The following is a 288,358-nucleotide window of genomic DNA, read 5'->3' as shown; positions in this document are numbered from 1 at the left end:
TTCCATTGATCATTAGATGCTGCCCCCCCCCCCGTCCTTCCTTCCCTCCCTCCCTCACTCTACTGGTGGTGTCATGTTTTCCTGCCTCCCCTCACAGGTTAGACTCTCAGTTAACAGAGGGTCACAGCCACTAACACAAGACCCAGCCTCCTCCTGAAGAGGCACGAGTCGTCCGCCTGCCTGTGTTCGTCTCAGCAGCAGTGAAGACAGACAGGAGACTTACACCGTGGTGGTCAGCCTTTGTGTGTGTGTTTCAGTGAGTCAGTGCCTTTAGTGTTCCCCCAAGCCCTCGACTGTGTGTTTGTGTGTGTATGTGTGTGTGTGTGTGTGTGCAATGATGTGTGGCTCTGTCAAGGTGGAGAATTAAGAGGAAGACCTGTCAGTGAAACCGAGCCAGCTGTTGCGTATGTGTGTGTCAGGGCTGAGCAGTCCAGCACGCGAGATTAAGAGTGTGTGTGTGTGTGTGTGTGTGTGTGTGTGTGTGTGTGCGTGCGTGAGGGGCTACTGTTGACCAGGCTATGAGTGCGTCTCAGAGGGAGAGGCGGTTCGATGCTGAGTTGAGCTAAAGGAGCAGAACAGGAGAATCTGTAAGAGGAACAGCCATGGGGCTCGGACAGTCCAGCAAGGCTCCCGTCACTGATGACACAGACGATGGTAAGTACTGAAACATCCTTATTTGACTTTCTTCTCTTTTTGTTTCTCTACTTTCGTGGCTCAAATCGAGTAAAGATAAACGGGGATGGTGGGTGAAACAACACGTGAAATGGCATGAAAGTTGTGAGCAGGATTCACCACCTTTGATTGCCTTATGCTAGGGAGTCCCGTCTTTTCTGCAGCCTTGTCAGTGTGTTCCCATATTCCTTTGTGATCTGAGTAGATAATACAATGTGAATTTATTGATCTGAGTCAGTTCCTTTAAATTAATTTCACTCTGGCTGCACCCTGGGGGCTTCAAATAAGTCAGCGTTACATGATTCAGGGGTGTAGAGAGAAGTGAAGTGTCTTTCCCAGGTTTTTCCTACTGAAATTATTTTTTTCTGTCTATCTGGGATCCTAGATGGTCTGAAACATTTGTTTAATTTCATAAAGTTGCAAACTGCAATTTCTGTTTTCAGTTTAACCCATTCAGCCTGTTAATATCCCCTTAATTACCACTAGAATTTTCTTTTATTTGTTTGTCTGGTGAAATAGGTATTTCATTATTGTGTGACAAACCAACATTATTTTTCGCTCTGTGTCAAATGACTGCATCGCACTCTAATGAGATCGATATCTGTGGCTTTTCACTGGAGGCAACCTCTGTCAAAAGGGAAATCATTATTCATGGTTAACCTTGCTGCTTAGTCATCTAGTGTGTTGTACTGGAAATGTCATAACTGAGCGTCTCTGAACTCTGAGTTAATGAAACAGGGAACCTTTTTGACTTCTCTCTCTCAAAATCAGCGTGGGCGATTGCACCGAGGGCAGCAGAATAATAAACACAGAGACACACCGTTTTGATTTGAAAAAGCCCCGCTCACTGGAAACGAAGTAATCCCCTTGCTGATGAAACTCGCGTCAGGCACCGGCATGATTCCCCGTTTGAGGTTGGAGCAAGCAGATGGGTCACTGCATGTTGAGTATACATCATGCAAATTGAGTTTTCACTTTACACATCAGGAGTGTTAAAGGTCGTTTAAAGGTAATATTAGGCACAGCGGTGAAATTCATGTTTGTTTGTTAATTCAACAGTGAATATTTATAAATGCAGACATTTCAAAAATATACTGTATGGAAATGCTCCAAGGTTGGCTAATGGTCATTTTCATCTGTAGTTCCTGAACAGCTAAAAAGTTACCTGACAAGTTTTAAATGTAGTTGGTGTCAAAGTTATAAATAACATTTTACTACTTTACAAATTTGGTCATGACCACATATAACAACCATCAGGCCAGGTTTGCAAAAATGTATCTCTTTCATATTTTACACACCCAATATTTAAACTGCCAGTTCAGCAAGGCCTTTTCCTGACGATTTATCTGAATAGAAGAGCTTCACAAAAATACAAATGAGTGTGAGATTGTGATGCGCCTAATCATTTAGGTTCTTCTTTAGATATTTTTATATACATTACTGTTGATCTTTGCGGTCTCTATTATAAATGAGTGTTTTAATAATATAATAATAATCTTGTAATTGTGGTGAATGCTAAAACTAAATTTCTCCTTGAAAATGAATTTATCCACAGAATAAATGTACAGGCTGTTTTCGTTGCTGGAGTCAGTGCAGTGACAGATGCATATTTTGTTGTTAATACTCAACCCATATTAGTTGAATTGACCTATGTCTGCATGAAGGTGAACTCTGTCAAGACATGTTTATCTCCTCTGAGGATGATATGAGTACCACGTGTTGCCAGTACGTTTTCCACTTTGTGTAACCAGGAGCCCCTTGTTAATGGACAGGACCTGTTTACTGCTGATCATAGATTCACATTGCAGTGGCACATGGACCCATGGGTTCTGTTTCAGTTGTCAGAGCAACTGTGTGAGCACTGATGTTTCCACGCTGGTGGGTCCTTAAGTGATTTACAGGCCTCTGTATCAGAGGGGAGAATTAGGGGAAGAGAGAGGAGGAAACAGAGTTAATGCATGATGAGATGGCTAATTTTTGTCATTTACTTTTTCCATAAAGAAAAACAAAAAGGTAAATGGCTAAACCTATTCTTCTTTGTCCTATACAACAAAAAGCTGCATCACAGCAAAAAGCCGGGTCACACTGACCAACAAAACATAGCAAAATGTTTATTTAAATGGAAAAGAGGGTGCATTGAACAACCCTGTTGTGTTACGAAAGGGCAATGCACTGCCTTTTTAATATGGTGGGGTTTATATAGGCTACATGTTGCTGATGATTGGGTAACATCTCTGACACATAAACCAAATGAGAGAAAACGTACCTCAAATGCCGCTGCACTCCTTGTCACATCGTTTCAAGGAAAGGTGTTGTTTAACTCAGAACCCAAACGGTGCAAATCGTTTTCAGATTGAAAGTGCCCCTGGTCAGGAGGGAGACAGACACATCTTGGTTTGTCTAATGAGTCTCAGCCGGTTAACCTCTGTTTAGTTCTCTCCTGCTGTCTGTAGCGCTTCAATTTATGACGCTGTAAGAACCCCCTAGCATCATATCATGTATGAAGTATGAAAAGTCCACGGTAAGACACAGGACTTTCATCCGGGAGCCCGGCACTTCATTCCCTATGTGAAACAAATGGTAAATGTTTACTTCTTTTTAACTTAACTTACATAATGTTTTTTAAACACAAACCACAATCTTTTCCTAAACCTAACCAACTAGTTTTGGTACCTAAACCTAACCAAACTGTGACAGTTTCCCAATGTTAACCACATGTTCATTATTGCTATCATGACAATGAAGATCACCTGACTGTGATGAAATGTTTCTCAGCACGTATTATTTTGAAAGTCTAACCAGATGTTGAATATTTATTATTGGTACTTTGCACACGAACCCTGCATGTGCAAAACTGATGCTAGAGGAGTACCTGCAGCGTCATAGTTTGAGGGCCACTGATCAAGCTGCCGTATTTGACGAGTTGGGAGTAAGAAGGTGGTTATTTGGATATAGACAAACTCATGAGTCATTGACTCTCATCAATATATTTTTCAGTTTCTGTTGTCAGACAACTCAATGACACACTGTGCCCTGTTTCTAAAGATGAATCTCTTCAATTGAAATGATTGTGCTTGGGGCTGAGTGCAACAGACTGGGGAGGGAAGTATTGTGGGACTGACTAACACATTGTTGGTTTTGCTCTTTTCATGGGATTTGTTGACAATAAGAAAAACATAGAATAACAGCGACCCCATACTTCAAAATTAATAATCACAGAGAGGGTCAGAGTTGACATAAAGTTTAAGAAGTTTTCTTAACTTCACTGCCACACAGACCCTGACTAGCTGTTTTTAGTGTCCACGTGAAAATTTGTAGCTGGCCGTCTACAACAGTAGAGTCTGAGTAGCCGTGAGGATCTGCTTAGTGTTAATTCTGTCACTTACACATGTCCACAAGAGCCGGCGTGGACGTTTCTGCATGAGATTCACATGCAGCCCGAGAGTATGAGTACAAGTGTATAAAAGCATTTAGTGTGGCTGGAGGGCCAAAACAGAGAGCATTTTCAGTTGTTGCTGGCTTAGTGTAGACAGATATGCAGACGACTTCTGACAGACCAGACAGAGAAAGAAAGGCACAGACACACATTACAGTACAGTCATACAGAGAGTGTGAGAAACTGTGTGAGACTCAAACTGAACAAGCATGATTACTTTAATCCAAACCAATTAGCATGTGTCAGTCAAATTCCAATTGACTAGCAGATGAGCTCCTCGGTCACATGGTTTCCCCCGTTAGTTTAAGCCATGGACAGCCTGTCAATGTGTCAATTCCACTTGTGCAGATTTCAATCATTACATGCTGTGTTACTCGTGTCCATCCTTTAATACAGCACATTAAACCATTTAAAGTTCTACTGGTAAAATATGACAGTCTCCATCTCACTCCCTCTCTCACTGAGTCTGCCTTCTCTCTCTCTCTCTCTCTCTCCCCCTTTGGATGGCTCTCTCGCTCTCTCTGCGATCACAGAGCTCTGCCCTCTCATCCACGACCACAGCTGTCTCCCATCAGAATAGAATCTCCAAGTAGCTCAGCAGGAAAATGTTTATCTGGAGTGTGTTTCTGCGTGTATGTTAAGTTTATACACTATCATCTGTAAGTCTATGTATGCGTGTGTGTGTGTGTGTGTGTGCTTTATAAATGCAGGCCTCATATGGTCCTGATCAGAGTAGGCTGTGTAAACACTCCAACACAGATAGTGTGAGAGGAGGAAGTGCCAGTGATACGTGACTAACAGAGCATAACATTAACTGTCACATCCAATAGATCCAGCGACTGGCAGAATGAGTGTGTGTGTGTGTGTGTACGTGTGCACGTTGTTCTGTTGCAAGAGAATCAGGTAATGTTTAAAGTCAGCACTTTATGTCCAATATATTTTTGAGAAAGATTGTGAATGAATTGTGAGTATAAGTGTGCATCTGTGTGTGTATTTGTGCATGGTCAGATGAATGTAAAGAGTGGGCAGCAGCTGTTCAATCGTCCTGGTTGTCATGGCAGCATGAAACCAACAGCCCCATCCGGTTCCAATTGGCGATAAATGTTGCTGATAGATGGAGGAGAGTGAGATATGGCATTAAGCTCTGGTTTAGTTTATATGTGTGTGTGTGTGTGTGTGTGTGTGAGACACAGACAGAGTGAGACCATGTTTCATAAGTGTGCAGGGGAGAGAATGATACGAAGTAACTACAGCTAAAAATGTCTTTTGTTCGGTGGAAAAACGTGACGATAATAAAAGCATCTTTGTACTGAAGCTTCTTTCAATTCTCTGCTATATGATGTCAGTGACCTGTCGCTGCCCTGGAGACCCCCATCTGCTTCAGCTTAACTGTGTGCATTGTTCAAATGAGCTCAAAGCAAACCTTACAGTAAACCAACTTTAACTGCACTGACAGTTGAAACTTACTGAATGACCTTGTTTTCCCTTGAAAATGGCTGAAGTTTCATTTGATTTTCATAGTGTGTGTATTTCCTTCTTTATTAGCTAGAATGTAGAGTACAGTTTTAAAGCTGATTTTTGACATTTAAAGCTGAAAGCCATAGCTTCAAATGTTTAAACTACAGCAAAAATGAGTATATAGTGTTGACCTTGTAAATTTGTTTCACTGTGTTTTAATATTTGGGTAGACACAATACTGTAATTTTCAGGTTTACATTACTTTACTTAATCTATAAATTAACTGAGATTTCCCTCTTGTCTCTCACAGTAAATTTTGACCACTTCCAGATCCTGAGGGCAATAGGAAAAGGAAGCTTCGGCAAAGTAAGTCCATGTTTGCCAAAGTGTTTTCTTTTCAGACTCAAAACAAAGATGCCCCGATGTTACTCAGGAATGAGTTAAGTTGGAAAAAGTGTTCTAGTATGTTTCAGCTTCATGATACATACATAGTATCCTATGCAAAACAACAACGACATATGAAAGACATACTAACACTTCAACACCAGCACTGACACACAAACTAACACAAATTCAAAGAGGACAGTAGTGTCAGGAGACCAGTTAAAATAGGCAATACAAAACCTTAATAACATAACAAAAATACATGCTGTTTTACAGAATACATACAAATATCACTCAGCTGTCCTAGACCTGACACTACTGATTAATTTAATCAGTGATTCATTTGCTTTCCTTTTCTAAATTATTTACTTGATCTGTAGCCAGAGGTGATATTAAAATGCTTGTTTTGTTACACAAACACTCTAAGAACCTAGTTGGTTCTACACAACAAATAGCACCAACTCCTCACAATGTAGAATCTGGAAGCAGGGAGAGTTAAGCATTTCTGCTCAGAAAATTAAAAAATAGCTGATTATTCTTCTGTCAATCGACTTATCTTTGCAGCTCTACATGATCCGCTTTGATTTCCTAAAAGAGGCATGTGCGCATTAGGCGCTACATGTTGTTACACATAATATACCATGTCCTATCTCTGTCAGTACAATATTCCAGTGTAATTTACTCATGATGGACCAGCAGCTCCACAGAAACAAATCTGAGGTGATAGCAGCCATGTTTCTTCTTGCTGTTAAGCCATATAGAACAGAGCACTCCATATCAGCACTTACAGTACATGTTAAGCACATATAGCGACGCACATGCACACTCCCAACACAAACTCCACAAAGCATCGACCCTCGTCCAACAACAGATAAGCAGTCTAATCACAGTAGATGGCAAGCTGTTCAATGGGAGGAGTGATGTGATCAGGGTTTGGCTGATTAACTGTGCCAGCTGGTCCACAGATCACTCTCTTAGATAGAAGTAATCACTGGTTTATTGACGCTTATAGCCCAGACAAGATCGACTACAAATAAATATGGGGCATTACAACGCTGCATATTCAAAATAGAGTCTATTCTCAGGCACATTGTCAGAAGGGGGTAATCAAGTACAGTTTGACTTATACACACAATGACAGCTACTCAGATTGTGGCAGGTATTCTGAATTTTGCTGTATCACATCAGAGTCATGCTATTTATCTCCACTGTTGCAAGTACACTGACTGCTGTTTCATGCAATTTTGGGAGAAATGTCTTCGTTCCCTACTGACATGCACCAGCTATGCTAATGAATTGCTTACATGATCTTTCACAACTCTAAAATGTAAAACATGCTGGTGTACAAAAGTTGAATGTCTTAAGAGAGGATTAAATTCATGATCACAGAGATTAAAGAGAAATCCTGACACACTTCATGTATCCATGTGTCCCAAGAAACAAAGCTTTCAAAATCGGATGTATGGAAAACATGTTGCAACATTTCACAAAAGTACTCCAGGTTTAAAAGGTGTCAGACAGAATGTCTATTATTTTATGAAATCTGGTGATCTATAGATCTCACAAATTTGGTGAGGCACTTTTAAAAGTAAAAAGGGGGCACTGCACTGTGTTTCTATTTTTCATGCTACATGACTAACAAATGATCAAAATGGACAAAACATGGAGGAATGATGCATCTCATTACTCTGTTGAGGCGATGTTGAGAACTATATTATCATTTTGTATTGATGTTAGCTGTTTAGAAAGCAATATACGAGTCACTTTTAATAGCCTTAAAAGTACTGAAGCATTAGGCGGAGATACACAAGCAGAAACAGAACTATTCAGAGCTTTTTGACCACAGCAGTGAAGAAATTTACCCTTATGTGATCTTCTCAGGTCTGCATTGTACAAAAAAAGGACACCAAGAAGATGTACGCCATGAAGTATATGAACAAGCTCAAGTGTGTGGAGAGGAACGAAGTGAGGAATGTCTTAAAAGAGCTGCAGATCATGCAGAACCTCGAACACCCTTTCCTGGTCAACTTCTGGTAAGCCACCATGCGAATACATATTTGAATGTGTGGTTGTATATGCCTATGTATCAGTTAAGTCTGTAAGGTTTCCTTTAAATGACACAGCAGATAACCCTGGATCACTTCTTACAGAGCGTTTAGGAGATGACTTTTGCATCTTTTTGAATTCCAACTTGGACTGCCTTAAGTTTAAAGTGTATATGCAAAGAGCTGCTTGGGTAAAAGCACACTGTAAGGGATTTCCACTTCAGCAGGTCATCTCCACAAAAGCTGTTTAACACTGGTCATTACCATCAGCCATAACAGCCATTTGAATGATTCTGTAGCACACTCTTTGTCACCCATTTGATTTTAACTGTGATCGTATCCTGCCCATTAAATCAGTGAATGCACAAATACACAGAGAGACCTATCACCTATTAAAGGCTCTGGATTGAGTCTGCAATTGCATGCAAGAGGTGTTTTCCATTGAAGAACACAATTAAGCTTCCATCCACGTCATGTGAAACTGCTAAAAGGAAATTGTAGTTTGCTCACTGATCTAAGCTCAACTTTTATAGTCACGACGCCCCCCCCCACCCCCCCCGTAGCTTTTTCTTTGCCTCACCACATTTGGGGGTTGAGGAAGTCCTTCCCTCAACAAGCCCATTCAAAGTCTAGTGTGCTAATTTAAGATGACTCATCAGGTAATTTTCAGAAACCCATTCATCATAATTTGAAAGCCCAAGCTTTTTGAGCACCAGGAATCGTACTTTTGAGATGCCTGATAAGTATGGCTTGTTAACTTTCCGTCTGAAAGGCGTCATTAATTCTTGATAAGCACTCTCGCACTGCAACGTGTGAGAGGAAGCCACCCTGGTTTTGTGTCAGGCAGACAGGCAGAGAGGAGGATACAAAGATGATGAATAACTCCCACGGTCATGAAGTCCAGTTTTGCTCTTTGAGATCAATCAGGCAGTTCCTTAAAAAAAAGTGTCTTTCCCCATCTGCCCTTCGTCCTCTGTCCCACTATTCTATCCTCTCTTCACCTACTTTCCCATTTTAATTCCATATCTTTTTGAAAGCTACTCCAGCAGAGTCAATAGCTGTCTCTTAATTACTAATTTGAGGGAAATAAAACTAAATCCTCCCACAGTGGGAATGAATTGGAAGAGACCAAAGCACAGTAAAAAGAAGAGAGGATAGGAAAGGCGCAGGAAAAGGGAGAATATCCACAGAACAGAGAGAGGAGGCAGAGAAGGAGAACAACCGAGGAGGTAGACTGAGGAACAGACAGAAGTGCAGTGTACAGACTCATCAGACGAACAATGCCAGCGCTTGCTTTCTTTCTTGATTGCATGCTGTGTTGGGCAAAAAAAAAAAAAAAAATTGGTTGGAAGTTAATGCATTTGGCAGCGTGAACCCCCCTGGGTGGGGGTGATTTCCTCTAGAGATGTGCTTGGGTCAGCGCTGCGCCCACTCTCTCTCGCCCTCTCTGTCTCTCTCACTGTGTTGAGTTGGCGTAAGTTATGATTGTCCTGAGGTAAGCGCTCAAGGTCAGAGATGGGGAGGGATTACCTGCAGGCATATGAACCGCACTGAGCCAGCTGCATGCAGAAAACCAGGCTTCATTTTTCTTCTGTCCGCTGTCCTGTTCTCTCACCTTCCTCCTCTGTCGTCATTTCATCCAACTTGTCTTCCCTCATGTTATACTCTTTTTCTCTTCCTCATCTTCTCTTACTTTCCTCCTTCACCACCTGCTTCACTTCATTTTTTCTCTCCTCTTGCTGTCACTGTGCTGCTACTAGGCATGACCTCAGGTGTCTGTCTGTGCACTGTGGGCAGCCAAGTAACAATGCACTTGGAAGACTGGACCAAGTTATTTTCCATGTAAACTATTAAGTATAATATGTAATAGTGAATTTGGAGAATCTTAACCTCTGACATTAAAAGTGTTACTGTACTGTTGAGCATTGATGTGCCAGCACTGGAAGGGCAGTCCATTGTGCCTGTGCAGCATGTGTAAGGGGAGCCCACACTGGCACTGCACTGCTTCGACTCAAATGCCAGAAATATACTGGGAGGGACAGGGAAAAGACGAGATGGCGACCAGCACCAGATGCTTCTCTCTATTCAGCTTTCAGTATTGCTGCCTCTTGACGTTGATTTGTCACAAATGTCACAGGGGAAGTGCTTCTCGCAACTACCTGCTTGTTGTTTAATGTTTTTGCTGTGATGGATGTGTTGATCACAGACTGTGTAATGTGTTCTCTGTGAGCAGTGCCTTTGTTTAAAGGTGTCAAGCAGAAGGAGAACAGTAGTGCAGTAATATTTATTAGCGCTGCAAAAATGCAAATGTTGTTGATTTATTTTAATATTCTAGGAATGCCAGTTGGTAAACTGTTTGGATCTTAGAGGGAGCAGTTACAATTGTATGCATTTTGATACTTTTAACAAATAAATTGTGGAATAATCATCTTTGGACTGTTGTGAATCTCTCAGAGCTTTTTTCTTCTTGTTACAGACAAAAGAATTCTATGCTAATCAGAACTTGGCCACAGAATAATAATGTTCACTGACAACTTCTTTTCAATTTATGGTTAAAATTTCACAACTAAGCCTGCTTTGAACAAAGTCTGTAGGACACTTCATTCCATAACATCTCCTGTGTGTAACCTCTGTGACAAATACTGCAATGATGTAACATGCTATTACAAAAAAGCAATTGCATAACATCAAAAGAAAAGAAGATGCACATTAACAAAAGTCTGAAAAATTGGAGAGTAAAAGGTTCACTTGCTTCAGGGAGTCCCTCTTTTGCTTAGTTATTATGTAATCTTACTAATGCATTTCATTTCTATGCAGAGCAAGACATCAGTCATTGTTATTCCCCATTAATGTGCATTTTTGCCTTAAAAAAACAAGCAGAAATTGCATTATGTCTCACAACGGCGAAGACTTTCTCAAAAACACTAAGAGAAGAATTCCTCCAAGCATCCTGATATAAAAGGTCTAGTACACCAGATGTGTTTTATCGTACAGGCATTACATTCTGCTTAGCTATAGGGTAGATTATGAATGGATGCCGTGATCTAAAATAAGCTTAATTCCAGAATTCAATATTACAAATAAGCAGTAGCAACCAGCTGCCGGTAGCTCCTTCAAACTTCGCTGTACTTTTGTTTTTTATATGCTTTTTCCCGCTTTATTGCATGTGTTACCTTTGTCATAAATACAGTAATACAGTCATTGGAAGATGAAGACGGGGTTTTGGATTAAAGAGCAGCAGACCAAGATCCACCCGGCCCAAACAACCGCCACGGCGGGTGGCGCCTGGTGATTCCGGTCTGGACAAAATGGGACTCATGTTGACCAAGTAACGGAATTCAGAGACTGTTGTGCCCACATCGTTACAGAGACCTGCCCCATCAACCTCCTGGATCAAGCACTCAGCAGGTGGTCCATGTTCCGAGCTGTCAGCGCAAGACTCCAGCGAGATGAGAGGAAGTGGACCATTTTACACCGATGATGCTTGGTGTACAAATACAGTCAAGATGGACTCTGTTTCCCAAATATCAGACTGTTTGCTGTGAAGATGAAACTTTCATATTATCATCTGGGTGCTGCTGTTTACATTCACCCCAGATGCAAATTCATAAAATGCACTGTGGAATGTGTACGTGTCTCTATATATGTATATAGTTGCTTCCTGCTTTCTTACAGTGCAGACGCTTTGCTGCTTGCACTTGCCTCTGCTTGCATTCTTTTTTCTGCTAGAAATCAGAAGCTCTTGGATACTTTTAAATCACTGGGACTGTCAGATAAAGTTGGCTCTTGCCATACTTTAAAAACTTTTATGATCTTAGTGCTACTCGAGAGCGGCCTATCAATAGCACTAGCCTTTACTGCAGTGACTGGAGCTATAGCTAATGCTAATTAGCAACAAGATGCCCCCCTTCTCCACGGACGACTTCTACAAACTTTTACAGAAAATTGCAGTGCTGGAAACCAAGATCCACAGGTTAGACGTGAATGTGGAAGTGAATGGACTATGTGCGAATGACACCACTTTACCGTGGACCCAAAACAGTGGACAAGAGCATGCTAACACACGGCTAATTAGCACCAACAAGACTACCAAGAAGCAGGAGGCCTGTGTACTGGGTAATAAATCTGAAAGTGGGAGTCCTCCCTGGAACGCTCTTGGTGCAAAGCCAAAGAGTAAATAATTTCCTGGGGAAATTGGAGGACGAGAAACAGGCAGAACCCAGCGCCCTGAGATTTGTGATGTGACTGGCTGGCCTGCATTATCATCCAGGCAGAGCACCTCTTCAACCCCTGTTCTTGGTAGGACATAGCCGTGGACAGCTGTGAAAGGGAGAGTTAGCAACAAACCTCCCCAACAACCGAGCAAAACTGTGCAACAGCAGAACAGATTTTCACCACTATTGCAAGACCCTGGATCTCCGTCTGATGACCTGGATAACCTCCCGTCCTCACACAGAAGGGTAAGGACTGAGAGTAAATCAGAAAGTAAAAGGCTGCAGGGAAAGCTAATGACTGGGCCTCAAACTCTGATTGTGGGTGACGCTGCTGTAAACGATGTAAGAAGCACGTGCAGTAAGAACACCAAAATACTCTGCTTTCCGAAGGATTCTGACTTGTCAGAAAGAATCCTGCCTATCGTGGCTGAACATCCTACTGTGAAAAACATCATACTGCACATCGGGACCAATGATGTTGTGAAGCAACAGTCTGAAGTGTTGAGGATTTTAATAATCTGTTGAACACAGTCAGCTCTTTGAATGCTGAGGTGTTTATCAGTGGCCCTATACCGCCAATCCGAAGAGGAGCTGAAAGATTCAGCAGATTGATGGCATTGAACACGTGGCTCTCAACGGCATGTACTGTCCATTCAGTGCATTTCATCGAAAACTTTTACTTTCTGTGGGACCGCAGACATCTTTTAACCATAACAACCTGGAGGACATAATACAACATCTGAAATCCTCTTCATGTTGCCTTGATATTCTGCCAACAGGTTTTTTCAAAGATGTTTCTAAATGCATGGCCTCAGATCTACTAAAAATTGTCAACATGTCTCTCCTCTCAGGTTTTTTCCCACAGGCCCTGAAAACTCATTAAGCCACTCTTAAAAAGAGCAATCTAGACAGGTCACTAATGAGCAGTTACAGGCCCATATCAAATCTCCCATTTTTAAGTAAAATCATTGAAAAGGCTGTTTTTAAACAGCTTAGTGCTTTCTTGGCACTAAATAACTGTTTTGATGTCTTCCAGTCAGATTTTCGACCACACCACAGCACTGAGACGGTTCTTGTTAAGGTCTTCAATGACATCCATTTTAACACTGACAGTGGCAGAATTTCAGTCTTAGTATTATTGGATCTCAGTGCTGCATTCGACACGGTCAACCACAACATATTACTAGACAGACTTGAAAACTGGGTTGGACTTTCTGGCACAGTACTAAAATGGTTTGAATCCTACTTAAAGGACAGGGACTACTTTGTGTATATAGGTAATCACACATCTGAGCTGACAAAAATGACATGTGGTGTTCCCCAAGGCTCCATTCTGGGACCTCTTTTGTTTAACATTTACATGCTTCCACTGGCTCAGATTATGAAAAACAACAAAATATGGTACCATAATTATGCAGATGACACACAGATATACATAATCATTTCACCAGGGGACTATGATCCCATATGGGTGCTGAGTAACTGTATTGAGCAGGTCAACGGCTGGATGTGCCAGAATTTTCTTCAATTGAACAAAGATAAAACTGAAGTTATTGTTTTTGGAGCCAGGGAGGAACGATTGAAAGTCAGCGCTCGACTTCAATCTGTAATGTTAAGAACCACAAATCAAGCCAGAAATCTTGGTGTAGTCATGGACTCAGACCTGAATTTGAGGAACCACATTAAGACAATTACCAAGTCAGCCTACTATCACCTGAAGAATATATCACGGATTAAAGGACTTATATCTCAGCAAGACCTGGAAAAACTTATCCATGCATTTATCTTCAGTCGACTTGACTACTGTAACGGTGTCAGGGCTCCCTATGAAATCCATCAGACAGCTGCAGCTGATTCAGAATGCTGCTGCTCGAGTCCTCACTAAGACCAAAAAGGTGGATCACATCACTCCAGTTCTGAGGTCTTTACATTGGCTTCCTGTATGTCAAAGAATTGATTTCAAAATCCTGCTGTTAGTTAATAAAGCACTAAATGGTTTAGGGCCAAAATACATTTCTGATCTTCTGCTTCGTTACAAACCATCCAGACCTATCAGGTCGTCTGGGGCAGGTTTGCTTTCTGTCCCCAGAGTCAAATCTAAACAAAGAGCAGCGTTCAGTTATTATGCTCCGTATATATCTGGAACAAACTCCCAGATAACTGCAGGTCTTCTGAAACTGTCAGTTCTTTTAAATTAAGACTGAAGACTTTTCTTTTTACCATTGCTTTTAATTAAATATTTAAGATTTTTCTTTTTACCACTGCCTTTAACTAGTAGATTGATAACTTACACTGCACTATAACTTTTACTGTTCTGTTTTCTTTTTCTTTGTTTTTAGCTTTTTACCATTGGTTTTAATTAAATATTAACACGGTGAGAAATGAGTAGGTAATTGAGTGAAAAGATAATGGGAGTGAGATTGAATAGAGTGAAGGAAGTGGTCTTAAATCTCGCGCCTGAGTGATTTGCAAGAACCTCTGTAACCACCTGTAAATGCGCAGGTGGGTCCAGAGTATAGCTGGATCAAAGTGGCCTGCGGACAGACATGTCCTGGTTTCTCTGTAGTGTCCGAGGGTTTTTGGAGTTTCAGTGGACCTAAAGATTGCTATGGACCCAAGTACAGACTAGCTAGAGAGAGTAGATTAAGTGTACTTCTCTGTTTATTCTCTTTTCAAAATAATTGTAACTCAATTAAATTTATTTCAATTTCTCTATGTTGCTTTTAAACTTTTTTATATTTCCCTGTTGCTTTTATGTTTTATGTATGCACTTTGAATGACCTTGAAAGTTGAAATGTGCTATACAAATAAACTTGCCTTGCCTTGCCTTGCCTATATAAATAACTGTATTGTTTTATTTTATTTTATATGTTACCATATTTTAATATAGGATTGCACTTAATTATATGTTGAGTGTGTAGCACGAAGGAACTACAAAGTTAATTTCATTATGCAGCCTTGTGCTGTATAATGACTAATAAACAACCTTGTACCTTGTGTCTAAGGTACAAACTGTATCCTTGTGTATCTGCAAAATGGGCACTTCACATCCTCATTTTCCTTTAACACCGCAGGCGTTGCCGAACACTGGAAAGCAGCATGTCAGCATGTCAAGTATTTGGCCTGATGTCAAGGTGACCCGGTGAAATAGAAGATGATAGAATCAAGGGTGGTAAGCATAAAAAAACAACCAATCAAGTACTGTTACTGAGCCTAAATGTTACTTTGATGGAAGTAAACACATAGGTCGAAAAAGGGCTATTTAAGTAAAAGCAAAAAATACCATTTTTAAAATGTGCTCACTTGCTAAACTTAAATAAGACTTAGACATCACCTCACCTGTTAACTATAAGTGGAGCTTTAGAGTGTATTTTACATTTGAGATCACTCCTTTCCAGTATGCTTTTTGTGAGGGATGTCTGTATTAATTTTTAGCACGAGAGTGTGCATCTATGCGTGTGTCCTCAGGGAACATTAGACACAGACTGATGGGAGCTGTCAGTCAAAGGAGGTGTTGGGAGATGGGGTGGGAGGAAGGTCGGAGGGCTGTCGGCATCGATACAACGTGTCACAGTCTGAGCGATTTGCCGGCTGTGACTGTTTCAGCAAGAGGGGTGTTGGTCAGGTAGTGTGTTGAAATGTGTGTGCATGTATGGGTAGTATGTACATCTAATCACCGTAATTGCAACCTTGTGTTGAACAACAAAGTCTTGATTAGCCATTTTATTACTGAGAGTCACTCATGGATTTTCCGCTGTGGGCATTCAATAGATAGATGTTAATTAACAAAAAACACTCTACAGTTTATGTTGAGGGGGTTTGGTTCATTTACTTCATAAAAGATGTTCAGGATATTGAAGATGAGTTACTGTGAGGGAAAAACAAGTCCTTTCCAAGGAGTCCAATATCATTACATTTAATTAATGGGTACAAGTGATATTCTCCTTTTTGAGAGGCTATACATTTAGGAATATTGCCAATACTTCCATTACTTTTAAAGAAAGGAAACCCTTCTTTATTTATGCACTTACCGTAATGTAATGAATTTTTTTATTTTTTTGCTGAGTATTGCAGTATGAAGACCTGTCTTGCTTGATTTAAAGGTCACAATCTACTTAAAACAGATACATTTATGTGTCTAAAACATTTAGCTTCTGTAATGTAAGCAGAAATTTTGAAATTGTGGCAGTTTTAGTGTTATTTGAATAAACCGTGTGGTCTAAATGTCACAACTATTACCTTTGGGAGAGGAAGACTTTTTGTAAGGACACGTTACCATTAGCATCTGAGCTCCGGTGGTTTCTGGAAACTTCCATTACTGAAGTGGCCTGGGGTGCCTGTGCCTCTAAAAGCTCTATGCAGGATACGATCCCATCAGACCGGCTGCCTGGAGGCCACCAAGAGGTCACATTGAATTGCGTGTGTGGCGGAGCAGATACAAACATTGAAAGAACAGACAGAATTGACAGAGAGAGAGAGAGAGAGAGAGATAAAGAGCAACATCTAAAGGACAAGAGACAGAGAAAATAGATAAGAGAGAACCAGCAAGCTATAAAGAGAAACCAAACGCCAGCAAGGTCAATAACAAGTCTGCACTACTTCAACATAATATACAGGTGCTAATCTGGAGTCAGCTGTTCTTTACTCTGTACCAAAAAAGCTGGTGGAAGCTTAAAACAACAGCTGCTAATAGGCAGAAACGATGCTGAAATGTTGCTAGTCATGAATTTAATGTATATTGCTACTTATAAAGTAAAACCATGACATCCTCACAAAATCTGGCCTGAAAAAAATATAAACACTGACAAATTGTGTTTCTGTTCAGTCTAATCTCATGCATGTCCATGTTTATTATTTATTTTTGATGACGTGTTCATATTGCAGTTGTGCAAACTAGTATGCTACCACATGTTGTTGACTTGAGTGTTAATTGTTCATCGGGTAATACTTATCACTCCCAGTTGCTCACCTGCGATGGCACTATTTTTCTACCTCACTTCTTTTTTTTAAATGTATTACTTGGGAGGCAAATAATTTCAAAATAATATTTTAAGTTACATTGAATAAAAAAATATGAAAAAGTGTCTTTTAAATCATATCAGTCACACATGCACACAATATGTTGACATATTAATAGTTACTTGGGAAGCCTTTGTGACCCAGTGCCTACCTAAAACAAACAACTTAATGAGCACCATTTCTAATACATTTTGACAGCAGTGTCAGCAGGCCAATGGAAATGTCATTCATATTCACCTTCTAAATGTGGTGTCACTTTTTCAGAGAGAGAGAGAGAGAGAGAGAGAGAGAGAGAGAGAGAGAGAGAGAGAGAGAGAGAGAGAGAGAGAGGGAAATAGGGCTTGTATTGTCATAGGAGACCAATATATACTGTTTTTTGTATGTCTCTGCAGGATACAAATTTCAACAATGTACTGTTTGCATGTATGAATATGTACATTATATCTGGTACTTTTTAAGACTAAGTTTCAGCAGCTGTCATCAGATCTGAAGAAAAAAAGGTGGCTGGCTCATACAACAGGCTGCTGGATGGCAGTAACTATATATGGGTGCACAGGTGTGTGTGTGTGTGTACATTACAGTAATCAGAGTGTACTGTATGTGCCTGTGCACTGTGTGTATAATCATGCCAGGCTGACGACCCTCTTTATGTCTTTTTTCCTGAGCAACCATGTGAGAGATTGCTGTGAGTCAGTCCATCTTGTTTGACAACTCCCCCACCGACAATGACGGCAAAGCCCTTTCAGTTTTTAGCACTGTGGCTTTCTGATGGTAAAAACATGGAAACCTCAGCCAAGCATGAGAGCTGGTTTTCTACACGATTAAACTGGTTTAATGGAGGACTCATGTGTACTATCGATTGACCTGATGGACTTACTGTTCCTCCTTAAACGCCACCCAACCATGTATTCAGTAGTTATATACTGTATGCTGAAGTAATAATATGTTGCAATTTAATATTAATATGTATTTTGTCTTTTTCTGTCAACAGTTGACAAAAAACTTACATTTGCATATTTTCAGAGTGAAAATTCTGTAGTGCACAGAAAGTGATAAATTGAGCACCAACAGCATTTGCCTGAGAAGTGCTTTTTGGTCAGTGCAGAATAGGGAGGGATGTAGCTATCGATTATTTTAGTAATTGAGGATTCTACAGATTATTTAATCCATTTTATCAAGTAATCAGATAAGAAATATTTTTGCCTGGAGCCCCTGGTACTAAAATCAGTTTTGTTACTCATATCACTGATGGACTACAATAACAACACACACACTGTTGTACATTTACAGCTAAGAAAAGTGCCTTATCTTTACTAGCCTTGATCTAACTAGCAATCATAATTTATGTTAAATGCTAAGGTTAATGTTACCTTTTTTCGGGTCCAGTCCATGGATGGGTGTACACTGGAAGTATTGCCATCGTGCTGGAAGCTAATTCTGTTTTTCAGTATATAGTTATATGAAGTAAACAATCAAAATTCTTTGTATTGATGCTTTTTAGTAATCGAGTTATTCGATTCTCGATGAATCGCTTCAGCCCTAGTGCAGAACACCAATGAGCATTTTTCACAAGATATTACCAAAATTATGACAAACAAATTTGATGATTATCACCTCAAAAGAAAGTTTGGTAGACAGAAAGATTAGAGTTTCAACACATTAAACAGGAAGAAACTGAAGGTAAAGATTAGGAATTAGGAAAGTTTTCTTTTGTTAAAAAGCAAATCCTAACAATGAACTTAAAAATACTGGACAAATCAAGATAGGTAATTAATCATGAATTAATGTCTTGTTGTACACATTAAACAATAGTAATTAAATTACTGCTGTATTCAGCTATATTTTCCTGGAAGAAAACAGTGTTTGTCCGCCAAGAAAAAGAGCAATTAAAGTCCAGCTTGTGTCTCCTAAATGTCTGTGACAGCAGCCTCCTGGATTCTTTACCACCACCTTTACTACCTCTGCTGTGTTAGAGGTATTTACACTGACGCTTATATGTATGTATGTGTGTGTGACAGAGAGAGGGGGTAGAGAGATACTGAGGTAGACTGAAAGAGAGAGAAAGAGTGAGAGAAACAGGCCACAAAAGAGAGGGAGAAAGAGAAAGAGAGACAAAGAGACTTAATCAAATGATTAATAGACTGAGGGAAATGGAGTCCATCCAGCAAACACAGACTGACTGAGCTCACACTTTAAACCAGTGAAAAGCTTGTTTTTCTTGTCTTGGTTTACAGTCATAAATATTTCACACATGTTTAAATGTACACATTTATGCACGCTGGATCTCACACTATTGCCCCGAATGAATGTTCATTTCCTGTTTCCACGCTTTTCCCCATGACAACGTTTTCATAATATTCTCTGCATTTTAAAGTCAAAAGTTATTTCTATCCTAAAGTGAAAACATGTCTCTCTGACTACATAGAGAAACACCAGCGTGTCAGAATTTGTGGGTGATTAGTCCGTCACATGTCCAAGCATGTACACAGAATCAGAGCAGGAGCACTGTGGATAATTGTGAACTCAGAAGTCGTGTTGGTCCTAAAAAATACAAATCCTGTATCAAAGTGGAGCACTGATTTGATATTTAAGAAAATGTGATGTTAATATGACGCCTGTTTGATCTGCGCTTCCTCTCTTCGTGCCAGACGCAAGTGTCATATCATTTTCCAACACACTCTCTCTCTCATACATACATAGATTCACTCTATTGCCTCAGTTATCTCTCACTTTCATCCACTGGCAGCAGCTGGAACTTAGATTTTTCTTTCATTTTCAAGCTTTTGTAGACTCCTTCCTTCTCAAAATTTGTAGCTTTAAGTAATTTTGTCTGCTTATTCATAAGGGTCCAGCTGCCATTTTACTTTAAAAACATGCAGGATTGATAGGATATAAACATTTAGCATTTAGAATCGGGGTCTGTCATTTTGGCCACGTAAAGAAAATGTTGCTGTATATGAGTTTTGCTATATATGTTTGCTATATCAATAACTTTTTCTTAGCCCATCTCATAATGACTGTTCGATTTATCTTTATTTCAGTCCTTTAAGTAAAAATAATTAAGGTGCAGTGTGCAGCCATAACTTATTAAACCTAATTGAAAAGTTGGAAAATTGAACACGCTTCTCAGTCCAGACAGTAAGTAACGTTAGTTATGCACATGCATACTGTACATAGACATGTCTATAATATAAATGCGTACAATCACATACACAATGGCTTGCATGTGTGCAAATCTTGTGTTACGTGATTTGTGCAATGCTTTAATCAATCAGCTCATTTCTTTTCTAGTGTTTGTAATTTCATAACCAAAGCCTTTGTAAATTCTTTCTGTTCTGATTTGGTGATACTTTTATTGCTTTGTGTGGAACACTAACTGAGCATTACACATTACATTTCTGTAAATATGTTCTGAACAAAAAAAGAAGTATCATCATCCCATTTCGCTATCCCATCCTTATTGCACACACACACTCATATAAACTTTACCAAAAACTTTGGAGAACCTCGGTGTACGCTAGCGTGGCTAAGTCATTGCTGCTTGTCTGAGTGATTGATAGCATTGCAGCTGGTCCCATCCAGCTGCACTGTATTATACAGTTTAAGAGGGAAGGGCTGGCCTCTTCTCACGCCCCCCCCCAAAACTGAGATTCATTAGTTGGAACTCTGTGTGTGTGTGTGTGTGTGTGTGTGTGTTTGAGATTGTGCATCTGTGTGTTTAGGATAGAGTGACTCATTGAAATTTGAGATGCCGTGTTTATTTTTTTACACTTTAAGTTGTTTTATAATAATGCGTGTTAATATTTATTGATGCATGCGTGTTTGAACTGAAACATGAGGAGGAAGAAGGACAGTGGAGTGCGCGTGTGCATATCTTCGTGTGTGCACCGCTTTGTGACTTTGGCAAATGTGTGTGCATTTTCAGGACAGGAATCTAACAGATAGTCTTTCCACACTCTAAGGCCATTGGCAATCAGATGTTAAGTGGTCTCAGCATTATCTGAGCCTTAGGAGACGGTTTTGAGTCAGCTCAATCAATCCCCATCCATCCAGTGCAGAAAAGCACCACCTCCAGCTTATTGGAGAAGGGCCCTGAGGAAGGGAGTTCACCAACGTGGCAAAAAACTACCCTCGGTCATTGAGCATGTTTGAGTTTGAGCCAATATTATGGCCCATACAGAAAAGTATCTGTCAGTAGAAACCCCATTTGGACTAGTCTACACTGAAACATGTGTAAAATTGTAGCATATTTATTTCATCTCAGGAACATGCTGAAAGACTTGAGAATGGCAGTGTAGTTCTCCAATTTTAGAACTACTAACTTGCAGATGTAGAACATTGTGTTGCACACAGAGCAACGCTTTAGGCGAGCCAGGAAGTGTTGGCTGCTGCAATTTTTTATAAATATTATTTTTGCATGAATGAGTTTCTTGTGGGAGAGAAACTAATTAGCTCATCGTTTAGAGGGAGGAAAAAAAAGAGTGGCCCCGGTGGGACGCTCGGCGCGTAAAATCAATGGTGATTTGTGCAACAGCTTCTCAAATAGCGATGCAGCGGGCCGAGTGCTGATATAGGCATGCTGTGCATGACACTGCTTGATGGATGGATGAATAGATGGATGACCACAAGTAGCACTACCACCCAGAACATCCCTCACACACTAATAGAAGCAATGACAACGGCAGATGCAAGCAAATACTACGTACAGTATTCACTAAGACAACGTTGAAAACACCATGAAAAATAACTAAAACGGACATTATTTCATTCATGAATAAAGGAAGTGATATTTTGTGACACTTTCCCTGTCGGAGACCTCTGAGCAGTTTTCCCTGCCAAATCTTTAGATCACAGACTGAGATAAAGAATATTTAATGGGTGTGATGGCAACGCACTCACCAGTCTGAGCAGACTTGCAGAATTTTGCTCAATAATTGAGCTATAATTAAAGGTTTTCATACCGTCAATGTTGTTGATGGGATAGAAGGTATACAAGTGCACATCATGTCCTGTGATGTGAAAATGATGATGATGATTGTGTCCAGAATGTATTTTTTACTATCCAGATGATGTGCTGTCATTTATTTTGCTGTATAAGACTCTTTGGTAAGCAACATGGAATATTTTTGCGCCACTCAGTTTTGGTTCTTCTGTCCTTCATAATTTCCATTGATGAAAATAATAATTATTAATAGGAATGTCAGGCATATTACTGGCTAATAAATGTGATCCCAAAAAACTTACTTTGAAGTTCTTAAATGAAAAAGTCCCTGCTGGCTTAAACACTAAATATAAAAATATTTGGTGGTGGATTTAAAAAGAAAAGAAGACAAAGAAGCACAAAAAGATTGTATTACAAAGTAAACCTGTCAAATTGCATGTCAAGCTGTCAAAAACATGTTAAAACAGGAACACTGTGTTACCTTTCTCACCTGTCTACTAACTATCATAGCCACTTGTATACAAAACAATAAAGGATTTTCTTGGCTTGTTAGCCTTGAAGACAGGATAATGAGCATTGCCTCAGGCATGACTCAGCTAATATGTAGGTGCTCTCCCTGCAATGTAAAAGAGTGCTATGAGTGGTTTTTATTCTTCTTGTTATAAGTCATACAGAGTAGAGCAGCCTCTACCCTCGAGAGACCCCGGGAGGCTCCTGAGGTTGTGTTTTCAGAGATCATGAGGTTGAAACAATGATGGGTAATTTTGTTCAACTGTTTGTTCTTGTCAGACCTTTTGTACTGGGGTCTTTCACACTGTCTTAAAGAGGTTGATTTGCCTGAGAAGCACAAGGCTGACATGAGTTCAATTTGCACTTGTCGTTCTCTTTTATTGCTGACGGGTAAAAATGTTGCCTCTTCAATATTGCTGTCTTGTCACTTTTTGCTTCGTCCCCTCCTCCTCTCACCATCAAGTTCCCCTTATTTCTCTACTCTACTCCTGCAACGCCAACATCTCCATGTTTGCTTTCCCTTTAAACCTCCCTCTCTGCTGACTATGTCTTTCCTCCTTTCTCATTCTTCCCGTCACCACTGTTATTTTCACCCCCATTTCTTCTCCACCTCCAATTTGAATGCATGTCTCTCTCTTACTTCTACCTCCCTTATATGCATCTACCCATTTCCATTTCATCCTTTCTTTTCCAGATCTCCTTCACCTCCCCCTCATGCCCTTGCCTCCACTTGGCATCCCTCTGGCCTTGTTGCTCCTCACTCCTGACCTCTTTTCCCGGCAGGTATTCCTTCCAGGATGAGGAGGACATGTTTATGGTGGTGGACTTGCTCTTGGGGGGAGACCTGCGCTATCACCTGCAGCAGAACGTCCACTTCTCAGAGAGCACTGTCAAACTCTACATCTGTGAATTGTCCCTGGCCCTGGGATATTTGCGCACCAAGCGCATAATACACAGGTGAGATGTTTTCCATTCTATGAACCTTTTTTATGTAGTTTATTATATTGTAGTTTGTTTAATTAACTTTGAAAATGCAGAGATGGGGTTTCTGCTCTCTCCATGTAGACAAATAACATGAGAGAAATAGTCTTTGACTTTGCCCCATTTTGTCTCTTCCTGACACAATTAGCTCCTCTTCTGTCTCTCTTGTTTTTTCACCAGCAAGTACCCCGGTATTCTTTTCTCCTTGGCTGTCCACTTCCATATTATTTTTTAATATGAGTGCTCCACCACTGTGCAGAAAGGTCAAGCTGTCTTGACATGAAGGTCACAGCTGACACAACAGTTTACCCTGAAATGCAGACTATGATCATCATGAAATGGGCCGGTTCTGTCTACGCTGCTGTGTCGATGCCTCATTTAATTTGTAAAATGCGGGTTAAGTGCTTTTTATGCAGAAATAGCTGCTGCTATGGAAGAAAGACGCTTGGCCAAGAAAGACATGGCTACAGTCCAATATTATTATTTTAAGTTGTTGAAGTGACTAAAGATAGTGGGATATCCTGTTACAGCCAATGATGCTGCCAAAAAACATTGAATACATTAAGTGAGTGCTTCTTTTGCTGAGGTGCAAACCCCTTGAGACTTCCTTAATGGAATCACACCACAAATCTACCTCATCCATCTAGGGACAATGCAGATAAAATACACAACTTGAGCAACCCTGTCTCACACTAAATATTTTCTAATTTGTGTTGCCAAATACATTTTGGAGGAAACATATTCACTGCATTTTTTTTCATATCCTGCTGTGTTACTGTTTAATTGCACACAAGTCAGAGAATTTCCCGGTAATGCAAACTCAATACTTCCATGTTCCTCGCTGCACATTTATTTCAGTTAAACAGTTATTTCATACTTACTCTGTTGATCTGAGTTTCTCTTCTTTAACACAAATACTGTTTTCATTCACTGATTTTTCCAGTCTTCTTGCTTTCGAAGTTTTTCCTCAATCTGTGTTAAGCTCCGTCCACTGACAGTCCACCATTTCAGCGGATTTTTCACATTAAAAGACGTCTAGCTTTCCTTTTATTGGTAAGCTTGCCATTTGAGTTACTGAAGTAGTTTACAGGTGGCTTTTATTAGCCATCGGCTTTTATTTCACCTTTAAGTTGCCCAAATACAACCATAAAAACATTAATCATGCTTTAGTTACCAGGAGAGTATTGTATATAAAAAACATGAAATACACTGATGAGCCATCCATTGTCAACTGCTTATCCTGCGTACAGGGTCCCGGCAAAAGGCAGGGTACACCCTGGACAGGTTGCCAGTCCATCGCAGGGCCACACATAGACAAACAACCACTCACGCTCACACTCACAGATAAGGACAATTTAGGGTCACCAATTAACCTAGACCGCATATCTTTGGACAGTGGGAGGAAGCTGGAGAGAACCCACGCAGACACAGGGAAAACATGCAAGCTCCACACAACTGGGGTTTGAACCCACAACCTTCTTGCTGTGAGACGACAGTGCTAACTACTGCATCACCGTGCCGCCCATACACTAATGAGCATTTGTTTTAAATATATGCCCAAAATAAACATTTGCTCATGTTGATGAAAAAACAGAATCTGGGTGGAATTTGAATTAATTAGAATAAGTTTCTTACTTAATGTGTTTGCTGATTCAAAGTACTTGTAATCATTTGTAGGAGGACTTCAGATCCAGAAACACATACTGCAGGGTACCAAAGCACAACAAAATGTACACTTTTTGCAGTACTTTAAGTGCATACATTTTTAGCATAAAGTGCATGAGCGGTGCTTTGCTCCAATCTCTGAGGCACTGACCATTTTCCATCCCCTGCTTAGACTTACTCCTCCACTCTGGAAAAGCGGCAAACAGAGAAAGAGAGGCCTTGATGACTAATAGGAAACATCACTGCAACAGAGCACACTAATTTATCAACACCCCCAGATAACAAATTATGCCATTTAACGCATACTACTTGCACTTGTCCACGCTCTTAAACCTTCACAGGAAGGAGAGAGAGGGAAATAAATGGGACGGGTTATTAATGTGCTTATTCATTCAGTCCATTGCGGGATGTGAATATTTAAATTATGTTTTCTATTTTAGTGCAGGAGAGGACAGACTCCCCACTTGATGTGCAGGTGTTGGGGGCGTTTGTTTAGACGGAATCAACATCTTTTCAATCTGCATTTATTAGCTTCAAATAGGATGAGGAACTCAAAGTAACTCTGAGCTCATCTCTATGGAAATTGAATATATAATGTCTCAGATGTGGACGGGCTGACTTTGGTACACAGAGAAAATGCACTTAAAACCTTCAGAATGTGTGTATGTGTGTGTGTGTGTGTGTGTGTGTGTGTCCACACACCTGTGTATGTGTGTGTAAATGAAGGATGCACACATTCTCCTTCCGTTAGTTTTTGATGATTTTGATGATAATGAGGGGAGTAATGACGATAATGACATTAATCGCATGCAACATGACGATAATTATGTTATTTATGAGTTTGATCATGACTGCGACAGAAGATGCTTGGCAGTAGTTGGGTTCAATATGATGGCTTGATGTCCACATTAGTAAAGCTAAGCTTTATTTATTCATGAAGTCTCATTGAGATGAACAAATTACATACTGTATAAGTTCACAACAAGATAAATCCGTCACACAAAGCACTCATCTCTCACACACACACACACACACTAAACAAAACAATAACAAATATTATTAAAAATAAGGAAAGTAAAGGGAACTTTAAAGTTTGTCTCTAACCTTAATTTATGTCAGAGTTCATTCCAGCAGTTCCAGAACAAGTCATCCCCAGTTCACTAGGAACCTTCCAGCTAACCTATTCTGTGATCTGGTGTCATGGTCATTCACTTTGACTGCATGTTTTCTTAATCCCACTCCTGCCATTACCATTACCAACCGCTCCCGCAATATGTGTGTTCCAGACGGCTGCTCTTGCCCACAACTACATTTAAACCGCCCACTCCCACAAAAGCCGCATAATTCCAATCCCAATGTTGTCCTCTAATGCATAACTGTCAGTAATGACTTAGCAAAATGACATTCTCTTCCTCTGTATTAAACATAACATTTTGATTAGATTTTTGTAGATCATTTAGCTTAATGATTGTCTTGTTTGGTCATTATGAGCCACCGTACCATGTATGTGGATCCATGGCAATGCCAGTGAATGTGTTCAGATTCAGTCTAGTTCACAGTCATCTAAGAGGACTTACTTAACGTCTGATCGCTCCTGTAAAATCTGCGTGGGGTCCCGGGGGTTTCCCAATCCCAATGCAGTCCTTTACTTAGTACGACAATTATCATTGTTACCAAATTCTAAGTATTTATAATCCAATGTTCAATTGATTGGATTTCTGAACAGATCAAAGGTCATGGATTAGGAGTCGTTAGGAGTGTTTGTGCATATGTTGTTGTTTATAGACTTAACTAAATGCTTACCATTAATGAAAGAGGTCTGGTTGTCATCAAAAGCAGAATGAAATCTCAAGAAAGGTTTGTGGTAGAGGCAACTGCATAGAACATGGTACCTTCAGAACAAGGGTGTCACTTTGTGTTAAAAAGTGGTGGGGACATTTTAGGGCTCATATTAGGGGTGTGATGAAACACTTAGTCCATGAGATGTGATAATGCACAATATTGGAGTCACGAGAGCAAGATAAGAAGATTCTCCAATGCTATTTAGAAGAAATATTGAAAGGCTGAAAAAGGCTACTCTATTGGGGGGTTTTGAGCATTGAACTCTCAATTTCCCGCATTCTAGAGACATTTTCTGCACCAATTTATGGTGGAAATGTCTTTATTTATATGAACGGAAACAAAATTCATGTGGCCGGTGACAATTCAGAATATTATATTATAATATTATCAAATATAATGCAGTAATCAGCAGCTTGTTTTTTAGCCTAAGTTACTTTTTTTGGACAAGGCAGATCTGTTTCTTCTATATTTACATAGAATTTTATTCATTCATTCATATTGTGCAAGTAAACCTTTCTCCTAGTCTCCTAATTTTCATAAAACTTTTAGTAAATGCTTTCAAAAAGTGGTGAGGACAATATCAGCCGTTTCAAAAAAGTGGTGGGGACATGTCCCCAGTGTCCCCAGTGCAAATGAAACCTATTCAGTAGTGCTCAGTTGGAAAATAAATATTATTTAAGTGCAGAGTAAATAGTAGGGGTCCTAATGTAGATCCTTTGGGGATATCTTTATTAACTATTTGGGAACTTGATTTAAAACCACTGGTAATAGACTAGAGTCTATTTGGATCCCACTTGTGCTCTAAGAATTGTTATTTGGTTGACATTTTAAATCAGGAATATGAATGAAGGTTATTTCATTGGCTTAGAAATTGCTAAATGTAGATATAAAGCGTGTCAGGGTCAGAGTAAAGCTCCTGAGAGGAATTCTGTCTCTGTCTGTAACTATATAGCACATAATATACACAACAGCAGTGACAACAACAGATATCTCTGTGTTTAGTATTTGCTAATTTAAATAATGAGCTCTTACTGTATGCAACTGTATGGCAATACCATGCCAAGGCAGTGCAGTAATGAGGTTAACGACAGCAGTTCAGCTCATCTTGAAAGAGCCTTAATGGAAAATCGACGAGAGGGCAGCGGGACATACATGAGCCTCTGAGAATTAGGTATTATGCAAGGTGGAGGTTTATTATATTGCCCTGTTTGACATAGTGGAAATAGATTTCATTTGAAATCTAAAAAGCAGGGGAAATGTTGGTTTATATGTGTTTAGAATACTTATCTTTAAATATACTATATCTAAACTAAAAATCAGTTTACTAATTTTTGTTGTTGTTGGAGTTATACACAAAGTTAAAAGATAATTTAGGTTTATTACAACTTGGGTCTTATTTTATTTTATTTTATGCCCAGTATTGGTTGCATTAACAATGTACTCACCAAAATAATTTCTTAGAAATACTGTAGCTTCGCAACAGTGAAGTAAGAACGGGCAAGACCGGTGGTTAGATGAAAACTGAAGTCAGATTATCTAAACTACTTTATTTGGAGAGAGTGCACCAGAAATGTGGGTGGTAATAACTACAAAAAAAGGTCTGGCTAACCTGGGGGGCAGTTCAAAACTTATATAAATGTCTGCTGCTTATGTGTCATACTCCCACTGATATATATATTTTTTAGAAATTAACTAGGTGACTGCAGTGGTATTATTAACGATTGAAATGACGGCCAAAACAACAACAACAACAAAAATACATACCCATGTTTTCATAGACACTTATACTTTAAATTCCTTACATTACATTCTACCACACGTTATGTACAGTCATTTTGTCTAAATAATCCTTCTGTGGTGGGAAAACATATATTTGTGGACATATTTTGATCTGTATTTGCATTTTGAGACATCATGCTCAGAATATGATTAACCTCAAGGATGACATATATCTGGTTGGCTAGTCAGTGTTTTTAACCCTAAGCTCTCTGAGGAGTTTCAATTATTAACAACAGAATAAGTCTCAATTAGATGACATCTTCAGAGACTTGATGAGTCTCTCCAAACAAGTGGAAACATAAATGGCAAGTGTGTGACAAGGGAAGGCACATGTGCGTGTGTGTGCGTGTGTGTGTGTGTTAGTGAGTTTATGTAAGTTTACCTCACCACATCCTTTTGACATCAACAACAATAATATATGGCTGAACCCTCAGGTGCATTTTCTCCTCCTAATGGAAAGACTTTCATGTTGTCAGCCAGCAGACGCTCCCTAACGAGTCAATATGCCTCACAGTTTAATTTAGGAAACACGCTGCCCATTAAAGTGGGAGGGACTAATTGTTTGTTTCTTATCAAACTGACAGAGATGGATAGAAATCCTGCAGACAGATGTCAGCTTACAGTTAAGATGAAAGTTCATTATGATAATCATGATTGTGTAATCTCATAGTGAAACATGTACAATACACAGATTGATGTAGAAATACACTGGTTTGAAGCATCAATGTGTTGCATAAATTTTAGACTTCAAGAAGATGGTATTGCACTTGGTTGCTGAGCTATTTTATGAATTAATACAGAAGCTTTGTCTGTGCCATGCGTTTTGTATGTGTTGTTTGTATCTGTTCAATGGGGAATAGCAGACATTTTAAATAATGAACATTTATTATTTTTTCACAATGTGCTCATATGTGGCCAGGTGACTTTGACTCTTTCAAATATTTGTTGAATTTTATTTTGAATTAGAATTTTTAAAAATAAGACTGCCGATATTACATTTTTTTCTTATTGTGAACAGATACCATGAAAAGACTAAAACCATAACAACAAGTATTGTCTGTGTACTAAAATCCTGATATATAGGTAGTAGTTTAATTGTAGTTTATTCCTCTGTGCCACAGACCCTAATTGTTAAAACGATTAAAAACACATCAATGAGTCCTGGGTATCATGTTCTTTTATGACCATGAACATGGGCATTCTAGTTTGACTCAATGCCACATACACTGTCCAGCTGCTGTAAAGACTTACTTGAGTGCCAAATGTGTATTAATCTGTTGCTGAAAATAATTCAAAACAAATTCACTATTTACTCTTGTTTGAATAAAGTCTGCCATTGTCCCCAGCTACTTAGCAATTTAAGGCGATGTACTTGTGATGCAATTTTAAAGATTTCCATCTTCAATTGGAACAAATGGGCTTGCAGCTGAGTGCCACAATCATCAAAAGAATTGAGAAAATTGTCCAGTCTATTTATTCAGATTCCTTTTTCTTAGACACAGCTGTTGCAGCGGCAAGCCTATTTCAGCCAAGGAGGACTTTCTTTTGCAAGCTATGATCTCTTTTTCCCATCTCCTCTCTCTCTCTTTCTCTGTCTCTCTCTCTCACACACACACACACACACACACACACACACACACAAACCCCCCCCTCCCACACACACACACAAGCACACACAAACACACAGTATGCAGTGCCTTCCCTTATAATCTTTCTCATTATCGCTCTTCCCCTTTTCCCCCCTTTTGTGCCATTTTCTATACAGTACTTTTATTTCTTTCCCATGCTCCTCTCTTCCTCATCCTCGTTTCTTGGTCTCGGTTGTGCAGATTCTGTCTTCTTCTCTGAGGGAGTGGCACAGCACTGCTTCAAATAATTTATTTGCTCCTTCATCCCCTTCTCCTCTAGAGACCTTTTGCCAAGCTGCCAAAAGGGAAAATGTCTTAATTCAGCTATCTGGTTAATTGAAGGTGAAAGGGGGTAAAAACCCCCCAAAAAACTCAGTGGGTCTTCTCATGGATGGTTCTTAAAATTAAGAGATAATACACAGTACTGCAGATTGCATGGACGCAGACTAAGCCCTTCCTCTTACTCTCCATCAGCTGCTTGAAATGGCGGGCATTTGTCATGTCGTCAAGTGAAGTATTCTTTATTCATGGAGTGTTTTAATGTTTTATTTCTCAGCAGCAGAAGAAAAAAAGAACCAGGAGGGAGGGCAGGGAGGGAGGGACACTCATATTTCATAAATGCAGATTAAGGTGCCAGTTGGTGCCAGCTCTCTGATTTCCACCATGAAAGGGTGAACTGAGCGTTATCTTGGTGGAAAAATCTCCCTCAGCTCAACCCAGCTCTCAACAGCAGATTAGCCGATGGGAGGAGGTTTGTGCTCCGAACATGAGAGAATGTTTACTAGATAGTCTGCTCCTAAAACATCACTAATTGCCTGCTTGTGTATCTAACTCACGTGTCTGTCTGTAGAATAAAGAAGGAGAGAGATTTTGGCAGGAAGCAACAAATTCAAACAGTCAGAAAGGCAGGCAGGGAGACAGGAAGAAGGAGATCCAGGCAGAGATGCAGAATCAAAGAGCCAGTCAGAGAGGGCGGAGAAAGCTAACATTTTGTGTAACACTCCCTGAATGTTTCTGACTCAGTGAATTATTCATCACTCATAATTGTGATGTGAGTTTTGGCCTTGGGTTTTTAGTGCCGACTGGCTGCTTTCAGTGTCTGCTGTGTACTCTCTCCCTCTCCCAAAAATCAGGTCCAAAGTAGACCGGGGACTTGTCGAGCCCGACTTTCGTCAACCAGACACACTTAGTATGTGTTAATGAATAAGGAATGAACATCTCTCAGCTCAAAAGTTGCTACTGTCACACACACACACACACACACGCAATGTTTACCAAGGTGTGTAAACACAAGGACACACACTCACACGTACCTGTGCCATTCTCACACTTGTCAGAGCTGCTTCTCTTTAACAGAAAGAAGAAAGGGTGAGAGAGAGACGCAGCACTTCGCTGGGTTGGAGCTGTTAGCCTCTGTGGGTCTAGTTTGGCTTTCAATTCACGTTCAAAGGCAGCGGCTGTCTGACTTGCTCTTCGGCGGCTGGTGGGCGTGGGTACTTAGAACTGAAGGATTCTGACACTGTGTGCATCTGTGAGTGTATTCCTATGCGTTAACTGGGCTCATGCGTGTGTATGTGTGTATTGCTTGTTTTGTGTGTGATGTAGCTGAGCCGTGGGCTTTCTGGGGCTCCTCCACTCTCCTTTGTGACAGAGAGGCAGAGGCACAATCTCAAACAGCTCTCCGCTTTTATTCTGAAGTGGAGAAGAGAGCTACAAAAGCAGCATCGCCATGAGAGAGCCTCTGATTAAACTGCCTGCACTATATGCCCAGAAAACCTGCAACACCAATTTCACTGTATGGATTTAAAAAAAAAAAAAAATTAATTAAAGAGAAATCCACTAAATTAAAGATTTTTATATGGCTGTTGGCAATCCACCTACATTTCTTTATTTTATCCCAAAGCCAGAAAACAGAAAAATGTCAAAAATGATTAAGTAGAGCTTAAACGATTAGTCAATTAATCAAACAGCCAGTCGACTATTTTGATAGTCGACTGACCCAAAAATAAAAGACCCAAAATGTGGGTGTCAAATCTGCTCTAGTTCTGAAACATTTCAGACATTACCCTACTCTAAACTCAACTAGGATAACAAAGGATTTGCGTGTGCTCCACTACTGGGCTGGTTTGTAGACAGACAAAATGTGTTTTCGTCATCAAATGTGACAGATTTTTGTCATTATTATCACACTATATCTCCTTTTATTCCCTGAAAATCCTGTGGGAGCTCTTACTGCCTCACAGTTCACATCTAATGGAAGGGAAGAGTGGATATATGTTCTTTCATAAGGATCTGAGTGAGGTTGGTTGCATGACCTGTGTGTGTGTGTGTGTGTGTGTGTGTGTGTGTGTGTGTGTGGTGTGTGTGTGGTGTGTGTGTGTACAAGCCTCCATTCTCAGGTGTGCTTGCACGCTCCAGTATCAGTGCAGTATCATATGACCAGGTACAGGGTTCAGTTACCCCTCTGCCTCTGATAGCAGGCTGTAATGAGGCCATTAGATCCTGGTAATAGCTTGTAGGGCCAGTCAACCGAGAGAAAAGCCGAGGGGATCAGCTTGCACTGAGCTCTCCTGGTCTTTCGTCTCACTCCTCACTCAGAAGAGCCCCAAATTTTTTCCTCCATCCTTCCCTTCTCCAATGGCTCACTTCAATCATTTTACCCTACTTGCTCAATTTCTTCTTTGTACTCTCTGCTCCTCTGTCTTGATTTAACCCGTAGCTCACTAGATCTCATCCCCTCTTTCTCTGGCCAGTCCAAGTTGTCTCATTGGCTCTCCAGTTTCTCAATTTATTCTTACAAAACAGTACTATGTAATGTAAAGCTATCTGAATTAGTGCTCAGTTCACCACCTCCTTGCTCCCACTCTGGCCTGTACATCCCAAACTATTTCTCTCAATTCATCCTTTTTACCTTTTCAGCCTCTTTCGGTTTTTCATATATTTTATACGACTACTTTAGATCTCCTTCCCTACCTTCTTCTGTTTCCCCAACCTAATTTTCATGGCCAAGTGATTCATACACAGCTGCCAATTCATATGTAAAACACATTTGATTATCATAATGTTTTCTTCACTTTTTAATCTCAGATGAAAAAAAAATCGGAAAATCTGACAGGATAGTGTTCACCTAAAAGAGCTACAATTTTGTGTACTACAGCACTGACAAAGAATGCTTGATGATTACAAATTGCTACCTCGTAGTTTAGTGAATGTTGTAGGATCTGAGCTTAGGAGCTAGAAGTAATTCAAATCATATCCAGGCGTACACACAGTCACAAACTATTCTAAGTATTTCCCAACACCCCCCCCCCCCCCCCCCCCCCCCCCATCACATTTCATCTGATAGAATAGTGTAACTCTTTCATCTCATACGCCTTTTTGTTGTGCCATCTCTGAAAGCATCCAGTTCAAAGTGGTAAACGCTTGCAGATGGTTGAGGTGTCAGTTAGGCAAGCAGTCAAACAGTCACACAGCGCTGGTGTGACCGGAGCTGCAAAAGACCCATCTGTTCCTCAGCGCTAATAAACGGAGCATAGTGGTTTTCCAGGCTAATAAACACAGGAGAAACTAAAATATGCAGGTGACAAGTGAGAGTACATTCTCCTCTTTTACTATAAAAAAATGGATGGTATGTCATACAGATGAGTTCATTTAAAAACTTCACACGTCACTAAATGCAATACACAGTGCATGGAGAAACATTTAATTATATCAATGGAATTCCTCACTATGGTTAGGTTTCTAGTGTTTTTTAATAACTAAAACTCAAAATCATAGCCTTCCTGTAGCTGTGATGGTGATTCAAAAAAGCAGCAATGGATCAACAACATGACTGAAACATTACAAGACTCTAGCTGAGTCAAGGAAAAAAAAAACATTCTGTGAATATTAGCGCTGCTCTTTCCCTAGACATCGTCATAACAGAGCTGTCTGACCTACATTTCATTATGACTTTTTTTTTGATAGAAAAACTTAATTATTTTTAGGTCAGCTTCTATGAAAGGAAAATAGAATTTAATTCATGCGTCATTAAACTGAACCCAACTGAGAAGCTGGGATCAGCATCACATATCACACATAAGTTGCCTCGGTTGTGGATATTTGTATGCAGTGAGCCATAATGGCTGTTTCAGACAGCTCGTTTACTGTGTTTACTTTTGGTCAGACTCAAAATGATTTATGTAAAAACCATGTTTATTTTGAAAGCTGTACAAAGATCGCACCTCTTACTTGTGGAGCATTTGGAGTAATACAGGTGCATCTCAAAAAATTTCAATATCATGGAAAAGTGCATTGTTAGCACCAGAACCAGAGATTAAAGGCTCAGAAAAACTAGGTGTTTTGCAAATTCTTCATTCTAAAATTCAAATAGTTTTGAGATACTGGAGTTTTGATTTCCATGAGCTGTAAGCCGTAATCATCAAGATTAAAACCAAAAAAGTCTTGGCGTATTTCACTTTCTGTGTAATGAATCTAGAATATATGAAAGTTTGAATAAAGATTACAGAAGAAAATGACATGCTTTGTCATAGACACATCTGAGAAAGAAGGAAGGGAGCGTTTTCAAACATAAACAGGTGTTAAGTTGCTCCATTTGCTAGGAACAGGTGAGCCATGGCCATGATCATCCTCTAAACAGCTTGGCTTTTACCATGCGCCACCTTCTAATGAGCCTTGCTTCTTTGCTTTATCTCTTGAGCCAGTTGTCTCATCTCGTCCTTGTCCTGTGGCTTCACAATGGCAGCATGGCCTTTAGCTATTGAAAAGGCATCCTTGTTCTCACTCAGAGCCTGCTTTTTAAGCAGCGGCAGACGCCCCTCCTCTCTCCCCTAGTTCCAGCCTTTGAGGCAAATGTCAGCTAATTAAGGCTTACATGGTCGACCTTTCTCACCCCCACCTGAGCCCACGCCATTCGATCTGCCAAAGCACCCAAGAGCTGAGCTCCATGCAACAGGTTGTCTCCGTGAGTGTGCCACAGAAATGCCCATATGCGCACACACAGGCGCACACAAAATACAGGTCAGCATGGTCTTTGATATGATAAATACTGCTGGGTTCCTACAGGGCAGTTGACTCAATTAGAGGAGACACTCGCTGACTAACACTGAGGATGCACAGTGCATTGGCTGCCAGCAGAGACTGCCACAAAGATGGTGTGTGTGTGTATTACAGTGTGCTACAGTCTCCATACTATTATGGTTCGAATGTCCTCTTGAATGTCCCATTGTCCTTTTGCTGCTTCTACTGTCACAGGAGTCATTCATGTGAACTCACTGAATGAAATCCCCTGCTAACTTGACTGCAAATCAAATCATTAAAAACAAACACTTGTGAATGTTTAGGAATAGCATGTTGACTTCACCATCCGTGAAAATGCATACACAATAGGTACTTCTCAAATGTCTTCATTCTATAATGTTGGTCAATTCCAGGGATGTGGTAATTGTTGCATTTCAAGAACAAATGCAACATTTGAGAAGGGCGCTGAGTATTGAATATCATCTTTCCAGTTTAAGCATTTTGAGAGCTATGGGGATACGTTCCAGAGACGAGAGAGTAGAGAGAAGCAGAGGACTCACTGTGCCCTTCCACTCTTTAAATCTGCAGCTACACAGGGGAAATGGGCATGAAAAAACATGTCTTAGGAGAGGAAGGTAATTATCACAATCTGACGCTGTCCAACACTTTAAGTGTGCGTTGTTGTGCATGACATGTGTTTGTGTCACGGGGCAGTGGTGGGAACCAAAAAGGTTAAACGCAAAAAATAAAATATTCGGGAATAGTCTGATGGGCACATACAACGTCAGGATAGGACAGAAAAAGACAGTTGACAGTGTCAAGGACAGATAAAGATCAGTGAAAATGAGAAGAATAGTGTTGCTTTTAAATAGAATAAATGGCCAGGAGGGACGTCATTCAGGACTGAGCTCTTTGATGTGGCTGGCTGTCAGTCAGGAACCTTGGTATTGTAACTGGTGCCTTTATGCCACTGTGAATCAATTTGGGAATCCACAGTCTGTGTTGCTCTGAAATCTGTTGGTAAAATGTATTCTTCTCTCTACTACTTCACTTTATATGGCTCCAGTACATTGAAGAATATTCAATGGTGGTGCATTCATTTAACAAGAATAAAGGGTGATTTGGAAAGGAGAGCATTTATCAACAAATGTACAGAATGAAATCAGAACAACAAAAAAACACAAGTAGGTAAAATGATAAATGTCACTCTTGTCAGCAAAAATATAGTGCATTAAAAACATAGTGTGTTGGCTAAAACTGACGTTGATCAGCTAAGTGTCAGTAAAGGAACTCTTTTCTATGGAAAAAGGAAAGCAAATCAATGACATTTCTTTCAAAGCATAAAATTGCAAGAACGGGAGCATACACAGCCAGTATTCACTGTACCCAACAATACGTAAGTATAACTTTTCCTGTGTAGTGTTTTATGTAATTTATTTTCCTCATAATCTCTGTATAGTAGCTTAACACCAGATCCAATACATCTTTTAGTGTAACAGGTAGCTTTCTGTTTCCAAGAACAGATTTGGTTACCAGAACAATTTGGAGTAACTGTGTTGCTTCTGGATGTGATTTGGATTTATGTGGTGTCAAAGAAAAGTGTAAACAATAAGTGCAGAAAAACAAACATCTGCTTGTTGAAAAATGGGAGGAAAAACTGAAAAAAAAAAAGAACTAAAGGATCATGAGAAATGAGCAGAAGCAGTGACTTTAATAAGAGCCTCATTCTACACCTGTTCCTCTTCTCAGGTGTCTCAGCTACTCCCACAGCTTAACCTGCTGTGCCTTCTTCCCCTTCAAAAGTATTAGATAGCCATTTTTTTCACACTCCTGGTTCACAGTGGTGCAACAGAGTGCCATTTTAAAGTTTCAATATGCATTACTATATGTCCATTTTTATCATTCACTGACGCAAAATGATTCAACACAATAGTGAGTCAGCCTACTGTATATTCCCCTAGCTTTTACATTTGGTGACCTGTGCACGCAGTTGTAGGGTATTTCTCTGGCACACAGGAAGTGTTTTGTTTTAAGACGTCAGCAGCAGAAGAAGTGGTTTGTTCAGAAGAACTGGGTAATTAATATGAGCAATGCAACCTCCCTGGCAGGACAGACAAAGAGGAGAGGGCCACCTACGAAACTCAAACGTCATCATCAGTAAACAAGACAGCAGAGTACCACCCACACTGTTTTATTTACAGGTAAACTGTGGGAAGTGCAGTGCTGAAAAGCGAAAGCCGTGTGTACTTATTACTAAAGATGTTGCAACAAACCAAAATCAAGGACCTTGAAGATAACTATTTTAAAGCACATTTTTAACAGTGTATCTCATGGAACCAAATGTGTGATGATGTGACGAGGCTGGTGGTGACTAAAGTTAAGTGATGTCCACTGATCTGATTTCGAAACATTTTGGTACTGTGTTAAATAATTCCTCTGACTAGTCCAATGGGTTCACTATTATTGAAAGTCAAAAGTTATATCCTTGTCTAATTTGAATATAATAGCTTGACACAGGATGCATGACATTCCAACAAGGTCTCATACCAAACTAACCAGGTTGTTTGTCACTTCATTCAAAGTGTTAATAAACAGCTTCTGTGTGTTTTATGATCTGTCTCCCCTTTGATGAAGTCATGCTTAAGTGAAGGCAATTAAAACATTGCATCTCCTACCTCTAACTAATGGAGCTGCAAAGCCTGGTCTCCAGTGTCAAAGTCACACTGTTGGTTGGTTGTTCAACAAATAACCAATCTTATGGTTTCACGCCCACAGACACAGCATTGTGATGTAGCCTCATACTAAACAGTATAATCTGTTTTGAGTCATAAGTAAATGTTGACTTTTGCGTACCTTTTAAGCAGAAAGATTTTTAAAAGCAGTGATTTAGAGTTATAGTGAACAAAAGAGAGCAGTGTGGAAGCCAGTGTTGACCAGCTGTCCATTATCGTTGTGGTACTTGGTACAAACTCACACAGTTATATCCACACACACACCCCAAACAACACTGGGCTGCTTAGCAAGGCTTAAGCTTGATACATATCAAGAATACTCAGGTGTTTAAGGTAATAACAAATTATACTAAACTGGCATTTTTGTTTTCATACTTTGCATATTTGATTTAAGTATTACTAAAGACTCTGTCTCTCTACATTGGGCCAGATCTGCAAATCCCACGATTGCTTGTTCTCAAACAACGCTGCAAATTTGAAATTTAAATATTTGCACAGAAATTACATGCAAATACAATCTGATCCTGATTATACTCACTGCACATAAAGACATTAAACTCATACTAATCCCCCTGAACTGTGTTTGTGTTTTCCCTTCCAGAGACATCAAACCTGACAACATACTACTGGATGAACATGGTAAGATCCCTTCTCTAATTCTATTTTATTAATTCATATGGATGTGAGGGGATGGAGTACAGAAACTGTACAATAAGATTTAATTAGGTTTTGTAGTTCTTTACATATGGTTATAACTTGACTCACACGGCTAGTTAACTGCTTCTGACTAAGGATTTTACCAAACCTCCAACTTCTGGGATGACTGCTGCACAGATCAAAGTTGAAAGGCTGGTTTCACAGCCGTTGCCTACATAGGCCTTGCATCATACAGGAGGAAAATACAACTTACTTTAACAAATGCAACATAGAGAAGGATTGCACAAGTGCATTTTTATTTTCAGGTGAAGCACTGTGACATTTACATGGTGCTTTTCCTTTCTGAATGATGGGATGAAATAAGATGGAGTGATGTGATAAAAGTGTGGAGGACAGGCAGTTATTCATCTTGCGTCCTCTCTGCTGTGAGGGGAAATCCTGTTCTGAATGATTGATTAAGTCTCATCATAGGCTTTATTGTCAGTTTCAGTTTCACACAGATAGACATACACACGTGCACGCGCATACAATGACAAAAGAGACAGAGAGAGCAGTGTGTCTGTCAGGGGGAGGGGAACTACTGTAAATGAAGGCTACGTAAAGAGAGACTGTAAATTTCTTCAATATGTTAATCAAGAGGAATAATAACATGCTTCTTGTTATTATCCATCCTAGAGGAACACAGACATCCTAAGATGGGATGTTACAGCATGCACGTGTACACTGCATGGCCAAAGTATTACAACATTATGAACATTACACCTTTAGGAAAAAAGCATGTGGTAATATGCTGCAGGGACTTGCTCCCATTCAACAACAAGCGTGAGTGAAGTCGGCCAGGTGATGAGGCCTGGCTCGCAGTCGGCGTTCCGGATCATCCCAAAGGCGTTGGATGAGGTTGAGGTCAGGGCTCTGTGCAAGCCACTGAACTGGGAAAGCAATTTCTTTATGGACCTGGCTTTATGCATGGGAGTAATGTCATGTTGAACAAGATATTGTTTCAGTCACGTGTGGCATATGGCTTTGCTAACTATATTAGCCCGAGACTAAAAGTGTATATTTTTGGTATACAGACAAAAACACACACACACAAGTCCTGAGATCTCAGAGGGCACTGGGCAGCTGCTTAGGGGACCTGAGGAGATATGTGGGATGGCAGCCCTGCTGTCGCTACAAACTAGAAGCAGACAAAGAAAGACAGAGAGAGAGAGAGACAGGGGAGGGCGAGAGAGAGAGAGAGAGAGAGAGAAACTAAAAAAAATTGTGAGACAAACGGGAAAAGCCACAAGGACAAGACAAGAAGGACGAAAGTGATGAGCAAACATTTCTGGAAAGAAAGATTTGTCAGAAGAAGAAAAACAGGGTAGGCAGAGAGAGACGGAGATATGGGAAGAAAAGAGATAAAGAGGGAGGAGAAAGGAGACAGCTTTGTCAACCTCAGCCTGATTTCCAAAGCATAACAAACACTCTCACTGTACTGAATGTGTATGTGTCCTTTTAAACTTACTTCTCTCCTCCTCATGCATCCTACCCACACTCTGTTGTTCTCTGGTGACCTGTAGTTTACATCACCACTAAAGTCTAAAACAACATGACGTATCAGAAGGGGGGGGACAGGGTGTTTGCTTCTGCACACCAGGTCATTTTTGAAAGCTGCAATTGACCCCTTCCTCCTTTGTTCCTCTGGGAGCTGCCTAGAGAAAAACTATTTAGTCATGCACATGCGATGCCACTTTGTTGTAACTGCGTAGCCCCGTGATGCTGAGAGAAGCTCCAAGAGGACCGTTGTCTAGGTTATCCACTGTGAGAACACACACATGCTACTAAAGCAGGCATGTTGTGAGGGAAACCACAGCTTCCCGCACCTCTCCCAAAGAAGCTCCGGGGCATATGTTTGCTCGAGGATGGCAGGTCGGGGGAGTTGAAGGAAAGAACATGGCCTGAGAGAATAGAGCAGGGGCTCGGACAGGGACAGAAAGAGAGGGTAATGCATAGGACTGAGGAGGAGGCTGCGGGAAGGGACTGAGAGGCAAACTGTGACAGTTGCTCTATTAAATTACATTTGGTGGTAGCTATCAGTACAGTATGCAGATCTCGTGTCTACCTTCTGCCTAAGTAGGCAGTTAGACCAAAAGCAGTCCTGCATTACAAAATTGCAAGGGGCTGTGTTGCTGAGGGCATGATGCATCAGGTCCCAGTGAGACAATTCAAAATGATCTGGCAGCTTGAGTGAAAGATCTTTAAGTCTCAAGTCCTATCAGACACCAAAACACTGCGCAGTGGTTTATTATATTACAAGGATTTTTCCTTGTACTTCTGGACAATTCCCTGCTGCAATAATTGTATCTTTGCTACAAAAATGGAAAGGTAAATATATGGGGTTCATACTACAATGCATTTGATTGGACAACACAGACCTTACTGTGTGATGTTTAATTTGCTGATGCAAGCAAACATTAAGCCAGGTTGAACTATACTGTATTATTTGCTGGGGCCCCCTGCACTGGCACCCCTGGTGCGTTAACGCAGAAAAGTAGACACATGCCAGTGGGTTAAAACATTTAGAACTAACTGCATAGACTGATAAATGCATTGATATGGATTTGAGGGTATGTAGGGACTCTGACTTGGTAAAAGGCTTTGGAGTTATAGTATATTATATACAGTATATAGTATAGAGAGTTTCAAGTGCTGATCTTTGACTGTGCCAGTGTTGTGTGAGTTGTGTTGCATAAAGCAAATATGAATAAATAAGTTCATGTAGAAGTGTACTTAAAATAGGCCACAAAATAGATCCAGGATGGCACCTTTACTAAACTCATTTGTGTATGTACAGTATGTGTCACGTAGTTGTCATTAGTGGCGGGGGTGTTTTGTAGTAACGGTAAGCAAAGAGACATTAAAAATAGAAGAGCTATGCAGCAGCATGATATAACCCAAGGGTCAAACCCCGACAGTTGTGGAGGTAATCCCAGTTGAACATGTTAGATAACTAAGCCACCAGGAAACCTGCTAAACCATTGTTCAGCGACCACACATTGCAACCCTCGCAGGCAGGGAACAGTTTGACTGGACACAAAAACGGGTTTATCTCACATACTGATTTTAGTTTTAAAAGCAAGAGATTTTACTTAATTTAAGGGAACCACTCTGAACTACATATTTTATTTTAACAAATTCAAATTTGATGTGTATTCTCTTCATTTAGTGCACACGCATGATCAGAGTGAGTCAAGTGGCCATCTCATAAATAGTGCAATAGCATCAAATGCAACAAGGAAATTTAATTAAGGAATAAAAAATAATATGAAAAGTATTGCAAGAGTAAAAAAAAAATATTTCTCTTAAAAATATATATTTTTTTACACCACAACGTGCCAAAATGCTAAACAATAATAGGAACAGGGCATGAAAAAAATGACTGAACGACCTGAAAATTAAAACCCCGGCCTTTCTGTGTGGAGTTTGCATGTTCTCCCCGCGTCTGCGTGGGTTCTCTCCGGGTGCTCCGGCTTCCTCCCACTGCCCAAAGACATGTGGCCTAGGATGATTGGTGACCCTAATCACAAATCAGCCACAAAGGCTGATAAGCTTCCTCACTGTCTCTGCAACAAGCAGACTCCTGCTACTCTACAGTCGGCAATGTTACAGTATATTAGTATGTTACTAAAATAAAAGCACTATGCCCCGAATAAGCTACTTTTTTTCTCTCTCTCTCAGGGATCCACTTTGGATTAACTTTCACAGACGCCACTCTGGTGACAGAGTTCTGTTACCCAAATGCAACCCACTGTACATTTTCCATAATACAGATTTGGAAACTGTGCCATGGTTCATCTCTTAATCTCTCTTTGACTGACTGTTCACCACCATATCTGCCCTACCACTGAAAAAACTAAAGCCTCTACTATTGCACACCACAGACTTTGGTGCTCTATAGAGCGTTAAAGGTAGAGAGATGATGTCAGAAAAGAAAAAAAGGGGGAGATGAGCATGTGACAGAGACAGGAGGTATCATTAAATATGAAAACACAAAAGAAGCACTACTCTTACTCAAGCTCCAGTTAATGTTTAAACGGACATTTCAGTCCAGCTGTGCCTTTTGTCACAGACATCAGACTGCATTAACAACCCTTTAATATCGGTAAAGCATCACCTGATATCCTCCCTGTGCATCCCAACACATCTACACTCATACCATCACAGCTTTGAAAACAGTGTGTGAGTATAAAAGTAGCAGGAAAAAAAACATAGAAGAGGAAGATATGGGAGGCAAAATGGAGAAGAGGGTGGAATAGAAAGGTACAAAAAAACAAAAGGTGTGATAATGCAGAGTGACAAAAAAATGATGGAGGTAGAAAACAGGGTGTGAAAAAGAGGACGATATTTTTTGTGTACTTCTGTTATCACTAAGGCTCAGTGTCCTTGTGTAAAGAAACACTTTAACTGGCCAGCTCCTCCTGTCTGCTTTATATTCACACACAGTTATCTGTTTGTGTGTGTAATAAAGAATTCTGCCTTTAAAAATCAAAACCAAAACAGAATGTGTATGGCAATGCAGCTTTTGTCTCTGGTCTTACTGTACGTGTGTTTGTGGGGTTACTGAGGACAGCCGTTCATGCGAACAATCACTCTGCGGCAAAAACTCTCCTGCTCCGCCTTGCTCTCTCTCTCAATATGAGAAACACACACACACACACACACACACACACACACATACATATTCAACTCATTAGTGGGTGCTCACAGTGCATGGCAAAGTCACAGGTCAATGGTTTGACTTTGAAATAACTGAGGCTGCCAGCAAAATACTCTGGACAGTCTCAGCTCATTCACAATATCATGACACACATTTTACTCCATCAACAAAGCCGCAGTTAATTTGCATATAATGCCTTTTTCATAATATTAGTGTAAGAGCATTACGATCGTAAGTATGCATAAAGGAAAAGGCATCATTTCAATGTATTATGTTGTACATTAAAATTCCTTTGATTCTCGTTTCTGCACATCTAACACTCACATAAGCAGCATACAAAGTAGGATACCTGCTATGTGTAAGCTGTGGTTAAATTTAATTCCAAAAGAAAAAGCTTAAACTTTAAAGGGGAAACACAGTTACTGTAGACAATGACTCTCTGCGATTGTACAGCTCTGTGCCACCTTAGGATTTATAGGATTCACACAAGTGATATACTGTAAATGTGTATTAGAAACATTGTGTGTGTCACTTTGAGGTAATATAATCTCTCTTTTCTACAGGGCACGTCCATCTAACAGACTTCAACATTGCAGCCATTGTAAAAGAAGACCTAAAAGCAACGTCCATTGCTGGAACGAAGCCGTACATGGGTAAGAAACTACATCACTGACCAAGGATTCACAAGGAAACTTTAACACTGGGGACATCAAACTAAAGCTAGAGGAATCAGTTAGAAACCATGATCTTTACTTTACATAAATCATAGAACATAACTTATATAAATTCCACAAAGCATGCTTATGTTTGCTAATCCATTTTCCCAAGGATACCAAAGGGATGTTAGAGACTAACGTTGGTGAGCCCAGCTTTCACTGGAGGAAGCATCCGCCCTTTTCTGTTTAGAAGGCAGTTTGTCTCTCTACATTCTTGTTGATTCATCACTTGATGTGAGAAGACAAGTGCCAACACCCAGCACATAGAACGAATAGAGAAAACCTCCTCACTCTGAGATTCAGGCTGTAATTCTTACATGTCCTACATGTCTAGAGTAGGTTTCAAAAACTCAATGAATCATATTATTATATTATTGATGAGGGAATGAATTATATGGATTGAGGAACACATGCTCTTGTGCAGTGCAACAATTGAGCATAAAATATGTCGCCCCCTTAAGCCCGTAAAGCCAAGTTCACTGAGTTTGGCTTTGGTCAACATTAGCTGTGACATGAACAAGATGCAGCTAAAACTAAGTGGCGGCTATTTATAAATAAACTTAAGCCCTTTGTTTAATTATACAGAATTAAGGTGGAAATATTATGGAGCTTAATGCATAAATTCTGTTTAGGAAGCATTTGAAGTTACAAATACTACATCTGATAAACATAATATGGAGGCGCATTCCCTCATTGTGTGTCTTCTTTGTGTCCAAATAAAAAAGTATATGTAGTATATTCTTTAGGCTTATTTGCTTGATTTTGATGCATTTGAAACCTGAGTAGTGTTTAACATTTTAAAGAACGTAATACTGCCTTTAGAAACGTACATTTATCCTTTTCACCACCACTGCAGTCGTCCTCCTCATGACTCTTAAGTACAGTAGTGATCAGGTCAATGTGTATTCAGCTTCTGAGAGATCAGATAGTAACAACAGTAGTAACAGGATTTCAAGGGGAGCACAACGTTTGTGTGTGGAAATGAGTGTGTGTATGTGTGTGTTTTTATCCTTGCGTGCTCACGAAGGAGAATGATCTTGTAACCATGTGTGACTAGAGTTCAGGTGAATACTCTGTGGTGTAATAGATTATTCAGGGGTACTCTGGAAAGAAGAACCCCCCTCCCCTCTTTCAGAGACTTCACTAGATGAGCTACACTTTTTCCCCCTCCGCAAGAGAGCAGAGCAAACTGGAGAGGAGGGTGTCTGTGTGTGTGAGTACAGCTGAACGATTATTCACTTTCACAGAAGGGGGAAACAAGCAAATAACCAAATTAATGGTTTTGATAGCTTGTCCCACCCAGAAAACATGTTATTGTATAATTATTGCAAAGACATTATAACGCTAAATTGGCTCTAAAATCCCAATAATAAAAATTTGCCTTTGGCAAAAAGAATGGAATTTATGTTTTTTTCATTCCAGACCAACAACAAAAACTCAATAGTTACATGTAAAAACTGGGCGGTAATGGCTCAAGCTCTTCTTTAACGCCTGCTGTCAGTTTCTTGCAGTTCAGAAGTACTTACATGTATAAACAACTTTTACAGGAGGGCTGCACAATTAATCAAAATATATCAAAATGTCCCTAAAAACAAGAAAGAGGGATCAAAATACACAAGCTATAGCCCGACATATATGGGATTTTAAAGACAGATACCAAATTTGATATTTGAGGATATTAAAATCCGATATACTCCAATATATTGCCAATAAATTTTTTTTTCTTCAGAAACACATAACATAAATAAATTATCTCTAACATTTGTAATGTGTAGTCATGAGACACCAAGATAACATCACATAATTCAGTTTAAAAAAAAACTTTTTTAATTGTTATATATAGTACTTTGAACAAAAGTACAGCTGATTATTTCAGCTGATTGCTGTGTCTTGTGGTGGGTTTTTGGCTTCCAATCATGTGTGTTGCCAACAGGGGTGCCCTCTGATGGACAAACTATGCAACGATAACACTAACATAACTTGATTGAAGGTTATGTCTTCCATCTATTCTTTTCTTTTTTAATTGTCATTCGTCGAATGTTTGAAACCTTGATAGCAATTTATTTGCAGTTACCTTGTATCGGCCTCTGGGCTCTAACACAAACACCAAAAAAGTTCAACTACTAGGAAAGGTATGTGTCTTCACACACCACACTTATTTAATTTTGTTGTACAATATCTTTCTTTTTATCAGCTCCTGAGCTTTTTCAGACCTTCGAGGGGTCCCACCCTGGCTACTCCTTCTCTGTCGACTGGTGGTCACTGGGCATCACAGCATATGAGCTACTGAGAGGACAGGTAACTCAGACACACATGGAGTACCATCACCACATGCTCACATCTCAACTCACGTCAGCATGGCCTGCACACTTTACTGCAGTGAATAATACATATGACATCTATAAGCGTGTGCTGGAAAAGTCCTGTCAGAAGAAAAGCAGACATAAAGCAAGTCCTCAGGCTTCGCAAAACAAATGGGGGAGTGAAGCTATAATTGAATTTTACATTCAAACTGCCCGTACCGGGGAATATGTTTAAATGTTTAGTCACGGTGTGAGACGAATCGCTGCAGGAGAATGAGAAAATAGAATCTGAGTTATTTCAAGAGCCATGTAATTGGAATTGATTTTTTTAAATATTATTTATTTAATTTTGTCCTGGTCCCATCTGGAGAAGTTTAATTCTGATGTCATGGAAATAAACACAAGATATAATGTTTTCACTCCATCTCCTTGCCGTATCTGGCCGAGTCCAGGATCCAACAGCAGTCTGTTCATTTTGGACTCAGCTCAGACTGCAGCTGCAGAATTTCCTCTCATATTTCAGGACGATGATAACACAAACTACAGTAACCTCTGTATACACTGACCCAGAACACCTGAAACTGATCCGGAGCTGTCATGAAGTGTTTCTTGAAATCAATTTCTCTTTTTAGACATGTCATTGCTCTCCCTCTCACCTTTCTCACTAACACTATGGAAAGGTACACTACATAAGAACTTGCATTCTGTCCACTTTCTGACCTCAGAGTTGCATCTTACTCCCACTAAAACATCTCCCTCAAGCTTCAACCTCAAAACCTTGCTTTAACCCTTCTAAAGTATGTTTTGTCCTCTCTCTTTCCTCAAAGCTGTGTCCTGTGATTTTAAAGTACTTTTAACCTCCACTCATTCAGAAAACGATTGCAGAGCACACACTTACACGCCTTCACACCCAGAAATTACTCAGAATGACAAAGTTTTGGGATGTTGTTTAATCTGCGACATACAAGTAAAACCATCTCCTAAACTTTCTTTCACTCCTCTCTCTATACACCACCCTCACCACCTCTCAGACAACTTCATAACTCTGTCTTCTAAGGACTTTCTTCTACTTCTTTCTCTGACTGGCACCTATATCTATACAGCATAAACCTGTATCAGGATTTTAAAAACTGGCCTGTTGGATGTGCAGACTAATTTGGCTGTTGAAAATGGAAAGCTTAGTATTATCCAGACCCGGTCTTCCCTGTTGGGCCTGATCACTTGTTGCAGGTAGAGATCCAGGCAGCTCAGCATCTCAGAACCACAAATCAAATCCCTGTCACTTAATTTCTCCACCTCCGGCCTTTGTTTTGTTTCTAAATTAAACAACTCTTCTCAAACCCTAGAATGGGAACCTGGAGACCTCATGGTTAATCTCCAAAAGAATGCAGATATATTGTAATACATGAGCCAATTCCTGCTTTCTGAACATCTGACTCCAAAAGAATATATTAATGGTTATCTGACACCTTATGTGTGCCTTGTATGGTGCAGAATTGGAATATAATGGATATCAGCATCTAAAAGAGCCTGTTATAAAAAGGAGGCATCTGACCGGGTAGCACGTCACTCCCATTTCTCTTTCATCTTTCCTGTTTCTCTTCACCCATTTATATATTTGCTCTTCTGTAAAGAACCAATCTAGGAGAAAAGGGAACAGGTGAGATTGTCCATCTCCAACCAGCCTGTTCTAGCTGTGTCTTGTTATGGTCCCATTCTTCGGCTTAAGTGAAAGAAGTCTCTCTGTCCCAGACGAAGTCCAGAGGGTGGAGGACTGGCGAGAAGAACTCTCAGCAGGCTTTCCCTTGTTTTCTGACCCACAGAGAGCCCTCTCACACTGAAGGGCCAAGAGTTTAGGTTGTGTTTTGAGAATAGTCCCTTATCCTTTCTTCCCTCTGTCATTTGTCCCTGTGAGTGCAGGAAATGGGTTCACAGAAGGTGAGCACAAGGAGAAGAGGAAGAGAGAGAATAGAGGGCCAACTGTGGAATGAACTTTAAGGCACATACTTTATCAGAGAAACTCCTCCAGGCAGTGCATGACTATGAATAACAAGTTGTCTGTGACATATTGTCTCCTCTCCTCTTTTCAGAGACCATATGTGATGAGATCCAGTACACCAGCTAATGAGATCCTTCAGACCTTCCACAAGGTCCATCCTAGCTACCCAGCAGCCTGGTCTTTGGAGATGAAGTCTCTTCTCAGAAAGGTAAAGGAGTGGCACCTGCATAATGCACAGAGGTACAAAGGGTATGTATTAATCTCAGCTTTTCACGTGATACTACCCTCCTCACCACAGCTCTGTTACAAGACATACCAACTGGTGGCTACAAAAATATAGGTAACTGAACTACTTCAATTAATAGCCCGGGCATTTATTTGCTTTAATCACTAAACTCATCCCAGCCTATATTTGGGACAGATGTCTATAGGGAACAGGCCTTTAATTCCTCTCCCACAAAACTCTTGCTCAGCAAAGATTGGAAACAGGCAATGAAATTGTTTATTTAAACCAAAAAAAAAAAAAAATCGATGAAAGTCAAAGAGAGACAACACATCTAGGCCAACCCCATGCACAGAAAGAGAGAGAGCGAGCCCCGTATCAAAATAACTCTAGCCTTGGATGAAAGCCAAAGGTTACTATCGTTGACCTTGGATTTATTTTTATGAAAAACAAGGAATGGACCTATATTCAGACTTTATAACCGCCTCAAAGGTAAGGGAGTCACCACTATTTATTGCCTCTCTTGTTTACGATATCTTGCCAGTAAATCTGAATGAATTATACTTTGGTGCTCATGGTTTCCGTAAAATGGACTGAACGATTGAATTGTGGAGAACCTAACTGATCTAACATTGTGTAGCATGTCCATAGTGACATTCGTTTTATGCATATAACATTTTTATTTGTGTGTGTGATCTAAGTAGCTTATAACCCGAACCCGGTAGGCTTTAAGAAGAACGTCCGCAGAACGTCTATAAAACAGACTGAAGTGTGGCCACATCAGTGAACTCACAATGGCAGATGCTGACTGTTTCTTATATGCTACTCCTGTTTAACAAGCATCTTCAGTGTACAGTGACATTACATGCACTCCATTGAATAGCGGCATTTACCAGTGCTCAGGACCTGAAGTAACGGTTCCCTGTGTAGTGTAAGTGTGCTAAACCTCTCTTGAATGTTGGTGGGTGAGTGTGGCACATTGTACAAAAGGTGTTTCTTTGAATTAGGTCTACAACACCTCCAGAATGTACTGTGGTCCTATATTTAAACCTGCACAAAGCTGAACTCCAGTACCACAGTACTTCCATGTAAAATGCATACCTTGACCAGTTTGAAAGTTGTAATGTTGGAGGAGGAGGCAATGATTTAATGTTGGTGAGACTAGCTTTTTTACGGGCAGCCCAATTGCTACTTTGAAGGAGATAGTTTTGCTCTTAGGTCTGAATTCTTTATTTCCTCTGGGAAGACAATTATCCATACCTGACACCAGCAATTAATTTAGGAAAACAAGGTGCACCTATAGAATCTTAATTACGGGATCACTTCCCTTGTTGTAGCACAATACTTTGTAGACTACTGTAGTGGTTTATTTATTCATGCAAATCTTGCACCATGCAGTGCGGCTTTATAATTATAATCATCATACGATCAGTATTCAAGAAGAGGACATTGTGTGTGTTGTTGCCAAAGAACAGTGACTCAGTGTTAAAAGTCACACAGTACACAGGTAAATAAATCTAAGGTACGAAGTCAACAAAACTCACTGCAAACACACAAAGTAGCACATGCCTCCTTACCAGCAATCATTTAAATGTACATTTAATGTAACAGACATATTTTTACATTTTAACAGTCTATCCATAATTAACTGTCAAAAGTATGTTCTTCGCGTCACAGTTAAGCCACTACAAAGCTAATAGACACTGCTGCTGTAGCATTTAGGTTTTGTCTTGGCAGCAACCCACTGCAGTCAAACTGTTGCATTGCTTCGTGCTCAGACTCCTCGTACCTCATTGGCATTCAGGTTGCATGTGTAAATGTGTGTGTATGTGGGAGCGAAAGGGAGAGTGAGCGTGTGTGTGTGTGTGTGTGTGTGTGTGCGAAACAGCAAGAGATATAAAGAAAGTGAGAATTTAAGGAGAGATTTGATCAATGCTCAACATATTTGCCCTTCATCCTTCAAATCCCCTTGAAATTATGTGTCTTATTTTCTTTTCCTCTCCCGTCCTTTTTTCACTATCTTCCACCCTTCTGTCCCCATGTCCTCATTCTCAGACATATCCTTTAGGGCAAACATGTGCTCGCGTCTCAGTGGGACTCTTGCCCCTAACTTTTGGGCCATGCCTCCCCATGGACAACTTTTCTTACTCTAATCTTTTTGTCTCCTTCAGTTGCTGTGCATAGATGTCCAGACGCGCATTTCCTGTCTAGCAGAGCTACAGGATCTGGACTACATGTCAGATGTCAACTGGGACGCTGTGCTCAGCAAACAGCTTCCTCCAGGCTTTATTCCCAATGTGAGTATCAGAACTATGCTGCTTATATCTGAATGGAACTGAATGTATTTTCCTGACATTGCCCTGCTATATTGTGTTGCAAATCAGATCCAACAAAAACAAAACATATGATGAATATGCTATCTGTGGATGCCAAAGTATATTACTATGACAGTATGATAGCATGACTTTTCTCTTCTTTAACATTTCAGAATAAAAATTCCATCCATCCCTGAAATCCTTCCTCCCTTCTACTGTTCTCCCATACCTATTCCCACAGCAGAAATTCCCTAGAGGCGACAAAGATGCAGGGGAAAAAAACATCCAGCCAGAACTACCCACTCTTCATCTAATCTTTTCTAATCAAGCTGTAGACACCACCCCCTGCTGGGCTGAGCTGGATCTCCCACTGAGTGTGTAGACTGAATAAGACAAAGCAGCACACCTGTGTGCATGCCTCTTAGATACAGACAAAGGCAGACAAAGCCTCTCCATGTATACCTACAGCTCTACAACAAGTTAGGTGAAGTGCCACTGGAAAAAATTATAATAAGCAATAGTTCAAAATGCATGTATTATCACATAACACAAAGAAAAGCAGCAAATAGAGGCTGAAACAAGGGGACATTTTTTGTATTTTTGCTTTAAAAAAGACTTCTTTGTTGATTAACACCAACTTTCTATCCAGGATTGTTTAAGTGAAGCAGCACAGTTACAAGTTCTGTCACTGCTTAGTGCCAGAGATTAATACATGAAGAATAATTACTGCTGCAAGTGAAGAGCTGACTAAATGACTTTATGAAAGTCCATAGCGACTGCAGAGCAGCGGGTATTCCCTGTGGCCAGGCTGGCACAGCAGAGGAAAAACAGAGATGATCGATGGGGAATTGACAGTGTCTCTATCTAATTATAGGCCTATCATCTGTCTTTAGTCCCTTATAGACTCAGGGTGAACTCAGCCCTTATATTCTGTTTCCTAATTTCCCAGCATTGAGTCTGCATTGTCCTGAGCCTCGATCTTTCCTGTAGAGTAAAGGCGTGCATTGCATCATTCTGTACTGTATTGCATCATATGACATTATATTGGTAAGTGATACACAGTTCATAACAGCATGTTAATTTGCTGTTATGAAGTTATGGCAAATGTAGCTTTGAAATAAATATAAGAACGACAAACACAAAAGTCATACCTAGAGATCCTCAAGCTACAACAGAATACACAAGAAAAATGAAATACACACTAGCTTATTGTCCATACTGACTCATTTACAAGTCATCTCAAGTAGAGCGCAAAAACACCGTGACAACGACAGACTGTTACTGATAGTGCTGCCAAAATCAAAACCACGAGAAACTCACAGATTATTACTTTTGTAGTGTAAACTTGGCATTTAGGTTATGTCTCAGAGTTTTACATATTAATACAATTCAATTTTTTAACCTGTGGATCTGTTGGGTTTTAAATTTTTTATGTGCACCTGCATGTGTCTGCTTCTCTATAGAGACGGAGACTAAACTGTGACCCTACATTTGAGCTGGAGGAAATGATCCTGGAGTCCAAACCGCTTCACAAGAAGAAGAAAAGGCTTGCCAGGAAAACCAGGGACCAGGGATCTGATGGCTCCCCACAGGTAATGCTTTGAACTAGAAACTAAACTTGAATAATTACACATCACACAAGAACTGTCTTCAGTGGATCACACATGCCTCTTAAAACGTGTCTCTCCCTGGCTCATTATTCATTAAAGAAAAGTGACCACTTGTTCTGTTTGGCCCAGATACAGGTGATAACTTGCTCCTTAGTTTTTTTCCTTTTAAATGTGTCTAGAGTGCTATTAAGAATGTTGAGGACATATTTCAGAGCTCTGTCCTTCCTCACCTTCATCAGAATAAATGGGCCAGATGCCTGCTGTGAGTGTGGGGAAGCCAAAGAATGCAATCAACTAGTCTTCCACTCGGTCCACATAAATCAGCTGTTGTCCTCAGGGCGTTTATGATAATATGATGAGGAAAGCACTGAAAGGTTAATTTGATCACCCAGTCAAGTGAGACGTGGGAGGAACCCACACATATACACACATTACACACTCCCAGTGATAGTGAAGGCATTTAGGCAGCAATGATTTTATTTTTTGGTCTAGTGCAGCAGACCTTGTTTCAAGACTAACTGTAGCTTAGAAGAACTCCAGTCATTTGTGTTTACTTGCATCTTAACTCCAAATAGGACCGACGGTGTTGAAAGCTCGAATAAAACCATAAAAACATTCTGTGTGACAAGAAAGGCAGAATTGACATCTTCTGCAAGGGCTTCTTCTGGGGGTATAGTGACTTCCCCCAATCTGGCAGTGCAAGGGTGTTTCGAAAAGAAATATTTTAGGGAAGATTTTCTTAAAACTCTCAATTTGATGTGCAAGTTTTTCCATCTGCACATGGAAAACTTTTTTTTTGTGATAGGGATTTTGATAATAAAATGTGCCTTCATTTTCAGATGGAAAATCTATCATTCATCACTGACTACTGACAGATATACTATTCTACTGCTTTTGACAATTCCCACACCACTCTACCACCTAAATCACTTCTCTGCACAAACATTTTCTGAAAAGTTTTCTAATGGGACATGCTGGGAGATGCTTTTGTCACACAGTACTTAATACATTTTCGGTAATATGTAACCCCAGAGATCAAAAAATTTGTACAGCAAGGCGTGTCACTACCTGTCCTGTGTTGATAGTCATTCTCCCCTGATATATAAATGTGTAAGAGATATAAATGGTAAAGTACTTTTCTTTTCTACATATTTCATCACAAAAACATTTTACAACAAGAGAGATTTTAGTAATATGCCTTTAAAACAGGTAGTCAGGTCTGTTTATCAGAAGAAATGCATTTAGAGCACAGGGTTTGCCACACTTCTAGGCTTCTGTCCAATTTTGTCCAGTCTTTCCACTGATACAGTAAAAGCTCAGAGATCAGCAAATTAACACTAACACTAACCATCAGTTAGGTTGTGATTTAATTTGTGTGCTTTTACCAGCAATGGTGCAGGACTGTGTGTTGGGTCTGGTCACTATCCAACAACACTGCACCACACCACTGAAACTTGCTTGTACATACAATATGCACACACACAAAGTCAATACATTTGGAACCTCTCCCATTCTGTCGCACATTAGAACGGTTTATGGGACTCTTTTCTAATAGAAGTAAAGCAATTTGTGTGGTCCAGACCCTAGAGCACATACCTCACCAGCTTGCAATAAGAAGTAGGAGCTGGCCCGAAGTGCGCCATGTTTTATGAAAGCTGACAGCTGCTTGTGGAAACCTGCTTATGTGTATATATCAAGAGATATCTCACTTTGCAGCCAGACAACATTCGTTATCCCTTGGCCCATTCAGACAAAAGCCCCCTATTCTAATGAAATAATGATAGTAGCCTTTCAAGGAAAACATTTATTATGTTTATGGAGTAAGATGAATTAACAGTTTATGATCAGACTAAGGGAAACTAACATTAAGTCAATGAAATGGTTTTGTGCTTTTGTGGCTTGCATTTCCTAATTAAATCACCTTATTCATTACGGTTTCACTTGGGCAATATTTGATCAATGTAGCTCGACCATCATGTTCATGTGAAAATGATTTAAACAAACGACTACAAGTATCTTATATTAAAAGAAAGACTGAGCTTTTATGAGACAAGTGAGGTTTATAAGTGGTAAATATTAATAGCAGTTAAAGATTTACTGATTTACTGAGGTCAAGAATAGAAAATTACATAAAGAAAGTCCTGTTTCACCCCCTCTCTAGAGCACTGCCATTTTGGCACAAAACCTCTAATGTCAGTCCTCCTCTTTAAAGCCTAAAACCTGTCACTTTTTAAGGTGCTTTTGATAAATAAGTTTGTTCGGTTTGTTTTCATGGCAAACCTAGAGAGTGATTCACATTTGCCTTTACATCAACCCATCTTATGTTAACATGCTCTATTCCGTAATTAGCCTTGCATGTAATCTACCGTTGTCTGTATCTTGTTCAGAATGCTGTGGCCATTCTGGCATCTCAATGTTAGCCTTCCGTCCTTCCCATGTTTCCTCTGATCTTGTTGTCTTTTTTGTACCTGCCCACCTCCTGCCCCATTTTTTTTTTAAATGATGTCACATGGGCTATTTTGTTTGTGTGTTTAAATTTACTGTGAACAGTGAATGGCACCAGGTTAATCAGCTAAATACCACACCTTCACCCCTCAGAAGCCTTTTAGTCCAAAAATCCTTTTAATTAATATTACCTCAAATATATACTGTTAAATTCAATCCTGAAACATTTCACCTTTCTTTCTAAATGATTTGTTTAATGTGCATATTATTCTTTTCAGTAGTCATATTTAGCTACATGAGCTGGTCTGTCTGTTGGGAAGATACTCGCTTTACTGACTATAAACATCAGTCTGTGTTTGTGCAATGCTTTGCTATATCCATTTACAAAGGGCCTGTGGGGCCACTTGTGATAGATGCACATAAGAGATACTAAGGTAGAAAGTGAGTGCTGTGTGTGTGTGTGTTTCAGAAAAAGAGAGGGAGACAGTCTGTGCAGCATTTCTTAAGCATAGCAGATCAATATTGAATGAAGTAAGCTAGTTGCCCTAATGCTTGTCCCAGCTAGCTTCTTACTCTTTACCTTGGGTCTGCTCTGTAGTCATTTTGCATATTCCTCCTCTTCTCCCCTCATTTTCCTCTTCTCCTCTCCAACCTTATTTCTCCTCCCTTGTCCTCAGACACCTTCCACAATGCTGCTGCATCTACACGTCGCTCTCACTTCCCCCTCCATACAGTATTGGTCCGCTTGCTCATCTATTTTTCTAGCTCCTCTTTTATCTCTCTGTGTCTTCCCCACTGTTGCTGCTACGCTCATAATGCAGCATAAAATTAGCTCAATTAAATCACAGATAATATACAGCAGAAAATTGGACTTGTGCTGTGAGAACAATATAAATTGAAGACTCCAATCATATGTACACACACACACACACACACTTCTCTCTCCTATTCAGAGATGTCATTCCAGTTGATTGTATACTGAATGTATTATAGAATTCATTTAGATAATGTACTCCAGGGTACATTCAAAAAACAGTACAGATGGACAAAGTGCTGAAGGGGTATTGTGCATATGTTGTATGTTTGTGTGTGTCAGGATAGAATAGAGTGAAATACAGCTTTCTTATTGAAAGCTAAACTCAAAAGAGTGTTGACAATGTAGAGGATTTTGTGACACAGTATTGGTGCTTTTTTAATCTAAAATTTAGTTAGTTAGTAAATTTTATCACTATCACAAATATGTTTAAATAGTAGCCTGTATAGAACTGAATTTCAGACCAGTTTAGAACAGTTATGAGTATGACTACAGTAGAAGTATTACAGGATAGGGGTTGGGTGATGTGGCCAAAATCTTATATTACAGTATATGTCATTTTATATCATGGTAACACAATACAGTAATAAATCATGAAATAATCCAGTCTGATTTGCATAGCCTGTCATCAAAATATAGCCTGCTTTTGTGGTGAAGGACATTGTTAAGGTTCATAGACAAAACAATTGTGGCATTGTACACTGTAGCCTAGTAGCTAGCAACATATTTTATATGTAATCTGATTACTTCAATATCAAATACGCAACTACAAACAAGAAAAGTTATGATGCATTATTTGCTCAGTGTATTTTTAGAGAAACTAAATAATAATAAAATCTTCCCATTGAAGTAATCCCTATGAGTAATCCCTGTTTTTACAAATGTTTTTTCTGTACTGTAACGGAATACAGTTGGTATATTTGTATCCTTATTATGTAACGCTGTTACATGCAATCCGTCACTTCCCAAGCCTGTATATATAATATTATATTTATTACTTGTTCTTACTCACCATTGGTTTAAATCACTTAATCTTTTGAGAGAACTCCATGGTTTAATTTAAGTGTTGCGTAACAAGTTGTCATCAACTCCAGTAACTTAACATTCATTACAACCCTGTCAAAATCCACTAACCAAATTGTCCCTACCTCGTTGCAGACACGTTCACAAGGTCAAGAAGAAGCAGATCAAATCTAAGTGAAAGCAGGGGTTGTTTGAGTGTGAGGGCAGGGTTTTGAGGAAAAGTTACAATATCTGAATGTGAAATCATCAAGTCATGCTCTTACATTGGAATGTGCTGAGAACTTTTCTTCGGTTTTGTTACAGGAGTATTTGTAGTTAAAGTAGATTTTTACACTGAGCAACAGCTGGCTTAGCTGAAACTATTGACATCAGAAATTTCTGGACTATTCAAATTATGGTTTGAGTATTCCTGCTAACCATTTTTTATTATTCCCCATGGGGAGAACAAATTCACACTTTTCACATATGATGAACAGTTCTTCTGAAATCCACAGCACAGGTTTGATGTCTTTGGTTCTGGTAAAATTTAAGAACAATACAGAGTGAGAAAACATAGCATTTTTTTTATACTTTCTAAACTAGTCGATGATCCAAAATTTAACAAATTTATTCTATATTTGTATTGTAATTTAATGCACACTCATAAAAGGTCCATTATTTTGCATATTGTGCTTTTTGTCCACTGTGCTCAAGGTAAGGTCCTTTAAATTTTGGGGGTAATGTTTAATGTATTACAGATTGTTTAAATGTGACATAATCCCTACTTCAACCGCAGAACATATTAGTAGTCCCATTACAAACAAAAGCTTTCCCCAGCTCCAGGCAGACACAGTAAGCACAGATAAGGATGCTCAGAAATGTCCCTGTTAGGCTCTTATCCAGCAGAGCACTCCCTGTTGGTTTGTCTCATTAAATGGAGTTTAATCCAGCAGTTGGAACAATTAGCTCCTGAACTGTCTTTTTAAAAGCATCAAATAAAGATAGAGAGGAAGAGACAGAGAGAGAGAAACAAGTGGTGAAGTGTCTACAGTTAAAGAATTTACTTATTTTACCATTGTGCATGAATGCCATTTCCAGCAAGCATCTTTCTTTCCTTTTATCCTTCTATCTTACCTTCATTTTCCCTCCCTTTATTCTTTCTATCTTTCCTTATTTAATTCCTTACTTTTTATCCTTATTTCTGTGCTTCTTTTCTTCCTGCATTTCCTTCTTTCCTGATTTCATTACTTATCCCCCTTATTTAGTTTCATATGTACTTCCTTCCTTCATTAATTCTATATTTCATATGTCCATCTTTCTTTATTTGCTTCCTTCTGTATTTCCTCATATCCGATCCCAAATAAGCATAGCACGGAGATGCAAATCATATAGATTTTTCATATGCAGTGAAGGAGAGAGCAAGTGTGCAAAGAAAAATATCTTTCTTTTAGAAACCTAGATGCCTTTCTGTGACATATTTGCCTATTCCTACCTTAAAACTCTCCTGTTTTGTTATTTTCCTAAGGTTCATATTCTTATATTTTGGATATATACAGCAGTTCAGGGAGCTTTGTGTAAAGTTTCAAGAGTATACAATTTTATTGTTAAGTGAGGTGACAAAACCTTGGCAAAATGCAGTGCCAAGAATATGACATTACTCTTGACTTATGCTCAAATTTGACCTAAAGATATGGCATGGCAAAAGCTAAGACAGTAAAGATGTAAAAAACAAAGTGGTATTCAACAGATTTAAGACCGTATTTACTCATAGCCACTTCATGCGTCTTAGATACCAATCCAGTATCAAAAAAGCCAAGCGTAAATACAGTACAACCAAGAAAGATTAGACGGATTGTAATCCGATTACTTAAACCGACATGGTGAGGTGGCAGTTTTTTTGGCCGTGTAAATGAAAGCACCTGGATTTTTTCCAGATTTGGGACAGTTGAATTGACAAGTTTAAATTGGGTCATAGATGCTTTGGAAAGAAAACTGTATGACAAGATACCAGTTAAAAACAGATAGGGAACAGAGGAGAAGACATAAGATAAAGGTCAAGAGCAAGAGTCAGGCATTTTTCAAAATATGCCTCTAAATCAATAGCATAAATACCTCTATCTAAGTTTAGCTGACTGCACTGGAAAAAAACTCTATTGAAAGCATTCAGCAGTGCAGCTTGTCTTCCTTGACTTTGTCCTGCAACTGATCACCAATGCCAATGCTATATGGTAAATAACAAAAAACAAATTCCTGGATTAAGATTAAAAGAGCAACAGAAGAAACCAGAGTTTTTTATTTTGGTATGGGAAAAGGTTATACAAAAGGTTTTTATTTGTCAGGTTCTGCTGTGCCTTTAGATCTAAGAAAAAGTCAATATGACAGCATCAGTGATACACTACATCACACCTTGTGTCTCATCTGTCATATCTCTTATGGATCACATCTATCACTGATGTTTGACACATTTGGCACAGTATTTCTCCTCTGTCTCTGTCTGCCTGTTTCTTTCTTTGTCCTTCAGGTAGTCTGCATCACCCACATGGTGGTTATGTACACTGCTCAAAAAAATAAAGGGAACACTTAAACAACACAATGTAACTCCAAGTCAATCACACTCCTGTGAAATGAAACTGTCCACTTAGGAAGCAACACTGATTGACAATCAATTTCACATTGTTGTGCAAATGGAATAGACAACAGTTGGAAATTATAGGCAATTAGCAAGACACCCCCAATAAAGGAGTGGTTCTGCAGGTGGTGACCACAGACCACTTCTCAGTTCCTGTGCTTCCTGGCTGATGTTTTGGTCACTTTTGAATGCTGGCGGTGCTTTCACTCTAGTGGTAGCATGAGTCTACAACCCACACAAGTGGCTCAGGTAGTGCAGCTCATCCAGGATGGCACATCAATGCGAGCTGTGGCAAGAAGGTTTGCTGTGTCTGTCAGCGTAGTGTCCAGAGCATGGAGGGGCTAACAGGCCAGTACATCAGGAGACATGGAGGAGGCCGTAGGAGGGCATCAACCCAGCAGCAGGACCGCTACCTCCGCCTTTGTGCAAGGAGGAGCAGGACGAGCACTGCCAGAGCCCTGCAAAATGACCTCCAGCAGGCCACAAATGTGCATGTGTCTGCTCAAACGGTCAGAAACAGACTCCAGGAGGGTGGTATGAGGCCCCACGTCCACAGGTGGGGGTTGTTCTTACAGCCCAACACCGTGCAGGACGTTTGCCATTTGCCAGAGAACACCAAGACTGGCAAATTCGCCACCGGCGGCTTGTGCTCTTCACAGATGAAAGCAGGTTCACACTGAGCACATGTGACAGACGTGACAGAGTCTGGAGACGCCGTGGAGAATGTTCTGCTACCTGCAACATCCTCCAGCATGACTGGTTTGGCGGTGGGTCAGTAATGGTTTGGGGGGCTGCACAGCCCTCCATGTGCTCGTCAGAGGTAGCCTGACTGCCATTAGGTACCGAGATGAGATCCTCAGACCCCTTGTGAGACCATATGCTGGTGCGGTTGGCCCTGGGTTCCTCCTAATGCAAGACAATGCCATACCTCATGTGGCTGGAGTGTGTCAGCAGTTCCTGCAAGAGGAAGGCATTGATGCTATGGACGGAATCCAATTGAGCACATCTGGGACATCATGTCTCGCTCCATCCACCAACGCCACGTTGCACCACAGACTGTCCAGGAGTTGGCGGATGCTTTAGTCCAGGTCTGGGAGGAGATCCCTCAGGAGACCATCCGCCACCTCATCAGGAGCATGCCCAGGCGTTGTAGGGAGGTCATACAGGCACGTGGGGGCCACACACACTACTGAGCCTCATTTTGACTTGTTTTAAGGACATTACATCAAAGTTGGATCGGCCTGTAGTATGGTTTTCCACTTTGATTTTGAGTGTGACTCCAAATCCAGACCTCCATGGGTTGATAAATTTGATTTCCATTGCTAATTTTTGTGTGATTTTGTTGTGATTTTTGTCAGCACATTCAACTATGTAAAGAAAGGAGTATTTAATGAGATTATTTCATTCATTCAGATCTAGGATGTGTTATTTTAGTGTTCCCTTTATTTTTTTGAGCTCTGTGATACTACTGTGACAGAGCCCCGTTATCAGAAACCCACAAGAAAAGAAACTGTCTTTTTTTTTCATTTGCAATTACTGAATATGCCCATAGACCTGCTTCTTGTTTCTTCTCTCTCTCTCGTGCACTCATGCGCAATGAGTATATAATGCACACTCTACACCTCCTGTTCTTTTCCGTCACTTTTGAAATGTTCCTACAAAACCTCCCTCTCCTCTTCCCCTGCCATGTAGTTCAAGGCTTTTGGTCTTCCATTGGCTGCTCCCCGGCTGTCACCGGGAATCACTGGAGTGGTGTGCGGAGAAGCAGCATGTAATCATACTTGCGAGTGTTCAGGAAATCCTCCAAAGTGAAGATATTTTGGAGTGGACAGTTTCAAGTTAGTAGTTACTTTTGGAATTTTGTATTTTATTTACATTATGGTAAGGTGTATACACGTAGATGTGATATTGGTAGGTCTTGAAAAACTCTCATCCACACAAGCAAATGGAACACACCCTTCTGCATTTGTTCATTTTCTTGCTAATGCCTCTCCTAGTGTGTCTCTCTGACACACACACAGTGTCATAATGATGATGTCTATGATCTCTCTCCTCGCCACCTCCTTGGGAGAGTGGGAAAGCACCTGTCTACGTGTCTTGGCACTACAGCAGTGCGAGGACAGCCTGTCATGACAGAGTCGGATGTTTTTTACTTGATTAAGTGGGCAAAATATGTATGAGTACATGGAGCAGGTGGGGTGTCCATAAGTGTCCTCTAAAGTTAGGTCAGTTTCCTTGTCTGGCATCTTGTGAAGTGTGAAGAACCTGATATGAGGAAAGTAGTACTTACAGTCTACTGTCTGTTGAATAGTTTGCAGCTATACATTGCATGTGTTTCAGCCAGCAGGTACTATGAGACTGTCAGTGGTTTTTGTCTCTGATCAGTGACACCAAATCAGATTTATCTGCATTGAATGTAAACGATTCTGATTCTGTAGCTGGGAACAGTGTTCAGTTCAGTTCTCATCTCAGTTCTCATTCAAACATGTAAAACATGAACAAAATTCGTTTACCAGGTCCACCAGCCTACAGAATAAATAACAAATTAAAATATCCATCCATTCATCCATCCATCCATCCATCGTCAACCGCTTATCCTGCGTACAGGGTCGCGGGGGGGGGGGGGTGGAGCCAATCCCAGCTGACATCGGGCGAAAGGCGGGGAACACCCTGGACAGGTCACCATTCCATCGCAGGGCCACACATAGACAAACAACCACTCACACTCACATTCACACCTAAGGACAATTTTAGGGTCACCAATTAACCTAGTCCGCATGTCTTTGGACATTGAAATAATATTAACTATAATAAACACATATTTAAAACCATAGTTAAAAACCATATGGCATCATTAAAGTGCCTTGTGCAGTAGCAGCAATGTGAGAGCAAAGGGCAGGGTGAACTCTAAGCCAGGGAGTTCATAAGCTTCACAGCCTCTGGAAAGAAGCTGCACGTTGGCCTTCTTGTTCTTGCTTTTAGGCTGTGCAACCTTTTGCCAGAGGGGAGGGTGGTAAACAGTTTGTGCGCCAGGTGGATGGGGTCCTTCATGATACCTGATGCTCTGCTCCAGCACCTGCTGACATAGATGTCATCTAGGGAAGGGATGCTGCTACTTGTTATTTTTTTAGCAGATTTAACTACTCGTTGCAGCGCCTCCTGTCAACCACAAAGCAGTTTCCATACCAGACAGTGATGGAGGATGTCAGTGTGCTCTCCATGACACACCGGTAAAAACAGGTCAGGATAGCAGGATTGAGGTCAGCCCACTTCAGCCTCCTCAAAAAGTACAGGCATTGGTGGGCCTTCTTAATAATGGTGGCTGTGTTGGTGGCCCATGTAAGGTCATTGGAGATGTGCAGGCCCAGATATTTAAAGGTGGACACCATCTCCACAGTTACTCCATAAATGAAGAGGGGAGAAGGTGAGGTATGAACTCTCCCTCTAAAGTCCACGACCAGTGATGACTAATGATCGGCTCAAATCTTGTTGGCTTTTTCAGAATTGCCAGCAGTGACCACTGAGTTGTTGATGTTGTTGTGTGTTTCTCCTCCAGAATGGTCAGTTGCAGCAGCGACTGGATAATGTCCAAAGAGACTTCATTGTCTTCAACAGAGAAAAGTAAGGAACCTCCATTACCTGTCCTACACACAATATATTGGTATAATTTTTAATATAATTAAAACTACTATGTTGATAATGGCAATATTCCAAATAAATGTCTTAATATCTTCAAATACTGGCAGTCTCCACAGTGGAGTTCAAAATGGGATGCAACTTCAATAGTGTAGAAGTGGTTTGGTTACAATTGATCAGCTTTACAACAAACCACAGGTATATGTAAATGTATAGACAATCTTATTTCACCACTTCAAGCAGAAGCACCTGGTTGAGTAAGAGGAGAGCCAAGAGCTCAACAGCTATTGTGAGTCCAAAACCAAAAATATTTTGTCATTTTGTCAATAATTTCATATTCCAAAAATACCTTGAATATCAGGGTTGGCTGAGTGCAGAGGCAGGTTAGGACCCAAACGCAAGACACAAAAGCAAGATGCAATGCAGGTGGTTTATTTAAACCAACAATAAATTAAACAGGCTCTCACTGGTACAAGTCCAAACTGAGGTAAGCAAAGGTAGGGTAATCCAGAAACACAGGGACAGGACAGAACGCTCAACAAAAGACAACAACAAGGACCAAACAGGGACTAAACAAAACTGAGGGCTTATATACACAGGCAAACGAGCGGGGAGGGAAGCACAGCTGAAACACATCAGGTAATCAAAGAGGAAGCAAATCTAGACAAGGACACATGAGTACTGAATACTACAAAGTAAAACAGGAAGTAAAGCACACGGGAACACACTAGAGCAGATCTACCAAAGTAAAACACAAAACATGGAAAGGCAAAATCAGGGCATGGACTGAGACCGGACCAAACAGGAGACGGGACTACACTAAAACATTGAAACCTAGGACTAGGGACTCGAGCAAGTAAAAAACATGCAGATAAACATAACTAACATTGCTACCAAAACCCTAAACATGACAAGATCAAGTAAGTCTTATAGAAACAGAACCCACAACCATGAAACCAGATAAAGAGTACACTCGGACATGTGAATGAACAAACAAGGCTACACAGAGAAACACAGAACCAGAAACAGATTTAAACAGGATCACATGAACACAAAACCACATCCCTAACATTGGAATATTGTGATATTATTTTATGGCCATTTCACCCACCCCTACTACACATTCTTTACAACCAACACTACACATCATAATATTGCCATTGTAGTGTTAACACTGAGGAAACATGACAACTGTCAGTGTTGTGAAACTAAAAACATTTGATAAACAGTGCTTGATTTTCAAAATAAAGATGTAATTTTAAATATTTAATGTTCTTTTAAGTAAAAAGGCACACAATATTTAACAAATACCATTTGGCTGGCTGTATGTGTGTTAAAAATATTCTGTAGATTGTAGCCCTAATTTGAAGAGAAAAAAAGTTTTCCTTGTTGGCTGGTGAAAGCATGCAGGATGGTGTGAAAGGACAGTAATGTGGCTATTTGTGGCAGAAGAACTGGCCCATATATGTGGGTGTGTGACTGAGGCAGAAACACAGCGACTGGCAGAGAGAGAGTCCCCATGTTAACTAGATACTGTGTATGAAAAATAGATGTTTCTGGAAGTATATCCAAAACTGACAGACTAACTTGCATACAGAAAATTATGATCAATTTCAGCTTCTTGTAACCTGTCTAAATCATTTAACAATCGTATCCTTCCCTAGAGCATAAACAAAAGGCATATCAAATAGATATTAAGCTCATAGAAGATTAGGATTTTGAGGAAAATAACTAGTAAAAGGCTTGCATGATTGTCCAGTCTTGCACTGGCTTTTGCTGAAAGATTGTACTTGACAATAGAAAAAGGATAAATATGTTAAGGATCAGATTTTCTAGGGCTTTAGAAATTTCAAAAAACTAAGCATAGCTACCTTCAGAAGAAACAATGAAAATTTAAGTTAGAAATTTTAATATAAAATGTGAATTATAGTGTATTTGTGAGTGAAAAAATGTATGGTCTTAAACACACAAAGAGTAGGTCAAACTGTTTGTGAAACAATACAGAGGAAATAAAGAAAGACAGCCAAACTAACACACTAGTGAGACAAAAAGCCCAAATTAAAAAACTAAACACTGCAAAGCAATATTTGTTTAACAAGGAATACATGACATACACAAAAATCAGGCTATACCTTATTATTTTTGCACTATAAAGTATGGCTGAACAATACACAGTATAGAGAAGCCAAATGTTAAGGTAAACTGGTAAAAGGACCTTCACAAGGCCATTAAGGTAACATAGTAACATAGTAAAATATCTTACATCAGCCTCTATCTTTGGCCAAAGCTTTTGGTAAAATTATAAAAAGCCAATAACATTGGTTGCTAACATATTAGCAGCTCATCTTCACCATCACAGGGCAAAACATGAGTTAGATAATACAGTATCAGTACCATTAGTTACATTTTGCCCTGTTAAAGCTTTGGTTAAGAAAACCAACCCATTCTCATATCTCAAGTCATCACATATGGATGCATGGTCAAGACCAGTTACCCGTTAGTAACATTAGCTACTAACTTTGTCCATCACAGGATCAACATCATGCTAAAATGATGAAATGTCAGTGACATTACTTACTAACTTTGGTCATCACATAGCTACGGCAAAGGTAAAATGACAAAAGACTTCACATCACATGGCTAGAAAGTACACAAGCACAATGACAATGGATACAACAAAAACTTGCACTGTCACTGTTAATTCAATATTAACAAGAGATGTTCTTTACTCAACAGGTCAAGGAAAGCAGTGGTGGATATAGAGTCCTCTGAGCTGTCCATGAGTGAGAAGAACAAGGCAATAGAAGATGGACAGAACAACAATGTTGAACCGGCTGCCTACTTATCAGGATAGGGCTCATGACTCGAAATCCCTACTTACTCCCTTATCACCTGCACCTGCCCACAGCTTGTAGATCAGCAATTTACACTCAGACACCTATTGTTCAGCACAGGCACTCAGATTCGGTCTTCAATGTTCCTGCACCACTACATTGATAAGAACACAAATGCAGAATGCATCACTGATCACACACAGAAACCACATTATCAAGTGCTCCAGAACTGTAGTGAAATGGAACCCTGGAGCAGCAGCCATGCCACAGCCAGGCTTTTTCGCTTTACCGTCACAGAGAAGACTGACTCTCAGCCGAGTGACACTCATATCATGCTTCCTTACATCACTCTGGTGCTCTAAGGTCTGCTCAACCTCTACTCTGGGCAGTGTGCTGAAATGAAGAGGGAGTCACTCCCCTGCCAAAAAGGAGACAATGCCGCACCTACTTAGCTGTCGCAGGAAATAAAGTTGGATGTGGTCACCTTTAGCTGAAAGTTGTATATGCTGCTGCTGTCTTGACGGGACACTCAGATTTTTTATCTCAGTGAGGCATTTTTCTGGTTAATTACAGTTATTTAAATATAACAATGGTTCTCCAGTGCCACATGGAAATGGACTTAACAAGAATTGGCGTAAGGAGTTGGGTTGGCAACATATATTCAAAAACAACGTCATAGGAAGATGGTCTTGTCCCATGTGATCTACATGACTTGAGATTCGAGCTTGACACTTAAGAGTACAAAACATTAAAATGGAGAGGTTTAAAAGGTAAAACGAGGCCTTTTGCTTTAAAGACAGCAACCACAGATTCCTCTAAGATATAAAACAAAGAGCTGAACTGTAGGCTTCAGCGTGAATGGCTCGCTTTATCATAGCAGCAGATACATGGTTGCAGTGGTCATTATGCTTAGCTTTAGCTAGTCAAGCTAACAAAGATGGTAGGATTGCACCAATTTGTACAATGTCCCAACTCGATCACCTGCAGATATAGTCAAAACAAGCTGCAAGTTTTCTTCACTTGTGTATGCTTTAAGTTACGGAGTGAATACAGAAATATGTATACGGAGTTGCTCAGTTAAGGCTACCAGATGTGGTTGAAAGCTTTGGATACACCAAGTTAAGTGGACCTTCTGATGAAAGTTTTTTTTCTGTCAAACTGGTGTTAAACTCCTTTAAAACATTTTAGACTAACCTTTGCCTCAATCTGCAAATGACCAGATGGGTCTTGAAATAAAGGTTTATAGCTATGAAAACGTAGAAAAGGTAGATGGTAGATGTTCTGCACTGAACCTTGCTTTGCACATGCTTCTTCATCAACTGTAGCATTTATGCACAGAGAGACAAAGAAAAACTAAAGCTGTGAGTGAAAACTTATTCCCCTTTTATAGACAAGGTTTAAGCTGAGTCCTACATAAGATTAATTTTTTCAGTTACTGTCTGCATTGAAATTTGTTTTTGTCAATTTTTTTTTTCTTCCTCTTTTGTGTTGGATAAAACCAATTACAAATGTGCCACCAGATAAGATAAATTTGTATTTGCAATGAATTGCTCCCATAGAAGAATACATTCTGCAACATGCTTGTGCAGATGGTATTCAACAGTAACTCAGCACCAACCGGATAACACAGTGGAAAAACCTATTGACTTTCACATTTTTTCAGGTTCAGAGTAAAAAAACTGCAAAAAAGGAAACAAATAAACACCAGAATAGGCACTACCCCGATTCATACTGTAAGCTTTACTGTAGAAGTGGTTAAAACCATGTCTAAGAAACCACACCTGCCTCTGACGTTTGCAGAGGGATGCCTTATACCACAGATATGGCACACAGCTGGTTCCCTTAAACAATATGTGCAGGTAGTAAAAACCTTTTTCAGAATCAGTCAGTACATGTGATTTCTACTGATGCTTAGTCACTCTATTGACCTTGAGCTTATCTATCTGCAATATGACTCAATCCTTTCAAGTCTATGATACTTGTAATTATATTTAAAACATACTTCACTCTATTCAATTCATCACTGTTGGCACTTTTCTATTGAAAACTGATACAAAGTTTTAGACTTACCTTTGTGTTATTGTTGTTGTTGTTGTTGTCGTCATTGATGTAATTTTACATATCCAAAGGTGGTTTCCTGTATAAGTTGTATAATATAGCGGGATAGTTAAACAGATGGACTAATCCTGGGTAAATCCAGAATAAATAAAATTTGTGACTGATTATCGGAATTTGTTCATATATAATTGGAGTACCAGATGGTACAGATGTGGCAGATAAACCCCTCCAAAAAGTAAATGTGTAAAATAATCAGTTGACCCAGGCAAAACCATTTTTCAACAAAACGTCTATCTAAAAACAAGTTTAGTCTGGGAACAGAACTGTTCCACACCTGTGAATTTCATTCCTATTAAGGTTTTGTTGTCCTTCAGTTGTCATTGTGTGTTTATTGTATTCATATGTGATGGAGTTGCAAACTATTAAGGTGTGCCTTAAATAATGACTTTCTTTTTCTGAACCAATCTGACTTTGCCTTGTGCTTTATTTCATTGTATGTCTGCCTGAATTACCATATTTTATTGAATAAGGATTATGAAGTAAAATGAGACAAACAATGACGCCAGTAACCAAAGCAAAATCAAGAATAGTTGGGGAAATGGAGAAAAGGTTATTCATGCCAAAAGGTGTGCTGCATGTGTGTAGGTGTTGATTGCTCTCCACTATCCTAAATGTAATACTGCCCCCCAATGTCAACTTACTAGTAGTACATTTAGTAATCTACAGAGAGGCACAACAACTATGGTTAACATGCACAATATTGAAAAACCGCACTATTGACAAGGCAGCCGCAGGGAATGGCAAGCAAGCGCAACAAATGTTATGTTATGTTCATACCTTCTTGTTTTACCCTTCACTGTGTGTTAAATGAATAAATCAATACTTCAAAAAAATTGACAAATTATACGAGGGCCGTAATGGTTCAAGCACTGCATGGATCACTATGGGGCATGGGCTGTCCGTCAGCTGTCTTGAAACTTGGAAGCTGTTAAGTTTTGCTATGTTTTATGTTTATTTTGTAGGTTAGCTAACTTGGCGTTAGCATATTGCACGGTTAATGTGGCTAGCAGGCAGGGCAATGTTGAACTAATTAAGGTAATATTGAGGGTCAGTCAAGAGAAACTGTGTGAACGTTAAGCTGATGAGTTTAGTAAGCTGGATGCCTATAACTCTTTGTTTTTCTTTTTGTGGAACTTTAGCTATACTACAGTGCAGTTGATAACGTTTTTTTTATTTAACCAGATGTTCTCATTGAGATTTAAAACCTCTTTTACAAGAGAGACCTGGCCAAAATAGCAGCATATTGACAAAGCAGTTACAAATATGAAACACGAGCACACGCACAACAACAGAGAACAATTAACAAGACCCTTATGATACATAAACAAACAACATTAGACCACTTAAAAGTACAATTTATACATACCGTAAGTTTATAGGATTTAGTTATTTTAAAAGCAGTGACAACAATTTATAGCGTCTACTTCCAAGTCTTTCATGCTGTGTTTAAATTCACCAAAAGGGATCAGATTTTGCAACTGCAAATCAGTCTGCAATGTGTTCCAGGTGGATGGGGCAACATAACTAAAGGCCTTCTTACCGAGCTCTGTACGGACCGTAGGTACAGATAACAAATACAAGTTACCGGAGCGCAAATTATAGGAACTGATATTGCATGATATATAAGTGCAAAGATAAGAGGGTCTATGCAAGTCTATGCAACATAGACTTAATGCAACATGAGCCAATGTATGTGCCTCCTCACTGATAATGAGGGCCAGTTTGTCATTTTGTACAAGGTACAATGATGTGTTAATGCTTTACATTCAGTCACAAACCTCAAAGCACTATGGTAGACAGTATCAAACAAAGACAAACATCGGCCAGGCGCATTTCTATAGAGCAGGTCACCGTAATCGAGTGCAGTGAGAAAGGTTGCAGCAATCAATCTCTTCCTGGTTTTCCAAGAAAAACAGGCTTTGTTTCTAAAATAAAGTCCTACTTTCAGTTTGAGCTTTTGTACCAGTTTATCAATGTGCGACTTAAAAGAGAGCTAATCATCAATTAATATACCAAAATATTTGTACAATTGGACTTGTTTGATCTGCACACCATGTATAGTAAAAATACCTGGAAGACTGTCCAGAGACTTCTTGGATTTTTAAAAAAGCATAATCATAGTTTTCTCAATATTCAAAACTAGCTTTAGCTGATATAGTTGAACCTGAACAAGGTTTAAAGCAGATTTTAAACAAGAAAAAGCTTGATGTAAAGTAGCAGCCTTACAATAAATAATGGTATCATCAGCATAAAAATGGAAATGAGCCTGTGGGATGTCTTGACCCAAGTTATTAATATAAATGGTAAATAAAACTGGACCCAAGACAGATCCTTGCGGTACACCACTTGATACATTCAGTGTTGCAGATTTGAGATCGTCAAAATAAACACACTGTGTTCTGTCTGCCAAATAGTTGGTAAACCAGTCAACAGTATGGTCAGAAAAACCAATATTGCGTAGGTTTTCCAGTAAAACGCAAAGGTCCACTGTATCAAATGCTTTCAATAAATCTATAAAAAGATACACAGGTGTTCTTGCAGTCCATTGCTTCAAAAATTTCATTAATGACCTTCATTGCAGCAGTAGTAGTACTGTGCTGCCTTCGAAACCCAGACTATGAGTCAGACAAAATATGGTTGGAAACCAAATAGTCCTTTAGCTGATCACCAACCAATGATTCTAAAACTTTAGCTAAAACTGGCAACTTGGAAATCGGTCTATAATTATCCAAAAGCGAGGGATCACCTCCCTTTAAAAGACGGAGTACATAGGCCAATTTCCAAATTATTGGAATCTCATTGTTGACCAGGGTGAGGTTATAAATGATTGAAATTGGTTTAGCAATAAAATCAGCAGCTATTCTCAAAAAATAAGGCTCTAGATCAGAGGTCACTAATAGGCTGACCTACAGCGGATTTATTATTGTGACTTACTACCTCGTGACGGAGCATTTCTATTTGAACCCGCGCAGCTTTTCTAGCATTTACTGTACTGGTTTAGCGGCCCAGGAAACTCACAGACCAATCGCATGTGCTCTAATCATCTCATGTGATACTGCTCAGCCAATCAAATCTGTACAGTCGAGTCCACGTCCGTGAGTGAGATACACTGGAGACGTTTTGGAAACGCACACGGACAGAGGAGGCGGAAGAGAAAATAGATTTCACATGGCTTTTAATCAAGAATGTACAGATTCCCACGGGCAGTTTAAAAACAGAATATCTCATAGATCTCCAATCGTAGCTGGCAGGACAAGAGAAAGTAGGGAAGTGGCTATGTAAAAGGGAATGAAAGAGAGAAGGAAGCATTACAGCTGTTCATTTGCTAAGATGTGTCAAGTTTTAATTATAAAATTGGTTAAGACTGCACTTCATCACTTCAGCTACACTTTTTATTTACTTTTTTCTAAAAATCTGGCACTTTACATAGTTTAGAATTAATTATTTCATATTTATTATCCCTCCAGTTTTATTTGAAAACTGAATATTGTTGAAATATTGTCAGTTGTTGACTAAAAACATATATGTTGATACAACTATACGCTATGGCCCTGAATGATAACCTCTTTGAATTCTAATTGAATACCCCTGCTCTAGATTATCAGGACCAGGAGATTTACTTGGGTCCAAGGCAATGAGAGCTGTTTGCACATCTGCGACAGAGAAAGGCGTTAGGCAAAAGGCCTCTTTACTCACCACAGATTTCGGGAGCGGTCCTGAAGAATGTAAGCAGTCACGGTTGCATTGCTTGGAAGGAGCTGACGCTCAAACAAGGAACCAGCTTCCACAAAGTGCTTATTAAAACAAACTTTTCTGATATGACGACTTTGTCATTGATAATACATGGAGGTAATTCATTATGAGAATTTAAAGTGACAACCGATTTCAGTGCTTTCCAGAAGTTTTCTGTGGTAGCTGCTAGATAAAAAACTGATTTTTAATAAAAAAACGTGCAGCGATTGCGCAGCCAGATTGCCTGGCTTTAGCCCAGACTTGGTTTCTCTGCTGAAGAAGATTAGCTAACTCTGGGGGTTACCATGCGTTATCACGTCCCTTTACCCTTAACCTTTGGAAGGGAGCATGCTTGTCAACAATTCCAATAAAACCATCATAAAAATATTTCCAAGCTAGCTCCACGTTGTCAATAAGTGCAATTCTGTCCCAGTCAAAGTAAGACAAATCATGCAAAAATGCTTGCTCACAGAAGTGCTTCAAATTTCGTTTAAAGATAATTCTAGGTTTAATCTTAGGGAGTTTTGTATTTCTTACTGCTGCAATGACACCGTGATCACTTAAATCATTAGCAAACACACCTACATCTGAATATTTATGAGGTTTGTTTGTTAAAAACAGGTCAATAAGAGTAGATTTGTTAGGATTTTTGGTATTATGTCTAGTGGGACTATTTATTATCTGAGTAAGACCATTACAGTGATTTTTAAAATCATCTGACACAGAGGATAACCAGTCCCAATTTAAATCTCAGCAGAAGGGGGTCTGTAACAGCCAGTGATATTAATATGCTGACCTTTGGCTATTTCAAGGTTAATGCTAAGATCTCAAATTGTTTAACAGTAGATTGAGAAAATAAGATCCTGGTGTTAAATTTAGTCTTAACATAAATTGCAACACCACCCCCCTTCTTTAGACGATCACAACGGAAAACTCTATCACAATGTTCTTATCTAAGGTAGATTTTTTAAGCCAGGTTTCAGAAATTACTAGGACATCTGCATCTGTTTGAATAGCCCATGTTCTCACCAAGTCTATTTTTGGTAATAAACTACAAACATTTAAGTGAATAAAACTTTTTAAAAAAATCTTCAGGAGTACTAATGGTGCTTTCAGACCAAAAGCAAAGCGAGCGTTCGGCGCGGTGAGTTTACATACAAAGTCAATGCAAAGACGCGTAGAGCCACGATTTCCTGTCGGGCTGCGCATAGCGATGCAAAGGGGGCGGGGCATGGATTCATGTGTTTAACAAATCTGCATCATGTTGTAGTTATTTTGGCATCAGTTTATCCGTGTATTGCTATTTAATCACAGCAAAATGTTTACTTTGGGTTCATACAATTGTAGTAAAGGCGAGTTGTGTTTATTCACGTTATCGCATTAAAATCGCCTTCTCGCGTTGTGTGTGAACACTTGCAGCGAATGTACTCACGCGAGGAAAGCGTCGTGAGGCGAAAATTCGCGGTTGGTCTGAATGCTGCATAAGACTGTTAATGTTAGGGCCAGGATAAGGATGTAAATTTCCTGAGATTAAAGGCAGGGTAGGCAACTTTTTGTCATATTTGTTGAAACTGTCTATATACACCAATACATATTAAAAAGTTAGGTGCACTGAAAAAGAGAGTATAAAAATCGGCTGTCTGTAGTCCTCTCAGCGCTGCAGTAAACACAGCCACTCGTTCCACTCTGTAGCAGATCTAGGCTACGTAAAATTTGAATACAGTTATGAAAATTAATATTTCCGGGAATATTAATTTATGCCTCGAAATTAGGAGCACCACCTAAAGATTTGCTTGTCCGCCCAAGGCTTTCGGTCCTTGAGTATAGCCTGAGAATTACACGAATTTCTGGTAATTCTTTAGTTGTTACTGGTTCAGTTATTCTGAAATCGTAAACTCTAGTCAGTCAATCTCAAATCTGAGGGGGAGTTCTATGTATAGGGACTCTAGATTCTTAATAACACACACACACAACATCACTGTGCTCAAGGTGAATTTATTAACTAACAAAAGAGAGTACAATAGTGGGTAAATGTGGTAATATTACAGGGACAACAGTCAATATGACAACCAGGAGGTAATGAACAGGGTAGCCTATGTAAGGTTCGATTGAATTTCAGTTTATATTGTAGAGGGAGAGAATTCTACGAGTATGAGGGAACGACTGACGAAATTAGGTTGCAGATTTAGTTTGACTAATCTAGGGGTTTATTAACTGTAGATGGAGCCAACTAGAGAACAAACAACGAGTCACAGAGTGTGGTTTGTTTTGTCCTACCGTTGCCGCAGGTCCCGTAGCAAGGCTCGACTGCCGGTTGGCTCGTGGAGTTGGTTCTGGCCCGACCCCAGTGGCGTTTCCGAGTTGAGTTCGAAACCGGTGGATTTGTTCCGGAGTCCTTTGTGGGAAGCGATTGGAGCAACGGGCCGTCAGCCCAGGCTTTTACTCTGATCTCAGTTCGTTTGGCGTCGCTATAGCGGAGCCCACTCAGGGTTCTGTCGTCAGAGCCGTGGTTTCATTCATTCAAGGCCATAAATGAAGGCTTCTGAGTTTCTGGTCCAAAGTTGCTCAAAACGATCGGATGAGGTTGCAACAACAAAATCAAATAAACTCACACATTCGCCGTAGGTTCGTGAGGCCTCGGGAATATCGGCTATTTAATGTTGCTGAGATTAAACAGGTCTGGGAAAGGTTTCACCCAGGCAGCTCCAAACAAAAATCAAATCTCCCGCTAAGAAAATTGGAATTCAGGGTCGTAGCTTTCTCAGCTCGTCTGAAGGAAATATAAGTACGAAACAAAAAGAATCAGAATTTCAAAAGTAAAGGGAGTTAAGAGAGCGTATACGTTTAGTTTCAAGAGAGTTTTTAGAAGAGAAGAACAAGCTTTTTTTTTTGAAGAGAAGAGAAGACAAAAGACAGCAAGGCCTTTTATTGACTTCACTAGGTAGTGGTGACGTCAATTTTGGAGTGGATTTCAGGGAAGTCCCTAAGGTGTTAACTTTTTGGGATAAAGAAATATACGTTGCGCGTATTTCCCTTTAATCTCTCTCTCCACAATATCGACATTTGGAAAAATACTCAGTTCTAAACATTCGGATGAAGACAATTAAAACGAGGCTAAACACTATGGAAAAAGGTTATAATGGTTATATAAAACGTAACAAAGCTTAATTCCCTGTACTCAGTATACTTGCTGGTTACTGTTTTTTTACATGTGACCTTCTTTGAAGTGCGTCTGGTTGAGTTCACAACAATTCGGACCGAATGCAGTGATTGGCTGGCTGACTCACTCTCCCTCGCTGCCATGGCTGCTAGCCCTGCTGCTACAGGAGCTGCCCCCATGCACGCACCCGGTCAGCTTGCTCAGACCTGACGAGCGAGGCAGTCAGACTGGTGGGTGATATCTGCGTGGCTTTTCAACAATAGTGACAACTGAGGAACACCAGGAATCTGGCTTTTATCATTTTGATGGTAATTTGTTACTTTCATCGCTAGCAAACGTAGCTACCTAGGCATACAGCTAACGGTAGCTACCTACTAAGCATTCAGCTAACTGTTGCTACGAGTGCAGACTGGTGTAGGAGCCAGAGTAGAAATGATGAATTATATCTAGCTGTAGGTGAGCTGGAAAACAGCAGCGCGAGCTGTGTTTTCTGACACTAACATTAGTTAAGACAATGTAAGTGTAGACTGCGCCGGTTTAGTTATTCACCATATAGGTTTATTGTTATGCTATGTTTACACCTAACTTTACGTTATCTTTAACTTGTATCTATTCTGTTTGTGTGATTAACTTGTGTCTGCAGTTGATGTTTGACTGTATGTTACTTATACAAATGTAGCTGTGTGTTTGTAGTTATGAGAAAGACATTTCAATGTTAGTATACATAAACAATGATAGCTAAAGGTCCCCAAGTATCTGTGTTTCTGGTGTATGAGCTACCTATAATATAGTTTGACATTGTTCATAGCTAAACCTACTGGGTGAAAACCTTTTACTGTAATTGGTGCTGTTATGCCATTAATTATTTTACCAGAAGTAAAAATCCTGAATGTTTTATTTCTACTGTGCCCTCACGTCACCTGGCAAGTTCGAGTCTTTTGACAGACTCGTTCATTCTAATCTCGTTCATTAAAATGAACTAATCTGTTCTTGAGTAATTTCATTAATTTCGTTCATTTGAACTAGGCTGGTTATTGCGGCGCTGCAGCCCTCTAGTGGGCGATTAAAAAACAGCGCCTGTCACAGTTGGTCCTGTGACAGTTGGAGGTTGCTTCCTTTGTTTTCTTTTCCTGTGGTGGTCTGTGGGCGTGTGTGGGTGTGTCTTTGCCTTGGCAGGGAGCTGGTCGCCCGGCAAGGCTTCACACCTGTTGCCAATCCTCATCTACACCTGGTCTTAAGATGTGGGGCTCCCTGAGACTCGTCGCCAGATTATTCCTAGCCATAACTTGGTTGAGTACTTCAGGCCAGCTTGTTTCCTGAGCATTTAGTCTTTTTCCAGTGTGTCTCTGCCTGAACCCAGATTAATGTTTTTTGTTTATCTCCTTTTTCTAGTTGCCGAGTCCGGTGTCATTTGCCCTGCTTGGAGGATCTCTAGGAGAGCGGATTGCCCCTGCCCAGGACTGCCTGCCCCTGCTCACATCTCACCCACTACCATTTTGCACTAGTCCTTTGTGAATAAACTCTTTACTTTGACGGGCTTTGAGTGTTCTGTATCTGCACCCCGGTCCTCAGTCTTACTAAAACCTAACAGCGCCGTTCTCAAACACGGAGGGCACAAATTCACCTCTTGATTACTGTATATCATCATTATATAAACCCCCCTGGGCCCACAACCAAATTCAAACCATGTAAAAACCACAGAAATATGTTGTCAATATTTTAATCACCACTACTCCAGCTAAATCCTTCCATTTTCACAATCTTTCCCGAGTATACAACCAGACCAGCCATGTAAAGGCTTATGTATATAAATTACTATCATTATCTCTGAAGTGCTCATTCATACAGTAGCCTAACGTCCCTATCCATGAGTAAAATATTAATATCAGATTTGCAGTAAATATATGGAAGTAATAAGCTTATACACTATATGAATAAACACACTTTTATTAAAATTCAACCAATTTAATAATAATCTGGATCAAGCCACCAAGTTCTTAAAGAACTCCAGCACAGACAGAGGAACAAAGAAATATTAACACATTATATAAATGCAGCAGTTTGGCAGTTCTGGACACAGAATGGGCCACATCAGGTCCGGATTCTGCAGACAGAGAAACACACATGAGCACATCGCTCTCAAACACTGCAGGTTGTTCACCAGTCAGGAGCTGTGAAACAACAGCACGGCTCTGTTGATAAATAAAAAGGAAAAGTTACTTTGCGTTCTCTGGCAGACCTGGATCAGCTGTTAGCTGTTTACAGGGCTAACGCTAACATTGTTATGTGGCTGTGTTTTATTGTTTTAATGACCGGGTCTGTTTGTTTTGGAGAGGAGACTACCTTGGAGGTAATTCGGCTCCAAGTAGAACCCTGACAGGGCTCTGAAGTGGAGCGGACCCAGAACAACTCTCATCAGCTGTTAGCTGTAATGTTAAACACTAGCAGGACTAAAGTTACGGTGCGGCTGTGTAAAAACTATAACTTAGCACAACATCACTGCGCTGTAATAATGTTATGCTTTATAAAATGTCACATAATTAACGAAATAGCTATATAATGTCAGTCCAGTGACTGTTACCTGACAGCCGACCTTCCTCTCATTCTCCGGCGCTGGCAGTCACTCAGCCTGCTGATTGAACGAAAGACTGAGAAGGACCCATGTGAGCGGTGAATGAGTCGTTCATTCCTGCTCCACAGTAGCTGTCACGTGACAAATGAACGAGTCAGACCTAGAGACCCACAGTTGAGAGTCGTGAACTAATCAATTCTGTTTCCTGTGCTGCTTGCTTACCACAGGCCTGTAGACGAGCTGTCACGTGACAAATGAACGACTCAAACAGACCCACAGTTGAGAGCCGTGAACTAATCAATTCTGCTTCCTGTGCTGACGGAGCCCATGCAGCTGCCGTGTGACGAGTGAACATAAGACTCCAAGATCCTTCACGCATGCGTGAAAATGAACGAATCACTCACTGAGACAGAAGCCCATTCTGCTCCGGACAGTGTGTGTGTGCGTGTTGCCGTTGCTGGTGTATGTCAGTTTCCTTGATAGACATGCCCTAAAGGTAACGATATAGCTATGTGTGAAAAAAGACATGGTTAAACTGCAGAAATGAATTTGCTCAGCAACGTTGTGTAACTTTGACTAGCACCCAGCAGCTAGCTTACTCGGATCATAAAGCTGGCTCGCTGGGCAGTGAGGTGAGATCCACAGATACACTATTTCATTTATACATTACATTATTGCACCTAATGACTTTATTTATCATAAATGAAGTACTTTGCAAAAACAAAACAAAAATGGCGCTAATACAGCAGTTGAGCCACAATACATCACCGCAGGGAATATTACTTTACCAAGACAGCCCTACCCATCCCCAACTTCAGTGGCCATTGTTTTTCACATGAATCTGGTCTAATTTAGCAAAGCGTTACAATACTCTGTCTCGTTTTTAATGCGTCTCAGGGCATTCCTTGATAATGAATCCTCAGCATCGGACATGCACCATATGCATTTCCTATTCTCTCTCTCGCCCACACACATTAACAGTTTAAATATTTGTGTCCACTACTTGTCTAGGTCATCTAGAAGGCACAGTCCTTTCTCTCCTCCACAGTGGGCTGAGCTGAGGCAGCACTTTTCTACACTAATGGCTGATATGAGGGGGATTTTCATTTGATAAATGCTTTCCCAATGTGGGCGAAATGACCACAGATTAAAGCAGCAAACCTTGGTATATCATATAAATGTTAAAAATATTCACTATTATCTACTTGCTGTACACACACACACATTTAACATCTTTTAATTTAACAAAGGAAATTAGTGGCTAGTGAAAGCTAATGTAAAGCATCCTCTCCAGAAATATTTTGTCATTACACTCAGATGCACCAACACCAATATGAAACCACCACCCACACAAGTCCGGTTTATATTGAGGTTGCTGACTAATCTCTCTGTCCAGACCTAGTGTGCATTTTTCGTTTGTCATCTCTGTCATCTTAAATTATTGCTATGATGTCATAAACCATTTACTCACCATTAAACAATGCACGTGGGATCATGCTACATTTTTACTGGTAGACCTCACAGTGAAGGTGAGTATGTGTGACCCCCCTACTGGAGAACACAATGGGACTGAGTGGACACTTTACTCAGCCTAGTAGTTAGACTCCACAGTGAGAGTGTCATGAATATGTGGTTTTGTTAAATGAAACAGTGTGCAAAATGTACACGGTTTAGATACACCATAGCCTCCCATGATAATGATCAGAGTCTGTGATGCTGGAACAGCCTGCAGATGACGCTCATCCAAACTGCAAGTACGTGGCACATTAACAGCTTTGTCTTGTAAGTTCACTGTAACATCTGTTGTTCTTCTACCATGCAATACTGATAAATTGTCCATATGTTAAGGAAAACCTACTTTTATGCCCCAAGGATTTAGCAGGCGATAATGTTGCTACAGAGTACAGTAAGCTGTAGGATATATGTAGATGCTTCACAATAAAAGCCTTAAAAAGCCACTGGGAAGCTTTGGGAAGAATTGTTAAACAGCAACAGGAAATGTTTGCATTAACACACATTTAAATGCTGAGCCACTTTATATGTAAAGTTGAAAGTACAGTAGCAACAGTAAATGATGCTGATTATTTCCAATCACTGTTAAGCTAGAGCTACTAGCTTAACACATTTTCCTGACACAATCATGGATTCGTCATTTGGCGCTTATTAAGTTGCTCATTGAACAAATGTTTAAAATAGGAACCAATCGTCTAACAGGTGAAATTGTCAGCATCAGTTGAGAAGAATTTTCACAGGTAGACTATAATTAAGCAATAGTAATTTATTTATATCTATTTGCACGTTGCCGTTTGTTGTGCAGCCACAAAAAACTGTCCAGCATCAGGAGATTAACTTTGGTAACTTGACATGACAATATGCTTGATATTGTGTGCTGGTGGCCAGCAGTGCGTAAAAAATAATGTCTGTGAAGATTCTCAGTCATCCAGGTCATAGTTATCCAAAGAAGGTTAAAGTCAAAGGCAACTGGACTTGGTTGAAGATGCTAGAAGACTTTTAGTCCCTCATCCAAAGGACTTCTTCAGTTCTGACTGACTGGTAGTGAAACTCAGTAACCTCAGTGCCAGGATCATCGATAACGCTGGTTCCTTAGTGTTCCTGGCTGTTATAACGACAGTCGTTATGGTCGTTAGGACTATCCGAGGCCAAGACTGATCGCATATCGTTGGCATCCTCACCTGAGGCCAATAGTGTTGATGTTTGTTGAGTTTCCTGGGAAGTGATGAAAGGACCGCATTGTAAATGGGGGATAAGTGGTGGCGTAGACCCGCTCCTCTGTACAGCAACGGCTTCTCAACCCTAGTGTAGATGCTTCCTTGACACCTCTTTAAAACCATCCATCTTCTCTGTCTAAAATGTGCACCTGGTGGTCCTCAAACGAGTGTCCTCTGTCCTTCAGATGTAAGTAGACTGCAGAGTCTTGACCTGAGGAGTTGGCCCTTCTGTGTTGAGCCATGCGTTTGTGTAGTGGTTGTTTAGTCTCCCCAATATAGAGGTCTGTGCATTCCTCACTGCATTGGACCGCATACACTAGATTGCTTTTCTTGTGCTTGGGGGTGCGGTCTTTGGGGTGTACCAGCATCTTTCTTAGTGCGTGCTTGGGTTTAAAAACCACAGGGATGTTGTGTTTGTTGAAAATCCTCCTATGTTTCTCTGATACTCCAGACACGTATGGAATCACAATGTTGTTGCGTTTTACCTTTTCCTCATCCCCTGTAGTTTTGTTCTTCCTGGATCTTGTGGCTGTTTTCACAAAGGTCCATCGGGACCCACAGGCTGGAAGTGCCCCCTTCAGGTGTTTCTGTTCCTTCTATCTGGCTTGGGTGCTTGTTGGTATGTTGCTCTGTGGTGCAGTGTTCTCGTGACCCCTAGCTTGTGCTCCAGTGGGTGGTGGGAATCGAAAAGTAGGTATTGTCTGTGTGTGGGTTTTCTGTAAACACCAATTTGCAGGCTCCTGTCCTCTTCAATGTGTAGGCTACAGCGCAGTCCAAGAAGGCCAAACTGTTGTTGTGGACATATAGTGTGAATTTGATATTGCTGTCCACAGAGTTGATGTGTTCTGTGAAGGCTTGGCCTCAGGTGAGGATGCCAACAATGGTTGTTCAGTCTTGGCCTTGTGTAGTCCTAACGACCATAACGACTGTCGTTACAACAGCCAGGAACACTAAGGTACCAGCGGTATTGACGATCCTGGCAATGCGTAAAATAATAATATCTTTAATATTATACCTAACATAAAAGGCGGAATTGCAAATTGCTATTGAAACTTAAACTTGTTGCAATTTCTCAGACATCTGGGGCAAGTAGTGGACTGCTGTGTATGTGAGAGAGAGAAATGTTGAATCGCGTATTAAGCAATTTCTCTCTCTCTCTCATTATTTATTTATTTATTTAACTCCGCTGGTAAAATGCGATCTGTAGCCTATCAGATCTGTATCAGATCGCATTTTAATACCAGGTGTAAATGGGGCGTGAGACCCCCACAAGCTCATAATATAACTTGAACCCTGTTTGTCGCAGAGTGATTCAGATCTGTGCAATGGAATTTTTGTCACGGGCAAACAGCTGGTTTGTGACAAGACTATGAACCAATCAGATTGCTTGATTTGAGCTACACGTTTTATAAATGAGCAGTATCACATAGTTTTCACGTGATGTCACATTCCAGAGGAAAAAAATACCTTTTTTTCCCGCTGCCTGCCAAGCAGGAAGCAAGTGATACACTGTTACTTTGAGTTTGTTAGCCTACTTTTTGCGTTGCCAAAATGCTGGATGGTTGTTGTGCTTTCAGATTTGCTAATCGAGAAGGAGACAAGCCTGGGTTGTGTTGGGTGAGGGATTCCCCAGAAAGTAAAAGTAAACATTAGCCTACCGCAGTCGAGCGGCGGCAGGGACCTGGCGGTTTTTAACGGTAGAAATGCGGTAGCGGATGCTGTAACTTTATATGGATCGGATATGCCCAACACTTGCAGTTTGTGTTCATATCTTTATTTTCTTTTAAGTTGCTTTTGCTGCGTCTCTACGGGGGGAGTCGCGGTGTTGTTCTGTTGTTTTGCCCTCTAGGTCACCGTGCATGTCACGTGACTGAAAACTATGAGCAGCGTATAGCTGTTCAGTGCTGCCGTGGCTGGTCGCAAGATGGATTGCATCAAAATAGGTGCATTAAGGAGGTTAATTTGCTCAAATTTGATCTTTTTTCTTTTTTTTTTACTAGCTTTTTATAATTGTTAGCCTACATATCTGACATCTGATATGTCTGGCGGAGTCACTCCATTTGGGAAACTTGCCCCTCTGAAAAGAGGTCAAGTGTCTCAGAGATCCTGGGACTGATGCGGGTTTCAGTCAAACCTCATCCAGTGCTGGGTTATGCATATCAACTCTGTCTGAAGTGTTCAACAGTCAGTGACAGTGTTGGTGCTGTCATCTTTAGGGTAGGAATACCGGCTTACTTAACAGAGGAATAAGTAGGCTACACACACTCATCATTGGTGCTTCAACCAGAACGGGGAGCTCTCTCACTTTTTATTTCTGCACATGCGCAGTTGTACATCCCTCACAGGGCATGACTGTATCAGTGTAAGAACACACTTAAACAACATATTAGTCGATATGTTAACACCCCCACTCGCTCTTATACTATACAAGTCGTAGTAAATCTAACTTTATCAACTGTACACACTTAGTTCACAGTTATACATTTCACAAATGTCTGGCAGTCTATAGTCCAAACATATAATCCAGGAATTTCACATTTCTGAACTTCATTACAGGCTTCGTCGTTGGACAATATTCAATGATACCATCACTGAGTGCAGACTGAATGAAATAATACCGTATGTCGACATGTTTACGTCTCTGACGACATACTGGGTTTTTTGATAGAGCAATTGCACCCTGGTTATCTTCAAAGATTTTTACTGGTGCATATTGGCACTCACTGTCCATCTCGCTCCATAACTGTACAAACTTTCTTGTGTAGTAGCAGCCAGCGCCATGTACTCTGTTTCACATGTAGATAAAGCTACCATTGGTTGCTTCTTAGATCTCCATGAAATGACAGGTCCACATCTAGTTAAACAATACCCTGTTATGCTCCGTCTGTCGCTTTGATCTGTTGCCCAATCAGCATCGCTATATGCTACAAGATTAAGTTTTTCCTCCCTCTTTCTGTAGCACAACTCTTGATACATTGTGCCCTTAAAGTACCTCAACACATGTTTAGCTGTTATCCAGTGTTGCTCTTTTGGTTCTGATAGGTATTGTGATAGCTTGCTGACAATCCAACTTATATCAGGTCTTGCACATGTCATCACATATATCAAGCTGCCAATCACTTCACGATATCTCTTTGAATCAATAGGTTCACCAGCGCCATCAAAGGTTTGTTTTTGTTCACATGTTGTTGACCTTGTTTTACAGTCTGACATACCAAACCTCTCCAGTATCTTGGTTATGTACTTTGTTTGGTTCATCTTTATTTCTCCTTCACTTTGTTTAAAATCAATGCCTAGGAAATGCTTGAGCCTCCCAAGATCCTTCATCTTGAATTTTTCACTTAACATTTCTTATACGCTTGTAAGTGAGTCTCTGTTGCTAGCAGCGATAATTAGATCATCGACCCAAATTATCAGAATGATCCTTTCTGCCTCAGTGTGTTTGTTATAAACACAGGAGTCAGCCATGACTCACTGTTTAAATAAATGAGCTGTTCATACACTGTATAAACAGAGGGATCTAGTGCCCAATAATGTGAAAACTATCCCAGAAAAGATGTTGATACAGAGATATGGTGCTGGGGTTTCAATTTAGATTTACTGAGAAATGAGTAATGGTGTTTTGTACAAATTATAGAAGAGACTTCATATGTAGGCTAAAGTTAATATGCCTGAATTGAAAAGGTAAATCCAGCCATTCTTATCATTATTTATATGTATATATATATATATAGACACACCTTCATTTTCTTTGGTGCATATAAAAAGAGATCTCAGTCGTCAGTTGCAACTCGTGTTTATTCAGGAAACAAATCATACCTCCACAACACACCTTTTTTTGACCTGCCAACTCTGGGTTTTGATACAGTAAAAAAAGAAACAACATAAAAACAATCATAAAGGTTGTCAAACTAACATAAATACAAATAACCACCACTTGTGCCTGCTTCAGATTCTGCCACATCACTGCCAAATAAAAAACGCCATCTCCTCCCCCCCTCCCCAAGTGGGACAGAGACAAAATAAAAGCTTCCCTTACTGCACCGCAATCCTCTGCCTTGTCAGAAAACAGCGGACACACAACAAAGATCTCTAAGCCCCCCCACCCCCCCAACACAATCAGATCCAGAGTGTTTCAGGTAAACTTGATTGGACCCACAGGGAATGATGGTCTTCCTCTTTTCCTACAAAATGAGGGCCGCGTTTGTCAGCAATGAAAAAGTAAAGCCAGAGGTGAGGTGCTGTTATCTGAAAGCAGGTTTTTGTTACTTATTAATTTCATTGCATCTGCTTTTGTCCTTTTTTTCCATTTGCCCTCAATTGCAAAGCTCTTCATTACAAGTTACGGTTGAACTACAAGGGACAAGTGAGTTATTCGTACTACTGGTGAACAGGTTTTTATATCTTTTTTCCTCCATCTTCCTTCTCAAGATGATTTCAGGGTGACAGGAACAGGCAATAAGGTAGGAGCAAATGCAAAGGACGGATTCTTACAATGTTCTTTATAATAGAGCCATAACGGAGAACAGGAAATAAAAACTGGCATAGTAAAACCATTTCCAATGTTTATTTTTTTCTATTCTTTTGTCTTCACACATTCTTTTCTTAAGCAGATGTGTCTTCATCATCCTTTTTTAAACATCAATAATTATGCAATCAATACATCATGGGGATGGTATTCATCAAGCACCTCAGAGAAGGGGCGCAGAAGGATCATGGATCACGTCACCCCTGTCAATGTGGCCCATGCAGCTCCATGTCAAACAGCACTCCTGCTCTAAGATTTGATAAATACCTGTTACTTGGTCCAGTAAACCCAAACAGGATGCAACAACATCATTCACAAAGCTACATTACATCTATCATATATACAATGCCACCTAGAGCTAATCAACGGTACTGCATGGTAATACATGGCTAATGTGAGATCTACTGTTACGTTTAGCTGACTATGGAGAAAGCAGGCTACTGAAAATGGGGTGACATTGAAAGCCAAACAGGATGAAAGAACCATAGCATCATTCTGAGAAAGACTGGTATCCATTTTCCTTTGAGAACACAGTTTGTTTTCTTTCTTTAATGTGATGGTGTGCAGTTTTACTGGTGTATTTTCCTATTACCAAAGCACCAAGTGCACATGTTCTCACCGTATTTGTGGTGTATTCTATACTGAAAAGAAGTGAGGCTAGGGCGGGTCTTATTCTTTAGTAGCAATTCCAAAGCACTTCAGTACAACAGTCTAGTCCAAAATCCCCAGGAAAAGGGATACTGTTCTCATCTGAGCAAGGTAGCATTGTGACAGGTAAGGCATGAGGATTCGGTGTTTTGCTCTTTTAACTTTAACTAATCATGGTCCTCTGCATCTCCTCCTTCCCCCCCCACCCCTCCCCTTTACCCTCCCCTTTACCCTCCCCTTTACCCTCCCTCCGGGGATCCTGCACTCTGTCTGCTGTCGTTTTCTGAATGCGTCCCCTTGTTGTCCTGCTGTTTAACTGAGTGATGTGATGTTGGAACGACCACCAGGGGGCACTACAATACGCCGGCCAGCAGGCCTGATTGGGATGTCATCTGGGGTGGGGGGAGCTGAACAGAGAGAAAAGGAGAGAAAGATAAAAGTTTAATGGTGGTGGGGTGGTGATGGTGCAGTGGATAAGATGCATGCCTTTGGTGTGAGAGACCCACCAATGTGTCCCTAAGAAAGACACTTAACCACTAGTTGCTCCAGAGGCGTGCAACCTTTGACATATATAGCAATTGTAAGTCGCTTTGGATAAAAGTGTCAGCTAAATATAATGTAATGTAAACAGGAAAAGTGTACATGAGGCAGTTGGGAGAAAGAAGGCCTTACTGAAAACCAGGACAAATACAGAATTTAAAAGACTACGGTTCGACCCATTCTAGGAAAAAAGAACACAAAGAAAATCAGTAATGACAACTGTAACAGGATGATTTAATACACCCGCATTATTAGTCTCCAGGCACTAAAGGTACATTATTATTGTCTTTGATATATGGTATGAGTCACTGAGATGACAGAGGAGAGCACATTTCAACAGACCATGTGCTGTATGAGTGCTGCTGAAACATTAACAAAAGAAGCTAGTTTGACATAAAGCGCAGAGTTTCAAAGATGAGCCAGGGCGTCTGCTGCAAATTATCAGCAAGTATATACATGGAAAATAGAGTGATGTCAGATTATGATACACTGCATCTAAGCAAACAATCTTTCCCATCTCCTGCCAGACAAGAAAATTAACTCTGCAGGTGGTGGCCCTGGAAAAACTAAAATAGATAGGAGACTGATTCATTCTGAGAGTACGCACACATACAAGACAAACACACACATTCTGAAGCACACATAACCATCACAAAGCCTCGGAAACCAGGAGCAGCCTCACTCCCCTCGAAAATTCATGTACTCAAATGTGGAAATTCTTTCCAGCAGAGGTCACCTTCTTTTTTCATGCATGAGGTATCACACAACAGCTACGCTTGTAAAGACAGGTTGCTCGTCACAGCCAAAGGTTAAACACCATTCTGTGGACTTCTCTAATCAAAATGAGTTATAAAAATACTACATGCATTCACGAAGACAGCCAGTACCATGTGAGTACAGCTGTGTTCCGTCCAGGTTAAGAGGGGTTGCTCTCATTCATTTACATGGACACATTTAGTCTGTCAGGGAGGACAGAATGACTGGCTAGAATAAGAGCAATGGTTGCTCTGTTTGATTATTAAACACATCACCATAGTGGAAACACTGACTATGTGATATTACCATTTGTACAAAGTTTCACAGTTTGGTAGCCTGACAAAAACAATTTCTCACATTTGTTTTCTAAATCTAAGCTAATCCGATACTTGACCTTACATATGGACACAATCAGACTGTCACTCAGCAGCTCTCCATAATGGAACAGATGTTGAATGTGAATACATAGTGTTGTGATCTCTCACATTAGATAGGCCTTCTTAGTAGACCATGTCCAGATGCCAAGAGGGAAATCTTGTACACTACGTACGTTTTAGGCCTTGAGCCAAAATTCCTAGCCAGCGTGGCTTACAAGAAGTGCAACGCTAGAAAAAAATAATTTCTGACATGTAACATCACTACATTGGTAAGAGGCTGCAGTTAGAGGTCACAGTGTCCTAAGGAGTAATCAAACTTATTTAATTCAAAGGTGTGAGATACTGAAAGCAGGTCATCAGGAGAAAGGGATTTAAGGTGCATTTTTTTCAGATGAGTCAATAAAGAGAATGACTGATCTAACTGAGTTAGGGAGATTAAAGTAATAAGATAAGTTTAATACTCAAAATACATGTTTCATATACATTCATATTTGTGTGCATGCTTGAAATAAAACAAATACTATAAAATACATGCAGGAATGCAGGATAATAGAAGATATAATGTTGCTTAGCACAATGAGCATAAAACAGAAATACACACAAGGGCTCCTAGCTTGAATACTAATTCATCTAATATATATTTTGTCCACATCATAGATGAGTATGGGTTATGGTTATAATTTGGGGTAAAGCTGACTTCATGTCAAACCACACTAAAGCAAAAACAGAAAACCGGACAATTTTAACAGATTTTGTACATAAATCTAAGTTAATGCTGTCTGCAGTGTGGCTCATTAAAACTCAAAGGAGCTTAGGGAGCCAACTTAATGACATGCGTAAACAGACTGTCATATAAACAGCATATAAACCTTTTTCCAAAGAAGCGTGATATACTGCAGACGAATGCATGCCATACTGTGCACCTTATGTGAGTATGAAAACATAATGAGAGATTATTAGGTTACTCTACAGACATGAGGCGTTTCGTCATGGACTGTGAATGCGTCACTCATTAAGAGCATCAACATGCCAAAAATCACATGATGGATGTTCTGCACAGTATGAAGTACTGTAGTAGCTGAGTTGAGATAATAGGGGGGCTTGATGGTGGATTGAGTGACGCACATGCATGCTGCTTTCATGTTTCTACACACAGTTTAAATCAATACAGACCCAAAACAGATGAAAGGAAGGACTGGGTGGTAGATGGGTGGGGGTTGTATAAAGAAGCTGGGCTCACCGCATGGTGCAGGGTTACCTGCTAGACTAAATCCGGACTGGTGCAGGTTTCTGACAGGCTGTTTGGTGGGAGATGTACGTGCAGAGGCCGAGGGGGTACCACCACGGGACATGGAGAATTCAGACACCGGGCCGTCGTACATTCCCCTGGGAACAGCCCTCAAGACCGCCAGCTACAGGACAAACAATAAGACCATAAGAAGAGGTAGAGGAAGAAAGGATGGGTAAGTACAAAACAAGACATTATGGTTTAGTATCAAAAAAGATTTAACGTAACCAAGTCCACACCTGTTTTAGCATTATATAGTTGTTTGTGCAACTGTTTTCAGAGAGCCCCTTTTCTGCCGGGAACCAGTTTCAGATTTACACATCCACACACAAAGACATACAAAAGTAAGCAAACCCTTTTACAGGCCGGAGTAGAACACAACACACAGTATTTATTCGTTTTCAAAGCAAGTTGAAACTTTAGGCTAGCAGTGAACAAGCCATTGTCTGTCTGTCTGTCTGTCTGTCTGTCAGTGGCGTGACTCAGTGGAATCTTGGAAGCTCTGTCAAGAGTTAAAAAGAGACATCTGTGAATGAAGAAAGCATAACAGTGACTGCTACCAAGATAAACAGCGCACGGTTACTACAGTTCCATTTTCTCATCACCAGCCAGCTGCAAATTAGGAAATGGTTGAACAATGAGATGTCTGGCCCATACGTAAGAGAGCAGACAGCAGGGTCTGCTTTGAGTTTAAAGTGTTATCAAATTGTTAAATTGGGTTAACGCTATGCTGTGGAGGAGATAGGAATGTCCTTTTTTATTCTTTTTTTCTGATGAGGTACAGCTACTGAACAGTGAACCTACAGTAGCTCTCTGTGTTGGTGGGCGCTACCAGTATATTCTCTAAAAGAGGCATTTATGCTGTAGAGGAATATGAGTGCAATAAAAATGTGCACACATATTCCTGATTATGTGAATGCAGTGTAATATATTTTATATCTTATTGTTAATTAATTTCTAAGGTGTGATTCTCTATTTCAATTCCTGTAACATCACACTTCACGTAACAATTTTATTTATGTTATTATTTATCCAGTTTTCCATTAGTTTCTTTTTTAAAATTACATTGCTTTTGTGTGTGACTACAAACAACTAAATCTATTTAACAGGTTTTGCTAATGTAGATTTGTGTACCACATAACGCACAACACTATTATTATATTTGACAGTTAATATAATTCTTTTGATGAATGTGTGACACAAGACTTTTCTTTATTTCTAACTGATCTGTAATGTGAAGCTATAGATTTTATACTGTGATTACAGTTTGAATATTTATTCTGCTAGCATTTGCTGGGACTGAGTGTGTAAGGTTTGTGTTACAGACTCTTTCCAAACCTTTTGGCTCATTTGTGGCCTTTCCTGTGACAGAAGCAGCATTCCTACATAGACGTTTGTAACCCCTTTACTGTATGTGGTAGGTCTCACTGGAAAGTTATCCCTAATCCAAATTCACCATTCCCTTTTTGAAACCATGATGACAAAGCCTCGACCACCCTCACTGCATGAACCTTTTACACTAAAGTGTAAAAGCGCAGCCAGAGCCCTGTGGCTGAACCTTGGAGTTTGATGTCAGACTTACTGTATATACCCACATCCTACTTCACTGCATCCATCCTCCCCATCCTCTTTTCTCCCTGCCATTGCAATTTATTTTTAGTCCAAACTCCCTAAGTAACATCCACGCTTACAATCCGAAAGACCTTGACTCCTACCTTCCTCCTAATCTTCTCTCACTGCATTGTGTGTGTCACTTTGTACGTGTGATTATCTAAAACAACAAATATTCTCCCTCCCTTTATTTAGGCATCTTTGGTGCTACGCAGGGATTGTGTTTTTGGCACTGCGTTCACCAGAGATCACTTACATACTATGACGGCTTTTTGCATAAACCTTCTCCTCTGTGTGGATTCTTTTTGTTTTTATTTATTCAGCAATTCAAAATTTAAAATTCTAAGTGTAGCTTCATACTCTACAATCTTGCAAAAAGGACATGCCGTTACATATGAAAAATAGCAGCGTAAATAGCAGGCTGGACAGAAGTAAAACCTGTATTTACCTGCTTCCTGGCTTTAACACGCTTGTAGGCAAAGTCAGGGAAGGGAGTGCAGGGAATGAAGCGACCCACACCGGAAGTGACATGCAGGTTCCCGTCTTCCAGAATAATCTTCCCCTGGCAAATCACCACTAGTGGGGCTCCACGCAGCTCCATGCCCTCAAAGATATTGTACTCTGCAACCTAAAGCACAAATATACAATTATCAGTTTGAAGAAAGTTGACTGTTGTGCAGCAGCAGCAAAAGTAATGGAATTTAGCAAGGGGAAATGCAACACAACAGTAGAAATTAACAAAAGCATGGTAAAAATGTGGAGTCAAATAATATAATAATAACATAGCAGTACCCACTATTACTAATTATAAATTATGCAAAATATGTACAGAATGTAAAAATGTACAGTTATAGAAAAATGTAAAATCATCATGTGAAAACTACAAAAGCAGATACATTTACAGTAATAACATCTGTTGTTTAAATATACACCATATTCACATTAATATAGAATATATGGTCTCACAAAAACATACACATACAAACACACAATAAAAAAGAAAAACATCATAACACGTTATGCCCTCAATAGAGCTTCCTCTCCAGTCAAACAAGCCTGACATTTGAACTCCAATTCATCTAATAACTCATACGTTTTTAAGATTGGTACACTGTTCAAAGTTAACAGGAAAAGGAACCAAAGGGAACAAATTCAGACTACAAATTATGAGCAGTTACAGAACTCTAAGAAAAGATAGATATGTATATTAAAGCAACACTGAAGCAAACGTTTGTACAAATACCTCCACTGATAATAAGAATTAACAGAGGGGAGTTTTCACTTGATTCATCACGGGACTTTATTGCTATTTTGACTTTAAAAGTTAAATCAAATTAAATTCGATCAATCAAATTTAATTTTGAGAAAAAACAAAACAAATAAAACATCTTGAGCCTTCCCTTGAAGGACTGATTAAGGGATGGAGGAGACAAGGACGACAACAACAGGGGCAGCTGTGGGAGGATGGATGAGCAGACGAGAAGTGGAGACATAAACTCTTCTTCTCCTCTCTTCTCTCTTACTCCCATACTCTCTTTCCTCCATTCTTTATGATTCATCACCTTGTTTCTTACACTTGTCTGTTTGGCATGTACAAACAGCTGCCATCATCCAGCTGGATTCACTCTCTTTCCCTTCCTCTTACTCTCTTCACATGACTCTTTCCAGTTGTCTGACTCCTTCATTTCTTTATCCCTCTTTCTATGCCTTTCCCTCCCTCACCCATTCTTGCTTGATTTATGTCATCGCTTGCATTTTGTCAATCTTGTGCACTTTTCATCCTCCTCCAATTTCCCTTGTGCCAACTTTCTTTTCTTGACATACTTGTGATCTGTGATGGCCCCTTCCCCTTCACTCCATTGTTGCTCATTTCCTCTGCACACGGCCCTGTTTTCTACTGCCGTCCAAATTCAGGCCAGAACAGGACATAACTAAGACCTGCTGCATGCCAAACATGATGTCATGACTAAGCTGAGTGTGTGTGTTGCTGCCTGTTCTTGTCTATGTGTCAGAAAATCCCTACATATATCTATGTATTTTTTGGCTGAAAACAACAAGCAATTCAGACCAGATGTGGGCTTACTGATAACAAACTACGACACAGCAAAGTGTAAGTCATATTTGCTCTACAGGGGAAGACATTTCCTAACAAAGCGTGCTGGTAAACAGGGCCGCTCCTGTTTGGCCTGGCATCAAACCATCCATTAAGGTAGATTTATTGGAACTCAGAGCTGCCGTGCTCTGGTCTTCTGCTCTCTTCTGTTATTTTATCTGGAAGGATGACTAGCAGGAAATGAAAGGGTGACATCATTATGTAAGAACCCATGGATCCTCAGCGGATCTACTCCACATTTGGAGAAGGCATATAATTAGTCCAGTTCCCTCTGTCTCTTTCCACTCCTACCTCTGGAGACAGAGCAATATTCTTTCTCTCCTGCTAAACAACCACCATTAGGCCTATATTAGGCTTACTAACTTCACTTCAGCATTCCTAAGCCCAACCAACATACACTATTAGTAAAGGCATTCTTCCCTCACTCGTTTATTTTTTGTATAAGCAGGATTTGTGCTAGGCTAGTAAAGCCTTCATTTCCTGTGCGGACACTTCCTCTGCTGCCGAGTGGCCTGTGCTGGATCCTCTAATGTCTCTCTAATGTAATGCCAGGTGTACTGTACATGCAGTGTTTATGTAAAATGTGTGTGTGTGTGTGTGTGTGTGTGTGTCAGTCTAAGGCCCTTGTCTTGGACCCTCAGAGTGAGGATAAAAAACATCTGCAATGGGATAACACAGTTTCACATGTTTCTAATTTAGTTTCACTTGTTTAATTCTGTACACATGACAATTGTAAATAGCTGAGAATGTCATTAAGTGTAATTCAAGAATTTTATTGAATACATTTTCCAGACTAATGGTCTAGATTTTCAAAGCACTAGTAGGCACTATCTTGCGTTATGGTTTTGTATGTGTTCTCTGATTGTATTTTGATTAATCCACCCTCATGTGTCTATGTTTTTCTTCTCTGTCTCTGTATTCTTGTCCTTTTGTCCATAAATATGTTTTATTTTGTTAGTTGTTGATTAACTCCCTGCATCTGTGTTCTTGTTTAGATTTTGTCATGCATTGTATTCTGTTACTTTTGTCCTGGTCTGTTGTCGCACGCTTTACTTCCTGTTTTATTGTGAAATCGTCTATGTTTGGTGTCAGTGTCTAATTCTGCTACCCATTGTCCTGATTACCTGATGTGTCTCACTGGTTTGTTGTGTGTACCTGCAATCCTGCCAGTTTGTTTGTTTCCCTACATTTGGATTACTCCTGCCTGTTCTTTGGATTACCCTGGTTTGTTTGGACTTTGCCACTCATTGTAGTGTGCTTACCTTTAAACTCACCCTACTGCTTTAGAGTCTGCTTCTGGGTCCTACAACCTGTTATCTGCCTGAGCACACAGCTGATCCTGACAATTTTGTCTGTTGTTAAATTGCAACTAGGTTATTCTTTTTTTTCTAAATATCAATATATGAAAATTGCAAAGTCTTCCAGCTACGATTCATGGTCAGCACCTTGAACCCCTATGCCACCAGGTCATCACAGTTTTAAGCACAATCTGAGTTAGTTAGTAAACTAACAGTTTTGATTCAGATTGCATGTTGAGTGAGATGTTTCCCATAAAATCAAATGTCTTTTAAACCAAAGCTGTTTGAGATGAGTCGTTTTCTTACAAGCAATGTCTGCAGATGTCCCAAATCTCTGGGGTTTCAGAAAGTATTTGAAATAGTATTTACTGTTACATAATCTTGTGCAATGAATTACATTCTTTAAACCCACTATGGTTGTCCAATCATGAAAATATTTTGGATGATAGAAGTGAATGTGATATAGAGGAAGGAAATACCTCTTGATTATACAGCACATAGATTACTTGTTGATTAGAGCTGTACAGGGCTTTTTGGAAAATGTTTGCATCACTTACAGAATTTTTGTTGCATTTGGATAAACCCATGTATTTAATAATCCATATTTATCCAAATCATTACTTTGGTCATTGCTGAGGGTTTTTGCATTTAGTGGGGCTCACAGTGTGAGTCATATTAGTAGTGAACATCCACTGAGACTTCATTTCCGTTCAGAGGAACTGAGAGCTCCCTGGAAGCTGCTCAAAAATGTGCTCTCTCTTCCTAACCCGCTCGCTCTCTTTTTCCCTCTATCTCACAAACACACACACAGATGTAGAAAAGCGGCTCATATCTCCTATTCTGCTTTATTCTTTCCTAGAAATCAGACCCCTTTTGACACCATTTTTAAATATCTCCCGTTTTTTCTCTTATAATGTTTTTTTCACCTCAGCTCTTATATTTATCACATTTCTGCACAAGGAACATTATGGATTTATGCCACTAGCAAAACAAATTAAAAGTCCCCACAATGCTGGTGTGTTTCCCTCTGCATTAATCCACTCTAGCCATGTAAGATCGACTAAGAAGTTTAAATGCTGAGCTTTTTGTAAAGGTGATTTCCAGATCTAGGGTGAGAAGACAATTCCATAATTGTGAGCTGACTAGTGCACACTGTACATACCGAATTGTGTGTCTTGGCAGTGATGGTGCGGATGGAGTCTGTGTCCCAGATGACAGGTCAGCATCAGAGCCCACGGCGATCCGACCCTTACGAGGGTACAGGTTCAGGATCTTAGCTGCGTTGGTGCTGGTGACTGCCACAAACATGTTCTCATCCATTTTACCTGTAGTCTGGGAGGGAAACGGGGAACAGTAAGCATTTGATTTATGTAGCTCCAGCTGGATTATATTTACAAGACATTCAACACTTAAATTTAAGAACAGCTTCAGATGATGCATCTTACTTAGCTGTAAAGATTTATGTTGCTGTCTTGTGATGTGTTTTTCTTAATCCCACTGATAAAATGGTCAATTACAAATATCCTGACATCACATACTATGAGCAAAATATTAAAGGAATGTCTTTATCTTTTCTCTCTTGCCAAGAGTTAAAGTAATGCACAGACATGAAAGGGGTATGGATCTTCTAATCAATCCAAACCCTTTTCATGTCTGTGCCTTATGTGTGGTGCTTTCATCAGGAGGCGATTAGGTTAGCTTAGCATAAAGACTGGAAACTGGGGGGAAATTGCTACCTTGGCTCTGTACAAAATAAAAAAAAAATACGCCTACCAGCATCTCAAAAGGCTGCATTCAGTCCAAGTTTGGCTTGAGCGTTAAGTAACTTCCCTAAGGAAATACATTCAGTTTAACTTTTGAAAAGCCTTTTTTGCAGGCAGCACAGCACTCCACAGCTGTCTAAAGCTACATGCCCTGTGTCTGTTAGCAGTACACTGATGCAGTGATAAGAAGCGAGAACGAAGGGGAAAAATGAGGGCAGTGTGCTGTATCCAAGGGTGAAGGAAAGGACAGATGTGGAGATAGAAAAGGAAAAGATGAAGCAAGGCAGAGACAGTGACAACAGGGCAGTGAGATAAAGCTGGAACGAGGACGGAGAGAGGAGGGAGGGAGAGACAATAATAGCTTAGTCTGAGCAATGTCGGGAAAAATTTGGAAAGCCAGATAAAAGCAGAGAGACAACAACGAATCTTATTAGAGGATCCTTATTATTATTATTATTTTTTGTAGAAACTGCAAAGATGAGATGTGGATTTGACAGCTCAAACTGAGCATCACAGAACAGAGACAAAGCTGAGGCTTAGATATTATGATTTTTCCTAGAAAGTCTAAAATAAACCTTGACCCCTCATTATCTGTTTGCTTTTTGTTCTTTTCCTTCTTCTGAAGTTTAAAAATGGAGCAAGAAAATTAAAACACTAGTAATCCTCACCACAGCTTTATCCCAAATGAGGGTCATCCTCTCCTCCACACCGTTGACACCCTCTGGGATCTGAGTGAAGTCATCCTTGCCAATGGCCTTCTGGGACACACTGAAGGTGCAGTGAGCACTGCCAGTAACACTCAGGTCTCCACTGGGACAACACACACAAAGAAACAAAAATAAGATAAGATATTATTAGACCGGCACAGCACACTTAAGTAAAGTACTTCAGTCACAGGGAAAGATGTTTATTTACTTTAGAAGGAGATGCACAACAGAACAAGGACTGTTAGTGATTTAAATATGTGCCGCCGCCAGAGTTTGTTCCTCCACTACAAACTTTTACTGATGTTTTACTGCTTCCATATGACACTCTAACTCACTTACTAGATGAAGAATGCAATTTCTGTTTCATGCATTAATTTAGCTAACTAAATGCAGCTTTCTCATTATTTTCAGTCAAATGTAATCTTTGCACACCTATGTATAGAGAACAGGTCATAAAAGGACACATAAACAGTGCCAAAGTCAAATATTAGCTCCTGCACTCTGTCAAGATGATACATTTTTTAACAAAAGTTCTATTCTGTGATGTTTATTAGGCTAAGTGCCTGTGTGTGGAAGCGCATATTTGCCTTTCTTGGCCAGACCAAGGGAGAATGCCTTCTGATGACGGAAGGGTTGCAGAGTAAAGGCAAAAGTTTCAGCAAAGCATTGTAGTTAAATCAGTCATGCTTTATTATAACACAACACACAGTAACCATGGAGCTTATTAGTAATTGATCCTTGGTATTCATCTGTGTCTATAGAACTTTCAAAAACTTTTCAGTTTGTGCCCATGCAAACTGAACCAGCGTGTGGTGGTGTGTGGTTTGAATAGGGATTTAAGAATACTGTAGGAGTGACTACACCATTAAAATGTACACTATAGTAGTATCACCTGACATAATATTGTGTGAAATACTTAATAAAAATTATTTGGATCACATCTTAGCCAGGCACAAGATGACAAACAAGTCAACAACCTAACCAGAGGGAGGTGCTGTGATACGTACCTGGACAACAGTGTGTTCAGATAGTCTGGAGTGGTGGGATCAGGGCTGAGAGGAGGTGATGTTACAAAAGAAGCAGCCTTGGCCCAATTCTTGCTCCAGTAATGCGTCCCATCAGTCCCCAGGCTGGCCGTGATTGGCTCCCCAAACACAACATTCCCTGGGAAACAAATGGCGGTATGACTGTTCAAATGCACAGTGTTTAAAATTGATTTGTTTTAGCGATTTGTGCCGATTTCAAAATCACAATTTGCATCGATCAGGCCTGATTAATTTGTCAGCAATTAATTTCACTAAAAGCATTGGTAATTGGAGTGTGTTTGTTCATGGTAAAATTTATTCTCTACCACAGGTGGCTAACTGAAGTATTTACAAAACAACAACAAAATCACGAAGACATTAAGACATAAGTCAAAATAGTGTTTAGCAAGCATATTGTGGATCATTCTGTCATTTTCTTATATTAGGGTTTGGAAGATCGGAGTGAGTTAGGTGGTGCAGACACAAATCAGCTCAGGAAAGGAGACCAGGTATTATGGAATGGAATAAGACTGTCCTTTGAGGTTGTTGTGAGCTTTTCTAGGTTTGCTTCATGGCCCTTTGCTCTCAGACCTACTGTTTAATGTCTGTCCTGGTTTAAATGTAAAAGTTTGGGAATAGATCCAAACAAAGGTGACAGTTAAGGCACCTAAAATGTGCACGACTGCCTTCTGAGGTCAGCCTGTTCAAACCTCATGTGGCCTTCCACCACAGACATCAAAACACACATCTTCTTTTCAGCCCTCTCTTGTTTTTCCCATTCCATTCTCAAAAACGGTATATGTGACAATCAGTAATGTCTCAGAAATCACACAGAAGTAAAAAACCAAAGAAATATTTAGAAAATTTCTTGTTTGTCTGTACTGATGTTAGTACCAAGATTTAAGCTAAACAAGAAATATATGTAAATGTTGTAAACAATATTAGACAATGGAATGACCATAATCATTACTGAGTAATATATTGTATAGTAATTTATATATATATATTAAAGACTATTTGTCATACTATGATGATGCAAAGATAGCCTTTACTCTACTACTACTCTACTCTAATACACAATGTGCTTAAGCATCACAATCTCCACAACATTAGGCGGTCAATGCCCAGAGATGAAACTGAATAATTAGATAAATCTCTAGCAATATACACAATCTGAACTAAGCTTTTCTGGCAAAGATAAGTGCTCCTTTAAATCCATTTTCCAGTTTCTTATTGTGCAATCTAATGTTTGGGATACTGTTATTCACATGGTGGGAGAGAAATTTCTTTCCTATAAAATAAAACCTATAAATAAAATAACTCCACCATCTCTACGTTCCCTCAGTTCTCATTCACTGGGTACACAGCTACCTCAGCAACAGACCATAAACAGTCAGAGTGGATTCTGTGACGTCCTCCAACATCATCACCAACACCGCAGTCCTACAAGGTTGTGTCCTTTTCTGTTCACCCTATACACCAATAACTGCACCAACCCCTAATTTGTTACCACATATATCAAGTATTCTGACAACACTGTCATTCTTTATCTCCTCAATATTTGTCTACCCACCCCCAACCTCTCTGACCTCAATAGGAAAGCCATTTTTTTCGGAAAGCACACATAATAGTCCACGACATCAGTCATCCTCCCAACACATTCTTCGCTCTGCTACCATAAGAACGTAGATACAGATCCCTAGCCTGGAAACGGGCTCGCTGTAGCAGGAGTTTTATCCCCTGTGCCATAGCACTCCTCAACTAAGTACTTGCTAAGTAAAAAGTATTTTTGGTTTGGTGTCAATTTGTGTATAAAATGTGCTGATATATGTTGTTAGTTATGTTCATGTTGTTTATATGTGAGGCTATATATGTGTAAATGGTCTAAACAAATTTCCTGAAAAGGACAATATAGAATCTAAGATAATCTAATTTCAGACAATCACTTAATGTTTTTAATGAGCCTTGGACATAAACATGTAGTTTTAAATATCCTGCATTGTGCAGTGAAGGCAACATGCTGCTCTTTACCTTTTTTCCGGGCCTGTGAGATGATGTCAGCAGCACTCTTGCTCATGACTCGGGTCACATAGAGAGGACAGTTGGTTTGGCTGGCGATGGTGATGGCACGAAACACTGCCTCCGCCTCCAGCTACAGAAGGGACAGGACATTATGGTTGACTTGGAAATGTTTTTCCCATTAGGATGTTCTCAAATAAACTTCAAGTATCTTAACCACAGCAAATTATGTATTTTTTAAGCTTTTTTAGAGAAAATGACAAGTGGAAGCTTGTAATTTCAACATCATAATTTGGTGAGGTTTATACAGATACATTGAGTTAGGGTAGTTAAAAGAAAATACAATGATGTCAGAAAAGAGCATCTCACGCTCATTTACCCATTTTCATAATTGGAAGACTTATAATATTAACAAATATGGAAGAAATATGCACAGTATAATCCATAATATGCATTAAAAGCAAACATCTCTGGACATATATTGGAGGCCACCTGATTCAGGTTGGACAGCACCTGGCATCCTAAAATTTCCATTTCTATACTTGTAAAAGTCAGCAAGAACAACAAATGGCATTCAATATGAAATGGTAAAAAAAGTTGGCAATAGAAAGCCAAGCACAAATCCAGATGTGACGACCGTGTGGTTCGTAGTTTGCAAGGTGACGCAAACACTTTAGCAGATTATTGTGTTCTAGTCCTAGTAAGCTCAACCTGGGTCCAATAACCAATAAATTAAAACCAAACAAGACACCAGACATTGATAAAACACTAATCCAACTTGGCCTCTGCTCAATCAAATTATCTTAACAAGCTTGTAATTCTTCAAGACTCCACTTAACTGCACATCACTATGAGATTGATGGGACAACTTCACTCCACTGCACGGCAGAGTGGAAAGTCCCAGTTAAGCTAAAGGCAGAAAAGTTGCTGAGTTGCATGGCTTTCGTTTTGCTGTTTGTCTGAAGAAACATTAGCAACAATAATTGGGGGAATCTGAGAATTTTCACCTCGCCTCTAATGTGTCTGAAACCACATGTGTGTAACAAGAACAATGTGTGACGACCAGTCCAAGAACGTCATCGTGGCCCAATCCCAATGTCCCCCCTAAACCCTGATCCCTCACAGACTTTTCTGACATCTCCTGGTAAGTGATTGAGTGTAAGAGGCTGTAAGGGCTCAAAATACTGTGAACAGGAATGGGACAGCACTTTGCGACATTATCATCTTACCTTGACAATGCTGACACATGTTGCACTTTTTATTGACAATACAGAGTCGATGAGAGGTAGCCTCATTGTCAATCTACATTTGTCAATAATCAATGCACTATTGGTGGTCAAAACAGAAGTATTAAGCAAAAACTATAATAAATAGTTGAATAAACTAAGTGTGTAATAAGGTGATTGCATTCCTCTGACTTCATGTGTTCTACGTACCATCTAAAATCTATGAAAAAATTTGTCTTACAATTTTAACATCCATGCTTGTTTGTTTATCATTCTTTTTCTTCTCTTATAAGGCGAATTTGCTGTGATTTTTCTCTCGCTCCCGGGTTTACCAAGACAGTGTCCTGATTAAATAAAGTAATAACTAAAATCTTGGACATACTAACACAGCAAAACATTCACTGAAGGAGGAAAATACATAAAAAGGCATGAAAACACACTGTATCTAAATTATAACTAAGACTATGTATTTAAAAAAACTGTACTTGGCTAATTCAGCTATTTAAAATGTTCATACATGCTTAAAATCATGTAATAAGTGTACCTCTTCTGGCCTGCTCAACACGTGTCCCTCTGGCCCAGTGATACCCATCTGCAGCATGCGGGCCTGCTCCTGTTGAACAAAAAAAAGTATACTGTTGGCTGCTAAGTTCAAATGCAGGATTACTTTTTGGTCTTCAGCGGTGTGAGTGCTTAGGATGATGTAAGGTTTTGGTCACGCTCCAAAATGATATTCTGTTTCTGTTTCTTTCTGCCTGTAAAGGATTTGAGACGGTTTTGTCATCTAGGTCAGGCCACACACAGAGGACTGTGGGAATCCACGAGCTGTTGAGGGTCTTTATATACATGAAGAACTGACTCCCAAAAATTCTGCCTGCGCTTTTATGTTGTACATACCACCAAAAATCAGTTCCAACTGGTTTTGGTAAGGTTATGGAAAAAAAAAACGACATACAAAAAAAAGAAAAAGACAAAACAAACGACAGTACAATACAATATAGGTTGTAGGTTAAAGATAATTCCCTGAAACAATGGAAAACACCTTCTGTAACCTACTCAAAAGTGGCACAGTCAGAGTTCCCTCTACTATAAATCACTTCCTGTTTGGCTATCTGGACCCATGACCAACAGGTAACATGGATTTTGTTAACAGGTTAGCATGCTATGGCCACATGTGCTTACACACTCAGCCACAGAGACTGGGGCTACACAATTTAGCAACAAAACCAGGACTACAGATCTACTGGGTTGGCAGGATGAAATAAATAATAGAACTGCAGAAACCTTAATGTGTTTAACCAGTGTGCAACCTACTCTTATAGGGAACGAGATAGCCCCATGGCAGTCTTCTAAGGAAATTTAAGAAAACTAAGTGCAATGGCTGGTTATCCAGTGGACTATTATGAGGACGAACGTGAGTCATATCATGCTGATGGCCAACCATATCAATCAGATATACACAGACGAGACCAAAAGGACTCGTAACTCAAGAAACTGGAGCTGTTCCTGTGGTTACTGCTCCCCATAGCTGTCTGAGGAAGAAAACATCACTGCTAGGAGTGGGACCTGTTGATGACAGACTAGATGTGTCTACAGATTAGAGTGATCCCAGCTGTGTTACTAGAAAAAGCTAATTTGCGATTCTGGACAACATTGCTGTGTTGGAGAATATTTCACCTCCCCAAAATCAACTCGAAGAGGCTCGCTGGACCAAACAGAGACCTCTCCTTATGGTAAGCAACAGCGGTTTCAAATAGCGTTGGGAAAGTTACTTTGGAAATGTAATAGGTTACCGATTACAACTGTTAACCATTTTCAAAAGAGCTTGAATTGGCATTTTAATGGGCAGAAGGGTAGCGTGCAGATTCAAAAGTGAGAACCAATCAAAAGCATCACAATAGAATCCAACTTTACTAAACGTCTGTGGCTGGAAATGGCCAAGGAAGCAATTGTGCACATGAAAAACATGCAAAGTAACATCTAGCCTAGCTTTTTACAGAAGATATTCAGATGTGACCCCAAATGTAATCGTGAACATTTTCATAAGTAACTAATTTAATTACACATTTTTTCCAAGTGACTGTGAGGGATTACAGTTACATTTATTTTGTAATTAAATTTACATAACTTACGTAACTTTCAGGACACTTTAGTTAAAGTCATCGTTATCCTCAAGCGAGCATCTAGTGGTCATAAGAGGAACTGCAGCTTTAGACACACGGTTTGGTATGTATCCTTGGTGGTTGTCACTTGGTTACAACATGTCCTCTGAAACTGCACTAAGAGGATTCATCACACACTGGTCTAAACAAGGTCCATATATCTCTGGAGCAGTAAAGTCAGGACAATAATAATCTAGGGGTTCAGACATTTTTGGTCTTAAAGCTGATGGAAATCTGACTCATTGAAAGTCCTAGTTAAAGACTTGATAGGAGAGCTGGGATTTGAGATAAATCAGATCCAACACACACACTTACGCACACACATACACACACAGTGACAGAATCCAGGCATGGTCTGGAGCTCTGACTAATACCAACCCTCTCAATACACCAACTATTAGGGTCCATTCACTTTCATTTGCCCACAATACAGCAGAGACAGTGTGTTTAGTCTGTAGGAAGTGGAGATGCACTGCGATAAGGCTCGACTAGAAAGCTGAACTAAACTGAAATAAATCCCACTAAACTAAAGCAGATCACAGAGTTGGACATGAGACAAGTGATTAAAGAGAGGCAGTAAAGAACATGAGGCAGGGGAAATGGGAAAAAGAAAAACTGTTCAAGAGCTGTGTCTGTCAGTTTATTTATCTTTGTTTTTACCTCAGCGATGATCTCGCCATTTTCAGCATGGACCTGAGCGATGCCTCCCCTCTCTGCCAAGAAGGTAAAGACATCATAGAGCTGGAGGAGAAAGACACAGAAACAGTGAAATTACAGTGGCACTGCACTTATATTTAAAATCCTGCCTGGCTGTTTACACAAGAATCAGACACTCCTTTTTATCCTAGGGGTCACCCTGAAGCCACAATTTAAAAGAGGCCCACAATTTACATGATGTCTACCACGACACACTGCAATTATTGTGTGTGGTCTCCAGAAATGGTTAAACTCATGTGGGATGAGCTTCAGTTGTTGTTATGTTGCTGTGCCACAGTTCCTTAGTGAGCTGCATGACATCAGTGTTTCTAGCTGGACTATTTCAGTTGCCTCATGCGCTCCTCTGACCGATCAAATTATCTATGGCTGCATGAGAAAGGTGAACAATTGTGCCTCACACTGTCTGGACTTGCAGTTTAAACTCACACTGTACTTTACAGGCTGCATGTTACATACGGATAGGGTATGTCAATGATGAATGTTGAGTATTATGGTATAATATTATATTCCAACCAAAATGTCATATTTTACTCACTTTTTTAGACACTGTCACTGCATAGAGCCAAGCCACTGCCATGTTTTCATGCTCTTTGACTATTCAGTTTCTCAGCAAGTCAGCAGTGATGGATTATATTGACAGCAATTGTTCATATTGGATTGCTTAAATAAGATAATGATATTTAAATTACACACTAGGTGAAACCAAGATAATACCACCCCATGTTCATACAAGCCGCGAAAAGATCCCTTCCTAACGCAATTCCAGTGTAAGTGATGGGGAACGAAAGCCACAGTCCTCATTTCCTGCAAAGTTAATATTGGGGCTTCAGTAATCTGAAATAGCTAAATCAAGTGTTACACTGACACAGCTGTCTTGCTGAGCTACAGTGGAAGGGAATTTTGTACTAAAAGGACTTTTGGAAGTCACCAACTTGATTTGTCTATGTCAGTCTGCAGAAGTCTCATATTAGCGTATGCATTTCTTCACAAAGGGAGAAGTGTGGATTTTGTCCCCCATTTCTTCACTGCCAGTATAGTGAGAAAAAAGAATTACAGTATGCAAAAACTATTGCGATGTACATATGTCTGTCTGGATTGTTTTAACTTAGAGTTGAAAAAATGTGGACTTGATCTTTACAGTGAGCACTAAGTTAAAGTTATTGTACCTCACTGTTGCTCATTTGGTAGTAATCCTTGTAAGCCATGTAGACCTGGAATGAGTTCACACCTGTAACAAAGGAAAACCACTTAAAGAAGAAAGCATGTGAACAATGGTACTTGAACCCCCCTAAAAAGGTCAAAGGTGGATATAAAAATGAACTAATAAGCATAATGTGGCCAGTCATTTTAAAGGTTGGACAGGAGTCCAATCTTGTAATGTTATCTGATTTTTTAATGGCGTTGCTTATTTGCCTGCCAAAATACTGTAAAATGTCTTTTATTCATCAGTTACACAGTTTGTATTTGTCTCTCTCTAAAACATATCATTTAGTTACATTTTGCAATAGTTAAACTATATTCAAATTAGTAGTGATTTTTTTTACTGCTAGAGGTTATCATCATCTGTAATTCTGAAAAAATACTTATTTTTAACTGCTGAAACTACAGTAGCAACTTCTGAACAACAATAAAAAAAAGGGAAGCATTTTGTTGTATTTAGCTTCCCAGATTTATTTTCATGCATTCTCCAATTAGAAGTGGCAACTTTGAAAACTACCCACAATCACTTCCGTAGGTAGATGTTATGTTGAGCCATTACAGCCTACCTTTCTCCTTGATGAGGTTATCCACCTCCTGCTTTATGCTGTCGTTCCAGTGGGTGATATCTACGTGGAAGGAGTAGTCGCAGCAGGCCTTTTCATCGGCCCACTGCCTCCACTGGTCATAGGCCTCCATCAGGCTACTACCGGGCTCTGGGATCACATGGTCCACTGGTGGAGATGGATGGTAGAGGGGAGGAGAGGACAGACGAATGAAGGAATGAGAGGACGAGGAAAGGAGGAGAGGGGAGGGGAAAGATTGGTAAGTTAAATCAAATGGATAGATGGACAAAGGAGTGAGTGGGGTGGGACAGTCATACATAGAGAGATGATGACAGGGTGATGTCAGGATTTGTCTGTTGGTGTTTCTGCTTTCTCCCTGTATAGTCTATCTTGCATAATCAGCTGTCTGTCTGAGTTCCTACAGTGCTCAGCCAGTGGGGATCAACCTTGTCAGATGTCACATTACATTTTGAACATCTTTGTCTGGATGTGGGTGTCCTTGATTCATTTAGGGGCCACTTCAAATGCGGATATTTTTTATGTAACCACCATGATCAATCTTTTAGGTTAGAGGCACACACAGGCAGTGGATTTTTACTGATGGGATCATCCCATTCTAAAAGTAGTTCAGTATGCAGTAAGGTGCTTTTGGTGACTGCAATGGCACATAACATATGGGAGTTCTTGTGTTACAACATTAAGTGTCTTGTATACACTTAATAAAGTGTATAAACATAATATTGCCAGTAAGATTTGGCAACAATTTCAGTTCAAATAGTCCCATAAAGGCACACCTCCCTGCTGAAACATTTATTTCAATATATAATTAATATATAGCAATATATGTGATATAGAACTTAGATGCGCAATAAACTCTGGTCTCCATTAGCTGACACAAAGCAATTCTTCACGTAAACTTAAAAAAATATTCACTAAGAAAATAAGTATTCTCAAGCACATTAAAATACAAACATGACAAAATACATAGATAGATAGTACATGTTTGCCTTTGTGCCTGCAAGGTGAATATTCCTTTTGTGAATATCTTTTGTGTCTGTTTTCACTTAAATAATTCATGGACAGTAAATCCTCATTGTACACAGCAGTATCACTGTGCACAAAATATCCCGCTCCATCTCATTCAGCTGTAATACAATAAGATCCCCTGCTGGCTCACCACCTGACAGGCTTCTTTATCTCATTAAAGATGACCCAATCTGCTTATCTGGTCTTTGCATGTTAATAGGATAGAGCTGGAAACGGCATTCACAAAAAAAATAAATCACTGTTTATATGTTGGCCATCTGAACTACTCTTTTGTTCATCATCGCGCAGGCACAACATCATCTGCTAGTTGAGACAGACATATACAGTATGCCATACACACAGGCAGATACTAACTACAGTACATGTTTTCACTTTCTCTCTCACCCACTAGAATATAATCCCTCTATGAATGGAGCCCATGAATAGAGATTACTACAGTAGCACGTCTGTTAGTGAATGTATCCGTTTAAACATCGAGCCACCGTGGCAGACAAGCAGCCACCTCAAAAGAAGTTAATGGTATTAATGAGACTGTGGTATCTACCAGCTGTTGGCTGCGATAGCATCTGGTCTGTCAGCAGAAGCAGACAAATAAACCCATAACATGCAAAGACGAGACACTCGTGTTGTATTTCCATGGGAAGAGTGTTTCGCTCCATGCCCCCTTTCTCAACCCAACCCCCTCACACTCTATGTATGGTCTTTTGTATGGTGCTTTTTTTTGGAGAGCTGCCCAAAAACAGCCCATCCCTTCTCTTTTCCTATGGTGGGGTGTCGGCCCTCCTTTTCCCCCTCTTTTTAGCTTTGGTCTCTGTCTGAAACGAAACTTTACAGTGTGGACGACCTTTCCTACAGTCCTTACCGATCATGGTCGTGCCCCCAGCAAGAGCAGCCTTTGATCCCTGTGCGAAGTCGTCTACGGTTGTGGTTCCACGGTACGGCATCTGGAAGTGGGTGTGGATGTCAATGCCACCAGGGATCACCATCTTTCCGTTGGCCTCGATGGTCTTCACCCCACCAGGCACGATCAGTTATCGCCGATCTGCCTGTCGAGGGCAGTTGATGCAGTTATTATTGTGTGATCAGATGTTGCCACAACAACTGATGTTAGTACAGACTTGTGCTACGCGATGACAATGAATTGAATCTGATTCAGGGATCAATGTCACTGCATTCAAATTACACTGATATTGTTTCAAGAAAATTAATATAACAAGTGATTCCAATGAGAAGTTCCTGAACACTGATGTGCCGGAGGTGGCTGATTTCTCCGTCGACCCTAAATATGTAAAGGTGTCACAACTTGATATTGGTAGGATGAAAAAATCATATAAAAACACTGACTGATTAAATTGACCCCCCACAAAAAAGAAAGCCATGCTTGAAGCAACACATTGTCACCATGTCAACACATCAACATTTCACCCCTGTTGTTCAGACTTCATAGAGGAGACCAGACAGACAGACTGGCGGGCAGAAACCAGTGTCTCTGTGAGTTTGCCAGCAGCCCAATGGTCCAGCAGGCATCTGTGTGTTTATTATGCAACACCAGGCTTTCTATGGGTGCCTCTCTCTGAGCTGCCTCACTAAGGGCCAGGGGGGACAAAGGGCCTATAACTGGAAAATCAAGTGGAAACAGAACAGGGGGAAAGAGAGTGACAGAGAGGACAGACTGATTCAGGGAGACACTACTAAGGGGAATTCAACCTAACTTTCCTCGCCTTGTCTGGTAGGGCAGAGACATGCTCATGCTAGCTCACGAAATAAGGACTAAGGACTAAAACTGTCTGTTTTCACCCTACTTTGTCTTTGACCCAACCACCACCAACATAAACCCTAGAAACAGGGACTATCACACATTCTGGAGGCAGAGTCCACTAGACTGCTATGTTTAGTTTGGGGTCATTTAGACAGTAATAGTAATTTTTGCACATGCCTTAAAGTTTCCCTGTTTCTCTGAGGGTGATGCAACCAATTGTACCTACTAGTGTCACTTGTCTCAAGGTCAAAACATCTCCATCACCTCCTCTTCTTATACAAATTAAATTCTAATCCTTATCAAACACATTAATAATGAATCTACTCATAAAGGAACATTGCGACTATTAGTTATGACAGCATTTTACTAACCAGTGCCACCTCTATTATAACATGAAACATGTAGTATATACACTACAGATTTCCAGGGGACTACTTTTTGCATTTGCTTTTGGTCAGGCAGAAGAAGATTATCCTTGTTACAGTGAAGTTTTTGGAAACCTGTGGGCTTGTGCTTCTTGCCCCGATTGATGTCATTCATGCAGATGACCCACGTCTCTACAACAATGGTTGGGAGTTTAATGTGACGATAGTGTTATGATGATGATAATAAAGAAGCGGAATTTCCCTTTAACATTTACACTAATTCACCTGGCCAACCCATCTGATGGAATGATCAAGATACTTAACCTTTTGCACATAGAAGAATAAGAATTGTATTTCTCTCAAAAATATTTTAATGGGAACTGATGAGATAACAAACAACTCCACTTAAATACAGCAAAAGTATGATGAGCCTGAGTAGGAGTAGAGGGATGAAAGCAAATGGGAGTGAATAAAAGCAGAGCAGAAAGTAGGACAGCGGAGGACTTACTTAATAACGCCATCCTCCATGTAGATATCGGCATGGAAGGACTGGTCATCATTCACAATCCTCCCGCCTTTGATCAGAAGCCGGTCACTCTGTAGAGAAAGGGATGGTAAGAGAGTAAAATAGCAATGTTATAATTCAAAACAAATTTCTTCTGACAAAGATGTAGCTTGGCTTTAAACACTGTGAAGTAAAGCTTAATTGGAGGATCACTTCTGCTGGACAATGTTTTTCTATTTCCCCGTTGTTAAATGATGTCCTTTTTCCACCCAGAGGAGATGAACAATGTTTCATTCATTCGTGCCAAGGAAGAGACGGGTCATGTTTGTCAGTCTTGTCCCATGCAAACACACCACATGCAGTTTGGCTATGGACTACCCTGTGGGTCTGCCCGCCCAGCACTCACTGTACCCCCCAATCCTCCCGCGCAAGCAACTGATGATATTTTCAATTTTTTATTTATCCTTGTTAATCAAGGAATCAAGGTAATTTATTTGACATTTTACAAGACAGGGTTTTACAATAAAACGTAAGTTGTAGCCTTTTCATGCTACACATACACATAGAAAATATATACAAATATTTAAATTTTGAATACAATACAAATAAGGGCGGCACGGTGGTGCAGTGGTTGGGACGACCGGGTTCGAACCCCGGTAATACAGGGGCCAAAATAAGATTACTGGTGCACAAAGCAATGATTGTCACCACCATCATGGTATCCGGTACAAATCTGACTGGATAAATATGGGAGTGCCAGTTTGGTCAGACACGAGCTTCACAAAATCAGCAACTAGAAAGTTGTTCATAAAGATAGAGAGAGCAGCTTTCACTGTAACTTGTATTTCCCTGCAGTAAGATGACCTGCCATGGTGATAACATTTTGGAGGATGACAGTTTGCTGTTGGAAGCAGAACTGAAGCTGCTTTTAAGGACTGATCATGGATTAACATCTTAGCCATGTTTATCCAGATTTTGTTATGCAACAATACTGACAGTGTGGATGTTATTTTCTCAGTATGATCCATTTATCCAACAGACCAAATGCAATCGCCAATATCAATCCTTATCACTGAATGTGATGCACACACAAATAAACCTACAAAGCCTTGTCGCATCTGAGGAACCGCTCAACCTCACATCTTGTAATATGGTCTGATCTGGGCGTTGCCGTGACGCCACATAGTCAGACATAAAATCTGCTGCTGCTGCTGCACCACACACTGACTCTAGCAGACCGTTGTCATGGTGACGGGTTGACTGCAGGGAGACAGACGAAAGAGGAGGGGAGACTGGGCGGCTGCTTTTGCTGACTTGTGAGATAGCTAGTTCGGTGAACAACTGGGTGTTGAACAGGATAGAGAGGAGTTGTTAGTCGGTAGATGGGTTGATGGTTGGGTGATCTGTAGGCAAACTGTTCATGTAAGCTGGTGGTTAATTGACAAGCAACACGAAGATAGGCTGACAGTATTATTTGAATAATGGATGCATTGTTCAAATAATTTTTCAAGCAAAAACTCTCAAAATTAGCTGGTTTCGTCTTCTCAAGTGAGAAGACTTACTGCTTTTTTTGTCTTATAAAATACTAAACTGACTTGTGCATTTTCGGTTGAGTTTTCTGCCAAAATAAGTGGCTGCTGCAGCTACTTCCGCCACCTCAAACTCCTCCTTACAAGCTAAGCTTTGGGGATCATTCTCCCAGCAAATCCCTGTGTGCTCAGATTCTTCAGGGCAGAGCCTTTTTTCTCACTAATTGTAACCATAAATTGTCACTTCCCAAGTGTATCTGACCGAAAATACATTTTATTCATCAATTATGGTAATGAATTCATCATTAAGTAAATTATTAAGCACAAATGCTAACCTTTTGATGAAACCAGCCAGAGATGGGGACTTGAGTTTGAGACTTTGACTCCAGTTGTATTTAAATGACTTGAGACTTAGCTTGAGACTCATCCTCAGAAGACTTGAGACTGTACTCGGACTCGAGATTTGGCACTATCCAAAAAGATTTGGTGCATTAATATTAACGAAATGTTAGCATACATGTTTTGCTTTATTATTGCATTCATAATGTTAGCAATATTTTCCTGTTACCCTGAGTAACGTTAGTCTATAGGCCTATCCATTTTTTAAACGATACTTGGTCGATACTGTAGTATGTATATGTTCCGAGGCAAAATACAGTTATTAACTTTAAAGGAAAGCTTTCATTCTCTATTATCTTTATATTGCATGTAGCCTCTTTAATGTGATCATAAACCAACCTGCTGATGCTGTATGTTAATAGATAATACTGTACATGCTTTGTATTCCTTAGATATACATAGCTATGCCGTGTTCTAAAAAGGCCGGGTGGTATATAGAAGATGATGTTAGACAGATTGACTTGGACTTGTGACCAAAGACTTGAGACTTATCTTGGACTTGTAAGCATCTCTGATACCAGCTTCTCAATGGAAAGATTTGCTGCAATTCTCTGTTTGGCATTTTAGGTTGAATGTTTTGGCTGTTCTGGGGACAAGAATGCAATGTTATACATTAAATGACAGATCAGTTAATCGATGATAAAAATAACTATTAGTTACACTTCATCATGAACATTATCTATCTTCTGTATAGGTAAAGAAGACACTTACTTCAAATACTTAGTAATATCACACTCTATAAAATAGCAGGACTCAAGTCCTTACCCGGCTAAAACAGACTGACTTTCATATTTTCCCATCAGTACATGTGTGCAGGCATTTACACCCCTGGCTGTGAACCCAGTGTTTCATCACTGTAATGAACTGCAGCCACTCCTTAACAAGTCAGAAAAAAGGAAAAAACACAACATAAGTATGTGGCTCAAATGATACAAGCTTAATATCTGCTGAGCTCATAAACACACACAATGTTTGTATTACTGTGTATTTGTGTGTATGTGATGTAGATGGTGATGGAGTAGTGTGAAACAGAGCCCAGAGCCTTCCCAAGCAACCACACCCTGAAGCAACACATTACAACACACAGTAATCACTGGCTGGAACATAGCGCCAGCATAGATCATACTGTAGAGCATGCTGCCATAGAACTGTCAATCATTAGCTCTGAGACTAATCTAATTTTGAACTTGAATATAGAGTGCATACTCATAACTTCATTTCACCTTTCATGGAAGTACAGCAATGTGATTCTAAGTCTGATTCAGATAAAAAAAAAAAAATACACTTCAGACCAACATATAATCAAAATCAGCACCTTAAAATCAGAAACCTAGCTTCATCACAACATCACGAATCAATTAACCACTAGCTTTGACAATACTTAGAATAAATGACTACACAATTACAGTAGCTAATAAGTCCATTGGTCAATCAACAAGCAAAAAAATAAAAAAATTGACAACAATTTTGGTATTTGATGCATTGTTGAATTCATTGATCAAGCAAAAATGGCCATCATTCATTGTTTCCATCTTCTTGGATTTAAGGAATTGTCATTTTGTTCTGTTTTGTATCATATCAGTTGGTCAGAGAACTTTTTAAAATAGGTTGTCATTTTATAGACTGGATGGGGAAAAAATAACCAGTCGTGAAAAAAACATTAGCTGCAGCCCTCATACAGTAATACTAGAGTTCAATACAGACCTACTCTTATCAACTGCATCAGACGAGTAAAGATTTTTTTATCTGATTTATAATACTGCAGTGAGGGGTGTGCCCTTGTGCATGGGTGCCTTACGGAAGAGTTTTAGCAGTCTCTCTCTCTGTCTCTAACACACACGCACACACACTCATATTCCCCTTTGTCAGTTTCTGCCCACTCTCCCTTCTGGCCTATAACAGCATGCAAGATACCACAATCATTTGACAATCAATAGCTTTCCATTTCCATTACAACACAGCAACTGTCAGTCTGCTGAGTTCAGTATTCCCCAGTAAGTGCATCTGCCAATGAAATACTTAATGAACTAGACTTGACATATGTCCAGTAAGTGGAAAACTAGATGTTAAAATGCTTAAAGTCAACAACTTAAATCATCATTCAAAAATGTAACTGTACAGATATTCTGAATGGCAACAAGCATGACCAAACTGTCAAATAATTTCATGAACACATTACTTAAATCTAAGTGGTAGTACTGTTTGGCAAGGCAGTATGGGTAACCAAACTGTCAAGCTTTGTCAAAGACACATAATCTGAGACAGGAGTTTTTTAATCAACACTTCTTAGTCTCACTTCATAAATCTAAATGCCGACCTAGCATTCATTGCGGTTTTTTCTTGGAATCTATGACAAATAGGCTGCCACATTTGCCAGTGCTCATGTCATTCAACCACAAACAGCAATATGTTTCACTCCTGACGTTTCATAGAAAATATAGCAAGTGACGGCATGCTGTTTCCTAGTGTTGCCACAGTTGTGAAGTCAGTGTGTTTCAGAATTTATTTCATTTTTTCCAAAAATAATTTCTCAGCATTTCTGCCTTAGTCTATAAGAAGAGGGATCTGACACGGGGCAAAATGTCCTTTACTATAAGTGGGCATATCGTGGGTATACACCCCAGCCAATCATGCCACCAGGAAGTCCTCCTTTAACTTTCACTAAGTTTTTACAATTTCAAAATATAACAATTTTCTTCCTTGCGTAACAGAAACTCTTGAGACAGTATAACCATTTGTGCTATTACGTGGTTATGGGAATAAACCTAACCATTTGTTACAACATTAACGAGACAGCACCATCCACATAATGAACAGATACCGCAGTCATAATGCTGTTTGAGTATTTGTTGCAGCCCTTACTGTGGCAAGGACAATTTAATGGCATTCAGTGGTTGTTGTGGTATTCACATGACAGCATCTTGAATCTGAGATGGGACTGGATGCCCACTAGTGTTTCAAGATGGTGGACTTTGATCGAACAAGTCTTGATGAGCAACAAGAGTGAAAACTATATAATAAAGGAAAGCCTTGTTACCTAAGACATGCTACTGCCTTCTCCAGCGCAGCTGTTTGCACCATAATGGATATTGATTTCAGTTGATTGTTGCCACACTTCCCTGTGAATCCTTGATGGATACTGATTTCAACTCATATTCCCTACCTTGTTTTAAAACATTTTCTTGGTTACTGTTCCCCACATTCAATGCTCTGAACAAAACTGAGACTGCGAGGTCACCCCACCAATTGTACACTGGACGTACAAACAACAACAACAAACAAAAGGATTTCTCTTTTTGTTGGGTTTAATACATAGGACGCAATGAGATTCTGCTTCACAGGGACACCTCTTATCTGAAGGCAAATGCTAAAGTTAGGAAGCCAGCTAGTCTGCATGCTCAAGACAGTATTTCAGATGCCACTGATCAGAATTACATAAAGATCCAACTTATACCGCTGGTTGGATTTTCATGGAACTTGTGATAACAATGCATCTTGTATTTTGAAGTAATCTATCATGTGAAAAATACTTGTTTTTTGTACCGGTCTGCCCTACACTACCTGTACACTAGGAGTTGTGAAAAATACCATGCTCCATTCAGAGATCATTCGGTTTTGGACTGGAAGAGGCAACTCTCAAACTGGGACAAACCCATTGACCAGACATTGACCAAATAAAGTGATTTTCTGGGTTTCCCAGAATAAGCAGCTACAGCTGTGAAGAAGAGCCACAGAGCATGTAGAGGTACAATAAGACTGTGGAACCTACATGTCTGTCGCTTTCTAAAGAGATTCATTTAGATAGCTTGTATGCTGTGTTGCATTCTTCAATTCCATGCATCCTACCTACGCGTACAAGAAAATACAACAAAAGGAAGTCTTTGCAACAATTAGTTTCATTCAAAGCATATTTTCTGTTAATGTCATGTTAACAACATGATTGAATTTTGTCATCTCATGTCCAACCGGGTTTTTTCAGAGAGTAGTTTGAGACATGTTGGTTTTAGAAAAAATAGTAACATAATTAAAGTATATTAGACCACAAAGATGAAAACTATCTTAAAATAGAAAGAGAAAAAAATGGATTAGTCCACTTGGGTTAGAATATTTACAAGACATCGATGATGATGTTGATCCTAATTTGCTCTGACCTTCTAGGGTCACTGACCATGTCCTCGTTAGGCAATCGTGTCACTGTTAGAGCATAATCTCACTTGATGAGCTGTACATAGCAGCCACAGGAAATAATGAACAATATAGTTGTGTTCAGAACAGAAAGTGGAGCACAAATTTTACCGCTGAACTGTGCAGTCAGTGTCTAGTCGCCAAGCTGTTACTAGCCAATAAAAAACAAAACAAAACTGTGCAGTACAAATTTAAGGGCCAAAACAACACAACCTGTAAAGTTGTAGAGTCAAATACATCTATATAAAATATCTGACTAAGAAAAGATGACATGATGAGGATCTAAACCCTAAATGATGGAAACATAAATAGAAATGTAGCAGTGAGACAGCTTAAAGGTCAATGATGTGCTTTTTCTATCGTTTTAAGGATAATAAATACTAATTTTTGTGTGTTTGGGAGAAACAATGTAAACAAACGACTGTTGGGATTTATACTGCTCCAACCATCACAAATGTTTCTTATTCATCTCCACTTCCGTATGGGTAATTGTTTATATGTGTGCGTGCGTGACTGTGACCTACTCTCAACACTTTGTCGCTGGCTAAACAGTAGAGGATTTGGTGTTTTACTACTGTAAGTAGTGCAGGATTCCTTCAGCTGTTTGAGAGTCAACAATTTAGGGCAGTTGGAGGGGGATTAGCCAGGGTTGTAGCTTGTAACACGTCACAAGTAACACAAAGGACAAAAAAGTAGGTTTATTTTTTATTTGTCTTATTTATGTTGTAAAGATTATGTTCATAGATGCTTTATGAATAAATCATATTGTATATTTTGTACCTAAGTTATTGGAAAAGGCAAATCATATGCAGCGCCCAAGTGGTTTAGTTGGCTACACGTCCATTTCAAGATAACAGCAGATTCAGGCAACAATATTAGGCAAGGCAGCTCAAAAGTATGATAAAATAAAGTTTTCAATACCTTAATGTAGATTAAACAAGTTAAATAATTGTATTAAACAGAAATAGTTAAATTAGATATAATCAACATGCAATGCAAAGTGCATTCCTTAGAAATAACAAGTTGCATGGTCAGTGACAATTTCCAACTTGATGCATAGCAGGTGGTAAGACTTATTATTCAAAAAGAGACTTGAGACTTGGCTTGGACTTGCAGCATAAAATGACTTGTGAGGATCTCTGGCCTGCACAAACTAAACAATATTAAAACACAAATTAACTTGTACTTATTTTATGGGAGTAACTGTATTTTCAGTACTCTACCCACAACTGGGATTAGCTTTAACACAAGCATCATGCAGAAATCACAACTGAGGTCAATCACATATGCTTATAAAACGCCTGTTCCAAGTTGCTTAAATCAAACAAATATATACAAATGCCTGTTAATAATATAAAATACTAGAAATCTGCATGGCTTAGAAAACTGTGTGCTTACATCTGCTTTACTCTTCTGAAGCATTTTAATGTTTTAGGTCACTGAAAAAAAGGAATTAATCCCTTTTGTTTCTTCCTCAACAGCATCTTCCCTCTAGTGCTGACAAACTCATCTATTACATTTCTGGCAACAAAGTAGAGTAAAGTTCTGCTGGAAAAAAATATTGTCATTCAACTCTAAAAAAACAAAGCACCAGAAATAAAGCACCTCTCGCTGCACAGGAAACTGTCATTTTCTTTTACACAAGCCAGTAGTAATCAAAAATAGACGGCAGGATGTTGTTCTTGTACTACTACGCTGATATGGACTGACAACATTTTTCCACTTCCACCAGACTGGAGGGAGAAGTATTCATAAACTGGGATGCAAATTAATAATAGCCTCTCCTTTTGTGCTTAATAAGTGGGAATCGTCCTGGAAAACTCCATGGCTAAAAAAAAAAACAAGCCAAAGGGGCAGAGGACATTAGAGGAGACTTTTGTGTGGGTGGAAAGAGCAGAGGGGAGGCAGGCAGGGACCAGTGGAAGAGGGAAGCCATCCTGAATGTGCACTAGTGCCTGTGCTTCAGCCCCGTTGCCTAGCAAGCAAAAATATTTACTCTTTACCCAAAAACTGCAGGGATTTTTTTTCACATTCTGGAAAAGTGAAAACAATGAGACTTATCAATCTATATTAATTGCAGCTGCTCCTGCCAGCCACGGTCATAGAGAAATCCTGCTTGTCTGCAATGTTGATTTTGTCATAGGCTGCACTGGTGTAACCATGGCAACAAAAAAACTCATATGTATCTGATCTAGCCAGACAGGTTAAAAAAGTATAAACTCTCTCAGTTAAGAAGTCTGTTTGTGTGTGACTGACTCTAAGTGTGTGTCAAATCACATCCCCACCCGAGAAACCAAACAGTGGTTGTATTTTCCTGCCATCACAACTGTATGTTGGTCGCCATGGTGAGTCGCATGGCAACGTCTGGGTGGCCACGGGGTATTTTGTTTGAATTCAAGCCCACTTTGCTGCAGACTGCGGGGTGATGGCGCACTCTGGTGTGGCGGAGCCCTGTTTTGTGGTGCATCAACAAGGGGGAACGGGTTTCATGTCCCGGGCAGAGTTGCCGTCTGCCGGCCGTGTTTCATGCCCACAGATGCTTGTTCCAGCTGGAGGGGATTACTGATGACATGTACCAGCCTGGAACAACACTGAGGGTGCTGTGAGCGGGTATGAGGGAAGGGAAGAACCACACCTAGAAATCTGACAGAGCCACTCTGGCGGAAAGAAGACGTAAGGACAGCTTACAGCTGGAATAGAATGAATAGGCATAGAAATACAGAAGAAAGTCTGGGACGGGAGGAGGGTTATAAGCAGGTATAAGGTTGTTGTGTGGAAGTATGTCCATAAAATTATTTTATGGCATCAGCACTTACTGGTGAGTTGTTTATCGACTCTGGTATGGCTGGTTTATTTGGTAAATAAAGTGAGTGTGGAACTTTACAAAGTTAAAGGAAAATGACCGCTGCTGTCCTCTGTGGAGCAAGCTACTACTTTTGAACCACCTTTTAAAAAACACTACCAACATTATTGGGGACTTATTATTTCTTCTGATTTCACATTTAAGTTTCTGATCAGTTTTAATACTTAATGCTAGTGGTAGGGGAAAAAATAATTTCTTAGACGATTTTCTAAATAAATAAACTAACTAGATTACTTTTCCCAGATCTAATGGTTATAGCTCCTACACAGTGGACTTTAGTGCAAGTTAGTCTTGAAGCTTTTTTTTTTTTTTTACTGGAAAACAACGTTTTCTTGGGGGAGGACAATCAAACCCGTACGGATTGTTACAGTTGCTTTGTTTTAAAAGGACCAAGTGGTCAGACGGTGAGGAAAAAATAAAATCTTGTATAGAAAAAAACATCTAATCAAATCGAATCATGAGATGCCTAGAGATTCCCACCCCCTACTTAATACCCCACTTTTTATACTATTATGGCCTGCCTTTTTTCACCAACAGCCATCCATCCACCGTGACCTCCTCCCTATGTGGACGTTGGCGCTCCATAATAATGTCACGTGACCCATCATAATTACTATAGACGCTACAGGGCGCTGTCACTTGGACGTAAACAGATGTCGTTTTGGAGCACTTGCTAAAAAAAATGTGGCTGCTGTTCTTACCCCAGTGTTTGATCCAGGTATTATTTCTAACGGAATAACACATCCTGTTTTATTGCCATTACCAATGGTAACCACAGGTGTCGCCAAATCAACAAGGAATTACACTTTAAGGATTATAACGTCAATCTGCTGGGGGGAAAAAAGTGCTACAACATGGTATGTTGATAGCAAAGACTGATGAAAATAGTAAAGCAGTATTAAAACTGTGCTTCATCACATCATGTTTGAAAGCCAATTAATTAGTCCCCTGTGAACTGAAGTGATGTGAAACCACCTTATCTCTGCTCTTGGTCAAGGACATCAATGAGATACTTTGTACTGTGGTAGCAGCTGAATGTCAAATGAATGTCTAGTTAACACATTGGTTAGAACTGGGTGGAGCTTACCTTTGCCAATTACAACAATCTCCCAACTGAACATTTTAACTTCACTACCAAGATAGCATGTTGAGGCCATCAGACAGCACACAACTCATTCATTTTACAAATTCTTCCAGTGCGTGATTTCTTGCCTCAGTATCAAACTACAAAGAGAGGAGACAGATCTTATCTTGGTGAGTCTAAAACTCTGTGTTGCAGCATCACTTACAGATTTTGTCTGTGTATGTGGGTGTTTTGACATAAATATCATGCCTTCTGCAGGTTTAACAACCCAAAATTCTACAATACAAGAAAGCTAAAGAAAAAAAACTGAACCTCCCTGTAGGGGGTTGATAAAATTAAAATGTCCATCCTTATAATGGCTGTGTGAAACATGCCATGGAAGATTCTGGCCCACTTTAGCATTTTACAGAGACATACCATACTTAAAGAGTAAATACATCAAGAGGCTGTGCTCAGAGTACAGATTCTGAATACAAAAACCCTACAGGCTAGAGCTACCCCCGTCTCCCCCAAAATCACCCCTTCGGTGTAATATCAGCTGAGGAGACGAGACAAAGGCTGTGTCTCCACTGCCGAGCAACACACCCCTGACTGCAGCCTGAGCTGCAACAATGAAAACTGGAAGGCAGGCATTTCAGACTCACATACACACACACACACACGCACACACACACAGAGGAGAGGGAGTGGGAGAGGTTTCTCTGCAGTTGTAACACCCACCAGCACCCAGCTGGCTGGCTGTGTAACACCAACCTGCCCTGAATTCAACCTCCATCCTAGATGCCCTGACTGACTGAGTCTGAATCTTTCTCCTTCTCCTGATGCAAGCGCCCCATTACAAGGCTGGCTTATCGCGGCTGATCACAAATGGGCGTGTATTTCCCCCACCGCTCCTTTTCCTCCTCTCCCTCTCACTCCCCTCGGCACCAACCTGCAACATGAACCCATGTCCGTAATCAGCAGGGCATACATTTCATTCGTAACATTAAAATACATAAGGCCCCTTGTGTAAATAATGAGCTGATGTCCAAGAATTGCAATTCATTTTTACACCACTCGCTTTTGTTCAATTGTTTGCCAACTAATGGCCACAGGACAATATAATTAGGATTGTAGGATCATTAGGATACTTTGAAGTATGTCACTAAAACATTACATGCATGAAAATGGCAAGAGAAACTCATTGAAACAGAGACTATCATCACTTGGCCTATTCAATAGCCTCCCATATCATGGATCAGTCAGGCCCGAAATGATCCCCATAAGAGAGAAAGGGCATTCTTATCAGAATGGCTAAAATGTGATTTTAATTGCTCATATAAAAACACAGTAATTCTTTTGCTAAATGTAAGTGCATAGCATAAAGCACATTAAGCAATATTATAATAATATGATACCAAACTACATTTAAAAATCACCATAAACTCACAGCTATGCACTGCAGACAGCAGAAGTCCCTGCAGAAACATTACAGTGATTTTTCTTTTCTAATGGGCGAGCCGGCTCGCCACACGCATGGATCCCCTTAACAAAGAAGATGCAGGACACCTTTAAGAAAACGCCTCATCCTCCTGCCTAACCGTCACTATGGCAGCCGGTCATGCAATTTCATGGTGCGTATTTTTTCCAGCGGCTCCCTGCAGTCAAGTCTGACAACGGAAAGAAATTATTGGCCGCAAATGTTCCTGATCGCCGCGGCGATGCGAAACGGCAACGCAAGACACTGGTGATTTGCAACAGCACGCATCAAAGTTCCCACAGCCGATGGAGCAGAAAATAACTGTGCTACTCACTGTGATCTTCGGGATGTTCTTTTTTCCTTGGTAAGACATGTTTCGCTCGATTCCACCTTCAAAAGCAAGCTTTCAAAAACGATATTCCCTCTTTACGGATGCTGCAGCCTGGATGGGAGCTTCAGGGAATGGTCGCTCCTCTGTCAGTGCGATGTAAAGTGCCTCGCTGAGTGCTATAGGAGCGTCTGTGGTTCAGTCACCCGGCCCCTCCCTCAATAGGCTCAATTGGAAAGAAGCGGTGTCACAATCTTTCCACCGGAGGGCGCATCAGAGCAGCTGGTGAACGGCCTCAAGTCAGCATCCAGTTGTCTGCATTACTGGGCTGTCGCACATTTTTCTTGCACATAGGCTATTGGCTACAGCATTAATCCAACATTAGTCATTATTGACCTATCAGAGAGTTTTCCTGCTTCAAAAATAGCTAATAAATCTGATCCAGCTGGTCTGTGGTCTATTCTGTATCTGTGTGTATCACTGCCAAAGTCACTAAGGGTTTTAGTTGATCAGAGTAGATTGCCAGCAAAGATTGTTTGATTGTGTGAAGAGATTGTGTGTCACTATAAGGCCAAAAGGAAGAAGCAAAAACATTACTCACTAATCCCTGCTATGTAGAAATCCCCATCATTATCCTCATTATTGCCATCCTAATTAACAACATTAGCTACCTACTGAAATGATTGATTCATTTATTTTATTCACCATACAGGCGTACACTGAATTACTTTTAAAATTGTCAATTACAAGGAAGGATAGTATATGACCAAACAAAAAAACACATTCATATTTGAAATTTAATATGTTCAGGTGTCTTACTTCAAAAACACAAGCAAATCTGTTCAGATAACACTAAATAAAAAAATAAAATCTTTAGCAATTATTATCTAAAGATTTTGATGTTTTGTTTTTCTGAATAGAGGAGGGGCAAAATGGTGTAGCAGCTGTCACTGAGCCTGCCCATGACATTACACACCCCACATGTCTACTCACCAGGACACACACACACAATCTCCCTCTCTTTGCATGTCCCCACCCAGCCATGTGTCTCTTTTGTTTGGACCTAAAGTGAATCCCCCTTCACTCCACCAGTCATTTCCTCCACCACTCCCCTCCTCAGCACTAATGCACTCATAATGAGGAGGCACATGACTGAGGCTGTGTGTGTGTGTGTGTGTGTGTGTGTGTGTATGTTTGTGTGTGTGTGTGTGTGTGTATACTATATACTACTACCATCAACTGGAGAACTCTCCCATCCCATTCAGTACACATATTTAATAGTTTTCAAGAAAGATTTAGGTTTACAACATAGAAGATTTAGAGTGTAATTTTAAAAGGTTTTATGAGAACAATGACGGCATCTCATCTCTCTTTTTTGTTTATTTGTAGTAAGTGTAAGCAATATTCATAAATCATTAACATTGTGACTAACATACTGAATATCACATCTCTGTAGGCATTTACAAGGTGTTTATGGTGAGATTTTCAGTTCATATACAGTTTATTTATAAGTTAACATAATGAAATCATTTAAACTTTGGTTATATCTATAGTATTTATGTTAATGCATTATGTGTGGTTGCATACATGTGCATACAATGTTTAGATAACCATGTTAAAATATTCAAGTGGACATGATTTCTCATGAAGTAATAAAAGTTATACATCACATTTACTATATATTTCCAAATATCTTTTAAATGTTTCTCTACACAAATTCTACATATAGGGAGGAGAAACACTCTAAAAATTGATATATTTTTTCACATAAATCAATAGCCACTGATTGTTTTCTCTCTGCCTTTGGCTACAAACAGGAGGACACAGCGTCTGCATGCTAACGTGTTCTTTCATGGCATTGAGTCAGTAAGGCATTACCTCAGCATTTCCAGGCTTTGGAGAAGGCATCAACAACACACTGCTACCTCTGCAGACCACATTAACCAGCTGACAATGACAGACAGACAGGACTCGGACAGATCAAGGATGCAGAAAAAGACTCAGGTCAACAAAGCTCCACCAGCAGATTTAGCACCTTTGTGGCCCCAAATGGAAAGAGAACTGACAAACGTCCACTTTTAATAGCCAGAAATCATGTTAAATTACATCACTAAAATATACAGATTAGCATGGTCATGTTTACTGGCTAATGAGTGATCTCTTCATACCAAAGGATACCAGAGAATTTAGGAAGGTAAAAGATCTAATGGTGAGAGCAGCTTTTTCTCACTGCCGTTTTTTAAGAGAAAATGTTAAACGTCATGCTTAGGAAATGTATTTATGGCTTCCTCTGGTGGAAAAGGGCAACATAAACACCAGCACACAAATTCCATTTGGGTAATGGGATAAATTTGTGAGAAATTTCTGCGGTACTCCAGCAATTTAGTAATGCGTTTCCAAAATGTTTGGGGACTAGAAAGATGAAAACAAGATGGTCCGTATCAAACCAGCAGAGGATGAGATATCCTCAGTCCCTAGTGTGAGTCAACTTTTAAAAATACTGGATCCTATATTTTCCAGAATGCAACTCATTATACACAAACTTCACACTCCATAATGTAACACAGTCTTATAGCACACATAGTGTATAGTTATAAACTTAAAGTCTCCAAGCCCAAACTGAGATAACCCTGCAGAGCCACAGAAGACACAACGCAACTGGCTGTGTACTCCTGATGACTAGTAAACGGAACACTATATGTAAATTTGATGGAGTACCCCTTTAATTACTGTGCAGTGATGCTCTTGGTGTCTTTCTGTGAATCAAGATTATAAGAAAATATTTTACCCACTGCAGCATTCAAAATAATGTGTGGCTCACATGCATAGGTGGGTTGCATAGGTACAATGGATAAGTGCATGTGGACAGGCTTAAACGTGTCAATGTGTATGAATGTTTGTTTACTGAGTGTGTGTGTGTGTGTGTGTGTGTGTGTGTGTGTAAGTGTATAAAGTGCTCCTCCCAGTCTGACTACCACCCTGCAGGATAACAAAGAGAGGGGGGTCCTCCCTGAACTAGCTCCCCTGGACATCTGGCAAACCACTCCCCATTGTTGCTGTTACAGCAGCTGATTAGATCACCAGACAGGAGGAAAGCAATAAAACCTATAATTATGATCATTGCTGTTTACTATGACCAAAACATCAGCACAAGCTTTTTGACTATCTAAATTATTTTACCGTAATCATAAAACAACCATGCATGAACCATAACAATAAAACAGTTTCAGCATTATAATGTCAATTACATTCTGAATGAATTGAAATCTGTTTACTGTAACACCTGTTTCACTTGAAAATGAAGTGGAAAATGTGACGCTCAATTGTCAGACATCAAAACAGGAAGCGTTTTCACTTGTCATTATTTTGCATGATACGCTGGTTAAGAATGACTGGCATGCAGAATGTACTAATGTCAGAAGAATAAGCATGTCCCGAGTCTGTTGTCAGTCTGATGTCTTCAAACAGTTTCCAAAGTAAGCAAAAAGCCCACACAGCCTAAACTCTCTTATGATTTCTGCTGAATCATCTGGTCCCTCAGGAGGGGCAATACTGCAATTCCACATCATGCCACATGGGGGGAAATTGGCTGCCTGCCACACTAAAGATGTCCACTGTTACATGTTTAAAGGAGAAACACAATTTTATACCATGATGGACTGTGGCATAAAGGATGTTAAAGGTCAGAAACAGATTACATTTAGATTTCAGGACAGTGGAAGTAAATATATTATTAGGATGACGTGAGGATTCAAATAGGTTAGTCAGGGTGCGTGCACCAGCCAAGTCCCAAACTGTCTGCTGTCAGGCTGTGAATCAATAGCAGCACAGGAATCAGTGGGGTGTAAATGATAAGGACAAACCATTAAGGACAAGCCAAAAATAGATATTTTAATACACTATAGACAAAATATAGATATAAACAGAGCTTTGTGGGTACAATCAGTCCCCATAACAACAGGGATGTAACTACTGCGTGCTGCTGAGTCTCCAATGAATCAGTGTTGGGACACAGTCTTGTTTTATGTGATTAGACATAGATCAAGCAAAATTCTAAATAAAAATTCTAAATGCCAAAATCATAAAAACTCATATCATCAGTACTGATTAGGTGTTTCTCCAAAAACATTACAGACTATCTCTTAATTAAAGTGCATAGTGAAAACAATCAAGAAAATGTTCTATTATATAAGACACTTCTTCATAAGGAGTTAATTATAAAGCAATATACACCATGTTGCCTAGTGTCATTCTAAACATGATTACAGTAAACACAATCGCTGCTGCTGATTTCCAACCAAAATTGAAGTCATGCTGATGATATGTTGATGCACTTAAGCAAACAATTACATTTTATTAGATTCTATGCCTCTATGACTTACTACTATTGTGTTACATCAGATCACTCCATAATGCCTAACTCTTTCCTGCTCCCTATAAAAATCTATTTGCTCCATTCATTCTTTATATGAGTATGTCTGTGCCAATATGTGGCCAGCCCTGCAATGACTTTGTGTGTGTGTGTGTGTGTGTGTGTGTGTGTGTGTGTGTGTGTGTGTGTGGTGTGTGTGTGTGTGTGCGTGTGTGTGTGTGTGTGTTTCTGCAAGAGCCAGAGAGAGAGAGAGAGAGACAGACAAAGGAGACATGAATCATCATTTTTGGTGCCCAGAGAGTGATCTCAGTCTGACATTCGAAGACTCCTTTCTTGCTCAAAGCAAGTGTAAAGTAATACAGAATGTTGTAAATATGCAGTGTGCCTGCTTGGAATCACATACAAATATTCTCAGCACATTTTCTTCCATACACCTGTTTTTGCCCACACTCTTGGAATCAGACATGATGAGAAGTGATATTGTATGAATTTTGGCGGCTCCATCATACTTTCAACTTCAAAGCTTTTACACATTTTTTAACTTTACTGAATTTTTTTATATATTTTTCATATATTTTTGGAGAAAAAAACAAGAAGGTATTAAAAAAAACATTTTGCAAGACTACTGTAAAAGACAGACTTGAGGATAATTGATTTTTGTTTTTTACGTATGTCATTGATGCTCTAATTACTGAATTTGGTTTTTGGAGGGGGACAGAGAGTTAACATTTGCTTCTCTTTGCTCTGTTTCATTCCATAGTGATGAAACAATAAAGCAGGAGTGTGGGACTTTTAAATATAAATTAACTACCTTTACTTTCAGCCTTCGCAAAACATTTTCACACAATGGTGATTAAGCCTATCACCTCCACTGAAATCTCTCTGTGTTCGCGATATATGGAGTTTTTAAATCTGCTGTCTGTGGTGACAATCCCACGCTGGCGCACCGGTAATGATGTGTTGTACATCAACCAGTAATGACTAGCTTACCAGAACTGAAAATGGGAGCAACAAAGAGTCATGCAAACAGCTCCACAATCCGCCATTGCTACAAAAAAAAAAAGTTCCATTGTAGAGAACATAATTAATTTAGAATTTAGAGTTTATTATTTATTTTGTTTTTTATGATTGTATAGTTTGCAGTCATGCAACTATTGGAGTGTGGCAGAGTCTGCGGCTAAAAAACTCAAATGCGTCCAAGAAAGGTTTCTGATGGTCCAGGTAAAAAAGAAACTCAGAGTTCAGAGGAAGAATTACAGTCAAAAAAAAGAAAGCGATCCACAAACATGGATAACCATTGGTGTAGCTTTTCCTCATTGGAGAGCGCTGAGAGTATGGAAGGGACTGACAACAGACACAATGTCGCATTACTGCTTTTGGATAGGTTAGTATTTGTGAAATATTAGGACTAAGCTATGTAGCAATTACATTTAATCTACCTAAATAATGGATTATTGTCTTAGGACTGTGGAAGTTTCTCAGTATTTTTGTAACACAAGGCTTGGGGCGAGCTCACCTGAAGGCATACATCATAAGCACGCGTCATAAGTGATTGTGTTTTACTCTTACTGCAAGAAGGGGAGACAAAAGTTCCTCACTGCAGGCTTAAAACCCAGCCTCTCCTTTAATCTCTCTTCAAAGTGCGACATACCCATATGACATCAATAAAACATGTTGCTAACTGAGAACTCCTATGCTGTTTAGCAACAATAGGCCTTTTTCACTCAAAAATACATTAATGATGGTTGAATTCCATTTATCTCCTTTGGTTTCAGGGTGCTGGTATTGCGCATGCTGCCTCACTGTCACACTGCCATGACTTACAGGGACACTTTAACAGAGACAATTTCAAAGTTATTAGCAACACCTCTGCTTTTCCTATTCAATTGAAAATATCTGCTTTGAAAAAGGCCTATCTGGCATATAGTTTTCCAGAAATTTGCTTTGTCATAAAATGTTAACCTACCACATTTGGTATTGGTTTAGGTAATGGGCCTCTAATAACTACTAATGATGTGTGACTCCTAAAAGCCCCACAAACCATGCAGTTCCTTCTAAACTGCCACAGCCACCATAATATTCAACTCCTGGATGATAGCAACCAAGCAAAATCACTTAGCAGCTTTTCCAAACACCCACTAAGAACACCACTGCAACTATTCCAACCACCCACAACCCCACAGCTTCCACCTGAAAACACCTCAGTAACCACCATGTTAGCAACACTCCAAATCCAGGAAAACAAAACATTTTACATACTTTCTGGTTTTATGCAATCAACCACACAAGAACCTCAAACTACAGCCTCCAAAGTGACTCCAGAGTTGAATTAACACATCTCTGACACAGTCTCAACAAAAACAGAATAATAATAGAACCTTCATAAAGATGGAATTTATAGCAGGTCTGCTCTATTACAGTATGTTTACTGTAATTAGGTGTATCTACTAAAGTGGAAGCTTTGTGTGGCGTTAAAAGAATTTGATTTTGGTTTCAGATTGGATTCATTTTTTAATCATTTGATGTAAAGCATGACTCTAAGACCACCTGAGGGCTGTACCATTGCTGCTTCACTGAAATCACTATTGTTTCTTATGTTCAGGCCTCTGTCAGAACAACATTCCTGCAACTTATTTGTTTTAACCTAGCCAGATGCACTAGGTGATTCAAAGCTGTTCTGCTTTTATTACAAATATATGCCACTAAAATGCACATGATTAATATATTCATTTTCTTGTTCTTGTTTTTTACTGTACATGTTCAGTAGGTTTTGAAGAAAGGGAAATGTTATATATTGCATTTTATGGTTATTACATGCCCAACCTATGTGAAATAACATCACATACAAACAAAAATGTAAACCAGGATGTAGTTGACACACTGCTATGATATCTCTGTCAGCACCTTTTTTTTTTAGCTATGTCAGTGGCTTGCATTTTAGTTTGTAGCTTTAATGGACCTACAGTTGTCACACAAAAATAGCAGGTCAATATATTGCTAAATGTGTGGGCAACACTTGTTGCATTTTGTTTCAGTATAATATTTAGCATCATGGTAGCCAGCTCTGTGGTTTCACTAAGGCAGATGTAATGTCTGCAGGAGCTCAGACATGCATTTTCATTTGCCCAGCCTTGAGGCTTTCCAGTCTTTCTCTGTGGCCTTTTCCCACCCATTTTATTGTCTTCCATTGGCTGACTTTCCCTGCAGTATCCTTCAAGGGTTTAGGAATTATACTAGCCAAACAAATGATTTAATAAATGTTGGCTGTGGATGGTAAGTCTGTCTAATTTCCCAGCCATTTTGGCAGACGTACAATCTCTCAGGTGAATACTTTTATTGTGGGCTTGGAATAGGTGGAGGACAGATTTTTTATTTTATTTAGGTGTGGCCCACAGCTTGACAGCATCATTGTCAATGTGGCATTTGTGACTCACTTAATTGTGCTTATTATTTGCAATTTTTGCAAAAGGCTGTAAGCCTGTACTGTCCCTCTTCATCTTTCATTAAATGTCATATTATTTTCTAATACTAACTAGAACGTTTTGTTCACCATTGAAGCATCATTCAATATCACTCTTTAAAAAAACAAAGACAGGTAACCAGAAGAGAAAAGAGTAAAACTAATAGGCACAACAGTGACACATACTGTAGAAACCAGTCCTGTCATTCACACATGCTGCATCAGTCTGCTGCCATTCATGCAAAAGTTACAGTCTTCTTACCTTTTCATCTCCCAGGTTTTGCAACACTTCTTTACCGCCGCAGGTTCTGATCTCAACCCGGGGTGAGTCTTTCCCGCTTTGCTTGTTTGCTGCGGGACTTTCCACACCAGGGGAGCTCCTGCTGTCACACGCCGGGCTCCTCGCCTCCTGACCGGTCTCTCGTTTGGCGGTCCTCGGGGTGCGGGAGCCCCTCTGTCCGACGCTCAGGGCATCAAAGTCTATGGTTTTACTCTCAAATGCGCCCTCGACGTTGCAAAACAAGCCGCCGTATTTCTGACGGGGCACCTGGTCGGCCGTGCCGGGTCGGGCGAGATAAACTGGCAGGTCGTCCTCTGCCTTTTCCCAGTTTCCCCTGCGCTCTGCCATGGTGGAGCCCTGCACAAGCGACCGAGAAAGACAGTTAAACTGGTGCTGAAGTGGTGTGTGCCTGCTTGTGTATGTGCGTGTGCGTGTGCGAGTCTTGCTGTGAGGAAGCAGGAGCAGACAGACAGGCAGGAGTTGAGTTAAAGCCAGAGGTGGAACGGTGCCTGACGCACAGGTAGCGTATTATGGTTTCTCTCATATAAAATTAGTTGATTTAAATACATTGTGGACTTTGGGTCCATACAGACTGTTGGGTAGACAGTTTGTACTTTAAATCAAACGCAACTGCAGTAGAGGGCAGAGTGACCAAGGGACCCTTTCATATGGGCATGTGTTATTTGGTTTAAGATCATCTACTATGTAGCCTACTGCAAAACTTTTGCGAATGCCGAGACAAATGCCTACCTCTCATTTCGGATGCCGTTTGTTAAGCTGGATATAAGAGTTAAACTATTGGTAGGCCTATTCACCCTTAAAACGCCACCGTGAAGCAGTGAAATAGTCTGCAGCCTAATATCGAAATTAACGAAGTGCACAGGTGTGCACTCAGTAGGTAACAGCAGGTAAAAGTGCGGACGGAGCTGTCCACTTTGTCGCTGTCCTTTCAGCACCACTTAAGACGTTTGATAATCTAGCTATACACCTGCGCTCTCGCTTCAAACCTCTTGGCCTGGCGGAAACACCTCCACTCAAAGTAGGCTAAAGCTGATGTGCTTGTCTGGGCCTTCGACGGCGACAGCACCCGGGGTGATTACTTACGCCAGCACAAATGAGACAGGGCCGTGTCAGCAGCGCGGGAGACAAGCAGCTTTCAGGCGGCAGGTCTCAGCCTGAAAGACTGCTGAGTCGAGAGGGCAACAAAAGGAAGCAAACACCGTCACTCCAATAACTGAAATTTGCAATTATGTAACGTCCATATATCGGTGTGATTCACAAGTTTGAGTGGGGTAGGCTTCTTCCTTTTCTTTTGTTCTCCCGAACCTACAAAAGGCCTATACCTTTTTTTCCAGATAAAGGTAAGAACAAGAGGAGAAATATGGAATTTTGCCACTGTATAAACCAATTAAACATATTTAGATATGTGACTTACCAGTATATAAGATATATGGATCTGTATCTGTATGCAGATGTCTGTATTTAGATATTTAATCTCTTAATTCTCCATTTTTACCATGAACTTTACTGAACTCGCCTACTTTGCCTTATCCTCCAGTTATAAAGTAAGATTAGTTAGGCTTCAAGTACATTGTCAAGTTGATATGGATTAAAAGTTGGAAGAATAATAGCAGTCATGTAACTTGTGGAGTATAATGGTGTTTTGGTTTTACTGTGAGCCTAGATAGATAAGAAATAACAAGCAACTGCCCTCCAGATCCCACTGAAGTGTGTCTGTGTGTGTGTGTGTGTGTGTGTGTGTGATAGAAAGAAAAAGAATCCACAGAGATGAGAGAAAGAGCCTCAAGGTCAGTCACACTGTAGGCTACAGTGACATCAAACAGGGCACATCCTCAGGTCTCATCTAACAGGTTGTCATCACTGAAATGAAGCCAGGCAGAGGGTCACTTCATGGGGTTTGGCAGTCAAACCTGCATTCAGCATTTCCCTAGTATGCTCCTGCAGAAGAAACAAATTCATACATGGCAACCAAACTTAAACTTTCAAGCGACTGAGCCCAATGATCAGAGTTTTAAGAACATATTTGTAAGTTTGTAAGCCAGAGAAGAACATCTACCGGGCAAAAAGTCTGGCTGCAGTATGAAGGAAATTAATGCTAGGAATAAATATGATTTTATTTTGTCTTATAGTGGCTGACATCGCCCATTTTACAGATATTTTTACTCAGATTAAAGCCTTTGAGATTTAAATGCATGGTAGAGGGGAATAAAAGAACTATCAAGCACTGTATTCTGAAAGGATTCTTAAGGATTTTTCAGGGGACTCAAACTGAGTAAAAATATGATAAGTAGCTCTATTTCCACACATTCCTTGCTGAATACACCACTGTCGCAGTTCCTGTGGCTCTGTTGGCATCTAGCGCAAAAACTTGTCAGGCCAGCAGAAATTTCCCCTCACATGAATGTGATTAAAGCATCAAGCCCTGTGTATGTAATTATATGTTATCTTACTCAGTCTCTGTGTTTTAGGGCTGTTGGTCCTGTCCTGCTTTCCTGCAGTGCGGTACTTGAGTTTAGAAAGCACATAATGCTGATAGAAGGCGGACAAAACAAATGGAAGCTGACGGCATTCTTTAGATTTTCACCCATGCAGTGGCTTTGTGTTTTGGCTTGCCACACATTTACACACTGACACCAACCAGTTCAGATGACTTGAAAAGAATTAAATAATGTGTGAAAGAACAAGGACAGCGCTCAAAGGCTAGTGCAGATGTTTGTCTTAAACTGTAGCCTGTTTCACTGTGGTCTGGACAGAGCAGACTGACTGGGAGGCAGTGGAGCCATCAGCTCACACTGTCTGGCTTTCAAAGTCGGCGATGTCATGATAGCTGCAAACCATAATAACAAAACATTCAGTCAGTTGTTTTTTATCATTTGGGTGACTATTTCAATAGCTCGCTGTCAAAGTAAAGCTCTCTGATCACAAACAAATTATTTCAAATTTATTTAGAGTAGATGGTGGGTTTTGGGATTGCACCTTTTGAATGACATGCATCCTGTGACAAGCATGAAGCTGTGTTTGGCAGTTTGTCAAGAAGCTTCAAAGTGGATATTGCCCTGACGTAATGAGGCTTTTAAAGCAATGACAGCAGCAATGCTGGAGCAAAGCAGGAGACTATCCTCCATCTTCATATTAAAAATGGATATAAGGTAGCTAGTAAAATGAATGTCCCGCATAAGACAATAGCTCTCTTATTGCCACCGGCTTAACTGCAGGCTCACTCAGGCATGATGGGACTGAGTTTGGCAAATTCACGCTCAGTGCTCTTCATTGATTTGGCACAAGAGGCCTTACGGCGAGTGAGACCTTTTAAAGAAGTGGGTAAGTGGGCCACTGTTCCACAGGCGAGTCAATAGGAGTTAATTTGAATTGTAAAAGATAAGGCACAAGTTCCAAGTGGGTTTTGCATGGGCTCAACTTTATTCAAGAAATTAAATAAAATGAGTGACAATATATGACTATGTCCTAAACCAACAACTTGTGTTATGGGTCGAGTACAGTATGTCTGTCCAAGGAATTTGTGTTTTTCTGGCAAAAAATGTAGTTCCCGAGACTTGGTAACATGTACAGAGTACGTTTTCTTGTGTGTAAGAACCATTAATATGTTTTTTTTCACAGGACACTTGTACTTGTCTATGTACCAACTCACCGAACCTGCCAGTGGAATTATAGGATCCAAGTACACACCTTCACACCTATATTTGGTGGCTCTGGTTAGCTAATCTTCCGTTGAACTTTATTTTTTTCTGGCCTCTGTATGACACTCATTTGTTATTGTATATCTTTAGAAACTCAGAAACACAGACTACACACTTTTCCTTCATTATTCGCAGCATGGAGCAGTAGTACAGCCACAAGCAGCAGTGAATCTTTGGCAACATGCACAGGATGATCAGGAGAAAGCATAGACAAAGGCTTACATTCAAAACCATCCTTGAATGTATCTTACAATGCAGATGTAATTCCAAACTGTTAACAGATTTAGATTGTAGTAAGTCACTCAGTTTTTTTCCTTTAAAGGACTTTAACACTGTGGATTGTAAATTGGCAATTTTGCTAAATGTTTAAATCCTTCCCTGACCAGTCTCACATGTTTAATAGGAGTATGAACCATGAAGTCAGTGTTGCTAAGCAGCTGAACAGAGCAGATTGGGCAGCTGCATCCGCCTGGGATGGTTTGGCTGCTAACCAGCTGCTGCTGAAATAAGATTAAACAGCCTCCAAGGATGTACTGTGAGACATTTCAATCTTGTATCCCTTACAGTGAGGCACGTTGTCTAACACACATTGGCACAGGGGTTTTCATGTCACCCAGAATGAGTCATAATTCAAATATGAGTTTTAAACTATCCCCCCTTTTCTGAGTTGTGTCAAACGAAGATCTGTGCTGGAAGAGCAACTATAGTAGATTTTCTGTAGGGGAGGCCGTTTCCATTTGCACACAACAAATATGTCATCAAGAGTTATGTGTCAAAAATGCAACACTAACTCTTTTCATGTGATGTTTTTTCATTTAAAACATTATTTTAGAAGGCAGTAATTCAGTCAACACAATAATAATAATCTCTGAGTGTGATCTCTGTATGGGTTGGGAGAGGAGGAAAGATAGAAGTGCTTTTATAACAGACATCCTTTGGCAGGGCTGGTCTACAACACAAAACCTGGCTCCACCCCTGTTCTCTTCTAGCTTGGCAAGGACATTCAAGACTAAAGTGAAAAGACAGACTGTTATCCTGGACTGACTCTACTCTGTGTTCCGCATCACTATAAAAAAATGTGGACAACCGAAGCCTTCACTGCTTCATTATGGGATAGTTTCATAATTCTCGTAACATACCACAAGTCTTAAAACCGTTCCATAACACTTAGCACTATGTTTGAGCTCCTTTTATGAATGAATATATGAAAAACCTGATAACTTGTGAAAAATTATGACATTTACGATACTATTGACCTGTAACAGTAGAGGATGCACAGTGGCTACCACTACTATTTACGTCCATTGAGTGAAACATGTGCAGCACAAATCAGACGGAAGAATAACCAACACCAGACACAGCTTAAAGCCTGTTTCCCTCTTCCTGACCTGAGCAAAGCAGAACTCCATTAGACGGGACAACTGCTGACAGCTACTAACAGACACCGGCAGCCCCAGGACACACAACAATAAAATGGTGTATATTGTAAAATGAAATCCTGTTAACAAAAACACCACTAAAAAGAAAAATGATAAATGATGAGACTGAAAGTTAATTTTGTGATTGAAAGCTAGAAAAGCTACTAAATGGACCTTGTAGTGAGACTGTTTTGTCAATAGGACTACGATTAATCCAAACGCAAAATTATTCATGGAAAAAAATGTAATATACTGAGACACTTAAAAAACTGGACACCAAATAAGACACAGATAATAACAAGATCAACAAAATCTTAAACATTTTAAACATGATGTTAAAAATTTGTTTCTTCATTTTTAAAATAGAGCATTTTTAAATATAATTATTTAAAGAGTAAATTGTGTACAAATAAAGAAATTTGAGAAATCTTTTAGCGACCATTATTCTTGCTGAAATGCTGAGAAGACTCAAATATATTGACATGGGGAAGTGAAAATTGCGTGAATTTACTTTTGGAGTTAGGATGTAGAAAGTTTAGAAGAAAAGCAACAATGAAGGAAAAATATCCAGAAGTTTACAAATGCTCATGTTCAGCATAGAACACTGACTAAGCAGACCTGCAATAAAGATGTGAAAAGAAGACAAGTTATCCTTTAAGGTCAAAGGCCATGAATTTTTTTATTTTTTACAGCATTGCTCAATTTTTTAGGTTTATTTAATAATCTAGACGAAAGTAGGAGGAGGGGTTAATTTCTCGCTGGAAGACAGACGGGGTAAAGATTAAAAAAAATCTTCTGTGAAATAAAAACAAAAAAAATATACATTACATTACATGATAATAACAACTGCCTGAAAAAATAACAGTGGAAAAAAAGGGGGAAAGTGCATTTAAGGCAACTGCTAGTTAGCTGAGTTTGCACAAAAATAGTCTCAGTCATTCCCCTTGGTAAAGTGAATGGAGTGGGTCATAGCTACTGTCCACTATGTAACGAGATGCCTAGATACCCTAGACCTGTGAATGGAGCCACAGTGGTGGTATGACGGCAGATACGCTAGCTCAGGTACACAGGGAACAAGCACTGTAAATATTGCAGGGACTAGGCAGAGTTCACCTGACAGGAGAGAAGCGGAGCAGGTGCAGTGTTGCATTCACTTTCTCCTGTTTCATTTTAGGGAAGTGGATGCCTAGTGTAGTGTTTAGTAAAAGAAGGTTGTTAGATTCAAACACGTTTTGGCTAGTTTAAAAAAAGGGGGTGGGGTGGGGGGCAGAAAGAGAACCTGCAGTAGTCTTGGGACAAATGTGTGAGTTCAGTCTTTTCAGCCATAATATAATTCAACTGAGGAATTTAGCATTTGTCCATTTCAAGTACATTTAAATTTAAACAGACCAATCATCCATCCAGAGCTGATAAAGATATTTTGCAAGGTATTCTGAAAATATTTACAAGTTTGTTAAAAGACCATGTTGCTTTAAAGGGCGAATTAAAAGTCGCTCAGGTGAAACCAGCACCCCCTGCTGGTCAGCCAGAGCATCACATTTTAGACAGAAGAATAATAAATACAGCATACTGTGTGTGTGTGTGTGAGAGAGAGAGAGAGAGAGAGAGAGAGAGAGAGGGCGGACAAAGGAAAGGGGAGGCAAATATTCCATTATTCCACATTCATATTCCAACGAGTTTCAGTTATAATTTTTAAGGAAATAAAATTCTTCTTTGCAGCCGTCACCACAATAAAACAGAGCAATTTTTACCCTTTGGAGCCATTTATAAACTGCCAAGTACATCAACTGTTCAAGCTGCTTCAGAGAGTAAATTAAAAGTGCAAATATTCACAGAAATAAAAGGGGAGACTACATGAAATAATTCAGTCACATGTACATATCAACAAATGTATATATTACATTACAGAATAGGGATGTTGTTTCTCAGTGGAAATCTTGGGACACAGTATCTGAGTGGTGGGAGTTGTAAAAAAGAAAATGAGAAAAAAAGATAACCAGAGAGTAAAGCTCTTACAGTCTGCTGGTTTTTAAGACAAATTAAGGAGCGTTTTGACAATCCATAGGGTTTTTTTTTTTTTGTGGAGATCCAGTTTGCATAGAGCTGGATCAGAGAGTGGCATCCCCCCCCCTTTCTCTTTTTTTCTTCACTGAAGTCTGTTATGTGTGTCCGGTGAAGACGTGTCATCCTGAGTGTCCTGTATCCCCCTTTAGTGTCTGTACACACCAGTCTCTGCAGTGTTAGTTCTGTCCCATTTTTAGGTATGTGTAAGCACCATTCTGGGAACAGCGAGGGCAGGCCAGTCGGTGACACACCATGTCCCGGGTGTTCCTTGTTCTAATCTGACCTGAAACGGCCTCTGCACTCATGGGCCCTGAGTTGGCTCGCTTCTGTTCACCAAGAGGTTGCGTTCATGATGAACGTCCTTTCAGGTTTGGAAAGGAAAGGAAAAAAGAGAAAAAGAAGACAAGTTGTGGTCTGGTGGGTGTGTTCGCCTCGTTGTCTATAGGTTTTTCTGTCTGTTTATATTCCCACTGTGGCTAAATTGTGGTGGATGACATATTATTACCCTGCATGGCAGAGAGAACATTTCCCAGGCTTTGGTTTGGATTTGTCAAAGCATGTGAGTGTGTGTGTGTGTGTATGTGTTTGCATCTGCATGCACGCGTGTCAGTAAACTGTATGTATGTAGTTTGTGTGTGTGTGTGTGTCTCTCAAATTGTGTGTCGTTCTTGCAGTCTGTTATAGTACTCCCAGCAGTTTGGAGAGATTTTACTGTCCAACACCGCTCTAAAAAAAACGTAATCCTGGACAGCATCCTGAGAACCCCATCCCCCATTAAAAACACAAAGGAATCAAGTGTGAACGTTCACGGCCAACACACGACACATCCACCTATACTGACAGCAGTCACTGATGTTATGACACTAGCAGCCACTGCTACACGCATTGTTCCACACTTGTCCAGAAAATAAATAACACTGCAGTCACAAACAAGATCTCCAAGCTGACACTCCACCTGCGAGACAGAGAGAGAGAGGAGTCACAAAAAATTAGAAGAGTCAAATGTACCATGTGTCAAAGTCAATTTAACATACAATACACATTTTATCACATTTAGAAATCAATATCTTTTTTTAGCATTTAGAAAATTGTTTATTACAGTCAGCAAATAAGACTTTTTAAAATAACTGAAGATAATATAAGCAAATTGGTACAATATACAGCAATATACGTATGCGTAAGTAATCTATACTGTTTTCATACTTAATAGTCTTATATTCCTCCCAAGTATTGACATGGCTTAATTCTATTTACTGGCAGTTTTTTCATTTCTCTGTTTTTCTGTTTGTGTAACCCTGAGTGGCCCTTATGTCTCACAGAGAATCATCACTGGACTGCACTTCCCCTCATCTCTAGTGAGCATGTTAGCGTCTTTCAGTTCATTGTTTTGGTTTTATGGCACACAACTTTACTTTTTTGATTCACTCTCAGTGCTGTCATCAGCATCATTTCCAGCCGAAGCAGGATGCTCTTTTTCAGCGAAAAAGCTCACATAAACCCACTGTATGGTACCTGCTCCGCACCACCCAGCAGACAAAGTGAATGTAGCGGAGCATTAGCAGCAAGATACTTTTCTCAAGAGTTGTTGGAGACCAAAACAGAGCTCAAAGGTGAGTGAATACTGGACTTGAAACATGACTCCTAATAAATACCAATGTTGTTGGATGAGTAAATAGGCAACTGTTTGCTAACACATTAGCTATAAAAACTTTATTAGGTGATAAAATGTCAGTGCTGTTTTTACAGCTTGTTGCTCTGCCCCCAAGTGGCTGACAAACCTATAATTGCAGGATTAAATGTAATTGCTGAGAGAAAAAAAAAGAAGCTTTTTCCTCTGTGACAACCCCAAAGACTGTTTTGAAAATCATTTTAAAAACACATATAGAAACATGAGTCAAAACCCCACAGCTGACAACAAACAAATACACGAGAGGGTGAGATGTTGATCTCTGTTACGTGGGAACCGTTCAATAAGTAAAAATTATATGCTCTTGAATATGGACAAACACATGAATGTAAGCAGAAATGCCAGAGTGGGAAGATGTTGAGAGTGCAAAGAGAAAGAAGAATTATAATTTTTTAATAATGAAGTGAAGGCAAGATGAAGTAAATGTGGAGGAGTGAGAGTGACCAGACCAGGGTTAAATACGTTTTGCTTCTGAAAAGCAATGAACCGCCTAGTAGTGACAATTTTTCAAAATAGTAATGCATTTCCTGCTTTTATTTTGAAGGTCAAAAGCCCATTCCAGGAAGTCTTCATAATGCTACAGAAATGCAGCTTGGTGGAGCGCTTGACTTTTGGCAGCTGTGCAGGTGCTGCTTTTGAAAGAATAAGAGTATTTGACCGAGGTGCAGATGAGAGATGGCATTAGTTAGAACTTTCTACTCAAAGCCCTTAGGACTCACCTCTGCTACAGGACGCGCCAAAGACTTCAAGGCCAAAGGATAAAGGCAAGAGAAAAGAACAAGAACAGAAACAAGAACTGGAGAAAGAAAGAAAGAAAGAAAGAAAGAAAGAAAGAAAGAAAGAGATGAAGAAGAGACAAAGAAAGTGAGAGAATTAGAGGAACACTCACTATTTGTTAGTAGCAGCAGAGACAGAAACAGAGGCTCACTGTAAAGGGAAACTATAACAGTATCCATGAAATCATTCTTGTTAATATTACCTATGTAAGCATGTACTTTGAGTTTTCACAAGAGTAGTTTCATATACATTATGTGTAAAGAAACAGTCCACAACATTTCTTCTACACACACAAAATCCATTTATTATTGATTCCAATGGTTTTATGCTGAAAAATCTCCTGATCTTGGCTACCTGTAAGCAAATACCTTTAAACTTATGAACTTATCATGTGCTTCAGCTACTGATCTTTAATTATTGTAAAATGATTTCAGAAAGACATCAAACGTGGCCTACCTTTTCCTCCAGGTCTTTAATCTGCCGCCTCTGAATTTCTGTTTTGTCTTCAAGGTCACGAATTCTCTGCAAATATTCAGAGAAGTCAAGGTAAGGACAATTCTCTCCGGCCAAGACAGATTTCATCCACACTAAGCTCTATTTTACATATAAATCACAGAGATAGACGGACCTGGTGCGCCTGGTGCAGCAGTTCCATCCTCTCCTGGAGGATCTGGCAGTCGTACTCTCGACTTTTCCTTAGCATCTGCCTCCTCAGCTTCTCCACCGCCGTCCGCAGCTCGTCCTTCTGAAGCTCATCCAGAGGCTCTCCGTACTTTATCACCTGGAGGAAGAAGACAGACATCAGAGACAGTAGACTTCGTGTAGATGTTCCAGATAAGTGGGATGTGCATGATCACCAGGACGCATGTCAAAAGCAAATTAATAATAGTTTTTTGTGATACATTTCTTGGCATTTTCTAAACTGAAATTTATTTGATAAATCTCACGTATCTAGAAATCAGTGCTGATATTTTACAAGGGGGTGACACATTACAAGGTGAAATTTACTTCAGTTTTCATAACAGTAAGGCTGTAATATGTTTTGACATGAAGAACCTTGTCCTGCTGCAGGGCGTTGTATAAAGTTGCTTCCAACTCCTGGATTTGCTGTTGGGAAAAGAAAAAAAGAACTTTTATTACTTTCAATGTGCCTGCAGGCTTAACCCTAACCATAACTACTACATGCATAACCCTGACCCTTAAGCTAACCAAAATAAATTGTAAACCTTGTGGGGATCTGAAAATTTGTCCCCAGATGATGAACTGAGTTCCAACAGTCTGACTGTGAAGAGCCCTGCAAAGTAATACATACATACATACACAACACACAAACACACACTTACCATGTAGGCCTGGTCCAGGGCTTGTTTTCTGTAGTCCAGCTCCTCTTCTAGATATCCTTTCTGTTTACAGAACATCTCCTGTACAGAATATGCAGGTCAGAGACAGCATTTAGGGAGGAAAACAGAGGAAAATGTTTCTGTCAATAAAAGTTTTTAGTTTAAGGATAATTTACTAAGTCTGCATAATTAGTAAATAAGCCAGCCACAGTTCATCTGATTTACATGAAGTGCCACTTAATAAGACCTGATGCTGGGCTGTTTAAGACAGACAGTCATGTGAAAGCCACGGAGAGCAAAAGAAAGTGTTTATCGCTGGCTGAAGAGAAGACACTTTTGGAACGGGGAACATGTATTCATCCCACAAGATGAAGGCTATATCAGACAAAATATTACTTATATAGCTAAACTCCATTAGCTTAACAAGAACAGTTGTGAAAAATCAACATGGAAGATTTAAAAAAAAAACTGACTACATTATTGCTGTGAACAGATTTAAAACACCATAACAGGCTTAAATAATAAGTATTACTGGTAGCTTTAATGGACCTTAACTCATGTTAAATAACATATATTTTCCTGTACTGGATTGTTGTGACTCACCATCTCTACCTCAAGGTCCACCATCTTCTGGTGCAACGCTGCCTCTGTCCCCTCAATCTGCTGAATCCACTAGAGGGCAACAAACAGCCAAACATGACTCGGCCAGCACAAACTATGTACTGGAGATGTGTGTTGATACTTTGGCGTTATCAAAAGAACCATGATATAGTTTCCAAACTTACCTTTTCTGCTAGTGACAAAACGGTGCTGGCCTGTATAATGGCCACTTGCTCCTCATTTCTTAAGTTCTATATAAAAGGGGGGGAAACATACTTGTATTAATAATGTGCCTGATTTAGCAAACCTATGTTAAATTATATATGAATTACCCCGTTGTCTCCCAGGATATCTAGAAGTTTGATGAGATCTGGTATGCACACATCCTGTAAATACAAATAATATGGCATTCACCTTTCCTTTTTGCTTTTATTCAAGAGTTTTCCACTATAAAATGTTATTATATTAAATAGTATTTTGTTATTTGCTTATTTAACACAGTGAATAAAAAAGCATGGAACAGTTTTCAGTTAGCTGCAGTCATAAGAATTGTGGGATCTGTAACAAAAAATACTGAGAAACTGGTGATCACTATGTTGACTATTACTAATAACTAAGATAAAGCAGAGGAGCTCTTCTCTTGGCGTACCTTGACCCCCTCCTTCATACAGTAAATCTGCAGTGCACTGACTCCATCAGAGAAGGGATGCATTCTCAGGTGGTTGAATGGAGGGGACTTCCTCTCACGCTCCTATGACAAGAGAAATATACATTTCATTATATTGCAATAAATGAAACTCTTGACTCTGTATTAGACCTGGATGAAACAGAATTTTCACTTTTATTGATCGTTTTAGAGGTTGTGAGGCATTCTTGTGGGTTACAAAAATAACTTTATGTTGGGCTTTGAGTAGCCAATAGATGAACAAGCCAGGCTGCTCTTCTTATTTTTTTCATGTTAGCTCCTGCCATACTAGCGCTGCTGCTTTGTGTCAATAATCTTTAAGACTTATAATAATAATGGATTACATTTATATTACACTTTATCTTAGATACTCAAAGCAATTCATGGTGAAGGTGGAGACTTCTGCCATCAAACTAGAGCCACTGAATTTCATTTAAGCAGTATGCTTCATAATCATCAGTTCTCTCGTGTTTGTGTTGGTGATGATGTTTAATTTCCAGTAGGTGGTGCTCTTTTCTTTGTTCAGCCATGAGAATGCTGGCATTTAAAGAAGGCAAAAGGCTATGGTAAAAGTGTTTGATTAAAATTAAGGCTAAATCCCTGTGACGTTGTATTAGTTCATTTCAACAGTATTTACTGAGCACATCTGGGCGATCTGCCATCATAGTGCAGCCCTCATAAGCTGCGGTGAGTTAACTGTGGAGCAGCACAGCCAGAACACAAAGACCACTGTCAGCTAGTTATCAGCCTGACTGACAGACTGGTGGGCTGCATGTTTACATGGCTGAATGGTTAACTTGACAGGCCATTTCAACAGGAGGAGAAAACTGTACTTAATTGGGAATCTAGCATGTGAAATGCTTATGCAAAATCAAGGAAGTTGGAGTCATTCCACAACATGGGACATTTCCACCCTGATCGTGCTCCTTAGCTTTTTAGTTTAATTTTTCTATCCTTCATTTGAAGAAGAAGCTTATATGCCTTTATTTTTTGATAAATATACAAAATCTCTGTGACACTGCCTCCAGGAAATGAGGAAATGAGATCCCTGTAGATAGAAAGTAGTTCTAGACAAACCCACACCAGCAGTTTTTTTCCCACTATAGAGTTGCCAAGATGTGATTTGTTACAGAATATACATTTGGTTTGATTAATTTCAGACAAGATCTTGTTTTTTTCCCAACAGACAAAAACAATTCCATGAAAACCCCCGTTTAGACTGCAAATTTAAAAAAATGTTCATAGGAGATTTCGCTTTAAACATAAAATTGTTATTTGTGGGATTAATACGATGACAGGATTTTTGGAAAGAGTAAAATTGGTTTTGGAATTTAATAGGATCCCTGTGATCTAATGATCTCAGGATGTGTTCTCTGGATAGTAAAATGTTTTTGGAACTGACATAATACTCATTTATTAGGTTAGGGTTAAGGTTGCATTTAGGAAGTTTTTGAACTCTCAGGGATGTTACAGGAAATTGTATTTTATCATGCTAGTTTAACAACGGCTTGGTAGGAAACTCATTGTGACTCACCTCTAGCTCCAGTATCCTAAACTCTAACAGTTCATTCTGGTCTTTGGAGTCTTGCAGCTCCTGCTGCAGCCGACTGCACTCTGAGTCCATCTTTTCCACCTGGGCATCAGAGAGAATCAGAATTAACAAGGAGACAGGACATGTTAAAATAGTTTTTAACCGTGCAATTTACACAATCACAAACATCTTTAGAAATCATGTAGCTGTTTGACTATCAGCAAAAACAAACTTAAAGTTGAGTTCAACCTTATCCAGTAGCTCCTGATTCCTTCGTAAGAAGAGCTGCTTCTCCTCCACCCATCTGGAGTCCTGATAGAGGGCAGAGGCAGTTGATGTATCACATCAAAGCTATTCAAAGAAAGTAAAAGATACCATTTATCTGCCTCCATTCATGCGCTTGCTTGTTTATCCTACCTGTCCCTTCAGAGTCAGTTCCTTCTCCAAGTCCTCTATTTTGGCTTTATACCTGAGAACGTCTGCTTGGAGTTGCTCCTGAGCCTGAAACATGAGCGAAACAGACATTCATTAGCCACTAGAGCACTGTTTCTCAAGCCGGTAGTTCAAGTGTACATACAAGATTCTTTTAAATTTGAAATTTCTCATTAAATGTAGACATAAACTAATTACCATTATTAGATTAAAGAAGACACTCAATTTGTGTCTAACAATCATTCCTCAGGCTTACAACGGTTAGAGAAGCTGTGCCTACATCTTGTCTACACTGTCTGTGTAGTGAAAGCATGTCAGCTTAATTCCTTTATCACTGTAACAATAGATCTGTTCGACACAATAAGTGGGGGGCATTAATTCATCGTTTTAGACCGATGTACTGATTAAAGTTCAGGCACATTGGATTGAAATGTCTGTTGGATGCAGCTTCATTGTGTCTGGGCTGTGTTGTGGCTCTTTCTCTTCCACTATCCCAGAGTGCCCTAACTCTTACAGGAAAACTGAAGAACCACAACTGGCTTGGCTTGAATGTGGCTTTGGACATGTACTTTTAATGCACAGGTGGAGTCAAAGACAAATGTCAGCTCATCAGTAAAACCTATTGTACTGACCCTTGGTAAGGTTTTTTATATAAAATTCTACTCCCCTACATCCTCTATGTTGTAGTGAGAAGTAAAGTTGAAAATCACCTCGTTCAAATGTAACTAACATCATAAGTACCATCACTGTACAGAACTGACCAGTCTTTCATAACAGAATAAATTACAATGTTGTTTTTAAAATCATGTGTTAGGATGTGTGTTTCAGTCTAGAGACTTCTGTTATCTGTTGTAACTGTCCCCACAGCCTTGTGGCAGCCATATGCTACAACCATGAATTTACTACAACCTCACTTCAATCTGTGTTCAACATAAACCATGATTATTAAAAGACTTTTTATACATTTGCTTTCACTGGATTGATAAACTGAGTGATCAAGATGGCTCGCTGATGAGGCAATTTTAAATGTGTTTGTGATGGTAACAACACAGTTTCAAAGCCTTTAGCAACTTCATTAAGTACAAGTGGTGGTTAAACACAAATATGGCATTTTGAAGAAATTAAAGAAAACCATCGACTCAATTTACTTGTTTGTAACGATCATTTCCAATTGCATCTTTATTAGGACAAAAAGTGACAAAAATATATTTGGGTGCACAAATAGATTAGACAGGAACCAATAAGCAAAACTGTGATTTTCTCCCTGTGTACGTACCTTTGCTTCCATCTCAGCATCCAGAATGCCTCCTTTCTGTTCCTGCAGCAGGGCATAGGCTCGCTGTAAGGCATGATACTCCCTGGTCAGCTGACGGAAACGCAACTCTGACTCCTCATTGGATATAGCCTTGTTTGACACACACAAAGGTGAGAGGTCAAAGTCTATTATGGCTGAATTGGGCTCACAGTATATCACTAGTCAGATGCCACTGAATGGATTTGATAGCGATGCTAAAAGTCAAGGACTTGAAAGAAAAATGGTCTACAACTGAATAAATTCAGGATAAATGCAAATCTATGACACTGTGACACTTTCTTGGTGACTTAACAAATACACGGCAAGTTCTCACCACATCCAGGTCTTCGTCAGGAGTAGCAGGAGTTCTATCCATCCGGAACGAAGCCACTGAGGACGTCTCAGAGTCCATAGACTCTTCATCATACCCAAAGAAGGTGTCCACTACGATGTGCCTCTGCAAAGAAGAAAGTTGAAAGATTTAAAAATCTAAAAATGTCCTGTCCTCACACTTGGGTGTCCCTGAAAGCTTTTTCCTTCCCTTTTACATTGTTGTATTCAGCCAAATACACTGTCAGCATAATTTACTACAGCAATGTGAATGCAAGTTTCAACTCGTGAAAGTTTTGACTTAAATTAAATCATTTCTACCTTTATTGGCCTGGAACTTCTTTTATGCCGTTTCTTTCTGAGTAGTTTTTCTCGGTCCTGGAAAAACAGACAAATGGAGAGAAAAAAGACAACACACCACAGTAAGATAAACAACTTTTAATTTCTTCTATTTTCAAATTAAATAAAAGAAAAATAAATCAATCACAGCACTGAAACAAACTCTTCACTGAGGCTGTTAGGAATCATTAGATGTTGATAGAGATAAGCATGTTTTTTATAATACGAGTTCAGGAAGGATTAAACCCCCAAAATTTGCATGCTCAGTATGTAGACAAAACAACATACTCTCGTCAGTTCGTCAATCATGCTTTGTTGCTCCAGGACTTGAAGCTTGAGAAAGTCTATTTCCTGGTCATCATGGGCTTGGTCCAGGTCATTCAGAGACTTAGGCTTCGTCATTTTCGGATGGGAGCTGATCTTCTCCTTCTGCAGACACACAACACAGAGAGAGAAATGTCCTCTAAGATCACAACATCCACCTGTCCCTCTTGTAAAAAAAAAAAAAGTCCAAATGTATATATGATGCTGATGTGACTTTGTACTTACCATCTCAATGTTCTCCTTGGCCAGGCTCTTGAGTTTATCCTCCAGCTTCTGAATAGTCATAGTCAAATCATCATTCCTCTTACTCAGCAGCTTGTTCCTGTCCAGCAGGGGCTTACAATGCTTCTCCGACTCTCGAACTCGCTTTAGCTGGTGTGGAGGCAGGGACACAAGGATATATTAAATTGTCACTGAAATCACTGAGGAAGGTGGACAGTGAGAGACAAAAAGCTTTTTATGGAAAGGCAGAAAGATGAAGATAAGTGACAGAAGGAAGAGATAGTTGGTAGGAGAACTGAACGTTCAATATATTGTCAGCTTGGAAGAGGACGGCAGCTTCTCCAATGTGGCTTGCGTCCACATAAAGCTTGAAAGGCTGATCCATTCTGGGAGCAAAAAGAACTGAAGTAGAACACAACAAAGCTTTAATGGTACCAAAACCTTGCTGACACGAGGCAGACCAAATTAATTTAGATTTCCATTGTGATTATAAATACTTTGGCAAACATACATATTGTATGATTATATAGTATACATCGTGTTGCATAGTGATGTCAAGATAAGATAAAATGTGGTATTACTTATCATGATATTAACTTTGTCCATATCATCCATCCATATAGGGTGAAGTCAGCTAAAATGGGCCAAATAAGGTTGGAGCTTGATAGCACTTTTTACAGCCAATCACAATTACTGATCTTGCACTGTTGCTACAACAATAGTTGACATGTAACAACAGTTTTGATTAGTCTGAGGGTTCTATAGTGGGCGGGGCAGAGTGTAGGGCTTAAAGTTCTCCGGCGCTGTGCCACAATTCTGGCGTGGGGCGTTTTTGTATTCGACAATAGATAAATATGTCTGTGGAAAATATTCTTGCATAATTTTTTAACTGTCATGTTAAAGGAGACCTATTATGCTTTTCCATTTAGTTAACTAAATCATTTGGTTGTACCAGTTCATTCCTCTCATCGACCAGCAGTGAGTTGCGGTCCTCTAATTTGCGTATAGTCGAGTTGAGTTCAGCAATGCGCCTCTGGTTTCTCCTCAGGTCCTGAAACAAACAAACAAACAAACAAAAAAACCAATCATTTATCATTTCATTAATCCAATCACGGTGTACAGAAACGTTTAATTATTTTAAGTGTAATACCAGACGATATATAGCATGATCCCTTTCTAACTAAAGGCCAGAGTAACAATAACCATAAAGTCCCTTTAAATCATGATTAAAATCTGCCTCACGTCTCTTATGCTCCTGGTGAGTTTGTATAAAAGTACACTGACAACAAAAGATTTGGGCCAGCACAAAACAAATTCTGAGTCCTACTCAGTCTGCAAGTCAACATTTGAGAGTAAAGAGTTATAGGATCTGATTTAAGCGTTCTATCCCAATCACGCTCATGCTTGTTTCTGAGACTGATCCATTTCCTCCAGCTGTTTTGGCAGCTTCTGAACATCGCAAGGAGTATAACCATTTTTGACAAGCACCAGGAAATACCCACATCTCTTGTCACACAAGGAAGAAAGTGGATATGACTATATTTACATAATTTATCCCTTACCATTTGGCCTACAGTTTTAATTATTGTGGACATGTGGATCTGCACTGTAGACCATATTCAGCATAAGTTCAGCCATATTTTGCCAATCCAACTGACCCCCTTACAGTCGCCTAGTTTATTCATACCAGTATGTCAGATTTGAGCCACGTCTATTCTGCAAATGCTTCCATTCTGAAAGGAACCACAGGAACTAATACTTTTTGTATTTTTTGCTTGAACTACTAGTTTTTTAGAATCCCACATGGAGTATGATCAGATCACAGTAAACCCAACCACCAACAAGTCAGGCTTATTAGGTCTCTGAGCACAGCATTCCACTCAGAAGTGACATTGAGATAGAAATAACACAAATCTAACATGGCCACTATGAGTAACTACTTTGACTACTAGATAATTTTCAACAAACTGAATGTGATTTTAGTCATTTAGTGTCAACACATTTTTAAGATAATACTGATACCAATTACTGCTCTTTGTTTCCGTCTGGTGGTTAAAAACACCACTGTCTTTATTTACAGGATGACCCTTGACGTCCTGGTGACACTCTCCTCTTAGTTTGAGTTTGCACACAGAGGATTCAGACTGCAAAAAGTCAGCACAAGCAGCTTTGGTCATTACGAGCGAGAGAATCCCTATTGCTGGCTCAAATGAAGTTACACAATTCATCTTGCATGTTCAAATCAGACACACGATTCTGTCCTTACTTACAAATTCTGTGCCTGTGCATTCAAAAAATGTTGACTTGCAGACTGAGTAGCGCTGGTATTTGTTTTATGCTCTCTCAAATCTTTTGCCACTAGTATACAGAGTACTTTCATAAATTTGGGAACCTTGTCTATAAAAAGAAATCTCTCAGTCAGTCCTGGCACATTGGAACTTTAGCTACAAAGTGGTATTCAAGGGGTAAAGAAAAGACGGGAAAATAGGGTTTCAGAGGTACGAAGGCTCCCTGTTTCTCTCTAATAAATAGGTTGATATTAATGTATGCTATGAATGAGCAGAGGAGGAAACTTCTCCTTGCTATTCCCCTCTACTTACTGGGCTGCCACAGTGCTCAGCTCCATCTCCAGCTCTGCCTGGAATCTCTCTTTTCGGGCTTCCCAGGCCGCACTCAGCCTCCTTGACAAGGAACAGCTGTTCATCCAGCGCATCCTTTTGAAGCTGCAGCTTCTGTAGGAAACCCGCCGTTGACTCCAGTTCCTTCTCCAAAGCAAAGATGGTGCGGTCTTTAGATTTGATTTCATCCACCTATAGTGAAGAAGATAGAAATAATAATAATTTTTTCCTGATGTCACTCTGCTGTAGCTACCTTTAATCATTCGCCTTGTAAAAAGAGATGGACTGTTATTAGGTTGAAAATTAAGTACCTCTTAAAGTCATTTATGAAGTGGAAATAAGAAACATTTTCTCGTCCCTGCTCTGCCTTTCTCAGGTTCTTGTTATTGTATATATTAATAAAAATAACCATTAATGGTTAGGCTCTCTGTAGCATGAATATTTGCATATGTTAACGATGCAGCCGAATATTATATTTTTTTAAACCTACCACCCCAAAACCACATTTTAAAATTATACCTCAAAAGCCAAAAAAAGTCCCCACTGCCATTCAGGATGTTAAAACTGAAAAGGTTTTCCTGTGGCTCCACAACAAACGCTTTCATACAGTTCACATGAAATGAGCTGATGTAACAGTAAAAAAATCGACCCCACTGTGCTTGGTCCTATTTTTGCTTTTGCTGCATAGGTATTCAGTGTAACATCAGCAGTGGGCCCTACTAATATTCTGGATAATTGCCATATTCATGTCTGTTGTTAAGTATTTAGTAGCAGTTACTGTGCATACCAGTCTGCGGATGTCCCTCTCACAGTCCCACTTGATCTTGGAGATCTGCTCCTGGTGCTGCTGGTGCTCCACCCGCAGGTCACCAGCCTTCATCTTGTCAGCTTGGATCATGTTGCTGAGAGCCTCATCGGTCTGCTTTTTAGTAGATTTCAGCTCTGCTATCTCCTGCAGGAGTTTCACTCTCTCCTGGTCAAAGAAGCGACGTGCGTCCTCCTTAGCTTCCAGAGTCAGTGCTGTCCGCACCTGAAGGAGCAGGGTGTGGGGTTGGGTTGGGAGGAGAAAGAGGAAGGATGTTGATGTGGCTTGGCAGAACGCTTATCAGAAGATTTTTTTTAAGATTATGTGGGCAAAGAAAGGTGAGTAATGAGTATTTATTTATAGTGCTTCCCCCATCAGGAGCTTTTTTCTCAGATGTGAAGGTGGCTGTTCTGTACCAAGCCCCTCTGTCCTGGTTCCACAGCTGCTGCTTTGGGATCGTGTTTTTGCTGAAATGTATCAGTTTACGTCTGTGCGTCTATTTCACCACTGCAATATCAAACACCAGCTTCACTCCCCTATCTTAACCTCACCTTCTCTCCGCTTCCATCGCGCATGGCGCTCAGTGCGGCTTTGAGCCTCTGGTTCTCCTGGTCTTTGATTTTGGCGTGGCGGGCCAGCTCCTGCTCATGCTGCCGTGTCAGGTTTTCCCTGAGGGCCTGGAGCTCCTTTTGCTTTTCCTCATGCCACTTGGCCCGCTGCTCTGTTAACGTGGCAGTGTAACGGTGCTGCTCCTGCTCTCGCACCCGCTTCACCTCCTGCAGCTTGTCGCGCTCCAGTTTGCTCACCTTTGAGAGGAGCAACAGAGGAAGAGGAGAGAGGAACTCTGTTATTTTACATAAATAGCATACCTACTACTGTATACCAAGTGGGTGTCGCTCATTGTTTTTGAACATTTTACTCTCTGGTTTATCTTTATTCAAAAGGTTATAATAATCTTGTGGTTTTGCCAAGCAACTTTCACATGAATTCAGGGGCACCTTTCAGACATGTGGAGTGAACCCTTGCAGACTTGTGTCATAAGTAATGTAATAAAGCTACTTTTTTCACATATTCGTATGAATTGAAATCCCTGACACTGTAATATATTCCAAAATATTTTTGAGACACATCCTGTAAAGCGTACGCATTTTGATTCAGCCAAGATTGAACCACCTTAACTTATTCGGGAAAATGTTATAGTTTACTGAATGAATGCACAGTGCACAATGTAGTATGTGCAGCGCTTTACCATTAACTGAACATACAGTATGTCATACATGCATGACATCAATATAAGCATGTCATATATGGTATCATGTTACAAGATTTAGTTGAACCTATAAGACCCTGGTTAGATGTGTGCAACTTGTATGGTCCAAAGATTGCTCTAAATGTCATATTTTGGGGGGGAACTTAATTTATTCACAGGCTTTCAAAAAATGAATAAGCAACTCCCCTTTGTGGAGATAATAGATAGTAGATAATCTACTAAGCTTACATTTAAAGTGACCAACAATATCATAAATATTCTGGGCACTTGATGTTGTACAGTACCTTGCATTTTTCTTGGTGTAGCTCTATCTGTATGTCAGTCAGTTTGGACCTGAGATCTTCATTGGCTGCCTGGAGGGCAGAGATGAGCGCTTCGGGCTTCTCGCCCTTCGTACGCCCTTTCTTGGCCATTGAGTCAAACACTACAGAGGCTCTTCTATTGATTTCATTGAGACTTCACAGAAACTTTCCAAGGCTCTCCCAAGATATCCAGTTCCTCCTCTTCCTCATTCTCCTATCAGACAAGAGGGCTTGGGGTGGGGGAGAGACAATAAGAGACAGAGTAAGACATAGGACAGACTGCATTGGTGACATAATTGAGACTTTGTATGTGTGCAGACTTCCATGTGAATGTGTGTTTATATGAGCAGGGTAAGTTCAGAAGAGGCACTAGTGAAAGATTACAGATGCAGACTGACCACAACAGGATTTCTGGTGCTAATTCCCACTTTACACGTTAATAAATAATAATAATAATAATAATAATAAATAATATAATAATAATAATAATAGGAGTCTGCCGCAACAACTGGTTCTGGAAGGCTGTACTTGGGCACAGTGGTGCTTTGACCTGAATGCTAATATCAGCATTCTAACATCAAATATATCATATACAATATTAACAACTGCTGTTGAAAAGTTCAAGTTCACCACGCTCAGCATCTTAGTTTAGCGTGTTAGTGTGCTAACATTAGCTAATTAGCGAAACAAAGTACGGCTGAGGCTGATGAGAATGTCCTTTGTTTTATTAATTAGGTTAGGTTTGATGATAAATCAGAATTTTGGACCATGTTTGACCTGATGATGGTCCTAGATGTGAAGAACTCACCTAATTTTACACATTGAAGTATGTTTACAGGTCTTAGGGAGTACTGCTACATACGTGAAACATTTGGATAAAGCCTTCTGCTGAATCTGATAAATTGCCTCAAGTGATGTCACTTGAGTCAGTGACAGTTGGGGCTGCAGACTACAACTTTACCTACAAAAACACACAGTTCGCTCACACAATGGTGTAACAGTCTTTTCACTCACAAACAATCTGCAGAGAGCACAATAACCAGATAACAGCCAAACCAAAAGACTCAAGAGATAAAAGGTCCATCCAAGGTTAACACTTTCAGTCTCAGAAATCTCACAGAGTGCAAATAAGGCCTGAATAAAAATAGATGCTACGGTAATAGTAATAATCAGTAGCTGTTAAGAGATTTAAAGAGAGTTCTACTGGGTTAACAAGAAGGTAGTAAATATGCGTAACATACTAGAAGAGTGTATTTTGGAACAGATGGTGTCTGGGTATATAGAGTCAGTGGTAATCCCTCCTGCCCTACTATTTGCCTTTTCTTCATGCACAGCTTGAGGTCAGGTGAAAGCCAATGACCTGCTGAGTGCCGCAGACAGACATGCTAAGGGCTTTTACTCAAGCAGGATGGTTCAGACTGTGAGAAAGAGTGAATGCTTTTGATGGATTTTCAGAAAACCAGTCCAAATCACCTTGTGAGACCGTGAACATTTTAGTTGTCATGGGAATAACATATTTACTTAGGGTATTTTTAATTAAGCAGACATTTTCTTGACTTGTTCTCGCTCATCGTCATTCTTTCAACTAAAGTCTACATCTCCACAGTCTGTGTTAAACTTTAACTTACTGGGGACACTTTGCTACTCCTAATGTATTTGCAATCATTATTGCGGCATTACAACATGCCCACCATGGCTGCATCGTTAATATACTTCAAAGGTGTGTTCAAACAGTGCAATACAGGCAGCAAAAGAAAGGTTCATGTGGTACAGTACACATGTACCTTTTTTGTTAGACCAGTTGTGTCAGATCACAAAACTTAGTTAGAAGAAGAGATGAGAACTTTATTATCTGCGTACGCAGACAGCAGAGTTTGTTTTTGCACGGTCCATCCTACCTACACATGCAACAGTCCCTACATGCAGAACCAATCGCTTCTGATTCATAGCATCAAAGTTATGCGTTACCACTACCGACAGTATGCGCTGATAAGCACATATCATCTGAATGAAATAAATGAACTTCTGGCTCCTTTTGTGATCTGTTAACAGATTTACGGAACCAACACATTGATACAGCTTACAACTTGTTACCATAAAATGTGGTTACAGTAATGCTTTATTTTACATGTCCCATAGATTCCTAATAATTTAAGGAAAATAACTTATATGTAACTGTAATTTCTTGGAAGTGTTACTGGAAAGGGCTGTGTAATTTGATACTAATTAGTGAAATGTGTTCAGTTGGTACAGTGTCATCTAACTCCAGTTAATAGGTAGCTAAACTTCTTTTACCACAGTAGTCATGTTTTCGGTAGCTAGTTCAGGATGTCAACTGAACATGCAAATATGTAAAACGTGTCTTCCTGTGTAGTTGTAAATTACAGGCAACTATCTATTGAAACATACATGGGGAATCAAGTTTCACGATACAATGGATTTCTGTTAGTTGCTCTTAATCGTTGTCTCTTGAAATCAACAAATGCTTATACACTCTACCCAGATAAACCACTATATAAAGACTTCCTGATTCTTTCTTAAAAACTCAAATACTTACTATGTGCACTGGCTCAATATCTCAGAATTTTCCAAACAAATTCCACAGTTCTTTCCAAGAAATGTCTTAGGAAAGTAATAGGAAATACTAGGAAAATGTGGTTACACATCACATAACTTAAAATCACTTAGACTGTGCATATGGCACTTGCACACAACATTTTTGCACATTATTACATGCATTACAAATAAACTGTATATTGTGTGTACAATACGTGCTTTTGATCTTGTTGATGCTTATTTGATTGTCTGTATAATGTCTAAATGTCAGTTTGAAACTGTTTAAATCAGGTGTTGTTACATAATACAGGAATTACTGTGCATGCTAATCTCCAATTTTGTTATAAAAGGTTTTCCCAAAGGTTGGTCAAGTATGTTGATAGGTTTCCCTACTGTAGATTAGATTAGATTTGATTTGATTCAACTTTATTGTCATTGCGCATGTCACTAGGTACAGTGTAGATAGCATCTAATCAGAAGTGCTTAAGCAGTAATTGTATAAAATATGATACATTATTATACAAAGTGCAAGATATGAATGATATATACATATAAAGAAATATATGTCTACATATGTCTATTGCTACAGATAAGTACAAGCTGCAATAATAAAGTACTGTATACTTGTGATTAACTGCACACAAAAGTGCACGTGCATATGAACGTGCACACTAACGTGCATAGCCATGATGACTCAGGAGGAGTTGGATGGTGTCCGTCATAATCTGAGGAGGGGTGACATAACATCGCTTAAAAGATTTTGAGATGCAGATTAGAGATGAAGCAGTCATCATCATCACATTTAATCTATATGGGCTCATCACTCTGCAGTCACATGCAGGGCCTTTGAAAAGTGCGGCTGCTCTTTTTGAGTATCACTTATGGAGGTTGTCCAAGGAAACATTGTTGAAAACTACTGCATCAGAAACTGTGCACAAAGTTATACATGTCAGCGTGAATATAGGACAAAGTAACAATTCCTAACATGATTTACAGTGTGAAAGAGTTTCAAACACTTTGGTAATGTAATGTAACAGACTAACACTAATGCCTGTAACCAATAACTATGTGATGAATATCCAATGTTTTGCAGAGGCACTTTATTTACTTGACTTAGTGTGTTCACTGCAGAGTTGTATATATGTCACACATTTTACAAAAAAACATAAAAGGTAAATTATATACTTTTAATGTTTTAAAACTGTCCTCGGACCAATCCTCTTCACTTTATATATGCTTCCCTTAAGCAATATTATCAGGAAACATTCCATAAGCTTTCATTGTTATGCAGATGATACTCAGTTATATCTATCGATCAAGCCAGATGAAACTCATCAGTTAGCTAAACTTCAAAAGTGCCTTCAGGATGTTAAAACCTGGATGACCTGTAATTTTCTAATGTTAAACTCAGATAAAACTGAAGTTATTGCTCTGGGGCCTAAGCACCTCCGTGACGCATTATCTAAAGATATAGTTTCCCTGGATGGCATTGCCCTGGCCTCCAGCACCACTGTGAGGAATCTTGGAGTTATCTTTGATCAGGACATGTCGTTTAAGTCTCACATTAAGCAAATTTCAAGGACCGCCTTTTTCCACCTACGTTATATTGCGAAATCAGGAACATCCTGTCTAAAAATGATGCAGAAAAACTAGTCCATGCATTTGTTACTTCTAGGCTGGATTACTGCAATTCCTTATTATCAGGCTGCTCGAAAAAGTCCATTAAGACTCTTCAGCTGATCCAGAATGCTGCAGCACGTGTTCTGACAGGAACCAGGAAAAGAGATCACATTTCTCCTGTTTTAGCTTCTTTGCATTGGCTTCCAGTAAAATCCAGAATAGAATTTAAAATCATTCTTCTTACCTACAAAGCTCTTAATGGTCAGGCACCATCTTATCTTAAAGAGCTCATAGTACCTTACTACCCCACCAGAGCACTGCGCTCACAGAATGCAGGGTTACTTGTGGTTCCTAGAGTCTCCAAAAGTAGACTAGGAGCCAGAGCATTCAGCTATCAAGCTCCTCTCCTGTGGAACCAGGTTCCAGTTTGGGTTCAGGAGGCAGACACCATCTCCACATTTAAGAGTAGGCTTAAGACTTTCCTCTTTGATAAAGCTTATAGTTAGGGCTGGCTCAGGTTAGTCCTGAACCATCCCTTAGTTATGCTGCTATAGGCCTAGACTGCCAGGGGATTTCCTATGATGCACTGAGCTCCTCTCTCCTCTACTTTCTCTCCCTCTGTATGCAACCTCATCCCATTATTGCATGTTACTAACACAACTTCTCCCCTTTCCGGTAGTCTTGTGCTTTCTCTCCCTCTCCTCTCTCCTCCTATCACTTCCTGCAGGTTTTCTGGCTCTGGAGCTGTGGAGTCTGGATCTGTGGCTGCGGGTCACCTGCTGCCCCCGTGTTCCTGCTCGACACCCTCTGCTGCAACGACTATTGTTACTGGTCCTATTGTTGTTGTGGTCATTGACATTGCGACTGTTGCCATTAACACTACTATAATATCTGTACCATTCTTCATTTAGTCTATAGCAACATCACCTTTACTGTCTGTACCTCTGTGTGTATATTTTGTAGGCTGCCTCCTCTCTCTCTCTCTCTCTCTCTCTCTCTCTCCCCCCCCAACCGGTCGAGGCAGATGGCCGCCCACCCTGAGCCATGGTTCTGCTCGAGGTTTCTGCCGCTTAAAAGGACGTTTTTCCTTGCCTCTGTCGCCTAGTGCTTGCTCTTGGTGGGAACTGTTGGGCTTCTGTAAATAGCATCACAGAGTACGGTCTAGACCTGCTCTTTTATGAAAAGCGCTGTGAGATAACTGTTGTTGTGAATTGGCGCTATATAAATAAAATTGAATTGAATTGAATTGAAGTTTTCTCAATACAGTATTTTGGCAGCAACTAATATTTAAATGAATGAATTCATCATTTTACCAACTGTATAAAATTTCAGCCAGTGACAAGTCACTATTTACAGTGATATAATTAGTGATTAATCAATTATCCAGATTGCCATCAGTGAATTTTCTGTTAAGCCAAACGATTTATTGACTGCTTCAGTTAAAATATATCCCATAAGCTTTTTCCACTGAAGACATTTTGTCTGCTGTGAAAAGGGTATGTTGTGTTAAAACGTTAGGGGATGCTTTCCTTGGCTTAAACACATCATCTCATCTCACCATAACCTTTGTGTGTGGCTTTACATTTTAGGTCCTGTTTACACCTTTGTATCCAATTATGCATGCCTTTTTGCTCTTGTATGCTGTTTGAAGGAAGAGCAGAAAAAGTTTCTGTATCATTTTTTTTACTTATGTAAGTATAGAAAATGTAAACACATCCTGACCTTAGACAAAATGCATGACTGAAGTAGGTTAGTTTTTGGATGTTTGTCATGTTAACACCATAGCCTATTCCACTTGAACAATTGGAGGTTTACAATATGGAATTCATGCTCTGATATTAGATGTACCACTTTGGTATGCTGTTTATGGGTTCATACTTCCCTGAGGCTGTCTGTTCTCTGAACTCACCCTGCCCTTAATTCAAACTCATGATCAAACTCAGTGGAAAATCTATCTTGTGCAATAAAAGGATTAAATCATTTGGATTATACATTAGAACAGAAATGTAAAGTTCATCAAACTTAATTCTTCTCCCAGTCCTGCAGTAAATTTACATTGCACAAAAAATACTGACATTGTAATGTATTCTCTATAGAACACATCTGTCTGATTTTCAAAGTTATTTCCATAATTTACTGGGACACCAAACAAGTCAGCCTCTCAAGGCTATGACACATGAATGCACTTTGGCCTCATGCAAGTGCATTTTGATATGCAGTTTGTCTGTATTTAACTTTTCAGAATGAAAAAAAAATTGCAATGTTTTAGAAAACAAAGCAATGCCAAAAAATAAGGCAACATCAAATAAGCTATATATAACTAAGAATAAATAATAATGTTACATGCAAAAGGGAAAAATGGGGAAAGGGAGAAAATCTAGAAAGGAAAGTCAAGTCTCCAGAGAGCTGATTTAACATTGTGGCAGTTTTGGTTTGAGCCCAGAGAGAAATCCATGAAATGAAATGCCTTGATGTGCACATTAAAGTAATTGTCAAAAGTAATTTAGTGTTGTTAAGTTTTTTTTAATATAGTCACTATGGTATTTTTCACTACATTTACATTTACATTTACTCATTTGGCAGACACTTTTATCCAAAGAGACTGACATTTGAGGAACATACAAGCATCAACGGAGTATCAACTACAGATCTACAACTGACAATACATACTAGTAAGAGCAGCAATAAATACTAGTAAGAGCTCACAGTACATATCACATCAATGGGGTAAATACCTAGGGAAGGAAGTAAGAGTAAACAAAAAGTGCAATCAAAACAAAAAGTGCAATCAATACAAGATCATTGTAGGGGATAGAAGAAGAAGAGCACAGGAAGTGCATGTTAGAAGTTAGGAGTTAGAGGTGTTATAAGAGGAAGTGTTCTCGGAAGAGATGAGTTTTCAAGAGCTTCTTGAAGTTAGAGAGGGACGCCCCTGCTCTGATGGCGTGTGGTAGCTCGTTCCACCATCGTGGTGTCACAGATGGCAAGACATTCACTAAATGCACCAATCTTGGAAAATCTTGGTGTTTTTATTACTTCTGAAAGCTAACTTAATCAGTGTGGTAGGCGCCTTAGTTTCCTTGTGTGTAGACATCTTATTAGTAGGCTATTGGAAGAGGTTTTAGATTGTTAAACTGTCAAATAAAACAACTTTAAGATATTGTGACAGACATTTTGTACACTTAAAATTAAACTGATAAAGTAAAAAAAACAGTAGATCAATAATCAAAATAATCAGTTGTTGCAAAATAATGGCATAGTCCGTTACTTTGTTTTGCACTGTGACATGTGTGATTACATAATGTACTCCAAGAATTATGGTGGCATGGGTGCTGGAAACAGAAATTTCATCCCAGCCGGGCTGTTATCCTTTGAGTTCAGCCTGTTGCTTTCTTTGCTTTGCTTATGTGTCATCTTTACTCAACACTCTGTTCTCCACCAGATGGTACATGTAGAATTGGTTTAATATTTCTATAACACACATGACTATAGTAGCAGATTTCTCTTGCATAAAGGTGAGCTTTACCAAATAACTGCCTCTTTAGTAATCTATTCTTAGCAGATGATGGATTTGAAATGGGAAAAGACCTGAGCTATTTACCACAGTATCCTACACATTTCATAGCACTACTTCTCAACTCCAGGCTGGAATCACACTTCTGCAAGTTATTTCCACCACGTTACCAATCACTTATACAGTGCTGTTGTAGTACCATAATTCAGAAAATTCATAATTCAAAAATGCTCTAGATCTTTCAATTTCATCCCTTTTTTATACATAAAATATAGAAATATTTATTATAAATAATACAATGGCTTCTTAATGGTTAATAATTAAATTCATTTACTAACGCTTTATAGATCAGTTATAACATAAATAAGAACTTCTAAGTTGCTAGGTTGTGAAAAAATCTCTTGGCTGGTGTTTATCCTTTTAGCCTATTTAGCACTATTGTTGTTATAAATGTTAGAAATCTATTAACAGCTGCTTAACAACTTGTTGATTAATAGATTTTGGTCCAGATTCTCTGCAGCCCTTTTTGGCAGGGTAAGTGGTCGATACAATCACTCAAAGGGACCTCGCAACCCAAAGGTTGTTCTTATTAATGGCTTATAACTGGTCTCAATGAAGCCAATTCTTACAACTTAACAAAACATTATAAAGGATGCCGTATTGAAAAGTATTCTTATTTTTGAGCTGCAAAAATTAAATGTTTTATTGAGCAAAACAAAATTCATTGAAAACTATTTTGATAATCAATTAGCCTTACTTTTTAAGCAAAAATGCCAATCATTCTCGGGTTGTAGCTTCTTCAACATGAGAAGTTTCTTCTTCTCTTTGTTTTGTGGATACTGAATATCTTTGTGTTTTGGACTGTTGGTTCGCCAAAATAACAGATTTGAAGACATCACCTTGCACAATTTTTATTTTCCTTACATTTTAGAAATGCCTAATTGATGGTGAAAACAATCGGGGGATTAATCAAAAAAGAAAATGATTTAGCTGCATTATTCGATTTTCATTTCATGATTTACTGATGATTCATCTATATTCATCTCAGTCCACCATCATGCAAAGCTAACTACAACTCACCATGACTACTAATACTGTATTAACCTACAAAGCATCGACAGCAGCCAGTTCTGAAGGGCTATGGTAAATATGAATTTCCTGTGAGCCCAAGTCAATCAGATTACTGTCACATTTCATTTTCAGACTGCACTGGGAAATAATCTGCTGGCTAGTCAAAGGAACATAACACACCCACAGACAGGCATCACGGGCAATACCGGGCCATGCACCGGATGTTACCTCAACTGTCTAACCTATTTTGACCTCCATTTCTATTTTTAAATGTATTACTTTCACTGTTTATCACTCTGCACTATGGATACGTAACTGATTTTATGATTAGGGTAAAGGTTAATTTCACTGCATTGCCACTCCGTTGTTGAGTTTAACAAAAAGCGGGACCCAGGAATATCCAAGCAATATTCTTACTCAGCACTCTAATATTTATACACAGGAAGATATAGCAGTAGATAGGGCCCATCTCTTGTTTAAAGAGAGGATTTAAAGCAAATAGTTTGTTACATTGCAAGTAAAGCACTATTTAAAAGGCTTCAAACTGAACTTAATCAACTTTAGAGCCATGCTAGTCACACTGCAATATTGTCTCATTGTGATCTCACATACAACATGGTTCTCATAAGACATAAAATTGAAAGACTTACCAGACTTTCCCTTAAAGTTTAGAAATAGTCTTGTAGTTGCAAACATTTACATATTAAATGCATATTGCTTTGCAGCAGAGGTTGTACTGCTCGACATAAATGTGGGAAATCCTCATCCAATATAAAAAAAAACAATGACAAATTCATGTTTACAGAAGACAAGCTGATAAGCTAAGAACTCCTCAACCTTGCAGACTGATTCCAATCCCTTTACAACAAACATCTGGACCAAAGCACAATCACTGTGAATTATTTTCTGCACTAATTTAGAAAATATGCCTCATTCCTAACTTAGCAAGTTAGCTTAGAAGGCAGCCTGACATTATAGTCATTACATTATAGCAAGTTAACAAAACACCAATCACCACAGATGACATCTCTGTAGAAGAAAGCCCATGATGAGTCAACAACAATGCAGGACTTCAAAAATAATAAACTATATCAAAAAGGAAAAACATGTACCAGTACCTCACACAACACTCCTGGTAGCAAGAAAAGCAGACAAGGACACCCAATAGCTACAGTGTGCAGTACTCGCTTCTCCGACAAGAAATGGCAGCATCTGACATAAGACCAATTTATATTGACTGACACAAGTTAATGAAATTGGTACTCGTCATGCCAGAAAGGGTTTAAAGAACTGGATCTTGCCAAAGCTGTTTACAGTATTCCTCTAAGAACTAGCGAGCAGGTTAGCCAGATAACGCATCATCCCTTAAAGTATACTTTATCCTAAGATGGAAGGTTGCGCCAAATATTGAAATGTCATCACCCCTACAATGTGTACACAGAGTGAAAGAAGCAAGACGCTTTTACTATAGGGGGATACAGGCGGTATACATGTGTAAATCATGAAGGGACACTTATTTTACTCTTTCCCAGAATATACAAGTGTCTTTAGTGCTTGGTATGAAAAAACCTGTCTTTCACGTTATGATGAAACAAGCTCTCCAACAACAAGGATTTACTGGTCCAAAACATGCTGCTAACTCACCAAGCACCACTTAGGTTTAGCTGAGCAGAAAACTGGATAAATCAATAAAATAAATAAGTCAAATTGTGGATACAGTGATGATCTATTATTATATAGGCCTACTTATATTTATCTGCATTCATTATTTTGTTTTCCTTTGGTTACTGGGAACAACATCTTAACACTAGGCTGACATATTACCATCCTTTAAAATTGACAGCAAACGTTTTAGCAAACTATTGCCTACTAACACTTCGATCAAACACATAGCAACATTTGCATTCATTTGAAAACACCTAAAAATGTAAGTCCAACATTTCCTCGCCTTTTAGCTCTGTTTTGGTCTCAACCAACTCCTGAGGGAAATATCTGTCTCTTAAGCTGCTAAATGCTACTCTTTGTTCACCGGCTACTCACTAACTTTGTCTGTCTGCCGCTTAGTGCTGGGCAGGTAATGAATAGTCAGTTTATCAGAGCTTCTTCACTGAAAACAGCTGCCTGCTGTTGCGAATGGGGCAGAAGAGCTCTATAAGAACTTGACAGGCACTCAGGAGCATGCTGAAATATTATCTCCTTCTTAAGTTGTTTTTTCACTCTCCTGATAGCAAACGGTTGCCTACTTACATAGCCAATTGACACTGTTAGCATTCATTTTCAATCATGTTTATGACTACCTGAGCAACTTAAGTGTAAGATTACTTTCCTTTTTGTCTTTAGCTGCTAAATTTGAGACTTTCCCCAGCAGCAAGTTGTTAAACCATTTGGTGCTGAGCAGGTAGCACAATTTATGAGATATTTAAAAAAAAATAGCTGCTTTTTGCTGAAGGAAAAGAGGTTGATTAGAGCAGGGAGACAGAACCATACAGTGAACTTGCCATAGGTAAAACAAAAAACGCAGTAAGCTCAAATGTTCTGCAATGGAGCTGCAGAGTTGGGTTGTTGACTGCTGCATCACTTTCACATGAAGCACACTACTGGCCCCATGACCCACTTTTAACTCCTCAGACATCAATTTTATGTTTTAAAGCAGGATTTTCCAGACAGAGTCTACCAGGGTACCAACAGAAACGCAAGCTTTGTTGCTGCCGTCCTTAGTCTGATGGTACTCTTCCAGTAAAAGCCATGTAGAAATATGATTGATGGGTATTAAGGACACACTTTTGCTATTTTTGAAACACTTCCAATCCTTTTCATGATAATTTGGACTACATGCCAATGCTGCATTTAGCAATTTTTTGCCAAATCTGGCTCATTCACTCCAGTTGTATCATAATTTTGTCATACAGAGAAATGAAAGAGACAGCTACTTTGTTCTGCAAAGTTGCAATTTGCATTATGATTAGGCTATTAAGATTGAGAAATTGTCATTTCATATTAATTTGGGACAATGTAAGAGCTGAGATTAAACATAAGTGGGCATCTTCCTTTCTGCACGGTAAACAAGAGGCTATTATTGAGTTCTGTAGTTTTTTTTTTCCAAAAGAAATCATTCATCATAGAGCCAAAATTTCTATATCAGGACCTACCATGTGTCATCCATTACCCACTCAAACCAGTGTACAAGCCATACTCTGCCTTGGGTTAAGGTAAGGATTAAACAATACAAAACACGCTTTGGTTGCTTTTGGAGATCATATTTGGAGTTTCCATTAGCTCTCAAAAAAGTTTACAAAATACAATGACAAAAATACAGCTACTGGTAAAAATAGAGTCAAGGACACAGCTACAAATCCTCCATAATGCGTCATCATGAAATATATTTTATATGTTAACAAAGGCTATCTATCTCCTCTCTCATCATCAACAAATGTGGCTGCAGGACATTTATAGGAAAGTGAGGGATGGATTCTACCTGGTCAAATGCCAAATGCTGAGGGGAAAGCCCAAAGTTAAAGCACCTCTTAAAATGTAATCTTGTTATGACTGATTTATTATGTACAACTGAAAATTCTGAAGGATATTGCATAAAGATAATTAATCCTACTGTATTTGCAAAGCACTCTACATGATGCACACATAATATTTTTGATGCCACATTATCACAGTGGTCAAATAGTTTCAATTTACATTTTTGATAAGTTCCGTAAAAATTGCCACTTTTATTTACTTGCTTCCACAATCTCAGGGTGATACATAAACCTAAGCGACAAAATAAACAAAAAAATACAGCAAACTTTGACTTATATATATATTTTTTAAAACATACAGTGTGATCATATTAACACAGAATGAGCTCTGTCTGCAATTACCCAATCCAATTACAATCCAAACTTTCCTTAGTACCAGACTTAAACAGACCTCTCTGATGCTTTCATGTGCATATATTCAACCAACAGGCACTACTTTTCCCCCCCCAAAAACAAAATCATGCTATTATTCTTTTTACTTAACCAGGTTATGCATCATGCAATCAAGTCTGCAAAAATGTTTGGGTACTGCTTATGAGGTAAGTTGGTTTAAAATGTCCTCACCTGGGCTGGAGTCAAGCAGCACTCTCTTGCTCGTTTGTGGATCATGTTTGTCTGCTTCTTAGCTCAGGCCAAAAATGACTTCAAATCCATCTTCACTATATTGGTTGTCATAACCAAACACGGTTTATCAGTGTGATGCAGCAGACCTACATGATGTTCTGTTTGAGACTGTTTGTATTTATGCAATCGAGTCGGCAAAAGTTAGTCAGACTGAAGCCAGCACTGCCCCAATGTCAATGAGCAACTTTGCTTTAATCAGTCTGGGGTATGCTTGTGATGTAAGTTGGTTTAGTGCGTCCTGACTTCGGCTGGAGTGAAGCAGCACTCTCCTGCTCGTTTGTGGATTATGTTTTTCCGCTTCTTAGCTCATGCCAAAAAATGACTTCTAATCCATCTGCCTCAGATCTAAATACCAACAGAGTGTATGAACAGAGCTCCATGAATGCTGGAAACAGTGCATCAAAATGTTCACATCTGCTCCATGGTTTATTATTAACACATAGTATTTGTAAAGCAAAGTGCATTATAGTTCTCAAACAATAACTATAATTAAAATCCACAGTAGTAGTTGTCATAACCAAACCCTATTTATCATTAAGATGCAACCAGCCGACAGGGATGTTCTGATTGAGACTGTTTGTGTTTATACAAATATAATGAGTCCAATATCAATTTCATGTTCCCCTTTACAGATAGTTTAACCATGTTGATGTTAATTAGAAGTCATTTTTAAAGCAATAACACGTTGTGCAGTTCAGCTGAAATCCATCTTAATGCTTCATGTAACAACCAGTTACAATTATATGATAGTGTACAGTAATGCAACAGGACTTGATGGCAGGTAAATACAGAAATTAACATAACACCATCACCTCTGTCCAGCTGGCTCTGAGCATCACAGAGGATGTCCTATTCCAAAATTTAATCAAACTCTGACAGATTTGTAGCGCAATATAAATATGACTATAAATAAGCTCCAACCAAGATCATGTCACATATGAATCATACTGCCTGACTATATGTCCACTATTGTGACAACCGAGTTCATTCTGACCCCTTTAAAGTGATTTAATTTTATTCTGGTCCTTTTCATTATTTCCTCTTGTTTCATTTTGCTCCATCAATGTGTGCTATTGAGTGGTTCTGTTTTTACATTTCAATCCATAAACTATTAACTTGTGGGCCTGGATCTGTGCTGACCCTAAAACAATAGTGTGGCAAATGCATTCCCAGCAGGGGTGATGTTTGTTAAACCAGGCCAGTGTAACACCCCGGGGCAGTTTGCAGGCTACAGACCCTGAGCCTCAGTCTGGAGGCCCTGCCAACCCGCTGTGGACTAGCATCCTCCTGCAACATCACTGCAGCATCCTGTCAAAACATGGCCATTAACGTGTGTGGTAATCCTGTCAAGCAGAAAAATGCACACACTGCAAATCACACATGCGTAGTAATGCATAGAAGCCAATGCACATCTGGCTTTACCTGAAGCACATGCAACAACAGCTGGAAGCTTCACTGCACCCAGCTACCAAACGCCTACCAGCCGCAGAAATGTAGAAACACACACAGGATGCTAGAGACACAGCGTGAGCATCCGTCGTGTGTACGAGAAGGCCCTGCAAGGCGATGAAAATCTCCAAGCGGACACGAGCTCCATCCTCGTCATCTTTGAATTGCTTGCCAGAGCAGGCCTGCCACTTCCGACATGCAGGCTAAGCCAATAGGCCCACCACACGCTCAAGGTTTCCCTTTTTATGCTATCGTACACGGTGATGGCATTTGTTGCTGCAATAATACCGTTTTGGTTCAAATAGGCAGTGGAATAAAAGCGAGCCCAATATGTTTCTCGCACCGCTGCTGAGATGATCAACCCGACTCAAACCAGCAGGCCCGCTAGTCCCAGTAAGTCCCAGTTCAGACGATATTAAACCTACCAAGGACGGTACTTAGAAGCAGCTTTCTGTGCCTTACCTCGCAATCGATTCTCATCGTGTGTGAAATCCTAATCTGTGTGAAACCGTGTCCATGACATGCTCCTTTTTTAAAGAAAAAAAAACACCACCTCCGCTACGATCTCAGCATCAGCAGCAGCCCGTACAATGAAGCAGTGATGGCCGGTGGTGATGATGCTGGGAGCCCCGCCCTCCCCTCCATGCAGCCAGAATGAGCTCACTGGTTTCCAGGCCAGCCGGCTCCAGTGCAGCCGCAGTCCACCAGCACACAGCACAGACCTGCTCACACCCCAGATCGCAGGACACGTTCGCGTAACTGTCCCTAACGCTCCTGGAGCTGTCCATATAACGGTTCTTAGAAGTTCTGAAAAGGGGAAAACATTTTAATCGCAACATTACATGAAAAAAAACAACATATTTTTAAATTATTAATTAATTTGAATAGGCCTAATTTTCAAATGATTCTTTGGGTGAAAAAATGGGTCATATTGGTTGATATACTGGGGCCTATTAAATAATAATTCCTTGTACAACATGCTTAAAATTCTATACTATACCATGGTCGTGCAATTAAACAAATTTGAACAGTTGTTAAAGTAAAGGATCCTCACTGTAACATTCTGAAAGAACTGCGGTGTAGGCTGTACTATAAATTAACAAGCAGATTCTTACTGCTCAGGAATTTAAGTACTGGAGTTAATGGGTAGTATTTTAGCCATTAAACATTCAAATGGAATGGAATGCACGAGGAGCAAAAATGGGACTTGGACAAGATTATATACAGTTTTTGCAAATGGTATTTTCAATGATAATACATGATCTAATGTTTGTTGCCATGTGTGAAAATGCAAACCTTGCAGTACATACAGTACAAAAAAGTTCAAACCTCAAATAATCTTAAATACTTCTGTAGAGCAGTAATATGTTTCTCTTTGTCACATCATTTGCATCACAGTTATATAGTTAAAGTTTAACTGAACTGAAATGAACATGGCTCAAAATGTTAATCAGGAAAAAAAACCTCAAACCCCAAAATTGTTAATATGTGCTTCCTATACTGCACTATACTAACGTGTTGCAGTTAGCTACATAGATTATGCTGTACAAACTGAATGAGAGATTAGTGTCTCCTAACGGTCGGTCCCAGAACTGTAAGTGATTGATATTAATGGTTGAAGTCAGATTTCTCCGGAGTGGAGAACAAAAAAGAACGAAAACAAGAAATAAAAGACATTTATAAATAGGCTACTATAACAGACGCCATAGATTCAAATTACTTATCTTACTTGTTTGTTTGTTGCTATATTCTACACGTTGTTTTGAACTAAAACACTTCAGAAGTGTTGTCTGTCTAAAAGTCCAAGAAAGACACGTTCTGTAGGTGAGTGGCGCAACTATCTTTCATCTGCCACTCATTTTTAAAATGAACCATATCGTATATCTATCTATCTATGTATCATATGTGTACGTGCTTACACAGACATAAGAAAAACAATAGTTTCTTCGGCACAATACAGTTCTTAACTCCACACATTAGACGTTACTGTTTTTCTGTAGCGTCGGGTGGATTAAGGCGCAGCAGATTTGGACCGCCCATTTGAACTTCTTTTACTCAATGACAAGCTCCCCCAGGGCCCTCAATACACACAAATACATATCTCAACCTCAGCCAACACCATCCTCAGTAACAGGACTATCAGAGCTGCTGTTACATCTACCTGCCTTCCATCAACTTCATACTCGCGTGCAGTCTGTGCTAACAAACAGGTGTTGGCCAGGAGACTACGCAGTAAGTCAATCGTATGTGTGTACAGAAGAAAGGTGCCCTTACAGAGTGGTTTTAGGAAAGTGATTTGAAGGGGGAAATGGCCATCGACGAAGACAATGGCCTCTGCACAGCTTCTGTGGCAGAACAATACCCACATGGGATGCCCAAAGAGTCGGACGGACGGGGGTACTGGGGGACCAAAGCCGAGTTCATCCTGACTGTGATGGGAGCGATCATCGGACCTGGGAATGTATGGAGGTTCCCTTACCTGTGCTACAGAAACGGCGGAGGTGAGAGAATTTACACGGCAACGGCTGCTCTCAGTTTGTCATGCAATGGGGGTGGTGATGGCGCAGTGGTTAAGACACATTCCTTTGGTGTGAGAGACCCGGGTTTGACTACAATGTGTCCCTATAATTAATCCCTATTTGCTCCAGAGGCGTGCGACCTCTGACATATATAGCAAATGTAAGTCGCTTTGGATAAAAGCATCAGCTAAATAATAATTGTAGTTTCCCTCCTGTGTGTTATCTGTTCTCTAGGCGCATTAAATAAAATAAAACATAAAGATACTCTTCTTTTTGCAGGCGTGTTTCTCATCCCATACATTTTGTTCATGTTTACATGCGGAGTCCCTTTATTCTTCCTTGAGACTGCCTTGGGACAGTACACCAACGAGGGGGGAATTACGTGCTGGAGAAAGATTTGTCCGCTATTCCAAGGTAAATAAAAATGGCTTATTTTCTTGATCCCTCCAACATTACCTCTATTGGTTTTGTAACATAAGAGCCCCTGGCCTGTATGGTCAAACGTACAGTACAATCACATGACGCCACGAGTGACTATGGGACAGCCCACAGAAAGGAGAGCTCTTCAAAAGTTTGAAGGGCTACATCTTTAAAATTATTTCCTAAGGTTTTGCTAATAAAATTGCTTATTTTCACTAAAATTCCCTTTGAAAATATGAAGGATAATATGTTTGATGTGTAGTCCCATTTATCAACGGGCTTCTTGTTTACTAGAATTTACTGCGTGCGTAATTACGCAAAAAGTCTATACTTTTGATCATTTCACTTTTTGTCATCCGATTGGTTTGCAGCAGATAATTCGCGTTGTTTCTCATCACAGCAGAATATTCTAATTAGCTTACTTTTTGAATAGGACACACTTTGCCCCACATAAAGTGGTAATTGCAACATAAGAATATTACCTGTGCGCTGCCCTCACTAATATCGTATTCTGCATGCTTTTGCTTTTTCCAGGCATTGGCTATGCCAGTCACTTAATCATCATATTCAGTGCCACCTCCTACATTATCATCATTGTATGGGCATTCTTTTACCTGTTCTCGTCCTTCAGCGGGGATTTGCCCTGGGCCACATGTGGACACTACTGGAACACAGGTAGGATGCAGCTTTTGGTGAGGGCTTTGGAAGCTTTTAGATGAATGTAGGCCTACCCTTTAAAATTACCAAGATTTGGTACAAAGTGTTTCTTTTCCACTGAGATGTAGGGATATGATCATTCATTTTGTTGTAATATTGTTATAGGGCTTTGGGTGTTATGTACAACACTAAGGATTTTATATGTAGCTATTATTCTACTATATCATTTCATGTCAAGATAATTTGTCATTGTCTCTGAGGGATGCAGAAAGCCATGTTTGATTTAAAAATGAGCATTTTCATATTCCCAGTGTTTTATTGTCCCATACTAGACTCATGCTTTGACTTCATCCCTCCAAATCTGAGCATCAGCATGACATCCAGACTGAATACCACTCTTCCTGTTGTGGAGTTCTGGCAGTAAGCATGTAGTCAACTCACATAAGTTTAATTGAATGTAAATTTTTCTTTCAATCATTGCCTTTCCATTTTTTCTCCCTCTCCTTTCTCTTTTCTCCCTTTTTCAACCCTGCCCTCCAGTTCCTCTCTCTCTCCCCTCCAGTCTTCTCCACACTTGTTTTAGCCGACCTCTGATTTTCTCCCCCTCCCCTCCTGTCACTCAGTTTTCCCCTCTACCTATAATTATTTTTCCATTCCTTTTCACCTGTCATTCATTTTTTGCTTTCCCCCTTCCCCTCAACATTGCCTCGCTTCTCTCTCCAGGCGTCGGGTTTTGAAAATCTCTGGTGGTATCGAGGAGGTGGGGAGCTTGAGGTGGGAACTGGTCTTGTGTCTCATCCTGACCTGGGTCATCTGCTACTTCTGCGTTTGGAAGGGTATCAAGTCAACAGGAAAGGTTAGCTGCTTGAACAGTGAACAACATCCATAAATACATACATTTTGGTAAAAGTCTACCCAAAATGCTTTTCCCAATGAAGTGTGTCAGTCAGAGCTCGCCTTGACCCATGGGGGGGTCACATGTTGGGCACAGCCCAAAAGAAGTACATTGTGCCTCCACTCTGTGGGCTAACCACCCTCAGGTTGGATACATTGTCACCCAGGTGGCAAACAAAGATGGAGACCTGGGCATGCTGACCCCTGGCATCGCAGAGTTGTTCGCAGATACAATGTAGATAGGAGGCTAAGCCACCTTTGGTCCATGACATCATGCTACTTTTTGATGAATGACTTGTTGTGAATTGTTTACACAACGTATTGTGGGTACAGCTGGGGATATGAAGTTTTATTTTAGTTTTAAAAGTTATCACGACTTGGTTAGACCCCCCACCAACCCACATACACACACAAACAACCGGTCGAACACCACCCACCAGTTCATCATCCTTATGTTCTCCTTAAATGTGCGTGCCTATTGTACAATTTCCCCAAACCAAGTGGACCAAATTTGATTGAGCTATCTCAGTGTCAATTAAGAAAACTGAGAAAATAAATAAATAAAGACAGTTATGCCAGTCTAGCCCTGGGCCTTTGGAAGAAACATGATTAAAACAGACTGCCTAAAGTTAAGGTTAGGATTGGGTAAGGCTTCCTCTACCCCAAAGGGAGAGAACGGAAAACGTGGCCAAAAAGAAACTGTGTCAAGAAGTTGTTAAAGTTGTTGATTGGTGCATGCACGTTTTTGGGTCATTTTATAATAAGTAGCTTGTTTTGATTTTAAGCCTAAGTTACCTTTTTTGGACAATGCACATTTGTTTCTTCTGTATTTTATTTGCATTGCATGTTTATTTAATGTGCAAATAAACCTTTGCGGGCATTTTCATTTGTTATTTAACTGCAAGCTATATTTCAAACGTTTTTTAACAAATTATACTAAAGTGGTGGGGACAAAATCAGCCATTTCAAAAGGTGGTGGGGACATGTCCCCCCCAGCATCCCCAGTGTAAATGACACCTATGCTCACAAGACATTTGCTCTGCATTTGTGAGCAGCGGAGCTGTGTGTTGAAGGGAAGGCTGCCGTTACTACTGAAGCTGCAGTACTTCACAATCTGATGATCTGCTTCTATGATGAAAATCAGCCCCTTGTCCCTGTTACACCAGTGAACATGCCCGAAGTCACAGAGCTACGGGGTTTCACTCAGTGACACTCTTGAAAGTAATGCTTTTAAATCAGTCTCTCTCCCCTTACCCACTTCACTTCAGAATTAAACACAGCATGCATCTGTCTTTTCTGCGTTTTTCCTGCAGCTCTGCATCTCGATGTAATGCTCTGTATTTATTACTTAAACAATAAACAGTGGGAGAAAACTTTTTTAAACTATCCAATCAATCCACAGTTCGGGGGGGGGGGTTCTTATCTGTCTTCATGTAATAGCAGGTGTTTGATGTGTCCAAGCCATTCTTTTAAATAATAGAATAAATATACACATTAACACAAAATCCAAGAAATGTATGCCCCCAATTTTAATTTAAATATCACCAGTGTTGAGGTTTTCACACCAGTACTGAAACCTAAAAAAAACTAAAACATTACATTGGCTGCAGCTAATTTGGAGTACAGTAATCCATCCATCCATCCATCCATCGTCAACCGCTTATCCTGTGTACAGGGTCGCGGGGGCCTGGAGCCAATCCCAGCTTACATCGGGCGAAAGGCGGGGTACACCCTGGACAGGTCGCCAGTCAGTACAGTAATCCAACTGAGGCAATTTTTACATTTCTTAAATAATGCTTATTCAAAATCAGATGCTACACCATGAACCATGCTGCCTAGTATCAGATGAACTAGGATTGAGCTCATGTTCATTTATATGTTGGGAACTGATTTTTTAAAGATCAGTGCTGAAACAATTAGTCAATTAATCACATATCACAATCAGCATATTCATTGATATTTGATCATTTAATTCATTTATGAAGGAAATATGCCAAACATTTGTTGTTTCCTGCCTCCCAAAGGTGAGGATTTGCTACTTTTCTTTGTCATTATTGGGTTTTGAACTGTTGATTTGAAGATGTTGTGTTAGGTTCTAGGAAATTGGACTCGCCATTTTATAAACTAATCAATGAAAATAATCCTTATTTTTAGCCCTACACCCCAGATGTGGCTGATCTGTTTCACTATAGCAGCGTGCTAGGGGGTTCTTACTGACTGTTTCCTCCTCTTCTTTTCAGGCAGCCATCTTCACAGCCACATTCCCCTTCATTATGCTGTTGGTTTTGTTCATACGTGGTGTTACCCTACCCGGGGCAATGGATGGGATCATTTATTACCTCTACCCTGATATCACTCGCCTTTCAGACCCCCAGGTAAAAACACACATACAATCTTACGAGCAGAATAATTACATTGTTTACTCTACACAGGGCCATGCACATACACACAAGTATTTGTTTGACCTTTTCAGGTATGGATGGATGCTGGCACTCAGATCTTTTTCTCTTATGCTGTCGGCTTCGGGTTCCTAACCTCTCTTGGGAGTTATAACACTTACAACAACGACTGTTACAGGTACAACTCTCGAAACTATCCTGCTGGAAATGAAATGTAACTGTATCTGAATTCTTACAGGAAATGTTAGTGTTTCTTGTCTTTTATATAACATCCCTGCAGACTTACTTCATTGCACTCCCATCACATCATTTTAGGTGAAACTTTATGCTACAAAGCCAAGAATTTTCTTAATTAAACATGTGATAATGAAGTTTAATTAGTGTGGGCCTGTGGTTAACATTAGCTAAGCTGGAACACTTGTATCCACTCCTCAATTGCCTACACATTTCTGGAACTAAATTCATTTTTCTTTCAGGGACTGTTTCTACTTGTGTTTACTGAACAGTGCCACCAGCCTTTTTGCGGGCTTCGCCATTTTCTCTGTTTTGGGTTTCATGACATACGAACAAGGAGTGGATATTTCTGAAGTAGCCGAATCAGGCAAGTGGTGATTCAGTTAAGTTCAACTTCAAAGTGAGCTTTAGAGAGATAAGCTGTTTCCTGTGAGGCTTTTTGGGGAGCTTGTAGTTTAAACTGTCATACTGCACCTTACACAGACACTTGACCTGGAAATTGTGCCAAAGCATGTGATATATCTTTATCCTTATCCCCTCATCATTCCAACCTACTAAGCTTTCTGGCATTCTTGATGCCTTTTTCTATCATATTTTTTGGAAATGCAAAACTAAAGACAAAAAATATTAATCAGAGTCAGTTGTGCACATTAATTTTGACCTACACTTTGGGAATCAGAAAGCAACACATGAGCTGTGGTGACTTTTTAACCAACTATAAGTTCACCCACAGGTCTCAGATGCTTCTACACATTTCTCATTCAGTGTGTAGACATTTAGAGCAAAACTTCAAGGCAGACGACAAGCCAAATCGTCAACTGTCATTGATTTAAAAAAAACAAACACTTAACACAGTTTTGCTTTATGAAGCTCGGCCACTTCTGGCTTTGCCGCTTGCATCTGGAAAATAGCACAATGTCTTAATGTTAGCCATGTTAGCGGCATGGTTCTAGGATGGCAATGTCGGTTTGTCAGTCAGTTCATTATAGTGATCTGGACTTTTGTGTGATATCTCATAACATTCTGTGTGTGTAGGTCCAGGTTTGGCCTTCATTGTCTATCCACGTGCTGTAGCCATGATGCCCATGCCCCGGGTATGGTCGGTGTGTTTCTTCGTCATGATCATTCTGCTTGGATTGGACAGTCAGGTACGGCCAAAGCTCTCTGGATAAATGACTGAATGAATGAACGAAGCCCTGACTCTTTTTCCTCCCACTGGTTCCTTCTAGTTTGTTGGTCTAGAGTGTCTGATGACGTCACTGGTTGATCTGTTCCCAACTTACCTGCGCCAAGGCTACAGACGTGAGCTGCTTCTGCTGGCCATTTGCAGTCTCTGCTGTTTGCTGGGACTCTCCCTGGTCACTGAGGTTTGTACAGAAGACTTGCTAGACAGCCTTCCTCAGTGTTCCGACCAAATAGTTTATGTAACAATTTATGTGCTTTAGAAACTGGTAAAATATTACAGAAAAAAAAGTAGCAGTGTGAGAGGAAGTCAGTCCAGGTAGGGCTTAGTGATTCAGAAGATGATACAGAACAAAGACTGGAAATAGGGGGAAACAGCAGCTGGCCTGGCTCTTTCTGATGGTAACAAAACCACCTACTATCACTGCTAAAGCGCAAAAATTACATCTTGTTTGCTTAACAAATTGTAAATGGGGGGTTATGTGCTGGATTATTTTTCTTGGTCAGGACCAGTGACATCTTGGCCTGACAAGCTGTTTTCTTTTCAGTCTTTGTTCTAAGCTAAGCTAACTGGCTGCTGTCTCCAGCTTCATATTAAAAGGACGAATATGAATGAGAGTGGTATCAATCTCATGTAACTCTTGTCATAAAAGCTTCTAAGTGTATTTCTTGAAAGGTCAAACAATTCATAATAACAAGTGATAATGAGACAAAATATGAGAGAAATGCGTCAGACGTCAGATGTAAGAAAAAGATATGCAGATGCTGATTATATTGCAGGTTCTGGAAGTTTTGGAAGTTTTACAAAATAAATTTCTATATCTGTATACCTCTGTCATTGTTTTTAGGGAGGGATGTACCTGCTCCAGCTGTTGGACCATCATGTCTGCAGTGGCACCACCCTGCTCCTCCTCTCCCTCTGCCAGTCTGTCAGCATTGCCTGGGTGTATGGTAACTCATAGACGATACAACCATACACATAAAGACTATATCCTGTTGACAGAACCGACACAACTCTTCTTCACATTATCAGAAACAATTTCTAACGGAACAAAAACCGCTGTGTGCACTTTTGGTATGCTGATACATTCATGTCGAGAATATATGTTGAAGACGAGACTGACCTTTCCATTATCTTTCCTTTCTCTAAAGGTGCTGACCGTTTCTATGGCAACATCGTAGACATGATTGGTTATCGTCCATACCCATTAATGAAGTACTGCTGGTGCTACATCACTCCCTTACTCTGTTTTGTAAGCATTCAGTCCTTTCATTCACTGTCTTGTGGTTGATTTGTTTCTTCCATGTGCTACCTTTCTCGTGTCTGTTTCCATCTGACGCGTGATTTAATATGTGACGTGTATGTTCATGAGAGAAAGGAGAACCACCCCAGTGAGAATAGAGCAGGTCAAGGGCAGATATTATATTCAGTGTTGGTAGGGACAATAAAAACTTCCCTTGTGGGGGAACTCACTCTCAACCTATTCAGTGTGTACCCCGCCTTTCGCCTGATGTCAGCTGGGATTGGCTCCAGGATTGGCCCCTGTATGCAGGATAATGGGTGGACGATGGATGGATGGAATTGTTTGTGTATCAAATACATTGACAGATTCTGATGGACAACAGTGGTTATGTTTAATTGTTCTGATCAGTAGTTGCTGGATATTGGTAGGGACACCTTTGGTGCAGATTAATCACAGGCATTGATGCACACAGCTTTGAATAAACACGCAGAGATGGTAGATTTATTACATTATCATATTTGTATCACATTTGTTTTAACTCTTCCTCTTTTGACTCTTACTTAATTTGCAATTCCCCTTGCAGCACTTTACAACCCAGCCCCAATGACCTCAAAAGTAAAAAAAAAAAATATGCATGTCAAGATGAATTTGCATCGTATTCATGACAGGATTAACGACCCTAAGACCCCAGTGGTTCTACAGTATATGTTTGTTTTTCATTCCCCGTTTTAAGATGTCCAATGCCTTTGTGGAAAAGAAAAACCTGTAAAGTTAGGGTTAAGTAGGTACCTTGTCTTTTGAGCTCCACAGTTTCACACAGACTGTAAGGTTTAACATTAATCCACTTTGTCTCCTCTAATCACAGGGCACCTTCATCTTCTCTATTGTCAGATACTCCCCTCTGAAGTTCAGCAACACTTATGTTTATCCACTCTGGGCCAACATCTTGGGCTGGTTCATTGCCACCATCTCCCTCTCCCTCATCCCACTCTTTGTGTTACATAAACTGAGGCAGGGAAAAGGCTCTCTTCGACAGGTGAGCAGGGATATATTTATTGATTAAACAGTTTTGTATTGACTTTTTATTGTATTGTGTTGGTTGTTTTTCAAGGTTCCAATTCATTTCAATAAAGCTTTAATGTCATTGTACTTGCATACAACAAAGGGTAGTCTTGTCATTCTAAGGTAGTACAACTTCTTAAAAAACTGGACAAAAGTTGTAATAAAAAGTTATATAATAAAAGTGATAAATTATAATGTGTAAACTGGAATTACAGTGCAAAGAATCCCTCCTGGTATGCACAAAGTATGCAATAAGTTTGACCCTGAGCTACTCAGAAATCCACTTCACTGTATTTATTTTTTTCCTCAGCGATTCTTGTTTCTCTGCCAGCCTATGGACCACCTCCTGATGGAACAAAAATGTCTTGCCACACTAGGAACCAATGGCACCAGTCCCGACACAGAGCTCAAACCTTTAGCCCAAGTCATTCAGTGAACATAAAGAAGTTGTTCAGCTGAGAGGTGTGCTGTAAATTATTGTGTGGTCTTCTGAAGCCTTATTCATCAATCTTCTAAGAATCCAAAATCAGGATGCTCTAAAATGAGGCTACTTAGGAGGCAACTGTGTGTGAAAAGTTTTTTTGCTACAAGTGAAGAATAAGACCCATTTATAAAATGACCTACTCCTATACTTGAAGAGAAGTAACCTGGAGGAGCAGCATGATTAATCACAAGTGTGCTGTGCATTTAATGGCCAAACACAAGCATTTAACAAGCAACTGCCCCATTGTTCATTCTTCAGAAAAAGTATTTGCACAGTGATATTTTATTCATATTATTTTATTATTTATATTATAATATCATTTAAAAATATATATTTATACACCTGGAATTGACAGCTTTTTAATTTTTTAAATCTAAAATATATATTTATACAATTGTGATGATAGACAGTTATGATTTTAGCTTTTAGATTTTTTTTATTATTATAGATAGATAGATAGAGTGTGTTCTTGTCTGTTCTGTGGGGACTTACCTTCCTTTGGGGACGATACGCAAGTTCCCATAATGTAAACCATAAAATTTTAGTGGGAAGACTTTTTAAAGTTTACGATTAGGTATAAGCAAGTTGTGGTTATGGTTAGGATAAGTCTCCAGGGTGTTAATGTAAGTCAATGTAATGTCCCTGAAATTTATGGAAACACGACTGTGTGGGTGTGTGTAATGTGTATTTGTGCTGTGAATATTGTGCGTATTTGGATATTTTTTTGTCCGCTGTGTGCGAAAGCCATTTGGCCCTGTTTAACTATGTCGTGGTTATTGTATGTTGTTGTCTGCTGTGTGCAACGGGGCCTGGCAGTTGCAAGACTGGCATATACATAGACTGGGAAAAAGAGCACCTCCTGCTACAGCAGCCCCAACTTTAAATCTCTTCACCTCTGGTTGCAGGCCCATATAGAGTCCCGAATTTTTCAGGTCAGACTCCCACCTTTTCCTCTAAAATGACATCTGACATCTTTTCTTAGGCAGTTTTACACCAAATGGGTGTTTCATTCGTGTGATTTGTTAGAATCACGATGCTAAAGTATGGTCTGAATTGAGGACATAGAGATAAGTTCTCCATTACATTAATATATGATATGATATGATTCTAGGACTGGCGTGTGACTTTAAAGGGTAATTGCGGTATTTTTAAACCTGGGCCCTATTTTCACATTTTGGGGTCGATATGACTAGTAGTAGATACAAAAAGTTTTGAAATTTGTGCAGTAGATTAAAGGATAAGTACAAACTGCTGAAGTGGCTGCAACGTATTCCTTTGGGGCAATTGCGTCTGTGGTTTAAGATCAACTTGACATCATCTTGAAGTAATTTGGTAGGAAGTTAGATATACTTGACACGTTCAGTATGTTATTTGATATAATCATTGTGTACACATGAAAATCAGATACATTTTTTCACAAAAACATGTCTATAATGAGATATACTGTCAGCAAACAATGTAAAAATGACAGCAGGACAGAGACATGGAAATAATATATAACATAACAACATCATAGGTACAGTGGTGGTCTTCTCTTGAAATAGTTATGTTTGACATGAATTTGCAAATGCAGCAAACAAGACTCAAGTCATAAAATACATTTTTTTTTGTTAATATATCTGATGCAGAATAGGCCTAAATATTTGTCCTTTTCCATAAATGTGTTCTATGGCAACACCACAGATGTGACTAGTTATCATCCATGCCCAATAATGAAGTATTGTTTCAACACATCACTCCCTTCATCTGTTTTGTAAGGGTTCAGTCATTTATTAGCTTACGGGTAATGAACATGTATTTCTTTCGCATTTTATCTCTCTTGCTGAGTTTATCTTTTCATTCAATATTTGATATTATATGTAGGTTAATTTGGGCCATGGAATAGCACCACTGGACTCAGAGTGTTCACACTTCAGTACAAGCACATATGCACACAGCTGTGAATAAAGACACAGCATGGTGGATTTACAATATTGTGCAAGCTCTTAACTTTACCGCTGCAGCAATGACACTTTTATTTAGCTTCCCCGCCACGTTACACTCCCAACCATTGCTATATATACACACATCATATATTCATGTCACGAGATGCAGAGACAGAATTTCTTGATTCTGGATTGACATGTTTACAGGCTCCACAAAATTTGCATGTGAGATAAAGCTGCCAGCTGCTGCAACAAACTGTTGCCAGGATCTGATGTTTGAGGATGCCTTGCTGAATGAAGTTCACACCTTATAACTGACTGAAATTAACATCAAAGTCACCAAGTGTAATGTGGTTGTGATTGATGAAAGGGTTGGGGTTACGATCAAATAACCTATAATAATAACCAATAATAATATAATAATAACCTTTTTTAATCACCAGTAAGAAAGTTTAATCAGTCCTAGAAAATTATCTTTTGTAGCACATCTTGCTGTGAGAAAGCATTGGTTTACTGTAAACTATGGTGAATTACAGTCCACCACTAAGTCAAGTAACTTAAAAGTCAAAACATTGACTAACATATTGTTTGCATGCAGATTGTTGTAATTGTTTTGTTTACAGAGTGAGGAACCATGTAAAATAGCGAATGAAGACACCACACATTTCAATAAAAGACACTGTTTATTGACTTGACTTGTTTGTCATGTTGTAATAATTTAAGCACTATATAAATAAAAATATCATGGACATGATTTGGAGGAAATGTATTTCTCTCTCTGATTGAAGGAGAATTTAACACTTTGGGTGCAAATGACAAAGAATGGTGACAGGAGTAGTGGCATTTTAATCAAAAGATAATGCTGTTACAATCAACACAGAGATGTTGTTTATCTTAGACTGGTTCCCAGATTAACCTCTAAATAGAGCAAATACTAGCCCATAGCTTCACTGTCCATCCGATGTGTTTTTGTAAACAAACATTGCTGATAGTTGCAGCAAAATATGTATGAACATGTTGGCAGTCCTTCCCAAAACCTTGCTTAACAACTTGCGTTGTAGCATTTCATAGCAGATTTAATAGTCAACTCTTCTGTAATTTGTAATATCTGAATGTGGAACAAAGTCTACTGCTGGGCTAAAGTCTGAGAAAGCAGTCAATTTTCAAAACACAGCTTGTTAACTTCACTTAGTTTCTGCTTCTTATTCAGAAATAATCAAAAACCAAAAAAATCAAACCTTTAATAATTGTGTATATTAAATTCAAATAAATCTGAATAACCTGCTGAGGCACCACTTAAGGTTTTGTCACACCTCCTGTATGTTTTGGTGTTTTTACATTAAAGGAGCAGTTTGGAGGACAAACTGTTCACCTGAGAGCAAAAACACACAAGTTTTTGGTATCAGTGGAAAAAAGATTTGGCAGAGGGCTCACACGTTTGGATCTACCAGTAATTGAATTTTAAATTCGATTTTAATGAGTATACAATGGGGTGTACATCTGTAACCAAGATTGCACTGTTACAGTCACATATTGAATTAAGTTGGCTTGGTGTGGGAATGACAGAGACGTGAGTTCTGTATCTTCTGGTAAAAAAAAGAAAAGAAATTTGCCAACCAGATCCTGCACACCAGTGCAATAATTTTCCTCATAAAACATTTCTTAGCTCTGTAGACAAGTTGGGGGACAGAACACTTAAGTGTTGTAGAACGTGAGTTACATCATTGCCAAAATTAAGGCACTACTGAGGGTGTATGTTTGTGTGTTTGCATGTTCCTTAGGTGTGAGTCACACTTTAGTCCACTTCTGTCAGGCCACAGGGTCTCCTGAACTCTTGTCCTCGCTCGTGAATCCACTTGTTTGACACTGGAAAACAGAAAAATCTGTTTAATAGAAAAACAAAAGAAACTCATTTCTTTCCCAGTGATTGAGGCACCTTTAGCACCACTCGAAGGGTTGAGCCTCTCATGCAGCACAGTGTACTAATGATAGACTGTGTCGTTACCTCTCTACATCAAAGGACACCATGGACGCCGCCTGTTTCCATGGCTAAAATATAATCATCCCCAATTGTTCCCCTTCTTTTTCTGGTGAAAACATTTCTGTTTGTGGTCCAACATTTCTCTCTTGAACAGTTAGGAAAAACACAGCCAAAAGTGAAAACGTCTTGCCTGGGCTGAAAAGATGGATAATGATAGCTAGGTCACTCCAGTCCGTCTTAAGTTTCCCTCAACTATACCTGTAACAAGGTGCGGTTAAAGATAAAGCAGCTGTTCCTGAAATGACACGTGACTTTGAATACAGCCATATCGCTGAGCCCTAATTCATTATGTGTGGGGTTATCTTCCTAACAAATAACACATATTGTTAGCTTAATTTATCAATGTATCAATGATTAATTTTTTGATTCTGAACTTTGACTCACCCCATTTACTTCCTACTAAGACAGGACAGGCTGCATGTCTGGTCCTATAGTCTCCCTCCCCGCTCTTGAACAGATTATACCAGAACACTGCCGTCCCCTTTGGAGAAATGACACAAATGAAAAATTTATGGTAACATCCAATGTGCACAAGAGACAAGGAATGCTAAGATCCAACATGAAATGAGACAGATGCTGAAATAAAAAAGACCTAGAGCATTAGTGGCTTCAAGCTGAGAACAGCAACATACCAACCCACATGTTCCTCAAGCAGACATTTGGTTGGTTGACAATTATTTTATTGCTTGCCACATTAACGATGTGTGTGTGACACTAAATAAAATTGTGGTAAGTAGCCTTATATAAGCCTTTTCAGGGTTGCAAAAAAATTGATAAAGACATAAGCCACAAATGCAAACACTACTTAAAAGCTGAAGGAAAATTACTGAAGGTCAGCCCACTCTATCAAAATGGAGATAAACAAGCGTATCCTAATTATAGGCTGCTGTCTTTACTTTCCCAGTTTTCAAAGATCATTGAAAAGTTGTTTGTTTTAAAATGAGACACTTTGGGAAAAGAACAAATTATTAAGTGAAGAACAGTGCAGATATTAAGCAAATAATAACAAACAGCAGAATGTACCGTTTACTGGCAGTATATCTCAATGTATGAAGGTTACAGTAAATGTAGAGTCCCACAAGGGTCAGTATTAGGCCCTTTTAGTTTTTACATATTAATGATATTTGTAAAGTTTTAAAATGTTATAATTTCTTTAGATTGCGGATGATACAACACACATGCACACACACAAAAAGTTTGTTAAAATCATTGACAGACCGATGTGTTACTTGAGTTAAGAAAGGGGCAAGTATTTTCCCTGCTCCTTTTTAAGATCATGGAGTGTGTATTATATTGATTCAGATTGTAGCTTATATTTTGTTTAAAACATTTTTTGGGAAGTGTACAAGGAAGTGATTGGAAAAAATAATCAAATTAAATCAAATTTGTGAAAACACGTGTAAATAAGCTTTGCGAATACCAAAATATACCAAAAATATTAAAACAACAACAACAACAACAACTGCACACACATGTAAAATAAGTCAGTCAACACTAAGCTATTGTTTGACTGGACAATTCGTGGGCTTACATTGCTACAGCATTGTTGATTAGCCAATGAAAAAAAATTACAGTCTTCCATTCCAAAACTGAAAATGTTTTCATCTTTCATCAATTTTCAGTGCCAAGTAAGGTCTTTGGCAATTTGCTATGCAACACAGAATGCACAGGGAGCCTCCCAATGAGATCTTCAATCATTCTGTCAGAACTTAAAAGACTGACAGGACTGACACTGAGTCTCTGCACATTGATCTTTAAAGTGACACCAACATTGTTTCCCGTTGGGGACACTCGCAGTATAAAGTAAACATACCCAACACACTATGAAGAGGAACTACGAGATTCACATAAGTCCACATCCACTCTAAAGTGCACACAGAAACGTCATTGTCATCACCTTTCTTGGCCAGATTGCTGCTCCAAAGTCAGGGAAGACTGTGGCACCTCCTGCCTCGACATCACTCATCTGAGAAAAGACAACAAAGTTGGAGACTTCCTCTGTATTTTCTTCAAAGAAAACACTCTGGTACAGTATTGAACAACCCCAAAGCGTACATTTCATATAAAAAACAAATATACGCTTGTGGCTTAGGAAATCATCCATTCATTTTTCTTTTCAAAGCAACAGATTAAATTTCAATATTTAAAGCATATTATGTTATTGAAGATATTTGTTGGCAAATGTAATAATAACTAAATAATATACTTTTTTAAAATGTGTTTACACCAATACATTCCAGTGGATGCTAATTAATTGACTAATTAAATGTTTTAAGTCATTTCATTAGCAAAAAATATACAAATAATAGTGTATGATAAAAAAACAAGGTTCTGTGAAGGTCTTGAAGGGGCACAAAATGACATGCAAAGTTGCTATGAGCACTACAGTGAAGGAAGACAAGACTGAAGGAAAAGGGAATACGTTTCCTTAAAACTGACCCATCAGATGTCCCACATGCAATTTCATCACATTGTTTAATAAGGACATTCATCTAGATCATGTTACTTAACTGTGATGATCAGTTGTGTCCTATAATACATTTATTTCTCCTTGAGTCAAACATGAGGGTCTATTATCTAAAATACGTCCTGTAACTTTGTGAGGTGTTTTACTTGACCTCTGTTTTAATGTAGAACCTCTACCTCTAATCCCTTCTGGATCTATACCGTTCTTGAACAGTTTTTTAAAAAATGTGTCAAACTTGTCGAAGCTTGTTCTTGAATGTGTTGATTTATAAACTGAATTGTGTTATTTTATTTCCCTGCAGGAAGCATGGGGTTCATTAGTCCTGTTATATCTGCTTTATCCTGTCCACATCATGTGTTCAAAAGCACATCATGCACCAGGGTGAACAGCAAACGTCAACCAATTCATACCTCATTAAAAAACAAAATCTTTTTTTCTCTATTTTTTTTATCATTTTATTTTGTTCAACCCAGTGTCATCAAGGATAAAATAAAGAGTGGATTCTACATCAGTGTGTTAATGGGGGATATTCAACAAAACTCTCCACAACATGTACTGGAACTGATTGACAGAAAACCTTTTTAGACAAATATCTAAGAAAAAAGTTTCTCAGTCATCCAGGTAATAAGATATTAATCCAGCACTTTTTTTATTATATCCCCAACATCTGTAGAACTATAACAGTGTCTTGCCCCATTACATTAAGGAATTCTATTTTTAACTATATGACTTAAATACCACACTTCAGACCAATTAGTGAACCTTTATGAAAGTCAATCAATCCAAGTCCAAGATTGAGCCAGAGCTTATGCATATGCCCATGAAGGTAAAACAAAAAGAAGGATGGTGCATAGATTTCGGTCACAACCACAATCCTTCAATCAATGGCGACTGAACGAACGTACTTACGTAGTTCAAAAAAGTTGCCACACGATTTCCAGTGCCTAATCTTTTGAAAGCATCAGGCTCATCTTTCTACAAAGATAAAATTCAAAAGTGAAAATACATGATGAAAACTCTGCTCTCTCGCACACACATGTACTTACGTAGTTTAGGAAAGTAGCAAGTCTATTTCCATCGACCTTGAGGCTGCTGTCAAAAGGGCGCTGCAACAGATTTTTAAAAGGTTTAACCAAAGAAAGACTCACCTGCCACAGAGGGCACTAACTACACTCACATCATATAAAAACTGCGTCATTATCTGTCAGAAAAATTACTGAATCACAACTATATCTTTCATCTAAGTAAAAAAAGAGCTTCAAATTATATGCTCAAAAGCACATAATGCACAATAAACATGGAACACTTAATCATGTGTACTTAATCATGAAGTCACTTATTTCTTTAAAGGATAGGCACAGAGGACCACTAATGACCACTAATCATCTTCTTTTTCTTAATCTTGGGTGAGTAATAACAAAATAAGATTGTTTTTGCAATGACCCTTTGCATTATAATAAATCATTCTGCAGCAAAACAGCTGCACAGATGCACATTCAGTAGTGCATACAACTATTATTCATATGAAATTCATAAATGTTTGTCAGATAGAACACCCAATGGGAACAGGGATATTTGGAGATGTGACCCTGGTTCATTGCAGAAGAGGATTTGGTATGAAAGAGTGAGGCATGGTAGATATTGTGGTGTTCAGAGCAATGAAAGGAGTCTTGAGGAAAGTAGATCAGATGAAAGTAAGCAGGTTGTTCAAAAGAAGGAGGATTTCAAGATAATACTGTGTATAATAATGGCACTAGAGGCTTATTAACTATTAGTTTGTTTGTAACGAAATCAACTACTGAAATTGGTAACAGCACGATTAGTTGGGGCAGAATCTTATCAAAGATAGAGTTTCGTCATCATTGTTACCGGGCGCATTAGCTGTCTGGCTGGCATGAGCCACTTTGCTGTCACAGCACATCGCAGTAAGCTAGATCGATATTAAAAATATGATGTAAAAAAATTAGCAGCACTTTAAGAAGGATCAAGTATCAAGGAAGGAAGTAGGCCAACTATAACTATAATACAAGCATGGATACTTCCTGATCCTACAGCAGATTTTACATTAATTGAACAGATTATTTTGAATTCACGAACAATAAAGATAATAACAATAAAGGTCACCACAACAGTTATAATTAGAGATGCTTCAAAGAATTCAATCAATAAAATCTGAGCGGCAGTTTTACCTTAAGGAGGGGAAAAGAATCAGTGATGGTTTAACAGTTTACAGCTGAGAAATGCACAAAACCTTGTTAGCATTACAATGGATTAAACAGACAAGATTATTGAGAGCTGTTATTTGTTCAAGTTTGAGATACAGTGGGAGAAAGAGAGAACTGAAATGAACTGTATAAAATGAATTATTCTTTTGTAATTTGTTTGTAGCTTTGGCAACATTGTTGTCTTACATTCATTCCAAAACACATAAACATATGAAGCTGAGAGAGAGACCAAAATAATTTATGTGACATTTTGCAGATAAGGAAACAAATGTTTTCTAGTTTTGTTTCATTATCAGAGGAGAACAAATCTAATTATAGATATGATAGTTTGTGTTCTCAGTTATTTTATTTTATTTATTATTATTGTTAGCCCAACACACTCCATGCCAGTTGGTGTCAGTAATGCACTATTTCATTGTTTGCCAACCCCCAAAAAAACATCAGGAAGAAGATACTTTTGGAACATGAAGACTCCATTACCCACAATGTTAGATTAGCATTGCCAGCCACTGTTTATGTCGGAAGCTCTGGCCCCGACTATCTGATGATACTGGCATCACGAAGGTAGAATCAGGGAACCCCTGGCACACACCACCACTAGTTTTAGCAACATAACGTAAAGATGAAGCAGTCAGAGATCACACAAATAAGAGTAGCAAGGACGTTTCATGTTGCCAGAATCAGAAAATTTGTCCCACAAATTACCCAATAAAGTTTAAAACAATACCTAATGTAATTACAATTGTTTTCCTACTCTGTCGTGTGCGCAGGCCACCAACATTTTCTAATATTATAAAGAATCTTGTTCAAATGAATACATCATTACTGGCAGCTCTACAGATTGGCCTATTACCATAATGGCAACATTCAAATTGGTGTTGCCATTAATTTCTGTCCAATCTCCTCAAACTTTATATTTCATTCTTTCTTCTTCTTCCCCAAACACACACACACTTTCATCCAAAAGTAAACTCACCCTTGAGAAGTCATAATGTGGCTCGTACTGTCCTCCAACTCCATAGTTAGCAACCTGGTCCACCATTGACAAAGGTGATTTACATAGAGAGAACAATATGATTAAAAATGAACTGCCAAACTACAATGCATGTGCATGAATCATAATATTGTGACACTGACATCTGTATGGATACATCTGTAGGATACACTGCTGTTGACACACCTGAGAAGAGAGAGAGTGAAGACTTAAGGGAGCAGTCTCTGGGAGGTCAGTTCTAGTGTTATGATAATCTTGATCTATAATAATCTTAACTTGTATATATGATGATATGTCAAGCTTGGGACTGTTAATTAGACTGACATGGTTGAGTTGTTTTGGTTTTGCAACAGCTAGCCATCACAACTTGAATGTAACTTTAGGTGGTAATGGTAGCTAGCATATTTGTGAGAGCAAAGGGGCGAAAGCTGAGGAGGAAAAAAGGGTCAGACTTTAGCACGCTACAAAACAAAGAAAGCAGACGCTTGAGACTCTACAAGCCAAAAAGAAAGGACAGTCTCTCTCTTTCTCTCTCTCTGCCAAAGTATATCAGATTTGTCATTTGTTGTGCATATTGTGTTTTTGTTTTGTTTTATGAACAGTATTGTATAGTTGATGCAATGCATTCTAATATCTGCACTCTCCTGAGTCTATTTGTTTTGGTAAGTGACCTGAACTGATGTCCTCTTACATTACTTTTGTAGCAGTGAGATTATTCTACCTATTAATATTCCCTACATCCTCAAGCTAAAATCAACTCTAAATCCACACGTTAAAGTTGTTATCTTCCTAGAGGTGCAGGCCCCTAGACCCCTCTATGGGGTTCGCATCTTTGTCATCTTTTTCACCCCTGATGTGTTTGCATCCCTGATATTATATAACACAAATGTAATTTTGTAGTATGTATTAAATTACCTGTAGTAACTCTGCAGTGTCTACTGCGAGGCCTGTGATGTCTTGTATTCTCCGATTGACTCTGTCAATGACGGGGTCATCATCTCCTTCCAACCATGCACTGAAACAAGCACACATGCAGACACACACATAACACTAACACTGGATGGATATGCAGCTTCTTTAAATTTTTGATTTGACATGATGTCATAAAATTGTATTAACGTAACTCTTCTCCAGAATGAGTTACCTTTTTGATACTCTGTAGTTGGCAGTGGTCAGAACGCCTGTTTTGGGGTCACGAACAGTAGCTCTGGCAAGCTTAAAAAACAACAACACAGAAATAAAGAAAACAATTGTTTGTCATCATAAACATTACACATAACAGTTCCATTTTTTAATGTGTGGCATATCTGTGTCATGCCACAAAAGTGTTTACCCACCCATTAATTACTCTACATATCATATTCTGAATATCTATTTCTTATTCTATTTTCAGATTTTTGTATAGAAGACCAGCTTTTATACATTCAGAACGTAAGAATGATTGGTCTGTACAATTTATTTAGAATGTCTTTAATACAAAAAAAGCACTTAATCAGCACCATTGCCTGATGTGATAAGCTCATGAGCAACAGATTTTCTTCTCTGTATTTCTTATTTAGCTTCTGAATGACTACATATTTTGTTGTTTGGAGAGTTACTATTTTTTAGTTCTCAGCTCTTGACAAGATGGTTCCAGCCTACAACTACAGCAGAGCAGACAGGATTTGAAGCGAGATGCATTGGCTTGTCTTTGTTCAAGGTAAACATTCCTGGTTAAATATTGAGCAGACACTTTTTCTGGCCTTTTCACACGGTGAAGATATATTTTAAAGTTGAGAAAATCGCTATATTTCCCAGATCCTTTCACACACATAAAACCTTATACAATACACAAACAATCCCGCATGCACTCAGGATATTTGAAAAGAATGTGAGTCAACTCTTTCAGAGACAAAAAATCAGGAAGGCAGAGAACCAGACATCATGTCACCTGTACTGTATATACAGCATGTAGGACTGACTTTCATACAATTCCATTATTATTCACTCAATATTCTTTGTTCTATTTGTACTGTTTACAACTTCCAAAAAACCTTGACTTATATAAACATCTTCTTTTATGTTGTCGCTATGTAATTGGTGCTACACCTATTTTTTTCCACATACTTGTGTACATATCTATGTCTATTCTTTACCTTTATTTGTTTAGCTTAGTTGTCCTTGGTAAGCGTTATGTCTATGTATGTGTGTGAGAGCAATGGGGACATTTGTTGTCAAATTCCTATATGTACTTGGCCAACAAAGGTGATTCTGATTTCTTTTTTCTCTCACCCTGGGTTTAGCCAGCTCCTTAATCTTCTCAATCTCCTCATCTGACAGCATGTTCAGGTAGCGTACGATGTGAGGGCTGTCCCACTCATCTTCCTCTTTGATGGGCTTCAGCAGGAGACGGGGGTTCCTATTACCATCCTGGTAGCGACAGAACAAACGGCTGCGCCTCACCTCGTTCTAGTAAAATACATAGGAGAAACAGAAAATACTAAATCTTTTTGTCTCATTTGTATAGAATTTTCCATTTGGATCTCTTTTTACAATTACTAACACACGTTTCTCAATACTGTGTTCACTTTTTCAAAACTGTTCACACAGTCGGCACAGAGTTCATTGTCACAGCTCTCTGTATTTCCACATTTTACACATTTTAAAACTGTTCATTTTAAGTTTGAACCCCAACATGAAAAATAATTACCATAAATTACACTGCAGTTTGCTCGTTCGGCTACATCTACATCTAAAAAAATAAAAATGCTCCTAGCTGGGACACTGAGAGTCTGTTTTTATTCCTTGATGACCTCTATAAAACTAAGACTGGTGAGGAAAGAGGATAGGTGAGACTGAATCTATAACATATTATAATTATATGGGACGATTCAGCATTCTCTCCCTGTCACAGAGTGGTTTATAGCCCATCCTAAGCTGCTGTCACTTTTTAATTCCTTAATTTTCAACATGCCTTTATTTTTCCCTTGTCTCACCATTTGGAGCCCCTCTCCTCTGCAGAGGGCCTCATAGGCCTCTCTCTCTGGGAGATGGTCTTTAGGCCTGCTGTACGTTCCCAGCTGGATGGGCTCCTCAGAAGCCGGCTGGTAGGCCTGATTGAGCTCATTAAGCTGCTTGAACAGTAACCGCTCAAAATAACGGAGGTTTCCTCCTGCCCTCTGGTGGCTGGAGTCTGTCAATGCAAGAAAAATGTTGTTAGGCTCAAATCTTCACTGACAAGCAGAATAATGTGTTGAAGTTTTGTCCCTTTCTGTTGTCACCTTGCCTGCAAATAACATGTTATTACTCAAGTCACCACAGATAAATAAATAAAAATAGAAAAATAATTGCTCTGTGGGGGTGGTGGTGATGGCGCAATGGATAAGACGCCAGCCTTTGGTGTGAGAGAGACCTGGGTTCAATCCCCCACTGTGACCCATCCAGCAAGACACTTAACCCCTAGTTGCTCCAGAGGTGTGCAACCTCTGACATGTATAGAAATTGTAAGTCACTTTGGATAAAAGCATCAGGTAAATGTAAACATGACTCTGTGAATCTTGATGACTCTTGCCTCTCTAGTTTTAGCTTTCCTAAGCTTTATTCATTTATTTACTTTAATGTATTAATTTACAAAGTAAATCATTTCAAAACATGTGATAACTTTAGAAACTGCTTATGCTAATCTCTCTTCTTCAATTTCATGCATGATCTTTCTTGCATTATCTAGACTAGCTAATTTTTATGTACTGTACTATAACACATTAATGTGTTTGTATTATGTACATTTGTTTTGACCTCTGACTCTGTATGTTTCTGCAATTTTGTTACTTACTTTTGTTGCTCTTTTAAACAAATGCAATGTACTATATCTGTTGGTGACTTTTATCATTTGCCCGTGAAAGCATAATAAAAGTAATTAGTTGCTTTTCTCTCTGCTCCTCCTCTTTCCTACATTTCCAGTAAGATTGTATTTACTCTTTTTTTTATATGTGCATGAGCTGTTACATGTGAATTTTGATTGTGGTACTTTTGTCACACCTGATGGCACAAACTGCATCTACATCTGCTCTGCCTCAATTCATTTTACTTGACATGTAAACAAGCATACCACAGCTCTAAAAAGATGGCCTGCAGCTGTCAACACAGCCCTTCATGGGGAGACTAAAATAACAGTTTCAAACCACGGGCCCTTATTTTGGATAGACCAAACCCTGCTACCCTGGCAAGCACTGAGCACCACTGCAGTGAGAAAGGAGGGTGCAATGTAGCGATTAGTTAAACACCAAGAAGACAACCCATCAATTACCCCACAGTTGAGGAGTATGGTTGTATTGGTGCCTGTTATGGGAGGCAACTACAAAATTCGACAGGGATGTTTAAATACATATCAAAAGTACTATTTTAGATTTCTCAAATTGAGACCATGAACCCATTCACCCATCATTTATGGTTGCAAGAAAGACAAATAATGAGTCTGACTCAGGCTGAGATAAATAAATAAGAGTATGTGTAATGTATATTAGTGCGCACACTGATTTGAGCTTATTATATCTTTAGTCTGTACACTTGCGTATGTTGCACCTTACCAATAGCCACCAGCCGGCGTGTCAGCTCAATGGCTCGAGGTAGGTCTCCCATTTGGTAGACAGAGTAGCTGAGATAGTCCAAAATGTCCACCTTGGAAACTACAGCTTCCTCCCCAGCATCCAGCTGCTTCAAGGCCTGCTGCATCCACAGCACAGCATGGTAATAGTCTGCATCATTATAAGCCGTCTTCCCCATGTCGAAGCAGTCATCCACTGTCAGTAGGGCATTAGAGTGCATACCTGTGGGATGATTCATTTAATTTAAATACTGACCATATTGTACTGCGATATTACTAACCAAAAATCACCTTTTTTTATTTATGAGTGAAAAGTACCTGGGTATTAGAATAAAGGTTTAGGGTTTGGATGAAACTTACAAACACAGATCATCCATTTTCTTTAAAACTTACAACAATATTCATATGCAAGCTTTTTTAATTAGTTTATTATTCCTACTGATTTTGTTGTTACATGTGCAAGAACTGTATAGCAGTGCTATCTGCAGCACAGCCAAACCGGTTGTGGGTTTGTTATATGGGATGAGAACAGTCTCATAAGTATTCAAAACAAATGACAAGTAACTCGTAACATAACACAAATAAATGTACAGTGAGTTGTATCTGTAAAATTGGATCTCTATCTGTGTCTCAAATTTACAACTTGGATATCATCTTTTGTACATCAACTGAGCTTTTATCAAAGGAAATATATTTGTGAATCTCCACTTATTGCTGTGTATGTGTGGAGACTGTTCTTCTGCGCCGAAGTGCAGCGAAGAAAAAGACTTTCCAGTAGATGGCGATAACGCAACATTTATAAGTAACTATCAGCTAAGGTTACTGGATCCCAGTTCAGCAAGGAAAGCAGAGCCCACAAGCCCAGATACACACAAACAAAAACAGGCTTGTGCCTCATTAAGTAAACAGACACATACTTCTACATGCTTGTATTGTGTCCAAATTAGATGCCACAGAAATGAGATTGCAAACCTAGCAACTATGCTTTAAGTGCATATAAATGATATTTTTAAATGATATTTTAAATATATGCACACTTTTTTTGCAACTCTAGCATAAAACAAGACCTTAGTGCAGACCACACTGTAGCTAGGTCTATGTCCTTTGATCAGTGATGTATTAACAAATAAAGCTGAGTTTGAGGTCAATGAATTCAACATGTGTCTGTGTATGATGCAACTGTAATTAAGTCAGTCGCTTCGTTACATCCACATTTATCCTGAATCCAATCATGGCCCCGAAAGAAAGCAATAACTACTAAACTCCAGCTCCAGCCGCACCTTAAACTAAAGTAAGGACTGGTCAACATGACCTAATTACACAAAAAATGTGCACTGTCGGGAGATCCAAAACTTAAAGTGCTTATTACAAAGAGAGTACTATAAACACAAACACATCATTTATTTCATTATTGGTGGGTTCAGCTTGCTTTGCTTTGCTTGCTTTTTTTTTCTAAAATTAAACACTACTCTATCGCTCTTAATATATTCAGGTTCTCTCAAATGATCACTGCACACTCCTTGGTTACCCGGCAGCTTTCCTCTGGAGAAGGCCTCAGAATCCAGTTGGTACGTGTCCTGAAGACGCATCAACGCCTTTGCTGCACCCGTCTCGTCCTCTTCATCTGGGAAGTACTGTCTGTGTACGGACATGTTGGAAATGAACCCTGGAGTGAGAAAGTAAGAAAAGCTAAAAAAATGTTGTGTTGGAAATGCCAGGATGTTTATGAGAATTAAAAAACAAACAAATTTATGACTGGCCAAATTAATCCAAGCATGACACCCAGCATATTAATGTTTAAGTTTGTAATAACTTAGTAACCTAAAAGCTAAATACTCAAAGGTCAGTTTTGTACCCGCTGATACAAAACAACAGTGTTTCAATGGATAGCCGGTTAAATCTTCTGTTAACTTGGAGCCATGTTTAATTATGGTTCATGCACACAAAGGAGGTGTGGAGGAGAAGGTGTGAACATGCACACCAGCATTAAACTCCTTTGAATTACTTATTTAGTCTCTTTAAGTTTGAACGATACAATTTTTACTGATTTTTATTTATCAATTAAAAACTTAGTCTATTAAAAGTTCTCCTCTTTCCTTTCCTCCTCTCTGAATCGCTCACCTTGTCTCAGTGTTTGTTTCCAGCAAAAACAATGAAACAATGGCACATTGGCTATTGCCAGGATCTTCGATATATTCAGGCTTCTAACCCATGGTCGGTGCAAACTTTCCTGCCAAGCAGTGCAGGACATTCTGTAAATAAATAGAGCCTCTGCTCTTAGTGACCAATATTATCCCTCTTATGCTGAATATACCAATCAATCAAATTAAGTTCAGTGTATTGTGTGGCTAATGTTAACTACTAACATTTCCCAATGTACCATGTAAGTGTTATCATGTCTGGTGCTCAATATTCCTCTTATTTCATCACAACATATCAGACGTCACCATCTGCTGCTCAGTAAAGTCTGAGAAATCCCAAAGGCAGATGGGACATTGATTTCTCTGTGCTCTGTGGTACTCAGCATATGCACCTTTATTCTAGATGAATGAGTTTCTCACGCAAGTTATGCAAGACTGTCCAAGGTCCAAATTCCATCTTTCACTTTCTTTCATAAACAATATTTTTCCATTCTATTTGGCTCACACAGATATGGATTTAGGCCAAAACACGCATAGACTTTCAGGTCCACATACACACAGACAAAGGGAGAACATGGCCAAAATATGGAGAGATGAGGAACATCTGTAGCTTGTTTTCACTCTGTTCATTTGGGGAGCAGAGTATTTGGGCAGTGCAGCTCAGCAGAAATTTCCACTCTGCAGTCAAAACTGTAATCACTCTGCTCACATCCGCTCTGGATTTTATATTTGCTTGCCACTCGCTCTCTGCTCATTCAGAGAGAAGCCCCATAGAAAAAAGTGGTGAGGTCTGCCCTTTGGATGCATTTTTCGAGTTATTTTGACGTGGCTTGAATGTCAGGGAAAGGCTAACAGATGTAGATTTGGCCAAGGTAGCATAAACTGATGCAAAGATGTATCTCATCTGGTTGAAACTGTTTCAACTTGAGTCAAATTTCCAGTAATTTCCATATGTGCAACTAATTAATACAGCGAAAATGGAACTAGTCTAGATGAAAATTTTGTTCCTAGTCTTGTTATCACAGCAAATATCTGTATACTCTCCGACTACAGACCCGTAGCTACATGTGGCCAAAGAACACAGCCTCATAGACAGGATGTGTTTTACACAAATAAAGCACATCAATGCTCTGAGCAAAACTAAATTTTATCCATCCATCTATCCTTCTTCCTTCCTTCCTTCCTTCCTGTCCTGAGTAAGCGTGCGTGCGTGTGTGCGTGCATGCATATGGACCTGAAAGTCTGTGCATGTTTCGGTCTACATCCAGATACGTATAAGGAAGGAAGGAACTTTTTTGAAGTTTACATCTTGAGTTAGTTCCTTCCTTTCTTCCTTCCTTCCTTCCTTCCTTTCCTTAGGAAGAGTGTGTGTGTGTGTGTGTGTGTGTGTGTGTGTGTGTGTGTATGTGGACCTGAAAGTCTGTTCGTGTATCGGCTTAGATCCATATAAGTATAAGTCAGTAATTAAGGAATTACGTACTTCCTTCCTTCCTTCCATACTTACTGACCTTCAGAGGGGTTCTGAAGCACCAGGCTCTCCAGGTCAGACCACTCTGTGTTGAGTCTCTTCATCAGTTTGTAGGCGTTTACCGGGTGGGCCAGGTAGCCCTCTGGGTCAGAGGTGGACACTCTGGTCAGATCATCAAGTTTGTTGGCCCAGCTAAGAGAAAAAGACAGAAAAAGTGCTGTTACTGCTGTAAAAGTGGAATGAAAGTTAAATGAAACAGAGAGTTTATGTGGGAAATTGCTCTCTGGTGGGACTGCTAACAACTCATAGACATCTGAAATGTGACAAGGAGCCCCAAATTGACACTACATTTATGTAAGAGGTCACAAGTGAAAAGTAACTTATAATTTTTAACGGTCAGATAATTGTGGTAGAGTGAAAAGAATTCTAAAATGTAGTGAAGTAGAAAGAAGCATAAATGGAGATATTGAAGTAAAGTACAGTTACCTCCAAATTGTACTCAAGTACAGTACTTGGTTTAAGTCAGGGTGTGAATGTACCTTTTTACAGCAGCAAGCTTAACCTCCTCTGCTTTTATGTATTCCCTCAGAGACTGGACCAACTCTTTCTCTGTGAAGATCAGGTCTGTCATTTGGGCTGCAGAGACAGTCAGGTAGAGACTGCAGATTAGTGAGGTGTCACTGAAGATAAAATCAGCAGCACTTTTCTCACTTAAAAACATTTGTCATTTTACATTTTAATTTCCTTTAAAACATGTCAAACAGCTACAGGATTCATGTATTTCTCCTTGCTTCTGTTAATTCAAGGTCATGTGCAGGTTTAGTCTTTCCAAGGCAAATCTACAAACTTCTAATATATCTCCATCAAATATATAAATAAATATATTTTCTAACATTGAACAGAAAACGTTGCTAGTAATGACAGTCCCACTAACAACTTTGACCTCTGTTGTGCTTTGCTTTAAAGGCCTATAAAAATGTATTCCTGGCAACACTGTTTGCCTCACACTTACACCAAGGTAAAAATAAATCCATAGCCACACACTTTGGGGCTTTGATTGCATAGAATTACTCCGCAACTACAGTGAGTCGTTCATGAGCCTTTGACAGAAGGGTTGGGGTGTAGCCTGCATTGTGAACAATTCCATGGAAACACTCAGGCATGATTAATTCATAGAGGTTGCCAAATATGAAGCATAATGAAACACTTTCGTTTATTTATTTTGCGTACAGCCAGCATAACTGACCAGCCAAATGCAGTACATCAGTGTGATTTAGTGGACTGTTTAACTCATGAGATGCAGCCTGCTGAGTGATGTGATGCATACTGAGTATCAAAAGCACTTTTGTAAATGGTGGATGTTTGCAGGGTACCTTTTGTTTTTTCTTATAAAGTGTGATCATGAGATCTTAATTTCCCCAGCAAAAATAGTGTTTCAGCACTGAGCACAATACTTTTTTTTTCAGATTTGATTGAAGGAATCAGTGGACCACAATTATTTCTCTTAAAAGCTATTCAGCGTTCCCTTAAATAAACACAGACTTTACTAGCCTCCTAGCCACTTCCTCCATGTAAAACAATTTTGTATGGCAAAGGAAAGACATACATTCCTGAGCTCAAAAACTGTGTCTCTCTGCTGATGCTCCTATTCAGGGCAATTTTCACAGTGTGAGTGTGACAGCAGAACAAGCTTCAGTTTTCCCAATTACGAATATGAAACAGCCTAGTTAGGTAACCTGTGGAGGTGTACATTTTAATCTAACAAAAATAATAAGGGCAAGACACACACAATGCTTTAATCCTACCAATGGAAGTGAAGATCTCTGCCTGCGTTGTCCAGCAGCAGCAGCAGCAGCAGCAGCAGAGCAGAGCCCAGAGGATCCTCATTGTGTCTCTCCCAGTAACCTGATAGGACAAACACAATCACATTATGTCACAATAGTTACACAATCTAATCAATGTCACAAAATACTCCTGTGTAAGACTACTGAACAAATTGTGCCAGACTGTTTTGCTGTCTGTCTAAATCACCGGTTAAAGTTTTGCTTTTGGTCCTTTTCTTCTCCAACACAATTCTACACAAGCTATGGAAAAATACATCCTGTTCCACTATTTAATACCCCATCATTCATAATTGGCACTGTGCTCTGCTTTCAAATTGCCTAGTAAAAACAGACAAACAGTATTTCAATCACAAATTGTCCATTTTATTCTTAAACCACACCTATTAATAAACATGCAGTTTGCATTATGCTGAGTCAACAGTTTACGCAATGATGCTGTGTTTCCATTGAATTAGAGGATGGTCTAATTCAGGTCGAGTTTGTTTCCTATAAATGAGTCACTAATCCCTGCTGGGAGGCATGTTGTCATAATAGTCTCTGTGCCCAGTTCTCAAGAAAGAACAAGGAAGGACAATGAAGAAAAAGAATAGTGTGTTTTTTTTGGAATAAAACACTGTTTCAGCAAAATATATGGAGTCTATCTGTGATTTTCACAACACAGACACAGCCATAAGAACTCACAGAGAAGAAATCACAAAGAACAATGTCCAAACATCTGGTGTGTGCAAGGTCATTGTAAGTTCATTTTCTTTTTGTTCTGCTCTGAGTTCAACATGGCCACCAGATGCCTAATGAAAAATGTTTATCTACTATCTATGACTAAAAAGTCATTGCATTATTGAATATTGGAATATTCAATCGTTGGGTCCAAATTCGATTTTCAGAATCTTGGAGATTCAAATGTTCAGGGGTTTTTTCGCATGCCTGACCTCTGCTCACAGTAATGCCCCAATTTACACCAAAGGGAAAGCAAAATGAAGCCCTCAGCTGTGTGAGAGCACTTTAAACTAAATGATGACAAGGGCAGTGTGACAGTTGTGGGGTTTATTCATTTTACAATTGCTTAATTTCTTTACAGATCAAAAAAGTGAAATAGCCTACATTTGAAAATGAATCAGTAGCCTAAACTGTAGGCTACAACAAACATAATGAACACATTTAAATCATTATATTAGGCTGATTGAAGAAGAACATGTAGTAGGCTATAATAAAAGTTAAAAGTGATAACGCATTAGGCCTATAACTTGTTGTTTTAGTCCCACTACCACAAATAGCGCTCATCCGTCTAATATATTTCCATATTCTGCTCTGGGCCTGCTCAGTACAGCCTCTCAGTATGGACTATCAGGTAGTTACGGTTCCAACCTACTCTGCACAGCAGCACCAACCCGGTTCGGCACGCACTAATCCTTTCCCCGGCTCAATCCCCCATTCCTTCAACCCCGCAGTAAATATTCCTCTTTTATCTAACTCCTCATTCAAGTCCTGCACTAGGGTCTACTAGACTAGACATAACACAGTTAAAAACAAAGCACTGGTAATAATAATTGCTGTTTTAGTTAGCCCTATGTAAGAATTAAAAAACGGAGCACTCTCTCTCTCTCTCACACACACACACACAGACATTAATGAGCCGCCATTATCTCTCCCCATCGGATTCTCCCATTCTCCCTCACTCATGTCATTGCCAGAACCTCTTGGGCATTTATCCTTCTTTTGCTGTTCTGCTTATATTTATCAAATATGTAGCTGTAGCTCATGACAGCCAGCTTTTCATCACACGTTCGGTTTAAACAATCGGCAAAACTGCTGTATTACCCCCAAAGCTTCAATTAATCGCTGTTATTTACTGTCAAAGCTTTGAAGCTCAAAAAAATTACATTTGGACCAGCCCTAAATAAAGCTTAATGTCTCACTCCCTTTAAAACTGGTAACCAAGTTAAGTAGATGTCCTTTCCATGCTGAATGAGTCATGAATCTGACCACCTGATGAACTGTCAGGAAAAGTCCAATATTCACTGTGCTTTTAGCTCTGTTTTTTATCCCTATCAACTGCTTAGAAAAATATCTGGCTTTATAGCTGCTAAATTCTCTACTACGCTCACCAGCTAGTGGCTAACTGTGTGTGTCTGCTGTTTGGTGCTGAGAAGGTAATGTATGATGGGGCTTTAGATCTTTTTTTCACTGAAAACAGCTGCCGAGCCAGAAAATGATGCTATGAGATCGGTGAGAGGGAACCAAGATGCTGAACAGCTAAACAATGAACTGAAACTCACTATAAAGACACCGGTTTCCAAATTGTCATTTGATACAGTGTTAATATAAAAATATAAATTATAGCCATTTTAAGCAATATTTCAAGCAGTAATTGATAATAAAAATAACTGCAGCCCAACAGTTGACATAATAAGGACAAAATACCAAGCAAATATACAACGTACTAATAATAAACATAAAGCTGAATTGTTGTTATAAATCAGACAGCTTCAGTTTAAACAGCTGTGTAAAACCTATTGTTTCTAGGTTTATTATGATTTCTTGTCAGAAGTTGCCACATTTCCTTCACTAATATTTGTACTATCAAATACATACTAGCCTTATCTAGGGCAAAGCAACATGAGCTGTGTTGTTTTCAGCTATACTGTAGAGCCAACAATAAGGCTAAAGTTGAAAAAGCAGGACTAAACAATGATGTTTCACCTGGCAGAGACTCTCGTTCACAGTCCAGCACTGAGAGCTGCTTTGTTTGTGGATTTAGGTGAAAAGTGACACCGCTCCACTTTCTCCTCTTGGATTTAGTCTAATTCTGCTTCACCACATCACTTCTCAGCGATGACTGTTTACCTGTGTACATCATCCACATGCATCCATGCTTCCAAATATAAGCGCTCACACACACATACACACATACTTCTGTCTGCAACACCATCTAATCAAAAGCTTAGAGAGACAGACGTTCTGAAGCAGAAAATTGGAAACTCAGCTGTTAGTGTAGTAAGAACTTGGTGAGGACTCTGCTCCAGGTGAAAAAGAAATCAATTCACTTACATGACACCTGCTGACAAAATTCAACAAAAGTCAACTTTCTATTGTTGCAAAAATAAGTCATGATAAATTGAATGCATAAAACAGAAAAACAGTTTCAGTCTTAAGCCAAAGAGACACCAGACCAGACTAGGCGGGTGTGGTTTCAGCAACACGTCACCTCAGCTCCACCCAAGACCTGCCTATTTGCTCATTTTTGGTTATCCAGGAGTGACTTGTGGTGACGCGCCGGTCGGCTCCGCCAATTTTGAGCTTCAAAACGGCTCTTCAGAATGCTATGGGTGACGTCACGGACGCTACGTCCATTTTTATATACAGTCTATGCACCAGACACCAACATCATGCCCAAGAGGAAGTACCAGCTATAGCCACCTATAACTAGGGCTGTTCAAAACTTAATTCATAATATAGATATTCAAATTCTAAATGAACATTCAAATGCTGTGCAGCTGTTTTTTGCATGTCTATTCATTCTATTTAAAGCCGTTATTTCTATTAACATTAAACTTTATGTAGAATTAGATTCCATTGGTGGCTGCGTAGGATTGTTTCTGACTCATGATCCAAACATTTCCAATATTTTCAAAAATTAACATCATGGTTTTATCTAAAGAAATAATCAGCTTGATACATATTTGTTGGCGTTAAGCGTTTCAAAAATAACTTTTTCACCACAGTCAAAAAAAACAAGGCGGTCTAGCAGCAACCTAACATCACCATAAATTATATTTATACTGTTTAACCACAATAACAAAAATATCTATTTCGGCTCTAGTAGTTTACAACATTGTAACCTAGCTTACAGCTCCTGTCCTTTGCACAATGAGTGTCAGTCACACCAAACTTCTGCAATGGACTGTTCATATTTTGGCATAAGCCTGCTGCCTACAACAAACATGATGGAAGGTATGTGGCTTATTTGTGACAAATGGATCCATTTAATGAGGCAAACATCAACACAACCTCACCATATGGTACTAACCAACAGTACGAATTATTGGTGAAGGGCTGTGAAGTGGCTTTAACATGACAGCAAGTCACTGTGAATTACAATTTCAGCTGCCTTGCAATAAAACTGGGGCAAACTCAAAATGAGCTGACAGGAGAGTCCTGAGCTAAAGTTGTGTTTTTATAAAGGTCTGATCAATCCTAAGAAGGAACAGAAAAAGGCAGAGAACTTCACAAGCATTTTGATCAACAAACCAAAATATTTTGGAGAAATATTTCACGTTTTCAGTTACAATTATAGTTATTTTACTGGAATGTACCACATTGGGTGTCGATATAGTAGGTCAGCGCCTGTATATCAAACATTTCAGAATAGAACTGGACCAAACTTCACAGAGCAACACATACTTTGTGTTACTTTTTGAGTTGGGACTAAAGGCAGTTTATCAATTTTCTCAACACAGAAAAGTAATTCTGTCTCCTCCACAATGTAGGAGAGCCGCAAAGCTGTCCTAACTTGTTGGGAATTGCCAGCAGGTGGGAAACGATAGGATAAACACGCTTACATACTCTACTAGTGGGGGAATAAAGAATGCTACATTTGAAATCAAGCCTGAATGGATTTAAGCTTCTTGCGACTGATCACGTCAGGGACACTCATTTTATACGAAACTATGCATGCATGTCAAACTCAATTTAACACAATGCCACACACAGTGAATCATTTTCCACCATCTAACGTGATTATTAAGACTTAACATTATTGTTTATGCATGCATGATCTTTGTGGTCGGTTGGCTTGGGTGCACATAGACCAACATCAGCGCCAAGTCATTGCCAAAATTATCTTTGTTGCAAAAACACTCACACAAAATAAACTAAATAACTGCTAGTAAGAATACACCAGAACACCTGAAAAAACTTTTCATTTTAGTGTATTACAACAAACAGTGATATCAGTTATTCTTAAAGGAGAACATTTACCATTTGCTTACAGTGACTGTAATGCTTCATAAATAACAGAGACACGTATTTTTACTAGTACTAATTTAGCTTCCAGTGGGTTATCTCGGAGGGCTGTTGGTTTACTCAAAGAGTGCCAGCCCAGATAACTATTACCACAGTCCTTAACTACAAATGAAAGGACCAAATCCTTCTCCTTGTAATTTACAGTGTATTTGATTACCCAGCTCAAACACAGTCTTGCCTGTTGTTGCAGGCTGTAACACCCATGTCACATTCCTGGAAAGAGGCCTGCTACATTTACTACCCCCACGTTCCCGAGCCCTGACCCTCGCCTGGCATTTCTAGCAAATGAAAGGAACAGCACAGAGGACAGGACGGGATAAGCCCTGACAAGGTCATGAGAGGACAGGACCAGACAGCTCAACATAGACCCATTCAGTGCGACGGGTCTTCCTGTGCCACAGACCTATGTTCTATGTTTTAAATTAAGCTGTAAGACAACAAAAATATAGCTACCCTTTCCTCAACACAAAATAATAGGGGTCACACAAATTTTGAAATATCACGGCCTTGTTGGACAGTACCTCGGGTCTCTCCATTCTCATGTTGCTTATTATTGTTTGCCAGCATCACAGGAAGGAAACAAAATATCACAAGCTAAGTTCTTGCTATGAGATATTAGCCTGTAAAACATTTCTGAGCCTGGCAGCTATAAGCTAAATCAGTCAGCTAAATACAGATCTTCTGGTCTGGTGTGCAGGGCTTCTTGTTTGCACCTTGAGATTTTTAAGGGACATCGGTTCACAGGTGAGTACCAGTGTTGTGCTCTGCTGTAGCAAAATTTGCCTGGACTGAACGATTAAATCACAGAAGCTCGTCTCCAACCAACTACTAGGCTCAAGTTCCAGATTTTTGCTGTTTTACATGGAGGTGTGGCTTCATGAGAGAGATAAGAAAGCAAAGTAACACTCTCTGGCAAAGCAGTCAGGATCTAAGGTCTGCAGCGGGGCAGGGGTTTCTGAAGAGCAGAGTATTTACTAAGACAGGAACATTTTCAACATCTGCAGTTGTTTTGTTCTTCTTTGCTGTGGAACATTACTTGACGACAAATTACTTGGCTGGTCTGAGCACAGCTGTTTTGGGTCACCCTAGTGCCAATTGGGGAAGTTATTAAAACACTACGTTATTGCATCTCAGGTTTGAGGGAAAGCAGATTAAAACATGTCAGGGTGACAGGATAAAGTCTGTTTCTGAAAAACGATTAAAATGACCTTTCTCATCCGCCAGAGAAATATAATTTCATAAGAAATGCAAACAAAAACCAAAATGCACTGGGGCTGGAGTGAGTTGGCGAGCTTAGTCGAGACAGCTGGAGCAATAGTTCAAAATTTTGGCAAAAGGTCTGTTCCAAACCTTTTGTAAAGCCTTCAATAATTGTGGGAAAGGTTCAACAAACCAAACTTGGTCTTTCAGAATCCTATCTACAGAACACATTTAACGTGTAGGAAGTGGAACAGTTAAACGAAGAAGATAAGATAAGTTAAGATGAAGAAGACAGGGACAAAGAGGAGGAAATTAATGAGGAAAGACTTAATGTAGCCTGGCTTTTGGGGATGACAAACCTCGGTGTAAAATCCAATAGACTCAAACTGCTGACATGATGGCAAAAATAAATGTCCCTGTACACCTTAAAGTGTTTCCCAGAGCAAAAGTGGGACAAATTCAAAATAAACTGATAGAGAGCCCTGACCTAAAGTTTGGTTTGTTATAACTGTAACTTCACATGCATTTTGATAAACAAACTTGCTGTTACAACTTATTTTGGTGAAAAGTCTTACGTTTTCTTTAAGCCAATTTTAACATTTAAAATTATAGTCATTTTGCTGTAATATACCACACTGGGTGTACTGAAAACACCGTAACTGAAACACCGTGCTTGGTGGCTCTTGCAGAGGGATCGTGGCAGTACACATTTTTTCAACATTACATTCTGGCAGCGAAGACCAAAAAATCCAGTGTTTTGATAAAACTAGTCGGGAGTGAGAAAGCATCCATCTATGTTAAAGAAGAATGGGAGTTGCAGGCCAGAACATTGAAGTCCTCATAAGATAGACAAGATGCCTGCCAGCTTTTTCCACACTGTCGACCTGTAAGGGGTGTACTGACATAAACATCAAACAGGTGATGCTGAACGGGTATTTGTATGACTGCTGTTAATCAGTAAGCAGGACTGGCATGTACCCCCCCACACACAGGCATACAGAAAATATGGAAAACACACGTGTGCAGAGTGACACATGCATGTTACATAATACACCACATCCAGTGTGTACAAACGGTATCCACAGGCTATGAACATGCTCAGACAATCCCTGCCTGTCAGACTCAGGGAGATTTGACTGTCTCCACTAGCAAAGATTCAAACTTGAAACGTGTCATTGCTGCTTCTCTGTGCACTTCATTTCACACTGTGGGTAGAACACCAATGGTTCCTCCTCAATAAGACTACTCTATGTAGATTCAAATAATTCAATCTTTGGCCTGCTGACGGGATAGTGACATTTTGATTTATTATTTGATTAGACAACAGATCTCCTGAAAGGTTAGTCTCTGCTTTGTGTCAGTGATCACAAGATTCACTCTAAACACGGTTCCCTTGCTGTTTATGCAGAGTCAAACTAAGTGCACAAACGTTTGCTTTGACTTTCACTTCCACTAAACTAAACATCACATGGGGGCTGAATGAAAAGCATCATTTCAGCAAATAGAAATGCTACTTTTTTTGCTTCTCCCGGCTCTGAGACAAATCGAAGTGAGCTTTTCCGACATGGTTTTGCTGACCCTGTAAACTAGACAGCTTGCAGCTCTTGTTCTTTTTGAGTTTGAATCTACATTTTGCAATTCGCTTTGGACAGCCACAGCATTTGCCAAATGAATGTCATCTTGTGTAATGTAGACATTATCAGGGAGGAGAGTGTAGAAAATCTCTGAGTATAGCAAAGAGTTAAGAGGCTTTCCAAGTCTAAGATTTCTGCTGACCATATGCAGTTGACATTAAGGAAAATTAGATTCAGATGCAATGAGAGCTGGAAAAAAAACAACTTCTGCAGCCATATTGCAACTAAAAATAGGCTAGATTTATTTTACGTTTCTAAATGTCCTCTGCTCCTGAACATGAATTAACATCCTGACGTGGCAACTAGACTCAGGTAGTACCAGTAATCTATTACCAGGCTGCTGTGCTGCAAACAGGTTCATCTCAGCCTGGTAGAAGAGCTCATTCATACCACTGTTAACACAGTGTGGCTCTTTTTAAACTATACATTAACATAAAGAGACAGACTGGCTCAAAGTTGCATGCATTACTTTACATAAGCAAGCGTCCATATGGATAACACACAGTTTGAGTTTTTTCATGTGCAGGAGTACGCAAACACGCCGTTGACTTCCAAAAACCCCTTTCTGGTATGTACACACAGCAGGCTCATATAAATAATGTTTAATAAAAAAGACACAGATGTCGTAATTAATATAAATCAGCCAGTCATTTGGATAGACACTGTTTCAATATTTATGATAAACAATATACAACCAGACTTGGCCACTGGCTGCAGCTTGCATAAAGAAAAGAAGACAGACATAGAAAAAATTTTACTTTTAACATAACTTAATAAAGCAGTTCTGTTTCAGCTGTGTTTAGCAAGACATCATCCTCTTGAGCCTGCCTTATAGCCCAATTACTGCTGACAATTTATGTCATCCCTCCATTTGTTGCCTTCCATTTATCCAATGGCTGCCACAGCCAATTATTGCATTGCACTACCCATAAATCACAGCAGTGCATCCCTCACCTGGCCCACATCCAACCCTTTATACTGGGACTGCGTGTACAATGGGATTTTGTGATATTTGCCAATGGTGGAAAAAGACGATGTCTTTATTTTGGAGCTTTATATCTACAAACTAACCATTTGTACTCAATGAGCTGCTAGCTTCTTTGAGGCCACTCAAATTACAATGTACTACAATATTCTGATTAATTGTTTAAGTCAATTTTCAAACACAAATGCCCGCTATTCTCTGGTTCCAGCCTGGCCGATTGATCGGTCTAGCTCGAATTTGAAGACAGTGTTGGGTTTAGGAAATTGTGGCAGTGCAAAATTGTGATTTTTCAGTGTTTTCTGACTCACACACATAATATAATAATAACAAATTATTAATTCAGAAAGTAATGGTCAGATTAATCGATGATAGATGCGTTTATGGAGCTCTCAGCAAATATAACTATAATTTATAATAAAATCATGACCTACATCTCGTTTCACAGACAGCGTCCCCATTAATATTTCTTTGTTAGAAAGCAGTTCCAATAAAAAAAATACAGACTATACCTTTATGAACTGTTATTTGGTAAAATTGAGTATGAGCAGCACCGAAACTGTGGGAAAGGGCTTAAAACACTTGCGCCTTGCCTTGCTGATCCCGAGTCTGCTCAACATCTCCAGCGCGATGGTAGCCGTCGCGGTGACGTCAGCGCAAGACAGTTGTTTCTAGAAATTCCCAACACTTCAGCTCATCGGGTCCCGTGAACGTCCTGCAGCCTGTACTGGTGGCTACATGTGCAGAGCTCTCTATTTACTAAGCAAAAATATGTAAAACTCGGTGTCAGTGTCCCCTTTAAAGAACCTGCGTAATAAACAAGGGCAGTACAGCAACGCCGGCTGAGATGCTCTACCACAAAGTTGGCGCAAAGTTTTGAAAACTTTCTGCTGTTTCGCCGTGGAACATTGTAACCTGGCTGCCTCCCAGAGTCATTACATTACGATGTAACCAACGTGTCGGAAATAAACACATCAGGCAATAACGAGTCGGTGTTATTTTAACGTCTTGGTACCACACGGTCTGAGTGTCTGGTAACACGGTTCCCCTCCAAAAGACCCCGTTGAACCCAGTTATTGACACCCATCCCTGCATGTTCGGCAGGCACGCGAGCTGAACGATTCACTCCCCTTCCAGAGATGTAGAGAAAGACGTTAGATGTGACACTTAATGTTATCTTACCTTTATTCTCTTGTCTTAAAGAGCAACGTTACTCTTTGGTATGTAGACGCAGTCTCCCTTGGCACCCCGAGGTTATGAGCAGGACAGAGAGGGGTTTCAGTCGCTGCCACGTACAGAACCTCCTAGAGGGCTGACCGTAATATTTTGTGTAGACGCGCAGGGACATTCTTCTCTGAGGTTTATTTAGTTGCACTCAAGTGCGGCTCGTAAATTCCGAGTTCTTAGCTTCAGGTTAGTCAATCTATTTATCGTTTAAGATTTTAGACAGTAGGGGTCTAGGGGAGATGTAGTTCTATTAGTGTACAATTTTATTTGTAATTAAACAAAATCGTGTGTCAAAGAATTGTGCTATGTTGTATTAAGAATCAAGAAAACCAGGACACCAGACACAGTGGAGGAAGATCAGATCCTTCAGAAATAACACAATGTAAAAATACTCCATTAGAAGTCCTGCAATGAAATTTTTACTTAAGTCAAAGGATATAGCAGTAGCCTATTGGCAGCAAAATGTACTGACAGTATTAAAAGCAAAAAGCACTTATTACACAGAACTGCCCATTTCAGAGTGTTGTTTATTTCTGATATTATTATTGCATTTGCCATATAAGTGTATCATTATTATTAGTGACACATGAACATGTAAGAAGCATTTAAATTCTTTACCCAGCAACTACCATATCACTCATGCCTTGTAATTTAGACTTCAATTGGTCTTCTATAGTTTCTATTTTTGTTTCTATTCATATTTTTATCTATATACTTTATATATTTTTACTTACTCTACTTGTCTAGTAATATTTATTTTGGGCCCCATGCTGCTGCAACACCAGCATTTCCCCTCTGGGCATCATAAAGGCTTATCTTGTCCTATCTTATTTTAATTACTTTATATATCGCTGTGCCGTTCATTTCAAATGAAGTGGCTTGAAATGCACATAAAGTAAAGTATGACCTCAAAATTCTACTTAAGTACGGTATTGAGTGAATGTATCTAATTACTTCCATCACTGTTACCAGCCAAAACATCTACTTCACTTCTAGTGCCAGTGATGATGTAAGAATCTGGGATATTGCAGTATAAACTCTTGCGCAGTAATTGACAATCATGAAACGTTGAGGAAACATATTATTTAGCTACAACTGTATGGTACTGTATGGCCGGTATGTCTGAAAGACAAAAAAGATATCAGGGACTAAAAAATAAATTTCCATTAGGTCACTGCATTAAAGTTGCTCACTCTGCAGCTGCTGTTTCTTTAACAACAAAAGAAATCACAAGATATAACTTTGCCCAAAAACAATGCATGATGACAATTAAATTCACAGTTCATGAGTAGTTGAGCTTTAAAAGGCGACTAAAGCACACACGATAAAATGCATGTTCCGTGTAAATAATATTATTTGTGGGACAGACAAGATAAGGGGATTATCATCTGTCATAGAGTCATATAGGCTCCAGTTGATGTTTATGTGTAAGTGACAGACTGACAAAAGCCATAGCAGCATAAGACTTTGCTGTAGACCTGAGTTTTATTTCCAGTGTTAAAATATTATCTGGTATTATCAACAAGGGCCTCTTGCAGAAAACAAAGAAAGGGGCACATTAAAAAGCATTTTTGCCTCCACAGTCCAATTTTTTTACAGTATTTACGGTAATGTAATCCATGCAACCGGTCACGTTTACAGTCTGGATCTGGGGTTCCAGGGCTTGTGTTCTGAATTGACTGAAAACCATCTGGGGGAAAAACATTTCAACATGGCTTTTCAATTATCTGCTGTTTCTGTGTTGTCACTTTCTCTGATTTTTCCTTGTTAAGTGAGCAATGGGATTTTGTGTAGGCCTTTACATATAACATTTAAGATATAGCCTAGTAGGCACTTTATTTCAGAAGCATTTTGTTATATTTATTGAAATTCTCTGTACATCCCGACATCAATCAGTATATCAAATGCTCTGTATCTGTGGCTGTCACAGGACTGTAGTAAGCATGATTGGCGGGTCTATCTGGGTGCACTCTGCCTGTGCACTGATTGGGGATGAAAATGTGTTTTGGGGGAGTGGCTTTGGAGGAAGTCCTCACCAGGGAGGAAGGTATTTTTTCGGTTGGATACTTTCAAAACCTAGCAGTCTCTTACTACTGGATTTGGATAACATATTTCCTTAAAAACCTGTCAATGAGCTTTGAGGTACGTTTTCTCTTGTTTGATAGATGTGACCCAGTCAGCAGCTACATGTACAGTAAATTAACCTGCCTTATTATAAAGGCAGTGAGCTTGATACACAACAGTGTGTTCAAAGCACCACTGTTTCCGTTTAAATAAATCTATCATTACGTTTTGTCTGGGCTGAACGTGCCCTATATATGAACAAAGTAATGTTACTGGCTTTAGGAGGCTTGGCTTCCTGCCCATGAAGTGTTACGCGCCCATGGAGGGCCTGTTTTGCGCCAGTGAGTTCCTCTCGGGAACATTAGGCCTACATCGAGTAGGGACAGTGGTAACCACAAATACCTTCCTAACAGGTTGGGGAGTAGTCTGGGAAGACAGGATGGTGCACTCACTGTGGTAACCTTTTTGGCCAAACATAACAATGGCTCTCATCTCCTCCATTCAGGGGACATGTGTCTTGATAATAACAGACAGTTCTTCCACTGTGTATCATAGAAATCATCAGGGAGGCTTCAGGTCCCTGCATTGCCTCCAGGTGGCACAGAAACTCCTGTTTTGGGCGTTTCAGTGTCTGGCTTCACTTAGGGTATAAATATTCCAGGGGTTGTAAATCTAGCAACAGACTCCTGCCCGTGTCTGGTTCTATACCAGGAGAGTGGAGGCTTCATCCAGAAGTGGTAGCACATTTATGGACTCAGTCCGGCATGGTTTAGACTAGGATCTGGCAATTAATCAAGCTGTGATTGAACTGTCAAGGTTCATTAGCTTAAGCCAATGGCATTTTATACTCCAGAAATTAGCCTAGAAGCTAGACTTTTCCTCTATTCATAGCGTAACAACTTACATATTATGTATACTTTTTCTAACTCATCATTGGTTTAAAGAGAGAACACCACAGTTGATTTTTAGTGTTATGTCACAAGTTGCTATCCTCTACTTCGCTCCGTGTGCTCCGTGTGCAAACCTAAGGGAATCAAAGTGTTGATGTCATCCGCTTGCACTCTAAGATGCAAGATGTAAGATGTTAATAATGTTGGTTTACTATTTTTTATTTCATGGTATTGATTTGGACGTCAATTACCACAATAACATTAGAAGCTTCAAAGCATTCGGTCAACCCTATAAGTCATGTTGAATAATTGTGATCTCAATATCAACCAAAATAATCATCCTAAAGACCATAAGCAATACAGGACTCCCACCACTCGTGCTAATTATGACAATAAGTGTAAAATGTTTTCTGCATGGTGTCACACTGCTCTGGGAACCGGCAATGCTTGTAGAAGCAGCAGCGGGTAGTCCCTTCAAACTTTGCTACACTTGTTTTTTTCTATTTTTTCTGGCTTTATAGCCAAAACATATTAACTAATACATGATCCACCCGGCCCAAACAACCGGACCAGGCGTCACGGCGGGTGCGGTGATTGTTCAGAGGAGAGGAAAGAGAACCAGGAGAGGAACCACGCTGGCCCAGCTTGGACTTAATTCTGCTTCCTAAAGATCCGGTCTGGACAAAATGGGACTCATGTTGACCAAGCAACGGAATTCGGAAACTGTTGTGCCCCACAACAGAGAGCACAGAGACTTGCCCCATCAACATCCCCGATGAAGAACATGGCAGGTGGTCCATGTTACGAGCTGTCAGTGCAAGACTCCGGCAAGATGAGAGGAAGTGGACTGTTTTGCACAGATGATGCTTGGTGCACACACGCAGTCAAGATGGACTCTGTTTCACAAATGTCAAACTGTTTATTGTGAAGATGAAACTTTCATATTATCAACTGGTTGCTGCTCACCCCAGATGCAAATTCAAAAAATGCACTGTGGAATGTTTAGGCTTTTTTCTTGGATATATATATATGTATATAAATAACTGTATTGTTTTATTTTATTTTAGATGAAACCATATTTTAATATAAACCTACACTTAATTATATGTTGTGTGTGTGGCATGAAGGAACTACAAATTTTTTTTCTTAATGCTGCCTTGTGCTGTATTGTGACTAATAAACAACCTTGTATCTTGTAAACAACCTTGTTGTACAATGGGCAGGATGATCCACTCGCCCAAACGAGTTGGTTCTCCGCCTTTGGACTCAGAAGCACATGCACTATTAAGTTGTACACTACTGCCGTATCTCTCTTCCATGAGGCAGTGGAGGTGTTACAGTTGTCAGACATCTCTTAGTGTCTCAGTTCATTAAAGGTGCATACTACCTGCGACCGGTAAGGACTGTCAGAGCTTCGGTGCTAAGATCCCTAACTCAAGCTCCTTAAGAACACATAGGGCAGACCAACCTCAGGTTTCTGTCTCGCAAAACAGCTTTCCTCTTGGCTCTATATACAAATTATATGCTCAGTCTGTAAGTGAGGAATGTTTGAGATGGAAGACTGATAACACAGGCGTGCCTCTCTGGCCGAATTCCTCATTTTTGCTGAAATGATAAACCCCTTTGACGATAAACCAAGTGGCTGAGATCAGCGCATTTCAGCTTGATCTGGCTCTCCCACAGGGGAAAGTAGGCATGCTTGCTTTGTGTTCAGTGAGCACACTAAGGGCTCATATTGCACAAACTCAGTCTCTGAGGTGCTCACACACTGTTATTTGTTCAGTTTGTTTCAGTGATTAAAAATTGCAGCTCCCTGTGTCTAAACAGTGTTTATTCCATTGAAAAACTATCTCTCAGGCCTATTCTAGGCAGAACCTCCCAGTCCCAGGTGACCTCATAGCTCACTGTAACATAAGTGTAGCCACTTCCTGGCTGGCTTTAAAAGTAATTTGTGCAGCAGCAACATAGAGAGCTCCCTGTACATTTTTCTGATTTTTCTAGATTTAGTGTGGCATCCCCTGCACCGTTGGGTTCCGCCCTTCAGCTCTCACGGACGTCCGTTCCAGACCGTGGATGCCCTTCCTGAAGCTATCTTCACCACAATGCCAAAACGAGTGTTTGAAGTGATCAGCAAGAACGGTGGGGCTACTCACTACTGAGTCCTTTTTTGACACTTTTAGTTCTGTTGTAGGTTTATCTTTGGGCTATGGTCTTAAACTTTTGATCAGCTGATGAACAGCCTGTTTGAGTTTAAATGCAGTTTTCAATAAATTGCCTACTCTCTATTTTTTGTCTCTTGCTCCTGTTTCTTCTTTTGGCATTTTGAAGCAGTACTTACAACCCGGTTATGATCCACCAGCGCGAAATGCGAGTACTTGCAATGTTTGCCCCGGTCTTAAGATTTTGTTCAAGAGTGTATTTTGGCTGATACTATGGGGGTAAAAGCAGTTTAGCTAAATTGTTATGGAACAGTAGATAAGACACATGCCTTTGGTGTGAGAGACCCGGGTTCGAATCCACTGTGAGACACCAATGTGTCCCTGAGCAAGACACTTAACCCCTTGTTGCTCCAGCAATTGTAAGTCGCTTTAGATAAAAGCATCAGCTAAATGAATAAATGTGAAAGATAATGGCTTTTTCAGTCAGTGAGAGATCTGTATTATTAGATCATTTTATTATTGAAGTCTATTAATGCAAAATTTGACGCATTATACTCAAGGATTTGTATATTCTATAATGTAAGCCTATACAATAAGTGTGTTTGATTTCTGGTTAGCAATGTAATCCATAGATTTTCAGTATATTGCCCAGAATCTTATGTATTGGAGATGCTTGTAATGGTCAGCACTAGAAAAAACACACTCAAACACAAATGATAAATATCAGCACAGAGAAACATTACAATGTGTATTTTTATTATTATTATTATTATTATAATTGTTATTGTTCTTATTATTGTTATTATTTTTATCTAGATCTAAAGCTCTTACTTCTGCTATTACATGAATATAACTTGTACAGGTCATGTTAAACTGACACATTCTCTGTTTGCATTTACTTAATCTCTCTTTGATGTCCAATCTTTACATGTGTGCACTTAGACCTTTCAAAAATGTGAAGTTACATATCTTTTCTTGCAATCCATGCCTCAGTTTTCTAAGGGCTTGAAAGTCTGTTACACATCATGACTCATCATTACTCATGAGGAGAGGAGGCAATGTACGTAATGAAAAGAGCAGACACTGCTCTTGTACAAATATGTGGGTGGATTGATTTAACTACACGGTTCACATAAACCTTGCAGCGCGTGTTTGTTTTGGCTTGAATTTGCCAATACATTAAATATACTTTACACCGCGCTGTATATCCTTATATATATATCAGATGGAAGTGAAGTGGGTACACCAGCTATACGTTTAAACCCTAATGTTCTGTTTGTGTCCTAAAGACCATTTCTTTACCAGCTCAAAAAACATATTTAACAACTTGTTGATGACTTCCTAATTTTATTATTGAGAGAATTGTCTGTAAACATGATTCTGAACTTATGAGTTTTATAACATTAAAACTAATGCACACACTAAAATCCTTGCTTCATATATTACAAATTATATTGACAGGAAAAACAAGATTTAAGGAAGTTAAGGGTTCCTTTTCCTTTTCCAGGATGACGTTATGATATTTTACCCTTTAAATTACTGATGAGGAACACTACAGCTGCACTGTTCACTGATGTCCACTAAGTGTCAGCAGTATTCAGTGGATGAAAGAAAAACACTTCAAATTCTCAAGCATTCTGACTAGGCATTACCTTTCCTGAGTATACCTTCTATTTTCACAGTGGTGGACTTCTGGGTTTATCTGAAGAAATTTTTCTTAATTAGACATAGGTTGATGAATGGGAGTTAACAACAGAGATCAGCAGTACTTAATGCTCTTCACAACTGCTTAAAGACTTACAATGGTGGTTCCCAACCTGGAGGTCAAAACAAGATTTCTGTGACATAAACAGTGTTTGCTTTTTCACACTCTCATGTTTTTTTCTTGTCTATTACATTTCTTCATTTAGCTGACGCTTATTATCCAAAGCGACTTACAATTGCTGTACATGTCAGAGGTCGCACACCTCTGGAGCAACGATGGGTTAAGTGGACAGTAGGGATCAAACGGGGGTCTCTCACTCCAAAGGCATGTGTCTTGTCCATTGCCCCATCACCACATTACCAGATGATTTTTCTTTTTTTCCCCCTTAATTTTACTTTAACTCTGAGATGAGGGAAACTGGGGTTAGTTAACTAATTTTACTAATTTTACTTAAACTCTGGGTCAGTTACTGTGGTAACTGACTCTGTGAACCTGACCTTCTCGCAGGTTTTCTTCAAAAAACCCTAAGTTTCTCTCTGCGTCCTACAGAGCCAGACACATTGTTTAATTTTCTTATTTATTCAGTCCATATCAAAATGTGTATTGAAGCAAATTAGTTGGTGGAGGTTTATTGTATGTCAGAAAATACTGGTTGTATATTAGTTTGTTACTCAGACTTTCTAATGTTACAGCTTTTATGAGCTGTCAGTAATTTTTTGAACAGTGGGTTTTGCCCTCACATTCAAATATTGCACAGCATTAAGTCACCCTCACCTCACACAAGACAGTTGTCAGTTTGTTAGAGATTCCACTATTCCACTCAAATGTTTATTGCACAAGATGTGTAATCTTAGTTTAAAGTGTAAATATCAGTATAAAGCTTTAGACAAGAAAGCCCAATAAATAATTATCTCTATCACTCATGATGTGATTGATCACGCTGATGTTAGTATTTCCAAGTGAGCAGGATCGTGGTGCAGCTGCAGAATGCAGTTAGAAAGTGAGATTTTTAAATAGGCTGCGTATAGTACCACAGTAATGCAGAATAATGAATCCTATCATGAATCTGGCCTTGTTGACACAACAGGGCGTCTCTGTTCTTAGCTAAACACAAAGGTATTTTGCTTGCCGTGCTGTCAAGGTTGAGGAATAACACGCCAACCATCATCTAATTTTCACACCTGGGCAGAAGCTTTGTGCTAAAAAAAAGGCTGTGAAACTGTGCGTGAAGAGAAATGTCTGGCATTACACACATTCTGATACACAGAAACCAATCAGGGATAAGAAAATTAATAGTAAATTAAGGATGAAGAATGTGTCCTCCATCTTTCAGACATTGTTTTGTCACTGTAACGTCAGTGCACAAAATACGTTGTCTGGCTCCGTCTGGAATCAGCGGCATCATGTTTTGTGAGTGTCACACGATAACAAAACGAGTACAGAAAAGCATCTGAACCAACCCATTCATTTAGTTGAGGTTAAGGTTTTCCAGATGTATTTGGTTCTTCCTTTCACTGAATGCCTCATCATGTGCTTGGCTCAGGCTGGTAAGTCCTGCATCAAAAATTACACAAGGTCAAAGATGCACCCCTGTCTTGCAGACGTAGAGAGGACACACACAAGAGACAATGTAGTACATGTGAGCTGTTATGTATGACTTCTCTCTGGTGTACTCTGACCTTTTGCTTGTGTGCAGTCTTGAGTGATTGAAGTGAACATATTCCGTATATTAGTGTTGACATATTAGTGGCTTCAAATAATGCATTAACATTTTTGGGAAACACACATGGCATGCTTTCTTGTGGTCTGTGGGTGTGTGTGCATGTGTGCCTGTCTATGTGTGTAACTCCTGCACAGACTAATGACTCAGGGCCAGTTGCAGTACCTGAGGATCGGATTACATGAGCTGTCTGTCAGCACAGACAAAATAAGCCCCCTCGGGACAGAAGAGACACAGTGTTGTTCACACCACACTGATGTCAAATACCATTTAGAAGTATTCCTTCACATTTGTTTTAGGGAGGTCGGATTCCCAAATGGGTGGTATTTGACACCAGATACTTTTAGAAATCACAGGAATGTACTGTGCTAAGTTAGCTTGATTGGTGTGGTATTGACAACTTGGCTGGCAGCATGTGAATCTATGCATGTTGTATACCCACTTATCATGTTCAGGGTTGCAGGAAGCTCTTGTGGGAGAGAGTTACACTCTGGACAGTTCATCACAGTGTTGACACATACAGACAGGCAGCCATTTACACTCCCATTCACAGTTATGTGCAATTCATCTAACCTCCACCTTTCTGTGCGGAGTTTGTATACATGTGGACTGTGCAAACCACTAAAGTGATACAAATCAATACTACAGGCAGCTTAAAACCTTTTCTAATGACTGATTAAAGAATGATAATAATTGCTGAGAAAACTTTGCCCCACAGATCAAGAAGAAGAAGCTGGAGTAACACCTAAAGGTCTGATAAACATGAAATATGAGAGAATAGTCTTAAAAATATTCCTAAAGGAAAAACTGGCAATAAGTAGAAAAACAAAAACAAGTTGGGAACCACCATGAAAAGCCAAGAGTAGTGCAGAAAAATTGGAGGTAACCTTGAATACACCTCCAAAAGTCAAGTAATAAGACTGGAAACTCAAGGAATAACTCTCACAGCCTGGAATAATCTTAACATGGAATTTCTGCTTTTTCACTAATCTTTAGGGTTAGTCCTGACTTTTTCGGATCCCTTATTTTTCTACATTATGTCTGATTACTTGGGGTTACTACTGTAGTTTAAAACTGTTAACTATAATTAACCTGTGACATCATGAAAAAGTGAATAACACAATGGGGTACTTTTCTGTTTCTTTCCATATCAGCCTTTCCCCGTCTTTTATTGTGTGCACAAGCATGTAAGTACACGTGTGTTTGTGTGGAAGTGTATCTGTTTGCACACACCTCATCTGACTGTAGGCTCTTGTCACTGAAGCATTATCTAGGCATTCACCATATCAGTGAGTTACAGCTTCACCAATATTGACACAGCTCTTTCTAGTGAAAGACCAGGCAGTTGGAGCAGATACATAAACAGGTCACAGCCTATTATGGTTGTGAAATACAGAAGGAAGGACGCATGGGTGAGGCTCGTCCCTGACCCACCAGGCCCAAGATGATAATTTTTCTTAAAGGAACTCAGGAGTTTAGAACATGTCCTCCCTTGATGATGCATACTGGTACTATACAAAGGTTTTGCTTTTACAGTAATAAGAAATTCCACCCAAAAACTTTAACTGAAAGTTTAGAAAGTGACGCTAAACAATTCAGAATTTGGTCCAAATAATGTTTGTTCAAAAGATCTTTTAGTTAATTTAGTTTTAGTTTGTTTTAACTAATGTTTCCATGTGGTCTTTTACCCATGACTATAATGAGCACAATTTCATAATGATATCTTTTAATGTTTGGATATCTTTGAAAAAACAAGACATTTCAAGACGCGAGCTTTCAGAAATTGGAATTGACATTTTTAAATATTTTCTTTATCATTCAATTAATTAGTAATAAATGAAATTATTGTTTGTTGCAGCCTCAAATATTTGTAATAAGTAAAATTAATACAGGTAAAACAGATGATATCTGTGATTTCAGCTTTTAGAGTTTATTTTCAGCTGTACAAGTACTGAAGTCAGTGTTTTCTGTCCAGGATCACTGACAAGGTCACCTCCATCTATATACATCATCTATTATGACCTGAAAAACACTGAAACCAACTGAACTCACCCCAAGTTGGTTTATAACACAAACAAGGCAGTTGTCGCTCGGGGGCAGTCCTCGAGTGAGTAAGTGAACCTTAACAAACACGACCCTGGAGGTTGTGTCTCCAGAGAGAGCTTCTCCTGGTGGTTGTGGACTTCATACCGCACAAGGACTGGAAACCTCCCTCCTGTTTGCTGTTTCAGTAGTTCCCAAACATAAATAAAATTTGCGAATGAGAAAGGCAGATTAGCAAGCGCTGGTCCTAGACTTACCGTCTTCTCCTTGTAGTGAGGAATGGATGGTGCTCCATGACGCAAATGGATTTGTTGCCTGTATTACTCAATTTATTGGTTTGCTATTTCATTTTATCTTCGACATTTAATGTGTTTGCAGGTGTTGCATGTTATTCTTGAATTTTCATAATGTGAGAACTATTAAGTCCTATGAGACCATCTCTGTGATTTTGGGCTACACAACTGAACCTGACTCACAGCTTGGCAGTTAAAAGATTCCCAGTCAGGAAAGGAGGTCAGATCATCTTCATTATATAAATTATGAGCCCACCAAATCCACGAAGACATAGTTTTTCGTGACCTTGGGTTTGTAGTACTGCTGCTGGCTGTCAAATTACATTTACATCCAGAGCAGTTTGTTCTCATTTGGAAAGGGTGGTTGACTGTTAACAGCACAAGGAGGCATAGAAAAATACACTCCCTAAGACATGTGCTGAAGCAATTAAGGAGCCGAGGGAGGATGGCAACCATTCAGAGAGAGAGAAAGAGAGAGAGAGAGGGCCCCAGTCTTCTTCCCATACTGAACCACACTTGATCACTTCAGGCCCAAAACCGCATGCATCTCAAAACATCACCCTGCTAGAAGAAGTGAGGCTGATTCCTGGAAGAATGTCATGGACAGAGGCAGAAAGAGAAAGAAAAAGCAAACACTTGGAACCATGCCAATCAGATATGACAGTGAAGATTCGGTTAGCTATATTGCAGGTACTCTCTATTTATCTTGTTCTGTAGATCTGAACCCTGTCACAACAAAACTAAAATGATGATGATAATGATGTCTATCTGTGGTAGTATTCTTCTTTACAGGCAAAAAATTTTAAACATTTCCAGACCAGACATGATGTCACTGACTTCAGCAGTAGCTTAATCCAGAGTAGCTAAAAAAAAAATGACCCCCCCTCCCCCTAAATGACAAACATTCATGCACCTGTAATTGAATTAGGTCTTCAAGGTAGAGGGAGCGGATATTCAATTACATGATTAGGTCTCAGCAGAAGCCTGGTTAGTGAGTGTAATGGGCCCACAGTGGCCTGATTGTTAAAGTTCAGCTAACTTTTTCTGTGTCTGTGTGGCCTTTTGTTTTTCAGGTCTATTTCTGTTCTTGCTGTTTGGAAGCAATTTTGTGATTAACCTATTTTGTAAAAAATCCTTTGGAAATAAATTTGACTTGACTGGAATCTGACCTAAATTTGAGAAGTTTTGTCTCTACTGGGAGCCGGTGTAATAAAAACATGTTGCTACTCTTGGCAGGTGGGGATCCACCACAAAACCCATACTCAGCTGACCCATTTTAGCTCCTGACCACAACTGACAAAAGGTTGACATTTTCAGTCGCAAGGAAACAAATCCTGCACTTTATGGAAGCACAAGAAGGCCATAAGAATTTTTAAAAGCAACTGAATATCATATTGAATGTGAAATTTAACCACTACTGAATACTTCATATTTAAATTCGAACTCCCCTGAATTTATTGCACTGAAATATTTTAATCTGAAAACCATCTATCTGTATTCATGTGGTTTGAATTTGTCTTTTTGAAATATCAGAAAATGTAAGTGTGTTCCATTGGCTGATCTAAACTTCTATTTCTTCAATGAAGAGCGATGAGAACAGCCTGCCTCCCCAGTAAAACAGTTGTGTAGGTTGATTACTTGATAACTTTTTTGTTAGGGTTTAGACCTATAGTTGCAGAAGACGTATAAAGAGTGACCAAGTCCGTAAGTAAGTGGTGGGACAATGGATGACACAAGTAAACTTAAGACTTTTACTCAGGAGACTGAGGCTCAAGTCCTGTGTAATAAACTCAGGTGACATGTTTAAAATAGCAGATAGCCAAGGTCCGCTCTTCTGGACGGCCACCCACCGGAGCATCACAAACCGCTCCACCCCCCACTGAGGGCCAGGTCGTATCCCCAATGCCTGCTCTCGCTGTGTCTGATGTTTTCCCTATTTCTCTCATCCATATCTCAGCAGGCTGCACACCCTACCCCCACACATGCATCCCTCCATCCCAACATCCTTTCTCCTCCCATTCCTTCCACTGCAGCCAATATAGCTCCTTCAAATCCTCACACCCAAGCAGCTCTTTCTCTCCCTCCTGCAGCAACCACCACCAACGCCACCGTCCACGGCGGCTTAGCCACAACAAGCCACGGCGCAGCCACCTACCGGACCCATTCCATTTCCTCCTTTTCTATCGCTATTCCCCTCCATCCCCTACCCACCCCCACCCCTTCCCCCGCATCCCACTTCGTTCCCCGTCCCTAAAGCAACCCCCACCCCCAGCCTTTCCGCTCCACCCATCATCAATCCCACGACCACCAGCAATTTCACCTTGCCCTCCCCCGTTTCACCTTCTCTCAGACAACAAATCCTTTCAGGTAGTTACCTTGACCTCGCACTCCGTTTCCAGCGGTCCATCAACACCACCACTAGCCCCAGGGAGCTCTACATACCTCAAGGCACGACCCAGCTTACACATCCCTCACCCTCACAATCCAGAGAACTCAGTGCCGTCGAATTCGCCTTTTCCCTTTACCACAACCATTTGTTCAGTCTTCCCCAACCGCAGGGCCGAGTTGGACGACTACCTCTCCATCATCTTGAACTTGGCTCTGCGGTTCGGTGGCACCGGTTTCTTTTCTTATTACGTTCTGTTTTGCTTCTCAAGCCGCAGGCCGCCTCCAGCAGTTCAACCAAGGCACCCACTGGGGCACCCTCGACCCCGAAATCTACTGTCGTATGCTCGCTTGCTTGTAACCTGTGCGGCGCTCCTTCCCATCCAGCCACCAACTGTGTCATCGCCGCTCCTTTACCTCATCCCCACGCCCACCCACCAACAACCCGCCTATCTTTTCGAGGTTAGTTCTGCCGCACCACCTCCCCTCATCCCCAAACCACCTAGTCCCCTACAGGCTAGCCCACAGCCTTCAGCACACGGTCCAATCCCTCATGGAGTGGACAAAATGGGAAGGCCCGTGCTGGACCAGGGCGGCAGAATTGTCTGTAACAACTTCAATGACTTAGGTTGCAACATCTCCAGTTGCCATTTTCTTCACACCTGTTCCTTCTGCGGCGGCGGTCACGCCAGAACCAGTTGCCCCCATAAACCCACCAAACACGGTCTTTGACTGCGTAAGCATCTCAAAACACCCATCAACATCCATGCCCTACAGTCTGCTCTTAGAAGCCACCCAGACCGCCAGTTCGTCAATTTGCTCATCCACGGCTTCACCTCCGGTTTCCACCCAGGCATCGAGGTCATTCCCCATTCATCATTCCTTTGCCAAAACCTTCAGTCTGCCCTCGCCGAGCCCGATACCATGGACAGACTTTTAGCCAAAGAAGTGGCCGACAGTTTCATGATGGGCCCTTACACTAGCCCCCCTTTCCCATCCACAGCATCAGCCCCACCAGGAAGTAATCCTGTAAAAAGAGACTCATCATCAATCTTTCCTCCCCCCACCGCACCGCACCGATTTTTCCATGCATTACGCAACCATCTCTCAAGCCATCAACCTCATCCCTCATCCATCCTCACCTCCAGCACACGGTCTCTCCACCCTTAAGTCCACCTTTTTCCAGCTAGGCATTCCCCTTTCCCCAGAGAAAACAGAAGGACCCAGCACAACACTCAAATTTCTCGGCATCACCCTAGATTCACTTTCCTTCCAAGCTTCCCTCCCTACCGAAAAACTACCTACATATCAAACTACCTCCTCGCTGTCACACTCTGCATGTCTGTCTCTGTTTTCCCCTACACTCGCTCTCTCTCTCCCTGCCTGTGCCTCATTAGCCTCATGTCTTTCACCTGTGTTGCTCCCGCCCTGCTCGTTAGTCCCTGTGTGTATATATACCTGGTGTTTCTGTCTTGTCTTTGTCGGGTCATTGTTTATTGTCACCCAGTGTTGCAGTTTGTTCTCGTGTCTTCAGCCTTACTCGCCGTGTCTCCCTGTTACCCTGCTCATTTTTGGATTCTGGTTTTCACCCGTTTGGATTTCTGTTGGACAGCCTTTGTTTTTGGACTCAGTCTATCAGCCACTCTGTTTGTAAGTGTGCTCGTCTTTTGTTGTATTAAAACCCTTCTGAACTGTTCCTGCTGGCTTTCGTGTCCTGCATTTGGGTCCTCCAACCTACTACCTGCCTCACCCATACCAATCCGTGACAGAATGACCCGACCAAATATGGACCCAGCGGACATTGTTAAATTGCCCAGCACCTGGGAGGAACTGGGGGTGCCTAAAGAGGAGCTAACAGCCGAGGAGCCGCAGTTTTTTGAGCTACTCTCTATTATGTGGAAAACGGACCCAGAAATGGCCCTGCTCATTGCCTCCTCCCGATGGAGAAGGTCTTTTGAATTTGAGACTGTGTCGAGACTTTGCTCTGCAACCCCCCAGTGTGTGACTGCTAAGCCTGCTTGCCCCGAGCCCCGGCCTGCCGACTGCACGCAGGGAAGCATCCACTCGTCCTGCCCGGCTAGCGCTGCCAGTTGCCAGCCTGATCCCCGGCCCGCTAGAGCTGCTAGCCGCCAGCCTGATCCGCCAGTCTCCAGCTCAGCTAGCGCTGCTAGTCCTCAGCCTGTCCCCGGTGCTGCTAGCTCCAGGACTTGTTCCCGGCCTGCTAGCTGCAGGGTGGGAGGCTTCTTCCTCTCCCGGCCTTCTAGCACCCAGCCTGCTAGCCGCCCGCCTGGTCATCTCCCTCCTGGGTTGGCTCCATCATCCGGACTGGTTGGGGACTCCTGGACATCTAGCTCTCTGGTCTCTTTTTTGATGGACTTGTTTGGATTTCTGTTGGACAGCCTTTGTTTTTGGACTCAGTCTATCAGCCACTCTGTTTGTAAGTGTGCTCGTCTTTTGTTGTATTAAAACCCTTCTGAACTGTTCCTGCTGGCTTTCGTGTCCTGCATTTGGGTCCTCCAACCTACTACCTGCCTCACCCATACCAATCCGTGACACTCGCCCACAGATGCACCAAGCACCAGCTTCTCTCTCTGCTCAGCAACTAAACTTTGCCATCCGCATCATCCCCCACGGCCGATCCTTCCTTTCCCACTTATCGTCCCTATCCGCAACAGTTCTGTCCCTCCATGACCAAGTGGTACTCGACGACACTTGCAAAATGGAGCTGAGACTGTGGCACGACTTCCTGTCCTCCTGGAACGGCATCTCGTTCTACTTCCTGCTTTCTTACAGTGTAGACACTTTGCTGCTTGCTCTTACCTTTGCTTGTATTCTTTTGCTGAAACTCTCTTTTTTTCTGCTAGAAATTATGAGCAGCGGCTCTTGGATACTTTAAAATTACTGGGACCGTCAGATAAAGTAGGCACCAACCATGTTTGAAACAATCTCCTACTACCACTACTTCTTACCTCATATTGGCGTGGACCTTGTTAGTGAACGTCATGTTAAACGTCATGAGGCTCAGGTTAAGTGACTTACATAACATGCTTTAGGTCCTCTATGCGTGTCATACATGTCGTTTTGGCGAACGGTCCTATATGTCGTTGTACTTTCCAACGAACATACAGTATATTTCGTTTTGGAAAACAGTCTCATACATTGCTTTGGGACAACTGCCAACCAACTTATTTTGTCGTTTAGGTATGAGGAGGTGTTGGACAGATGGTAACTTGATAGCACAGAGGTCTGACCAGTTTCAGTCACGCTGGGTTATCCTCAGTAGCCCAAATAATCAAGTTTGGATTTTTCATCTAGAAGTTTGGTGTCTGAATTTCAGCAGTTTGAGCAACTTGATATTTTTTAAACTGACTAAATTTTAGTTGAGAAAAGAACCAATTGAAGTTAAGTAATGTGAATGTAGTTGTTTTTAATATTGAGCACTTGAATTTTCTGAGTTTGGATTTCACTATTAGGTATTCAGTTGCTCATAAGATTCACATAGTTGTGTTCTTTTATTTGCCTCTGAACTCTTTTATTGTTTTTATTGACGTGTTTTAGCATGGATGCTCTGTTTTGTTGATCCACCATGGAAGCGAATATCAGCAATAAAAGTTCCGTGTTTGAAAGTTTGAATGTCTCAGTTTGGCACAGTACTTTTTTATGATTTATAAATAAGTCAAACTCCAAATCCAAGCCATAAAATGTTTGTTTCACAGAGAGATAAGCTCGATGATGGACCCCGACAGGGCTATGCTCATAAAAGAGAAGCAACACGCGATAGTCTGGAAGTCATCATGCAAAGAAGGTTAAACTTTCCCTCTGTTAGTCCCCGAAAAGCCACTAAAGTCCCTGAAGCCCACAAAGCCTCCCGAAGGCTGTAAACAGATTCTGAGAGCATTCTTTGGGAATGCCTCAGAAACATCCTCACATCATCCAAATAATACACACAGATATGTAAAGCACACAGACACACACACACATACACAATGAAGCATTTAAAATGCGTGTGGGAATGCATCAGTGAAGTCACACATGAACTCACAGCTGGTAATAGTGAAGAGATAAGGGGATTAAGCGTAAGCCAATCTGATTTTCATTGTATTTGGATGGTTTTGTGTCAAATACCTTGATGGTTTTAATCGTATTCATAACACAATAACTGCAGCTTAAACACACATTTTTCTGCATGATGAAAGGAAATTTATAGACAATTTTTTTAAGTGGATTTAGGAGCAATAAAAACAATAGCTGGAGTGGTGCTATTGAACAAAAGTTTTTTTTCAGGGAAAAGTGTATTATTTTAGATTTGTGTATGTGTATATGCACCTCGAGTGATGACACGATGACATCATGCTCCTCTGAAAACAGTAAAAACACAAAAAGTGTAAATAAGGGATGCCCTTCTGTGCCAGGCAGAAATCATTCTCGTAAAAGGTAATACTGAACACGGATAACTTTTTTAAGTTTATTATTCCACTACAAGGGGTGTATGACATTGTTCACATTGTTGGTGAAGCCGTTGGAAGCAGTTAACTGTGCATACTGCGGCCTGGTTTGGTTCAGCTAATGCTTTTGGTGCAAAGAGAGTGGTAGGCAGGTAAACAAGCTCTCAAGAAATGAAATGAAACAAAAGCCAGATACCGGGTAATTTCCTTAGAGTGTGTGAGTGGCTGGCTGTAGACGTTTGTGTGAGTAGGTGGGGGTGTATCTGTATGTGTGTTTGGTACTCCCTTTTATGTTTCTTTCTCACAAGTGCTGTTTGACATTCCTGTACAGGGCTAGACCAAATCATTTAGAGGGTGAGAGAGATTCAGAGGGTGGGCAACACATGGGATATGGAAGAAAAAAAGAAAACAATGCAATTCTTTATGGCATCTTATTTATATAAACATTTTCAATTTGTGTCTTTCAAAAGCTCACAAATACTTTTTTTTCACATGATTTTGTTGGGTGGTTTGTAACAGGAGGCCAAAACTTCTTAACTGTGACATTACACTCTATCCAAACAAAGACTCCCCGAGTGTTTTAATTGGTCTGCTTGTCAGTGTGTGTTCTCTCCTTGTTAGAGTGTGTGTGTGTGTGTGTGTGTGTGTGTGTGAGGTGTGTGTGTGTGTGTGTGGTGTCTGTGGTGTTTAACAGCAGCTGCTGACCAGTAGCTGTAATTCATCCCATGTTCCTGTGCTCCTCAAAAAGGAACACTGTGATCGTACGGGGTGGACACTTCCCTGCTAAATGTACTAGTGACTGTATGTTAAAATCAGAATGATTTAGGGGTCTTGTGGGAAATGCTCGTACTTTGGCCGGGTTTCCACTACAGGCCCAAAAAAGATTATGCCAGAGTTCAGTTTCAGACACAGACGTGGAAACACAACTACTACCAACAACTACAGTAAGTCCACTCGGTCTGTCCATCAAATTTCATTCAAATCTGTTTCTGCATTTTGTGTGTGTGTGTGTGTGTGTGTGTGTGTGTGTGGACACTGGTCTGGCCCTAACATTGAGACAGCAACAGACATGTGCCTTTGAAAGTCTTGCTCCTCCCTCCTGGTCTTGTTGTTAACCATATAATTGCTTGTCTGAAATTCAGTTTAGTACCTGTCCAACAAAACCGTTGATGCTGATGCACTGAATTATGTGTGTATTTAAAGTGCAAGAGTGTGCTATTCCAGCCTGATAAGAGACCAGTTTAGTCCAGGTAAACATCACTTACAGAACAGGATTAATATTTCACATGTTAGCACTGTGCATTTTTGCTGCTGATAAGTAATTTAATAGCAGCCCATAAAGACTACCCATTAACCAGCAGTCAGGTCATTGGGTCATTCAAATAGGGGAGATTTAAAACTTTCTTTAATGAACTTATAAGGTATGATGAATGCAATTTCAGTCTAACCAAACACATTTTGAGTCACAAATAGGCTTACCTGGTTAAATAAATGCTTTCATTAATACTTTGATCCTTCCGCTTGCATCCCTTTTTGCACTGTCTTCACCAGTGCATTCACGATTGCTTTGCTTTGCTGAAATTAACTCTGATGGACTCGCCTACTCAGGTACTTCGCCTTTGGTTTATGATCAGTATAATCTTTTAGCTCTGCTTCACAAAACCTGTTCCAGGTCTCAGAGTCAAAGATTGTTTGCATCCTTTAAAACAAGGCAAAGTGAAACACTGATGTGGATTTTAAAACATTTAGTGAGGGAAAACACAGCACAACATGTGTATTTATTTAGAATTCACCCTCCATGTTACAAGCCTAGCAGTTTTACAGGCAAACGAGAATCCCCAGTATATAGTACAAAGCTACAGAATGAGCTTTGTAACATTCCCACAACCAACAAAGAAGTTTCCAATTACTTAACCACAGTTAACAGACAGAGGGATCACGGACCATTGGGCTTGTTTGATCCCTTAAGACCAATTTACTACCAAGGATTGCAAACACACAACTACTTTAAAATACTTCATACAATAAAATTGCTACTGTATGCAGTGGTGGAAGAAGTGTTTGATTGAAAATAACAATAACAATGCATTCATGGCTTCAGCTCACCAAAATAAATGAATACCATTGTTTCTTACTTACCCCTAGTAGTATCTAGAAATGTGGTTTGGTTTTATTGGTCCAGATTTTGAGATATGTCGCCACTATTTTATGTCACCATCCCAATTTAATGCAGGTGAATGGAATTACTTTTGTGGTTCTGTCAGTCTTGACACTTCTCACTGAAACTATTTTGTACCAAATAAATTGTCTATAAGAAAACTGTCCACAGTGAAATCTAATGATTATCCGTTGCTTTGGAGTCGAGGCAGAAATTTCAGAGACGGATTTTATCGGTTGTTGTTGGACATCTTAGCAGCGCTGAGGCATCCATTCATAGGTATGCATCAATGATGATGCATCAATCTTGTATTTGGCTCAGCTTTTAGTATTGGATTGTTAAATGTTAAACAACGCAGACAGCAATGTTTCCATTTGCAATCTAGAGGAGTAGAATTCATCAGATTCATTCAGAAGTTGCACAAAATTCAAATATTCAAGTAAAATGCAGGTACCTATAGAGAACATGTCATTTGATACTTTCTGCATTTGCTAGTATACCACCACATAATTTGTTTGATAAATATTGTATGAAAACAGCCCACGACCAGACGTCCAGTGAGTACTTTGGTTTGGTATAAACCTGTGGCTTGTGCCTGGCTTAATTAATGTGCAAACTTTCTATTTTCTAATGCATGAAACAAAACATATATTCTTCTAGCGTGATGATGTTATTATACAGCTGGGCCACATGAAATCATTGTTTTATAAATTAAAAGCATGTTACATGTTTGTTATATTTAGGCTATATCCGTATGTATACTATCAACATTGCCAACATTGCCAAATATGAATATAGACAGACAGGCAGTCATAGACATAGGACTGCCAGCTGGAATGAATAGTGGTGGCCTTCAGCTCTGTGGTATTGTACCTCAACTGTAAACACAAACAAAGCTGTGAATGTGCTGAACTCAGTTGTCAGCAGCTGGCATGTGGGAAACATTTGTGTGTCTTTCCCAGGTCAGAACTATCCAGGACATTAGGATAAAGAATGCATTGTTACAGTGTTGACATGGTGTAATATCTGTGTGGGGGGCATTCAGTAATGATTCAATTTGATCTGTATCTAGATCAGATGATTCCAAAGCCAAACTCATGGCCTGGAGCATGATTTCCCTTCATTTCAATTCTCTCTGTCTCCACCAGCAGGGGTTCAGTTATTGGCTTCTTATTTTAATCTGTGAAGCAAATGAAGATCAGTAGTATCAAATCTAATGCTCATGAGGCAGAGGTCTTCCACATGGAACCACAATTGTACTATGTTGTAAAATGTTATCATCAGTGTTGATAGTGGATAGTTTGGAAAGCTATACTGTTTAGATAAATCAATTGGTTCAGAATCATCTGGTTGCATAAACACAGACTGGTTAAGGTTAGAGAACAAATGTGGTTATGGTTAAAATAAATCGACTTTGACTGCTGGTAGGAAGGGAATACAAACAGCTGTCCAACATTTTATTGACAAAAAATGAAGTAGTTGTGTCTACATCCCATCCTACAGTATATTTAGGCCAGGTGCAAGACAATAGACTATATGAAGGAAAAAGAACACTTTATTTGGCTAAAGAATGCAATGTTTTTTTTTACGCTACCAGATTTCCATCAGGCAAATTTCAATTAATGTTTTTAGGAGCTAAAACTCAGTGTTATGGACACTTTTTTCCAACGTTTGGATCCCATCCATGCACCCTGACTTTCTCCTTCGGAATTTGTCCCTGTAACAATGTCATACTACTCGCACCTGATGTACAAAAGTATTAATTCCTACAGCAACTGGAAGGCTTTGTCTTGGACATAAACACGTCGCTCTGGGGCATTTGCTGAAACGAGTTATGGTGTAGTTTTTGTAGGAAGGACAGAGTCCTAAGTCAGTCGGTTGCACGGTGCTGCATGTTCTTGACTATTTAAGGAGAATTAACTTGTCCTGTGCACTGTTAAATTCAGACCCAACCAATTCCTTTTAGCCAATTGACTCAAATAACCCCACCGAAAACTACACTAATGAACTGGTCTCTTGTCCAAAAAGACACAGCCCACATAAATTCCTCATGCCACTCCTGTTGCTGTGGGCCTGTCCGATCATTGCTCGTTACTTGGATTGTTTACAAGAGAGTACAGAACTGTGGTGGTTGAAACTTTAGTCACAGAATCAGATTGGCTCACTCTGGTATAATGAAGGGGCTTGGTGTCAATTAGGGTTTGTGTTTGTGATACTGGAGAGGGAGTTATCTATAGCTTGTTTAGGTTTCAGCGGATATTTTGGTGGAAAAATGGTTTGATGAGTCATAATGGTGAGCTTAATTAGATACTGTGTGAGAGAAGGAATTAGAAAGGGAGAGTGTGTGAGAACGAGAGACATAGAGGGCAGGGAAGAAAAGCGTGAGAAAAGAAGGAAGAATGTAAATAGTTGTGAAATATGATCACAAATACTACTCAAGATCCATTTAAGGTGCATTAAGACACATAATGGGACTGTAAACTGTCTCACTGCATAATAGTCTGTATTTATTGGTTTAGGGTTAAGGAGTGTGTATGAAAAGTCCTCCAAATTAAAGTACATCATTGAACAACACACAGAAGCTTTTTCTGATCTGACTCCGCTACCGGCACAGCAACATCATTTGTCAGTATTTTCCAAAGGGAATACAAATCACTATAGGAAAAATAAATCAGTTTCATGATCTGACAATGCTATGGTTAAGGTTTGGTTAGGTTTAGACACAAACATGACTTTGTAAGGGGACCTTCGTTGTCATGGTTACAGTAATAACCACTTTGTTATGGTAGGGGAACAACATGACTGGGAGAAACCAACATTGACTGTCAGTAGGAAACAAGAAACGAACAGTGGTCGCCAGTATTTTAGTGCAACTTTTTGTTTGTGGCTCTTCAGGAATGCCACACTACTACTACCTCCTTTTCTCCCAACAAACGATAGTCATAACTGCTTTGGCCAGGAGAGGGCTTTGTCTCTTGAATAGAAACATACGTCTGTTGTTTTGGGGAATTAGATAGATGGCACGACCAACGCTGTCTTTCGTCTTGGGAGGACAGTCTCATAAAGTCTGACACTGTTCATTGTGGTTGTAAAGAAGTCAGCACTCAAACCCCAGTTCCTGTGTCATTGTAAAAACTGTGTGGTGGAATACACAGCCAACACAATAGAAAATGTGTAGGTGTCCATGTTATTACATCTAGTGCCTAACATTATGGCTGATAAAAAAGGTTGATTATTACATTATAAAGTTTGTCACACTGTGTGATTATTAAACTAATAATGCCATGTGAAGTTGTTATTAACAGCAACATTGGACGATCTGTGGACAATCTACTCTTTTGTGATTTTTCTTTTACAAGGAGTTTAAGCGTGTTCTATGGTTGCATTGTGGCTCATTGTAAGTCACTCTAGTGTTTCACCTACATGTCATCATTGTTAAATATATACATTATGTAAACAGGTCTGCCACATCTCCAAATAGGAATGCTGGGTCTCTGATGAGATGTGACACATAGCAATAGCTACACAATAGCATGTTTTAGACTCTCCGGGAAAACGTGTTCAGATACCACATACTGTACCTATCCATACTTCTTTATGACAAGCATGTGCCTGGAAAATGTTAATCTTAAGCAGTGTTGTAGGAAAAATCTGTTATCCGAGCTTAATGAACAAAACCAGTTCAGTCTGTCTGTCATTGTTTTGCTGTTTCAGGTTCATTTGTTATTCTCTGCTGGGTCAGTGTGCCCAGTTAAAACTGCAGCTGCAGTTATGACAATGTTTAAGTCATGAGATGCTGAATGAGAAAGGTTCTTACTGACAGTTAAACTATGCATACACGCATGTGCAAAAGTGCAAATTCAACCATACAACAGAATCAATCACTTTACATTAAGGCATCATAGCATTAATAATATTTCATAAAACATAATAAATATTTTATCATTAAACTTAATTAGCTAACAAAGTATTACATTATTCTTGTGAAAGTGTATCTCATATTAATGCACAAGATCCATTCACATCTGTTTGTTGTTCCAACAACAGTAACGCTGCAGCACCACATTAAGTATTCATTGCTAGCATCTGGTCAGTGTCATGTGTGTCTCTGTGTGTGGCCAGGATATGTAGCCGTTAAATAATAAGTCCTGTGAAAAGGATCATTTTTATGCTTTTAACAGTTTCTCACCATCTAGTTAAATTAAACTTTAGATATTATGATGCAATTACTTTGGTCTGAAAATGACTACATGAAATGAATACATTTGTGTGGATTTAATCATGTTTGAAATTTGCTGAGAATACAGAACCTTTTTCACGATAGAGCTTAAATATCCATACACAAACAGGGCTTCATACTGTACGATGAGCTGGAAACATATTAAACTGGTTTACCACCTTGACTGAAACATTTTGGTGGTTCTGATTTCGGAATAATTGTGAAAGAAGTGGACACATACTCTTCAAATAAAGACAAGTATTTCCTCGGGTAATAGTTGTTCTTCTCTATCAATTATACTAAGTATAATAATCACATAAACTTGCTGATGGTAAGTGTGCAAGTCTACATGCATTCTTATGAGATAGCTTTGGGCTTGTGGCGGTCTTATGTTATGAAATCATCTGTTTTTCATTTCTGTCTCAGCAATATTGCAACCACATAAATTAAGCTTCATGAATTCCCTACAACTATTTGCTTCCCCATGGGGGACTCCAGGCACAGCGATGTAAGTGGCACCATTGTTTCCAGCCTGTGTCAGTACAAAAAACTACCCATTTTCAATGCAGGGGATAAGCTACCAAATGTTGTTTGAGCAAAAAAACTGGCAAAAGAAGCTATTTTGGTAATGCAGCAAAGATGTTACCAATCGGGAGCTAAGTTTGCTGCTAGATTTGCCTGCAGCAGACTTCTGGACCTCACTTAAAATTGTGATAGTGATTCTAAACCTTGCAAATAATGGGCATCTAGTATTAAAATGATAAATGTGGGTTTTTAATTACAAAACATAAACCTGTAATAACTAATTTTTTGGCCACTTGGTGTACAAAACATTTACATATTATTAGCTTGCTGTGCTGAAAGTGTTTTGTTTATTTACACATATCTGTCAGAAATGTAACAACATAAGAGTTCATGTTGAGTCATGCTTTTGGGCGCTTGTGTATATTTATGTCAAGAGCTCATTATGGAATAACTGATTATAAGAATTCTAAATTTTATTAGACTGCATATTGACTGCATGTTGTGAATAATGATGTAAAGGAGGAGTCTTGTACAGTTATAATTCAGAGTTATTACTGTGGGATTGCTGTCACAAAATTTGAATGGACTTTATTATTAATAAGGTATAGACAGTACAAGCACAGCATTTTAAACAGTTTTTGACCTATTAATCAGGGGAAATGCATACATGCTGATGTGAATATGTGGTTACCAAATGATATGCATAAATACATAAATGGCTCATACAGATCAATTATAAGATCGCTTCCTGGACACATTTCATGATCAGCAGATGCATTTATTAGTAGTTAAACTTTTTAAATAATGCTAAAATCACATATCTGCTATCTTAAAATCATGTGGTTGGTTCCACTTGGAAGTGGACCGAGAGTTTGGTCTACACCAGAGTTTGATTGAGAGCTTTCACATCAGCCCAAAAGAACTGCACTAACCAGGCAAATGCACCGTGTTTTTTTTTTTATCTAAACCTAACAGTTAGGCATGAAAGCACACCCAAACAGTGAAGTTGCTGGCCTCAAAACCAAAAGCTGAAAGAGGCTGATGGGAAGGACAGAGGTCCACAGTGATATAAACCTTTGTTAATATAAAAATGTTGATTAAGGCAACTTTAATATTTGTTAAAAACCTTAATGTCAATGTTGACAACATCTGAATAGTACATGAAAAGTTTATTTTCAAACTCTGCTACCAGTTTGGCATTGATAGCCAACAGTTTATTTTCAGGCTTGAAAACTTTGAAATACTCTGAAACCACCACCAAGCTGTGGCTTAGTAGCCTATTTGCATTACTGTTTTAATTATAACTACTACTAGCCTAACTACAGCTGTATTTTATGCATGCCTTAATGTATGGTATTTTTTAATCATACACAGTACAGTAAAGACCTTTGGGCCAATGAAAAATGTTTTAAAAACTTGTGGTGTTCTATTAAAAATAAATTTCTTGCTCAGTTTATGAGAATACATTTATTGGAAATAACTGGGTATAGTTTGACGACATAGATCATTATTAGCCTTTATTTACTACCAGTGAAAGAGCATTTGTGCAGCAGTTTAGATGACATCATTCTTCCAGACGGCACAGATAATCCAGACGGAGGCGAACAGCTCATGATTACAACACTACTGCTACCCCTCAGGTTCCTTTTGGCTACATAACATGGAGGCAAAATCAGGGTCTAAATAGATTTGTAGATTTAAATGGACATCTAAGATGCTGGCCAGGCTATGTCAAATGATGACCATCCAGGGAGAAAAGAACAGAGAGATGGGAGCTCTCTGTAGTTTGACTCAGATTTATTGGTTACAGGCTTTGAAGAAGATGCATATCCGAAATGTCAGCCTGTTCATCTGTTCAATAAATCTCCAGTGCAGACTTCAGCCCTCTCATCCTTTCTTGGTCTTTGGTTAGTCATCCTTTGATGTAGTCTGGGTAACAAGCAATGGAGCAGTCTGTAAATACTGTTTGGGACCCCTTGTGAAACATGATTATTGGCTTTGTTCACACATCCATACAAATACTGTATGGGCATCTTGTTTTTTTTTAAACTGAAATGTTCTTCTGGACTTTTGTTGTGAAAATGTGAGGCATAATGATGATGGCATAATGGAGACATGTCTAACAATTAAAAATTAACAATGTTAGCCTGTGATTGATTATTTGTCAGTGTGTATCTGAATCCAAAATCTTGAGGGGAGGTTTTTGAGTTTGTATACACTCAATTGATCTGACTTAGCCTTAGTGACTTTTAAGAGACATCATGTGACTCATATTCCCTCTGCTTCTTTTCTTTTGTTATAGCAAATGCAAATCCAATAAATGTAAATTAATTCTTTGCATCACAGCAGGTCATTGTGCAAAGTTTATATAAGACTTTGAAAGCACTCCCATTCACGATGCGCTGATGATGACACCTGTTGTTGAGATCCAATTGGTTTGACATCAGTGCCACTGTTTTTACACAGCAACTGGGATAGGTTAGTGTCTGACTCAAATTGACTCAGACCTTCAGACAGAGCTACACAAGCCTGCAGATGTCTGAAAGACAGATTCCCAGGAATGTCTATGAGATCATTCCATCAACAGTAGAAAAATCATACTCAAGCTCAGTGACTCACTCTGTAATTGGCTGGGGGAAAGGAGGAATCAAGAAGTTGGGCAGAGAGGATACTAGGATATCCACTGACAAATGGGTGAGGCGTCCAAATTACATCTTCATTGTTGAGGATGACACTCAGGCCCTACGGCTTTTTGCTTAAGACCCAGATGAGTGAGTTATTGACTGGTCTTAGATTCAAATACATGGCCAGACAAGTCCCAAAGGCCAGAGCACTCTGTGAGCCCCAATTTATGTATTTATGTCTTCTTTGTCTTTAGTCACGCTGTAGCAGCATGGCTTAATGGATGGCAATGTCAGGCTGTTGCTTTTTAGTGAAATGTCTCAACAACTGTTGGACAGAGAGCCATGAAATTTGGCACAGATATTCATGTCCTCTGCAGGATGAACTGTAACAACTATGATGACACCAACTTTTTATCTAGCACCATCATCCATCAAAATTTTAATTTGTACAATTGTCTTAGATTTATGGCTAAATACCTGTAAAATTAAAGACATTCCAATTTGCTGCACTACGTGAGTATTGCTAATTAGCAAATGTTAGTGTGCTAACACTCTAAGATGGCTAACATGACAAACATTTTGTCTAACCATCAACATGCATTGGCATTGAGAGCATGTTAGCATGCTGATATACAGTAGCATTTAGCTCCATCCTAACAGAGCTGCCAGCATGTGTGTAGACCCTTCATCTAGTCTTGTTGTTAAGTCATTTTTAAGGTAATGTTTCATCCAAAAGTTTTACCCTACAACTTACAAATTAATGAACAGGTCATATGTAGGCTATATTATGAGGTTAACTATAATAAAAGTTAATAATTAAAAGACCTGCCGGTAAAGATATGTAGGCCACTGTATTCATTAGGGTTCAGAGTTTTCAGTTTGACTAGGTTTAAACACACATAGGCCTACCAACAATATATAGGCTATAGCTTTTGTTAACATATAAACTTAAAAGTTTGCCAATATTTTTGCTTATTTTTTTATTTAGAAGTTAAACTTCTCAGGTGTATCTATCTAACTGTGTTATGTTATGTAGGCCCTACACCCCAGCTGATCATGGAATATAATGCTGAATCCAGTTCCGCCATTTATACCTGCCGTGTCGACCAATACCCTGATATTTGTTGCTTCCTCTCTCTCTCTCACAGCCATGTCACAGCACTGCGGGTCTTCCCCGGTACAGCTCGCTACGCCCCCTCCCCCCGTCTCTGTATAGACCGGGTGAAGGCGGGCAGGACAACTCGTCATCCCACGTCAGAGGCGGCTTCGTTATTTAAACTTGAATCAAGAGGGGAGTAAAGTTTTCACAGACGGGACAACGTTGCCTAGCAGCTAGGCAGAGGACTCCTGCTACTTCACGTCGCCTTGTTTGTGTGGGGTTTTTTTTTCCACCCGTAGCCCATATCGAGGAACCGCGGACACTTCCCAGCTCTGTCTGCCTGTCAACTGTCTGTTTCCCTCTTGAAGTCTATATGCCAAACATGCCCCAGACCGTGACACTAAAGGGACCCTCTCCTTGGGGGTTTCGACTGGTGGGAGGACGGGATTTCAGCACACCGTTAACCATCTCCAGGGTAGGTAACATTAACTTTGCTGCAGCCTATGTTGCTTCGCAGTGTATTCATTCATTATGCCGCGCGCAAAGTGGAACGGGGCACCTATATATAAATATGTTTTACTACATTTGAAACCGTGATGATCATCCTCATTACAACCATTTTAAGGAATTTGCCATTTCCAAGCCAAATATAGCCTACTTAGCGAAAATAATTGGCTGGCGCAAGAGATATAAAGAACATTTTTGAGTGACTGAGTCAAGATTTAAATACTTTTAACCCAATTAATAAATCTTTAATAAAATGTCGCCAAGGTGTATTACCCATAACAGCTGTAATTATAAGTGTATGACAAGCAGCTTTACCCTAAAGGCTGACATAAGGTGCCGTCTAATTCCTGAGTTTAGCGAGTCATTGCACTTGCATCGCTGTCCCTCAATCATAAGCTTTCAGTGGAAGCCAGAAAAAACGCAATAGTGTTAGGTTGGATTAAACTACATCGGTGCCACCTCAAATGTGGCAAATGGTTCAAGGACTTTGCCCTTAATTTTTAAATACACATGCTCCACATTTTGAACATGTGTTGGCCACAGTGACCACAGGTTGTACTACAGGCTCATGTAGACCTTCTTAAACTGGTGCAGGACATTATGATCATGGTTTCTGTATCAATGTATGTGATATTTAATCATTTTCAATATTACAGGTGTTAGTAGTAGCTAAAAGTAAAAGTAGTGGTAGTTGTATTCTCAAAGCTTTGTGAACTGTCCTGACCCATAGAATATGGGTCAAGAGTCAGTGTGCTGGCAGTGGATCTGGCAGTAGCCAATAGTTCATACCGGCCAGGGTAAACACAGTCCGGTCCTGCTGCAGGGCTTGCTGACATTTGTTTTTCATCAGAGCTCATTGGTGCTGCTGAGGGGTTCCAGGTGTTTTGCTCAGCTGTATCACTAGCCCCAAACCGACCCTTTAACTACAGGGCCCCTAGCACTTCAAACTAGAGGGGTAATTTTTAGATTTATGGCGGGAGATTTACCACTTTGAGAGGAGCAGATGAAACTCTTGACAGTCACCTGAAGTGCTCCCTGTTTTTAAAGGTACCAGTATATCTAAAAAGAGTCGTGACGCAAAGGTGAGGCACGCTTTGACTCACAGTGTGTGCCAAGTCAAACGTCTTGACAGTTGTATGTCTGCAGGTTTGTGGTTTCTTCTTGCTGATTCCTGCTTTCTGTGGACGGAGCACTTACTTCATGCTTGATCTTCTTGTTTGAGTTTGTCTCTACAGAATGTGCATGGAGTACAGTTTCCAATAGAGACTGTGTTCCAAGACCAGAATCCATTTGGAAAAATCTTGTGTTTCATGCTGAATTTAAAGGCAAACTATTCCCTAGTGCAACTTCAGGGCATGTCAGGTTTTGTGATACATGCCTTCCTAACTTGTACAGCAGGCAAGTTTTGGTTTGAAGTGATTTAACAATTTCTGAATGTTACAAGTCCAGTTTGTGCACACTTGTACCATGGCAGGGAAGTCTGCATTCTGAACATTGCGTAACTCAGGGATGATGGCATCAGTGAAATTAATTACAGGTTGCACTTTATAGACAGTTACAGCGCATAGCAAAGGTGGCAATAAAAACCAACGCTCCCAATAGCTGCTTGCAAGAGTCAATAGGGGAGTTTTGGCTAATCCTTAAATCTTGGCTTGAAAATTAGAAAAGGAAGCAGCTGGAGAGATGCAAGCATATTTATCAAAATATGTAATGTCAGAGGCATAAATACACAGTCTTTTGGCAGCAAGACCCAGTATTACACTAAGACTTTTTTGCTTTCTACCAGCCATTACAGAGCAGTTCGATGTTCAATTGACGTCACATGCTCTGAAACATCTGCTGACAACACAAAATGTGTTTTATTGGCAGAACTCGGTAATTGTTTTTTCCTGGTGTCTAATACGCTGGTTTTATGTGGGTGAATAAATCGAAATTAAATTCAAGGCGCAGTGAGACAAAAAAAATAGAAATGGTGGGAAAGGAATCCTCTAGATTCATCTCATGCGAGCTGGTTGCATTTTGAGTTTGAAGCACGATGTGATTCATTGCCGCTGATATACTGGAGTATCTCCTAAACTTGCTATTCATCATACACTTGCTACATTCTTGCAGTACAGTGCGTGCCCAAGACGGCAATTACAGTGTGTTGAATGGTGACGCAGTGAGAGATACATGGAGAGAGAGAAACAGTGTTTACAGAGAAGAATAGTTTACGTCCAGCAGCGTCCAAAATGCCTCTTCAGGGGGCATTTTATTATCATGTAAATCTCACACAAGTCAGAACTCTCTGAACGGCTTAACAGTGTCTGCTAGCTCTGTATTACTAGTCAAGAGAATATCAGGTTTAAGACAAGACCTAAATGCTAGACCTAATAGTTGTTTTTGTGTTTTACATATTTTGCACAATTAAATCTCTACTTTGCATGACATTGATAGATCCCTCCCTCTTCCCCCACTTCTTTTCGGCATATATAAAAGTGTATGCCATGAAACACCTGCACTTGGACACAGTGAAAGTTGTAAATACCAGAAAACAAGTTCTGATGGCAGCAGCTGTTTTTTTGCTTAAGGTGGTAATGTTCCAGGATAAGCCCATTAGTCCCCTGCCAGCCCATTAGGATTCTAGCCACTTAATGGCGTGTCTACTAGACTGTGGAAACATTTGCCCTGATAGCCTGTGTGTGCATGCTGTGGTTGGTTGTTTTATGGCTTTATGTGCACGAGAGAGAAAGAGTGGCAGAGAAACAGAAACATAATAAAATCACTGATGTAACTGCAGAAGCATTTAGAGAGGATACGTTGAATATGGCAGCTCTGGTATAAGCGCTTCTGTAAATCAATGTCAAACCAACGTCTAGGCAGAAGGTGACGCAGGATGCTTGTCAGTCCTGCCAAATTGCAAACAAGTCGTATTCTGGACAGGAATTCACAACTGAGTGTTGAGTAAATAATGACCCAAGCAGTGCGCAGAATCACAGTCCAACTTCCTTTCTGACACCTTCATACTGTGCCTCCTGCTGTGAAGTGTGTTTTGTTGATGCATGATGGAAAAAGATCTGTGCAGCTTTCAGACAGCTAGTGTTAAGGCATTTTAGAGGGGTTTTTTTCACACAGGCCACATCACTGAAATTGTGAAAAAAAGAAAAATGTCTATTATAGATTGCAGATAGTTCGTTTTGTCCAAAACCCAAAGTGAGACCACGTTTAACCACATTTGTCTCTAATGTTTATTTGTTTATTCGGATCCCAATTAGCTGTTATTAATATGGCAGCTACTCTTCCTGGGGTCCACATACTACAAACATACATATATGTACATACAATTCATAAAATACAACAAACATATAACATACAACATATAAGTTATACATGAATCTAAAAACGATACCTACAGTGCAAAAGTATCACCTTGTGTATATGTGATTACACAAGCTAATGACAAAGGAAAAAGCAACACAACACATACACACAATTATACAACAAACCATTCACCTAAGCTCATCAATGTTTGAGTTATTATTCAAGTGGTTTATTAATAGTCTTTTAAAAACAATGAAAATTTTATATTTATTTATTTATTATTTTATATTTATATTTAAATAATATTTGATGGCTCTATACATTACAGATCTGCACACCGCATCAGTCCTGGGTTTTTTCAAAACTAGACAACCCTTTGTGGCCTGCAGAGTATTATATATGTTGGTTTCTCACATACTTTATTTGTGAGTACAGACAATTAACGATTATTTCCTATAACAAATATTCCTAAAGAAATTCAAAAGGTTCCATGCCAACGTCTCTTCCACTCTAAGCCATGAGAGACTGGCATGCACACTGTCCGTACTCAGCCTCACACCCGATGAACTATTTGTAGCTTAAACAGATCTTTTTTTGGCTGCACCTGACCTGACAGGTGAACAGTAATCAAGGTGGGATAAAACTAATGGCTGTGTCACCAGCACTCTAGTGGCAGGGGTAAGAAAAGGGGAACATCTTCTAATTCTGATATTCCATTTCCCATTTTCTGAACAATTTTATCAATATGTTTCTCCCATGTTAACTGTCCATCTAGTGTAACACCAAGCAAATTTACCTCTTGAACCTGTTTGTTTTGTGAGGCTGTGAGTGATAGGCAGAGCTGATTATCACCATTAGTGGCATGTCTAGACGTGAACAAGATACTTTTGGTTTTTGCTACATTTAAGACAAGTCAATTTTCACAAATCCAGTTCACTACTAGTTGTAATTCCGATTGAAGTGTATTTCTTAATTTGTTTATACTAGTTGATTTAAAAGGAATAGTTGAATAACTTTTAAATGCACAATAAAGTACTGGTCGCACATCCAAAACAGAAATTCTTGTTTAGTTTAGTATGGTTGCAACTAAAAACTTGTCATTATCGATTGATCGGTTACTCGTCTACGGGTCTTTTAAATGTATCAAATTATTTAAAAAATGAAAATAAGCATATTCCCATAATTTAGAATCTGGAACTAGGGAAAATGATTAATTATTTAATTATTATTATTTCATTATCTAAGTAGTTACTGATGGACAACTTCTTTAAGCTATAATTCAAGTCACTGCCGAACACAAAAACATACTAAATAGAACTCGAAGGCTTATTTTCCACAAAGATCCATGTAGTAACTGTTTATTAAACAATATGTAACATACAGTAAGCAATCAGCTTGCATTATCTTAGTGTTTCCTCTCTGGCTTCTTTTGTTTCTGAATGGAATCAAAGTTTAACCTTACACATACATTCTCAGAGGAGAACTGGAACTGGCTTTCTGTCTGTTTGGTTTGTGCATTTAAATGATAGGATCTTAAAACAATATTGATGTGCCCATGTGTACCTTTAAGGGCTTATTAGTCACTGTAACCATTCCTTGTGTCCATACTGGCCTCAAGAGATCCCTTCTGTGGGGGGGACAGTGATGAAGGATCTCCTCACAGCCAGTATGGAGAGGTGGAACGATTATGGAAACCAAAAACTCTTTCACTGTACATACAGGCATGTGAGTATTGTTTTAAGCTTAAAAAAAACGTGAACCTGTTCTTTAAGAGAGACGGTTAGAGTTATGGAGGCTCCCAATTACCATTTTCTCCTATTTATGGTGTTTCTGGTTTTCGATAAAAACCTCCAGTCATACCAAGTCACATTGTTTCATGTGTGTTAAGATGATTTTACAAGGACATTGGAATCAATCGGAATCACAGTGAATGAATTAAGAACATAATTTAGCAGTTATGCATCCAATGTTCTTTGTATCCTTTAATCTCCCAGTGTATGTCTGTCCGTCACCCCCACATACCAGAGACGGGACATGTGACCTGAAGCCACATGGGTTGTTTCTCTGGCACTGCTCTTTCTAATAATCAGCTTTAGGCCGCTCTCCATGCAGCTCCTTTTCTCCAGGCTAGAATTAGAGATGCTATGAACTGCACCTACACAACAAACTGAGCTAAAGATAACACATGGTGCTCTCGAGGAATTTCCTGTTGTCAATGAAGCTGTGGAGTTCCTGAAACGGGCAGGGGAACAATGCGAGGCCCTTGGTTGTTGTTGAGCTTTTCCTGCTCATCTGATGTATGGCACTGACCCCATGATTGATGATGAGCAGATTTCTGGTCCTTAAACACCAAAAAGTCAGAAGAAAATCACTATGGAGTATAGTAAATAAAGTTTTACAGATGAACTTGCTTCAATATGAAGATGGGTTGGGAGATGGGAGAACAAGTTCTTATGCTTTGTTGTATATTAAATTCAACAAAGCAACCTGCATTTTGAGATCTTCTCTAGTGGAATGAATTTAGTTTTGAGTCACATACTTTTCCTTGTAAGCTCTCGTGTCGTCTTGGTCGACGTGTGTTGCCACAGACATGTGTTTGTTTCAGTGTGTTTGCAGCGAGTGTCTAAAACACGTCTCTTGTGATGCTCTTACTATCACGCACAGCATATTAAAGCATGACGTAGTAAGTAAGACAAAACTCTTCAGGGAAAGCTGATCTCGTGTGCAAAAAACCTAATTATTACTAATCTGATTACAAATCAGATTTAACGGGATTACTGCACACTTTCTGATGACTCATATTGATGAATAATGTCATTAGTCATTCTAGATGTACACAAATGCATTACAGACTGCAATTAATTTCACATGACTCTCCCAGTTCCTTGTGTTCTCATTAAACCCCACATATTTAATCATCAGCTGCAGTATTGCTTATTGGTCTTGGCCTATTCACGCTCATTGTTTCATTGTGATAATCACACACCAGTCACGACCTCACACCATCGGGCTATGTAATGGCTTTCCATCACGAAGGTCATAACCATGGCTCCTATTGCAGGTCCAACAAGCAAACAAAGGCGTCTGACACGTTGCCAGGAATTATTCTCTCTGTTGCTGAGATGTGGGACTGGGAACAGATTCCTCTTGCATAAAGTTTATCAATAACCAACCAGTATGCATTGATTTGCAATCTGATAATCTATATTTCTAAAAACATTTAAAACTCCTTGAATTAATGAATGCTGACTTATTCTGTAACTACAAGAATTTCTTCTAATCTAATAGTAAAATGACTGTAATAATTTAGTATTAATTTAGTAAGTATCCTCAACGAGTATTAGATAGTCACCCTGGATCAAATATGTGCTCTACATAACACTGTTAAAGTAAAAAATCCCAAATTCAGAAACTAAGAAAGGCACTCCAACGAAGGTTAAAATCAAGGGCAACTGGACTTGGTTGAAGATACTGGAAGACGTTTCGTCCCTCATCCAAAGGACTTCTTCAGTTCTGACTGACTGGCAGGGAAACTCAGCTATTTAACCTCAGTGGGGTCGTTGGCCAGGGTCATCAATACTGCTGGTTCGTTAGTGTTCCTTGTTTCTGTGACGACAGTCGTTACAGTCGTTAAGACTACCAGTGGCCAAGACTGAACGACCATCGTTGGTATCTTCACCTGAGGCCAATAGGTTACGTTTGTTGAGTTTCCTGGGAAGTGATGAAAGGACAGCATTGTAAGTGGGGGATAAGTGGTGGCGTAGACCCCCTCCCCTGTTCAATGATGGCTTCTCAACCCTGGTGTAGATGGCTTCCTTGACACCTCTTTCAAACCATCCATCTTCTCTGTCTAAAATGTGCACCTGGTGGTCCTCAAACGAGTGTCCTCTGTCCTTCAGATGTAAGTAGACTGCAGAGTCTTGACCTGAGGAGTTGGCCCTTCTGTGTTGAGCCATGCGTGTAGTGGTTGTTTAGTCTCCCCAATATACAGGTCTGTGCATTCCTCACTGCATTGGACCGCTGAATGCTGTCCTTTCATCACTTCCCAGGAAACTCAACAAACGTAACCTATTGGCCTCAAGTGAAGATACCAACGATGGTCGTTCAGTCTTGGCCACAGGTAGTCTTAACGACTGTCGTCACAGAAACAAGGAACACTAACGAACCAGCGGTATTGATGACCCGGGCCAACGACCCCACTGAGGTTAAATAGCTGAGTTTCCCTACCAGTCAGTCAGAACTGAAGAAGTCCTTTGGATGAGGGACGAAATGTCTTCCAGTATCTTCAACCAAGTCCAGTTGCCCTTGATTTTAACCTTCGTTGGATAACTATGACCTGGATGACTGAGAATCTTCAGACATTAAGAAACGCACTCTTAATTGGATGGCTTAGATCCCAGTCTAGATAAAAGAGAAAGATGGGACATGCAGACACAAACTGTGATGACATGACAGAAAACCTTGCCCTGAGGCTGATGTCACACGCGAGGGAAAGTGTTGATGCAGCTTTATCACATACAGTCCACACACACTTGCACAAACATTCACACAGATTCGTTCTCCTCGATGCTGTGCTCTGTGTCCCTCTCAAACGCACAGAGAAACTCAAGTGCCCACTGTGAAACCACACTCCAGCGCACATTCATCAGGCCTCAGCGTGCCACACGATGACTCTGTGTGACATGAGGCTGTCATTTGCTAACCGCTTTTATCTGTTAGCAATTAACTATGTCACTGTTTGTGGTGCGGCCCGCTATGGAAACAATGCTACGGTTTAGATTTCCCAGCGAGCAGTGAAGTTGCTTTCCGCACCATCACCATCAAACCCATCACGGTCACTTATCACATTGCAAAAACATGTTACTTCACACCGGACGTTGTTAAATGTGAAAGTCAAGTGCCTGAAGTCTTGGCAGTTTTTCATGAAGATTCTTTTGAGTGCATTAAGTGACGTGATTGATTTTTCTGTTAGCAGCAACAGCCGTTTGTGTGTTAGCAGTTATTATTACAGTTAAATGATAGTCATCCATTAACCTAATTTATACAAATTGAACTCTTGATTCCCCAGAGTTACAAAAAAAGTATCATTTAGTATCATCATAGTATCATTTTGTTGATTTTTTTTTTTGTGTGTGTAATTTTCACCCCTTCCACAGCAGTCAAGAAACTACTTTCATCATCCACAACAACTTTGGGTCCATCCACGGCCTCGGCCAAATTAACTCTTATTAGCACCAGTCACACACCCCCGTTTGCTTTCAGACAACTCTCATTTTTGAGTTAAATAATTTTGTTCTTATTTTGGCCAACAAATTAAGCCAGGGGATTTGGATCACCCAGTGTTTACTATGAGCGGTTTCATGTGAGTGAGAAGACCAAAATAAAAGTTTAAGGATTAAAAAATGCTTGCATGGGCTTCATTGCCACTTGCCCAGGCCCTAGAGTAAAATTACATTCATCTTCAAAGCTCCATAGATTTAAGTCATTACATCACACTACATCTGCCGCGTAAAAATAGCAGATTATGATTATGCCTGGACCACGTAACTCTACACCATGCTTACATTTCCTTACAGACGGGAATGTTTGTCCTCTAGTGAGGACCTCAGTCATGCCATTGTGGCACTTTGCACACCACTGTGTGTGTGTGTGTGTGGTGTGTGTGTGTGTGTGTGTGTGTTTGAGTGATTCATGCAATACTATTCGTGGTCTGACTGACCCTGAGGTAACATAACTCACTCTGTGCGTGTGTGTCCACTATGACATTGTCCAGGCACAAACCCAAGACACAGACAAACATTTCAAATGCGTTCTCACCAGGGAGGTGGTGCTGAATGATGTGAGTAAAATATAACCTCTTGTTAGTGACTGTCAGCAAATGCACTGACAAATAAGAATAAGTTGCATTTCCCACCCAGAAAAACCTGTTGTCATGAATTTACTTCTTTGCAAAATTCTGAGTTTAGCTTCACACACACACAAATTTACACACATTTCCCATAATGCCCCTGACCTCTCAGTTTACCGGAACTGAGTCAGGAACACTGGGGCGGTCAGAGGCTGTAAATTAGGAATTCCACATCTGAACCACACGACTCAGCTATTAGGGCTTCATGGAGCGTGAACTTGTGTGCCTTTGCTCTTAAAACGCTCCTCCCAGTTAGCGAGGCTGCTTCTCTAGCACAAGCAGATCCTCCCTCTCTCTCTCTCTCTCTCTCTCTCTCTCTCTCTCTCTCTCTCTCTCTCTCTCTCTCTCTCTCTCTCTCTCTGGGTTCTGTTCATTATTCCAGACTTCTAGAAAATCATAACTTGGAAGATTGGTCTCTTGGAATAGATTACTAATATCTGTTAGTGAAAAGTGTCAACTCAAGATTTCCAAACACAATACATCTTAATGTGAAGCTGTCGAGATAATAGGCATCACAAGAATGTGCTCAAAGAGACGTAGCCACTTAAAAACGTAGATGTCACAAAGATTAATCACTGACACTTGACATACACGGGGTTCATTTACAGGAAAATTCTCCTAAATCTTCTGTTCCCTGCTGTGTATTTATGGATACAGGCAGTCATTTCAGCCATTTACCTCTCAGACATGTTATGTTTAAGTGCTCATCTACCTGGTTCAGATTGGTGACAAAAGCAGATCAGTTACATTTACTATTATTTTATTTAGTGACATCTTTGGTGTAGCTGTTCACCAACAGGTCAAATAATTATTTAATAATAATACAAATTTTTGACCTTCAAGCAAGATAAAGAGCAAAGATGCCAACCATTTGATGGTTTCAGCATCTTAAATGTGATGATATGATGCTTTTCTCTGTTTTATATAATTGATCTGATAATCTAATTCTAAAAAAAATCTAATCTGCGGCAAAACAAGCAATCTGAAGACATCAAGTTAGGCTCTGGGAAAAATGTGATGGACCTCTCTCACCATTTTATAGACAAAACGTTTAGTCGAGAAAATAATCAGCACGTGAATCAATAATGAAAATAATTGTTGCAGCCCTGGCAGGCAGTTCTCTTTTCTTTGTACTTTCAGCTGGTTGCTATCACGGCTGATGCTTCTGTTTATGCAAAACGAACAGCTGTAGCTGCTGCTAGATATGAAACCTTACTCAAGGCTGCTGTGTGTTTAGAACGCCAAATGAATATGGAGTTGCTATTGTGCTTTTTCAATCTGCAGAGGAGAGTAGCAAACCCAACTCTTATTTAGGCAATATGAGAATGTCACAGATTATTACTTAAAACTCCTCCAAAAACACTGTGACTATAGCAATTGAATCCAGCTGCCAAAAAGCTCCTCACATTTAATGGTTGGAAAAATATAGTGAAACTAATAGTCATACGTGTCATAGCTTGACAGCATACAGAGCGCACAAAGAAGACCGGAGACAGCATGACAATTTCGCATTTCATTACATTTTATTTTCACTCTGCATCATAAAGGGCATTTTCCTCTGCAGCTTGCTGCCATATGACAGTGACAGTTTTACTGTGGATGTATTGGTTTGATGATGGAGGATTTGATTGGTTTCTTCTTTTTTATGTCAGCCAAAACCATACAACCAGCCAGAGGCAGGCCTGGAAATAGCAGACATTTGCGTGTGTGTAATAATGGAAAATTGTTATCATATGTTGCTTAGGCTGTGAAGGTGAAACATACCCGCCCTCCCCCTTCCTCCTCCTCCGCTCCTCTGCCCTCCCGTGGGGCTCAAATGTCCACAGATCAGTGTGTTTCTGGAATGAGGGATCACAGAGAGGAACCTGCTCACTGTCCAGCGTCTCAGATATCTTCAAAATGAAAGTGATGTGGAAAAGATGTTGTACAAGATCAAAATGATCAAAGTGGCAAATCACAAAAATCTTCAAGAACCAATTGAGCAGATGTTTGCAAATGAATCTAATGTTACACAGAGACTGTTGTTTGGGTTCAAAGTTCATTTGCAAACTCTGGCCAAAGTAGCTCACTCCTGGGCTCCTTCACTGAGGGTTTAGTCTGATGCGGTTGCTGAGTGATCATAAAATTGCACGTTGTTCGTTTTTTACTGAATTTCAAAAGGTCAGGCGTATAAAAATGTTCCAGTTCTTTCCAAATATTTCACCACCTCCAAAACTCTGAGTGGCCTCTCACACTCCAGTGTCATTGTTGCTGGCTTTTGAAAATGTAAACCTAGAGTGCTGCCCAAAGCAATATTACATGAATGAAAAGAGAGCTGCTTTTGTTGAATTTGGCCTCCGCGCTGACACTCCCACGCTAATACTCTTTTTCTTCTTTCTTTCTTTTTGTCTTTCTTCTTCAGTGACAGTTTGACACCACTTATAACAGCTCTTTCTTTTCTTTGTGTGTGTGCGTGTGTGTGCGTGTGTGCGTGTGTGTGCGTGTGTGTGCGTGTGTGTGCGCGTGTGTGTGTGTGTTATCTTCAGGTAACACCTGGCAGCAAGGCGGCACAAGGTGACCTGTGTCCAGGCGACACAATCCTGGCTATCAACGGCGACAGCACAGAGCACATGACACACATGGAGGCTCAGAACAGGATCAAAACCTGCACTCATCAGCTCACACTCAACATCAGCAGGTACGGAAATGTGAGATTAAGATCATCTTTCCCTAACTAACAAGTAGTCTTTAAATAGGAATTTCATCAAGTTTACACACCAGCGTCTGTTTGGAGGTATTGGGGAATTGCCTCAAGTGATGTAACTTGAATCAGTTTGGTAATGAAAACAATCTGAGAGTGTGGAGTTAGAAAGAAGTGATCTTACCAGACCTCTGTAGCCCGCTCCTCCTCTCTGCTTGAGGCTAAAATCTCTGACTGAATTGTCGGCCGTTGAGTTGCATTGTGGGTAATGTAGGCTTTATGTTTTGAGTAAGTATGATGATAGAGCTGCAGACTCAGTTTTCATCTGTCCGTCATGACTCTGACAGTGTTTAAGTATTGCAATGCTAAAACCTGCCAAACGCTAACCAAAGATGTTTGTAATGATCACATTGGATGTTTGGGTAGGAGGAGTTGTGGACACACACACACACACACACACACACACAGGAAAAAATGTACAGTATGTTTATACTTACAGTCTTACAGTTTATTGTAATTGCTTACAGACTTGTGATTTATGAGCGATTGTTTCTTCAGAATATGTGTTGTATATTCAGTCCATTTGACCGATGGGAATTATGACATTGGATATCAGGACATTTGGAACATTAGTCACTTGCTAATCAGTCGGCGGCTGCTTATGGCTTTTGTTTTAGGCTCATTAAGTGAATTGAGTTGAGAAACTTGACTGATTTTTTTATGACTAAGGTCATTTATTGCCTCTCGTCCATAAACACATATTGTTTCTATTCATGGTAGGTCTGCTCAGCTTGGCACAGTTAAGTCATAGGGACAGATGACAGTTTTACAACAGTTACAATGATCGACTCTCTGCTCATATAGAGCGCTGTCAAAGTCAATGAGGCTTGTACATACAGTAAGTCAGACAGTGACCTTCAGAAATGGACTTCACAGGTCGATTGAGTGCGTTTTACCAGTTCATGGGGTGGAAAATTATCTTCCACTCTTCAGTATAATTTGTAGACCTAGTATGTGAGGATGGATGATTTGGCCTTAAGCGGAGGACAGGACCAATATGTTCTGTCAACATAGCAGTGTGGAAATCATCTGTCTAAACAGTTAATGACGGGGTGGGGGGGATAATCAAGGAAAAACTGAAATGTCATTTGCTTCCCACATTTCTATTAGATGATTACTTTAGGTTGCAAGAGTACTGGAAAGTGCAGAACGAATCTGGCAACCTCTGAATCCTGTCCTCTCAGATGAAGAACACTGTGGTTTCAGCCTCAGTTAGAAGTGACAACTGCCAACTGGTGCTTCAGCTTTCTCCTTTTAGGGCAGCACACGAAGCAGTCTCTCTCATGGTTTGGAACATGAGGTTGACTTGCAGATGCAGTGGAAATAAGAATTTAGTCACGGACTAATCGGATCCGTGAGATAAGCAAAGATTCTCACATGCAGGAACGCTGAATTCAGACAGAGAAGCATTTATTTCTTCTGTCACTCTGCACGGTTTTTGTGTTTTATAGTATGCACTCTAGCATGCAGCAAACCCTCCCTTTCCCCTCAGCCTGTAGTAGAAACCATCTTTCCATATATCAAGCTGAGCGGCTAAGCGTGGTTTGTCCACATAAGGATAGTAAATTTATTTAAGGATACATAAAGTAGTATTCAGCGCAATGACCTAGGGAGCTCCTCTGCAGCTGTAGGAGCACGTGAAAAGGGCACTCCCACACTTAACCACTTGCACCTTAATGTACCCAAATTCAGCTTAAATTTCCCTTTAAGGAGTCAAAGTTGTTAAACAAATCACTGAATGTAAGAAGTTATTTAGTGTGATAAAAAGCAGGAGCGCTTTAGAGTGATGGATCTGAAGCGAAGAACTGATTCCATTAGCTGACCTTTTGCTTCACAGTCATTCTTTATCTGCGTCTCTGCTGCTTCACTGGAGCACTATCACATTTACACTGACAGACATATTCAAGAGTTTTATGAGACGTTTTGTTATGGATACACTCAAGTGAAAAATGGAAGATATGTTGTGCATAATTTCTTCTTTTTTTTTACACATTTTCCATGTAGTCTTAGGCGGACATATTTGGTGTTTTTGGAAATCTTTTGATATTGACCATAATTTCAACTGATGTAATGCGGGTCTGAGCAATGCTTGTCAACAACACTAATCACTATAATGGGTGAGGTTGAAGAGGTTAAAATTATTTCAGTGTTTGATATAGTGTCCCATTTTTGAGGAAGGATATCTTGTTTCCTAATGTCTATTCCTGAAAAACTAAATTTAATTCAAATTCAGTGACACACTCAATGGTGTGAAACATAATATTTGAAACTCATTACGGTCTTTGAACTACTTTATTTAGCTGAAAATTAGTCCACTAAATTATAACCACGTGCAAACCACCAGACATAGCCATGCTGTTCAATAATCCTATTTAAACTGACAAGATAGCAACACAGCAGAGGCAGAGCAGGGCTAGCTGCTGGTATGTGACCTTTCAGCAGTATATTGGTTGAATAATTGCAGTCTGGACTGCTGGATAGGAGGAGGTGTCTGAGAGATAGCCATGTACCTTTGAGCACAGAGCTGAAATGAACTGCTGGTAAAGTGGAAGCAACAGGGGTTCAAGCAAAAGATTATTTGGTCAAAAAGACAAGACAGCAGACAAAGAAAAAGGAAAAGTGTTTAAAAAAGTGGGTGGCTGAAGGTGGAAAATATGAGAAAAAAGAAAAGATAACAATGGTGGACAGAGAGAAAGACAGAGACCAAGACAGAGAGAGGGAAGTGGAAGCCAAGTAGAGGAGTGGTGAATCAGAGAGACCAAGTGAGAAATCCACATGGGCTCTTCTCTGCCTAGAAGGCTGTTTTACAGCCAGTATTTTCTGCTGGTTGCTTTGCTGGAAATTCAATTACACAGACTACACATTGAAGCTCAGAGTTGAGTTTCTCTCCCTGAGATAGAGGACATTCGGTATCACGAGTTTTGAAATCAATTTTGTATATTCCTGCTGCTGGATGTAATGGTAAAAAAGGAGATGAAGGGAAGCAACGATAAAATATAAAACGAGGCTGGATATGGGTAAATGTTTTACAAAACAGTTCTTTTCAACCTAAAGCGAGGTTATTAAAGCATTACATTTGGTGTTCCAAACATCTAGTGTGAGGTAGCCTTTTCCCCAGGAAGAATGTTGCGCAGGAAGTCTTCTTAATAAACAGCAACAGTCACTATGACTGAGCAGACAAACAAAATAAAGCTGCCCACATAAGCACGAACTTTATCAAACAGGATAAATTAGGTCACAAGTTTTGGTTGCTAATTAACCACCAAAATAAAAGAAAATTAGTCATAAAAAAGGCACAATAAAAAATAAACTAGTAGGATTCAAATCTTTCAAAACCTGGAAAAAGTTCTCTGAAATTCAACGAACTGTGAAAAAGCAGCCACATGGTAGTGTGTTCTCTGGTTGGTGAATAAGGTCCAAGCCCTATGTTATTAATTATGCAGACAATAGGGATGTCATATTCATATGTAAAAGATGAGCTGCTTGTTATTTACTGAAGGAAATGTGAAATTTGGGATTTATTGGAAACAGTCCTCAGTTGTGGGCTACTGAGGATTATTTGAGTGCAACCATTGATTCTGGGGGAAAAAATGGGAGTGACTTGAAGAACCCATGCTGACTCACTAGAAAATAATATTTTAGAGGACAACAGTTCTCAGCCCTCATTAAAAGACAACGCCATAATATACTCCAAATAGTCAAGGAGTCATAGAGGGAGAAACAGGAGACCTGTAATTTTGTGTTGCTGCCGATGGACAAATATATGAGTTTACACGTCTGCTGTGAACCGAAATTACTAGATGCATCTGAGCTTGAGGTCTTGTGTAACACAAGAATGTTCCGTTTGTAATGTCTCTGCATTTATTACTTTCATAACCCCCGTTTTTCATAATTCCTATTATGGAGCATTTTTAAGAGTGCTCTGCATCGGGGGATTTCTGGTAAGGTGCCCCGGGAAACTCATGAAAGCTGAATAAGAAATAAAGAGGCTTCATTGGGCAGGCAGCTGCAGTTGTTTGTGAGGATTTGTCCTCCCACAGAGAACACTGTCATAAAAGGGAAATTCAACCAATATAGTTGGTAAAGCTATAATAATTTAGTTTTAGATGTCATTAATCTGTGCGCATGATTCCGATTGACTTTGATAATCCTGACTTTTCCTCTAGCGCCACCATGAGGTTAGAAGTTTTGACTGAAATGTCTTGACAACTATAGGAAACCCTTCAAGATGAATTGTGTTAACTTTATTGATCCTCTGACTTTTCAGCTAGCACCATTATCACACTATTCTTCCAAAAAGATATTATCTCATTTGGTGTTCCTCTGATGATGGTGGAGAGGGCTGTCTAAAATCTTTCATGGGTGTTCAGTTGTGTTGAGATCCAGTGACTATGGAGGCCAAAGCAAATGATTCACATAATTGGCAAACTTATCAAACCATTCAGTGAGCCCTCATGCCCTGGAAGCATCTTCATTCAGTGTGTTTCTATGAGTGGTCGACCAATATGGGTTTTTCAATCACCGATTCCAGTGCTGATATATAATGCCGTATCAAAACAAAGAAAAGTAATGCACATGATTCTCTTAGCCAGTAACGTGTTGTTTAAGATGAAATATTTGTTAATGAATTAAATAGAAACATACATTGGGTTAAGCTGTAGATTTCAGAATGTGACTAGTGTTTAAGGGAGAGTGGGGTACAAATGGTTAGAATTGACATCATTCAACTGCATTCTTCTCTACAGTATAACAATATATATTTCATGCTAGTCAATAATGGTGTTAGATTAGATCTACTGTCATTTAGGATGATATATCGACCCACCGATTAATCTGTCCATGGTTTTTACAGTAATTTATTCCACTCTTTCCATTTGTTTTTCACACCTCTATATACCACCAAAGAAGAAAATTGATGCGTTACCAATATTAATAACTGTTTTTTTCCGAATGAATTGGGGAGAAAAAAAAAAAAAAAAAAAGAGAAAATTACGGAGGAAAGAAGACAAGGAACCAGAAAAATAGGTCTTAGGTCACCACTTTTCCCGCAGCTTTACATTTTCCATCAGACCTCCCTACTGATGCAGGCCTGTCAATGCTCCACTGTGAGGTGAAACACCCTTGCTAGTTTCTGTTAGTTCCTGGCAACAGTGATCAAATGGAGCTGTGTTGTCTCGCTGGGGAGGGAAAATGTCTGCTACTCCCGACACACACACACACACACACACACACACACACACACACACACACACACACACACACACACACACACACTGTAATGTCAGAGGACCTGGTCAGACACACATGGCCCATATTAGAGTGTGTCATGTCTGCTTGGCTCGGCCTGTATATCCTCAGACTTAAACAGTGTCTTTGAATACATGAACCAGCTGTGGAGGAAACTCCATTTTGTCCTCCTTGTTCTCTCTTCCTTTGACCTCTTCATCCAAGACCTTCATGCCCCAGTGTACCATCTCCCTCTCCAAACCTAAATCCCACTACACTTATCTGCTATTTCTTTTTATATCTCCTCTTCATCTTTCATCTCTTCCACCCTGCCTTCACCTCCCTGCAGTTTCCCTTCTTATGCCAGAGCTTATTGGAGAAAGCTATGTGGTTGCCGAGGCCTGAGAGACAGATGATGGTGGTTGGTATGTGTGTTTCCACCGCTGGTCAGGATGTTCGGAAAGAGTCCTGCTGGTGTGGCAAGTTAAATGTGCTGAGAAATGGGACATGATGCCTGAGCTGTGTGTGTTACTCTGACTGTGTGTCTTGTTCTCTAAAAAGATCTTGACAAACAAGGACACCCTACTGTCTTTGTTTCAACTGGATTTCCTGTTGAAAAGAGAATTTAGGATTAGGTCCAGGCTGGAATAAAGCTTGCAGATGGTTTGGAGTTTAAAGGGTCACTTCATCCAAATAACACAAAGACATACACTATATCTAAACATATATATAGTTTCAGTTTCATCATCTATGTGGCTTTTTCTTCTACTCCAATACAATGGAGTAGAATTTCATAGTCCTGATTAGTAACAGACCTCAAAACGTTTTCAATGGAATTATAGTTTGTATATAAACTCAGCAAAAAAAGAAATGTCCCTTTGACAGGACACTGTAGTTTTGTTTAAAGATAATTCTGTAAAAATCCAAATAACTTTGCAGATCTTTATTGTAAAGGGTGCAAATAATGTTCTTCATGTTTGTTCAATGAACCATAAACAATCAATGAACATGCACCTGTGGAATAGTTGTTTAAACCCTAACACCATACAGACGGTAGGAAATTAAGCTCACAGTTATAAAAACTTAAAACACTACAGAGAGCTTTCCACTGACTCTGAAAAACACCAAAAGAAAGATGCCCAGGGTCCCTGCTCATCTGCCTGGTTCAGTTTCCACTGTGGCACATCCACCAATGTGTCCGTGAGTAAGACACTTAACCCCTTGTAGCTCCAGAGGCGTGCAACCTCTGCCATCGCAATTGTAAGTCGCTTTGAATAAAAGCGTCAGCTAATTGAATAAATGCAATGTCTGTACGGTGAGATGCCTAAGAAAGCACTACAGGGAGACAGGAAGGACAGCTGATCGTCCTCTCAGTGGCAGACCACATGTGACAACACCTACACAGGTCCACACCAGATTTTTACAATGATTTTTGATTTTGATCCCGCCACACCCCCCTTGGTTCAGGGACACATTTTTCCATTTCTGGTTCTCACATGTCTGTGAAACTTTGTTCAGTTTATGTCTTAGTTTATGTTTTATGTTCATAGAAACGATATGTTTGCTGAAAATAAAAGCAGTTGGAAGTGAGAGTACGTTTTTTTTTTTTGCCGAGTATATTATAAATGACATCCATTGACATCCATTTTCTTGGGGACACAGAAGAAGAATAAGTAGATATTCTCAAAAGAAGACTATCTGGGTAACCACTAGCCATAGTGTTTTTTGTGCTTTTATTGAATTGAACCTTTAAAACCTTGGAATGAGTGATGAAGTCCACAAAGTGAAGTAGCAAATGTTTCTTATGTCATCTTGTCTTTATGTACAGTGGGTACGGAAAGTATTCAGACCCCTTTAAATTTTTCACTCTTTGTTTCATTGCAGCCATTTTCCAAAAATCAAAAAGTTCATTTTATTTCTCAGTAATGTACACTCAGCACCCCATCTTGACAGAAAAAACAGAAATGTAGAAATTTTTGCAAATGTATTAAAAAAGAAAAACTGAAATATCACATGGTCATAAGTATTCAGACCCTTTGCTCAGTATTTAGTAGAAGCACCCTTTTGATCTAATACAGCCATGAGTCGTTTTGGGAAAGATGCAACAAGTTTTTCACATCTGGATTTGGGTATCCTCTGCCATTCCTCCTTGCAGATCCTCTCCAGTTCTGTCAGGTTGGATGGTAAACGTTGGTGGACAGCCATTTTCAGGTCTCTCCAGAGATGCTCAATTGGGTTTAAGTCAGGGCTCTGGCTGGGCCATTCAAGAACAGCCACGGAGTTGTTGTGAAGCCACTCCTGCGTTATTTTAGCGGTGTGCTTAGGGTCATTGTCTTGTTGGAAGGTAAACCTTCGGCCCAGTCTGAGGTCCAGAGCACTCGAAAAGGTTTTCGTCCAGGATATCCCTGTACTTGGCCGCATTCATCTTTCCCTCGATTGCAACCAGTCGTCCTGTCCCTGCAGCTGAAAAACACCCCCACAGCATGATGCTGCCACCACCATGCTTCACTGTTGAGACTGTATTGGACAGGTGATGAGCAGTGCCTGGTTTTCTCCACACATACCGCTTAGAATTAAGGCCAAAAAGTTCTATCTTGGTCTCATCAGACCAGAGGATCTTATTTATCACCATCTTGGAGTCCTTCAGGTGTTTTTTAGCAAACTCCATGCGGGCTTTCATGTGTCTTGCACTGAGGAGAGGCTTCCGTCGGGCCACTCTGCCATAAAGCCCCGACTGGTGGATTGCTGCAGTGATGGTTGACTTACTACAACTTTCTCCCATCTCCCGACTGCATCTCTGGAGCTCAGCCACAGTGACCTTTGGGTTCTTCTTTACCTCTCTCACCAAGGCTCTTCTCCCCCGATAGCTCAGTTTGGCCGGACGGCCAGCTCTAGGAAGGGTTCTGGTCGTCCCAAACGTCTTCCATTTGAGGATTATGGAGGCCACTGTGCTCTTAGGAACCTTAAGTGCAGCAGAAATTTTTTTGTAACCTTGGCCAGATCTGTGCCTTGCCACAATTCTGTCTCTGAGCTCTTCAGGCAGTTCCTTTGACCTCATGATTCTCATTTGCTCTGACATGCACTGTGAGCTGTAAGGTCTTATATAGACAGGTGTGTGGCTTTCCTAATCAAGTCCAATCAGTATAATCAAACACAGCTGGACTCAAATGAAGGTGTAGAACCATCTCAAGGATGATCAGAAGAAATAGACAGCGCCTGAGTTAAATATGAGTGTCACGGCAAAGGGTCTGAATACTTATGACCATGTGATATTTCAGTTTTTCTTTTTTAATAAGTTTGAAAAAGTTTTTTTCTGTCAAGATGGGGTGCTGAGTGTACATTACTGAGAAATAAAATGAACTTTTTTTGATTTTTGGAAAATGGCTGCAATGAAACAAAGAGTGAAAAATTTAAAGGGGTCTGAATACTTTCCGTACCCACTGTTTAGGTTATCATCATTACCATACGTTAACCAGCAAAATAAATGTAATTAGTGGTCGATTAAAGTAGCAAAGTGGTCCAAAAGTTCCCTCACTAGCTTTTTCAGAGCTTTCAACCGCATATCACAGTCTTCAGTGGCTGAAAACAGTGTTTTACACTTAAGTGTGCGTAAGTGTAACCAGTTGGCCACATCTCAGTTCAAAGATGGTCTTGATTTGGATTTGCATCAGTGTCTCAGTTGGGGTTGATTTTACACATTCAGTAGTGAGGGGTAAGGCTAGGATCAGGGGTTTAGGTTATGTATAATGCATGTAATATGAGTGCATATCTGAGCCCTGCTTAGAGAGAAATACAAATCTGATCATTATTGGAGAGTAAAATCAAAGCAAAACACAGGGCAGATGATTCAGGAGGAATCAGAGAAAACAGGCAGAGAAAAGGCACAGAGTCAGACCACTCCAGTGGAGGATTTGCCCCCGCTGTCTCGCTTTGACTCCAGGACCTGTGACTCACAGCTGAGGAATTATGCACGAGGTTGCATGGGACCAAAGGAACACAGGACTGCAGCTGGGACAGAGACAAAAAGAAACCCCCAAAGCCCGACCCTACTCACACTCATGCCCTTCCACTACCAGCACCGCTGCCTTCTCCTCCTTCATCCCTTCATCGCATCATTCCTCTCACGCTCTCCCAAGGTCTCTTTTTTGTGGTAGTAAACTCAACATCAATGGAGTTTGAGAGGCTGGTTTACAGAAAGGAAGGAGGGAAGGGGGACAATAAACCTCCCTCCCCTTATTCCTTCTTTCATTGATCTTGTAATCACCCAAATGCACATTTTTCCGAGTGACCCCCTCAGGTCTGCTGATGAAACCCCTATTACTCTTCTTTAAAATGTGATTGTCTCCCTCTACATTTAAACTCTTCTCACATTACAAAATAACATAGAAGCTGCTCCGGTGGGGTCTTGTGCTGAAAACCGTCCTTTTTTCAGATGGGTTTGACAGAGCGAGGCAACAAGCAAGACTCTAAGTGAACCCTGAAATGTTCCGTGATCAGCCGCATCTTAATTTGAGGGCACTTGGTTTTTTAGTCTTCTGTCGAACATGCCGATCCTGTGCAGCCAAAGTAAACTCATCCACTGCTCCAATAACCCGATCTCCCCCATCAGGAAATTAAACCTGGCAGGGAGGGGTCAGGCAAGGGAAAATATGACCAAAGGAAAGAATAGGAAAGTTATCGTGATGACCTGAGACTTTCTTCTTTCTCTTCTGTTCCTTTGTGTGTTATCCTTTTTGTTTTTATACTTTTATCTCTTTTTGTCTCTTACCCATTCGTGGTCAGGTTTCTGTGGCTGACTTTTATGGGGGTGTTTTGTTTGCACTTTCATAATCCTTACAGTACTTTTCTGATAATATTATGTGATTTTTACAATTCTGTTGCTCTAAGTTCCTTATGAATGAGGATTGTCAAACATATTGTGACCATGTGAAAACTAAGTAACTTAACATATTAGTTACTAAAATGAACACATGTGGATTCTCTATATTTAAAAAATTTGCTTTTCATGTGGTGTGTCTGACTTTTCTTTCAGTGTTCTTTCCATTTGTCTGTATTGTTCGACATTGATGTATACAGTTAATAGCAGAAAGGGAGCTGGTGAGAGAAAATCAAAGACGACAGGAGTGCATCTGGGACTATTCACCCCTACCACATTTAACATCATGAATCTTTATTAAGAAACACACAGATCAGTCCCCTCAGAGCAACTTGTGGCACATCAGCTAGACACAGGACATAGTAGTAAGGACGAGATAAAGCCGCTCATTCTGCAACTGGATTTTAATAGAAAACATTCCTATCCTTAGCAGGTCGTGGTGATCATCTAATCTGAAAAGGCTATGAAGGGTTTTGCGGCTCAGGCTAGATTCAATCTTATGTTAGACAGAAAAACAGACATCGAGAGAGAAAAAAGAACAAAGTTACAAACACGATCAGCAGGTTGATGAATGTGTAGCAGTGGTTTGTCTGATGTGGACAGCAGGACCCTGATCCCTCCCACATGGTCCTGATCCCTCACACACTGACCGGAGGACACGCTAAACAGAAAATACATATAGTTCATTGTCCCCGATTAAACTTGTGTGCAGCAGATTGTTTCTTTCTGCTGTGTTTGTTTATGTCACGTTGCATTTAAGATACTCCAAAAACAGATTCCCTTCTGGAGGAAATAAAAAAAAATAGTTTATGTCCATTGCTCAATATTTGAAGTGTGAGATTTCATGTAGTTGCAAGCATGAAGCCTGATAACTGAAACAACAGCCAAAACCGTCATGTTTCAAGTGGAATATTTTTTAAATTACAAATACATAACTGCCATCCCTCTTCAGACTGACCCACAGTATAATGAGTGCAGCAGTGCAACGCTGTAAATCCCAAGCTGGTCGCCGCTCACAGTTTCCACTCACACCACAGCACTCACAACTCCATTATTATGGATGGACGATAAATTCCATGTTTCTGTCTTGCACTTCCAAAATGTCAATTCAAATAGGCCACTTCAGACTGAACTTTCACTCAATTCAATAGGCTGTTTGTGCGGTAACCATGAAAACATGAAGGCTTTCTTCTTTCCCAGGATTGTGGAGCAATTGGCGGGGGGGTCAACCTACGCAGTAGCTGTTACTCGTCCACCAGACACTCACCGCCTCATAAGAGCGCCCTTGATAGAAACACCTCCGTGGTTCATATCTGAAGCATTGCCTCAGCTCTGCCAACGCTGTGCCAGCTGCAGCCTGATGACCTCACCTCTTTAGACGTCATGTCTCCCCACTGTGGGGTTGACAAATCCATGCGCGCACGACCTCGCGATTAAGAGTTTTTATGTTTCTGCGGATGGAAGTGTCAAAGAAAAGAGGGTAGGTGGGTGAAGAGAAGCACACTAACAAAGACACGCTGTCCGTCAGTTACTCTGCGTGATGTCCTGGTCTAACCCTTTTGGAAGTTGATGCTTTCCCACTTAGCAGCCAACGCCATGGCAACAAAAACCTGAATAAATAATGAATTTCCCTTGGATGCTTTTTTATATGACATGCAAACTGCCACCACTTCAGCATATAATTTGAAAGTAAATGAGGAATGCAAATGAAGTGTTAATGGTGCCATTGGTAATTAATCACCGTAACAGTACACCCTTAGTTTCACCAAAGCATTTAATACTCTGTCTTTTAAAGAAGGAAATAAATCATGTGGTCGCCTGCTTATTCATGCACAGTAGGCCCATTCAGCAGTGCTGTAAATAATGTATGTTATCATTGTTGCCAGTAAGTAAGTGTACTTTTTTAAAGTAAATGCAACTGGAGTCCATTACTGCTAAACTAAGCAGGAGGGGGGAAAGCCTCAGATACCAGTAATTCAGTTTTCACAACTTTTGAAAAATCCATGGCCCAAAATGAAATGGGTATTTCCAAAAACCGGATACTTCATACGGTGGAGTTATGATGTGATGATGACTTTATCTTTGTACCAGTGGGAGGACGCTGGAACGTAGCTTTATCCCATTCTTAATGTGAAAACCTGCCAAATGTAGAAAACCACATCCTCACACACATATACATACAGACACTCACTCATGCACAGCTACCAGTACAGTATATACTTTGTAATTGCAGCTATGTGTGTGTTTTGGACAGCAGTTGGGATATCATGTGACACAAACACCGTCATCTTTCCCAATTTACAGTAATTTAAGAGGATTAAAGTAAATAGTCTCTACTTTCACTTTTTTTTAGTTTCTGTTTAAATATTCACACTCCCAACTAATTACACTTTATACACTGGATTTTCTGTGGAAAGCTGTCAGCAAAGAAAAATTCATACTGCTCAGCAGAAATGACAGCATACTTTAACACGTGGGTGTTGGATGGCACAAGATTTATCTGATTCTCTTTCTCAGTCTCTCACGGTGTTGTCTTTCAGGTCGGGATCAGGAGACAGAGTGTGGTCGCCAGCAGTTAGTGAAGATGGCAAGACAAGCCCTTACATGGAGCCTGACTCACAGGTAACCACTGTTTACTCTAGATCTCCTGAAGCACAAGTCAGAAAGGCTTCTTTGGATTCATAGTCATACTCACTGGGATGTCAGAACTGATCTGTGTGAATTTCACATGCTTCCAACACAGTTTCTGTTCTGGGATTTTGGTCAGGCCAGGAAAAATAGACTTAAAATCCCATGTTATGCAAAATCCTAGTGTGTCTAAAGACCACCAAACTATGAGAAAAAAAAAAAATCCTCTCTTTTTTGTCTTGCTCAGTCAGTGAGTGCAAGCACACATTTTGAATTTGGCTCCCTTCTTGACATGAACGAATCTGTCTAGCATAGGACCTCCTCCAGCCCTTCAGCGCAGTAGATGGCCCCAACGTCCATCAGCGGTCATTCCATCTAGCTAGAGCTGGGGGTTGTTCAGTAGACTTATGTCTCGCAGAAAGTGCTTTTGTGGTTATAAAGGAAAGTTAAATATTTTCTGGTTTTCCCTCTGATATCCTGCTCTGCCTCAACTCTGTGATTTATGAAGTTTCCTCTGTGATTTATGAAGTTTCTTGATGGACAGATAGCTTTACTTGTTGCAAACACTACAGTAATCACTAGCTGCCGCTAACTGTAGCTACTGTTATCAGCTGGCTGTGCCTGAACCAGCGGTTCAAAGCTCCTGTACTAACTGTACTACTTAGAGGTGTAAAAACCAACACGCCCCCGGAACACCAAGCTTCCAGTCCGGGCAGAGTCAGCTGACAGGGCAGCATGCTGCTTGGCTAACTGAGCTAACAAGCTAGCTGCAGCTACCATTAGCAGTAGTTAGTGGCTAAAGTATCTGCTAACAACAAGTAGAGCTATCTGTCCATGAGCAAACTAAATTAGTGAAAGTTAAGGCAGAGTAGACAAAGAATATCACAGGGAAAACCAGAAAATATATTCTCCATAATAAATTATCCAGTTTTAGCAAAGTCATGCATGGCAGTAGTGATGCATGTGTAGTAAACCCTTCCGTCAGTGGATCCAAACGGTTGGCATTTTGTTTCCCGGCTCGGCTGTTAAAAGCAGACGATTGGCTTTCTAGCGGGAGGGGTTTAATAACCGCCATCTTTGCCGTTACGGACTTTCCCTAAGGAGTTGTACTGAAGATTCTTAAAGTGGCGCTTCTCCTATGTCTCTGGCCAGCTAGGTCCTGCTATTCTGCAGGCTTCCTGGAAGTTGACCAATATGAAGAAAGTGGACTTTTAGGATGGGCGGCCTTAAAGAGACAGGAGCTTAAACTTAGTGTTCAGACAGAGGGTGAATAAAGGTGCTGAAGCAATTGACAGTATGAGAATAATAATGTGTTTTTTGAATATTAAGCATGTAAACATTTTCTGGTAGACACCAACAATAACAGTATGAATGATTTAAGCTGCATATGCTAATTAGTTTTCTCAAAAACGTCAACTTTAGCTTCCACCCTCCACCTGTGGTGAACTTGGCAGAATTTTAAGATTGCAATCAGATGATTCTTGCAGAAATGCCCCTTGGGAGTTGTAGTAAACTTCTCCCCCCAAAGTGTTTATGCAGAGGAGGTTAATGATATTTAATTAGTACCTCTCAATGCACTGGGGGAGGGAAACGTTGCTCTCCAAGAATGAAGGACAGATCACGCACTGCAAGGTCATCTGTGGACCTCAGAAACATATCTCAAAACCTCAAAAAAACAATGATGCCACTTGGGGAAAGAGAAATGTTTTTTTTGTGATAGCTAAAGCGACCCTCTAAACCTAATCAGCTCATTCAGTGTTCAGTAACCCTAGATGAGACGTCAGCTGCAGTAAATTCTTAAATTTTAATATAATTATTTGACATAACAATGAATACAGTTCGCTGGGTGTGAGGCCCAAGTCTTCTCAGTCTGTTTACATCATAAACAGAATCCATGGAAACAGTCACAACACTCGATCCATAAATTTTGTGTACAGTATCATTCACATGATTATATATGAGATAATGCACCCCACTGTTCACTGGAATGGTTATGAAATAGTATCTTGATTGTTCTCCATTCGTACGAGCTGCCAAACGGATATTCAAGGCATGATGAACTCTAGCAGATGATCTTTTCAAAATTTTCCAGTGCTGGCAAGCCAACAGGTTTCTAAGCACAGAGAGAATAGGAGGTGTGTGTGTTGTATATATCTCACATATGCTGTGAGTATGGAGACTATGTGACTGAAACAGACAGACAATGAGCATATTGTAGCTCCGACACGTGAGTGTTCATTTGTCAAGTATTGTGTTGATGGTAGTTATGGAGTCAGGACTGATCTGTGTGTCTCCAGCCCTCGCTGCGGCAGGGTCTCTTTGTCTAAACAGGGTGGAACAGACACACAAAGAGCTGAAGTGAAATCTATCTGTCCACTCATCGGTGCGAGTTTGAAACCTTACCGGAAAGTATTCTTTTCGGTGGCAGACAAACGTGTAAAAGGCTTCAGCGTATGTAATTCATGAGGGTTGTTTGTGGTGATGAGATCAGAATTCTCATCAGATGAGTCCTTTGTCTGACATTAAGGATATTAGCAGCATACTCTGGGACTTTTGTTGTGAAATGACTAATCAGTAAATTGCTGTATTTTTGTGTTATAAACCAAAATTAAGCTTAAGTATTACCTAGTCTGTTGGTCCATACTGCATATCTTTTGGATGGATTGCCATGACATTTGGTACAGATAATGTATATATGGTCCCCATATGATTAATCCCAATGATACATTCAGAAGTGTCCTGATACTAGGATTAAAAATAACTAAAAATAATAGACAAATAAATTCCCCTCTGCTTTGCATTGGTGTTCTTTGCCTTCTAGAGGGGGGTTTGTATACCAGGAGACCCTGTTCAATATCATTACTTATGTAAGTGTGACATTCACTGTTAACTGTAATGTGTCCATTTTCACTATGGGTTTAATCAACACAAAATACATTAAAACAAACATTCCACGCCACCTACAACACAATACTGTGTACGTGAATACGTATCAAATAAAAACATGTAATCCATGGCTGTCAATGGGCTCAGCTCAGTAATCCCATGTTCTTCCTTAGCTGCTGCTTAGCTGCACAATGGTAGAAGCAAGCAAGCCTTGTCCAATAAATGGGCAGAACTCTGCTGCAACACTCTTCATCTCGCAATCACAGCACCAGCTTGGGTCTTGCTTTGATTAAACCGAGGAAATACCAAACCTGAGTGAAAGGACCCATCAGCTACAACTGTTTAAACAAACACAGACATGCATGATAGGAGGGCTTTGCTTGTGGGTAATATGAGAGTAGCAAATCTGTCTCTCTCGTGCTCTTTTCTCTCCCCTTTGCCTCTCTTTGTATCTCTGTAACATCTTATCCTGTCCTTCCTCTCTCCCTCACTAAAGTCTAAAAATGTTCCCTGGTGTCTTATTTAATGAGGTGAACCTGGACGGCTGGAAACCACCAAGTCAGGGCCACTTTATTGTCATGCTCAGGTGGATTCTTCTGAGCATGAGCAAGAGGAAACATCCGATCCCGGGGGTCACATAAAAGACCAAGGCTCTCTCTTTCTTTGTTTCCTGCTGTATTCAGAAATGGCTCGAAGGGCTACACTGACACATAACAATGCTGATTGTTCCTCAGACACGTTGGAAACAATATATCCACCGGGGCTTCTCTCACACAGGCTGAACCAAATCCAAACTGAACTATGTTGGCCTACAGTCACTGCAATCATGAGCCAGTTTGGACAACATGAGCAAATTTTACTGAATCAAATCGCTGGATGAGGATCACAGCACAATATCTGATTGTGCTGGCAATGATTTAAAGCAATGCGTCTGTCATCTGCAACTTACCTATCGCTATGTGACCTGCAACAGGGGGACTTATGCTGAAGGAGTACAGTTTGGCTAGCAGGGTGAGAACGGAAACCAAAGAGGCATGCCAGGACCCTTCAACTTAGGTATTAACCAAACAATTTTTCTGGACAATGACCACAATTTTTTTCTGGCCAGCACAGGCATTTGTTGGTGTTTTTCGCTCCGCAGATTGACGCCATTAACTAAGATTGTTGTAAAAGTAGCATCAGAAGTCAAAGCATGTTTTATTATTGCAGTAATGCCACCACTTGAGCCTAATAACTAGCTCCTGAATAGTTACGAATGCAATGACGGCATTCTTCAGGACATTCTGTAGTTAACATTTTCCTTTTTATTCACTGACCCCTTCTTGTTGACCAACTGGCTATTTTGGAAAGTCCAGTCTCACTTGTGGGAATTAGCTACTGAGCCGGAAGTGACACATGGAAGCTATGAGGTGTTTCCTTTCACCTTGGGAACACAAGAGACTCTCATAAAAGTAGATGAGGAAATGCTGTATTTTGGGGTATAAGTAAGTGTATGAGTCAGTGCTATTGATATGTTATTGCAGCAACATTTTGAGTAATTCTTCTATCAGTTTGGGGAATTCAGTAGGAATGTTGATGTGTGTTCTCTGTGCTGGTGTCCTGACAAGACTGTCCACAGACTACCAGATGTCATACACAACTTCCTGAAATAGAAATAATTTGATAAAGAGGAGTGGCAATGATGAAATAATAAGGAGGTGTCATAAGTAAAATGGCACGAAGTGCACGTGTGACAACCAAATTTGGACTTAAGCTCCACCGTATAGTTTGGGGATGACAAATGAGTTTTAATCAGATGCTTTGCACAGCTTCCAAATATCATGCAAAGAAATAGAGTGAGCAACTTAAAATGCAATATCAAGCAAAAAAAAGTTGTCTTTTGTGGCATTTTTGCTCAATCACAATCATCTTTTTTTCTTGTCAGAAGTCTGTCTATCTCATACATGTGTTGTGGAGATGTCCCAAGCTTAACCAGAACTTTTATTTCAGGTCATTGGCTGGCACATGGTATCTGAGGACATTATCCTTAACAAAGCCAATAGTAACATTTAAGCATTGGGAACCTTACTTGCCCTACATTTAAATGGAAAGAGAGCTGCCCTCTATCACTCCATATTGCATTAACGAAATGATGCAGGAGCTAAAATTAGACAGTCAGTTTCTGAGCTGCATATCAAACTTTTAATGTGGCAGCCTTTTATCTCATTTGTGGAAGATATGCACACAGTATTATTTACCATTTACTTTTATTTTTGTGGTGGGATGAATGTCCATGTGGGGAATGATCATAGAGGGAGGATAGACAATTGGGGTGGATGTAAAAAGAGGAGAGTAAAGTTATTTCGATTGTATGTTTGGACCCCTTTTTGTAATGAAAACATTTGTTAAATAAGAAACCTTGTTCAAACAGAAGTGTATCTCTTGTATACTTCTGAATAAACCTTGGTATACTGAATGTTGCCAATATCAGAGCACTCTTGTTTGGTTATTTATGAAGGTAAGATTCGCTCAACTTTAAACATACTCCAAATTTTTCCCTCTGGTCACCCCTATGTCCTAGAAATCTACAGTCATCCTGCTATTAATATCATCACATATCTTAAGTCTACATTTTTTCCAATGAGAAAGACAGTTAAGTTGTAAATGGTTATCTTATTGCACATCTGTCAGACCCACTCATGGAGCAGTTTTATGCAGAAGTAAAGCAATACCACCAACTACTGACATTTCAGGTTTTCAAAATTCCTTCCCTTAAATTACACAGTGGAAGCTTCAAGGAGGTAGGAAGGGGCCTATTGGTCAATGTTAAAGCTAAACAGTATTTTTTGGCAAGCAATGTCAAAATACCATTTAAGGCGGCCACCCTATTATTAAAGTGATAGCTATTGTGGCCGGGCACTATGGCCTTGTGGAAAGAATGAGGCTTTACAATGCGGAAGCTGAGAGGTCTGGATCACACGTCACAGAGGCTTCCAGTCTCAGCCCAGGAGCTGGCAGCTGAAGGCGAATTCTCCAAGATAACATTAATAGGAGCTGACAGATGCAGTCCTTGCATGACTTATAGACCGTAATTCCTTCACTTCTTGGAATTGAATTTTACTTCAGACAAAAAAATTTATGCATGATACAAATTTGTTTTATGAATGGAACAAGGCATTTGCTTTCCAATATCTGTCATTAAGAATCATTTGCCTTTTAAAAACACAAGATAGTATTAACTTAAAAATTTGATGAAGTTTAAGAGTTGTCAAAGATGCATATTTACACAGAGGAATAATAAATACTGTAATGAACTAGGCCAGTCAGAATGATAGATTTTGTTGAAAAACTGGATAAAAATTCACAACAAAAAGACCTTAAAAACATGTTAACAATATGGGGCCATTAAAGGGTTTAGAGCATTCTCATACATTGCCAAAATATATGTACTGGATCCCCTGCCAGGGAATCTCAGACCAGTGTAGCATTACTGGGGATTCTTTTTTACAGCTCCACATTCATTCAAACAGCAGGCCTTTTAGATCACAGACCTGTGACCCCACTTATTTGGTTGTTTGTGTTCAGTAATCAGCCAGTAATCCTCAAAAATGTCCAAATAAGTCCTTGGGTTTTCTTAATGGAGCCCTCCCTGCTCTGCTTGGCTGTCAGCGTGCTGGGGGAGTGGACGGGGTCATGGAGAGCACTCTCTGCTGGGGTAAGAAGGTCCAGAGAGACTGCCGCTGTCCAGGCTCATTCAGATTTAGAAGATTTAGAATAAGCTTTCATTCTCTTTTTTTTTAATGATTATAGGAAGATTTGTTTTACCTTTCTGCTGCTTTTCTAGGTCAGGGTTACAGGGGGAAGTAGACTTAGTGACATAGATCCCTAAACTCTGAAACAACCTGGAACTGTATATAAACTGTATTTTTCTAGTTTTATCCATCTGTATTAACCAGCTAAATTGAGAATTTATTGAGAAATGGGGTTATGAGGTACAACCACATGAGTCCATAGTGAACCACATTAGAGAGATGATTAATCTGGAGGTATAAATAAGTCAGTGTGAAAATTGTTACCCAAAGTGTCCACTGTATTTCGCAGAGATACTACTGTTCTATTCTTAGACAGCAGTTTTAAGGCTTGGTCAGGCTAGCATTTAAAACGATGAAATTTATTTAAATGGAGTTGCCGCTATGAGTGGACTTTCTTGCGTGGACTGAGTTCACTGTTGGGTTCACTGTTGACCACTTGCAAACCATGTTGAGAGTGCTAAATTTTGAGGGAACTCTCACACTCTTGCTTTGTTGCCATACATCTTTTATTTAACCCTTCTAGAGCAAAAGTTAGTAAAAGAGTTAGAGTAAAAACTAACTGACTGTTAACAAAGTCAAATATTAAAACTGTATAAAAACTGAAATGTATTTTTAAAAATATCTTTTGATAATTGCCAGCTTCCTCCACTCAGCATTATTTATTTATCTGTCTTGAAGTGACCAACCTCCACAGCTAATTAGGCCATTTCTGTAGTTGTAACTTGTATCATCATCAAACTACCTACTACCTACTAACCACTTAGTACTTTCTACCAACTAGCCAAATCATGCACAATCAACGATAGAAACTTATATTTTGCTCTGCTTCATACTATCAAGGTAGTTTGCTTTAACCCAGGTGTCTTTCTCTGTAATAGATTGTTGCCCCTCTCTTGATTGTTCACACACTGACCTGAAACATTCAGGCTGTATTATAATGCTATAATTGGCTACACATCAAAACAAATTTAATTCAACCCAGTGGTGAGAAGAAGTTAAAGTGTTTTAATAGCTTCATTTAATAGAGGAAATTGATAAAATACTTCACATTTTCATTGGATTTTAATGCTACAACCATCTTCCCTGAAGCCCCCCCCCCCCAGCTCTCTGCTACCTTCTCTCAAGCCCGTCTGTCTGTCCTCCCAGCAAGGCACCCAGGGCCAGGCCCAGGGAGCCATAAAGGGCCGGTTTGTGTTTGGTTAGTGGTGCAGAGCGCCATGTGAAAAGCTTAATTTCGAAGGTCCAGGGGGATTAAACCAAGCAGGAGGCCGAAAAGGAGGTGGTGTGCATGTGTGTGTGTTGTCATGAATTTGTGTATGTGTGAGGCAGACAGGCTGAGGTCTCCGTCCTCAGTTATAGACAGGCATATGATTTCAATTAAGGTCCTCCACCTTTTTCTCCTCCTGCTCTCGTCTGTCTACCCCTCTCTGACCAAAGAGCTGAAACTGCAGTCTTCTTCCATTCAGGCTCAAATTAATCAGGATAACTTTTAGTCAGGTTGATGAATGGAGGAACTTGGTGCCTTTTGGCTGCATGCACCTCACTTAAATATAATGCAGTGTATAAGAGCTTATAAAGAGGGAAATGCACATGCATCCAAAAGCAAGATTTCTTTCCTTTCTTTGTGTCCTTCTTTCCTTCTTTGGCACACACATATACTCATACATGGCCAGTCTTCCTGAACCATTAGCCATGCTTGGTTACCATTGTAAAACAGGTCAGTGATATCAGATGGCAGCCTAAATTTACGTGCACACAGCAGTTGACAATACTGGTTCTCATAAATAGTTACTGCTTTTGGTTTTCTTTCTCCTTCTTTCTCTGTCTTTTTTCCCCTTTCAAAGTTTCTACTTCTTCAAGAATGCAGTCAAGATTTGGGAGAAAATGAAAGAGTAGCCCTTCTCAAGAGAGAGAGAAAGAGAAATTAGGAAATAGATGATCTCACAGATGGCCTTTTTCAACAGTCTTGTTATGTTGAGTTTCTGTTGGAGATGAATCTGCTCATTTTAACTTTAAACAGTTTTGACTACATTGGGAAAACAAGATAAGGTTACCAGGGGGATTGGAGTGATAAGGCATTCACTAGATTAACATGAGTGTCACCTTAAGAAAAAATCTCCATTAAACCTATATGTAGTCCAGACGTGAAAAGGTGGAATGAATCTTTTTAATGTGACAGTTGGATTACAGCAGATTTTGTGTTATAAAACGAAACCAAGCCCTCATACCTTTAGACCAACTTGAAAGCACTTATAGGTCCTGAATGTTACCAAACTGGCATTTTTATAAGGCAAGTACCAGATGTGCTGCCTTATAAATCTGCCATCCACCCAAAGCAAATATCTGTGAGGCCAAGCCAGAGAGGAAAGAGTGTTATGAGACAGAAAAACAGTTCAGTTCAGCTGAAAGAGAAGGAGTCACACCGTGTCAAGCAGGAGTATGAGGGTGAAACTGGGTGAACATGTACTTGCCGTTGACAACAGGGAAATCATTTTGTTTAGGGACTAATTTGCCTTCATGGGACACAGGACTGACCTGGGGCTGGGGAAGTGAAGGAATTTATCATAGCATTGATTTCCTTCTGTCTGATTGTTGAACAGTTGCACAAAAAACTGTTTGTTTGTTTTTTGAATAATTCTGAATGTGCTTTCACATTAAATTTGACTACTGATTAGTAATGGAAAGTAAGTAATGGCATAAACTCTAGTACGTACATAGTAGTATAAGTAGTAATTGTCAGGCATTCTTAAGTAATTCAATTTTATGCTAATTTATCCTTCTGTTATATTAGGGCTGGACAATAAAACAATAACAATAATTATTGCAATATAATTTTTTTCAATAACAACATAATAAATGTTCAATAAGTGTTTGATTTTATTCACTTAAATCATGCATATTTGACAATGATTTTATCATAATTGTTTTGAAAGTTTTACCTCAGATTTGTGAAGTGATCCACTGTTTGGCCTCAAGTGTTGTCCATAAAGAAGAGTTTAAACCACAATTAACCATCAGGTTTCTTAAACTTTCACTCAGGAGCAAAAATCAGCCTTTAAACTCAAAAGAAATAAAGTTTTGATAAATATCATGATAATTATTGATATCAAAAGATATGAAACTTTTTATCGTAATAACATTTTTGGCCAAACGTCTAGCCCTATGTTATATTTAATACTACATACTACATTTTAGAGGCAATGCAGATTCAGAATATTAATACCGGCGACAACAAAAAAATTAAGATATTATTATAGATTATGCACTTCGTAAAGTCATTAAAATTAGTCCCTCTTTTATCAGTTGCAACAGTAACGTGATCCTAACACGTATTAAGACAATGATGAATGACAGTAATTTAAATCCTATAATATTATTCTGAAGTAGGCCATTCCGAGTCTGAGATATCGTCTGTTTTAGTCCATGCATTCTTCAGGTTTGCACCCGCATAACGTCAAAATCATTCCCAAATGCTCCCCTCTGTTGCCTTTTTCTTTGGGTACTGCCTTTTTTCCCCTTACAGAGTTATGTCTTTACAGTTTTTTCTTATCTGTGTCAAGGGTGGAAGGATAGAGGATGTCATGTGTTGATTTCTTCTTCAAGTCAATTTCCCCTCCAGTTAATAAAACAAGGATCAGAATGTTTTTTTGTCCTTTATCTTTCTTTAAATATATCACCATATACGTTAGCGTGCGATCACCTGTCCTCCTTTGTATGTTGTATTTGTACAGATTAGCAGTCATAAATGTCTTTACTGTCATGCCGCTGCAGGAACATGTAACATAATACACTTAGGGATTTTCCTCCAATTGCTTGCTTAAGTCTCTCAACACAGGCAAGAATAAGCCCGCCTGACATTCATACATCATTGTGCTGATTGTTATCTGCAGATTTAGCCCTTGTCTAAATATAAGAAATGAATAATGGGTTCTCATTAAACCTGAATACGACATGTAGGGACAGTGATTTGTTCTGTAGAACTTCAACCCTTCCAGTTGTGGGTATGATCTCAGGAAAAAAGAAAGACATAAGAAGAAAGCAGTTCAAAAGGGCACTTTCAGAAAGCAGGCGCAAAACATCTCACCTGAAATTAAAATCAGTATATCCGAAATGTAAATTTATAGGGGGCGGCGCGGTGGTGCAGTTAACACTGCCTCACAGCAAGAAGGTCATGGGTTCAAACCCCGGTTGCCCCGGCCTTTCTGTGTGGAGTTTGCATATTGTGCACTTTCTTGGATGCATTTTTATATTTGCTACCCCTCAAAGGCCAAATGCAAGCATTTTCAATGTAAGAATCCAGTTCAATAATATCAGTGAGTCACCAGTGATATTATCAAATGACACTATTTCTTCCATATTCACAAAACATAGAGGTTGAGGGAACCTTTCATTAAAATCACATGAGGTCCACCATCTGTGCAAATAGGGCTAAAGATAACGAGTAAGATCTGGTTTGGCCAGTTAGGCCCTGTGGTGAGAACCAGGCTTCAGAGTGTCTGGCTTACTTGGAAGGGTAGCCACAGAGAGCTGGGTGTTTCTGACATCCTGCCCAAACAGGGTTTGGCTCTGGGAGAGAAGCTACATACAGCACTGCCCGCGTCGCCGAACTTTAACCATGAATGGCTGTCTGCTAGCATTTTGTTCACAGGCTTTCTGGATTCATCTATCTTTACTGTCCGAGGGTCTGGGAAGAGCAGGAAGAGGTGGTTTTAAATTTCCTGAAAGTCATCAGTCTTAACTGCAGAAGGCAGGGCAATGATAGAGCCCTTTTCCGAGTTCAAGATGTGGGCTTGTTGGCGTAGAGAGAAAAGGAGCTCTCCAGCACGTTGAAAAATGCTGATTGCAGAAGACCTGTTTGTGTGTGTTTCATGTGTTTATATCATGGTGGGAATTTTAACCTGAATGCACACTAAATGATAGAGACAAAAACTGAGGTCCCCATGGGTATAGCCTGTTTTAGAGGGTTAAGATATAGTTTTAGAGTTCAGGTTACAATTGGATTAAGGTAAGGGTAAGGGTTAAGGTTAGGCATATAGTTGAGATGGTTGAGTTTAGGGTAAGGGGGTAGGGAATGCATTATGTCAATGAGATGTCCCCACAGGGATAGAGGAACAAATGTGTGTGTGTGTGTGTGTGTGTGTGTGTGTGTGTGTGTGTGTGTGTGTGTGTGTGTGTGTGTGTGGTCCAAGCGAGGGCCGAGGACAGGATGACATCCTGCAGGCCCATCTGTTGAAAAGACAAGGGTCCTGTCTGGAGAAGCTGTGAACCTCTACCTCCCGTGGCTGATGCACTTTAAACTAGCCCACAACACACACCACACACAACCTCAGACACATGCCCACACACTCATTCCAGTGGCTCGTACTTACAACAATCTGACCGTCTCCCATCCTACTGCATTGCTTAACTTGTAAACAAGTCACTTTGTTTCAGCTAAAATGTTTACAGTCTAAAGTTATGATAATGTGCAGCCCTGTTTAATCATTCAGAAGTGCGGGCTATCTCTGAAATTCAAAGCAAAACACTATCAGAGGTGGTGACATCATGGCAAGCCGTGCAATAAAACTTGATCTGTACAGTCTAGTCTCTGAGACAGACGAGCCTGGCTGGCAATGAGCGTTATCATCACACTGCACTGATAGCTGTGGTAAACACTGAGAGGCTCTGGGAACTGCGGAGCTTGTGCAAATGCACAAAAAGGGTGTTGGCCTCAGCATAAACACGCGCTGAGTATCCAGTGGTATAAGTGTAGGTGTCTGTGCATCTGTGCTGCATTAGTCCAGCAGATTCTTCCAAACAGTTTAGCAAGATCGTAGAAAGTCTGCTGCAGCATGTCAAAAACTTAATAATTTAATCTTTTACAGTATCTCAGCTCTGTCAGCTTCTATAAACTCCTAAAAAAAAAATTGTTTTAAATTTTTTCAATATTTACACCACACAAGTTTATTTGTTTTGACAGAAACATCTGCAGGAAATTGAATGCAAACCCCTTTAATAAGCCTTACTATTAAAGAGGGAAAAAAAGAAATGAAGTGGAAAAAGCTTTTTATTCAGTCCTCACCGCTGCAAAGCCTCATTTGGGAACAACTGCTCTTTTCGCCTCTGAAGAATTGTGGTTTTCTACTCAGGGCACCACTTGGCTTGTTTTCTCATTACTCTCCTTTTTTTACTTTTGTTTCTTCAACCAAAACATAATGGGGCATTCTGTAATGGGTCCATTACCCTTTTTTATTCATCTAGCATTAGTAATTTGTTCTTTGATGTTATATGCTCTTTCTCTTTTAGCCTTGCATCCATGTTTGTCTGTTTTTGCAGATTTTCCCTGCTATTAACAGTGCATATCTTGTGATGTTTTCTTTTTTGAAATGTTTCCCTGTTTTGTTTTTCTCTTTCTTTTTAGAATTTCCGTCCCATCACCAGCGGATATGGTGGGTACAGCCGTAAACCTTCGTACACACCTGAACCCCAGTCTCCACAGGCTCCCCAGTCGCCGCAGGCTCTCCAGCCCACGCACCTGAATAACATACACTCCAAACCCAACAACGGCCACAGCCATGGATATGGGAACGGAACTGGGCATGCTCAGTACAACAACCCAGCTGGACTTTATGCTCATAATGGCAGCAATGGAGACAGATCTTTGCCAAGCAAGATGGGAGGCCTTAGCCTGAGTGCCACACACAGGTGAGGTGATCCAAGTGGGTCCTAAATCCCACCACAACTTAGAGTTTTTAGACAGGATAAGTAGATTAGTCTATACTTAGTGTAGAATCTGGAATTTTCACATCTGTCAGCATCACAAGACAATCGCATTTACTTTTATGATTACTAACTTCTTATTAAATATAACACAACTTTACAAATAGAAACCTTTTTTAAATCCACCTTTTTTCTGTGAAAATCTGTAAAAACGGAAAACAGGTTACCTTATCTATGCAGTAGATTTTCACAGAATAAACTGGCTTATCTCTCCGTGACTTTTCCTGGAGCCAGTGTCATTGCCCACCCATTTTGTAAGAAAATCACACAAACCCAAATCTAAAATCTATCAACCAATGCTGTTGTTGAAGCATCAACAGATAAGATTTTATTTCGAAACAGAACTACAGTATATTTTAATGCTTCACAGATGCATGTGTTCATGTGCTGACTCCTGTGAAGACACTGTTAACAGATGCAAACACAGAAACAGGCACATAGACAGACCTTGGATGTCTCTTGACACACCTGCACAGATGGCCATGTGGACTGGAAAAGCCATTTATTGTTGTGCATCCCTTCAAGCAGGCAATAAATGTGTGTGTGTTAGTCTCCCACTGAATATCCTCTTCCAGCACTTCCAGAGTTCCTCAGGACTGGACTGTTAAACTTTCTAGCGCCCCCCTCCCCCCCCCAACACATATACACAGAAAGAGAGAGACAAGGACACAGTTAAACACTACTGCTCATTGCCTACTGTCAATCACTGTCTCTACCACATTCATTACACAATATCACCATGTTCTTCTGTCTTTCTTTCCTTCTTTCAGTGTAACTTTCAGTAGCTCAGGCTTTCTCTCTCACGCGGACACTCACACACTCCTTCAGACTCCTGGACGGGAGTCTGGAGACAAACATGCAGTTAAGTGTGTCAGGATTTGAGCACATCTGTCAGCAGCTGTGCTCATCTCCCAGAGGTTTCACTGTTTGAATGTATCAAATGAACGGGATCCATCCTGTTAGGCTTGGGAATAACTTGATGGGTGGATAAACATGCAGAACCATAGCGCAGACCTGCCGTGATTAAGACTTCATGCCTGTGGAATCACATGTCGAGTGTAAAGTGTGTACCTCTATTTTCCCCTCTGTGTACCAATCTCTGCTGTCTCAGTAAAAGAAAAATGTGTAAGATGTGTTCTGGAAAGTCTGTTTAAACGAAAGAAATATGTTATAGTTCAGCCTTAGTTTCTTCAGCTGTGTTTCTGTCAAGTTTTCTTTTCTTCCTTTGGTGGTCTGGCAACTGTCATCTGATCTTTTATCTTTTTGTATAGGCTACTTCAGTTCCTTTAATTCCTCCCTTGGTCAAACATCATCTCATGATAACAGAAAAAAAACACAGTGGCTATATTTGGTGCCAGAAAAACAAAAAAACAAATCATCATGTTAGCACATTTACTTGTCTCCATGAGTCAGAAATGTGGATCCTTCACAGGTTACTTTTTCATTTTCTTGACTGATTACTAAAGGAAATTCATGTTTTTTGTCACCTTACATCAATAATCACAGGGTATTGCAATAATACTGTATCCTCTCCCCTTGTCTCCTTCAGCCCAGAGCCTCCCATGTCCCCTGTGGGCCGTAATGGTTTTGACACCCAGTCAGATGTGTACAAGATGCTGCAGGACTACGTGGAGCCCGTCTCTGAACCCAAGCAGTCCGGCTCCTTCAAATACCTCCAGGAAATCCTGGAGGCTGAGGACGGAGGTAGGGATTTCTGTGTGGGTGTGTTTCTGTGAACGCTTAAGAGAGTGTGTGTGTGTGTGTGTGTGTGTTGGGGGGGGGGGGTGATGGTGGAGGGGAAAAAAGCATGTGGTTCTCCTGCAACCTACATTTTAAGTGTCATGCTTCTTTTCCTAGGAACAGGAAAATGGCTGTAGCCGGTATCAACAGGCAAAGAAATAATCTATATTGTCAACACTTTTACTATGTTTTTATTTATATATTGTCATAATACAAAAACACATTTTAGGTGATATCTCAGACAATGCTAGTTTGATTTTGATAAAAAAAAAAAAAAACTTTTGAGGTGATTTCATAACCATGGCCATCATAATGATTTAATTGGAGAGTTGACAAGTTTTGCTGCTATGTGTCATGTTGACAATATTACTAACTGATCCCATTGTGAAAGCAACAATCGATTCATCTGTCAGTTATTTTCTCAATTACTGATTAATCATTACATCTATTCCCCAAAGCACATGTTGACATTTTTAAGTAGCTTGAGCAGCCCCAAAAACAAACATATTTCTTTTAAAAGAAGACTTGAAAAGACACAATATTCACATTTTATAAGCTAAATCTTTGGCATTGTTGATTAAAAAATGACTCGGGTTAATCAAGTATTATAATAGTTGTTTTTCTTGATTTTCTGTCAATCAACTAATCCTATCAGCTCTACATAGCTATTAAACCACCATATTCTTCAGAGTCAGAACTAAGACTTAAAAAACTTAAAGAAAGATAGCTTGACACCTGAATCACATCCTCAAATGTTGTTATTCTGCAATGATATAATGTCAGCTATTGTGACTTTGATACACTTGGCTGATCCATCGTCAACAGACTACATCATGTTGACATTACACTGTTGAGTAGGTATCAAATAAGTCGGGCAAGTACCTGGGTATGCCTGCGTTCATCTTTGCAATTCTCACAAACTGGTGTGTGTGTGTGTGTGTGTGTGTGTGTGTGTGTGTGTGTGTGTATATATACATATTGGCTCAGGCAGCTTCTCAGTAACTGTTTTGAGCTGCTCTGTCTTACTGGCATAGATTTCCTTTTATAGAAAGACACAGACAGCGAGGTTAGAGGATAGAGAGGAAGAGTGAGAGAGAGAGAGTGAGAGGCAATACAGAGCAAGAGAAAACAAGAGACGGAGGGAGAAGGAGAAAGATGAAGTACTTTAAATAGCTCACACACGGATGAACAGAGTAGGGAAGTTTTGGTTGGGCAATTTACTGCAAAAACAACTTTACAAAGGACAATGTAGTGAGAAATACAGTTTTCCTGTCTGCCATCTGACCATTCAGCATTCCAGCTTTTCAGGACGAGTCATGTGATGCTGGCAGCAGCAGAGGAGGGCTAATCCTGCGAATAAACCACTAAAGCAGGGCAACAGTTGTGAAAGTCGTAATTATAAGCCGAGTGTTGGTGTGGTAAAGCGGAAATAGCCTGGACCGCAGAGAAGTGGGCTTATGACCTGTTAGCATGGATTGTCTATGATTAATGATTTTCTCAACCTCAGCGAACAACGTTGAGGCATCCTTGAGAAAAGTAAAGTGTTACGTGCTGTGACTGTATCAATGTGCAGTGTCAAAGTCAGCATGTGTGCTCAATAACCGTTTCCATAGGTAAATAATGGTTTTAATAAATGTATTTGTCATGCTGTTATATATTTGATCTCTCAACTCTCACTTAAATTAGAGAACCCCCCTCCAAAGATTTGTTCTGACAGAGTATACATACTATGGTTTGACTGTTGTGGGTTTTGGATTGCAATACTTGTACATGTGTTTTTGTTAGAGAACCTAATGATGGCTAATTTGTGGTACTGATTTGAACATTTTCATGCAACAAAGCAACAAGAACTTGTAGCTTGTAACTTAACCATGTTTGCCCGAAACATGACCCAGGTAATAAAATGGCCTTTTTTCTCGTAAAAGTGAAACAAAAGATTCTTCAGCAGAACATTAATCCCATATTTCTGCAGCATGTCCTCAGTTACATACTCAGACGCTTTCTTGTCTGATTCTTGAAGTGGTCAGAATTATTTTCTCCAACAGTTAGCCCTGACTCTCGTAGCATCAGTTGCCCCATCAATTTGCATTTCCCCTCACCTTAACCTGAGCCCAAGGTCAAAAGATAATGTATACTGGGGTTATATACTGTATTGGTCAAATCAGTTTCTTTGGCCAAAACATATAATAAAGACATTTAGATGGAAAAGCCTCATTTTCTTATATTTTAGAATAAATCAAACACACTTTACCTCCATTACCCCAGGGCAAGATTAAAAACTTCCTTTTCAGTTAACACATTGGTCTGAATTTGATGTGAGAGCTGACAGGATAAATCACAGCACAAGGAACAACGCTGACTGCTCCTGCAGAGAGGCCTGGATCAGAGCCAGTTCATACAGTTTCCGTAATTTAGCACTTACCAGTACACTCAAAACAATGAGAGAGAGGGAGAACTAAAAAACGAGGCAGACATTAATGACAGACAAAGGAGGAGAGTTGGAGGGAGAGGGACTCTGCTGATGGATTAAAGAGATTTAGAGGGAACTCTTTTTGTCCGCTGTCAGTGGTCTTTCAGCTTGGGAGATTGGCAAGTTGACTGACAGGCTTAGCCCTCGATGACACAGGGAGACATTTCAGGTTTACATAGGGATCATTTAAAAGCTACCATTTTGCCCACCCTTGTTTTTTTTAATATCTCAATAAAGAAGAAACAAGTCAAATTAGCAATTGAACACATTTGACTCTCAGGTTAAAGTCAAATCGTCCTGTTTTTGAATGCATACTTTGCTGTCAGGCTTTTAAATCACCGTTGTTGGTCCCCTTTTGAAGACGAAAGCCCCTGTAGAGGCCATGTTGACATTCAGGGGCTTTTAAAGTTAAAGCAAACAAGAGTGTCAGTTTACCGAGAATTCCACAAGCTCTGCCATGATTAGATAGCAATGTGTATGGAAGAGGGGTGGAGTGTTAAATACTGGTGTGAAGTTAGTGTGTTTAAAGCAATATAACATAAGGTGATAGAAAGATAATAGAAAGTTGTACTTATTGTACCACTATGCGGCACTGTTATTTTCCCATACCATGTTGAGGTATTATGAAGTTGTATGGCAACAAATAAGCCTTTGAACTTTTTTTGTATGTTTTTGTAAATTGTAATGTTTGCGAAGAATCTTGCGAAGAAGAGGATTTCTTGGTCGTCGATGAGATTTTATCATTTCCACCTTCATTAATGAGCATTTTAGGTGAATTTAAGGGGAAGACAGAGGGTCGACAACGTAATGGGGGAGTGTTTCTTCAACAGTTGGAAAAAGAAATAAACAAAATCCCAGTGACCTCTCTGAACCTTCATCCAATCCCCGAACTCCAAGTTTATTATTTTAAAGAAATCTTTGAAAAATATCATATTTTATGCTGTAAAGTGACTTTCCAACAGCTTACAGGAGGTGTTTTTTCAGGAGATAGCTCGTCATAACAGTGATGATAAACCATGGCCACAAAACCCAGTTTCAGTACATGGAAAGTGCTTGTAAGGGAAGCAGACTGCGTCCTTTCTCAGGACATGAATCAGCATCAGTGCTATGCTGTGAAGGAAATATTATACTTACTTGTCTAAATATTGATTCCGTTCTGGATTATAACATGTAAACATGGAATACGAACATACAGTAATATTTGTTACTTCGAGCTCACTTTGCCTTAGAAATGATATGCGAAGTCAAACGGATCAATCCCAGTGGACAGAGTTGGATTTGATTTGAACAATGTGATTAGAATTGTCTGTAGTCGTGGCTACAACTTGGCTAGGTAAAGGCATGTAGATAAACATCACATTAGTCATGCCCCCCTTCAAACACACAGAGTAATTCAATTCTGGATGTGAAGTTTCAAGGGAAGGTGGAGAGGAGCCAGATTGTTATTCCACAGGGATCAAGACACAGCTGAAAAGATACAAGATTTAAAGCCTCTGTAACATTTCAGTGCAGCGAGGGTAAACATGTGATTGAGGGGCTTAACCCTTCGACTGTTGGCACAGAGGACAACTGTTCTTTTGACACTAACCAGATATTACTTTCATTATAGTTTTTGTTTATATTCTATATATTCTTTTATTTGCTTACTCTTGAAGTAACAAACAAAAGCAAACAGAAATCCTTAGTTTCAAATTTGTCTGTCTATCTGTCATCTCAGCTGATCATTGTGCCCATTTTATGAATTATCTTTCTTGTCACATAGTTTTGATAAAACCTTTTTTAAACCCTCAAGAGAAAGTCAGCCCTAAAGTATGTGCAGCAGGGTCAGGAACTTCCTCGAGAAGTTGATATAATATCCCACAAAAGCTGTCTAAAATTATATTATTACAGCTGTTTATTTATCTTTTGACATTGTGATTCCCTTTGCCCTAAACTCTCTGAGGCTTCACACTCTGCACTTGACAGGTTTGAGTTAGTGTGGGGGCTAACATGAGTGTGTGACTGTTTTACAATATGTCTGGTTGATATTAGTCACAGTGTAGGACACACATTGTGCCGTAAATGTTGCATGGGGAGAGATATGTGTTGTAATGGGCCAACTTGTGACTGTCTGTCAAATAAAATATGGTGTCTGTCAGCGTTCACAGGGCGTAAGTAGTCTGGCTATTTGAAAATATAGAAGCAAGGCTAAACAAATACTCATTCATGTTGATTTCTGCATCTATTCCTGACTGTGGTATTTTATTAGTCAACCTTCCCCTATTCCTGACTGTGGTCTTTTATTAGGCAACCTTCCCCTCTGTGAGAAAGTCACAAGAGTGGTGCATATAAAAGGCTTTCTATTAGAGTGCATCATTAGGTAATGATATTAATCCCAGAAATAACATACCCAGCTAATGTCGGCTCTTAAACACACCACAGAGCAGTCAGAGGCTAACTGAGGGTTACTGAGGGATGGAAAGAACTTTGAGTCAGGTGCCAGATGCAAGGTAATTAGGCTGTGGTTAGTAGCCTGTTGGCCTGAATAGCCTCTGCTAGCACATCATAAGTTAGTAATATACTGCAGTTCACAGCTGTGCCCCACTGATCTACTCTGGTGGAATGGCTCCAGATATCCAGTATTAAGTTTGCTCCTTTCATGCATTCCAGTCAGGCGTAACTAAACCCTTGATGGTTGAATTTGACCACTCTTAATAAAAAATGCCATCTGTCAGAAGATAGCAACCCCTGCCTACCACCAGAGTTACCAGCCTCAATCACTTATAGCTTATGTGTTTAAAAAAATAGCCTTTGTTTGTTGGTGTAATTGTAACTACATAAATGAGTATTATATACTGATTCAACTGTTCGTGTAGCAGATTGTGTTGATGTCGTGCAGTAACTGTTTTATTCTTGTAGTTACAGAAAAGATTTCTTCTGTACTGTTTCTTTTGGAGACATATCTTAAATTTGACAAAAAAAATCTCCTTTAACGTCATCACAACTCACCATGTGCTGTTCATGTGCATCGTGTGATTGTGGCACATTGGTGTGATGGTTGAAGCTTGACTTTGGGACAAGGGATGTGTTCCCTGCTGGTTGTCTAGCCAGGCTGACTGATGAATTCCTTCTAGGAAGTGCTGATACAGACTATTGAATAAAGCACACAGGAACAAGCAAGAGACACAGAGAGGTCAAAGAAAAGAGAAGGCGTAAGAGAGAGAAAGACAAAAAGAAATCCAGTAACCGTGATCTAAAGGGGGAGGAAAGCTGAAGAAAAAAGTTGAGGATAGGGCGTAACTTCTTATAATACAGAAATCTTATTCAGCAGCTAAAACAACTCTTGAATACACTATAACTCTGTGTAGCATTACCACATAAATATTTAGACCCCGATAAAGATTGTTGGCATACAGTATTTTGCCCTCTACTAATCAGAAATGGGATCTTAAGTTACCATTAGTCCTGAGCATGAGACAGCATTGAAGGCAAAGTGATTGTAAAAAAAGTACAATCAAATTTGCTACTATTAGTACTATGTTTACGGCTGGAGCAAAACTTGCTTGAACCAGGTTATTGTATTGTATAATTTAAAACTATACCTGACATGGATACCTGTTACATGCCCTTATGTCAGCAGAGTTACAAGCATCTGTGACAAAGGCCAACAAATAGTGAGAAATAGCTCAGTGGGGAACAAAAACTGACCCCTGGTGCCTTCTTTAAGGGTATAGTGGGAAATAATAATCAATCTTTGTATCATTTTACCAACCTGCTACAGACCTGGGAACCACCACGCTCTAATCTTACGACCTAGAACTCTAAGGGAATTTCCGGCAGTGTGCAAACACAAAAAAGGACAAATACACATTCTCATGAACCTGTATAGCTTTTTTCCTTGAATAACCAGATAAGCACTACCTGGAAACCAGTAATCCTAGAACACAAACACACATGCATATATTTGTGTATATATAAATATTTATATGTAGCAATGTTCATATTATGTCCGTGCCTGGGATTCTGGGAGCATATTGCACATTTATAGTATGCATGCTAATCTATGGTTTACTTTCCAAAATTCCTATACTTATTTGTTATTTCTAGGTGTGTCCCCAACAGACAGAATGAGAAACTTAAAGTCTCCAGTCAGGTCTCCAATCCCCAAACTGGGAAGCCCCATCCCCAGCCCCATGCCTGGTCTTCAGAAGCTACCCCAGTGCACACGCTGCTATAATGGCATTGTGTAAGTATTGTACAGGTCCTGGGTTAATTTTTAAGTAAATAAGAACATTATATAATATCTCATAGAATAAGTAAGCAATTGTGTCTCATTAGTCAGAGACCCTGTTTAAGAAGCTTGTGATTTAGTACATCCAAAATGTTTATTTTATTCATAAAGTTTCAACAATACAGTATAGGTTTTTAAGGTATAGTGAACCACAGTGTACATAACAGTCTACCGTGGTCTACAATTACAGACTACTGAAGATGCAGTAAATATGTTACTGGAAATATGGATGATTTATTTTCAGATTTGTACATTTTTAATGGCCATCTGGAAATTATATTTCTCTGTCTGATTTTATCACTCTGCCTGTGGTCATAAAGTTTAAACGCTGAACTACGTGAGGTGAGTAAAGGTTCTTCCCTGACTCTGAAACAAAGGGGTTAACTTGCACAGGTCGACCTGCACCAACAGGCCTTTCACAAGAACTGAAAAAATCTATTCCCATTTATCATTTTAATGATTAAACCAATCCATCTTGCACACCCTTTCCCACGAACACATTAAAAACTTTCACTAAACATTAAGCATGAGCACATGCACACACACACGCACACACACACGCACACACACAGTGTTGATCACACTCACCTTTCCTCCCAAGTAACCACATGCACCGGTAATCCCCCCTCTATAAAAGCAGCTGCAGGTAAGCAGTGATGTCATCGGCTTACTTTACTTGTTAACAAGAGTGCATTGTAGGAGCTTATAGGGCACAAAAAGGCTGTTATGACCTGGGAGCATTTTATAGCTTTTTAGAAAAATATAGAGTACTGTGTAAAGAGTTTATCCTCCAAGTCGTGTGGTTAGATGGGAAAGCGGTTAAAAAAAGAATCAGGCTTATGACTGAATGGTCGCTGGCCTGAATGCCCAGTCCAAAATGGAAAATCTTATTGGTAACAGTGAATGAACAACACCCTTAACAACTGTCGTCACTGTGTGACTGAGTGAAGCAGTGAACTTCCAAATGCAGCAGGGTTGATCAGTTGCCAGCCAGCAGAATAGAAATGTACTATTCAACTCCCAGGTATGAAAACACCTCTCAGAATGTGTTCTTTGAAAATGTCCTACGACATATGATGAAATCTATTCAAATGCTTGCAGGGTTACAGTCATATAAAGTATGATAATTGCTGATTTGCATAGATAATGGAAAGTTCAGTAAACAACTGTGAGTCAGTCATGAGCAATTCATCATCACTTGTTTCCATTTAAAGTGTTCTGCTTAATGCTTTGTACTCTGTGATGATGGCATCTCCCTAAAAACTGCGCACTTCTCCTTTTATAGCACTGTGCATCTTGCAGTTTCCTTGTCATGGTATCATTTCCTATCGTGCATTCATGCATTTTTATCCTTCTCAGTTGTGCAACTCTGTGGTTGCATTGTATTTATCCAGTGTGGCTGGTACCTTCAACCAACCATCTTTTATGCACACAGTAAAAATGGCCACTATCTTTATTGCAAGATATCAAATATCAGTCCAATACTGACTCAAATAGCTAGATCGGATAGTGGCTGATCTATGGGGCTGATCTATTGAGTTAAATTACACATGAACTATGCAATCCATCAGCATTGTGCTAGACCCAAACATTTTGTCAGGAGAGCTAACATAGTATGAAGGGAGCAAAAACAAGGGGTCAGCAGTTTGCAGGTATACCACACTTGCTACACCAAGAAGTTCTATGGCTACTTGCAATATCTGCAAAGCCAATGTTTCGAGGGGTGCTGGAAGCACTGCAAAGTATAACACAACCAACTTCAATCACTTCCAGAAGCGTCATGCCAAAGAACGATGATTCCCATCATTCTTTTCCTCACAGTGAGGAATACAGCTTTCTCATTTTACACAGGTTTACACCGGTAGTCTACATCGGCCAATACCCAAAGCCTGGGCATTAAGAAAGGGATAAAGAACAGAAAAACTAAAACACAATGAGTCTCAAAATTATTCATCAAAAGCCCAATGTGGCTTAAAATTTATTTATTTCAAGCAAAACTATCATGCATTTGTCACAAAAGTCATCTGAGCATCACTTAGACCTTTGAAAGTTCTGTAACTATCATTCATGAATCAAGTAATGATTGAAAAAGTATCATGCAGAACATGGAGAAACATTGGCGTTTTAATGGCAGCGTTGAGATTAGGTTAAATGCTGGTTCTTTAGCATGAACAAACCAAATCAAAACTCTGTAGGCTAAGTAGGCAGTGTGTTGGATCAAAGGCGAAAGGCTATAGACATACATGCTGGTGTGGCCTATGCTAACATCAACACAATCTGTTTCTCTCTTTGCTTTGCTGGATTGTTTTTCGTTTTGCAGTCATCCTCTGCTGCATCTCCATGATTTCTAAATTTGCTAAAACCTTCTCAAGTCTAACAGTCTCTGTCTTCCGTCGTCTCCCCATCCAGTGGCACCATCGTGAAGGCCAGGGACAAGCTCTACCACCCTGAGTGCTTTATGTGTGATGACTGCGGTGTCAACCTCAAGCAGAAAGGCTACTTCTTCATCGAGGACAATCTGTACTGTGAGACCCACGCCAAGCTGCGCGTCCAGCCACCAGAGGGCTACGACGTTGTTGCCGTTTATCCCAACTCCAAGGTGGAGCTAGTCTGAGATGGAGATGGATCTGGCTGCACTGTATATAACTTGGAGAATGGGGCTACTGAGTATCCTGGCTTACATTTATCAGGCTCTGTCAAGCAGGAATGCCGAACTTGGATCAGTTTTGCCTTTGGGAGTGTCCTATGAAATTTGTGTTTCAGTGATCCAAAGTCAGCATTTCTGCACCGATAGACTTGATACACGCTGTGTATATTGAGCATTTTGAAATATGTTGACAGAAAAAGGATCTGATGAGTATCCCAAAACCCAAACCTGCTAAAAGGCTGACAGCCCTCATCTCATAATCAGTGTGTTTACATTGAATTCTAGATCCAAGAAAAAATACTGAACCAGTCATGGTTATATTTAGAAAAGGTGTTCATCATGCACAATCATATCCACATCACAGGGACAACATATCACCAGAATATTACTTGTAAAAACCAAGAAACAAGACATGCACAAATGGCAAGATTTGGTAGAAACAGCTATAAATTACAACAGCAGTCTCCAGCTACCTGCTTCATCACCAGCATCATGTTCAGTGTCCCACTGTTAAACCCGGCACGACAACCCTCACGCAAGCCTTAAAAATAACTTTAAAACACTAGTGTGTGGGTGTGATATGGGTTATCACAAGAGAATTTTACTTGATTGGTGCATATGTTGTGATGAATTGTGCAGAGGAGTTGATGTTTTTTTGCCTTCTGACTAATTTTGCATTTAATTATTACTTTTATTATTACGACAGTTTCCCATACCATCCTACAAAATGTCAGTCTATGTTTTGCAAAGTCATTCAGGATAAAATTGTGCTTTGTTTAAGCCTTGGTTAAGGGGTTTAACTGTGTTTGTGTTTTAAATGTGTCTTTTTAACTATGTAACATTTACACATTATACTCCAGTTGCAGGCGGACTTTAACATTTTCTCATCCATGCAGTTTATTTTTCAGACTTTCTATGTTACAAAGCTGGGGAAATATCTCTGCTTGATCACTTGGTCACTTTTTCTGCTCACTTTTCATTTTCATGAAACAATAAGCAATAATTCATAATAAGCAGACAGCAAGTATAATTGTGAGTGTCTGGAATGTGTGTCGGTATGCTTTGGTGAATGGGTTTGCTGAACTATAACCTAGAGTAAATGCCTCCGTATGCAGCTATCCAAGCACCACCTTCTGAAATCTAAACAAAACCCTGCAGGCCACAGCCTTAATGTTCTGTGAGGGAATATAGAAAGAATTTCTCCCTGCTGTGATCACAACAACCTCAGTTTATAAACAACAAATGCAAGAAATGAGACTTTAATGATGGAACTCAGCCCAATGCGTACAATGATGACATTTTGAACAGGCGTGATACACAGTAACAGAAGATTGTAACTCAAGTGTTCTCAAGCACCTGACAGAGAGAGAACTTTCAACTCTCACTCATGTTCACATCAAAAATTTACAGTTCATAAAAGCAAGAGCACAGAGTTCAGCCACTATGTCTATTTAAAAAGACACTGAGATGCTCTCCGCCTCTCATGACAACTTTTAAAAATGTGCATGTGAAAAAGGAGACACGGACCACAGAAAACTGTTAAAAACTCATAAACTGGGACTCCACAGCTTACAACATGTGGGAGTAATATTCACTTTGTTTAGTTTTTTGGACCTACAACAGAGATACATTACAGTTCATCTTTGGAAGACAGAAAAAGACAGAAATTGGAAAAATGCATAGTTGTTTTCCCTTCCTACTATGAACTCAAATTTCTGGTCACAGCCAAGTCCATGAAGCAAATGAAATATACTTCGACATTTCCTCTGAGAGTGGGGGAACAGAAAAGGAGTGAGTGAGGAGGAGAGGAGAAAGAGAAATGAGAAGACGGCATGTATTTTCTTGACGGAAATTCGTTGTGCAAGAAGAAAGAAATGTGTCATTATGACTGCAATATGTGGCTGTTATTCTTTGGGTTATTGTAATAGTGAAGTAAACTGGGAGGGGAGGAGTGATCTTATTCTTAATTTTAGAAATCGTTCTAACAAAACTACTTTTTAATTTGAAATGAGAAAAGTAATTTTGCAGTGCTGATATCCATCATTTTTTCTAGATATCAACAGTGATGCGTAGCTGCTGGTATGCCATCTATACTAGTTATCTTGTAAATTATGTGAAAACTATATTGCTGCCGCAGTGTTTCTTTAGTATTGTACATATTTGTTTTATTCAACGTATAGTATAACATGTCACTCATGTGTCATTGCATACCCAATGTCTTTAAATGATTTCTTTGACACAAATCCCCTTCTTGTGTTTAACTTATTGTTCTATCAACACATGTTTTGTGTATTTGCTTTTTTTTCTAGGACCTAAATAAAATAAGAATTGCATTAACATGAATTGATCATTCACATTCTTTACTGGTCTTAACTGCAGGATCTCCCACAAAAATGTTAAGAGCAGCACTGTGAAAAACACAAGGGATTCAATTTGTCTTCGTTTGTCACCCCAGCTCGGACATGGCAATTTTCAGTAACACACACTGTAGGACCACCAGGCTACAATATGCGTGTCTTGCAACCTAAATCCTCATCCACTTCAGAGAGGCCTGAGCAAAGCTTTACACAACGGTATTGCCCATGATAAGAAACTATTTTTTTTAACTTTAGTTTCAGCAGCCACCCTGCTGAAACAGTTGTGCTCTCAAAATTCAGGGTGTGAGGGAATACACACAAATTCTGTTAATCAAACTAGAACTGGTGGGCCCTGTTTCTGGAAAGACTTTCAATTAAAACAGAAGTAAGCCTTCATTTTGTTACTCCTTATTTGAAAAGTGGCTCTCTGAAACAAATCTTAACATTTTCCTCATTTCTGAAAGTATGTGCAGACAGCACTGTCCTAATGAAAACAACATGTCAAATTAGGGGTTCTTGTATGTCTTGCTGTAGTCTGTAAAATCCATGCACCTCCACCGACAGACAACATTAATCTGAAGTTAACCCTGTATGGTCGTAGGTTTAATTAAACCTTCATTAATTAGTCCTGTAGTAACTTTAATCTTTTGTCAGGAATCTGGTTAATTCATTCATCATATAAGGCTCAATTTAATGTAATAATATTACGAGCCATATCAGAAAAAAGCCAATTTCAGCATACTTGGTTTAAAAGGGCACTTAAGCCAAGAAGTAGGCTCATCACATTTATGGCTTCTCGTGTTGCTGTATGTGCATCAGCACCAGAGCAGTATGTCAAAACTATAATACATACACAATACACAATACATACACTTGCAGTTACATGGTACAGCTTTGAGGGAATTCTTGTAAAAGCAGGAGGTGAGAGGCCACCTCATACCCCATTAAATGACTTTGCACCTTAAGTAATAACTCATTCAACAACCATCGCGAATGTGAGCAGATTTTAAGCGAGCTGTGAGAGAAGTCTGGGTGAGAGAAACAGACAGGCCTGAAGAGAAGAAGGCAAGAGAGCGATAGAGAAGTTAACATAGAGCTTGTTTTTGGAGCGACAGTTAGCTGAAGTGTTTTGTCTAATCAGCATTACTCACATAATGTTTCCCATATGCATGACATGCGTATTGTGCTGTCAGTCCCAAACTTAACTTAAAGTACATCTTCATTATTGTGCTGCAGGCAAATATCAGTTTTTTTAGGAGTATTAAGTATAATCAAGATAAAAGGTTTATTTGTGTCCATTCTGGGGTTTGGATTTGTTAACTGTAAAGAGTTCTGTGAAAATGAAAATAGCACATCAGTCATTCTCAACTTCAGTTTACAGTTTGTAAAATAAAATTTGGTGGTGAAGAACATCACTTAACAGAGCCACAAAGTGTAAGCACAACAGAGGCAACAAGAAATGCAGGGAGAGAAACCGAGACTGCCACGTGGAAAGACTTCTGCTTCTCTCACATCTATAAACAGTTAGTCCCCTTTAAAGATAAACACTTCGTGTTGCTCAGAAACAGAGCTTGCTTTGCTCTCCAAGCTACTGCAGTGTCCGTCGCATCTCTGAGTACTGACTACGAAGCTTCCCTCAACTTACTTTCAACTCAATTAACCAAGCTAACCAGGGCGAAATTACATCGGCTTGTATGGTGGAGCTAACTGTATCTCTTGCCTTCTCTGAATTATCTCCACATACACACACAAGCTACCACACATCTCTTTGTTGTTCTCTGGCACATGTCTTCTTGTAAGTGGTAAATAACAAAAAGGAATGTTAAGTGAAAAAAATCTTTTGATAAATCTGCATAAACATCACTTGGCCAGGCCTGCAACTGAAGAACAGACACATTAGGTCAGATTCAATAGCTTTATACAATGCAAAATACCTTATGGAAAACTAGAAAATAAATCCTCATAAACAAAAGATTTCTCTTTAATTATCTTTAGTTTAAAGTCAGATTGAGCCAATTAACGTATACCTTTGTAGGCTTCACTCATAGTTCTGTTTTAATCCATCTGCACTTTAAAAGCCTTTAAGACAAAAGCAAGTTCTTTCTGCATTCCCTTTGGTAAGAATGCTGACACTGTGTATGCTGCTCCAGGACTTGAGTGGGGTGTCTGACAGCTAAAAATCACGTGGGATCTACTGATCTCCAAGTTCCCATTTCTCATTCTTGTCACATTCTCTCCCACTTTCTTCACTCCATCTCCTG

General features: G+C 39.7%; 6 protein-coding genes and 1 long non-coding RNA gene across 12 annotated transcripts in view; 4 read left to right on the top strand and 3 right to left on the bottom strand.

The window, feature by feature from the left end:
- Positions 1-68,726, top strand: part of stk32a (serine/threonine kinase 32A) — a 70,025-nt gene extending 1,299 nt beyond the window's left edge. Inside the window, exons 2-13 of the mRNA XM_038709493.1 lie at positions 98-654; positions 5,877-5,932; positions 7,832-7,983; positions 23,464-23,637; positions 38,928-38,965; positions 44,246-44,335; positions 46,593-46,696; positions 48,792-48,908; positions 51,095-51,220; positions 52,702-52,830; positions 63,295-63,359; positions 66,111-68,726. Of these exons, the coding sequence (XP_038565421.1) occupies positions 603-654; positions 5,877-5,932; positions 7,832-7,983; positions 23,464-23,637; positions 38,928-38,965; positions 44,246-44,335; positions 46,593-46,696; positions 48,792-48,908; positions 51,095-51,220; positions 52,702-52,830; positions 63,295-63,359; positions 66,111-66,228 (1,221 nt within the window). The 5' untranslated portion in view covers positions 98-602 and the 3' untranslated portion in view covers positions 66,229-68,726. The remainder of the gene's footprint in view (positions 1-97; positions 655-5,876; positions 5,933-7,831; positions 7,984-23,463; positions 23,638-38,927; positions 38,966-44,245; positions 44,336-46,592; positions 46,697-48,791; positions 48,909-51,094; positions 51,221-52,701; positions 52,831-63,294; positions 63,360-66,110) is intronic.
- Positions 68,727-76,409: 7,683 nt separating this feature from the next.
- LOC119896002 lies at positions 76,410-76,756 on the top strand. Its single transcript, XR_005443147.1, has 2 exons — positions 76,410-76,507; positions 76,611-76,756. It is a non-coding gene; the product is annotated as an uncharacterized LOC119896002 (long non-coding RNA).
- Positions 76,757-84,299: 7,543 nt separating this feature from the next.
- Positions 84,300-129,058, bottom strand: dpysl3 (dihydropyrimidinase like 3). The gene is given in 16 exon segments (XM_038709099.1): positions 84,300-86,102; positions 88,609-88,780; positions 90,716-90,895; positions 94,841-94,896; positions 94,899-95,010; positions 96,110-96,251; positions 97,156-97,312; positions 99,205-99,325; positions 100,963-101,031; positions 103,241-103,321; positions 104,464-104,525; positions 105,064-105,228; positions 106,970-107,137; positions 107,140-107,153; positions 108,740-108,828; positions 128,678-129,058. Coding segments are annotated over 16 exon segments (2,049 nt in total). The 5' UTR covers positions 129,044-129,058; the 3' UTR covers positions 84,300-86,007.
- A 5,444-nt stretch (positions 129,059-134,502) lies between these two features.
- Positions 134,503-165,412, bottom strand: jakmip2 (janus kinase and microtubule interacting protein 2). Of its 2 annotated transcripts, XM_038709721.1 has the most exons (24): positions 165,279-165,412; positions 150,435-150,682; positions 149,432-149,686; positions 148,863-149,105; positions 148,058-148,267; positions 146,410-146,508; positions 145,461-145,607; positions 145,200-145,340; positions 144,894-144,950; positions 144,577-144,699; positions 144,225-144,353; positions 142,934-143,017; positions 142,766-142,828; positions 142,520-142,618; positions 140,950-141,051; positions 140,633-140,686; positions 140,486-140,551; positions 140,304-140,372; positions 139,704-139,781; positions 139,417-139,467; positions 138,989-139,141; positions 138,817-138,882; positions 138,303-138,379; positions 136,716-136,851 (listed from the first exon to the last, which is right to left on the bottom strand). In XM_038709721.1, exons 2-23 carry the CDS (start codon positions 150,561-150,563, stop codon positions 138,329-138,331), a joined length of 2,469 nt encoding a protein of 822 aa, XP_038565649.1. In that variant the 5' UTR covers positions 150,564-150,682; positions 165,279-165,412; the 3' UTR covers positions 136,716-136,851; positions 138,303-138,328. The 2 variants fall into 2 exon arrangements, with proteins under 2 accessions (XP_038565648.1, XP_038565649.1); XM_038709720.1 differs by lacking the exon at positions 138,303-138,379 and having other exon boundaries at positions 134,503-136,851.
- Positions 165,413-167,085: 1,673 nt separating this feature from the next.
- On the top strand, positions 167,086-176,203 carry LOC119895581 (sodium- and chloride-dependent GABA transporter 2-like). The gene is made up of 14 exons (XM_038708782.1): positions 167,086-167,317; positions 167,615-167,749; positions 168,290-168,430; positions 168,745-168,832; positions 169,136-169,268; positions 171,547-171,681; positions 171,780-171,883; positions 172,182-172,306; positions 172,975-173,087; positions 173,169-173,306; positions 173,970-174,072; positions 174,274-174,374; positions 175,231-175,401; positions 175,738-176,203. The coding sequence occupies exons 1-14, from the start codon at positions 167,125-167,127 to the stop codon at positions 175,861-175,863; spliced, it is 1,806 nt and encodes a 601-aa protein (XP_038564710.1). The 5' UTR covers positions 167,086-167,124; the 3' UTR covers positions 175,864-176,203.
- A 2,297-nt stretch (positions 176,204-178,500) lies between these two features.
- On the bottom strand, positions 178,501-205,752 carry p4ha2 (procollagen-proline, 2-oxoglutarate 4-dioxygenase (proline 4-hydroxylase), alpha polypeptide 2). Of its 5 annotated transcripts, none has more exons than XM_038708396.1 (16): positions 205,619-205,752; positions 195,560-195,659; positions 194,294-194,390; positions 193,795-193,946; positions 191,674-191,811; positions 190,129-190,368; positions 188,539-188,735; positions 187,835-188,011; positions 186,708-186,778; positions 186,479-186,578; positions 185,546-185,599; positions 183,391-183,450; positions 183,254-183,319; positions 181,775-181,843; positions 180,262-180,358; positions 178,501-179,702 (listed from the first exon to the last, which is right to left on the bottom strand). In XM_038708396.1, the coding sequence occupies exons 2-16, from the start codon at positions 195,639-195,641 to the stop codon at positions 179,632-179,634; spliced, it is 1,671 nt and encodes a 556-aa protein (XP_038564324.1). In that variant the 5' UTR covers positions 195,642-195,659; positions 205,619-205,752; the 3' UTR covers positions 178,501-179,631. The 5 variants fall into 5 exon arrangements, with proteins under 5 accessions (XP_038564324.1, XP_038564323.1, XP_038564321.1 ...); XM_038708395.1 differs by lacking the exon at positions 205,619-205,752 and adding an exon at positions 205,030-205,220 and having other exon boundaries at positions 191,686-191,811; XM_038708393.1 differs by lacking the exon at positions 205,619-205,752 and adding an exon at positions 205,030-205,207.
- Positions 205,753-234,184: 28,432 nt separating this feature from the next.
- Positions 234,185-286,083, top strand: pdlim4 (PDZ and LIM domain 4). The gene is made up of 7 exons (XM_038707873.1): positions 234,185-234,467; positions 246,233-246,384; positions 259,090-259,171; positions 272,255-272,538; positions 274,163-274,317; positions 280,910-281,048; positions 283,503-286,083. Exons 1-7 carry the CDS (start codon positions 234,366-234,368, stop codon positions 283,705-283,707), a joined length of 1,119 nt encoding a protein of 372 aa, XP_038563801.1. The 5' UTR covers positions 234,185-234,365; the 3' UTR covers positions 283,708-286,083.
- Positions 286,084-288,358: the final 2,275 nt, after the last annotated feature.

Source organism: Micropterus salmoides, unplaced genomic scaffold, assembly GCF_014851395.1.
Source record: "Micropterus salmoides isolate LMB-PRFRI ecotype aquatic unplaced genomic scaffold, ASM1485139v1 Ms_hic_scaffold_9, whole genome shotgun sequence".
Taxonomy (NCBI): Eukaryota; Metazoa; Chordata; class Actinopteri; order Centrarchiformes; family Centrarchidae; genus Micropterus; species Micropterus salmoides.
The sequence above is the reverse complement of the archived record's forward strand: the minus strand, read 5'-3'. Positions and strand labels throughout refer to the sequence as shown.

What these genes read in the sequence shown, in the direction of transcription:
- pdlim4 (XM_038707873.1), top strand. Translation starts at nt 234,366, where the DNA reads ATGCCAAACATGCCCCAGACCGTGACACTAAAGGGACCCTCTCCTTGG. An exon ending in ACATGGAGCCTGACTCACAG is followed by an intron (nt 259,172 to 272,254) that starts GTAACCACTGTT and finishes CTTTCTTTTTAG; the next exon opens with AATTTCCGTCCCATCACCAG. An exon ending in CGCTGCTATAATGGCATTGT is followed by an intron (nt 281,049 to 283,502) that starts GTAAGTATTGTA and finishes CTCCCCATCCAG; the next exon opens with TGGCACCATCGTGAAGGCCA.
- LOC119895581 (XM_038708782.1), top strand. Translation starts at nt 167,125, where the DNA reads ATGGCCATCGACGAAGACAATGGCCTCTGCACAGCTTCTGTGGCAGAA. An exon ending in GTGCTACAGAAACGGCGGAG is followed by an intron (nt 167,318 to 167,614) that starts GTGAGAGAATTT and finishes TTCTTTTTGCAG; the next exon opens with GCGTGTTTCTCATCCCATAC. An exon ending in GAAAAGGCTCTCTTCGACAG is followed by an intron (nt 175,402 to 175,737) that starts GTGAGCAGGGAT and finishes TTTTTTCCTCAG; the next exon opens with CGATTCTTGTTTCTCTGCCA.
- p4ha2 (XM_038708393.1), bottom strand. Translation starts at nt 205,056, where the DNA reads ATGTTGAGCAGACTCGGGATCAGCAAG. An exon ending in AGGAGCTGGCTAAACCCAGG is followed by an intron (nt 186,779 to 187,834) that starts GTGAGAGAAAAA and finishes TTGTTTTTTAAG; the next exon opens with CTTGCCAGAGCTACTGTTCG. An exon ending in CAGCAATCTGGCCAAGAAAG is followed by an intron (nt 180,359 to 181,774) that starts GTGATGACAATG and finishes ATTTCTCCAAAG; the next exon opens with GGGACGGCAGTGTTCTGGTA.
- jakmip2 (XM_038709720.1), bottom strand. Translation starts at nt 150,563, where the DNA reads ATGGCCAAGAAAGGGCGTACGAAGGGCGAGAAGCCCGAAGCGCTCATC. An exon ending in CTGACGAAGACCTGGATGTG is followed by an intron (nt 144,354 to 144,576) that starts GTGAGAACTTGC and finishes GTGTCAAACAAG; the next exon opens with GCTATATCCAATGAGGAGTC. An exon ending in GTATGAAGGAGGGGGTCAAG is followed by an intron (nt 140,687 to 140,949) that starts GTACGCCAAGAG and finishes TTGTATTTACAG; the next exon opens with GATGTGTGCATACCAGATCT.